The sequence below is a fragment of the Martes martes genome (assembly GCF_963455335.1).
Source record: "Martes martes genome assembly, chromosome: 8".
Taxonomy (NCBI): domain Eukaryota; kingdom Metazoa; phylum Chordata; class Mammalia; order Carnivora; family Mustelidae; genus Martes; species Martes martes.
In genome coordinates this window covers 118,146,491-118,434,848 of record NC_137895.1, presented here as the reverse complement: position 1 = coordinate 118,434,848, position 288,358 = coordinate 118,146,491, and the positions used below count along the sequence as shown (strand labels likewise).

Genomic DNA, 288,358 nt, shown 5'->3' with positions numbered 1-288,358 from the left:
GAGACAGAGAGAGGTTACGTGAACAAGCGCCCAGGCGCTTGCGTGAACAGAAGGAAAGGAACAGAGGGAGAGGGAGAGAAGGTCAAGCAGACTCCTCACTGAGCGCAGAGCCTGATTCTCAAGTTCCACCTCAGGACCCCGAGAGCATGACTTGACCTGAAATCAAGAGTTGGACGCTTCACCCACGGAGCCATCCTGGCGCCCCAGAAATGGGGAGTTGTTTAATGCATATCATTTCAGTTTTGCAGGTTGAAAGAGCTCTGGAGATTGATTGCACAATGGTATGATTATACTTAACACGATGGAACTATACACTTAGACATGGCTAAGATGGTCTATTTCTTATCATGTGCATTTTACCACAATTTTTAAAAACCAAAAAGTTATAATAGTTTAAGTAAAATAAGACCAATTATACGATTATGGTCTTACACCTATAATAGGAGATGAGTTAGCAGGATAGAAAATTCTCCAGGGCCTCTTTAACACACTAGGGGCTACTCGACAGTCACTCTCTTTCCCCACATCAACCTTGGATCTGAGATTCTAGAAGATGCCGCTTGGTTCCAATTCCCCAAACTCTGGGATTAGATCAGGGAAAGAAGCAAACATTTTTAGAAATAGTCAATTTCTGTACATGACAATAGGATTTGGGAATCTCCAGGGTCATCTGCAAACCTTGCCCTCCTTCAACTGATTAACAATGACAAACACTGTATTATATAAAACCTCAATCTTGTACTGAACAGACATCTGCGCTAACTTCTTTCCATTCTGGGGGAACAGATGTTCCCTGTTTGTCATTGTTTTCCAGCGTTAAACTGATTTTTGATGCCCTCATTTTATTTCTCCAGGATTATTTGCCTTTTCTTTTTTTTCTTTTTTTGCGGGGTTTTTAGTCAAAGCTTCTTGCAAATTCAAACAAATAAGTTTCCTTTGCTTTGTATTTTTAAAATCTTTTCAAGAACCCTTCTGATCGGTGAGTGACTGAGCAGATAGACTTGCTCCTGGCCATGATCCTGCTGGTTACCCAACTAGGTTACAGTTATCCGACTATTCATGTTCATAGACAAGAGCTGCAGGAAACTCTCTGATCTATATTTGCCTTTATTCTAAAGTTTGAAGCCAGAGGCCACAAGGGACTTTCTGCCTCCGAAATAGTTGCAATTGTGAAAGATAGTATTGTATTTCCTTCATGTTTTGGCCCCATTTTGCACTTCTTACTGAACCTTAGCAGGCTCGACACCGTCAGCCATAAAAGGCTGATGGGCTTTGAAATCGCTTTGCAATTTTTGTCTTTATATACTCCACCTCATTGCATTTTAAGGGCATAGTCTTCCCTTGGCGTTGGGGAGGGGGGGCGCGGGGGGGAGGCACAAAATGCTCCTAATACTTTCTGCAGAAAACGAACCCACGCCAAAAATTTCAGGTGGCTTTTTAAAATCTCATTTTGCTCGTTGAGCAGTTTCTGGTGACTATCTTTCCGCTGACTTTGTAAACCTTCCCGTGGTCCAGCAGGACTTTTGAACACCAACCGTTACAGGAAAGCAAAGGAAGGGGTGTGCTGTGTACAGAACGCAACAGCAAAGAAGAGGCTGAACTTGACCGGCCTTTTTATCTGGCAGTCCGTGTAGCAGCGAGACCTGTCCCTCCTGCATTCACGGGTTGACACAGAGGGTTTCAGCCAGAAGACCATCTACTTTGGCTTGAAGGTGTAGGTTATGACTTTCACGGAGCGAAGCCAAAGTGTCCTACCTGACACTGTCCGATCCCCCAGCGTCATGGACATTACCCCAATTCACCTAAGATGATTGTTCTGCTCGGAGCTGGCTTTCTGTTGTGTCCACGGGAAACAGGACAGCTCAGATTTTTTCTCTGTTTAAGAGTTTTCGGGGTGCCAGTCTGGTTGGAATGGGGAGGTGGGGAGGTGGGAAGCACTCTGTTTTGACTTTGACTTTGGTTTTACAGTGCGTTGGAAAGATAAATACAAGCAATGGAATTTTTAGAGAGTATGTGTTATGTGTGGGAGGCTTCTAAGAAATCATGGGCCTTGGCACGCCTACTCGAGTAAAAGATCCCTGCAATGGTTAAAAGTGCTTCCTAACCTGTAGAGGTATAAAATCGCCGGCCCCGTGTTTCAAAATGAACACTCCAAGGTTTGGAGATTGTCTGTGGCCTCATTCAGAGACCAACACGGGGCAGAAGCGCGGTGCAGGATCGGGTGGCAGGGCTCAGCGCCAGCGCCAGCGCCAGCGCCCGCCCCCCGGCTCGCGACCACCCTACACCGCCCCTCGCCCTCCCCTCCCTTCCCCCCACCCCCAGGCGCCACGAGGCGCGCCCACCCCTCCCCACCCCCGCCCCAGCCGCGGTGGGCGGGCCCAGGCCAGGCGGGGCGGGCGGGCGCTGTGCCCGGGATCCTGGCTCTGAGGAGACGGCGGGCGGCACTAGGGGGAGCTGCTCGCGCCGCCGCCGCGCGGGTCCCCCACGCCCGCGGTCCCGAGCGCCGCCTCCCCAGCCCGCGCCGCCGCGATGGCGGAGGACAGCGAGTCTGCGGCCAGCCAGCAGAGCCTGGAGCTGGACGACCAGGACACGTGCGGGATAGACGGGGACAATGAGGAGGAGACGGAGCACGCCAAAGGGTAGGCGCGCGGGACGCGGGAGGCTCGGGGCGCGGGGACAGCGCGCCGCGCGGGTTGCGCTCGGACGCCGGGTCTGGGGGCGCGGGCGGGGCCGGGGCAGCTCTGAAGGGGCGGGCGGCCCCCAGACCTGCTGAGGTCCGGCTCCCGCGGCTCCCGCGCGGCGCTGCGGAGGCGAGGCCCCAGGTGGGCGGCGGGGCGCGGGGCCCCGGTGCGGGGACGGGCGACGCCGATGTCACCTGCCGTGCGGCTGGCCGGCCCCTGCTCGTCCCCGCCTCCGCCTCGGCCCGCGGGTGTGACGCGCCGTCCTGGCCGGCTTGCGACTCAGAGCGACCGATGCGGAGGCGCGGCCCCCGTCCCTTTGTGGCGGCCCCGTTTATGGGAAGTCGTCCTCCTCCGCTCCTTGTCATCCTCTCCTTAAGTCCTTCCAGACCCTCCCACCCCTCCCCCAGCCGCCACCACCTCCAGAAAAAAGAGGAGCTGATGGGGGGAGTGGTTTTAGATTGGCGCGGGGTCTTTTGCGCGCTGTTGGCGGGGAACTGCGGAAAGTTGTGCTTGCCCGCCGCGGCCCCCGGCCCGCCCCGCGCGGAGCGGGGCTGGGGGCGACGGGAGTCCGGGGCTCCGCCGCTCCTGGGGACGCGTGGATTTGTCACTGCCCCGCGTGCCTGCAGAGCTCTCTGAAGCAGGACGGGTCCGCTGATTTGGGCTCAGGCTTAGGGGATCTGAACAGATCTTGCTTGCAAAGCGGGCGTTTGATCTCCAAAGCCAGATGCACCAAGCGTTTTAGCACCTGATCAGGTTTCTTCTTATCCCTTTTCACTGGCTCCCTTTTCTCCCCCCGCAGACTTGATTTGCTCTCCCTTTGGAGAAAAGATTGCTTCCGGTTAAGGGTATTGAAGTTCTGTTTTTAGAGTCTGGGGGAGGGCGGTCATTTTAAATAACACTGGTGTCCTTAAAGGTGGTGTTTGCATTACCCTTTTACCCCGTTGGATTCAAACTATGCGCTGGCACGGAGCACTTATTGCTGTCCCTTAGATGTGAGATTTTTGCAAACCATGGTGACTGGTGAAGAAGTGGGTCAGCTTGAAAACATGATAGGGAGCCCTTAGTCACAGATGGCTTATTTATTCAGTTCATGGAGAGGATTCTTTAAATGATTGATGATTTAAAGTGTAAAGCATTTGCATTCTATTTAACGTCTGCTTGAAGATTTGTTTAAGAAAGGAACTTCTACTGAGCTTTCATGTGTTATAAAATATTAAAAGAGATCAAGAAAAGGAAAAGCTGACTAAATGTTTCTCCCATTGGCAAGTTGCTTTTTATATTTTTGCAGTGAATAATACTTCGGTGGCAGCTGCAAGTACCGAATGTTACAATTCAAGTCTAGAATATTTTTTTTTTAAAGAGGAAACGAAATTCGACAGAAATCTAAGCCTGAATTCTGTCTATGCAGGGATAGAAATTTACCCGCGATAGCTAGCTACATACAGATATGCTTTCGAGACAATCACATTAGTGCTAGAATGGGCCCAGGTGAAATGTGATGGATTACTCAAATAACTTCCCAAATAACTGCCCATTATCTTTCTGGCGAGACTCCGGACTTCTGTCTTCTCCACTGTAATTTATGTTTATTATTCATTCTTTTGAAGGCTTGGTTTGTACCTCCTTGCTTACACAATTCAGAACATTCATGTTACAGAGAAATACTTACCCGTGTTTCCATTGATCTGGGGCCTGGCCCAGGAAGCCTTGCCATGCATAGGCTGCTTGAAGTTCCAGAAGACTGAGAGGCATCTCTTGTCCTCCACAGAGATTTTCAGTGTTACACATTCACATATTGTATGTTAGCATGGTTACTCACCATTTAGAGATGACTGTTAGACTGAGGGTTTTAACCAAGAGCAGATAATATAAAAACTTCTAGTGGGAAGAGAGTACTAGAACGGATTTTTTTGTAGTGTGTTAGATAGGAGGAGATCAGTAAAAATTCAAGTTGTTGCACTTGTTGGACTGCTTTTTTGGATTTGAATTTAGATGGCATGTGCCAAGTTTGTGGATAATTGTGTTCTATTTTGGCTTCTGTACTGATGATGATGTGGCTCAGTAGAAACCCGGATTTTTTTCTTGCATGTCTCCAGTTTGTAGATGTTAAAATTTGAAAGTCTCCTCTTTTCTGAGCTCGGCCTTTTCATTCTCTACTGGTTTAAATTAAGTGATGAATAAAGATCCTTTGGAGGAATGCATAGGTAAACACTTTACCTTTTAATGATGAATTACCACTTTGAGGCCACTTGGTATAGGTCAGGGCACAAACAATAATTTACCAAATAGTACCCTTGTGGCCTGAAGGAATTAATTTACCCCCACAACTGAGTATGCAGATGACCCTTGAACAACACTGGCTTGAACTGCATGGGTCCAATTATATGCGATTATTTTCTCTACAGATAATGCAGCACAGTTCTATAAATGTATTTTCCTTATGATTTTCTTAATAACATTTTCCTTTCTCTAGCTTACTTTATTATAAGAATACAGTACATAATATGTGTAACATACACAATATGTGTTAATCAACTGTTTATGTTATTGGTAAGGCTTCTGGTCAACACTATGCTGTTGGTAGTTAAGCTTTGGGGAAGTCAAAAGTTACACAAAGATTTCTGATTTCCTGATCTGTCAGAATTCCTAACGCTGTTCAAGGGTCAACTGTCACGTATTTACTACTCATTTTAGATGTACTAAGTTGCAACTAAAACCTCAGATAAAAGGAAGATATCAAAATTAGATTATTTTGCACCAAAATGTAAACATTATTACATAATATGCTTTTTTTTCATTTTCGTAGAATTTTCTTATGGACTAATTCATTTTTGTGGATGCTTCAAGTCCGTGAATGACATATGTTTTATGCTTAATGAGAAGAGTAATAGACCGTTACCTAGAAGGATTGTTTAAATAACTCCCTTTAACACGTGACTTACAATTAGGGGAAGTAACCAGGTCCTTGTAGAGGGCTTGGAGGGAACTTGAAAACTTTTAAGCAGATTCAGAGTTCTAAGGTAATCACTTTTCAGCTATTATTTTTAGCAAGACTTTCTACATAGATAAAAATGAACTTCAATCCAGCTTTCTGTGTAAATTATTTGAAATAGTCCAGATTGCTGAAGATTTCTGTTCTGGTGGGGGTGGCTGTGGTTACCTATAGGGCGTCTTCCCCTGGAGCTTTCCCAGGTGGGTTCGAGGTTAGATAAATACTCAAGGATCTTTAATACTTATCTCAGTTTGATACATGGGTGGCTTCTGTTTCCTTCTTAGGAAGGGATTTGGGTCACCATTGATGATGGGGCATATTGTTGGAGGATCTTCTCAGCTGACTATCTTCTCATTCTAGCCCCTGTTTTATACCTCATTTCTCCATTTGTAAAATAACAGTGGGTAGTGGTAATTACCTCGAATTCAGCCGACCACCCCACATGGAGCATACTTACTGTCCCAGTGTTAGAAGCAGGGTTACACGATTGGCTCCAAATAAAATTAGTGTTCAGGTTGGCACAAAACCAAATCATCTCTTTTCTGGCTTTACCAAAAAAAAAAAAAGAAAAGAAAAGAAAAGAAAAAAAAATTTCCTAGACAGATTGATGTTTTTCATCTCCTTCCCACTGAGAGCTTTTTCCTCAACATTCACTGTGATGGAATAGGAGGCAGCTACCAAGAATATTTACTTAGGGAGTAAAATAAGCATATATGAATATGCTGTTGTTGGCAGATAAATGACCAAATTATTCCCTGGGGTAGATATGAAATAGTTTTAGTATTTGAGGGTTATTCTGAGACATTTTTAAGCATTCCTTTCGTTAGAAAAATTAAAGATCTGGTATTTGGTAAAGATTAAAATTTTGGAATTCCTACAGCAAAGAACTTCTCTCTTCTTCCGCACCCAGTATGGGGGGAAATTGAAGTTATTCTCCATGTAGTGTATTGTTCTTTCTGACTAAAATTTTCTATGTATCGTTGAAACCAGTGGTGGGAATTTTTCCGGAGGATTATTCAGAGCTGTACTTTCTGAAATTTGATCTGTTATCAACTCTGTAAATCGAAATGGAAAGGTATGTTAACAGCTAATGGCCAAGGAACCCCCTCAGTTCAAGAAATACAGTTTAAATCATCAAATGTTTGCTCAGACTTGCATCTGAAATGTGATACTACCCTTGGGCCACAGACAGACTTTTTTCCAGAAACTTAGCTAAACTCTGGAAAATTTCTAGGTATAGGACACACTCTTTGTTGTGTTGAAATTGTTGATTAACACAAGTGTCCACAGTAAATATGTATGAGTCAGAGTCAGTTGCTCAGTTAACTCAGGGATTGGAACCAAATTCTGTACCAAGTTCAAGAAAAAGGTTAGTCGATTAGTTTTTTTGTTACCGTATTTGAAGATCTATTTCTGACTTTTACTCATTCTAAGAGTAAAATATGATTTATTAGAAATTCAGACAATAAAGTGTGTAAGCAGTGGAAGGCCCTTGATCATGTTATTTGCTAGAGAAACCACTACTGACAGTTTAATCAACTAACATTTTAATATATATAAAAAAGTGCACATTTAGCGTTAGTAAGATCAAACTTCACATGGACTCATTTGTTATCCTGTATTTTTCACTATTAGTGTTGTCTGCTAGAACTTTCTGCAGTGATGGAAATGTCCAAGACGGAGGTCACTAGCTATATGAAAGGTGGTTAGGGTCACTAAGGAACTGAATTTTAAATTTTATTTAATTATAATTAATTTAAATGTAACCAGCGCTTTCTGGGTAGTGTGTATCAGATTGGACAGCTCAGATCATATCCTGCTTTTGACTTTTAGAAGCTTTTGTGGTTCTCAAAATACTTCTTTATTGTTCTCTTGTCTTTGCAGAATATTTTTCATTTCTTCCCTCTAGCGATTTAGAAGTTCTACACCCTCCCCCTCCGGGAATGATCTTTAAATTTTGAGCAAGCATGTTTTTATCTGTATTTCTGTCAGTGTTAAAAATTAACCATTATTCAAAATATTCTACCATTGAGCAAAACAAAACGTGTAGGATGTTTTAACTTCTCCTTCCTTTACGTGTCCTGGGTTTTGTTGGAATAGTCTGAAATTTTAATTCCATGTGGCTTCTTTTATTTTTGCCCTTGTAGCCCATTAAAACTTTCTTCTTAACTGTTACATTATATTCTCAACCATATTGTTGAAAACTTCTTAGACTCCCCTGTTTTTGTTGCTTATCACTATTCCTTGTAAACCATACCCTCTTTTTTGAGGACTTTCTCACATAATTAACATATGCAGATGATATGTTTTCTGAATTCTTGTGTGTCGGAAGATGCCTTTCTTTTGTCCTTGTGCATAAACCGTAGTCTGGGCATGTGGGTAATTCTATAATAATCATTTTTCTTCAAACTCCACAAATGCTTTGTTATCATCTAGCATTTAGTGGCACAGATGCTGTCTCTCTGCCAATCTGCTTCTCTTTGTTATATAGGAAACCTCAGTCTTTTTCTGTGTTTTGACTTGTTTTTAGTCTAGAAGTTTCTAGGACTTTCTCCCGGTCTTTCTATAGCCTGAGGGTTTCCACATCCTTTTACATTCTACAATCATACTTTCTTTAATACCTAACCAGAGTACTCAAGCTGAGACGGAGGGATGGAGATTTCTTGGGGACTGAGGCTTCCGGCTTTCACGGTCCCCCGCTGCCCCTGTTCCCTCCAGCTTCCCCATCACCAGCTCTGAACGCTTTTGACTTTTGACTCCTTAACTCTTTCTCCTCACACCTTTGACACTGGATCAGTTTGTTTGTTATCCCCTGCCCCCCAAAAGCCACTAATATCAGGCTGCTGTGCACACCACCAACTGAGGGTTTTGTGATAAAGAGGGGAGAGGCTGGATTATCGCCTAAGGGCAGAAGACAACTTCCAAGTCAACGTCAGACATCACTGCTCAGCAGAGGGATTTAGTTAGTATCCGTGCCCCTCCATAGGCCACAGCTTCCCACATGTACTTGGGAGTTCTCTCTCACTCCCAGGGTGTTCTCTGCATCTTCCCACCTCTACCCCTCCTCCAAGTTCAAGGTGAGAGGCTCCAATGTCATTTTTTCAGAAAGGCTTCCATCCAAAGTGATGAACCCTGTGGAAGGCCTTATCACCCTCACTGCCACAGGGAGAGCTGTGGTCTTCTTCAGGGAAGGAGCTAGTAGACAAGGCCAGCACCTCAAAACACATCTGCAGGACACGAACGTGTGTCTCCCTGTCTGCTTCGAGGCAGACTGAGCGCGGAGACCGTGCTCGCGGGCTATGTCTTTGCCGTATCTGGTGCGTGGGACATGGTGGTGGCCTAACAAAGATTTGTTCAATGGTCCCAGTGGCTCTGAATCTCCACTGACATAATTTCTGATTTAAAAAATTTACCCCTATGTGCAGGAGGGCTATGTGAAGGATGTTTTTTTTCCCCCTAATTCTAATTGAAAGAACTTGGACTATAGATTCACTCTTCGTTTCTATGCTGTATAGACCCCAGCGTGGTAAAGTAATTGCTAATTTTCTGAACTTTAGGTATGCTCTTCTTACTTCGTACGTACGTTTTCCTCGTTGAACCTTTGCAACCACAGATGAGGAGATGGGTGCTTTTCCAAGCTTTACAAACTTGTCCAGGCCTCATCTCAGATTCACACTTAGGTCGTGGGCCTCCTGCCACCTGACTGTAAACGCTCAGCCGTGCACTAAACTGCGGGAACCATAAATCAGTAAAGAGTGATTTGTCTGATAGTGTTTCAAGCTCCTCTCCCTTTAAGTCAGAGATGACCAACTTGAGTACCTCTAGTGTCAGAATTCACCAGTGTAATGAGTGCAGGAAATGTCCGTGGATTTAAAAAGAAATGAATACATTTCCTTGTTTAAAAAAATACTGCAACTTGATTACAGAGAGCGCTCTTGAATTTCTCTTCAGGTCTGTTCAAGGACTAATTTTAATGATAGCCTCACTATTCTGCAGTGAGATCTTTTTTCTTCCATGCCTGTTTCTTGGCAGTCTAGTCCCTGTTCTAGACCAAGTTCTACAGCGGCCCCAGTGTGGCCTCCTTCCCCTGCTGCCCTCCACCTCCCAGGACTGCGGTCAGTCAAGTCTTCATGGCCTTTTGGCCAGTTGGAAGCAAAATGGGCTCAGGAATCCAATGTTGAGCATTTCAGGAGGATAGCGCTGCTGGAGGAATCCACATGAGCCTTCTGTTCCCCAGCTCCACAGCCCAGCCTCTGGCGCTGGAGTGGGTTGTGCTTTTGTGGGTGTTTTGAATTCCTGTAAGTCAGGGCCCATCAAGCTCCCCAAGAGGCAGGAGAAAATCCACTGCACAGATCACCTGGCAGGGGGTCCCAAACCAAGTTGGGATTTGAACTTCACAGTTTCTCTTTTGTTAGCACATTGCCTTTCTGTTACTGGCTTCAACACACACACACATACACACCAGGGAAATATGGGCTCCTTTCTTACCACGGCTGAGTTCATTCAGTGTTCAAGTTCATGTAGTACGTTCCTGAGAAAGATGGTGGGTGATTCAGTTAATATGATAATTTTCCATAGTCTCTTCATTTGTTTTTTTTTGGGGGGCGGGGGGAATGTAGGGATACTTGTTCATTACTATTCTTTGGGTGTTTATTAACATTTTATAGAAACTGAAGAAAGAACCAATGAAAGTAGAGTTCTTTTTTGTTTTTCCAACTGAAGGTTTTTTTAAAAAATTTTTTGCAAAAGCACATCATTTTTATTTTATTTATTTTTTTAAAGACTTTATTTACTTACTTGACAGAGAGAGAACTTATTTGACAGAGAGAGATACAGTGAGAGAGGGAACACAAGCAGGGAGAGTGGCACAGGGAGAAGCCAGCTTCCTGCCGAGGAGGGAGCCCGATGTGGGGCTTGATCCCAGGACCCTGGGATCATGACCTGAGCCGAAGGCAGACGCTTAACAACTGAGCCACCCAGGTGCCCCAGCACATCATTTTTAATGTAGAATGTCAGAATGTATCATCAAGCAATGCCTTGGTGTATTCATATATACATGTATTTCATATATATAATTCATGTGTACATATATACATTTTCCTATTCATATGTATTTAATATACATTTAATATACTCTTTCCGTTGTCCTGGAAATTCCTGTCATTTGATGTGCCATGAACATCCTAGCCCTCCCTGAGACCATCCCAGGGCTCTGTGGAGACTCATCATCTACGCCGTCTCCTGTTGGGCTCTCGTGCCGAGGCTGCAGGTGGGCCCCATCATCCAGAGCAACGCCGTCCTTTCCTGCCACCTTGTGTTTCCCTTCCCCCCTTCCACAGGCCGGGATATGCATGTGGTACAAAATTGCCTTGGACCAGCGGAACTCAGCAGACATCCTGGGGATGGCAGTGAACAAAGTAGAGAGCCTGGCCCGTCTTCTAGAACTTACCTTTGGAGCAGACAGAGATTCAGGAGAGCAAAGTGAGCTCCTATGTCGGATGCTCTGTTACTTGGGACATAACACCCCCGCCCCCGGGGCAGCCTGACCTGTATGCTAACTAATAAAACCTCTGTATGTTAGCTTTGGCTCTGTATCCTCTTTAGTTTTTTAGATTAAAAAATATTTTGAGTCGGTAGAATGAGCATATGGTTACAAAATTCAGAAGGCACAAAGGGGTATCCAGTGAGAGGTAACACTCTCCCGGCATGGAGTATCCCTCTTCAGGAGCAGCCACTGTTGCCAGGTGGTGGCCTGTCCTTCCAGCAGTGAAGGATATGGTGTGCACACGTATGCGTGCCACGTTTGTGTGTGCTTGTGCTGGTACTGAAATCAGCATGTATATCAGGCCACATAGACCAAACTCATTTTTTTTAAAAGATTTTATTTACTTGAGAGAGAGAAAAAGTGAAAGAGCGTGAGAAGCAGGCAGAGCAATAGGCAGACTCCCTGCTGAGCTGGGAGCCTGATGCGGTGCTCCTTCCTAGGGCCCTGAGATCATGACCTGAGCCAAAGGCAGACACTTAAGTGACTGAGCCACCCAGATGCCCCCAGACCAACCTCATTTTTTAAAAGACTGTATCTTATTTCATTGACTGGCTGTACCATTATTTCTTTAACCTGTCCCCTGTTCTGTGCTAGTAAACGTGCTGAAATTAATCTCCTTGCATTATATCACATACATACACTATTTCATAACAAATATTTTAGAATCTTTTTATGCTAATAAGTTTTAGGGAGGCTGTGCAGTGTATTGAAATTAATATTAAACCAGGGATCAAGAAACTTCCATCACTCACCCTCAGTTTAATTTCTCTGAGCTCTGGGGTGTCTCTGTGTTTTTAAAAAATTTCCTTATTTCTTTCCTCTACCATCCCAAAGTGGACTGTGTTTAGCTACCCTCCGTCCTTCTGTGTTTGAGGTCGTGTCCTTCTATGTTTGAGAACTCCCAAGTTCACCTTTGGTATTCCAGGTGAGGACTGATGACTTTTTGCTGTGGCGGCCTCATCACTCCTATAATGGGGGTGTTTCCCCCACACCATACAGATGTTGCCCCTCACTTCTTCATGGGATTTTTCTGAGGGAGAAGAACACAATATTTTGCCACACTTTGTAACCGAAAGGATTTCACGTACTTATGGAATGTTCCTGTAATGGGAGATTTGACTTGGTGCACGATCAGCATTGGGATATAGAAAAGGGGAAGTAGAGAACGAAACTTTGATTATGTAAGGAAGTTTAGGAATAGGAATATCATTTGAAAAGCATGTTGATTCTTTGTGGACGCTGACAATGAGAATCCATTATCGAAGTGAATCTCAGCCAGACAAAAGATTTATTTTTGATTTGTTAACTACTCTTTGCCTCTCAAAGGCCCAGAAATGAGAAAAGTTGTGTAAGTAGGAGCTAGTGTATTTCAGTCAGAAAAACATTGTGGGCATGGGTGAGAGAAAACTATAGGAAATAGGCGATTTTTCTCTAATTTGGACTCTCTTGAAGGGTGTACTCTGCCAACTCCCTCAAGCCTTTAAAAAAATTTTTTTTTCTACTTGTTGTATTCATCATTTCATCTTCAGGAACAGTTTTGCCTAACAGGCAAAGAAGTAAGCCTTTAAGAAAAGTGTTCGTTGAATATCTGAACAACTTGTACTTTGTCTTTTAATTATATATAATGAACTTAAAGATGGATTTAAAATTTTCATTTACATTTTAAATATTTCCTCCTTTATTCTGATCGTGGACTATCTGCAAAGACAAGTCTTAATTTCACAAACTGTAATTCATGCTAAGCTAGTTTCTAGCCAAAGCATATTGATAAAATTTTATTGTAATTAACATTAACTCCTATCAGAATTGAGTTTTATGGGAAGTAGACTCTGAAATTGTTTGATAATACTGAAATGATTGTGGAAAGAGAAGGCTGAAGAGGTAGGACACAGTTACCCACATTGACTTTATGGTAAGAGTTGAAACTACTGAGAACTTGCAAGCAACCAAGGTTCTTAGAAAGGGGGATTGGTTAATCACAACCTAGCAAAGGGAGCCATCCAGGTTCTTCTAGTCCAGCTAGGCCTGGGTTGAATCTAGGGTTTGCAGAAGCTACTGCCCAGAGCTAGCCACCCTCTGCTTCTAACACCGGTGTAAATACTGAAATTGTTGGCTGGTCCCACCATGACCTCCGCCCAGCATTATGATCTCAGTTGCTGCAGCTGCCAGCCTCCTTGGCTGACCTTTATAATGATCTCTGACCTTTACTGGTCATAAACTTGGGAGCACCTTTGAACTCTGAGCTTTTCAAAGGCTTGTCCATGACTTATGCTTGGTCAGAGATCATATGGAGAACCCCTGACTTAGATTTCCTGCGTTAACCCCCTAAGGTGAGGAATGTGCTGGGAAAGGAATGAAGCCACCCAACTGATGAGGTGGCTGAAATCTTACTTCAGGTCAGGCCGTCACAGAGCTAGATGATGACATCTGGAAGGGTGGCTTCCCACTCTGGACTGTAGGGTCCACTTGGGGAGAAAACGGGTGAAGAAGTCATTGCTGGAATTGCACTGACTGAGCTACTGACAATAGACTGCCTCGCGGACCTGAAGTGTAGGTCAAATCCATGATTGAACTGGGCGGCCACATGAACACCTTATGAGCGCTGGGTGCCCGGATCCAGCACAAGGAGAGATGCTTGCGTGGCCCACGCCCCCGGAGCACCTGCCTGTACCGTGGCCAACTTCCTGCAGCTGCCGGTGTGAATTGTCTCCTGTCTGCAGGGCACTGTGAAGCATCTTTGCGTCCCCTTTCCTGTTGTTCATAAACTGTATCAAAACCTCGGCATAGAGTTTGTCCCTTGTAGTGCCGTTCCATCTCGTAAAGGGATGTGGCATCCCCACCATAACACACTAGTTCAAAAACAGTTAGGCCGATGAAATGTATCCGGAGATCATGAATAGGCAGATGACCCAAGAGGAGCCAAATATTGGCAACATATATCTCAAAAGACGTCCAGCCTGTGGAGAGGCGCTGACAAGAGGCCATCTTGTGTAGCCACGGCCCAAGTCCTGGCTCGGCCACTCCTTACCTGGTGGCTCCCAGCCAGGGCCAGACCCGCTCTGTATTTCTGTTTTCTCTTGGATAAAATGAGAACAACACCAATAGCACCTGCCTTCCAGGGCTGACCTGTGTGAACTGCTTGGCTGGCACAGCACCTAGTGCATTCAGGGCGCCATCTTGCTGCTACGCGGGCGGTGATGGCGGCTCCTTCCAAATTGTTCTCCCGAGCCGCCCAGTCAGGCGTACGGGAGTTCCTTTCCCTCCCACTCTTCTGATTTCATCAGACTTACAGATGTTCGACAAATCAGCTGATAAAGAGTAGAATCCGAGGCGGTTTTCTTTTCAGATCCCTTACAGCCATGAGGTAGAGCATCTTGTTAAGACTCTCTTAGCTGTTAGAGATTACGCTTTCAAGCGGCACTCATTCGCCGCCCATTCTTCTGTCAGTCTTTTGTCTTTTTCGTATTGATTTTTTTTATTGATTTCACATTCACCCAGCAAATATTTATTGAGGACCTTTGGTATAGCAGACTCTGTTTTAAATGCTAAGAATACAAAGGGAAATGCTGTTTTATGGACCTGAGGCACTGGCTAGAGGAAGAGAAATAAATACATAACACAGTTTTAGCTACCAGTACGTTAAAAGAAAAGGCCAGGTAGGGCAATCACATTAATAGCTAACATGGATTGAATGATTTCTATGTGCCAGCTACTGTACTAAGTTTTTACGTGTAGTAACTGGTTTTGTCCTCGCAGTTTTTCTAATAGTTTCTACTGAAAACTCTATCCTTTTACAGCTGTGGAAACTGAAGCACAGACAGGTTAAAATAATACATTCCAAGTCACACAGCTAGGAAGTAGTGGAGCCAGAAGTCAAAACCAGACCCTGGCTAATGCCTGCATTCCTGGCCAGGGTGTTATGTTATCTGCCTATCCTGTATTGGAGATACAGTGCAAAGGGGGAACTAAAAGGGGGCTAACACTGCTGTATAGTAGATATGAGAGGTGGTAAGAGAGTAGATCTTACCATCAGGGAAAAAAAAATCTTTTTTTAAAATTTTTTAAAAAGATTTTATCTATTTATTTGACAGACAGAGATCACAAGTAGGCAGAGAGGCAGGCAGAGAGAGAGGGGGAAGCAGGCACCCCGCCAAGCAGAGAGCCCGATGCGGGGCTCAATCCCAGGACCCTGGGATCATGACCTGAGCCGAAGGCTTTAACCCACTGAGCCATCCAGGCGCCCGAATTTGTTTTGTTTTTTAGGTTCCACATATAAAGCATACATTAGTCTTTGACTAATTTCACTTAACATATACCGTCCAGGTCTATCTATGTTGTCACAAATGGCAAGGATTTCATTCTTTTTTATGTCCAAGTAATACTCCATAGAGAAAGAATAAGATACCTAGGAGTAAGTTTATCCAAGAAGGTGAAATATCTATACTCTGAAAACTGTAAGACATTAATGAAGAAGATGGAAGAGGACACAAATAAATAAAAAGATATACCATGCTCATGGATTGGAAGAATTAATATTGTTAAAATGTCCATATTGCCCAAAGCAATCTACAGATTCAACACAATCCCTATCAAAATAGCAATGGTATTTTTACCCTCCAGTGGTATTTTTCACAGAACTAAAACAAATAGTCCTAAAATTTGTATGGACCACAAAAGACCCCAGATATTCAAAGCAGTCTTGAGCAAAAACAAAGCTGGAGGTTTTACACCCCTGGAAGAATGTGTATTCTGTTTTTGGATGGAATGTTCTGTATATATCCATTAAGTCCATCTGGTCTAACGTGTGGTTTAAGGCCACTGTCCTTTTTAGTTTTCTGTCTGGATGATCTAAGTGGAGTGTTAAAGTTCCCTACTATTATTGTATTACTGACAGTTTCTCCCTTTATGCCTGTTAATACTTGCTTTGTGTATTTAGGTGCTCCAATATTGGGTGCATAGGTTTTTACAAGTGTTACATCTTTTGTTGGATTGATCCTTTTATCATTATGTAATGCCCTTTTTTGTCTCATGTGGCAGACTTTGATTTAAAGTATATTTTGTCTGATATCAGTGTTGCTAGCCCAGCTTGTCATTTTTGTTTGCATGGACTATCTTTTCCCATCCCTTCACTTTCAGTTTGTAAGTGAGTCTCTTGTAGGGAGCATACAGATGGGTCTATTTTTTTTTTTTACCTCTTCTGTCACCCGGTGTCTTTTTTCCTGTAGCATTTAGTCCATTTACATCTCAAGTAATTATCAATAAGTAGGTATCTATTGCTGTTTTGTGTACTGTTTTCTGGTTGTTTTTGTAGTTCTTGTTTGTTTCTTTTCTTGCTCGCTTCTTTGTGTGTACTGTTTTCTGGTTGTTTTTGTAGTTCTTGTTTGTTTCTTTTCTTGCTCGCTTCTTTGTGATCTTTCTTTTCTTATTTATTTATTTATTTATTTATTTATTTATTTATTTATTTATTTGACAGACAGAGATCACAAGTAGGCAGAGAAGCAGGCAGAGAGAGGGGAGGAAGCAGGCTCCCTGCTGTGCAGAGAGCCCGATGCAGGGCTCGATCCCAGGACCCTGGGATCATGACCTGAGCTGAAGGCAGAGGCTTTAACCCACTGAGCCACCCAGGCGCCCCCTTTGTGATCTTTCTTTTGTGGTTGGATTCCTTTCTCTTTATTTTTTGCATTTTTATTAGATAGGTTTTACTGTGAGGTTCATATATAACAAACTGTGTATATAGCAGTCTATTTTAAGTTGGTGTTTAAGTTTAGATGCATTCTACATTTTAACTCCCTTATTTTGTTTTTGATATCATATTTTGCATCTTTTAATTTTGTTTGTAGATATAATTAAAATTTTACTGCTTTTGTCTTTTAATCTTCAGACTAGCTTTTTAAGTGATTGATCCACTACCTTCTGGGTTCTGTATACCACTATATGCATGTCTTTACCAGTGAGATTTTTTTTTTCTTTCATATATTTTCTATTTCTAGTTTTGGCTTTTTCATTTTTCCTTTAAGAAGTCCCTTTAATATTTCTTTCTTTTTTTTTTTTAAAGATTTTATTTATTCATTTGACGGACAGAGATCACAAGTAGAAGAGAGAGAGGAAGGGAAGCAGGCTCCCTCCTGAGCAGAGAACCTGACACAGGGCTCAATCCCAGGACCCTGAGATCATGACCTGAGCCAAAGGGAGAGGCTTTAACCCACTGAGCCACCCAGGTGCCCCCCTTTAATATTTCTTACAAAGCTGTGGTGATGAACCCCTTTAGCTTTTCCTTCTCTGGGAAACCCTTTATCTTCCCTTTAATTCTGAATGATAATCTTGCTGAGTAGAGTATTCTTGGTTGTTAAGTTTTTTCCTTTCAGTACTTTGAATATATTGTGCCACTCCCTCTGGCCTGCAGAGCTTGTCAAAAATGAGTTTACAGTCTTATGGGACTCTGTGTGACGAGTTGATTTGCGCCTGTTGCTTTTAAGAGTTTCTCTTTAATTTTTGATATGTTAAATATAATGTGTCTTATTGTGGATCTCCTTGGGATTATCTTTTTTTGGAACTCTCTGTGCTTCCTGGACCTCAGTGTCTGTTTCCGTTTGCAGTTTAGGGAAGTTTTCAGCTGTTATTTTTCATATAAGTATTTTGTCGCTTTCCCTCTGCCTTCTTCTGGGACCTCTGTAATGTAAATGTTAGTATGCCTGGTGTTGTCCTAGAGGTCCCTTAAACTATCTTCCTTTTTCAAAATTCTTTTTTCTTCTTCCTGTTCAGTTTGGGTGATTTCCACTACCCTGTCTTCCAGTTTGCAGATCTGTTCTGCAACCTCTCACCTGCTGTTGATTCCCTCTAGTTTATTTTTCGTTTCAGTTAACTGTAGTCTTCTGCTCTGACTGTTGTTTTTTTTTATTTTGTTTTATGTCTCTTTGCTGAAGTTCTCACTGTGTTCACCCAGTGTTCTCTCAAGTCCACTGGGCATCACCCCTATATTGTGGCTGGGACTCCACTGGTAGGGGCTTGCTGCTGGGCAAGGCTTGTCTCCAGCCTGGTGGGCTGTGAGGCCCTGCCCAGACTGCTGTGGATGCGCTAGTGGGCAGGGTTATCAGCCTTTCTGCTGTGGGGTTCAAGGAGGAACAGGGCTGTGCCATACTCTTAGCAGAACATGCCTCCTGGCTTTAGCTGTCTAAAGAAACAATTCCAAAATGGCACCTGCTAGTGCCAGGATCAGCATGGCCAAATAAGTGCAGAAATTGCTGACACCAGTGTCTCAGTCCTTGGAGAGAGGCCCAGCTGCCTCCTGCCTATCTGGGAGGCACTCCAGATTAGTAAATGGGTCTCCTTTACCTATGATCTATGTACTATGTACTTTTCTCTCTGGAGCTTTGCACTCATTTCCAGGTTTAGGGAGTCTGTGTGCAAGCCCTTTAGGAGGGGCTTTCCTTTCCCTACAACTCTGTAGTTTTCTTGAATGTACTCCCCATTGGTTTTCAAAGCCAGGTATTTTAGGGGCGCATCTCTCCTACGTAGGATCTAAGTGTTGGCTTGCCTGGTTTGGAGCTCAAATCTCTCGCTCCTTAGGGGAAATTTTCTTATAGCTTGAGCCCTTCCTGATTGGAATTCCATGGCTGGGGTATGGTGGGTTTTTTTCCCTCAGTGAGACCATATCTCTACCTCTTCTATCTACCCTGGTGGCATTCCTGTTGTGGTGCTCTGTTCAACCAGTTTCTAGGTCCCTTTCTGTATATAGATGTAGATGTGTTGTGTCTGTGGGAGGAGGTGAGCTTAGTATCTTTTTATGCCGCCGTCTTGAACCTTCTTCTGGAGTCTCTGTTCTTTTTTTTTTTTTTTTTTAAGATTTTATTTATTTATTTGACAGAGAGAGATCACAAGTAGGCAGAGAGGCAGGCAGAGAGAGAGGTAGGGGGAAGCAGGCTCCCCGCTGAGCAAAGAGCCCGATGTGGGGCTCAATCCCAGGACCCTGAGATCTTGACTTGGGCGGAACGCAGAGGCTTAACCCACCGAGCCACCCAGGCGCCCCTGGAGTCTTTGTTCTTAACCATTTTAGGCATTATAATTATTATAGACACTTTAGAAAATGCGTGAAAATATAACAAAGTTTATTTATAATCCCATCATTTTCTTTGCAGAAATAGTAAATCAAGGGGAAAAATTGATAAAATAATTAAAACATTAAACCATTAAGGGTTTTTGTGGGGAGGAACTAAGTAATCTCTGGTGGAATCCTGTGAAATCTAAAATTGTTTTTTGGGGGATTCACAGACCCTAAATGGAATTATTTTGATGTTCTTAATATTAATGTATTAGTTATGATAGGGTAAACTGCTATATCAGGTAGGCTCTAATGTGCAGTTTGCTCAATGGGATGAAAACTTCCTTCTTATGTCACATATAACAGCCACGTGAAGGTGTTTGGATGGGTGGCAAGAAGACTTTTCCTTCATTCTATCAATCAGAGCCTAGTCTTCTCCCATCATGTGGCTCTCCCATTCTCTGTTGTCTCATCCTGTGTCTGCATCCCATCAGCACATGGGAAGGAGTGGGGAGAACACCCAAGAGAGTCTCTGGGCCGGCAGGAAGTGGCAGACCTCACTCCCACTCCCATCCACTGGCTAGACCTTAGTCACATGCCATATTTGATGGTGAGTGAGCTGGAAAATGTAGTCTGGTTGTGAGCCCAGAAAGAAAGGGAAGATGGATTTTGTAGCCAGCTAGCAATCTCTACCCCACTTGTTTATCCTGGAGCATCTGCAGAATGTTTGCCTGGCTATAGTCCTGTCTATAGAATCTTGGAATATATCTTTGAACAGAGTTGCTGGATGTATATATTAAATATTTGCCATTTCCATGGCTGAGAAGGAGTTTATTGGTTAACCTTCTAAGATAAATGGGGTTTGAATACGCCAGAGATTCTTGGTGGGCACAGACAGAATTACCTGTCCTTCCTGGGGTAGGAAAATTGAGTGGCTTTCTGCTATGACTCTTTCGTATGAATTCTGGGGGGAAGTAGGAAGTGCAACTTCTGTTCTTAAAGAACCAAGAGATCTTTATAAGAGGGCTACGTGAGTTCCATGGCTAACTTGTGGTTCAGGATTTACTTTTGAGTCCCAAGGGTCTGAATCAGTTATTCTTCATTGGATTTTCAAGAAGAGTCTTCAAAAGCAGGGATTTTTCTTTATTGTCCTGAGGCCCAGCAGCATCTGTACTACCCGGGGGCTGTGACATCTCTGTGTGTCATACACTCCTGCTCTGCAGGAGGCAGGCCACCATCACCAGCTCTTGGTCTGCAAAGGCCTTGACATCATCCTACCACCTCCAGGGACAGGAGTTGGACTTGCCAGTGTTTTAACAGCTTTTTTGACCTACAGTTCACACATCCTACAGTTCACCCATTTAACGTGTGCAATTCTGTGGCATGTAGTATTTTCACAGAGTTGTACAAACATCCCCACGATCAATTTTAGGACATTTCATCACCCTCAAAGGAAACCCTGGGTCCCTTAGCTGTCACCTGCCAGTGCTTTTCATTCTCCCAGCACCTGACAAACACTAGTCTATTTTCTGTCTCTGTAGATTTCCCTGCTCTGGACATTTTGTGTAAAGGGAATCCTATAGTATATGGTCTTTAGTGATTGGGTTCTCTTATTTTACCTGATGGTTTCAGGGTTCATCCATGTTGTGTAGTGTGGGTCAGGACTTCATCTTTTGTTGCTGAGTCCTACACCATGGTACGGATATGACACATCTTTATTTGCGTATCCGTTGGCGGGCATTTGGGTGGCTTCTGCTTTTTTGGCTGTTATAAAACGATGTCTCTGGGAACCTCTGTGTGCAGGCTTCTAGATGGATCTATGTATTTGCTTCTCCTGGGTATATACCTCGGAGTGGAATTGCTGAGTGGCATGGTAGCTTTAATGGTTAGCATTTTGAGGAGCTGCCCAACTGTTTTACAAAGCACCTACACTATTTTGCATTTCTGCTGGCAGTGTACGAGGGGTTTGATTTCTCTGCTTGCTTGCCAACACTTTTATTACCTGTTGTGATTACTCTTATCCCCACAAGTGTGAAGTACGCCTGTCAGTTCTCATTTCCAAGTGGTACACTGGAGGCTTCTGGGAGATGGAAATGTAGTTCGTCCTCATTCAGGGGTGGGGGATTTCTGCTTCTTTTCAATGTGGAAATACTATCAGGTATGTCTGGGAGTTTGGAGGAGGGGATGGCTAATTTAGTGCCCATGAGAGCAAAGGGGGAAAAACAAAAACAAAAACAAGCCCCTTGAGCACTAGAGTTAACAAAAATGATTCCAGTTTCTCCATCATAACAAAATAAGATAGTATAATTTTAACAAGATGGTGTTGGGAAGTGGAGGAAGTTGTGGTGTGTAATACCAGACCCCAAAATACAAATTACAGAAAACTTCATCGTATAAGTGTCTGAGAAGTTATAGAATCCGTGATGTAGGCATATTTAAGGAAATTTTGGTGAAATAACCTGGTGTTTTTATTTACTTTTTGTCTCTGTATCAACTTCAGTTTCCATGAGTTTGTTTATCTTTTTTAGAAAAAAAGTGATTGAGGGTGCCTGGGTGGCTCAGTGGGTTAAGCCTCTGTCTTCGGCTCAGGTCATGATCTCAGGGTCCTGGGACCGAGTCCCGCATCGGGCTCTCTGCTCAGCAGGGAGACTGCTTCCTCCTCTCTCTCTGCCTGCCTCTCGCCTACTTGTGATTTCTGTCTGTCAAATAAATAAATAAAATCTTAAAAAAAAAAAAGTGATTGATAGACACAGAACCAAAATATCTGGATTCTTCATTGGTCCTGATTCTTCCTTTCTGTCCATTTGGGTAGGCATCCATGCCAGTCATAAATTATGTTTGTGTCCCTCTGGATGAAAGCTTCTTGGAAATTTGGAGATATTTTAAACTAGGTGTATTGGATGGAAGAGCTGAAAGGTCCTGGGTTCCCAGTGGTTTCTAGAAAAGCCATAACCAGCGACCATAAAAGAATGAGGCAGGACAGGGGGTATATTCCTGGGTTATGAAGCCTAGGGTATGTCCCTGATGACTTTAGTTACCACCACTCCCCTCCCCCAACTCACCCCTGAGCCCAACACACTATTGAGCACATAGTAGATGCACAGTAAAAACATGGTACTAGGCTGTAGTAAGTTTACCCTGCACGTAGGGAGAATTGTAGCTTTCAGAAGTGTTCTGCCACCTGGCAATAGGTGACTGGAGTCATCTCAAGAGCCAGAGATCTCAAGAGAATTATTCACTCATTCATTCAATAAGCGTTTGAAATAAAAATTTGCTAGTGTCAGATGTTAAAGCACTACAGACCTTGGGGGTGCAAATGTGAATAGCTTTTGTCTGTTCCCCCCCGCCAACACTGACACCACACAGGCATAAACCATGCCACCACAGTTCAGCAAGCTCACTGTTTCACAGTGTGCCAGGCATGGGAGCGTTGAGGGAGGAAAGCCTGAAACACTTGCCCTCCCAAATCAGAGAATTCACGAAACCATACTTGCCCACGGCATATTTCCAGCTCCGCTGTGTGGCTCTCATGTGTTTGTTTAAGCCCAGTTGCTAGTCGCATATTTATGGTTGTCTTTAGCCACAGATGATTTTAAATGTAAACATCACAATAGTCCAAATTTGATTCTGCTCAAATCTGATGAAAATAAACCACTCATTTTGGGGTGGGAACACATTACTGTTTTTAGACCACTGGGGTACCATTTGGCAGGGTCTTCATGTGTCTCCAAAAATGTACACTACTTTCTGTTTTAGGACCAGGACTAGGGAACTATGAGTCTCTGTCTGAAGGATTGTTCTTCGACAGTTTTTCTCACTATGGAAGTTACCTTACATATTTTGACTTTACAGAGGCGTAAATTGTCCATTTTAGAATTGAGAGGTTTCTGATTTTAGTACACGCTAACCAACAGAAAGAGGAGTCCCTTTATGACCTTGGGGTTGGGTGAGAGGCTAATGCTTTGTATCAGGTAGTAGACTTTAAGTAATCCTGAGCTTAACACAAACAGAAAGCCTCCCAGTTCTGTTGTGTAAGTCACCAAGGATCTGTCTCCCACACACACTGTGTGGGTGCAGGCAAGGGCCTCCACTCCTTCGAGGTGTGCGGGGCCCCAGCTGGGCGGGAGGCTCCATCCTCTCCTGATGGCCATCATCTTGACTCAGGGTTGCAGGGGTTGGCTGGGAGGAGAGTCAGCAAAGAGGAAGATGTAATGGCTCTCAAGTTTCCACCTGGGAGCGACACCTGTTATGTGTCCTCATTTCCCACTGGCTAAGCAAACTGCCTGCCCCTGCCTCACTTCCAAGGGGGCGGGGGATGTTTATGCCTCATACTTTCCAGCACCCACAGGAGAGGAGATTCCGAAATACTAGTGAGCATGAATAACGTTTACTACACATTTGAGTAGGAAAAACCCAGCTTTCCCACTGTGTTTCTCCTTCACCTTCACACTGCTGCCCTGTCACAGCACTGGGATACCGGGGTTAGGGGCTTCCTTACCAGGCAGTTCTGCCACACCAGCTGGGTGCCCTGCGCATTAACTCACTTCCCAGACTGCTTTCCTGGGGTAGTCCCACGTGACTGCCCTGGCCCTGCTGCAAATGCCAGTCCTGAGCACCCGTCATCACCCCTGCTTCTGACCGAGTGCCTATATATTGGGAGGTTACCATGACTGCCTCCTCGGCTTTGATTAATTTGAATTCCCCAAACTCAGGAAAATAGGTGGCTTACTGTTTACCAGTTTATTATTTAAAAATGGGATAAAGGATACAGATACACATCCAGATGGAAGAGATGCATAGAGCAAGGTATGTGGGAGGAGGCACAGAGCTTCCTTGTCCCCCCACCCCACGTGCCACACTCCCAGCACCCCCACATACTCATCAGCCTGGAAGCTCTCTGAACCCTGGACGTTTGGGATTTTTATGAAGCCTTCATGGGTAGGCATGATCCATCATTGACTCCATTTCCAGCCCCTCTCCCCTCTCTTGAAAATTCCAAACTTCTAATTGTGGCTTGGTCTTCCTGATGATCAGAGACTGATACATATTTTTCTACTATTTTGTACATTTTACAGAGAAGTGAGAGTCATTCTGTTCCTAAGGAGCTTACACTGTAGTGGGAAAAGCAGATAAGAACACCAGGTTAGAGTGTGCTGAGTAGAACGAAGCTCAGATGGCAGGGCAGTCTTTGATTTAGCGGCCCCTGATTCAGATTAGGGGAGGAACCAGAAGCTTTCTCCAAGAAAGTGATTCTTGGCCTGAATCTTGAGTGACAAGCAGTTTGCCAGGCAGTGAAGGAGGGAAGGGTGTCCTGGCAGGGGAAACAACATGCTTCACTATATAATAATAGTACCTACTACTTACTGACTGGCTTTCTTTGTGCAAGCCACTAGGCTACACGCTTAGAGGCCCTGTCTCTAAGACCCACAAATGGGCCTGCCATCTGTGTATTATCTATTTCATTAGAAATATATGCATCATAGGGGCACCTGGGTGGCTCAGTGGGTTAAGCCTCTGCCTTTGGCTCAGGTCATGATCTCAGGGTCCTGGGATCGAGCCCCGCATCGGGCTCTCTGCTCAGCAGGGAGCTTGCTTCCCCCCTCTCTCTGCCTGCCTCTCTGTCTGTCAAATAAATAAATAAAATATTAAAAAAAAAAGAAATATATGCATCATAAAACAAGACTTTGCTTTGTTTGTTGTTAAATCTTTAGGTTCCAGTAACTGTTGCTCTGTAAAAAAACAGCACCCATTTTATTAGGCTCACAGATCCTGTGGATTAGGAATTTGGAAACGGCCCAGTTGGAGGAGCTTCTCACTGGGGGTCTCTCAGGTGGTCGCATGCAGATCTCAGCCGGGACTGCAGTAAGCCCAGGGCTCCACTAGACCCGACCGCCCAGGTGGCTCCCTCAGGTGGCTGGCCATTAGTGGCAGCTCAGCTTGCTTCTCACTCAGTGCGCCTACCTGCGGCCTCACCAGCAGGGCAGGTCTCAAGGTCGTCTGGAGAAGATGTTTCACAAGTAGTGCGTGGGAGCTGCTTGCTTTTCTCACTAGACATGGAAGTCACATATTGACACACTTGTTGTGAATGATTGGTTGTAAGTGAGTCACAAAACTGTAAGTGCATACATCCAGGGGAAGGGAGCTAAAACCAGGGCACAGGGGTGCAAAAGCACCAGGCTTCGGGGGTCTCAGCCAGGCGCTCATCGCCGACAACATCCAAAGGTAGAGAGATGAATGGTGGTGAAACAGGAAAAGAAATTATTTCTGTGAGGCCAGCACCAGAAAATCAGCAGACCAGTGTCTCAAAAGACTGTTTCCGAAGTTCTGAAAATACTCCCAGGTTTATATAAGCAAAGTGTGGACAGAGATTGGTGGGTACAGGAGAGGGGCAGTAAAGGTCAGGTTGATCATTGCCTTGCGGGTCTTGCTGGTGTCTGGGGGTTCCCTATTGCTTGAGGAAGTAGTTTTGGTTCCTGTCATGGGATGCTTTGCGTGGAAGGTCTTTTGCCTGGGTTAAGAGGTAAGTTGGAAAGAAGAACTTAATTAATTAGAAAGTAAAGACTGAGGTAAAAAGGAAGGTAGTTGGAATCCTCTTACAAATCCCCGCTGTCAAAACACCATTCCATTTCTGTGGAAGGAGAAGGGACCACAGCCATTTCTTATGTAGCTACTTTCTGCTGACCAGGGATGATGGAGGGTTTTTGGAATGAAAGACTTTGACAGGGTAGGAGAACTTCATTTCTCTAGTTCCTCCTGAAATGGACAGTAAAGGCATCTCCAGGCATGTGTGAATAACACAGGCTCCCATTTGATGAATACAGCAAGACAAACAGCAACCTAAAAGAACAAGAAGTAATAGCAATGCTTAGCAGGGCATATTTCTATTTGGAAGGAATCAAATTTAGATCCTGCTAAAAGGATCTAGAGCTAGAGCATTTATAGCAGTAATGTGTTTGTTTAAATCTTCTGTGGCTTCAGTTACATTTTTTGGGTAATTTGAAACACAGACATAACATTCTGTTTTAATGAAAGCATAGGTTCATCTTTGGGCTGTTCTCAAAATATCAAGGGCCATCCAGTTTTGAAGGACTACTTCTCAGATTTACGTGGTTTCGTCATTTAGGAGGTGAGTGGGTACCAGGCTTAATTAAAGATGGCCGCTGTACGCTTAGGTAAAAGCCTCTGCTTGTAATTCTACATTGATAGAGGCAGCTCCTGGGACAAATACGATTAAGGGATAAAACTATCAAGAACCCACCTTGCCTGATATCTGGCTTTAACAATGTCCTACTTACAAGGAATCACTGGCCGGTGGGAGGCGCTCCTCTTGGGAGATAATGGGCATCCCCAACTGCATCATCGATTTTAGTCATGAGGAACGTTGGGCCGTCCACTCTCTCCACAAGTCTGTAGCTAACCCATGGAGTGGGGTCTGCTCCAGCCTTTTTTTTTTTTTTTTTTTAAAGATTTTATTTAGTCATTTGACAGAGATCACAAGTAGGCAGAGAGGCGAGCAGAGAGAGAGGAAGGGAAGCAAGCTCCCTGCTGAGCAGAGAGCCCAACGCGGGGCTCGATCCCAGGGCCCTGGGATCATGACCCGAGCCAAAGGCAGAGCCTTTAACCCACTGAGCCACCCAGGTGCCCCAAGGGTCTGCTCCAGCTTTTGAGGAACGGTTTTGCCATCCCCCACATATAATCAGTCAAGGTGATAGTTGAGTTACACAACTGTTGGGGAGTCCATCCTGTTGTCCAGCTATTAAAATAATCACATGCCCATGGAGTCTTGTTATCCCCACAGAGAAACAGGTAAGAAGAATGTCTGTACATGAGCTCTTGTGGCAATTTCTCTGAAGTTTACCTCAAGTTATCTAGCTTAGGCAAACAAACATTTAAAGACAATCAGAGGTCGACTTTAACCTCTCTAAAGGTGTGTTAATGAAATACAATTTTTCTCTCTAAAATCACCCTTGGGGCACCTGGGTGGCTCAGTCGTTAAGCCTCTGCCTTTGGCTCAGGTCATGATCCCAAGGTCCTGGGATCAAGCCCTGCATCACACTCCCTGCTTGGCGGAAGCCTGCTTCTCCCTCTCCCACTCCCCCTGCTTGTGTTCCCTCTCTTGCTGTGTTTCTGTCAAATAAATAAGTAAAATCTTTAAAATAAAATAAAATCATTTTCATTTCCATCATAGGTAGCCAAACAAAGACTAATTTGTTTGTAAAATAAGTCTGGTTTTAACAGACTTGGCCTGATTATTTACATAAGCACAGCAAGAATAGTGATTGACATTTTAAGTTCTTATAAATCTGCTTTCCTGAAACTTTTTATGAGGTATTTCAGATTGAACTTAATAGCCTCTTAAGGCCAGAAACCAAGCCAAATACTTGCTGTCATATTTGCCTGCAGTGCCTGTAGATTCGGGTGAATTCCTCTTCAGGTCCCCAGAATATCCTGAGGTTTCCTGCACCTGCCAGGAAGTGACAGTCCTTACTCACCCTCGTAAGGCTGATGGGAACTATAAGCTAAGTATCAGGCCAACATTTCCAAGGGGCTCTGTTGGCACCACGAAGTCAACTTTAATAGTTCCTTAAAGCTCTCTGGTCTCATCTGAGTCTATGTGTGTCTCTCTAGTAATGACATTCCAGTCAAAACCTTGGTAACATAACTTGTGTTTCCAGTGGTGTCCTGTTAAGACCACGTGGTTATTGAACTTACGCAAATGATAATTGCCACCAAAGAAAGAAAACTCACTGGGAGTTTCTGAATTCTAGAGGGTTTGGGGAGGGAGAAAAAAATAAGTGCTTCAGTTTGTTCACAAAGGAGTATTTTGCCATGTTTATGTAAGTCATAGATATCCTAGGAGAAACCGATTCCTTAAATCTGGAAGAGCAAACACTGGAGAACCAGCAGTGTTTCAAGCAAGAGTCACAAAAACTATAATCGTCTTCCTCATTTCACTCAGTCCCATGTTATTAATTCTTGTTCTGTTTGAATGCAGCTTTTCCTTTCGTTCCAGAAATTCTTACCCAGTTTAATTTTATGATCTTAAAGATACCAGAAACCTGTATTTGTCAAAAGTCCTTTCAGTGAATCTCCTTAAAGATGAAACAGGTTTTGTAAGAGCATCAGCACAATAATGACTCAAAAATGGCCATGTTTAAAGATCCAGTGAGGGTTCATTATCTTGCAGTTAACAAGGAAATCCAGTTATTTCAGTGATTAGAATGTCACGTGATGACCTTACACCAAGACATACTAAAACTTGAGAAAGTTCATATAATGTCTACAACCAGTGATAGAGCATTTTACCCATATAGCATACCCTACGAAGGTTTATGATCATTTGCTTGACAGTGTTCCCCTAGTAACTGAACATACCAAATAAACAAACCTAATCTAGTCACAAACAATTCATATATATATGAGTATTTGGGAACTTTTGCTAAAAACCTCAAAAGGTTTTGAAGCACTTATCCAAATAGGATTATAGATCATTACAAAACTTAGTATTTAATCATCCATTTAACCAAGGTGGCAGTAGTTGATTCTGTAGAAGCCTACTTGTGGGCAAAACTTAGCCCCTTTCATATTGAGATGTTTCGGTTCTCTTAAGTAATCAAAGACCTGAGAACAACAAAGCTAGAAACTTTGGTTTTCTGGGCAGTTAAAGAAAAAAAGCTGGGGCGCCTGGGTGGCTCAGTGGGTTAAAGCCTCTGCCTTCGGCTCAGGTCATGATCCCAGGGTCCTGGGATCGAGCCCCGCATCGGGCTCTCTGCTCAGCAGGGAGCCTGCTTCCTCCCCTCTCTCTCTCTGCCTGCCTCTCTGCCTACTTGTGATCTATGTCTGTCAAATAAAGAAATAAAATCTTTAAAAAAAAAAAAAAAAAAAAAAGCTTCATTTGCAGTTTCTTATCAAGAGCAAACCAACAATCCAAGAAAACTGTGTGTTTTTAACAGAGAAGAGCCAAATTTCAGTCTTATATAGGTGTACTTTCAAAATTCATTCATTCCAGGGGCGCCTGGGTGGCTCAGTTGTTAAGCATCTGTCAGCTCAGTTCATGATCCCAGGGTGCTGGGATTGAGCCCAACATTGGGCTCCATGCTCAGCAGGAAGCCTGCTTCTCCCTCCCCCACTCCCCCTGTTTGTGTTCCCTCTCTTGTTGTGTCTCTCTCTGTCAAATAAATAACTAAAATCTTAAAAAAAAAATCATTAATTCCAGGCTGAGTCCTGACCACACATAAAATTCTTTTTTTTTTTTTTTTAATTTATTTATTTGTTAGAGAGAGAGAGCGAGCACAGGCAGACAGAGTGGTAGGCAGAGGCAGAGGGAGAAGCAGGCTCCCTGCCGAGCAAGGAGCCCGATGTGGGACTCGATCCCAGGACGCTGGGATCATGACCTGAGCCAAAGGCAGCCACTTAACCAACTGAGCCACCCAGGCATCCCATCACACATAAAATTCTTTTTCAAAGATTCCCTTCACAAACCTGCTACAACTTTCTTTTTACATTCAAATTTTGTCTTAAGTTTTCCTTCTCTAAATAACCAGTCTCATTTTAGGACAAAATTACTAGCTTTTCCCTCAACAAAAATGTATTCCCACTCCTCGTACCTTTCTTTCTTTCTTTCTTTCTTTTTTTTTTTTTAAGATTTTATTCACTTGTCAGGGAGAGAGAGAGAACACAAGCAGGAGAAGCAACAGGGAGAGGGAGAAGCAGACTCCTCACCAAGCAAGGAGCCTGATGCAGGACTCAATCCCAGGACTCAGGGATCACAATCAGAGCTGAAGGCAGATGCTTAACCGACTGAGCCATCCAGGTGCCCCTCCTCATACTTTTCTTATGAAAAACACATCTTGGGACACCTGGATGGCTCAGCCCATGAAGCATCTGACTCTTGATTTCAGCTCAGGTCATGATCTCAGGGTCCTGGGATCGAGCCCTGCATTGGGCCCCACACTGAGTGTGGAGCCTGCTAAAGAGTCTCTCTCTCCCTCTCCCTCTGCCCCCCGCCACTGGCATGAGCTCTCTTTCTCCCAAAACAAAAAACAAACAAATCAAACACATCTTAATTTCCCTGCATAGAGTTGCTTTCCTTGTCATTTCTTAGAAACATCAATTACATTTATCACAATTTATACTTTTAGAAACCTTAGTCTCCATTGAAAACTAAGTAGTAACCACTTGTGAACTATCTGTCACACCCATCTTTCATCTTTCATTTTTCTTAAAAATATTGAGGACATGTTGAAAATTACCACAGCCCATCTTCTGGCCAAAATTATTTACATTCTCCCACACGTAGAATACATTTACCCTCTCTGAGGCCTTCCCCAAAATCATGTTGTGTTTTGGCTTAGATATTAGGCTCAGGCTTAAAGTCTGGGATCTCATGTAAATAAAGTCGAGGTCTGGCTGAGGGCTCTCGGGGTCTGCTGAACACCGTGAACCGAGAATGTACCTTGTCTGCTTTCCACACACACTCGTGGAATGGTGGACAGATGTAGGAGAGCCCTAGGGGGAGGAAGTAGAGTGCAAAACACAGTCAGTGGTCCATAGCAGTTCTGAAATCCAACCAGGAACGTGTTGTCAGCTCCTGGATTCGTGCTCAGTCCTTCTTCTTGGGATCTATCATCTGTGGTTCTGGGCTCTGTCCTTGCAACTCTTGGTTCTGGCGTTCCAGTCATCCTTCCAAAAGATAACTGACTTTGCGCCCTAGTGAGTAACCTTCTTTGTCTGTTTCCTCCCTGTAAAAGGCCGGGGGTCCAAAGGCCTCTGTTCACTTTGTTCTACTGCCGTTCAAGCTGGTGTGATGCTTTTAGAAATGTCACGGACTTTCCTCCATGTCCATTTATAATCCACTCTGTTCAACAAAAGTTACCCTGAACTCTCTTCTGTCAGGTAATCTTTTCTGTCAGGCGCCTGGTGAAGATGCTGTGGGACAGAAGTTCTTAGAAGTGCTGTGGGACAAAGGTTCTTAGAAGCTCCGCTGTTTCCAGAGGATAGATGAGGCCCACCCGTCAGAAACTGAGGCCTTTGTCTGTTTGGAAAGGGTCCAGAGGCCCCACCTTCGATCTTCCTAACATCCTAACAAAGGGCTTACCGCTCCACCCTTGCTGTGACTTTCTGTTCTTAGGCCATTTCTTTTTTCTTTTTCTTTTAAGATTTATTTATTTACTATTTGAGAGAAAGAGAGTGGGGTGGGGTGGGACAAGAGGAGAGGGAGAGAGAATCTCAAGCAGACCCCCCCTGAGCTAGAAGCCCGAGGCGGGCTCAGTCCCACCGCCCATGAGATCACCACCTGAGGCCGTTTCTTCATAGGCAAACCTTTGCCTTCTGGAGACTCTGGGATGAGAAACACTTACTTTTTAACCTACAGAGTACTGGCTGAATGTATCTAGTCTCTTAATTCTACTCAGAAACTAGCTTATTCTGGAGTTGATCTCTCTCTTGTCTCATTATAGACAGCGGGACGAAGCCAGCAGCTTCAGCCCTCTCCCCAGCGATATTTTCAGTTAGATCACCATCAGCTCATTAGGTACATTTTCTGGTTTCCACATTATTGCTGGTGACAGCTTTATAAATGCACTCACTGAAATAATCATTCCATGAAACACTGTCTGTTTGAGTCTCCTCCCCGGCCTTGTCATTTGGCCTTGGAGCAGTTGCCTTGTGTTTCCGGGTTTTCTTAGAGTGGCCCTCCATTATCAGGCCCCCAAGTTCTGATCTGTTCTCTATTGCTCTGTAACAGGTCATGCCAGAGCTGGTGACCTAACTGAAAGAGTGGCCACTTTGTTACACTTGCAGATTCTGTGGGTAGGAAGTTGGAAAGGCAGGTTCTCCCTTCGGGCCTCTTGGGTAGGTGCAGATCACCACCGGGGCTGGTGATCTGGCCGAGCTCCCTCCCTCGGCCCTAGCTGGTCCTGCTGGGGGTGTTAGGTGCTGGGCCGGCAGTCTCCAGGCCCTCGGGCCTCTTCTGTTGCTCCTGGCTGCCCCCAGAATGAGCATCCCGAGGGAGCCAGGTGGAAAAGGCATGGCCTTTTGTGACTGAGCCTCCAGAGTCCCATGGGGTCAGTTCTGCTGCACAAAGAGCAGGTGACAAGCCAGCCCAGATTCATGCGGAGGGGAATGGACCTCACCTCTTGTGAGAGAAGTATCCAAGAATTTTCAGATGTGTTGTGATACTGCTTGCACCTGGAACAGTGTCCGGCAACCAGAGAACCTCATTATGTGATTGCATCCAGTAATCAAGCAGACCTGCCTCTCTTACAAAATTTGCGTATCAGTCTTTGGGTGCTGCAGTGTGACCCCAGTATTAACAAGTGACGCTACTGCTTGTATTTACTGTGTTTCTGAAAAGTAGAGGCATGGGCACTTCACACTGTGTACCTTTTATTCCGAATGAGTCAGAAAGCTAAATATTATTTTCCAAAAGTCACAAAGTTAGTAGAGGAAAAACGTAAAAAGATGTTTATGTGGTTTTGCAATAGGGAAGGTCTTTCTAAGCAAGATTTAAAAGCCCAAAAGCCACAAGGGAAAATTTCTTAAATATTAGACTCCACCAAAATTTTAAATGGCTGTGTAGGAAAAGATAACCTTAAAAAATAAACCAGGTAAAGTATTTGCAATCTGAGTAACAGACAACAGCCTCGGCAATGTACTACAGACATAAAGTAGTATCTCACAGAGCCGTTGCAAGGATTAAATGAAATGAAAGTACCCAAAGTAAAAATACTTAACATCTGGTAGGTTCTGTCCATGCTTTTATAAAGGCCACCGACAAGTTAATTTTTTAAAGAGATGGGTAACAGAAAAAGGATATGAATGAGCAATTCATGGAAAAAATATAAATGGTCATTGAACATACGGAAGGATATATATAGCCTTGCTCCTGATTAAATGAAGAAAAATTAAATCTGCAGTAAGGGTTTTCTACCTATAAGTCTGTCAGAGATGGAGGGGCAGCTGGATGGCTCAGTGGTTAAGCGTCTGCCTTCATCTCAGGTCATGATCTCAGGGTGCTGGGGTCAAGCCCCACATCATCGGGCTCCCTGCTCAGCAGGGAGTTTGCTTCTGCCACTCCTCCCTGCTTGTGTGCGTGTTCTCTCTCAAGTAGATAAAATCTTAAAAAAAAAAAAAAAAAGACTGTCCAAGATGAAAAAAATGTTGATATTTCAGTATTGGCAGAGAAGTTGGGAAATTGACATTCTCATTGACTTACTGTTCTTTGTTCCTTTATAGGAAAAGCATATTTTGCCTCTGGCTTCTTTCAGATTTTTTTTTTTTTAATCTTTGATATTCTGTAGTTTGAAAAGGATATGCCTGTGCTGAGGCATAGTGTTTCTTGGCGTGCATCCTGCTCGGTGTTCTCTGAGCTTTCTGGATCTGTGGTTTGGTGTCTGACATTCATTGGGGGAAATTATCAGTTGTGATTTTGGATATTTTTTATGTTCCTCCTTTGCCTTCTGGTAGTCCCATCACACATGTATTATACCTTGTGTAGTTGTCCCATGGCCTTTGGATATTCTATTCTGTTTCATCACTGTTCTCTTAGCTTTTCACTTTTGGAGATTTCTTTTGTTGTTGTTGTGTTTTGGTTTTGTTCTTTTTTGAGAGAATGCGTGCTTGCATGCAAGGGGCGGGGTGGGGGGAGCCCTGTGTGGGGTTTGATCCCACAATGCTAAGATCATGACCTGAGCCAGAAATCAAGAGACAGATGCATAACTGACTGAGCCATCTAGGTGTCCCACTTTTGGTGGTTTCCGTTAGGGTTTCCATTGCTTTATCTTCAAGCTCAGAGATTCTTTGCTCAGCTGTGTCCAGTCAACTGATAAGCCCATCAAAGGACCTCTGCATTTCTTTTAAAGTGTCTTTTATTTCTGTCATTTCTTTCTGGCTCTTTCTTAGGTTTTCTGTCTCTCTGTTAACGTTGTCTGCCCTTTCATACTGTCTGTTTTGTTCCTTTGAAACCTTAGGATATTAATCTGTTGGTTTTGAATTCCTGGTCTGACAGTTGCAGCATCCCTGCCCTGTCCAATTCTGGTGCTTGGTCTTTTTTCCAGCTTTGTTTTTGGCCTCTCAGTACGCCTTATAATTTTTTCCAGAAAGCCAGACGCGAGGTACCAGGTAAGAGGAGCTGCTGCTGGCGCTTCAGTGGTGTGGTGGTGAGAGGGGAGGGCGTGGGGGTTCTGCCGTCCTGCACTGCAGCCCTTCCCAGCCCTTACTGAGCCTGGGCCTCTGGGCTCTGAACCTGCTCATGTTTTCTCTGTTTCCTCCTCCCCTCTTGTGTGGACTGGGTTTGGGTATTTCCCCATGTCAGTTAGGCTCTGGTCTACCAGTTTCTTCTAGGGGCAGGCCTTGTTGAGAACAGAGTGCTCTGGCTCATTTCAGAAGGGTCCCTCTTCCCCTCCCACTGCCGGAAGCACGAGGGGACTTTTGTCTGTTGTTTGTTCTGGGAAAACTCACGAAAGTCTGGGAGACCTCTGGGACTGGGTCCCCCTGGTCCATACATAGGCCCCAGCACTGGGCGGTCACACCTCTGGTTTTCTTACCTGAGTACAGCTGCTGTGATGGTTTGCATTCCTGAGGCTTTGCTGGAGGAAGCTGCAACGCCCTGTATTTGTACCTGTCTGGCCGGTCTTGGGGCCAGTCTTAGTCCTGTGTCCTTGCCTTTCCCATGAATCCAAGAGGAGTTGTTGGGTTTTCAGTCTGTTAAGATGGAGTGGTGATTTCTAATCTCTTTATGTGTGGAACCGGGTTGGTGGACTGGATATTGGTACAGTATTTAGTAAAGCAATCTTAATTACCTACTGAAAGTAAAAACATGCATGACTTAGTATTTCCGCCTTTGGACATTACTGGCACAAATGCATTAAGATGTAAATACCAGAATTTTTTTTTTTTTACAGCATTAAAAAAAAAAGATTTTATGTATTTATTTGAGAGAAAGAGTACAAGCAGGGGGTGGGGTGGGTGAGAGAAACAGACTCCCTGCTGAGCAGGGAGCTGCCCTGGGGCTTGATCTCAGGACCCCAGATGGTCACCTAAGCCAAAGGCAGATGCTTAATCAGCGGAGCCACCCAGGCACCCCTACAGCAGCATTTTTTAATGTAGGGATGGTTAAATATGATGTGTTTACACAACGGAATGCTCTCTAGCTGCTAAAAAGAAATGAAATTGCTCACTATATCCTGACATGGGAAGGAATCTAAGACACATTGTTAAGTGGAAGGAGGAAAAGAGCGAGTTGGCAAATGGTATGTTTAAGATTCAGTTTTTATTTAAAACTTATTCATAGTGAAAATGAAGGGGTGCTTAGAGAAGAAGGAGAAATTTGGAAGACTATGTACCAGAAAAACCATGGGTTGCCTCTGAGGGACAGTGTTACAGGGCTGTTAATACATAGATATCGGTGACATTTGTGTCTTGCGTGATGCATAGATATTTGATAATTAGGCAAGAGCGAAAGTAGGCAACAGCGGATACAGTTTATTGAGGGCAGTAGAGTGGAGCAGATTGTTTCCATCACTTTTCCCTACATCCAGGCAATAATGCAGTAACAGTCTCTGAATTTCAACTTCCCTTCTGGGAATACTGTGGTAGTGTAGACCCAAGTAACTGGAAATTGCACATCTCCTGGGGTCTCTTCCGTTCTTTCAGGGAGTGACAGCCTTAAGATGACAAAAGAGTTCCAGACAAATGTTTTACCAGTGAACATTTTTTTCACATAGAGTTTTTTTATTGTTAATTCTTCTTGTTAAATGATTTACCGAGGAATATTTCCCCTTCTGAAAATAAGCGGTTTCTTCGGTTCTGTTGTGTTGAGCTTTGTGATTTGTTGTGCCCAAGAGAAGTTTGTAATGGAATTTTTTTTTACAACACGTATCTCTCCCTTAAAAGGCTACCTAAAAAGTTGGTTAGCAGAGCCGTGGTTCAGCATGGTTCAGTGGTTCAGTTGACTTTCATCATAAAATACGGTTTCTAGCTACAGTTTTCCTGCTCCAGTACCAGTCCACTGAGCACCTGCAGTGTGACTGCGTGTAGACTAATAATTCTTCTGAGTTCTTTGTCCTGTTAACTTCTCATCTGTCTAAATTTCATTTCCCGCTTTACATCCCATTTTGAGTTTCTGGATCTAACCCCATCATATGCATGTGGATGGCAGGCTTCTCACAAGACACTGGCAGAATTTTCATTTAACGCTATTCTGATATGTTCTTATTCGGCCTGCCTGGGGCAAAGGTTCAGTCCCACAGGACTGCTCCCACCACATACCACCCCCCACTTGAGAGGCCAGTCGCAAGCAAGCCCAAGCTATCCCCTGTCCTCGTGACCCACCAGCTGTATATTGGAGGGTCCCAAAGTCCCTCGCTCAGATGTGATTTGCTGGAACAGCTCACGGAACTAATAGAAACATTTTCTTTACTAGATGACTGGTTTATCATAAAAGGGTAGGACTAGGGAATGGCCAAGTGGAAGAGATGCATAGGGCCAGGTGTGGGAAAAGGGCACCGAGCTTCCATGCCCCACTTTCCCTGAGTTTGTACAAGGGAAACGCTGTTTTCCGGGGTTTTTGTAGAGACTTCATTGCATGGGCACGACTGATTAAATCACCGGCCATCCTGTTGCCGTCCTCTCCTCCCTAGCAGTTGGGGGCTGGGAATGGAAGTTCCAACCTCTGATCACAGGGCTGGCACCACTGGCCACCAACCCCCACCCTTAGGCACTTTCCACAAGTCACCTTATTAACATAACAGACATTTTTAAGCTCCTTTCACTTAGGAAATATGTACGAGAGCTATGTATTAGGTCACCTGAATGATCAGATACATATGTTCCTTATAAATCACAATATGAGGCTTCCTAACCTAGTTTTCTTTTTTTTTTTCCTCCTGGGTATAATTTGCATTCTTCTCAGTGATTAATTTTCTGTAATGATTTTTTTTGTTCTTGTTTTATCCTCTGTGATTTTCCTAACAGAAGTCCTGGAGGAGATTTGGGTGCCAAAAAGAAAAAGAAGAAACAGAAGAGAAAGAAGGAGAAACCGAACTCCGGAGGCACCAAGTCAGACTCGGCCTCTGATTCCCAGGAGATTAAAATCCAGCAGCCTTCCAAAGTGAGACCCCGGTTTTATTTTAGCCTCTGTGGTTCCTCCTGCATGTGCAAGCCGGAGGCGTACCTGGGGTTTTGCCGTGACCTTGTGCTGGGTGGCGCTGGTCCCCGGAGGGCTTTACAGCCTTCCTGCTGCTGATGTTGGTACCTAAAATAAGAGGTACAGACTGTGTTTTTGTGTGTATGGGGATACAGCCTGCATTTTTCCTTTTTCTCAGAGCAAATTAGTACATAGACTATAGTGATAGAAGTCAGTCTCAGCGTGAGCTTCTTAGGTGTGTGTTGTTGTTTTGAAGTTAAGCTTAATATTTCGTTACTTTCAGTTCAGAAGATATTCACATTTTAATTTTTCTGGGTATCTGTCTAATTACCTGAATAGCACCCCACGATCTGGCAGCAGATTCCCACGGGAGCAGCCACAGGTAAGTCTTACGACCTTGAATCCGACCAGTAGGCTTGAGCGGCCATGCTTACATCCCGTTGCTGAGGGTGGGATGAAGCGCCTGACAGTTCCCGCCGGAGAAACACCCACCTGAGACCCAGCCAGCAGCTGTCGCTGAGCGCAGGGTGGGCAGCTGGCTGGTCTTGCGAGGCTCTGGTGGAGCGGATGGCAGGTGCCCCCCGCCTTGGGGCCGACCCTGGTCACCCTGGCTGGGAATACAGGCCTTGTGGGTGCACAGGGCCCTCTCCGTGCAGGAAGCTCACAGGGTACAGGGGTGGTTTAGAAGTGTGGTGAAGCACATGGATGATCCTGGTGTTTGCAGTGCCACGTCCATCGTCCTGGGGGTCGTGGTGTGGCCAAAGGTCTCGGGAGCGCACTGGGAAACACGGGCTTGGTCCCGGCCCTGTAGCTCACGAGCTGTGTGGGTGCCACCCTCCATGAGCCAGTTTCTGCATCTGCCGGGTGGGAGTCATGCCTTCTGGCCCCAGCTCATGGGGCTGTGAGGAGGTTACAGTTAGGGCCTTTCTGTTAAATGATCTTAAACATTGTTGGTATAGCAGCTGTTACCTAATATTATGTAACTTGTGCAGGGTTGGAATTATTTCTTTCTTGCACACAGTTGACACTGTATCGTGCCAAGTGGGTCTTGCAGGCAGTTTTTGTTGTTAACTGTTTTACACGTAAGGACCAGGAGTCACTGAGAGGATACTTACTTTGCCCAGTTTTCCCTGACTGCCTTGTGGGGTGAGAAGAAAATGGGGTGTTGTCCCCTCGCTTTTCAGCTCGTCTCTCAGGTAATAAATACTCTTATCCACTGGCCCTCCTTCCCAAGGTCACTCGTATAAGGTATGCCATCAACTTGCAAGACATTTTTCCCATTTCTCAATGTCGCTTCCTTGGATAAATGCGGTGTCGCATATATGCGGTTCTGACCCTCCGTATTGCTTCTACCATCACCATCAGCTTGCACCCCTCGCTGTACCCCCAGCCACTTTGAGCCCTTCCCTTACTTCTGGTCGCTTATAAGAAGCTAGAGCTAGCCAAGGCAGGAGGAGTGGCTAGCATTGTCTGGTGGAAGATGTTATTTTCTTTTACAATTGAGAATAAATCAGGATTGTGTTAATGTGGGCCCTTCTCCATTGCATTTTTTGAAACTGGAGCTTCTTTCCCTTACACAAAACGCTAGCTCTAAATAACACTATAAAGTACTTTGGATTGTGTGTCGAAAATATTCCATTCTGCACCCAAGAACCAAAATAAGATAATAGGCTCCTTAGTGGTGGAGGACTTGGACATTTTTCCAAGATATTAAATTTTAGAAAGGAAAGGTATAGAGTACAGTTGGAGTATAGTATTCCGTGGAGGAAAAGAGATGTGCCTGACTTAGAGATGGTAGTGGGAAGCTAATGTGGTGGAAAGTGAATGGATAGGTTTAAGAATGTATCATAGCCGAATTTTCCTTGCTGCTTTGTCACCATGGATTTGAAAATTGTGCTTACTTGTATCCTCTTTAAGAAAGCACTTAAAATAGTGAGCATTCAGATATAAATATGTCATGAATGGTCGTTTTATGGAAAGACTGCTAGTCAACCCGACGAGGCTAATTAGGGTTGAAACCACTCTGAGGTCTGTCTTCACAGAGTTGGGATATTATTGGCTCCTTTGGAACAAAGATGCTGATTCATGTTTGCTGCAAACTAGCTAGAGTTTGGTATATTTGTGATCAAGAATTTAACTCCAGAATTAGGAAAGAAAAATCCCCACGACAAATTTAGTGTAGGCTTTGTAGGTTCGAATTTGCCTTTTTAAGGATAAATGGGTACATGTTCAAGCATTCTTAGTTGAAATATGCTGTGCTCAGAGTTCCTGTTTAAGCTGTAGGTCTTCTAATAGATTGCCTCGTTAGGGGTTCAGATGGATGTAAATTTCATTTTGCTGGAAATCGGTTACTGTATGTTGGAGGTTCAGAAGAGACCCAAGCAAGAATCCCAAGCAAACCCAATGATAAAGCAAACACAGGGAGGTCTGTATTAAGTAAACCCTGATTTGTAGTGTGTGGTATGGGTAAAGCTTCCCAAGTTACAGGATTGGCTCCAGACCACAGATGGCAGATTCAAGGTTGACCAGAAGTCCAGAGCTACTATTACTAAACCGGCAAGGATCCGTGGTAGCTTTCTTCGGTGCCCCAGGTGTGTTGGCACACAGGAATAGCAAAGGGCTCTGAAATTCTTAACTACTTCTGAATGACAGTGAAGGACACTCTTTGTGTACATCAAAATTCTAAAACTAATAATTTGACGTGTTGAAAAAAGTTGATTTCAGCCCTAAGTGGAAAGTATAGGCTCACTTTCCATGTGGGATTACATTATATCAGGGACTTTCCAAAAAAAGAGCTGGGGAATCTTCAGAGATAAGAGAAATATTGGCTTCGAGGAAGGAACTTGAGATTTGAAAGGTATTGTCAGTTTTCCAGACTGAGAATATGTTTTCCTGAAAAAGGTTAGTTTCCAACACTTGGCGTGGGGAAAAGAGGCTGCGGTTGGTTGCCAAAGATCTAAACTCTCAGAAGAAACTGTTCTCGTCGGGAGGTTTGTCTCTGGAGGAGCATGGGAGCTGCGAGAAGGCAGGGTGTGGTCCGGGGGAAGGCACACTTAGAGATTTCCATTCCTCATTAACTTCTTCCCAGCTCAGCACTCAGTTCACCTTTCTTCCCTTCCCTCTTCCCTTCCATTTCGTTTTCCCTTCCCTTCTCCCTTCCCTTCCTTATCCTTCCTTTCCTCTCCTTCCCTCCCTTCCCTCGTCCCTTCCCTTTTCATTTCTTTCTTTTCCTTCCTTCCTCTTTTTTTTTTTTTTTAATGAACTAAAATTTCCCTTGCCTGCCTCGTTTCCATTCTAGCAGTAATTTCCTTTGGCCCCACATTGCTGCTGAGGGCCTCAACCCCAGCTGTGAACCCGAGGGAGTGCCTGACGGGCTGCTGTGGTCATAAGGCTTGTGTGCATGTCCCTCCTTTCTGCTGCTCCACCCAGATGAGTGCTAGTGAGGACCCTCTGCAGATGGGGGGGACCCTGAAGTGGGGGGGTGGTTGGCTCTACTTTAGATTTCCCAAAACTACCAAAGCCCCGTGAAAACTACTGTGCTATTGTTACCCTTAACGTAATGTGTTTGCTTCTATTTTAATACGTTAGCCTCCTTGAGCCTGATCCCCAACCAGACTTAGAAGAAGGGGGTTGGTTTTTGGTGTTGTGGTCTCCAGGGCAGATGGCACGTGTGTTTGGCCCAGGTTTGGGAGCAGGTGGCGGCTTCCTCATTTTTGTGTCTGTGTGTCTTTGCTGTTCTAGAATCCCACCATCCCGATGCAGAAGTTGCAGGATATCCAGAGAGCCATGGAGCTGTTGTCCGCGTGCCAGGGCCCTGCCAGGAGCATCGATGAGGCTGCCAAACACAGATACCAGTTTTGGGACACACAGCCGGTGCCCAAACTAAGTAAGCTTTTCTGCCTTTCTTCTCCCCCTACCCCCCAAAACAGCTGGGTTAACAACAAACAAACAAAAAATCCACAAAAGAAACTTGACTTCCATATTGACTTCCATAATTTGTGTTTTACCACAGATTAGCAATATACACAAAAGTCCTGTTTTTCTTCTTAAAATAGAAATATTGGGTAGTGACATTGGCTTTCAGTAGACACATTTTTAGAGTCTAATTCCTCTTCCCGTAAAAAAAAATCAGCTTCTCCCACTTGAAACCTTAGTCTATTAAAAATACGCATAAAAGACAGAGTCTCAGTACCTTTTTTGGTCCTGAGCTTCATGGAATTGTTTTTCCTATACATAAATTTTTAGCAGTCTCACATCTCACTTATTCTAAAAGACCCAGGATATTGGCCTTGAAATGGAAAATGTGCTTGAGTGTTTGCAAATACAAGCTTACACATCAATTTCACACAGCGTCTTTCCCTGATTAAACCTTTTCCCTACCTGGAGGATGCCCTCCCTCTGTCCCCACCTGGCTGCCGTTTTTATCCCACTTTCCCATCACGGTTTCCCCGGCATGTTCCCCAGTGCCTGGCACTGAACAACAGACACTCAACACTGATCTGCTAACTATTACTCAGCCATAAAAAAGAAGGCGATCTTGCCATTCATTGGTGACCCTGAAGGCATTATGTGAAGTGAATTAGGTCAGAGAGAGAAAGACAAATACTATATGATTTCACTTATATGTAGAATCTAAAAGAAAAAAAAAAATTGAATTCCTAGACACACAGAAATGGAAATGGAAAATTTCATGCTGCTTGACGCTAGGATCCTGCTCCCTGAGCGCCGGTGTGAATAGCAGGCAAGACCACCACAGTGCAGTAAGGCCCACAGGGCCCTCATGGGCACTCTGGGGGCACCGCAGGCGCGTGGGGATCTGGGCAGCTGGCCTCTTGCCTCAGCACGGAGCCTGGGCCCTCATGTTCTACTCAGACTTGAGCCTCCTAAGTTTCTGTAAACATCATTTAGCTCTTCCCCTTTTTACAATTGAAAAGGTGATATAAATGCACTGAAAATGTTTATGACGGCATTACAAGCTAAACCTGCTGTTTTCTATTGTTCTCCTTTGAAAATAGATTATAATTATTTCTCTGTTCTTCTTTCTTGAGTGTTCAGGTTCCAGAATCCGTGTAAGAGAAAGGATTATCATCCAGATCTCTTAATAGTCCAGTTATGTACAAATAATCTGTTTTATCGCATAAAAATCCAGGGACAATCCTTGTCTGTGCCCTCAAATAATGATTTTCAACCTTTTTGAAGTTCCCGCTCTTCTCCCAGCCATGTCTGCTCGACGCATCTGGAAAAAGCACGGGCTCGGGAGTGTGAAAGATCGAGGAGAGCGATTCTCCTCCCTTGTCTTTTCCTTCAGGCTCTATGAATACATGTGTTTGGTCCTGGAGGAAGGCTCTCTAGAAAGAATTTATAGGATTTTAAATGCCATTGAATTGAGTGACCATTAGCGAAAAGGATATGGGTCTATTGATCTGGATATATTGGGTTTAGCCGAATGCTCCTTGGCAAGCTGCTGCTGGCTTTCAGTTCCTGGCCCCGGGGACAGGCAGGCTGCCTCCTAACATCAGCACACATCTTTGGGAAGATAGCCGGGGTGCACCACATTTTGGCCTGTCCCCTAAATCCCTGCAGGTTTTCCCCCAGTTCCTTGAAAGCCCATTTGCACCTGAGTTAAGGCAGCAGCAAGGTTAGCGGTGGTGGGGCGGGCAAGACGGCCTGAGGCTCTCCCCGGTGTCCGTTGGGGAGCCAAGCTCTAGGTAGACATCCTGAAGGGACTCTCTGGGAGCAGCTGAGAATCTGGCCACTCGGGCTGACTTGATGAAACCTAAGGTATTATACGGGGGTGAGCTGGTGCAGCAGTAGTGACCAACAAAGTCAGGGGCTAGAAATAATGAGAAGCAAGACCCCTTGGAGCTGGTGGAGCCCCTGTGGCTTCCACCTATAAAAAGGCGAGGCCAAAACCTGTACCCGAGGGTCATTTATTTAGCAGATAACTGTTTCTTGTTGTTTTTGTTTTTGTTCTGGTTCTGTTTATTTATTTCTCCTTTGAGGTATCAGTGACATAGAGCACTTCATTAGTTTCAGGTGTCAAACATGTTTATAGACCTTGTGAGATGACCCCCCCCCCACGTAGGTCTAGTTACCATCCCTCACCACACCGACTTACAGAATATGTTTCTTGTAATAAGGACTTTTAAGATCTACTGTCAGCAACTTTTCAGATATGCAATGTGATATTATTAAGTGTGACCGCCATGCTTGTATTATGTCCTCAGGACTTACTTGCTTTATAACTGGAAGTTTGTGTCTTTTGACCCCCTTCACCCATTCCACACCCTCCCCCACCCCCACCTTTGCCAGTCACTGGACTGTTCTCTGTGTCTAGGAATTCAGAATTTGGGGGGTTTTTTTTAGATTCTACATATAAGTGAAATCATATAGTATTTGTCTTTCTCTCTCTGACCTAATTCACTTCACATAATGCCTTCAGGGTCACCAATGAATGGCAAGATCGCCTTCTTTTTTATGGCTGAGTAATAGTTAGATCAGTGTTGAGTGTCTGTTGTTCAGTGCCAGGCACTGGGGAACATGCCGGGGAAACCGTGATGGGAAAGTGGGATAAAAACGGCAGTCAGGTGGGGACAGAGGGAGGGCATCCTCCAGGTAGGGAAAAGGTTTAATCAGGGAAAGACGCTGTGTGAAAGTGATGTGTAAGCTTATATCTGCAAACACTCAAGCACGGAGAGCGGGGGAAGGACTGTGAGAGCAGAGGGAAACCCCAGAGGCCACAAGCTGGAGCTGGCCTTGGGGGGATCAGCATGGATGAAGCTGGATAGCAAGGCCAGGTGGGCGGCCAGGTGGGATCTGCCACAGACAAGGAACTGGGTTCTATGCCAGTCACACCGGGAAGCCGTGGGGGAGGAAAAGGGCACCTTTGTGGAGGTCACTGGAGATGTGGATGACTTCAGCTGCACTGTCAGCAGTCCCAAAATTAGTTGTAGGTGTTGCTGGGAAGGGTCAGAGGTCACTGTAGCCCTCCCCGCAACCCATCCCAGGGTTTTGAAATGCAGAGTAGGAAGAGAGGGTTTCCAGGCTGTCATTGGACCTAAGCTGTCCACTGCGGCAGATCTGTCATCTGGGGGTTGAGGCTGAGAAGTCATAGTCATGTCACAAAACACACCTTGTCGTTGCATGAGAAACGATTGCTCCTTTTGTTTAATTGGTGAGATAGCCTTCCCCACTACCTAGCTACCCTGTCTCACTCAGGAAGTAGCTGAAATAATAGCATATTTTCGTTGATGAAATGAAACCCAAGTCCCCTAGAAATGATTTCGTTTTCTGGGACGGACCATTTGGACCATCAGAATACTTCGTCATTGAATATTCTCTTTTTGTCTGTCTCTTTTCTCCTCTGCGCCTCCCCAGATGAAGTCATAACCTCTCACGGGGCGATTGAAGCAGACAAAGACAACGTGCGTCAGGAGCCCTACTCCCTGCCGCAGGGTTTTATGTGGGACACCCTGGACTTGGGTAACGCCGACGTGGTGAGTGACGCTCTTGAGCGCAACAGCTGCCCTCGCACACATTGCTTCGGGGGGCGGGGGTTGCGAGCACCATAGACAGGACACTCGCTTGCTCTTGTAGCTCAAGGAGCTGTACACACTGTTAAATGAGAATTACGTGGAAGATGAGGAGAGCGTGTTCCGGTTTGACTACTCGCCCGAGTTCCTGCTGTGGTGAGTCAGGCCGGCCGCCAGGGGGCGCCCCGGGCGCGGGCAGTCAGGGCGGCGTGACTCGGTCTCTCCCTGGGTTCTTGGACACTAACCGGCGCCAGTTTTCCTCGTCTGCTTTGACTTCAGGGCCCTGCGTCCCCCGGGCTGGCTCCTGCAATGGCACTGTGGGGTCCGAGTGTCTTCGAACAAAAAACTAGTAGGGTTCATAAGTGCCATTCCAGCAAACATTCGGATTTATGACAGGTACCTATTAAACTTGTCCGTGTCGGTTTCTTTTCCAGGAATTGCTGTTACAATAGGCTTTTTTTTTTTTTAAGATTTTATTTATTTATTTGACAGAGAGAGAGAGAGAGATCACAAGTAGGCAGAGAGACAGGCAGAGAGAGAGGGGGAAGCAGGCTCCCTGCTGAGCAGAGAGCCTGATGCGGAACTCGATCCCAGGACCCTGAGATCATGACCTGAGCCAAAGGCAGAGGCTAAACCCACTGAGCCACCCAGGAGCCCCAGGAGAGAGATTTTATAAGAAATATTTTTATCCACAGGATAACTAATGTTGCATTTTTGCTCTGGATCTCTGGCCCAGAAAGTCAGAGATCTAATGCATAGTAGGGTTGTTTACCTTTCAGTGTATTTGGGTTAGTTTCTTTGCTGCTAAAAAGCATTTGATGTCAAGGAGTCTCTGTGCCACATGGAATGCCTGCATATCTAGAACCAGAGCAGGGAATGGGCTTTGAAACTCTGCAAGGTTTACTGGAGCTCAGAAAAACACCAGCTCTCCTCTGATCAGGGCACCTCTCCGGATCCTAGGAATTGCGTTATACTCCAAAGTAACATCTTAACCAGATTGTGCAGCTGGGTGACCCAGTTAGTGTCCTAATTGTGTACATTACAGAAAAAAAAAAAAAAAACCACACAGATGTAGAAACTTTGAGGCACATCTTACCTATTTTCCAAAGTAAAAACTTAGAAACAAAAAGTCTTAAATTTATTTAGGACACGGGGGTTTGGGTCTCCATGGCCTAGAGTTATAATCATTTTAGCAAGGGATCTGGGGACTAGTGTATTCATCTGAACTTGTGAAATGCCTAAATGGTGGGCTATTTTTCTTAAATATTATGTTGAGGGGGGATCTTTCAGTTTCTTATTTTAAATGTCATGGGTGTTGTCTTATTTTTAAAAATGTTTTCGTTGTACGTCCCCTCCAGTTTTTGACATCTTTCTCGTTCTTAGTGTGAAGAAGATGGTAGAAATCAACTTTCTTTGTGTTCATAAGAAATTGAGATCAAAACGGGTAGCCCCAGTGTTAATTCGAGAAATAACCAGAAGAGTGAACCTGGAAGGGATTTTTCAGGCCGTCTATACAGCTGGAGTGGTTCTTCCTAAGCCGGTGGCCACCTGCAGGTAACAGCACCTCGAGCCTTGCCCCCCTGCTGTGTTGCTACCAGTTTTTATTCTCACATGTAATTTGTGGATTTGGGCTTACCTGGTATTATGTAGTTGGTTGGGTAGCACAGGGGAAACCAGACCCAAGAAACACTGTGACCAGTGTTCTTTCCAGCTTGCCATATAACTTTGTGATTAAAAAAAAGGAGGGGGGGAATCTCTACTTTTTAACATTTTCTGGCTAATGATGCTGGTTCTCTATTTCTTTGTACCTTCCGTTGGAAAGACCAGTGCTGCCTCTCCCTTGGGGAAACCCAGGGCATTGTGATCTTGAAACATCCAGCCTGCTAGCATTTTCTTTCCTTCCAGGCACTCAGGTTTATACCAAGCTGTGCCCTGGCTGTCAGAGAACTGTTCCAAATGCTTGATAAACACCAGTTGAGAAGCCCAAACAAACTTGTTTGCTGAGAATAAGAAAAGGCTTAAACTCTGTTTTTATGACTTCATCTGTTCTTATCAAACTTTCAAAGGTTAATCCAGGGAGAAAATGGTTTATCAGATTAATCCCTGGACTAACCTGTTCCTAAAGCCTTGAGGCTTTATCTCTTGACTATTTTTGGCTCAAATAAGATGAAACTTTTGCTAAACATAACTACAAAAGGTAAAACTGTAATGACTATCTCCCATTAAATTATTCATAAATAACCTGAACATACTAAGACTTCTCGCAGGTGTGTTTTAATACAAATCATCTAGTACCTAAACTGGAATCGCTAAAGAAATTCAAGGTAGTTTCTCAAAAAGTTGTTTGCCTTGGTGTGGATTATATAAAAGTGACAGCTACTAATTTAGGGAGGATGTTTTCATATTTTTAAACTTTTTGGTCTGTTTTCTGTAGAATCAGCACTGGTCATTAAATACTTGCAGACTGGGCATTTTTTTAAACTTTATTTTGCAATTTTATGATTGCTCTTTACTGAAAGAAATGAAAGGTCACAGACTACAAAGGAACATAACTAGGAAAGCAAGGACGTATTTCAGATTTAAAAAAACAGCTGATAAAATAATTATACAAGAGGAGGGCCGGCATCCAGCGCTGTGCTGGGGACATCATGAGTGTTTGAGTGTTTGTTAAATGCTTCTGCAACAGCTGAGCTGAGACAAAGAATAAGCAACTGGTAGCATTAGAAACCAATCAGATTTTGAAACCTTTATTGTATTCCAGATACTGGCATCGATCGCTAAACCCCAGAAAACTGGTAGAAGTGAAGTTTTCTCACTTGAGTAGAAATATGACTTTACAGAGGACAATGAAGCTCTACAGACTTCCAGATGTAAGTAAGAATGTTCCGCAGTTTTTGGAAGCTGTGACCTTAACTGAAGCTTTTAATGTAGAAAAGAGTTATTTGCAAGAGTCTTAAAAAACCAGCTCATGTGTTTGAGAATATGAATGTGTAACTTTTTGGAACTCTGGGCTAGGAAAAAGAGGGGTGCTGAAAACACCAGTTTTTTTGTTTTGTCTTAGTTTTTGTTGTTGTTGTTGTTGTTTTTTAAGGCTTTTTAAGTCTTCAGTTTATGGTTGGATGGGATTGAACTCAAGACATGTAAGTTTTGAAATTTCGAGTATGTAACATCTGTTACATAAGAAGTAAGAAAACTTGAGGCTTCTGATGCTATTTTAACAAAAGGAACTAAGGAATAAGGCTTAGTGGAGAGACCAAGGAAAGGAAATAATGTCTCACTAAATTATCGTTTTTTTTTAGGGGCACCTGGGTGGCTCAGTTAGTTAAGCGTCTGACTCTTGGTTTCGGCTCAGGTTGTGATCTCAGGGTGGTGGGATCAAGCCCTGAGTTTTCTCTGTGCTCACTGGGGAGTCTGCTTGAAAGGTTCTCCCTCTGCCCCCCCCCCACCACACCCTCTCTTGAATAAATAAATAAAATTTTAAAATATACACACATGTATAAAATATATATTCTATAAATAATATAACTATAATACAATAATATAAAATAATAAATAAATAATAAAATAATATAAACAAAATATAAATAAAAAATAAAATAAAATTCAATAAATAATATAAATAAAATAATAAAATAAATAAAATTTTAAAAATAAAATAAATAATTAAAATAAAAAATATATATAATAAAATGTGTTTTATAAATATACATATTATATATAAAATATATATGCATATATATTTTTTAAGATTTTATTTATTTATTAGATTGAGAGAGAAAGCATGAGTGGAGGGGAGAGCAGAGAGAGTGCAAAGCAGACCCCGCTGAGCAGGGAGCCTGACCTGGGACTCCATCCCAGGCCCTTGAGATTGTGACTGAAGTCGAAGGTAAATGCTTAACCAAATGAGCCACCCAGGTGCCCCCTCAAAAAAAAAATCTTAAGTTAGCAAGTTCCCAACATGCTAAGTTATCTCTTAATAGAGGAAAAGTTACATGTGCTTACCAGTGTTGCCTTTATTCAAGGCTTGGATGGTGTGTTAGTTATCTGTCGCTGTTGTGATAGATTACCACAAATTTAGCAGTTTAAAACACACATTTATTATCTCCTAGGTTCTGTGGGTCAGGAATCAAAGCCCAGCTTTCCTGGGGCCTCTGCCCCAGGGTCTCTCTTGAAGTTGCCATCAAGGTATCCCCTGGGGCTGGGTCTCATCTGAACACTTGACTGGGGATGGGTTCACCTCCAACTCACAGGGGTGTTAGCAGGCCTGAATTTTTGCTGGCATTTGGACTGAGAGCTTTAATTTCTTGCTGGCTGTCGGCCTGAGGCCTCCGTCAGTTCTTCGCCAAGTCAGAGTCCCCATAGGGTAGCAGCTGTGACAGAATGGCAGCTTGCTTCATCAGAACCAGTGAGGAAGTGAGTCTACAGAGATAGTCAGCTAGCAAGGTAGAAGTTAGAACCTTACGTAATCAGTGCTGGCAAGTGACATCCAGTCACTGTTGCTCTATATGTCACTGGTTAGAAGCAAGTCCTGGCTTCCACCCACACTCAGGAGGAGCACAAGGGTGTAAGCACCAGGAGGGGGCATCACCAGGGGGCCATCTTAGAATTTGTCTGCCACAGATGGGATCTTCCGTTTGAAGTTTTGATTTTGCCAGAGCTGTCCTTTCTCTTGGGCTGGTTAGAAGGTAGTTTCGTGACTATTTTAACTTGATTTGAGGGATTCCCGTGGAATGTCGCCATGTTCATCTCGAACACGGGGATGCCTTCTCTGCAGTGGCCTTTCTCTGTGTGGTGGACTCCACTTCTTTTTGTCTTCCGGCCAGTTGTGTGTTTACCGAGTTCATGTGAAGAGCTACGTGAACTGTTGTATTTTTTTCTAATGACGGACAGGAAACAACTGATTCTGACCTTAGGCAGAATTTCATGAGGAGAAAAGGGGAGGTGAGGAAACCAGATGTGGGAGATATCAGGACCATCATTCTGGAGCTTTGTAACCTGGCAGAAGGCCTCTTCTTCCCTTCAGTCTTACTGTCGTGGCAGACGGTGGGGCTCAGACTAATGAACCCACTGCCTCTGAGGCCAAGGAGGGAGGGGAAACCTAGACCAGAAGAAAGGAAAATAAAAAATCCAGGCAACATGACAGAGGAGGGTCCACAGGACCTGGGGAGGGGGAGCCAGCCCCTCATGCTGGAGTAACAGAAGGGAAGGTAGGCGTGTGGAGATGTGGACATGGAAGACATTCAGAGCAGTCACACTAGCAACGTGACATTGAATACTGACTGGCCAGGATTATTCTGACGCCAGGGGCAAGACCCAGAGTGACCCAAGGGGGACAGAGTCACACAGAGGCACAGGACACAGCTACAGTGAAACACGCCCCCTGCAGGCCTTTCTGTTTTCAGCAGCTTCCTTGCCAGCGGTTATAAAGACTTTGCCATCCAGGAGTGGAAATTAAATAAAAACTTCAGGTGTGCCGACTTTTTTCACTAGGGGCTAACGCTGTTCTCCTGTGGTCTCCCCAGTTCAGGTTCTTGAGCCTGAAGCCGTCCAGCTTGTGTGTAGGGAAAGCTCCCACTTCCATGTAGGCTGCCTAAAATGAGATGAAGTAGGAGTTTTAATACTTGTCATTGGTTTATTCGGGGTGATCAGACTTTGAGCTGCTGAGAGTCTTCTTGACTTTCGTTCCTCATCCTTTATGTTTTTACACAAAAATCAATCAACCAGGTAACAGCGTTAACAAGTTGGTAATAAATCACGGATCCGGCATTGGGAGCCCCCCCACCCCCCGCCCCGCCCTGACTCAGTAAAATGAAGTTTACAAAGTGCTCTCACGTGTGTGTATGTATTCATGTTATTCTTACAACAGCCTTTCAAAGCTGGTGTGTCCTGTCTGCATTTTGCAGATGAAGAGATTGGGGCTCACGCAGTTTGACACTTAGGCCCAGGCCTGTCACTAATATGTGGGGGACTTGGGATGCATGCCCCAGACATCAGGTTTCACCTGTTAGATCCCTTTGCTCCTGCTATCACCTCTCGCACACCTCCGGGGGCAGCATGGCCTGGTCCCACCAGGTGTCTCGCCATGTGGAGGTGAACACGAGAAAGCATGATTGTCGGGGTCCAAATAGCGCTCGTTGGCATGTTTCAGTCTCCTTCCCTGCTTTTAAGTCCTGGGGAAGGAGAGAAAAATGAAGAGTAAAATAATGGAGAAGAGAGGGTAGAAGAGCAAAGAGTACAGATATTAGGAAATCAGAAGGCACCCACTGAGCCACCTGGGATTGTGCCCTTTGAGTTAGAAGCTGGACAGTGCAGGGGCGCCTGGCCAGCTCAGTCAGTAAAGCTTGCAACTCTTGATCTCAGGGCTGTGAGTTCAAGCCCCGTGATGGGTGTAGAGATTACTTAAAATCGTTAAAAGAAAAACAAAAACAGAACAAAACAGGACAACAGCTTCCCCACACAGGGACCCAGTTGTGTGATTTAAGAACATTTTTGTACCCTTCAGCGTAAGGAAGAAGAACCTTCTTGCATACAGCTTTTGCTCTCTGGATCAGTCTCATCTTCTGATCCACTGTTACTCTTTCTGCTTACAGTGCCTGTTTTAGGTCTTGTTTGTGGACTTCTGAATATAAAGAGTTAACATCATTATGGCCACCGTTGTGCTAGACACTGGACATCCGTAGTTCAGCTGTTATTCAGGACAGTCCTAGGAGGGCAAGGCATTCTCCCCATTTCACGGAAGAGACCCGTGAAATTGGTCTGCACAGAATCATCATCTTCTAGTTAGGAGAGAACCACCCAGCGCCCACGCCCCCAGCCTCTGCTATCTGCAATGCTAAGGTCTTATCAAGAGTAATGCCTTTCCTTACCTTGTGAGCATCGGTTTGTTTTTTGTTTGCTGTTGAGCATTTTCTTTTTCTACTCTTTTTTTTAGGGGGGGCGGATTTTATTTATTTATTTGAGAGAAAGAGTATGAACAGGGAGGGGAGGGCAAAGGAAGATGGAGAAGCAGAATCCAGGCTGAGCAGAGAGCCCTACATGGGGCTCTGTCCCAGGACCCTGGGATCATGACCGGAGCTGAAAGTAGACACTTAACTGACTGAGCCCTCCAGGTGCCCCACTTCTGAGCATTTCCTTCCTTCCTTCCTTCCTTTTAAAGATTTTATTTGTTTATGAGAGACACAGAGAGAGAGAGGCAGAGAGAAAATCAGGCTCCCACTCTCCCACTTAGCAGGGGGCCTGATTGGGACTCGATCCCCAGAACCCTGGGATCATGACCTGAGCCGAAAGCAGATCCTTAACCAACTGAGCCACCCAGGGGCCCCACTTCTGAGCATTTTCAAACAAAGTTGGAATTTTTTTTTTTTTTTTTTTTTTTTTTGGTCAGTGCTCTTAAAGGTGAAGGAATTTAAAGCAGGCAAACAGCCAGAGTCACATTAATTGCCTGATGTTCTTCTGTGGTGTGGCAAGAAGGACGTGCTGGTGAAGACATGCTAAGACACATGGAGTTCTTCCTACAGTGAGTTGCAGTAGATGCTTTTTTTAGTGATTAGCGTCCTGCTGCTGCTTTTTAAATCAAATCCCCATAATCACTGCTTACATCTCTACTCTGGAATCTTGGCTCTGAGACAATTTACGCCACATAGTTTGACAGAGAACAACGCGGCTTCTGTTTTTTAATAGACCTCTGAGCCTTTTTTCCCGTATGCACTGATAAGCAGATTTTACACATATTTTGATGTACAGAGAGTCCCAACAAGTCATGCCTGCTAGTTGGACCCTGGGAAAGTGAGTCTGCCCGAGATAATAGAGTTTGCGTGTGAAATATGAGGCTTTCCCAGTCACTGGAAACAAACACTTTTTGTTTTTTTGGAATTTTCTGGAAACCACCTTCCTTTTTTGGGTTATGCCAAAACTTAGCATTTTTTTTTTAAATTTAGGCTTAACATTCTCCCCACCTTCTTTGTGGGGTCTTCTTTCTGAAGACCACAGCTGTAAATGAAGGGTTTATTTTATATTTTCAAATGTATTTCGTGCTTCTATAGATTTTTTTTTTTGGGAGAGTGAGACTTCACGATATTAGAAAGAAGCACATTTAGGCCCTGAGAGACATGGCCATTGTGAGTCAGCAAAAGTAAATATTATTCTCCTGTTTTCTGGGATCTTGGCTTTTTTTTTTTTTTTTTCCCTGTAGCTGATACAGTCTGATGTTCTCCTTTAAAAAAAAAAAAAAAAGCTTCTGTAAAAAAGCACTTCAAGAGCTTATAAATTGCCCAGTGCGTATACTTTCTCTCTGCCTGTTCGCCCAAACATACTGTTTCATGAAGTTTTCTGTCTCCCACTTTGACTACCTGTCATTCCGACCTTTGGAGACCTGACACAGCAGTTCTCAGAGTTGGTCCTGGGACCCCCAAGCAGTCCACGAGTTTAGCCCAATCCAGGGGGTGGGGATCTGTGACATCAACACTATTTTTATAATAATAGTGAGACAGAAAATGCATTTTTCACTTAATTACCCTACACATGTACTGTGGCATCTACCAGAGGCATTATGGAATGTGTGCTCCTGCGTTTTTTTGTTTTAAAGTTTTCTCAGTTTTAATTTCTAGTATGATAGGTGCAGGTGGATATAACCCACACACGCAGAACTCGCTGGGACTACTCCATGTTGAAGAGGGTAAAGGGGTGGGGGTGGGGCGGCGCCTGGGCGGCTCAGTTGGTTAAGCGACTGCCTTTGGCTCAGGTCATGATCCTGGAGTCCCAGGAACAAGTCCCACATCAGGCTCCCTGCTTGGCAGGGAGTCGGCTTCTCCCTCTGACCCTCCCCCTTCTCATGCTCTCTGTCTCTCTCTCAAATAAATAAATAAAATCTTAAAAAAGTAAAGGGGTCTCAGACAAAAATATTCGGGAACTGCTGCTTTAAGGGTGTCTGCTGGGCAAAAGATGTTGATTTTAGTGATTTTGCGGAATAAATACTCAGGAGAATATTGCTGAAGAGGAGTGTTTTGGTCTAGAAAGACGTCGGCGAGCTTGTTCTTCCTTTCTGAATGTCTACCTCACAGACACGCTGTCCTGTTGCTTTCACTAAAGACTCTTAATTGCTTGATATCATTGTTCCTGAACCAGTAACAGAAGAAAAAGCAGTTTACTATTGAACAGGGCTACTTAAGACTTTATTGAGGTCATCCTTGTAGCAGAAAATCATCTTTGTAAATGACTTTTTAAATACATTATTTCTGTATATGTAGTTTGGTTTTTCCTATTAGCATTTAGAAATGTATGTTTATTACATTTTCCAGTATTTGGAAATCACATAGGTTCCATCTTGCCATGAATCTCCAGTATAGAAGTGCTAACAAACACTAAAATTGGCCCAAGGAAACGAAAAAAAGAATTTTTGCCTGGCTCACACGTAAGTGCCAGGCCCAAGATTTGTCATCTTTGCGGAGCTGACAGTGACTTTTTTCCGTGCATGCAGTCTTCACGTACCTTACTGTGTAAATGTGGTTCGAAACATAGGAACTCATCCATTCATTCATTCATTCATTCATTCGGCTGTTTATTACCCTTCTTGCTTGGAAGAAGCGAGGGCCTGGAGATTTCTCTTGCTTTGGCTTTGTGATCCACAGAAAAGCTAAAAGTACGAGTTCTCTATTAAATGTTAAGGGCTTACCTTCTCTCGATGTGGACTTAGTAAACGATATTTTGGCTGCATTATTACATCTTTAGAGATTACATGAGTCATAACAGAATGGCACATTGTAAGGACATTTGGGTCTGTAAATATAAAGAACAGATCTCTCAGCACCCCTCCCAGTCCCCCGGTCAGTGATCGGTCAGCATTCCTTGTCACGGACCCCAAGAGACCTCTGCACAGCCACTAAGGTGGATCAGAGCCAGCACACAGGATGAAACCTGTATACCACCTTGGGCTTCTGCTATGCTATGCGTCTGGGGATGTGCGGGAGCTGTCATGATCTATATTTAAAGGCTGTATTTAATTTTAAAGTATTTAAAAGTAACTTAGAAAAGGTAGAGTAGAAGTATTTATATACAGGTCACTTATCACTTAAAATGTATCCACTGTTTCTAGGAAAAAAACAAGCTAACTGGAAAGATGAAATGGGATTGCTGAGTTTTTAGTATTTTTTAAAAAATATTTATTTCTCTGAGAGAGAGAAAGAGAGATCGATCCTTGCTGAGCCAGGAGCCTGACGTGGGGCTCAATCTCAGGACTCAGGGATCGTGACCTGAGCCGAAAGCAGACGCTTCACGGACTGAGCTGCCTAGGCACCCCGAGGTTTTAGTATTTTGTACAAACAAGCACTTGTGGTGGGTTTTCTCACTTCTCAGCTCAAGTGTCCTGGTGTCTGGGCAGTTCCTAGGGAGCTAAGTGATGTCTGGAGCTTCTGAGGACACAGTGGAACAAATCCAAATGGGGACCTGGCCTAACCATGAGGTTAATTCTGTTCCTAATAGAACACTATAGAAATCGTGATGCTCCAGAATGATGAATTCGAATGCCTGTTCTAATCACCTTTTTTAATCAAAAGATAACTTGGGAAGTCAGGGCGGGTACTTGGCCACTTGGCTGATAAAATGGTTGCCCTTCCCCTTCTGACCAGTATGATTTACTTTTATTTCATTTTTGTTGCTCACAGGAACAAAATAGGTTACAGCCGCTTTACAGCCCATTGATTAAAATAAGTTTCTGAGCTGTCTTCACCTGCATTCTCTGCCTATCAGACAGGATAGTTTTAAGACACATCCAGAACACATGCACCGGTGGGGTGGTTGTTAACATGCTAGACTTTGGCCCATGGATTGGGGTCCCCCTGGCTTTGATGGGGCAGCACTGAGCCCAGACCTGGCCCACGGATAGAAGGCACAACACGTTGTCTAATGTGTCTCCTGACTCGGTGCTTCTGTGTGTAGACAGATCACCAGGGAATCTGGGCAGCCTGCAGATTCGGACTTGGCAGGTCTGAGGGGGAGTCAGGATTGGGCAGTTCTGACAAGCTCCCAGGTGGTGCTGATGCACGTGGCCTTTGTCTCCTTATAGTTCAGCTGCTGGCTTTGTTTTGTTTTCACTGCAACAAGGCTACCAAGACTTCAGGCCTGAGACCGATGGAACCGAGAGATATCCGGGCCGTGCGAGACTTGACCAACACTTACCTGAAGCAGTTTCATCTCGCCCCGGTGATGGATGAAGAGGAAGTGGCTCACTGGTTCCTCCCGCAGGAGCACATTATTGACACGTTTGTAGTGGAGGTAAACATAAGGTGATAAGACGATACAGACAAGTGTGGAAACACCACATAGCTGAGTCTGTTTTCCAGAAGGACCAAAGAGTGCCCCCCCTCTCTCCTCTTTCTCCATGACACACTGCTTCCAAACCAGATTTCTGTTCTTCCTGGTAGACCCAGAATGTCTTCTTACAGTTTCCGTTCCTGGATAAGAGCACATTTTTGCTAGTGATTAATGGGAAATCAGGATATGTTTCTCAGGATATGTTTGAGTAATTGCTTTATTCAGTTTCTCAGGATATGTTTGAGTAATTGCTTTATTCAGTTTGAAAAAGTCGATTTGAATGGCCTTATCTGAGGTAGATACTTTCCAAAGTTTAATACCCTTGGGTTTCGCAAAACTGGTTTGAACTGAACTGTTTTCGATTGAGATGGCATAACTCAGCCACTTAACCCTTGTTCAAGGGAAGGAAGGAAAAGTAATAGTCTAGATTTTCTGATTCTTTTTTTAAAATTATTTTTAATTTATTTATTTGACAGAGATCACAAGTAGGCAGAGAGGCAGGCAGAGAAAGAGAGAGGAGGAAGCAGGCTCCCTGCTGAGCAGAGAGCCCGACGTGGGGCTCGATCCCAGGACCCTGGGATCATGACCTGAGCCGAAGGCAGAGGCTTTAACCCACTGAGCCACCCAGGCGCCCCTAGATTTTCTGATTCTTGATTGGATGAATTTAACCTAGTGCTTTTTAACCCTTTTCCTAGAAGAAAAAAAAAAAAGCTTGAACTTTGTTGTTCAAATGATGTTTCGCATAGAGGCTCTTTCAGTTGAAGTGGGATTGGGTTCAGAAGTTGAGATTTAAGCTGGTATGTACCTGGAGGAGAGAAAGAGTGTGGAGTCCACGTAGAGGTCCCAACAGCAGTCCATTCACCATTCAGGTGTGAGCACTGACCGGAAGTGTCTTTTCGACACTGTCGGGCATTGGTCCAGATGTAGGATGGCAGCCAAGATAGGGCAGAAATGGGAGAAACAGGGTGAATTCAAAGGACGGTTCTGGAGAACAGCTGAGCAGTCTTTGTTTTGAAGCTCCTATTTCTAGAACAATGCTAGAGTGCACACCTTTAAGCACAATCTTTTTTTTTTAAATTTAAATTCAATTAATTAACGTATAGTGTATTACTAGTTTCAGAGATAGAGGTCATTGATTCATCAGTTGCATATAATACCTAGTGCTCATTATATCACGTGCCCTCCTTAATGCCCATCACCCAGTTAGTTACCCCATCGCCCCACCCCACTGCCCTCCAGCAACCCTCAGTTTGTTTCCTGTGATTAAGAGTCTCTTATGGTTTGTTTCCCTCTTGGTTTCATCCTGTTGCATTTTTTCCTCTCTCCCCACTGTGGTCCTGTTTTGTTTCTTAAATTCCACATATGAGTAAGATCATATGATAATTGTCTTTTTCTGATTGATTCATTTCGCTTAGCGTAATACTCTCTAGTTCCATCCATGTTGTTGCAAATGGCAAGATTTTGTGTTTTCTTGAAGGCTGTGTAATATTCCATTGTGTGTGTATGTGTCACATCTTTTTTATCCATTTATCTACTGATGGACATCTGGGCTCTTACCATAATTTGGCTATTGTGGACATTGCTGCTATAAACACTGGGGTGCACGTGCCTCTTTGGATCACTACATCTGTATCTTTGGGGTGAATACCCAATAGTGCAATTCCCTGGGTCATAAGGTAGCTCTATTTTCAGCTTTTTGAGGAACCTCCATACTGTTTTCCAGAGTGGCTGCACCAGCTTGCATTCCCACCAGCAGTGTAGGAGGGTTCCCCTTTCTCTGCATCCTCACCAACATCTGTCATTTCCTGACTTGTGAATTTTAGCCATTCTGACTGGTGGAAGGTGCTATCTCATTATAGTTCTGATTTGTATTTCCTGGTACCGAGTGATGTGGAGCACTTTCTTGTGTCTGTTAGCCATTTGTATGTCTTTAGAGAAATGTCTGTTCGTGTCTTCTGCCCATTTCCTGACTGGATTATTTGTTCTTTGGGTGTTGAGTTTGAGAAGTTCTTTATAGAATTTGGATACTAGCCCTTTGTCTGATAAGACATTTACCCATATCCTCTCCCATTCTGTCAGGAGATTTGTCGACTGTTTCCTTTGTCGTGCAAAAGTTTAGGCATAAATCTTTATGCCCTTGTGGTTAGTTTCTCCAGGACAGCAGTTCCCAAAGTTTTTGATTTCAGGACTCTTTAAGTCTCTGAAGAATTATTGAGAACCCCAAAGAGCTTTTATTTTTGTGGATTATATTTACAGATACTTATTACATTGAAACCGAAACAAAAATTTGAGTAATTTTATAAATCAGATGGAGAAAGCCAGTTACTGTACGATCAGATGGAGAAAGCCAGTTACTGTACGATCAGTATTTTATAAATTTTATAAATTTTATAAATCAGATGGAGAAAGCCAGTTACTGTACGATCTCACGTGTATGTACAATCCAAAAAAATCCAAAACTCACAGATGCAGAAAACAGATTAGTGGTTGCCAGAGGTAAGGGGTTGAAAAGGGTCAAAAGGTACAAGTTTCCAGTTATAAAATAAATAAGTCATGGGCGTGTAATATACAGCATGGTGACTACAGTTAAGACTGTGTCACATATTTGAAAGTTGCTGAAAGAGCAGACCTTAAAAGTTCTTATCATGAGAAAATAAATTGTTAACTACATGTGGTGATTTTAACTAAATGGATTTTAACTAAACTTACTGTGGTGATCTTTTTGTGATATATACAAATATGAATCATTATCTTGTACAGTTGAAAGTAATATAATGTTATATGTCAGTTATATCGTAGTTTTAAAAGAGAATAAATAGTTGAAAATATATATATTATCTAATAACAATAAGAAACATATTACCTAAATAACGTATTTTTTATGAAGAATAACTGTTTTCCAAAGCAATGGAATTAAGAATGGTATGTTTTATATTTTTGCAAATCTCTTTAATGTCTGATTTACTAGAAGACAGCTGGACTTGCATATCTACTTCTGCATTCTATCTATTGTGATAAATTATTTTGGCTGAGGTATGTGGAAAAAAAAATCCTTCACATGAAGTATTAAAAATGTGGAAAAGAATGAATATTTTAGTAGCCTATTCAGATCGTTTTGAAAATTCTCTACCTGAAAGCATATTAATGAACTTTCCATACTCTGATTAAAATCCTTTGGTCTGTCTTCTCCTTTGATCATTCCTTTACCAGTGTATGAATTTGTAACATCGTATACTGATCATTTGGAAAATACCAGTTCACTGAGTTAAAAAGATCTTCCAAATTTTAACAGTTTGTTATATAATATCAACAAGTCTCATTCATTGATATCCCCACCATTGTCACCAGAAAAGCATATAATATAGTTTATGTTAGAGGATACAGGTTTTTCCAGACTTAAAGTTGCACCCTGAATGCCCAGATTTTATCACTGGCAACAAATCCCACCCATATTCTCCTTGACGTGAAAGGATCGCATCATTGATTTTTGAAGATGGGCCAAATCCCCAAGTCACGATGACCACAATTCGCTAGTCCTCCTTTAAAGTGGTGTTCCATGAAAAAAGTGGTAATTCAGCTCACAGCTCCGAGGCCTCTGGACTTCTCCCTTCTCTTTGAGACGATAAACTCCTGGAAAATGAGAGCTTTTCCTAGACAAATAAAAGGACTGACCTTTTAGTCGGCCACAGCTTTGTGTGTGCTCCCTCCTGGGTCACCACCAGGGCTGGGAAAAGGAGGAGTTGTTAAGGGTGGACAGTTAATATAGTTAATAGTTCTTACTCAAGGACAAGCTTAAGTGAAAACTTTTTTTTTTTTTTTTTAACTTGAGGGTGTGGTGGTGACGAGTAACACCCCCCCCCCCAGCATGGTTTGGGTGCCGTTCCATGTTCCGTGCTGAGGCCCGGATGGCGATGCTGCTGTCGCTCCTGCCTTCTTGGTGCCCGTGTCCACACAGTGAACAAGGCAGATGATTTCATGGCGCTGTTAGGAAAATCGTTTTGATTCCTCGGACTCCTGGAAGGGTCTCGGATACCCTCCAGGGGTTCACAGACCACGTTTTGAGAACTGCTGCCCTCGGGTACATACTCAGAGGTCCAGCTACATGGTCCTACAGCTCACGCATGTATCTCTTAGCAGCATAGGAGAGGTCCCATTTCCACAGATCCTCACTCACATTTGGTTATTACCAGACTTTAAATGTAGGCCAGTCTGATAGGTATCAACTGATACCTTGTTTTTCATTCATCTGTTCTTACTACTGGTAAGTTTGAACATCTCATAAATCTGTTAGCCATTTGCATGTGAGTCATATACTTTGCCTCTTTTTCTTAACTGTAATCTTCTTGGTTTCTAAAGGTTTTTCCATATGTGGAATACTAATACTTGTATTGGGCTCTACTTCTGAGTTCTCTCTTCCGTTCCATTGATCTCTGGTGTCCCCCACCAACACCACACTGTCTTTATTACTATAGTTCTATATAAGTCTTGATAGGTAGAGTGATTCCTCCCCCTTCATTGTTTTTGTCAAGATTGTTTTAATCTGTTTCTTTCACCTTTCCATATAAATTTTAGAATAAGCTTGTTTTTGTCTATGAAGTACCTTGCTGGGATTCTGATAAGAATGACATTAAATCTATAGCTTAATTTGGGGAGAATTCACGAGTCTTCTAGTCCATGAACACGATATGTCTCTATTTATTTAGATCTTTTGAATTTTATCAGCATTTAATAACTTTCAGCATCCAGATCTTACAGATGTTTTCTTAAGTGTATACCTTACGTACTTGATTTTCATTAGAGGAATTATAAATAGTATTATATCTTTAATTCGGGTTTCTGCACGCTCACCGTCAGTGCATAGAAGTGCAGGTGCTTTTTCTGTGTTGATCTTGTATCCTGCATTCTTGCTGAAATCACTCGTTAGGTCCAGGAGTTTATGTGTAGATTTCTTGGGATTTCTACATAGGCAGTCATGTCATCTGCAAATAGGGACAGTTTTATTTCTTTCCTTCCCATCAGCATGCCTTTTATTTCTTCTTCTTGCCTTATTGCAGAAGCTAGATCTTCCCATACTTCGTTGAATAAGAGTGGTAAAGGTTGACAGCCTTGTTACTGATATTAGTGGAAAAGCATTCCGTCTTCTACCATGAGGTATGATACTAGCTGGAAGATTTTTGTAGATGCTTCTTAACAATTTGACATAATTTCCCCTGTTCCTTTTTTTTTTTTAAAGGATTTTATTTATTTGGCAGAGAGAGGTCACAAGTACGCGGAGAGACAGGCAGAGAGAGAGGGGGGAAGCAGGCTCCCTGCCGAGCAGAGAGCCCGATGCGGGGCTCGATCCCAGGACCCTGAGATCATGACCTGAGCCGAAGGCAGAGGCTTAACCCACTGAGCCACCCAGGCACACCACCCCCCCTTTTTTAAAGATTTTTATTTATTTATTTGACAGAGAGATCACAAGTAGGCAGAGAGGTAGGCAGAGAGAGAGAGGCAGGGAAACAGGCTCCCCACTGAGCAGAGAGCCCGGAGCGGGGCTCAATTCCAGGACCCTGAGATCATGAGATCATGACCTGAGCTGAAGGCAGAGGCTCAACCCACTGAGCCACCCAGGCACCCCAATTTCCCCTATTCCTAACTTGGTGAGTTCTTATCATGAATGGGTGTTGGATTTTGTTCATTGCTTTTTCTGCTTCAGTTGATAATGATCATGTGATTTTTCTTCTTTGGTCTGTTGATACGGTATATTACATTGGTTCATTTTCAAATGTTTGACTACTCTTGGCATTCCTAGAAAAAAACCCACTTGGTTGTGGTGTATAATTTTTTTTTATGTACGTTGTTGGATTTGGACTGCTGATATTTTGTTGAGTGTTGGTTGAGTTCATCAGAGATACTGGTCTGCAGTTTCTTCTTCGTTTTTAATACTGCTTTTGTCTGGTTTTGGTATCAAGATAATACCAGCCTCAAAAGTGAGTTGGGAAGTGTTCCCTCCCCTTTTTTCTAGAAGTGATTCTATAGAATTGGTGATAATACTTCTTAAATGTTTGCTAGAATTCTCCACTTGACACAATCTGACCTTAGAGAATTCTTTTTGTTAAAGTTCCAGTTCTTTAATGGTATAGTACTGTTCAAACGATCTGTTTTATCTTGATTACATTTTAATAGGCTGTGGTTTTTGAGGAATTGCTCCATTTCTTCTAGATTGTCAAATTTATAAGAGTAAAGTTGCTTAATTATTCTCTTGTCCTTTTACTGGCCAAAGAATGTATAGTGATAATGCTTATTTCATTCCTGACATTGACAATTTGTATCTTTTCTCTTTTTATGTTTATCAGTCTTGCTAGTGTCGTATCAAATCAATTTTAATTGAATTTTCCCCCCAAAGAACAAAGCTTTGGTTTTATTGATTTTCTCTCTTTTCCGTGTTACTGATTTCTGATCTTATGTTTATTATTTCCTTCCTTCTGCTTGCTTTGGGCTTCTTTTGATCTTCCTTTTCTTGTCCCTTGAGGGAAGAATTTAGATCATTGAGACCCTTCCCTGTTACAGTTTAAGCATGTAGTTCTCTCAGTGTTCCTCCCACTACTGCTCTGGCTTCATCCTACACGTTTTGGTATGTCATATTTTCATTTTCATTTGGTTCTATGTATGTATGTATGTATTTTTAAAGATTTTATTTGAGAGAGAGAGAGTGTGTACACGAGCAGGGGGGAGAGGCAGAGGGAGAGGGAGAAGCAGACTCCCTGCTGAGCAGGAAGACCGATGTGGGGCTCGATCCCAGGACCCCAAGATCATGACCTGAGCTGAAGGCAGACGCTTAACTGACTAAGCCACCTAGCTGCCCCTCTGTTTTTATAAAATTTCTTTTGAAACTTCCTCTTTGAGCCTTGGATTATTTAGAATTCTGTTGTTCAACTTTGACTTCTCAGAGACTTCCTATTGATTTCTGGTTTCGTTCCATTATGATTGGAGAAGACACTCTGATTTCAGCTCTTTTAAGGTGTTGAGGGTTATTTTAGGCATGCATGTGAAATGTATATTCTGCTCTTTTTAGGTGGAGTGTTCCATGTATGTCATTTAGATCCTATTTTATTATTCAGATTTTTCTACCTCCTTGGTGATTTTCTTTCTAGCAGCTCTGTCAGTTGATGAGAGGGTGTGAAAGTCCCCAACTATTACCTGTTTCTCCTTCAACCTCTATCACGTTTTGTTGTTGTATTTTGAGGGTGCTGTTTGGCACTTAATACATTTAGGACCTTTATGTCTTCTCAGGGGATCCACCTTACCAGCATGTAGTATCCCTCTGTTTCTAATAATTTTCTTTGCCGTGGACTCTACTTTATTGGATACAAATATAGTCACTCCTGCTGTTTTAAAGATTTATTTTTTTGAGAGAAAGAGAGAGAGAGAACATGCACAGTGGGGAGGGGCAGAGGGAGAGGGAGAGAGAAACTTCAGCAGACTCAGCCCTGAGTGCAGGGCCCAACATGGGACTTGATCTCACAACCCTGAGATCACAACCTGAGCCAAAACCAAAAGTCGGAGATACTTAACCAGCAGGCACTTGGTCATTCCTGCTACTTTAAGATGAAAGTAGTGCATGGTATGTCTCTTACAGCCGTTTTACTTTAACTTATCTACATCATCGAACTGAAAGTTTCTTATAAACAGCATGTAGTTGAACCGTGTTTCTTTATCCACTCTTCCAGTCTTCCAGTATCCACTCTTCCCTTTGATTGTGTATTTAGGCCATTGATATTTGATCATTACTGATAGGCTAGAGCTTAAGTCTGCCATCTTGTTACCTGTTTTTTATTTGTTTCCTCTGGTTTTTATTCCTCTTGCTCCTCTCTCCTTGCCTTCCTGGAGGTTACTTGAATATTTATGCAGTTACGGTGCCTTTGAATGTGTTTGTGTAGTTTGTATGATGGTTGCTCCGAGTATTCCTACATATAGGATTGTGTGACTTACCACAGTTGACTGGTATCATCATTTTACCATGTCAAGTGATCTTACTTCCATCAGATCCCTTTATCTTCTTGACTTTTTAAATACTGTCTTGAGATGGTGTTACAACTTGTGTTTCAATCACCAATTAGATTTAGAAAAGTCATGAGGAGAAGCACAGTTTACAGCACATACCAAGATTTCTGCTCTGTTGTTCTTTCTCCCGATGCTCTGAGATTCCTTCTGTTATTACTGCATTTCTGTTTGGAGAATGTCCTTTGGCCAGTCTTAAAGGCATGTCTGCTAGCAACAAAGTCTTTTAGTTTTCCTTTGTCTGAGAATGTCCTTATTTCTCCTTCATTCCTGAAGGAGAATTTCACCAGATGCAGAATTCATGGCTGATCGTTCTTTGCTTTCAGCCCTTCAAACATGATCTCAGGGTCATGAGATTGAGCCCCCCCGTGGGGCTCCACACTCAGCGTGGAGTGTGCTTGAGATTCTCTCCCTCCTCCTCTCTTCCTCCCCTGACTCCTGTGCACTCGTGTGTTCTCTCTCTTAAATGAATAAATAAATAAATAAGTTTTTTTTTTAAATGTGCCACTGGGTCGCCTGGGTGCCTCAGTCAGTTTAAGTATCTGGCTCTTGATCTCACCTGGGGTTTGGATCCTGAGTTCAGGCCCCACACTGGGCTCCACACTGGGCATGCAGCCTACTTTAAAAAAAAAAAAAAAAAAAAAGGCGTTCTACATCCTTCTGGCCCCTGTGGTTTCAGATGAGAAATCCGCTGTCGTTTGAATTGGTATTCTCCTGTAGGTAATGCCTTTTCTCTGTGATTGCTTTTAAGGTTTTTGTCTGTAGTTTTCAGAAATTTAATTAGGATGCATCCTGGAGTGGATTTCTTTGGGTTTTTCCTGTCAAGGTTCACTCAGCTTCTTGATTCTGTTGTCTGTGTTTTGCCAAATCTGGGAAGCTTTCACCCATTATTTCGTCTGCTGTCCCACATTTCTCTTTCTCTTCTGGGACAACAGTGATAGAAATGCCCCATCTTTTGTTAACTGTCCCACAGGTCCCTGAGACGTAATTCATTTTTTTTTTCAGTCTATTTTCTCTCTTTTGTTCAAACTGGGTAAATTCTACTGAATTCTTCCAAGTGCAATGATTTCTGTCCTCTGTCATCTCTACTCCACCTCTGAGCCCATCCCGTGAGTTTTGTTTTTTCAGTTTCAATTTTTTGAGTTGAAAATCCTTACTGAAGCTGAAAGTTTAGGTCTGTAATTCATCGCGAATACTGAGCTGCTAATACAGAGCCGTAGAGAATCACTTCAGCAAAATGTCTTTAATTTCTTAGTGTCTGCAAAAGGGCTTCGTAAATCAGAAGCATTCAAAAACCAGATAATGCACCCGTATGGCATTTTCTTTGCTGCTGAAATACCAGCAAGACCATACATGTGGTGTAGGCTTTCCAGCTATGTAACTCGGGCATAGCATAGTTTGAGCTGTGTGCCAACTGCCTAGGCCACTGCAGCTCATTAAAGCAGCGCCAACAGTGCTAGCTCATTTCTTGTATTGAAAGGCATCCCAGTGATGATGAAACCAAGACCATCATTTGTGTCTCTTTTGATTTTTGGTAGCTTCAGATTCACAGGTGCGTATTCAGCTGCGGTACTGATGCCTTTCACAAGTTTCTCCAAACAGCTTCCAGACTGTCCACCTTCACTTTATGCTGACACAATTCTTGGCTTTTGCCAAGAAGATGTTAGTATGATACAGTATCTTTGAGTTGGCAAAGGCAGCCTGCTGATCCCTGGAGCTTTTATTTCTGCAAAAACAATGAATGCACTTTCATCCCTCTTCCCTAGGTCTAGGGAGACTCACGAGTCAAGCTTGGGGAAACTTTCCTTTCAGACCATTCTGCTTTTAGGAACGTTCTGCAAACAGCCAGCTAGCACTGGGCTGAGAAAGGTACAACTCCCTGCTCTTCTTGGGCTCTACCTGGCCCACCCTCAGGGTCCCCAAACAGAATGCTGAGAGAGACCTAGTGGGAGTTGTTGCTTTTTGTTCTAACAAAGTTAAGGTACGTGTCAAAAATCAGCAAGTGAGCTTAAATGCGTGGATGCATTGTGTTCGGGGAGGTATTTACCTGACGTCACCTTTGTCCTTCAGAACTCCAGTGGTAAACTAACTGACTTCCTGAGCTTCTACACACTCCCCTCCACAGTCACGCACCACCCTGCGCACAAGAGCCTCAAGGCCGCCTACTCCTTCTACAACATTCACACTGAGACGCCCCTGCTGGACCTCATGAGCGACGCACTCATTATAGCCAAATTGGTAAGCGGCTCCCTCCCTTTTTGTCTTGTGTGTTTCTTCAGATATGTGTCTCAGAGTATATAAAACCTCTTACGAGAGGGGCGCCTGGGTGGCTTGGTTGGTTGGGCATCTGTCTTCAGTTCAGGTCGTGATCTCAAGATCTTGGGATTGAGCCCTACATCGGGCTCCCTGTGCAGTGGGAAGTCTGCTTCTCCTTCCCCCTCTGTTCTCCCCCTTGTGTTCTCTCTCTCTCAAATAAACTTAAAAAAATAATAATAAAATAAATAAAACCTCTTACTAGAGTTCCTTTTGCACTGGTACAATTCATTTGAGATTTGTTACTGTTGACCATCTGACAAAGGAAGAGTTTTGATAAGAGTTTCTTTTAAAAGTTCAGAGGCTGTTTGCATCATTGATTCTGTTGCAGCTTAGCCAAAAAGATATTTTGTGCAAATTAGAAACTCTTAACCCTTATGGAAGAATGCATAAAACCCCATAATACAAGGAATATAGGGAAAATACATGGTACCTTGATAGAAGGGACATACATGTTAGTGTTGTGGTGCATGATCAGCAGCAGGAAACTTTTTTGAACTCAACTAAATTGTCTCTGAATTTTAAAATTAAAGGAATTTTATTTTTAAAATTAAGGAGTTTAAAAAAAATTAAGGAGTTTAGTATTAAAAAGAAAGGCATTTGAAATGAAAGGAATTAAATTCAAAATGTGCTATACTATATTTGCAATATTTTTCTATTTCTTTAGTGTGGTAGTTAGGGTAATTTTTAAATTCTTGCTACAAATAAACATTTTTTTTTCCCAAAAAGAAGTTGAAATTAGCTGACAGTTATTTCAGTGTAATTACTGGACATGAGAAAATACTATTCATGAGAAATTGGGAACTACATGTCCAAAGTGTCGTCTTTGATAAACTGAAAATATTTTTCTAATAGTACTCTTCATCTCTAAATCACCATTATCCTATGATTCTTTGATCCTATTGCTCTTTTTCAACTACTTCCCCACAAAAATGGCCAGTAATAAATTTTTTAAGGTAAAACCCCTGAGAAATAGAAATCTCTACCAAATTTGGATAGTGTTTTTACCTAACGTTTTCAAGAAATACAATTTTTACTACTAAAATTTTACTAAATTTATTTCCCAGCATCAGCCCCAGACAAGGACACATTTAAAGTCTTTAAAAGACCCAGTCAGAACTTCGAAAGGCCCCTAACAGCTCTGGAGATCGAGCCATCTGGGCAAATGTTCCTTCTAAAAATATCCTCAGACAGGTTTGAACTGAGTTCTTAACCTACACAGAGTGTAGATATTACACCTTGTTATAAATGTATATTCGAGGGGCCCCTGGGGGCTCAGTGGCTTAAGCCTCTCCTTTCGGCTCAGATCACAGTCTCAGGGGCCTAGGGTCGAGCCCCACGTCAGGCTCTTTGCTCAGCAGGGAGCCTGCTTCCCCCCTCCCTCTGCTCTTTCTCTCTGTCAAATAAATAAATAATATCTTTAAAAAAAATAAAATTAAATGTACATTCGAGCTGCTAGTAGAGAAATAAAATGTTACACTGACATACATAATAGAGAAAACACTCTAGTCCTTTGATATTTAAAATTTGAAATCCTTTTTACATTGGCAGAAAGGATTTGATGTATTCAATGCACTAGATTTGATGGAAAATAAGACCTTCTTGGAAAAACTCAAATTTGGCATAGGAGATGGCAATTTGCAGTATTACCTGTACAACTGGAGATGTCCAGGAACAGAGTCTGAAAAGGTAAGTGGAGGGGCTACACCCTCTATAAACTTAATAAATGTACTTAGAAAATCCCATACTTGCCGCCCTTAGGACTGTTAAGGTGTTTTTTAGTAGTGTTTAAAAAATACAGAGCTGTTGTACTATAGTTCATTTTTTCTCGCTTACCTGTTCTTACCGTTCTGTTTCTTCCCTCTAGGTTGGACTAGTATTACAATAGATGGATATTTCTATTTCTAGAACTCTGACATCATCATTTGTTAATATTCTATTTAATGATTCCTGGAACTGCCATTCCAAAGAAGAATAAAAGCACAACTTAAATGAAATCGATGTAGTCGGTAACAATCAGAAAAGATGAAAAAAACACCCATATGTGACCAATAGTACATACTTCTAGCTAGAATGTTAACATTCTTTTTTCTCACTGTTTACCCATTTGTAGGAGGGATGAAAGGGCACAGAGAGCACATTCCTCTAATTTTCAGACTTTGGGCTGTCTCTTGTTGAAGAGAAGGTATTTTTCCACTCTGTAGAAAAGGGACTGTTTTTCTATGAACTGAAGAGAAGTCACAGAATTGTGTAAGAAAATCTTTGCTATTGTGTGGAGATAAACTGCAGCATTTCTATTTATTAAGTGTTGGTCTGTTTGTCCGTATAACAGAATGAAGGACCCATGTGGAAAACAGCCTCCGTCCCCTTACACGGAATCACGGGGAACGTTTAGGGAATGAGCACTTCCGTAACTCAGTGACGAGTGGGTGCATGTTGACGTATAGAGGGAGATAAAAATGTACCGGGGACTAGGAGGTACATTTATTTCTCCAGAAGCAGAGTTGCCAAATAAATAAACACACACATGTGTACTTTGATCTCCAGCAGGTCAGTGGATTGGTTCAAAAGCAAATCAAAAGCAGAGTTTTGTGCAAACATTGCTGAGTCTACACCCGTGACTGCCTAGACTTCGCTGCCACCGCATAAACTTGTGTCTTCTCAGCGGCAGCAAGAAATGTCAGGCAAAGAAAATAAAAGCTCTAATGTCAAAAGAAATGCTCAGTGGAATTTATTAGTGCTATCAGGACATAGAGAGTGTGAATGTTTTTATTACTTATGCAAAATTGCACATATTCCTTTATGCTGACTTTAATTTATCATGAAAGCTGTCATGCTAATGGAAAATGTCTTATATGTAAATAAGTATTCATAATTTTGTTACTGATGGTGTTTTTATCTAGAATTTGGAAACCCAGTTTTCGCAGTTTACATATATATGTATATATTGCCCGTAGTCCAAGGGGGAGGAATATGCCAAATGAGGCCACGGAGAACCGGCCTTGACTCCTTTAACACAGAATAGATACTTTTTCCTGCCTTTACTGTACCAGTGCCTAGGCTCTTCAGTCCAGAAAAATTTAATTTTAGACAACATGACGGCCTTTCCTTTATGTTCTAAGTGGTCAAATGAAACCGGTCATATCTCACATCAGGTAGGAGTTAGCAAACTATGGCCCATGAGCTAAGAATGGTTTTACATTTTTGAATGGTTGTTTGGGGTGGGGTGGGGATATGGGGAGGAGAGAATCAAAGGAATAACATTTTGTGACATGTGAAACTGTAGGACATTCAAATTTAACATTTTATTGGAACACAGCCACACTCACTTGTTTCTATCTCCTGTGGCTGCCGCATGCTACAAAGGCAGAGTTGAGTCATTCTAACAGAACTGTATGGTCCACAAGGCCTAAAACATTTACCGTCTGACCCTTTACCACGGGGGGAAAAGATTTGTTGACCATGACTTAACACTAGAGCTGAAAGCCACTCTCTACACCTTCCTACCCTCATCCTAAAGACAAACCCACAGCTGTGACTACCACTAGAGGGCATTCGGGGACCGCACAGTAGCGCGTAATTCAGACAGCAGTGTTTACCTCTCTGAAGACACAGAGGAGACTTCTCATATAGGACGATTCGGACTCCACTGCATTACCATTCTTTCTTAACAGAAGGAGGGTAGCTTCGGAAGCAAAACTGAACCAATCCACCAAAACACCAAGAATTAAGTAAATGAGATTTTAATCTGGAGTCAAGGCTCTAGTGGGGAATTGTGTTCCACTCATTTTTTTTTAGTATATGTGCTGCCGAAGCGAGCACTCCACTCATTTTTAAGGCACAGTCTTAATGATGATGTAGGTTTTCAGATGATTGCAGAACTGCCAGTCAGTATATCACAAGCTCGCCTTGTGATAAAACTGTGGCACTTTTCCTTTATTTGTTTACATAATTCCAGTTGTTACAGAATTCAGATGCTTTTACTCATTTTTAAATACAGCAATTAATAGCATATTTTCCTCTTTATAAGGCTTCGTCATAATTTAGATTACCAGTGAACATTTCAAAATTGAAAAATGATCAAACTGCTTATGTATAGTTTAGAATTAAATTTGACTGTAATATACAGTGTCTTATAGATTCAAAAAAGCGTTGTCCTCTCTATTCCATGAGGCATCTTTCCCTCCTCTCCCCCCTTTTTTAGCCAGGATGGCATTTAGTAAAATTTAAATGAACAGAGGTGGCATAATCCAGGAGTCAGCCAGAATTTAGGCTGAAAATAGACTTTAGCAGTCCAGTACCTTCCTAAATAACAAAAGGACCTTTTCCAAACACATACTACAAATAGCAGACACTTTAACCCAGAGAGGATTGATTACACTCCATTTCCTAATATGAAGAACCCCAGTCATTGCACAAACCCATCTCTGAGACCTCAAGCTCCTCATTTTATTTTTTAATTCTACATTTGACCTAATTACCAGCATACTTTTTACCCATGTTAAATTTCCAAGGAAATAAGTTAACCATGTAAAGGGATGAATTCCAACCATTCAGAATACCATATCTGGCTTTTTCTTACAAACATTAAGCTCATGCATATGCCTACCTACAAAGTCAAGTCAACAGGAAGTAAAAAAAAAAAAAAAATTTTTTTTCTGATGTTTCTGAAGACAATGTATTGCTTGGTGTTTAGTATCTTTCTTTTAAAACTGATCGATCTCTAGTCCAGTTTCATCTGCATTACTAACTAGAACCTGTTTACTGTGGCTCATTTTCCAAGTTTGATAGAAAGATGTCAAGTGTTGTAGGATACAGAATTTCTTGCTTACAAGCATTGTACCAGCCTTTTAAAAAGTGAATTTATACAAGCATGGACCTTAGTTTCAATAAATTTTTGTTTTGATACTCATGCTTTTGAAAATTTTCTGCACTTAAGTGTTTTTAAGCATCAGCCTATTTATAGTCTTACACTTATGAAAGAAATGTTACTAAAAGTATCCCAAGAATATATGTAAAAATAACACATTTTATTAGTTTCAAGGCTTCTTTACAAAGCGTCGTTTTACAGCTCTGTGAAATGACAGGTTTAGATAAAATTACTTTGTTTTTTTACCTTTGGGTGGTTTCCTTATCTTATTGGGATTTGGAATCACTTTCTTTATTTTAAGGGGTTGTAACACTACAGCCTGCTGACCTTCAACAGGCTTCCTTTTATGTTTAGAGAGGTCTTCAAAGGAAGTCTCCAAAATTTCTTTGTCTTGGCTTTCCAAAGATTCAGTGTCTAAATTTTCCATGGACTCTTCCAGTCTGCCTTGGAGCCATGGTACGTGTAGACTCGGTACTCGGGGAATTATGGCTTGGACTTCATCAATAAAGGCAGTGGTGTCCTTTCTGAACCCCAGGGCCAGGACACATTTTAAGCCAATGACAGGTGCAAGTGTCTCACTGAGACGGGGAACCTGACAAGCAGGTACAGACCTGCTCAAACTTAACTGAATCAGGTGTGAGGTGATGAGCGCAGGCTTGGCTGACTTACACACGAGTACCAGCAGCAGCCCATTCCTTTCCAGAGCTCTGGTAACTTCATTAACGCCAATGGTCAGCTGCTTCCTGACACAGAGAGGAGTCCAGCCTGACCCTTGCTCATTATCTTCTGGGTGTTTCTCCTTCTGATCCTCACTCATACCAGCCTCTGTGCTACATTTGTCTGGGCCTTGTTTTTTTAAAAACTGCTTTTTCTTTTTCTTCTTATCCTCCATCTTCTGAAGCCCAAGAGATTTAAATCTGTCTTCAAGGGTCTTTAGTATGAAGTGCATGTCTTCTTGGTCTAGTGCACTCCAGCAGACAGTGTATGGGTTGTTCAACGATGTCTTTACTGTTAAAGGTCTTGTCTTCCGAACAGAGCCCCTTCCCGGAGCTTGAGGAGCTGCAGCCATTCTGAAAATCTCTCCTAAAGCAGCAGAGGACAAAGTAAATTCGTGTCACTAGCAATGCATGTCAAAGAATATCTTATTTGTACTCTGATTCCTGATAGGCTATAGCAAGCCCGACTTTATAGAACCAATGACATGACCATACGCTAAAAACCTCTTTTAAGAATAAGGAATTTATTCTTCCCCTTTTTTCATGACTTTGTCTATTCATATACTGGTAATATATAAGTATTTTGCATTACTGCAATTGCAGTGAAATTCTACTGATTTCCTTTATTAAAAATGTTCCGTGTTTCTACCTGTCCATGATTATCTTTTTTAATGACTGTGCGGTATTAATCTGACAAATCTGTTACCATTTTTTTTTGAAGATTTTATTTATTTATTTGACAGATAAGAGATCACAAGTAGGCAGAGAGGCAGGCAGAGAGAGAGGGGGAAGCAGGCTCCCCACTGAGCAGAGAGCCCGATGGGGGGCTTGATCCCAGGATCCCGGTCATGACCCAAGCCGAAGGCAGAGGCTTTAACCCACTGAGCCACCCAGGCGCCCCCGTTACCATTTTCTGAGTTGCTCTCCATTTGGGCCTCCATCCCACAAAGATCCCTTGAGCACCTCCCGTGTGCAGGCAGCATTCTGGTTACAGGGTTTGACAATGAACATGCCTACCTGCATGGAGCCCCCAAGCTGTGCAGGCCCGGAAGCCTCTGCTCTTCATCATGGGCCAGGTGTGGGTGTTGAAGAACCAGAATAGTAATCTATGCACCCCATCAGAAATCCCAGTGATACTTTCACTCAGTGCCCTTTTATAAGTCTCCCTCCCTGGACTCTAAGCTTCTTGTATATCCCTCCTTAAACATCTCCTACGTACACAAGTATATATTCCCCCTTCTTAACAGTTATTCCAAGCTGACAGCTTCTGTAGCTGGCAACTTGATGAAAACTAGGGAAATTTTGCAATGAAACTTAAAAACACTAATCCGTTAAAGAAAACCAAGGATCCTTTTTGGGAAAATGTTATAAACAACTGACATAGGGAACATATCCTGGCTCTGCTTCCCAGAACAAGTGTGTTTCTCTTCCCTCAGTTTTATTCCTCACTAAATCCTGGTGCTCAGCTAAGAACTACAGAGACCTGCATGGCAAAACTGAAGGAAGTTAAATGAGCCAGCCCCCTGAGAAGTCTGGCATCTGGAACTGTCCCTATTTTCAGATGATCAGACTTTCTTCCAGAGAGTCCCTCATTCCAGGTGGTCATTTATCCCACTGAGGCCTGCCTTCCCCCAAATGCCCCATGCACAATTAAGAATTAAGTCCTCTCCAATTAAACTTCCACTCACCAGGCTGGCTACTGATGGTAAAGAGCAGGCGTCTTCATGGAGTGTGTCAGAACTTAGAAGGCATTTTCTCCATGTATTACTTGGTTCTCACAAAATTCCTATAGAATTGCCCAATGTGTGGATGAAGAAATAGGTTAAAAGTCACAACTGGTTTTCCAAACCCAAAGTTTATGCTTTTTCAATCCTGGCTGTACCTCAAAAATAACCTGCTACCTTTTAAAACATCCAGATGTTTTATCCAGATGTTTTATCTGGTCCTTATCCCAGATGTACTGAACTAGAATTCCTGTGAATAGGACCAGGGTACCTGTATTTGTTTTAAAAAAAAAAAAAATACAACAACAACTGTCTAGGTGAATCTGATCCAGAACAGGGTTACAACAGGTGGGGTAGGATAGGATGCCTCTTGATTCTGGAGAGTCGTGAGAAATGGCCTCCTGACCTCCACTGGTCCACTGTACCTCCTAAGTCACTTTCTAACAGAAATCCAAAATTCAGCTCCTCGGGGCAGGGTCAACCTCCTTCATGCCAGTGCTACTGGGGCCTCACTACCTGCTGTACGTGCTGCTTCCTCCATTCTAGCCCCTCTGCACAGCCCTCCTCATCCCCCATTTTCTCCATGTTCCCCTCCAGCTTAGGGAGTCAGAAAGTAGCTCAGCCAAATCCGGTCGGGATTGGTAAAGGCTGGCATCAGGTTGAAGGTGGTCAGGAAAATGAGCAAGACAAATACGATCTAATAGAGCTCTTGCCAAACTGCAAGTCAGCTTATGGGCCTCGGCATTCAAACAGCACAGAAATCCTTTAAGTATGTTGTGGGCCCTAGAAGCAGAGCAAGCTAGGCATGAACTCCTGTCTTCAAAATCGGGAGGGGGGGATTGCAAGCCAAGTAGTTTGGAGAAGCTGAATCTTACACTATATAATCCAAAAATAGTACTGATTGATGAGAAATTAACGGTTTTGGAGGAGAAAAACAGGAAGGCTTTGCTGAGGTGCCTTTTGAGCTAGGTGCTGGAGGCATTCACTACCTACAGGATCAAAGGCAAACCCTTTAAGGTGACTTACAAGGCCCTCCACACTCTGGCCCTCATCTTCCACTGGCCTCTCCCACTATGCATAATTACATCCCGCCACTGAACCACTTACTGTTGTTGAACAAGGCCACCAGTTTCTAACCTCCACATCCACATTATTCCCTTCCACCTTCAGCCCCACAACCACTTTCCCTCAGCAATTATTTCTGGATTATCCACAACGCACCAAGCCGTAAAGTATTAAAGTAAAAACAGTTAACTAGGCCTCAAGGTGCTTAGAATGCATGAAAAAGACTTATCACCAGGTAATAACAAGATGGGCACAGTCGAGTCCAGGAACTACAGAATACTAAGGAAATAGCAGAAGCCTAACTTAGCTTAAGGGGTCAGAAAAGAGGTCCTGGAGAAAGTGACCTTTTAACCTACATCTGAAGAGTGCCTGCCAAATGGAGTATGAAGTAGAAAGAGTATCCCAGGGAACAACATTAACGAAATGAAGTAACTTCAGTGTCGCTGGGGCAGAGATGCTAGAGATGTTGAGGTATTAGGTAGGGAAAGGAAGCAAGGACGAGAGGTGAAGTTCCTTGCAAAGCTTATAATGGGAAGCAACTGTAACGTTTAAAACAGAAGAGTGCCGCGCCGTGATTTCAAAGGCGTTGCAACAAGGTCTTTGCGGATTCCCGGCCTGGAAGCGTCCTTTTGCCAAGAGTGGAAGGAGCAAAGGGGTTCCCAGAGTAGGCATGATGGTGGCCTGCACTAGAGTCGCTGCAGAGGGGATGGGGCTGAAATACTTAAGAGGTAGAATCTACCAGGGTTGGTGCTATCAGCCGGAGTAAAACAAGGACGGCCTCCGGTCTCCAGATCTGATAGCGAAGGGGAGGACAGTCCCAGCTCCCCTTGGTTGCATTCCTGTCCCAGAGTCCCCGTGTTTACCGCCCGTATCTAGAGCCCTCATTCTTTACTACTTAGATTCGCCAACATTTTGTGATCCGTCCCCGGTTCTAGGCTGTGGCGCACTGAAGGACCAGGGTGGGCTTTCTCTTACTATCTCCCGTACCCTACAGATGCTCAACTCCAGACAGGAGAGTAAACCAAGGCCCCGAGGCAGGAAAGTACGCCCGTTCCCGCGGGGGTGGCTCGGCCGGAAAGAGAGGGGTCTCGGGGAAGACCTCGGGACCTCGCATGCCTGCAGCCCTCCGCCACCTCCCAGGCCGGATCCCACCCGGGGGCGCCCCTCCGGTCCCCCTACGTCCTCCGCATCCCGCTCCCACTCACGAAGGCAACCGCACCACCTCCACCTGCGACGCGCGTGCGCAGAGCCCTCGCCCTCCCTGGCCCCGCCTTCCAAATGCTTTCAGAGCTTCGCATCTCATCGTCTCACCTTGTCACTCACAATGGAGAGAGTCAGCCCACTGAGCCGCGAGGTCCGAACTACGGAAGCCCCGCGTTTGGGAATGGAGTAGGGAGACTCAAGATACAGCGGCAGTGCGCAGGCGCGCCGCCGGGGTCTCGCGAGACCTCACGGTTGCCTTGGTAACCCGCCGTTCACAGGCTGCACTGCTAGCTTTGGGGGCTATTCTACCGCCGGTAGTCGCCGGAAGGCTGGTTCTCTCATATGTTGCCCATTCCATTCCAATCCGATTTCTGCCTTTCAGCGCCTGGCAGTCTTAGCTCTTTCTCTCTTCTCGCTTTTCTGTATTTGGCTTGCCTAAGGGGACGCGAAACCCTAGTCCCTGTTCAGTGTACCCATCTCCGTCGACTCTCCGGCACCGGAAAATCAAGATAGACTGGGGGATGAGGGGTGGTTTGAGATAAAAATGTGCCTACAGGCAACAGTGTAGGCAATCTTGAGCCCCCTGAAAGAGGAGAGTGGAGGCTTCTTTGCGTTCTGCGACAGCAGCTCTGAAAACTTAAAACGTCTGCAGTAGTTACTTGGACCAGTGGAAACTAAAGGTACGAATGGAGTCGCTGGGGAATCATGGACAACTGTAAACAGCTGAAGGACATTTGCAAGGTCAGGCATCGTGGTGAGAACTTAGAAGAAAGTAGGTTGTTTCTGACCTAAAGAGCCTCCTCCCTCGCCATCCCAGTCCTTTCTCTTTTCCAGCCTAACTTAGCCCCCCTTACTTTTCCTGTCTCCATTTGTCTCAGAACTTTTCTCTTCTCAATCTCTTCACTGCTCATTTGGTTTTCCATTTTTAAATCTATTTTCTCCATTTTCAATGTTTATCACGTACATGGTACCTAACGACCATAAAGAAAAGGAAACAAACAAAGAACAACAACAACAAAAACAACAACAAAAGTGTTCCTTTTGGTCAAAGATTTCTGCAGGTTACACAGAGTTAAAGTAAAATGTGATTTTAAAAATTACAATTAAAAAAATTTACAATTAAAAAATTAAGTAGAATGAAGTTACAGAGAGTTTGAATGTAGCAATGGACTTTCATTTTGTAAAATGAACCGTATTGGCTCATGATAAACTGCAGACATCCAGTCTTAGATCTAGCTTACGTAGTCTTAGATCTAGCTTTCAAGCTATAAGAGAAATGTGGACACACATATCTAATTGAAATGCTAAAGTCATGAGAAAGAATTGTGCACAAGTTTTTGTCCCCCTAAGATTCCAGAGTGTAGAGGTATGTTTACAGCATCATTTCAGTTTACATTCGCTCTATGAAGATTACCTCCCATTACATCCCACAGCTCTGGAGCCAGTTTGCCTACTTGAAATCCTAGCTTCATCTCAGGCTAGGCATGTAACCCCTAAAGCAAGCTAATGAACCCTCTTCATGAAGTGATAAAAATAGTACCTGTTGTGCTTATCGGAAGAGATAATCTGTGTAAGATGCTTAGCACGGTCCCTGGCATGCAGAAAGTGCTTGATAATTCTGTGATGAATCTAGTGACAACCTGAATGAGGAGATAATAAAAATTAACAGTAGCCTCTATGACTTTCGTGCTTGTCTTATTTTGAGACTACCAGTATGATCTCCACAAGAACTTTGCTAAAATGATGGTATTTTAAAGGTAATTTCTCTCATTTGGATTGCACAAACTTTACAAGAAAAAAGTAAGCAATCATCCCATGACCCGATTACCTTAAAACATATTTCCTTTCTGTGTTCCCTTGTAATTTGTTTCACATTTATACATGCATTTAAATTGCAAAATAATAACACAGATTAAATATTGTGATTTTCTTCCCATGTAACACTTTTGAATCTCTCACTTCGTCTTCAAGGTATCACTTTAACTCATATGTGTGTATGTGTATATACCTATATACACATATACACACTCACATATATATACACCTATATTATCTAATGACAGCTGCTACAATGACAGCTGTGAAACCTCAATTTGGTTTTTGAATAATAAAATGTTCTTTTTATATTAACTCTAGAATTGGATTGTTGTTAGATTTATATGCTTGTCATGATGTAGGAGTGGCTTAAGGGACCTGGTGATAAATCATGTCATGAGAGACAATGTAAATGTGTAAATGTGAAGTGTTTCAAGCAGCTAAGTCACAGCTGGTGGCAGTGCCACATGTCTGTAGATAAGGTCAGTAAGGAGAAAAAGCATCTATTTGGATTTAGACCATTTATTTTACTTAGAAGACAGCAAAAGCAAGATCAGCAGGATCTTACGCCCATGGGACAACATCCCTAGTCCCAGAGATCAATTAACCATGGATGTCCTGAGTGATATGTGACTCTGCATTAACAAGTCGACTTTACGCTTCAGCTCAGCGGGAAGCTTGCTTCTCCCTCTTCCATTCCCCTGCTTGTGTTCCCCCTCTCTATGTCTCTCTCTCCCTGTGTCAAATAAATTAAAAAAAAAAGAAGAAGAAGCCCACAGCTGTACCCTAAAGTGGTGAGGGGAGGGCAACATGAAAAGCATTAGTCTCCACCAAAACTAGAGAAATGGAAGAGAAACATTTTTGTGGAATTTTTCCACAAGATAGGGACCTAGGGGCACTTGGGTGGCTCAGTCAGTTAAGCATCCAACTCTTGATTTTGGTTCAGGTCATGATCTCAGGGTCGTGAGACTGAGCCCTGCTCTTTAAGATTCTCTCTCCCTAACCTCCCCCCCACCCTTTCAAACCAACAAAAAAGATTGTGACCTTGCTCCAGGAAGAATCCCAGGCATTCTGCCATGACTCAGACTGCAGTCAAGCCTTTCCTACATGGCTAGGTAGAGACATGCAAGGTGGTCAGGGGCCTTGGCAGAGAGCTGTTGTTCTTTTAAAAAGGAGGGATTTGAAAAACCTTACATCAAATGGTCACAAAGTTTTCTGGGATGTTCTTCTTTTTTTTTTTTTTTAGAAGACTATTTATTAGAGTTTTATTTTGTTTTTACAGGCAAAAGCCTAATGTGATGAGCACCTGGGTGGCTCAGTTGGTTAAGTGGCTGCCTTCAGCTCAGACATGATTCCAGAGTCCCGGGACTGAGTCCCACTTTGGGCTCCTTGATCATTGGGGAACCTACTTCTTCCTCTCCCTCTGCCTACTGCTCCCTCTACTTGTGAGCTCTCTCTCACTGTCTCTGTCAAATAAATAAATAAAATCTTAAAAAAAAAAATCTAATGTGATATGATGCTAGGCTTTAGATTTTCATAGGTTCTAAAGAGCCAGCAACAGTACTTTTGGAAATAAAGTGTCTATATGATATAAAATCAGCTGCAGGTAACTTCAAAATATGCCATACATGTACATAAACATAATTTTAGAATTATTTAAAGTAAAAAATTTATCTGAATTAAATTATCTCAGAATTCTTTCTGAAGCAATATGAGAACAAGTGGTTGAGAAGCACTTTTAATGTAGAAATGTGTAAATATGTCTGTGAGTATGTATTAGGTGAAAAATATAAATAGCATTTTACTTTATTCACCGATTTTAACTGAGCATCTTTTATATGTCAAGCAATGGGCCAGATGCTACATACGTAAGAATGTTTCCTTCCTTCCTTTTTTCGACAGGTAACAGGATTTATTGAATTCTAAGTGTTGGGGATAAAGCAGTGAACCGAAGTTCTGATGGAGAAGACAGACAATAGAACAGAGAAAGTAAAATATATAATATATAGGTGATGAAAAGCACTGTGAGAAAAAAAGATTTGATGCAATTCCTATCCTATTTTTGTTAAATTAGAAAAACCCATCCTAAAATTCATACTGGATCTCAAGGAACCCCTGAATAGCCAAAACAATCTTGGAAATGAAGAACAATATTGGAGGACTCACACTTTCTGATGTTAAACACTTACTACAAATCTACAGTAATCAAAACAGTGTGGTATTGGCATAAAGGCCGACAGAGGAATAGGGAGCCCAGAAATAAACTCTCACATATACGGTCAATTAATTCTTGATAAGGAGGCCGAGACAATTTAATGGGAAAAGAACTTTTACTCAACAAATGGTGCTGGGAGAACTGGATATCCACATGCATATGAATGAAGTTGGACCCTTAATTATATCCCATTCAAAAATTAACTCACAGTAGGGCACCTGGGTGGCAGTCAGTGAAGCGTCCAACTCTGTTTCTGCTCAAGTTGTTACCTCAGGGTCATGATCTCAGGGTTCTGAGATCAAGCCCTGCCTCGGGCTCTGCGCTCAGCATGGAATCTGCTTAAGATTCTCTCCCTCTGCCCTTCCCACTTGTTCGCTTTCTCTCTCTCTCTCTCTCTCTCTCTCTCTCCAAAATAAATAAGTAAATCTTGAAAAAATTAACTCAAAGTGGATCAAAGATCTAAACTTAAGGGCTAAAACTATGAAACTCTTAAAACTTAGGGCAAAACCTTCATGACATTTCACTTGGTAATGATATCTTGGATATGATCATAAAAGCAAAGGTAGCAAAAGAAAAAACAGATAAATTAGATCCTCATCAAAATTAAAACTTTTTGGGGTGCCTGGATAGTTCAGTTGGTTGAGTGCCCAGCTCTTGATCTCAATTTAGGTCTTGATTGCACAGTGGTCAGTTCAAGCCCCATTTGGACTCCATGCAGGGCCTGGAGCCGAATTAAAAATTACAAAATTTTGTGTGCATCATAGGACACTATCAAGAGAGTGAAAAGAAAACCCACAGAATGGGAGAAGATATTTGCAAATCACATCTGATAAGGGATTAATATTCAGAATATATAAAAGCTACAACTCAACAAGGAAAAGCAAAACAAACAAAAACCCCCATGGGGCACCTGGCTGGATCAGTCTGTAGAGCATGCAACTCTTGATCTTGGGGTTGTGAGTTTGAGCCCCCCAAAAAAACAGTTCAGGGGTGCCTGGGTGGCTCATCAGTTGGGCGTCTGCCTTCAGCGCAGGTTGTCGTCCCAGGGTCCTGGGGTAGAGCCTGTGTCAAGCTCCCTGCTCTGCTTCTCCCTCTTCACAACCCCCTCCACCCTTCATGCTCACTCTCTCTCACTCACTCTCTCTCAAATAAATAAAATCTCTTTTAAAAAAATTTAAAAATGGGCAAAGGACTTGAAAAGACATTTCTCCAAAGAAGAGATGCAAATGTCCAATAAGCACATGAAAAGATGCTCAACATCCTTAATCATTATGGAAATGCAAATCAAAACCGTGATGAGATACTACTTCACATCCATGAGGATGGCTGTTATTAAAACAACAGATGGTTTGCTCTGTTGAGCACTCTTGATTTTGGCTGTGGTGATAACCCCATGTCAGGCTCTGTGCTCAGTGGGGAGTCTGCTTCTCTCCCTCTTCCTCTCCCTCTGCCCTTCCCCCACACTCATGCACGCACATGCACATGTTCTCTTTCTCTAAACAAATTTTAAAAATCTTTAAAAGAAATAAAACAGTAGGAGTGCCAGTGTGACTCAGTACCAACATCTGCTACAACATGGATGAACTTGAAAAACATTATGCTAAGTGAAATAAGCCAGTTGCAAAAGGACAGATATTGTGCAATTACACAAATACCTAGACTACACAAATTCATAGAGCTAGCAGGTAGAATAGAGGTTACTAAGGCTGAGGAGAGAAAGGAATGAGAAATTGTTTAATGAGTACAGAGTTTCCATTTAGGAGGATGAAAAAATCTTGGAAATAGTGGTGATGGCTACACAGCATTACAAATGTACTTAATGCCACTCAATTTTTCCTTTAATTCCTTTTTTTCTTCTCATTTTCATTTCTTCTTTACTGTTTTTCCTCATTTTCCTTTTAAAAAATTTTCACCCTTTTTATTTAGTTTGTTAGTATTTGGTTTTGTTTATTTGTATGATTGTCTGGCATTGTGTTTTGATTCCATTATAAAGATCAGTTCATCAGGTGGACTCGAATTTATTTTCTCTTGAGGCGATATGGGCCAAGCTTCTCACCAGCTTCTCCCAATTTTAAGTTGACCTTGGGATGCCTTGACTCCAAGGTCATTAGTAAAGCCCACCATGCTGCTGGGCCTCTCAGCCATCTCTGCTGAGGAGGAGATCTGTGTGGGCAGCCACTGGCCCTCAAGGTCATCACCAAGGGTAACCTGACCAAGCTGAAGTTGGCTTGGCACATCCTGCCTCAGGAAAGAAGTAGTCATTAAGATGAGTGACAAGGCGGGGCGACTGGGTGGCTCAGTGGGTTAAGCCTCTGCCTTCAGCTCGGGTCATGATCCCAGGGTCCTGGGATTGAGCCCCGTATCGGGCTCTCCGCTCAGCGGGGAGTCTGCTTCCCTCCCTCTCTCTGCCTGCCTCTCTGCCTGCTAGTGATCTCTCTCTCTGTGTCAAATAAATAAATAAAATCTTAAAAAAAAAAAAAAAAGAGATCAGTGACAAGGCTTAGTAGAACTCCTCCAAACTACAGACTGTCCTGTGAAACAAGAACGAAGAAGGCCTTGAACTCATTCCAAAACAATCATTTTAAAGTGATCCGGACTGAGTAAGCTCTCTGCCTTGTCGTGGAGTACTCTAGTGAAAGAGAGGTGCTTGAGTTCCTAGTGGCTCGTGGAGGTCTCTAAGAAAAGCCACAGGCAAATTCTGTCAGATAATGTCTGTGGGTACAGTCCCTAGAACTGTGTTGTTCATAGAGTTAAAGACAGAACACCTGCTCTTGGATGCTGACATGATAATGAAGTTTGAAGGCTTTGGCTCCGGTAAGAGTTCACCTTTGGCAACAACTGGATACTTCCTTTGGCAGCACCCCCCTCCCCTTATGCTGCCCTGGAACTCTTCCTGGGCCAAATAAGATGGACCTGTCTGGAGGTGTGGAATCTGAGAGTCATCGTGTAGACATGAGTCAGCGGACCCCTCCGTGGAATACACCGTATCCCCCTTTACATTCCAGGGAAGGCGAAAAACTGCTCAAAAAATTTCCCCTTCTCGGTCCCAGCAAGAGAGCACTTCGGAGCTCAGGATCCATGGGTGAATATGGGTCATGGGGAGGGACTAAAGCCTTATGTGGAGCCACTCCTTGACTACAGGGAAGCCGGACTGGGTTGATGGTGTCCGTGTGTCACACAGGGAAGAGATCCAAGACTCGCTGATGGGCCATAAGGGCAACAAAGTGATGGCTACCTATTTGCTCCCGAGTCACAGGAGAGCCAAGCTGGAGGACCTAAACCTGCTGGAGCCCAGGGCCTCCACACCCCACCACTGCACCCCAATCTCCCATCTGCACCCGGGATCCACGTGCCACAGCCCAACCAGGCCTCAGGGCTGTACCCCCAGAGGGGACCTGTGAGGGGCCCGGCCCAGCACAGACTCCCACAGACTTATGTCCCTCTGGCCCCTTCTTCCACCCACACATCAGAAGCCATGGCACAGAAGAAACCAGTTCCCCCCCATGCTGTGTCCAAAGGAAACTCCGTCCACCGGGCAACTTCCCACAGGTGAGCCACCCCCTACTTCTGACAACAGCCAGGGCCTGCAGGGGGCCCCTGGGAACTCCTTCAGCAGGTTCAGGTTCAAGTTTATACTGAGACATCTGTGTTTCAGGTTTGCCAGAGGAACCCGAGAGCAGACACTGACAGGAGACACTCAAACCTCCCAGAATGGGAGCAGAAACTGTGATAAAGGAAACATGTGGGGAGGCCAAGTGGTGCTCTTTACACTTGACAGGGAGAATTAAAAGTATGAACTTCATGGAGCCCTGTGAGAAGGTGCAGGAGGCCCCGCCCAGGGCTGCCAGCAAACCGTGGCCAATGTGGGCTGAGCAAGAAATTTGTGCTGCTGCTGGGTGTGTGGGGCCTGCCAGCCCAGGGGATTTTGCGCCGTGGACAGAGGGGGTCCAAACTCTCAACAGAGTTCCATTTAAGTGGAGAGCCAGCTGCGCCCCTGCGGCCTTCAAAACCACTGCCTCCCAAATCACAGCCGCTTAACCTTGACACGGGTGCCAGGAGCCTCCCGGGAGACAAAAGGAGAAGAGGCCACTGCACCCTCTCCCCAGGCAAGACTGCAGAAGCCCCACCGCCTCGTTTGCGCAGGGGGCCCCAAGGCTCTGAGGCGCTTGTGGGGGAGGGGAGCTGGTGTTTCCAGAAGGCAGCTTGGCAAGGTATGGGAGCCCTGAACAGGTAATTCCGGGAAAAATCTCCTGGGTGACTTTACTGAGGTCTTCACTAGCCTTGGAGCTACCTCTAGTGCCAAAAATAGTTTGGAGTTTATGGTAAGAAAACGGGGTGTTACCAACATGTGCTTGCACGCTCAACACTACGACACTCTGACTCCAAGTGGAGAATGGGTGCAATAACGTAGTTGGGCTTCCCCTGTGCTTGGCCATGGCTTTAACCACAGGGTTTGGAAGTACAGGAGGCTGCAAGAGGAAAATCAGCTGAAGTGTCACTGGCCCTGGTGCGACCTTCTGTCATTTGTGATCCTCTCCATTCTACACAATCCATTGCAGAGTACAGTCAAGGGAGGATGCTCTCCCGACTTGTTTCCTGCACTGGCATCATGCTGATACAGAGAAAATAAATAAATAAAAGTCTAAGGAAGGGAAGTTACAAAGTAAACATGGATGAAAAACACTCTCAAAATATAGCCCACAATCCAGTAATGCGTTTAAAAAGAGAGAAACATTTCGTCAAGGTCAGGTTGAGATTAATAAGGAATGCAAGGTTGGTTTAGCAATTGAAAAATGAATTAATGTAAGCCATTGCTTTAAAAGATCAAAGGAGAAGGGTGCGTGGGTGGCTCAGTTGGTTAAGTGTCTGCCTTTGGCTCAGGTCATGATCCCAATGTCCTGGGATAGAGCCTGAGTTGCTCCCTCTCTCAAATAAACAAATAAAATCTAAAAAATAAAAAAGATTAAAGAAGAAACAATATGATCATCCCAATAGAGAATAAAAAAGCTTTTGACAAAATTCTACATCCATTCACGGAAACAAATTTTGCCAAACTACAAATAGGAAGAAACCTCCTTAACATACTAAAATATATATATCCACTGAAATAAGCCAGCTGCAGTGAACATATCACATTTGATGGTGAAACTCCGAAAGCATTACCTTTTAGGAACCATATACTACTACTCTACTCATTATTATACGTAGGTCCTGGATAGTGCAAAAAGGCAAGGAAAAGAAAGATCTGAGGATTGGAAAGAACAAAATGAAACTGTCATTATTCATAGACTATTGTTTGCTAAATAGGAAGCCTAAAATAATTTACTGAAAAATCATTAAAACCTCAAAGATTTATCAAGGTTGCTGGAGTGAATTCCCTTTCTCTGTACTAGTTACAAAAGGACAAACAATGAAATTTTTAAAAACACTCCATCTAACATAATAAAAAATTATAAAGTTATTTAAAAAGAAATCCACATGGAGCGCCTGGGTGGCTCAGTTGGTCAACTGTCCAACTCTTGATTTTGGCTCAGGTCATGACCTCAGGGTAATGAGATCAAGCCCCACATTGGGCTCTATGCTCAATGGGGAGTCTGCTTGAGATTCTCTCCCTCTGCCCCTCCCCCCTCTCTAAACTCAATAAGTATGTCTTTAAAAAAATGAAAAAAATAAGTCCACATAAGATGTACAAGATGTTCAATGGAGAAAATTAGAAAACTGTCTGAAAACATTAAATAAGGAAATTGATTGAAAAAAATACATGAGTCATGAATAGTGAATCTCTGTGTCACAAAGATATCAGCCTCTCCACACCCACACAACTGATATAGCTTTGCAATGCAATTCCAAGAAAAATTCAAGAATTCTCTTTTGTGGAACTTGACTCATGAATGTTAAAATTTATAGGGAAGAGCAAAGTGCCAAAACAACCCTTCACGAGGATGAACAAAATAGATAGGATTTAATGATTAAGACAGTTTGACATAGGTGGAGGGGTAAACAAAGGGAGAGCGCCCCCCCCCAAATGATTATAAATTGCACCTCGTGGGGACCCCTTGATGGCTCAGTTGTTAAGTAAATGCTTTAGGCTCAAGTCATGATCCAGGGTCCTAGGATGGAGCCCTGCATTGGGCTCCCTGCTCATCAGGGAGTCGGCTTCTCTCTCTCCCTCTGCTGCTCCCCCTGCTTGTGCTCTCTCTCTCTCTGTCCCTCTCTCTGACAAATAAATAAATAAAATCTTAAACAAACAAACAAAAATTGCCCCTCTTGTTTTCTGAAACCCACTCTAATCAGCCTTTGCCCCCCACCATTGTACTGAAACTTCTGTCAGTGTCATCCGTGATCTTGACAAAGACGAAAATCCAATCGATAATTCTCAGTCCACATCTAAACTGTCATGCTTTCTCATTTGATATACTTCTGCATATTATATTCTTTTGGTTTTTCTCTCACCCAAAGACCACTTCTTCTCTGTCTCATATGCTCATTCTTCCTCTTCTGTCCAAGCTCTTTGAAGTGTTGCAATGTTGCAATCTCCCATGGCTCAGTCTTCGGTTATCTTCCCTTCCTCTTCATCCATTCAGTTTCTAGGGTCATCCAGTCTGAAGGATCTAAATACTATCTCTGTGTTCATGATCCCACCTCTAGATGTCCAGCCCAGACTAGACTTGATATCCACCTGCCTATTTGACATCTGCACTTAGATATCTGATGTCTCAACAGTAACATGTCCAAAACAAAATTTCTGATTTTTGCTCCCCACCAAACCTCCTCCACCAGTGGGCCTTCCGGTTACTCAGGCCAACAATCTTGGAATTATCCTGACTCCTCTCTTTCCTTCACACCCATGTAGAATCTACTGGGGACTATCATTGACTCTAACTTCAAAATATATCCAGGATCTGAAATACTTCTCACTAGCTACCCTCCCCGACTACCACCTAAGTTTGAGACACCCGTAAGTTCTTTGCATTCTAATTATAGTAAGGATTTTGCTGCCAGCCTTGTTCCCCTATAGTCTATTTTCAACACAGCAACAAGAGTGTCCTTTCTTTCTTTTTTTTTTTTTAAGATTTTATTTATTTATTTGAGAGACAGAGATCACAAGTAGGCAGAGAAGCAGGCGGAGAGAGAGAGGAGGAAGCAGGCTCCCTGCTGAGCAGAGACCCCGATGTGGGGCTCGATCCCAGGACCCTGGGATCATGACCTGAGCCGAAGGCAGAGGCTTTAACCCACTGAGCCACCCAGGCGCCCCAAGAGTGATTTTTCTAAAAGATTTATTTATTTATTTATTTATTTAAGAGAGAGAGAGAGAGAGAGAGAGAGAGAGAGAGAGAGTGCGGTGAGGGGTGGAGGGCAGAGGGAGAGGGGCAGAGAGTCTCAAGCAGGCTTGGCACTGAGCCTGATGTGGGGCTCCGTCCCACTGCTGGAGATCACGACCTGAGCCAAAACCAAGAGTTGGTCACTTAACCCACTGTGCCACCCAGGCACCTCCCAGAATGATCCTTTTAAAAATTAAGTCATATCATGTCAGATCTTGCTCAAAACTCTTCAGTGGTTCTGTTTCACTCCCACTTAATGCCAAATGCCTTTGTATGAGGCCATATACAATCTGGTCTCCATCTCCGTTCTCTGACCTCTTCTATTCTGCTCTGGCCACTCTGGCCCCTTATTGTTCCTCACATCTGCTGTGGAGGCTCATTCTTAGGGCCTTTGTAGAGGAGGCTGCCTTTGAAAGGGAAGTTCTTAGGGTCAGCTCTTTTACCCTCCTTCAAGCTTTTAATCAAATGTCATCTTCTCAAAGACACCTACCTGATTAGCCTATTTGCCATTGCAAGTCACCTCTTCCATCCCACAGATCCAAGACGTCCTGTCTCTTTCACTCTGCTCTTTTTTAAAATAGCATTTATCACAGAATATCTTTTAATAGACGATATAATTTGCTTATTATATGTGTTATTGTCTGTAATCCCCAACCAGAATGTAATGCGAGGAGAAGGATCTTGTTTGTGCTGTTCCCTAAAGTTTTTCAAGAATGAGCAGTGCCTTGCTCATATTAGGCACTCAATAACTATTTGAATGAATGAAAGAATGAAAGGAAGATAGGATGGAATGAAATCAGGAGAGTTACAAAGGTAAAGGTAATGTTCTATGTCTTAAACTGGTGGTAGGTTTATAAACATGCCCTTTATTTTTAGAATTTTACATATATATATATGGATGTATGTATATTGGATTATAATCAATATTAAATAAATAGTAAAAAGGAAAAAAAAAAGGAACTTGATTGCCCAAATTGACTCACTCCCTAAGGAAAGCTGAGCTTTTACTGTACCTAGTTTATTATCACTGGGCAGAAGACATCAATATTTCCATTGTCTTTTCTTTCTTTTTGTTCTGTGGAACAAGACACCATGGCTCTAGCTTCCATTCAGAGGAGGGCATCTCAAGAGAAGAACATGCTTTGAAACAGTTCTGAGAAGAACATTCTAGACTTAGAAAATAATACAGAGCACAGTGTGACTTCCCTTTTCCTGATTCCTTATAATGACTACAAGGCCCAGATGTCTCAGCTCTAGACACACACGGACACTGGAGTTCACCCCCAGTATCTCCCTACTGAAACACTGCTAGGGCTTCCTCACCAGAGAAAGAACTCGCTGTTCTGAAGTTGCCGCTTGCCTCTGTACCCCCCACAGTGTCTGTCCCATCACCTGCAAGTTTAAAAATGAAAAACCAAAAAATCCTGGCCAGTATGTTTTGCTAACATTCACTTTCTGTCTTTTACTTGGAAATCATTGATTACACTATGAAAGTATTTTGGAGGAGAAAATTTAAAAACCAAAGGATTTGCATGAAAAGGTAAAGCAAATATATTTTTTAAAGATTTTGTTTATTTATCTGAGAGAAGGAGAGAGAGAACACAAGCAGGGGGGACAGGGAGAAGCAGACTCCCCACTGAGCAGGGACCCTCTATGTGGGACTCCAACCCAGGATCCCGGGATCATGACCTGAGCTGAAAGCAGATACTTACTCAGCCAACTGAGCCACACAGGCACCCCAAGCAAATATTTTTTAAATGTAGTTCTACGCAAAAACAAGCTAAAATGTTTGGGGGCCTTTCTTCTCCACCACTTGCGTTGTTATATGTTAGACGTTTCAGATCAGTAACTCTCTAAACCCTGAATTTGTCAGGTCTTCCAGTCACTTCGCTCCAAGAAGGTTTCTTCTTGAAAGAGTCGAAAATGAACTCCTTTGACCAGAAAATGCTGTTCCAGTTCTTTGAGAACTTAATCAAGTGTGCACCACAACCCCCTTCTGTGTTTCAGCAGACTTGCAGGGACACTGGATTCGTTGCCCCGGAGAAAGGGGTCAGGTTGAATAGTGAGCACTTCTGTGTCTTTACAATAACCGAGAACTAGTCAGGGTGGTTGCAGCGCGTGTTCAGGGTGTGTTTTTGCTTTTTAAAGAGAAGATGCCTTTTTCACTCCTGATGAAGTATGCCTAGAGGTATGAGAGGAGACTTGAGAGGTCTCAAAAACCTGCCATCCACGTTTCTAGGAATTAAGGAGAGGGCAGAGGGATATAAATACAAAAAGGAATCCCCACTGAGATCCGTGCCCTTGGGAGATTTCTGTGGATTTCCTGCAAACGACCTTTTGAGAAAGAACTGGGGAACGAGCCAAGAGCGGAGAGGAACTCATTTAAATTCCCTGCTCCTTGCTTTCCGTTGCAGCGGCGCTGGCTGCAGACAGCCCTCTGCGCGGCTTGGGACGCGCGGGCGGGCCCTGGGGTCAGGGCGGTGCCACTCGCCGCTTATCCCCGCCCCCCAGTGCTGGTGGCCAATGGGAGCCGGCCGGGCCCACAGCGCAGCCAGTGGGAGACGGCGGGCGGAGGCGCGCTTCCATTTAAGGACGCCCGCCTCACGGGCTCCGGGGATCGGCGCCTCAGGAGTGTGACAGTAGCTGAGTAGGTGTCACCATGTCTTTGCAGGTGAGTCGAAGGGTGCGGAAGCCCCACGAGCGGGCTTCGTCCTCAGAGGGAAGAGCTCCAGTGGGCATGGGGCAGGCGTGACGCCCATGGGTGGCGGGAGAGTCAGAACTGGAGCTTGGGACAGCTGTCGCCCGCGGTCCTCGCGCCCCGAGCGCCCCCCCCCCCAGCCGGGAGTTGTACGGAGTGACCCCGGGGACACTCCCACCCCCGTCGCGAGCGCCCGCACGTTGCAGTGGGGACCACACCTGTGCCATCTGTTGACGGCGACCTGGGGCTCCCCATGGCAACACTTGCGAACCCCAGGGATTCGTTACTCGCAAAGTAAGAGCTGCCCCCGGGAGGGCGGAGGCCGGCTTGCTCCCGGAGGACCAGGCGGCCCTGCTCCGCCTGCTCCTTCCGTCGGCGAAAGGGAGGCGAGGGCGGCTGGGGTCCCACCCGCGCCCCCTCGCTCCGGTGTTTTTCTGAACAGCGGAGATCTGTAAAACTACAAAATAGTAGTTCTGCCGGTATGCGAAAAAATACATGTTCAGGGTGGGAAATTTGGGGAAAGAGCAAATATAGAATAAGTGAAAACTATTAGGAATTCCTTCACGCAGGTGATAACCACTGCTAAACATGAGGGATTACTTTCTTGTACTGTGTGAAAAATGTGTGTGTGTGTGTGTGTGTATGTGCCTGTACGTGCACGCGTATGTACACACATGTGTATATGTGTGTATATACACACACACACTGATTCAATTATACTCAAGTGTATACAGTTTTATTCCTGTACCTGTGGCTATATTAGGAACATTTTTCGTCATTAAATAATCTTCTAAAATTAAAATTTGAAAAAGTATCTGGATACAATTTCACGGAATAAGGATTTTTTTTTTTTTTTAAGATTTAAGTTTATTTTAGAGAGTGAAGGGGGAGGGACAGAGAGAGAATCTTCAAGTAGGCTCTACACCCAGCGGGGAGCCCCAGATGGGGCTGGGTCCCAGGACCCTGAGATCACTACCTGAGCCAAAATCAAAAGTTGGAGTCTTTACCCACTCAGTCACCCAGGGACAACCTCCCCCCCCCCAACCTTTAAGGATTCTTCAAGAAGTATGTTATGGTGACTAAAGGTACATACTCCAGAGTCCGCCAGGTTCAAATCCAAACCTTCCCCCTTCTTAGACTGTGATGTGGTTGCCTGGGAGGCTCAGTCAGTTGAGCATCAGTCAGTCAGTTGAGCATCTGACTCTTGGTTTCTGCTTAGGTTGTGGGATCTCCAGGTTGTGGGATCCAGCCCCTCGTTGGGCTCCACACTCCACAGGGTGTCTGCTTGGCATTCTCTCCCTCTCTCTCCCTCTCTACTGCCCCCCAAATAAATAAATAAATCTTAAAACAAACAAACAAACATGTATTGAAATTTCTCTTGATAGATTTTTTTTCTCCACCTTTTGACCATATTCACCCACTTCCCTCACCCTTCACCTCCCCCTTGCAACTGCCAATCTGTCCTCTGTTTTTCTAAGTTTAGTTATTTAAGATTCCACATGTAAGTGAGGTCCTACAGTATTTGTCCTACAGTATTTCGCGGCATCTCACGTAATGCTCCCAAGGTCCATCCATGTTGCTGCAAATGGCAGGATTTTTACGACTGAACAATATTCCATTATGTGTGTGTGTGTGTCCATCCATCCATCATCAGGCACTTAGGTTGTAATGTCCATGTCTTAACTGTTGTAAAGAATGATGCAGTGAACACAGGGTTGGGGGGGGCAGCATCACTGTGACATAGGGATTTTGCTTCTTTTGGGTATATACCCAGAGGTGGGATTGCTGAATCACATGGCGTTTGTATGTCTTTATTTATTTATTTTAATTTATAAATGATTTATTGGATTTTTTTCAGAAAAACTAATTCTTTAAACTGAATAAGCTCTATACATGCAAGTTTTCATTTTCCATTTAGCTTGGATTTACTTCTTAGAAGTTTTCATGTTTCTGTCCAGCCACTTCATTAAACCTCTTGGCGTTTTGTTTTTTTCTGGGCTCCCCACGGATTACTCAGAAACTGGGTGGCAGCCCTTTTCCCTGGTAACCTCTTATTTTCAAGGCACAGGACCTTATTTATAGTTTTGTTGGTTCTGGGATCATGTAAAAAATTCTCTCTAAAGCCTTTTGCTGCTTATTGCCTTGAATCTCTCAGATCTTGATTGTCTAGCCTTAGAGCCAAGTGGCTTTTAATCTGGCCCATAGACTGTACTTTTTGTACTTTTTTTGGCTTTCTTGGAATCACTTCCCTTTTCACATCTTTTGTTTTTCTTCTGCCAATGAATTTCTTTCAACTTTTCTGATGATGTCCTTATGTTAGTCTGTCCAGCTGTAGTTAACGTCTCAAGAGTCCAATCTGGAAGTTTTTTTGTTGGATAAACAGCTCATCTTCTTCAGGAGTGCTTTATCTCCAACCTGTTCCTCCCGTTTGTGCTTCTTCCTGGGTGCTGATCAGTCAGCTCCTCCCCAACAGGCTTTACTGGGCTGCTGAACCAACAGGTGGTGCTCCACCTTCTCCTCCCTGTACCCCCACCCCCAACCCCGCCCAGGCAAGGCCCATCCAGGCAAGTTTTCCTCCTTCTCCTCCGCACAGGTGGCACTGTGCCCCCTCCACCTCCCCTAGGTGGTGTTCCCCTTGCCTCCTCCCCCTACCTCCTCCCTCCCCTCCCCAGGGTTCTCTGCCTTCCTCCCCCGCTGCCCCGCCAGGCATGCTGGCCCTTCTCCACCATCACTGATGCAGGGGTGTGGGATATACAAGGCTGGAGCTGCACCATGACCCATGCAGCATCAGACCACCACCATTTGTATGTCTTTGGAAAAATGTCTATTTAGTTCCTTTGCCTATTTTTAATTGAATTTTTCTTTTTGCTATTGAGTGATGTAAGTTCTTTATATATTTAGGATATTAACCACTTCTTTTTAAAGACATATGATTTGCAAATATTTTCTCCCATTCCATAGGTTGCCTTTTCATTTTGTTGATGGTTTTCTTTACTGTACAGAAGGTTTCTAGTTTAATGGAGTCTCACGTCTTTATTTTTGTTTTTGTTTTGTTGCCTTTGCTCTTGGTGTCAGATCCAAACAATCGTTGCTCAGACCAGTGTCCAGGAGCTTACCCCCTCTGTTTTCTATTGAAGAGTTTTGTGGACTTAGGTCTTACATTCAAGTAAGATCTAAACCAAAGGTCTCACTTGACCTGACATTAAATCATTTGAGCTGGTTTTTGTGCACAGTGTCAGACAGTGGTCCAGTTTCAGTCTTTTGTATGTCACTATCAGGTTGTCACACACCATTTGTTGAAGAGACTCACCTTTCCACATTCTATGTTCTTGGCTCCTTTGTCATAAATTAATCGATCATATATGCATGCTTTTATTTCTGGGCTCTCTATTCTGTTTCATTGATCCATTTGTTTTTAGGCCAATACCATACCCTTTTGATTACTATAGCTTTGTAATATAGCTGGAAATCAGGACACATCATGACTCCAGCTTTGTTATCCTTTCTCAAGAGTGTTTTGTTTGGGGGTGCCTGGGTGACTCAGTGGGTTAAGCTTCTGCCTTCGGTGCAGGTCATGATCTCAGGGTCCTGGGATCAAGCCCCTCATTGGGCTCTCTGCTTAGTGGGGAGCCTGCTATCCCCTCTCTCTCTGCCTGCCTCTCTGCGTACTTGTGATCTCTCTCTCTCTGTCAAATAAATAAATAAAACAAAATCTTAAAAAAAAAAGATTGTTTTGTTTGTTCAGGGTCTTTTGTGGTTCTGTATGAACTTTAAGGTTGTTTTCTTGACTTCTATAAAATATGCCACCATTGGAATGTTGATACGGATTGATTGCCATGAATCTGTATATTGCTTTTGGTAGTATTAACATTTAAACAGTAATATTTCTTCCAGTTCGTGAGCATAGAGTATTTTTCATTTATTTATGTCTTCTTTAGTTTTTAAAATTTTCTGAAAAATTTTTAAAATTTTAATTTTAAAAAATTTTAAATTTTAAAAATTTTAATTTTATTAAAATTTAATTTTATTAAAATTAAAATTATTCAATAAAATTTAAAATTTTTAAATTTTAACAATTTAAATTTTTAAAAAAAATTAAGTATTTTCAGTATTAGGGCACCTGGGTGGCTCAGTCAGTTAAGCATCCGGCTCTTGATCTCAGCCCAGGTCTTGATCTCAGGGTTGTGGGCTCAAGCCCTGCACTGGAGCCATGCCCAGCATGGAGCCTACTGAAAAAAAAAAAAGAAATTTTCACTAGTAACGGTTTTGTGTGGTTCTCCATATCTTGTCTGAATATCAGGTAAGTACCAGGAGAGGTATCCATAAATTAAAATAAATTAGGATAATTCTGGAAGAACTAGACCAGTAATAGCTCTGATGAAACCTTCCTCTTTCTTTTTAAGTTCCTACTATCTGGTGGTAAAATACCCGTAAAATAGATAAGCCTGCTGAAAGTTAGTGAATGCACCATTAGCCTTTTCTTCCTTTTGTGTTCTAGGCTGATTTTGATAGGATCACAAAAGATGTGAGGAAGCTGAAAACAAGACCAGATGATGAAGAACTGAAAGAACTCTATGGGCTCTACAAACAATCTATAGTTGGAGACATTAATATTGGTATTGTATATGTGTGTGTGTGTATGTGTGTGTATATATGTTAACAATATTTTAAAAATCATATTTTAAAAAATAATACATTTCATTTGAGCAATGTTTATAGAAGCATTGAGTAAAAAGTACACTTGAAAATATATCTATTCTTCTTTTGGCAGAGTGTCCAGGAATGTTAGATATAAAAGGCAAGGCTAAATGGGAAGCATGGAACCTCCAAAAAGGTTGTTAATTCTTAAATAAGTGAAGTAAACTTTCTTAATTTCCCAATACATCAGTCAGTGAGATAATCTGTTTTGTGTCTTTCTAGGGCAGTCGAAGGAAGATGCCATGAGTGCCTATATATCTAAAGCAAAAGAGCTGATAGAAAAATATGGAATTTAAAATTCAGCTATGAGAAGGTTTTTCTTTTGAGGTCTTCATAATGCTATCATGTCCTATATCTAGGGAAGAAATGCACTGTTAACTCTACATATCATGAATATGTTTGCTATTAACATGAATTGTAATCCTTAATTAGAGGTATGCTGAAACTATTTAATGAAGTTTTACTTGCTAAAACCAGATGATTTAAAAGTTCTTTTAAAAAAAAGTATTGCTCTGGTAGTATGTCACAAAAACATTAACAATATTTTTTGGCTTATCTGTTTTTCTACATTGAGTTAGTATTATGTGATCAAAACAGTTTACTAAGAACCAATAACAAGGTTCTTCCTTTGTTGTACGTGTAGCTCTGGGATTCTCACTGACTTGGGGACTTGGGAATCATAAACATACCTGGTTTCATTCCATACTCTGTAATTCTTTACTAGGTGACCAGAAACAAATTACTTAAGCTTGCTAATCCTTATCTATAGAGTAGAGGGAAAAATCAGTCTCACAGGGTTGTAAGAATTGAATGATTCTTGAGGTAACTGAGAATTGATAATTGGGGTAACTCTAATGATCCTACCTTCAGTTTAAAGCATACATTATATAAAACCTAACAACAAATAAACTAAAATTTTTAAAAAATAAACTTACGAGTCCATGACTATTCAAAGAAAGAAAAAAGCCATCCACCCATTATTTTTCTTTAAATTTTTACATTTAAGACAGAAAAATTGTAGTATCTAGTGACAATAAAACGTTCAACTACTGTGCCTCTTACATTCAGTTTTATTGGAGTGAAAATGCAGAGTCTGGAATATCATAGTGGCCTAGTCCTCAGTCTCAGCAAGAAAGTCCTCAGTCTTTCTTGCTACACACAGGTTCCCTGAAAGAAGATAGTCTTGTTTTAGCACGTCTAAAATCTGTTTGAGATTGCATAGTGTAAATATCCTAAAAAACAGTGTACTTCTATTCCCTGGATAAGGGTTTGGGTTTGGTATGCTATGACCAATGAGGTATAGATTGATTTCATGTGACTTAAAAAAAAAAAAATCTAGACTGACTAGATGAATTTCCACGGAATTATTCTGTGTGAAAAAAGCCAGTCCCAAAACGTTGCGCAGGGTAATTTATGTAACTTTCTTGAAATGGCAAAGTTACAGACATAGAGAACAGAATAGTGATTACCATAGAGGACAGAGTAGGGAGGTAGGAGTGACCTGAAAGGGCAGCAGGAGGGATCCTGTGTGGATGGGATGTTCTGTCGCTTGACTGTGTCACTGGGAACATCTGGCTGTAACATTACACTGGGGTTTTGTACAAATTACCATTGGGGAAAACTGGGTAGTTCTATATTATTTCTCACAACAAAATGTGAATCTACAGTTATCTCCAAATAAAAAGTTTCATGAAAAACAAATCTAGCTTGATTCCTATTCTGAAAAATTTTAGAAAGTAAAGACGGTTCTCATCTCTACTAAGTCTTACCCGAAGATTATCCGGATATCCATGATGAGGTCAACATCCAAATGCAAGAAAAGGGAGACATCAGCAATGACAGGGCTGCTCCTTCCAATGGAGGGTTTGGAAACTCTCAGAACTCTTCCCACATGGACCTTACCTCTACCAGGTGGAAAGGCAGGTGAGAAGGCCCAGGCCAAAAGCCTGGCATTGGCTACATCATGTGATTCCCATTGTGGACCATATTAACTAAAAACTTCTCAACTGAATAATCAAAATCAAATTATTTTTGTGCCAATCCTTCCATAAGGGAGCGCTGGAAATGGTGTCACACCAAAGGGTAAGCCACAGCGGGTACTAAATATGTATCATAATTTACTTCAACCTATTTATAGCCCAAGTCGATTGCATGAATCCTAACCCCTTCCGCAATGAATTCTTCATCTGACTTGCCCTTTGTTAGAAAGGAATGATAAATTCTGCAAAACATGTCCCGTACACATTTTGCTCAATCTTATTTATTAAGATTCTATGAATATGATTTTAAAATCTTAACACAAACGTGAATCCATATTATGTGACCATAAACAAATGGATGCTTTAAAATTTAACAATATATATTGCTGTGTTAAGTACTTTAAGCCTTGAGGAAGAGACATCAGTGACACCAAGTAGTGGAATTTACTGTGAAGATCCATGAGACACAGGACATCTGTGTATCTGACTGAACAGCCAGGATGAGTTTGGAACTGCAGGAGCCAGGCAGCTCCAAGGGGGCAGTGCCCCTTCATTCCTATCCACTAGTGACTGTGAATCCCATTTGTAGTGTTTTGCCTTATATGGCAAATATGTTTTGCCTTATATGGACTCGGCGAATTTTCCCAATTTCTGCTTTTTTCCCTTTGAGCTCCTGTTTTTCCCAATTGTTCTGCTTTCTCCTTATGTCAACCCCAAACTGTCACAGAGCAAGACTGAGACATCCTGTCGGGCATGGCCTTTGTGCTCGGCCTTTCTTTCTTTCTTTCTTTTTTTTTTTAAATTTATTTGACAGACAGAGATCACAAGTAGGCAGAGAGGCAGGCAGAGAGAGAGAGAGGAGGAAGCAGGCTCCCCGCTGGGCAGAGAGCCCGATGTGGGGCTCGATCCCAGGACCCTGGGATCACGACCTGAGCCGAAGGCAGAGGCTTTAACCCACTGAGCCACCCAGGAGCCCCTATGCTCGGCCTTTCTTATGCCAGGGACCAGACACCAGATTGGTTGTCCTTGGCAGGACTCCCAGTGGCCCTAGTCAGTCACTGCTGGGGCAGCAGCTGCGCCCACAGAGCCAGCAGGCACTCAGTGCAGGAGGAGCCCCTAAGGAGGGGGGCCCAGGTTTATGAGCATTCTGAGGACTTGCCTACTCAGGAGAGGCATCAGTGATCACTCAGGACTATCTTATTTTAATAAAGCAGTAGGTTACATTTTCTCATTAAATGGGATGTGTCCCCCACCAAAATGGATGTCCCTACATTTCACAAGATTGGACCAAGATTTTACCATCGTGTGCTGATGGAACAATTTGTTTTCTAGCATTTTCCCTCTCCTTTCCACTATTGAAATAATTGAAGGGGAAAAATGGATAATTTACCTCCCACAGATAAGACTCTAGTGAGATTCTGGTAGGAAAATAAAGGACCCTGCCAGAAGTATTCATTACCCCTTTGTCTACTGTCTCCGGATCCATAAGCTCTCTGTGAAGAAATACATTTATGTGTCACCCATCAGCCCGGTAGTAGAGAATGTGTAATTTCCCAACCTCTGAAAAAAAACCAATAAACTACTAAAAAATTAAGAAGAGTATCATATAAACACTTTGGACTCTCTTCAAACTAAAAGGGAAAAAATCTCTAAAAATAGGCAAGTGTTGGTAGTTTTAGACCCTTGGTTACGTAGGTCTTGATGAAGGGCTCATTGGAAGTTTCCATAAGATAAAAGTGATTTCGTGGGAGTGCATGAACATCAAAACTTCCACCAGTTACCTCTTTCCAGGCTAAAAATAAACAAAATTACATTTAACAACAAATGATGCTTACCACCAACAACAAAAGATATACTTCCAGATACTGTTTCTCTAAAGCTGACACCGGGGATAGAGTTACTGCAGAGGTCTCATGTTCCGTGTGTTCAGTATTTTTAATTTCTCTAAGACCCATCAGGACACAGTGGTATTAGCTGCAGTCTCTCACTTCCCACATGACTGACCTCTCTGCACTTAGGCTAAGTAAAACCTGGGCCAAATTTCTACTTGTTGCAGTAGTGGCTAGTTGATATTAGCTGGAAATCATCAAACAAATTTCTCAAAATACCCCAAACCATCAAAACAATTTCACCTTTGCTACCTGTTTAGATCCAACAAAACATGTTGAATAGCAAGAAGGAACAGCCTCACATGGGGTATCAAAACAGTAAACAGAAAAGAGCCGGTGAGTAACTTTCCATACGCAGCACCTCGGAGCCTCTCCAGGATAAGTTCACTTAAATGAAATGTGGTGCGTCCTCGCCTTTTGCTATTTCCAGTAATACAGACTTCTTTTTCTTTATCTCTCTCTCTCTCTTTTTTTTTTAACCGGTGGTACCTGTACCTGTCAGTACCAATGTCACTTGACTTCTAGAACAATTCAGGGGGGCAGTACAATGGTGCCTGGGCACCCAGTTCCACTCAGGGTGAGGCCAGTATCAGCCAGTACCTTGAGCTGTTGTTCCCCAGAAATGTCGACCTATTTCCCAACTCTCCATGGTTAGCAGACGATTGTCAGGTGCAGAACAAAAGCCAGCTCACACTAACAGCGCCCTGAGTTGGTTCCACCTGTTCCCAGTGGTCACAACAACAGCAGTTAGCATGTCCCGAGCTGGGTGCTGGCTGTTGGGTTCACCACTGGGGACATGCAGATAAATAATCTCTTCTGCAGCTTAGGCACTGGCTGGGACGCGACTAGAGAGAGGTGCCAGGTGCTGCCAGGGTCAGGGTGATCCGGGAGCATGACAAGGGGAGGGACACCAAGCAAGGTCTTCTTGGGGAAATGGAGTGGGCTCTGAGATCCAAATGAATAGGGGTAAGGTTGGCAAAGGGAGAGAGGCAACGGGAAGAGGGGATTGAATGAACACAGGCACGGCTGCCGTTCTGACAGCAAAGAGGGAATTGGGACAAATTCAAGTGGAGGAGGTAGGCAGGGGCCACATCTAGGCCTCCTAAGGGATTTTGGCCATCCTAAGAGGGACAGGAAGCCACCAAAAGGATTGAAGGTGAGATGTGTATTACCAGACTCGACTTATTCCTTTGGGTAGTGTAGGGAATGGATTGGAGGAGGACAGAGTGTCCAAGACGGAGTTGCTGCTTTGGCCTGGGATGGAGGAACTCTGCTCTGTCCCCAGCTCATTGCTGGGGAAAAATCCCCACAAACTATAAAATCCTAACTTTCCTTGAACTTAGCTGAGTTTGTGAGGCAAACTAGAAACCAAATACCCAGGAGGAGCAGGCCCCTAAAGGGAGAGGTGGGGCATGTACCCCGGCTCATGTAGGCAGAGGACAGGAAGAAAGGGCATGTGCTGTGCATTCCAGAAGAAATCAGCTAAAATATTAACAAAATGCCGGAGATCCAGTGAGGGCCAGTGTGTCAGGTGGGGCTCACATCAACTTGCAGCCTCCAGTAGTTCACAAGAAAGCCTGGGAGCAAGCCAGGGAGCAAGCCAAGCAGCCCCGTCTGGTCTGCGGAGCAGGCTGGCAGCGGGAAATTGGCTGTGACCTTGAGATGGGTGCTGACCCCACTGCTCAGGCCCTTCCCTCCCACAGGCAAAAGCCTCAGCTTACTGGAGGAGAGACACCCAACCCTTCCTCCCTGGGTACAGGCAGAGATACACAGCTGCAGAGGGTAGAAGCATTAACCTTCTGCCCTTGAGGAAGGAGCAGAGAGAGGGCTTGGATCCACATGGATACCACAACTACTTCCGGGAAGGCACAGGGAACTTCCCCCCAAGACCAACCACAGATATGAGAAGAGGCCGATGTGCTGAGAAAGCCCCCTCCCCCCACAAGGGCCTGCTTAAGATCAAAGCTCACATCCCTCTGGGACACCCAAGAACTCCCCACGTTACCCTGGGGGCTAACAGGGCCATCAGTGAAAAGCAACAGCGGCCTGCCAGTGGGGTCTGTTCCTCGAAGCACTAGAAAGACCAGAAAATTGAGAAAACGCTCTAGCAGCCTGGACTCCAAGCTGGGCACACAGTAACACTGGGACCTGTTAGCTGTGTTGCCCTGCAGTGCCGTGGGTGACGGGCCTGTCCACTCTAGATGGGATGCGCGCAAACCCAGGCATAAAACTATTTACTTCCATCTCTGTTTTATGCACGATACCCAGCTTTCAAATTAAAAAATTATCAAACCCATAGGAAAGCAGGAAATAACTCCATGGTCGAGAGCAAAGCAATAAACAGCATCAGACTCAGATGAGAGCCAAAGGGTCAGATGGAATTTCTAGACGTAAGCAGCACTAACAACGAGGAAGCAAACTCCTTAAGATCAGGAGCAACAGCTGTGGGCATGTTCCGTGAACCTGGAGGTGCTCAATAGAAATGAACCAAACTGAAACACAAAGGGGAAAAAAAAGGAATTTAAAAAGAAAGGACAGAACATCCAAGAGCCAGGGGACACTGTCACGTGGCCTGATGTATGTAATGAGGGTCCCAGGAGAGGTGGGAACAGCGCCAGGGATTCGGGCAGCTTGAGTGAGGGGTAGGGGCAGATGATTGATGGTCTTTCCAGCTGTGACGGATTTCCACTTGGCCACCAGGCTCAGGCCTTGCTGGTCGGTGTGGTCCGGAGGGGCTTTATCAGTCCCATTGTATGCGCTTTGGAAAAAGCCGAGGGGCTGCTGGGGAAGGAGAGGGAGTGGAGGGAGGAGCGGAGTCCAGGAGCTGGGTCTGGAGGGTGTTAGTGATTTGCGGAGAGGGAGCTGACAGTGTGCACAGCTATTGTGATTTGAGTCACTGGAGGGTGAGAATGCTTAGGAAGGTTGTACTCTGTGGGTGGAATATCCCAGAGAGTGAGTTATCTTTTGTTTTTGGCTTTGGGGAGGTTTCCTTTTGTGAGCTGTGGAGAAGTTAGTAAGCCCCTCTGTAGTGGTGCCTCGGCACCCACACTGTGGGGTCAGCAGCCTGCCGCCCTTGAACAGCCCTCCCCACGAGCGTGAGCACGTGCCCTGGACGTCACAGGTGAGGTAAGTTCCATACCACTCCCCCACCATCCTTGTGTCTCTCCTGTCTCCCAGATGGAGGCTTGCCTTTGTGCACCCCTTAGATGAGACCCCCGTAAACCTTACCCAAACCCACTCTTTCGTTGTTTGAATTGAGCAATCATGCCTTAGCCTGGGACTGCCAGCGTGTACCCGCCCCTCCCCCTGCCCCTCCCCCTGCCCCCACTCGCTCCAACAGAGGCCTGTGCTGTAGTTCCTGCCCCTAGCCCTGCACCTGGCCTTGACCCCCACGTGGCACCCCCAGGCATGCTGTGGACCTCCTCCAGGACCCTAAAGCAGTAAACTCTGCTTCAATTTCTCTGGTGGTCTGTTGTTGAACCCTGTCTCACCTGGGACTCTACTTGAGAAATGTTAATTTAACAAAACTCCCAAGAGCCTTTGGTAGTGAATTGAGTGTGTGTGTGTGTTGTTTTTTTAAAGATTTTATTTATTTGACAGCGAGATCACAAGCGAGATCACAAGTAGGCAGAGAGGCAGACAGAGAGAGAGAGAGAGGAGGGAAGCAGGCTCCCTGCTGAGCAGAGAGGCTGATGTGGGGCTCGATCCTGGGACTCTGAGATCATGACCCGAGCCAAAGGCAGAGGCTTAACCCACTGAGCCACCCAGGCGCCCCTGTGTTTGGTTTTAAAAACTTGCTTGTGGTTTTGTGCAAAACTGTCAACTAATCGTGGCCTCATTTAATCCTCCCCACAACACCTGGGGTTCCTCAGCTCCCTTCCCCCACAGGTGAGACCCAGCTCTGAGTCTCACAGCTCTGAAGGCCCTAGGCAGAGGGTTTCCATCCTGCTGAGTGGAGTCTGTAGATGGCGCGATCGATATTTGGGCAAGGCTTAAGTATCAAAGCCCAATATTGCTTTGAATGTTTACAGCGATTTGGATTATTTTTCCGTTTTTAGGGGGTGGGTTCTTTGATTCTGGGGTTTCTTTGATTCTGTGCTAGGTGACCCCCCCACACACCCCTTGTCCCCATGGGGATCACACTTGGGAGGAGGCAGTGGGCAGGAATGCAGAGAGATGGGTCCACCCAGGGAGCCCCCAGAGGCAGGTAGTGGTCTTTTTCGCCCATGGGAGGTGGGCAGTGAATGGAGGGACGTGAGGATGGGTGGGCTTGTCTCTATTCTCAAGATGCAGCAAGTCTGGGCCACTTCTCGGAGCTACTTGCTTAAATTTCTAGTCCCCATGGTGACCCTACACCCAGTTCCAGGCTTTGTAGAGAAAATAAAAGTAGCATCTGTGAAGCATCTGCCTTCTAGAAACTTCATGGAAGGAACGAAAGCCAGAAGAGAGAGGAGAAAATCATGGCAGTATACAATGGTGACAACGGGCCAGATGCTCACCCCTCAGTCACTGCCCTGGGGGAAGTTAGGACAGGAGAGCCATTTGTAGGTTTGGATTATTGGGGAAGGCTTTGCAGGATGTTTGGATTCTGTCCTATTGGAAGGATCAGGCGTCCGTATACACATCTCCCGAGACAAAGGCCTGAACACGGGCGTTGGAACTAAATGAGCTCTGGAACAAAAATCACCAGAAGGCAAACCACTTCTGTCCCCTGGTTCACCCCCACGCTTCATGAGTAGGGACCTGGTCCTGCTGACCCCTCTAAGGGACATGAGAATGCCCCGGCATTAATTTATTCAACAAATGTTTGTTAAGTGACGAAACATGTATGTTGAACCATTTGTATATTTTACTGGCTTCCAATGACTCCTGGGCACAGAAATTGTACCTGTAAAAGCTTGAGTAGAAAATATTTTTATTTAAAAAATATTTTATAGATATAAATATCTGTGCCCAGGCTCCATTGCAAGCCAATGAAAATATCACAGGTGGCCTCAAAGGAGATGAAATCGAACTCTTAGAATGTCATCTTCCTGGATCAGCAGCCTCGAGAACTGCCAATCCACAACTTTCTATAGATAATTATATATTAAAGAAACCCACTGTCTCACATGTAATTACTAACAGTGGGTATATCTGCCATCAGTTTGGAAATATATTCTTGCAAAAGTTGTTGTTGGCAAAATCCTTGGGAGAGCCTCCAAAATCCATAAGGAAATGACCCATCTGGTTTAATATTTGTTTGTTTTTATTTTTTTAAGATTTTATTTATTTACTTGACAGACAGAGAGCATAAGCAGGGGGAGCGGCAGGCAGAGGGAGAGGAAGAATCAGGCTTTCCCACTGAGCAAGGAGCCCGACGTGGGGTTCGATCCCAGGGTCCTGGAATCATGACCTGAGCTGAAGGCAGACGCTTAACAACTGAATGAGTCACCGCGGTTTCACTATGTATCTGTTTTTATGTCAATACCATACTGTTTTGATTACTGTAAATAATTTCTAGGGATGTAAGATAAAGCAAGGTGACTATAGGTAAGAATATTTTATGTATATTTGATAGTTGCTAAGAGAGATCATAAAAATTGTCACAGAAAAAATTATAGCTATGTGAGGTGATGGATATTGACTAAATGTGTAATCATTTTGCACACATACATAAACTATTATGTTGTTCACTTAAACTCACACAATGTTACATGTCAATTACATCTCAGTAAAACTAGAAAAAAATAAAATCAGAATAATTTAATACACAGATTGGCCAAAAAAAAACCATAAAAATTTGATAATATTGTCAAGGATATAGACCACAAAGAATTTTCATATACTGCTTGGCAGTGTAAATCCCTACCATTCCTTTGGAGAATAATTTGGCAATATTTTATATTGTTGAACCCATGCATACCCTACCATCCAGAAATTCCACTCCTAGATGTAGACTTTCTTACACACCTGTGTAAGAAGACACATATAAGACTGCTCATAGAAGCATTATTAATAATAGCAAAACAATGAAAATGACCTTAATGCCTATAAAAAGAATGGACACATAAATTGTATTACAGTCACACAATGGAATACTATATAGTAGTTAAAAATCAATGAAGTAGGGGCGCCTGGGTGGCTCAGTGGGTTAAAGCCTCTGCCTTTTGGTCATGGTCTCAGGGTCCTGGGATCAAGCCCCACATCGGGCTCCCTGCTCAGCAGAGGGCCTGCTCCTTCCCTCCTTCTCTCTGCCTGCCTCTCTGCCTCCTCGTAATCTGTTTGTCAAATAAATAAGTAAAATCTTTAAAAAAAAACAATGATGTAGAAATAAAGATATCCACATGATGAATCTCAAGAAAGTAAATTGAGAAAAACCAGTTTTAAAGAAATGTTTACAGTGTGATACACATATATAAAGTTAGAAATATGGGAAATTATACTGCATCGTGTTTAGGTCAGTATTTGAGGAGGCCAAAAGCAGGGAGAGGGTAGATGCAATTGGAGAGGGAGGACCTGGAGACCACACTTAGAATGTCTTACTCTTTAAGGGGAGCAGTGGGCATGGTTAAGTTTGTGGTATTATTCTTTATTCCTTTGTATATATTACCTACTTAAAATGTGTTTAAAGGAGCAGCTTTTAATTGTCTATACTGAACCATCAGCTGTTGATGAAAAGCCTCAAATGAAAGTACTTTCAATAATTAAAAAATATACATTAATAACAGGGCTTTCTTCCAATAAATGGATTTTGTTATTTTGGTATCAGACTCATGGCTGGTGAGTAGAAAGAAATGGTGTTGGAACATGTGAGGGAACAGAGAGGTGTAGTGTTGGGAAGTCCGTGTTTCCCGGGGAGGGAAAGGCATCTTGGAAAGGGGAAGTATCTCTTGGAATTCTGTTGGCAAAAATAAAGAAGGAAGGGCCTGAAGATACACAGCATGGTAACAGCAAAGAAGCAGAAGAATACAGAATCCTTCACCATTCAAACAAGGTGCCATTTAACTGCCCAGAAGAGGGCACTCTTGAACCAAGAAACAGAGTAAGCAAGTTGGACCCAATAGGACAATCTGTTGTTGCTGGTCAGGGAGAAGCCAACAGGAATAAACATAACAAACAGAATACAGAAAGTATAAATCAAACTTTTCAGCTAATGAAAATGATATTTAAACTCACAAAGCAGAAAATGACTTAATACAACAGCCCAACAACGTGAGTTAAGTTTAATCCAACAAGTTACGGAAAAGCAAGAACGCTGTACCTCACAAATGTAAAATTCTGGATAGGAATAGACAGTTGCAAAAAGAGTCGGCAGAATACTGGAAAGAAATGGAATCAAAAGGCAAAAGTTATTTCAAAAATGACTAAAAGAAAGTTGTCCCTGAGATAATAAATATAAAGTATTTAAATGGATAGAAAGGACAGGAATTTGCACAAGACCTAAGAAAAGGAAAACAAAGAAAGAAGGAAAGGATCCCCAAAGAAGGTAATCATTGTAAAAGGCAGAGAACGCTCCAACACAGGGATAAATGGAGACCTTTAAGTAAGCTAAACACTCAAAAAGAACTACTTGAAATTATTATCTATGCAAATTTCACTGAAATGAAATATGAAACTATCAAAAGAACCTACCATATGAGCCATACTATCAGAATTTGAAGATTTAAAAAAATGTAAAAACCTCTGGACCTGAAGATAGACTAACAAGTCATTTGATTGGGAAAGTAAATGAGGATGGTATTAGACTTCTTGATAGCAAAATGCAAAGCAAGGAAACAGTAAAGCAAAATTTTCAAGAAACTTTGGGAATGTAGATACAACAATAATTTATCTCCTGTATCAAAGCAGTGCTTCAGAGGCAAGACCTGACAAAATACTGTAATCATAAGCCTTACCTAAGGAATCTTTTAATCAGGAGCCAACAAATGCTAACCCACTGGTCAAACCACTGCCTCCGGTTTTTTAAATAAAGTTTTATTGGAACACAGCCATCCTTGGCTTGTATGGTTTGTGTCTGACAGCTTGTGTGCAACGGCAGCAAAGTTGAGTCGTTACAACAAGGATGTATGGTTCACAAAACTGCTAATATTACTTACTGGCCCTTCACAGAAGGTTTCCAGTTCCTGTACTAGAAGCTGAACTTCATCCAATCAAGAGATGATTGGGGGAAATTTGGCAAAAGGACTAGTAGGGAGCTTAGAATATTTTTAATCTTGGTTCTAAGACTACCAAAAGGCAGAGAGGGAAGGAGGGTGGAAGTTCAATATCTAAATGAAGGTTCTGATAAAGTAGAAATAATACAACTTTTTAAAAAAGATTTTATTTATTTATATGAGAGAGAGAGAAAGTGAGAGAGAGCATGAGAGGGAGAAGCCAACTCCCCGTACAACTAGGAGCCCGATGAGGGACTCGATCCTGGGACTCCAGGATCATGACCTGAGCCCAAGGCAGTCACCCAACCACCTGAGCCACCCAGGTGCCCTACAACTTGTTTTTAAATGGGAGAAGGAAGACAATGAAATAGAGTAAGTTCACTGGTTTCATACAGGTAAGGGGTGTGTGTCTAAGGATATTAAATCTGACAAAGCAAAAAGTAGAAGCCTAATTAAGGAATAAGAAGGCCAAGGAAATTAAATAAAGTATGAAGGTAACTGCAAAATTATAAATATTGTTACAAAACAAAATTACAAATATTCTTAAATAAAAAATATATACAAAATTTAAAGAGATAAAATAATTCTGCATAGTGAAAAACACGTGAAAAATGTGACAGAATAATATGACAGAGCAAAGACCAAACATATTGTCTTAACAATAAATGTAGATGGACTTAATTCATCCATTCAAAGAAAAAGATCTTTAGATTGCCATGCAAAGCAAAGCTAAACTCTATGTTATATACAAGAGACAATGGCAAACGTCGGAAGGAGGAAATATAAGTATGCTATTGTAATGTTCTTAAATTTTACCTAAAATTGAACACCATATTAAAAGGACCATAGAGTATGCTCAAGGGGGATTTATCCTGGGATGCAGTGATGATCCAATATATGGAAATCAGTCAGAGTGATACACCACACTAACAGAATGAAGGATAAATCAAGTGATCATCTCAATAGATGCGTAAAAAGCATTTGATACCTTTCATGATAAAGACTCTGAACACAGAGTTCAGAGGTATAGAAGGGAGCACACCTCAACATAATAAAGACCATATATGGGGCGCCTGGGTTTTTGGGTGTCTGCCTTCTGCTCAGGTCATGATCCCAGAGTTCAGGGATCTAGCCCCGTATCCGGCTTCCTGCTCACGGGGAATCCGCTTCTCCCTCTGCCCCTCACTCCACTCTCATTCTCTCTCTCTCTCTCAAGTAAAAAAATAAAATCTTAAAAAAAATAAAGGTCATACATGACAAGCCCAGAGCTAACATTGTATATAACAGTGAAAAGTTGAAAGCTTTTACTCTAAGGCCAGGAACAAGACAAGAATGCCCACTCTTGCTACTCCATTCAGCGTAGTTCCAGAGTCCTAGCCAGAGCTGCTAGGTCGAGAAAAGATAAAAAAGTTGGAAATTGGAGACAGGGAAGTGAAAGTGTCTGTGTTTTCAGATGATGTGGTCTTATATACAGAAAATCCTAGAGACTCCACCCAAAAACTGTTGAAACTGGTAAATGAACTCAGAATTGCTGCAGAACACAAAACCAACATGTAAAAATCACTTGTGTTTCTATATACTAGCAACATACTACCCAAAAGAGAAACTTATAAAAAATCCCATTTACAATAGAACCAAAAATAACAAAGTGCTTAGGAATAAATTTAGCCAAGAATAATATTTGAAGATATATTGTGGTAAGTTAAAAATGCATATTGTAAATTCTAAAGCATCCACTAAAAGAATGAAACAAGAACATAGGGCTGGGCCACTGGGTGGCTCAGATGGTTAAGCGGCCGACTCTTGATCCCGCTCAGTTATGATCTCTGGGTCGTGGGACTGAGCCCCGCATTGGGCTCTGTGCTCCGTGCCGAGCCTGCTTAAGATTCTCTCTCTTCCTCGGTCCCTCCCCTCCCTCTCTAAAAATAAAACAAAAAACTCACATATGGCTAATAAGGCAATAGTGGAGATAACAGAATATTTTTTAACATAGTCTATTAATTCAAAAAGGAGAAAGGCAAATGGAACAAATCACAGATGGGACAAACTGAAACAATTGCACAATGGTAGACTGAATATAAGGGCATCAACCATTACATTAAAAATAAGTGTTGGGGGGCGCCTGGGTGGCTCAGTGGGTTAAAGCCTCTGCCTTTGGATCAGGTCATGATCTCAGGGTCCTGGGATCGAGCCCCGCATCGGGCTCTCTGCTCAGCAGGGAGCCTTCTTCCCCCCTCTCTCTGCTTGCCTCTCTGCCTACTTGTGATCTCTGTCTGTCAAATAAATAAAATCTTTAAAAAAAAAAGTGGGGGGTTAGAATGTCATCTCCTAAGAAGTCCTTCTAGCCCTACTGAAAAATAACAAAACAAAGGTAACAGAATTTCTTACTTTAGAAATATAAAAATCACTTATTGAAGAGCCGTCTTGAATGCCTATTATTAATTATCAGTGAGGAAATTCCTTACATACTTCCAGTTTCCTATACATGCATGACATTTGGTCTTATAAATCACTTGGTGATGAAGAGTAACATACTTTCCAGTGAATCATGGATCTTTTGGCCCCATTTGGCAAAATAAAGGGAGCTGTCTCCTGCTCAGGAAAAGCAAATCAGTCTAAAAATTGCACTGGGGGTTTGGTATGAGTAGTTCACAACTTTTTTAGTACTAAGGAGAAAATTCAGATACATTTAACATTACATAAATCAATGAACCTATCTGAACTGAATTAAGTACATTGTAATGGAAATCTTTATTAATTATATGGAAAATATGTTCAAGTATAAAGTGAATGGCAATTTTTCCAAAAAGAAAGGCCAAAAAACGTTTTCATGTGCTTGATTTTGACAATTTGAATATAAAAAAATCCTAGGGATGTAGATGAAATAATCTGTAACATTTAGTATATTTCATAGGCACATGTAAAGTGATATAAATGTTAATTTAGAAATCCCCATTTTCACAATTCAGGGAATATTTTTATCTTAGCAGTTTATAGGGGCACCTGGGTGGCCCCGTTAGTTGAGTGCCCAACTCTTGATTTCATTTCGAGTCGTGGCCTCAGGGTCCTGGGATTGAGCCCCATGTTGCACTCTGTGCTCAGTGCAGTCTGCTTGTCCTTCCCTCTCTGCTCCTCCCCCAACTCGTGCATACATTCTCTCTCTCTCTCTCAAATAAATAAAAATCTTAAAAAAAATCGTTTATGGGCAGCTTCTATCTCAGAGTCTTCATGATTACTAGAGCCAGTATTCATGTCATCTGCAAGTTTTTTAGAGCACCCTGTTTTCACTCCTTCTGAGTGTTAAATACAGCTTTTAATTTGCATATAATGTTGTCATTGAAAAGTTCCGCCAACATCCAAGCATCTGTTGTACAATTGTAGAGAATACTGACTCCATCTTTGGCCCTCCAACGTGTTCATGTTTGCTCTTAGGACTGTGTTCCAGGTCCCTTGGAGATTGATACAGACCTTAGAAATGCCCACTAAGCCTAGAATTAGGGGAGACTTCTTTTGGCCATGAATTTGTTAGAGGTAACATAGTCTCTTCTCCTTCTTGGTGCACAGGTGATGACCCAGATCTAATTAAAGGCTTGCTGTCATTTAGGGGCATGCAAGCCCTTGGAGGTGCATGTGAACACTTTGATCTCATGATCTGCCCATCTCCTCATTCTATAAAAATCTCTGGACTCAGGTCTAGATTTTGCAAAGAATACTTGTGCGACTGCCATGGATTGTTGCCCACCCAATGCCCTGAATACAGTTCTGTATAAACTGTATGGTGGGGGCTCTTTCAGTTTTTGGTCTCAAAGTGCCTTCTCAGTTTGGAAGATACTTTATGGTCTCTTCTCTGCTTTTAATATCCATCCACTGAGTATGAAGATCATTTCTTTTTAAAAAATCAACCTATATGTTTAGATTCATATTCTCCACAATCTAAACCCTTCCTATGGGGTTTTCAAATTGATCATGAAGTTGTTTACAAAAATATACAGTCTTTGCCAATGTGAGGTCATCAACCCTAGAGTAATGATTATTTGATGCTTTTTTGCTTTTTTTTAGGTATTAGTTTTGTCAATAGATCTTTATAAACAACCAAACTATCACTGATTGAGAGCCTTTTAAGGTGACATTATTCTCTAAAGAGGACTTTGTTTTTCATATAAAATAACTGAGAGGACACTCATAATATGTGAGACTTCATACAGATGTAAGCACAAGTTAAAAATCTTTTTTGGGGAAAGAACATTTGTGGAGAAAAGCTCCTTGCCTTATATTTGGGAACCTATGTTAATAATTGCTCATTTAAAAATTAAAAACCAGGGACGCCTGGGTGGCTCAGTTGGTTAAGCGGCTGCCTTCGGCTCAGGTCATGATCCCAGCGTCCTGGGATCGAGTCCCACATCGGGCCCCTTGTTCGGCAGGGAGCCTGCTTCGCCCTCTACCTCTGCCTGCCACTCTGTCTGCCTGTGCTCTCTCTTTCTCTCTCTCTCTAATAAATTAAAAAAAAAAATCTTACAAAAAAAATAAAAAATAAAAATTAAAAACCAAAGGATGAATTTTAATTTGTCTTCTGAAAAATATTTGTACTGAAGGAATGTTCCCACTAAGGAACTCCATTCATTGACAATGGATCAGCCTTACATGAGAGTTTCATGAGGATCTACCATTTTCTTGGTAGAAAAACACTACTGTCATCTTTTAAGGAGAGCAGGAAAATTAGCAGAGTAAACCACAGTTTGAGTGACTTTTCTGAACATTTTTTGGCCATGAAGAGTTAGAGAAATTACTTGAATTCAACATTTCTTTAAAGCAATTCCATATTTTTAAAGTCAAGGAGCCCTACTTCAATCCATTTAAATTATCTACATTCTAACTAACAGTTACGTGTTAGGACAAGAGTGGGTATAGGCTTTGCAATGCCTAAAGCCTATGTAATTTGCTAGTGTCGGGGAGTTCTTTAAGAAAAAGAAAACAAATTCATGAGTACAGAATTAGGTGCAGAACTTTTGATAATTAGTTTCAAGGTAAAAACCATCTTCCCTTGAGCTGGGGATGGGGGTGGGAGGTGTCTTACATGTATATAGAGTGATGTCAGCCTTAGTGGGTCCTCAGAACACATGCTGATGGGATACCTACAACGCACAGTGAACCCATGGCCAAGATCTGATAAAAGGTTGAAGCTGGGAGGGTGGTGCCCGTTGCTGCTGAGCCTGGGTGGTTAGTAGAACTGCTCTCGCTCATGGGTTCTTGACTGCCTACCCATCCATCCAACCTCTTCTGTCCAACTAGAGACAGAATCAAAGACCAATAAAAACTGACCTTGCCTAGGGCCACGAATCCCCCAGGTAGAACATTTCTACCTGAACTTTTCTTCTGCTTAAGTCCTCCCTCCTCATTTTCAGTTTAAATAATAGAATTCTCAATCTTTAGAGTTGAGATTGATCAGGGAAATCATTTAATCCACTCTAACAACTTAGTGACTAAGGCTGAGGTAACAAAGAGAACGGGGTTCAACTTCTAGCTACACCCCTGTCGATGTGACATCACACAAATGAATGCTTGAAGTTTCCATGTCTTCATCTGTAAAATGGGGATAATAAAAATGTCTTCCTCATATTTGGATTAAATGTATCAAACATGTTGAAGATGGTTTTAGGCACACACTAAATAAAATGAATGTTATTTATTGTTATTTGACCACTGAAAAAATTGAGACTCACAGACATTGTCACTTGCCCAAGGCCACCCAGCAGTTAGTGACAAACCAGGAATTAAAACACAGATCCTATTAATGCTAAAAGCTACTTCTCCATTTATTCCTTTGCGCATATTCTCAGCATCAACAACCATAGACCATGAATTGGCAAGAAGAGGAAAACACATCTGGGAAGCTTTGGGTCAGAGAGCTGGGGACAGAACCTCTTCTCCACTTGGGTGGGTAACTTGAACCTTACTTTCATCTCTCCTAATCCACAAGAGTACTTGAGCCAAGTCATGGATTTACAATTGTATTTTAAAATCACCACCAATTCAATATCTTTTTACATAGTGAGAAATCAGTGCCATGTGTAAAACCTTGCACTAGGAGCAATGACTACCAAACAGGGCTTCTGTGACAAGTCCCTTTCAGTCTAACAAGGTGACTTTACAAAGGCAGAGTGTTAGAGCACCTGGGGTGGAGGAAGAACCAGGCTGCACATGGAGTGGTGGTCCTGGCCGTCCCTGTCTTACCTCTCCTCTCTGTGCTATGACGAGATGCTACAGAATTGCTGGGCTAGCAACCTGCTGGCCAATACCAAATTCAGTACCTCCTTGTAGGTAAGACCTCCAATCAACCTTGTGCAAAAAGAGAGACCAGACTTCTGCTTTTCTTGTTGAAATAAATTTATTTATCTGTGTACTTATGGATTTATTTATGGGGGGCAGAGAGAGAGAGAGAGAATCTCAAGGAGACTCCCTGCTGAGCACGAAGCTTGTCATGGGGCTCCATCTCACAACCCTGAGATCATGACCTGAGCTGAAATCAAGAGTCTGACACTCAACCGACTGAGCCACCCAGGCACCCCCAGATTTCTTTTTAAATCTCTTAACTATATTTACCCCACCAAGCCCTATTTATTTGTTTATTTTTATTTATTTATTTATTTTTACAGTCTTGAGGTCTTTTCTTTTTTTTTTTTTTTAAGATTTTATTCATTTATTTGACAGACAGAGCTCACAAGTAGGCAGAGAGGCAGGCAAAGAGAGAGGAGGAAGCAGGCTCCCTGCTGAGCAGAGAGCCCCATGCAGGGCTCGATCCCAGGACCCTGAGATCACGACCTGAGCCGGAGGCAGAGGCTTACCCCCACTGAGCCACCCAGGCGCCCCTTTTATTTTCTTTATATTTATCATGCCATGAATTCACGGGGAATGGGTCCCAGCAGTTCGGGCTCCTTTCCATTGGTTCTCACGAAATGTGCTTCTCTGGGTGGAGCATGCTGACGCTTCAGCTGAACCCAAGTACCTTTCTCCTTGGCTTCCTTCTTTTTCTGGTCATTTTTCTTTACACGCTTCAGGAAGCTGCCTCGGCTTTTTGAAGGTTTAATATGCTCAATGGGTACGTTAATTCTCTTGGCAAGAATCTTGCCCTTAACTTGTTTGTTTACAACAATGCCAACAGCATGCCGAGTAACATGGTAGACTCTTCCAGTTTTGCCATGGTAACATTTGTGGGGCGTTCCCTTTTTTTTTTTTTTTAAGGTTTATTTTTTAATTTATTTGTCAGAGAGAGAGTGAGCACAAGCAGACAGAGTGGCAGGCAGAGGGAGAAGCAGGCTCCTTGCCGAGCAAGGAGCCCGATGTGGGACTCGATCCCAGGACGCTGGGATCATGACCTGAGCCGAAAGCAGCTGCTTAACCAACTGAGCCACCCAGGCGTCCCTGGGGCGTTCCCTTTTGAACAGTGCCCAATCCCTTGATGTCCACAATATCACCTTTCTTGTAGATTCCCATGAATGTGGCCAAAGGGACAACTCCACATTTTCTAAAAGGCCTAGAGAACATGTAACGGGTACCTCTCCTCTTTCTCTTTGTGTTGGTCATTTTGGCAAATTACTGGAAGATGGCGGTTCCGGCCGAAAGGGACCAAGCCCTATTTAAAAGAAGAAGAAGAAGATGATCAGAAGCAATATAACTGATGTAAAACAGGAGCAAAGAGTTCCTGCCTCAGTTCCTCTCTGATTACCACTAAGTCCTTCTGTTAACCAAACCTCCAGCTAATTCCCAGAAAGACAAAGATGCGACATACCTAAACTCCACCACCTAAACAACCCTGCTGGCAAATCAAGAAGAGAACACTCAGTATCCACTAGAAAACTGGGGTAGAATGGATATTTGTTTTCAAACTAGAAATATCTTGGTTTTCTAAATATTTATAAAGTGCTCTCTTAAAACTTGAAGAAGGGGCGCCTGGGTGGCTCAGTGGGTTAAAGCCTCTGCCTTGGGCTCAGGTCATGATACCAGGGTCCTGGGATTGAGCCCCGAATTGGGCTTTCTGCTCAACAGGGTGCCTGCTTCCTCCTCTCTCTCTCTGCCTGTCTCTCTGCCTACTTGTGATCTCTGTCTGTCAAGTAAATAAATAAAATCTTAAAAAAAAAAAACTTGAAGAGTTTGGAAGTCTAAGAAAGACTCAGTACAGTGCCAACATTCCAATTCAGTATGTTTCAAATGTTCGGAAAAGAGAGAAAAAATACTCCCTCAAGCTCCCCAAGAGTAAAGGATTTTATCCCATTGTTTTCTAGGAGCAAATCCTAGAATCCCAAATCATGTCAGGGTCCCAGTATACTCAGCTGTGAATTTCAGAACCGTCCCTGGGAGCCTAGGCTGAGCCCTGAGCCTGCCCCCGGACCCTGTTCCTGGTCAGAAGTGTGATGCTGCTGGAGGAACAGAGCCACTTGCTTAAACAGAGGAAGAAAGTTCACCCAGGGCGGGGACACCATTTGTATCTCTGAGTCTCACTAGTAAGGGTCCAGAGCCACCAAGTACCCTCAGAGAAACCACCTGATGACTCACTGGGATTTCACTGACTGTGTGTGGGAGAAAATGATACAAAATTCAGGCAAGAACTGGAACTTTCAGCAAGGGAAAGCGGCTGCCAGGGGTAAACCTACAAAACTTAAATTAGGCTAAATTCCTCCGGCTCTTTCTTGTGAAAGTAGGTAAAACCCTTCTTTGATGTCATTTCTTTGGCTTGGCACACCTCATGATATGTGGGAGGATTAAACATTTATCCAATGCTCAGATTTATTCAACAGACATTTGCTGAAGGCCCGTAATCCAGGTCTTGGGTCACTTCTCAACATTATCCTCAGGTTGGAACGGTAGTGACTCTGCCCTCAAGAGAAAACCACTAGAAGCATCTAATTGGAGTCCCAGAGGACAAAAGAGAGTCCGGTAGAGGCAGTATTCAAGAGGTAACAGGTTGGAGTTTTCCAGAACTAATGTATGATGCTGGTGCAAATTCCAAGCAGAATAAATGAAAGAAAAATCCACATATGGATGCATTATAATGAAATTGCAAGACAGTGAAGACAAAGGACAAATATTAAGAGCAGCCAGGAAGGTGAGGGAATGGGCAGGACTATTGTCCTGCAAAGCTAGAGGAGGTATAAGGATCTCTTCAAGTGCCAAAAGAAAAATACCCAGATTAGAAATCTTAAGGCAGATCTTTGTGTGTGTGTGTTTTTGTTTGTTTTCATTTTTAAATTAAACTTTAGGCCCAGCGTGGGGCTTGAACCCACAACCCCAAGATCAAGAGTCTCATGGTCTACCGACTGAGCCAGTCAGGCGCCACTCAAGGCAGGTTCTAAGAAACAAGGCACAATAAAGACATTTTCAGATAAGTCAAAACTAAGTTTGTCGCCAGGAAAACACGCATTAGATGAAATCTTCAAGGAGATCCTTCAGGCAGAAAGTCAGTGATCCCAGATGGAAGACTTGGGATGCAAGAAGGGATGAAAAATATGTCGGCAGATGTAAACGGACAGTGCCTGCCTGGCATAGGAGTTGTACTACCTGGTGGGCCTTGAAGTATATGTGGAAGTAAAATATCAGACAAAAATAACATGTAAGTCGGGAGCAAGTAAAGGAAGGTCCTTATATTATCTTAGAAGTTTGATTAAATTTAGACTTGAATAATTATGCATGTTTTAATTAGTAAGGCAAGTCCTTAAAAGAATAGAAGCACACCCTAAGTCAAACAAATTGGAAGAGAAGACTGCTTGGTTAATCACAAAACAAAAAGTAAAGACAAAGGCAGGGTCCAAGGACCCAGAGTGGTCTTGCAGGACCTGCTAGGAGAGTAGGGTGGAAATCAAGCAGGAGGCAGCAGGAGATGAAAGCAGGATTTACCAAAGGTATAGAGAGAGTGAAGGTACAGACGAGCGTCTGGGAGACTCAGGAAAGGAGGGAGTCTCGTCGTGGCTCTGGGTCTGGGGTTTTTCTTGAGGTTGTAGTCTGGTATCTGGGTCCTCTCAGGCATCCAGGAACTGGCTAGAACAAAGACGAGGGCCCAGGTGTTACTCATTAGAGTCAGGGGTCTTGGGGTTGAGATGTCCAGCGCCAGCATCTGGAATATACATATGATAGCTTTGTCCAGTCATTCTCACCTGGTCCTTCTGTAGATGCAATCTATTCTAGAGGAATCATTCATTCCTCCTTAGAAGGAGCACAGGCGCTATTTGTGCTCAGGTGTGCATGAGGTGGGGATGCAGGTCCTACCAAGAACAGGAAAGCAGCAGGAAAAGGAGCAAAAGCAGCTCTTTATGAAGGCCTTCAAGTTTCCCTGTCTCACAAAGAAACATGGAACAGGGGAAATAATTGAAAAAGACAATGCGAAAAAAAAAAAAAAAGACAATGAGAGATAGCAAGCGTAAACCCCAAATATCAGTGATTGTATTTTATATGGTAATAGACTTAATTCTCTAGTTAGCAAAATAGATTGCATCAAAAGATAAAAACGGGGGCGCCTGGGTGGCTCAGTGGGTTAAGCCTCTGCCTTCAGCTCAGGTCCTGATCTCAGCGTCCTGGGATCGAGCCCCATATCGGGCTCTCTGCTCAGTGGGGAGCCTGCTTCCCTTTCTCTCTGCCTGCCTCTCTGCCTACTTGTGATCTCTCTGTCAAAAATAAATAAATAAATAAATAAATAAATAAATACAAACAATCCAGCCATGTGCTGTGTATATAAGATGCACCTAAGAAGATTCCGTTCTTGTGATTTTAGAATAATTTTACAGGTACAATACTCGATTGCCAGGTTCCGGGGCTGGCATGGAGGAAATATCACAGAAAGATGACTAGCTCTGATGCAGGCAGGCGGGGTCCCAGGACCCGGAGGGGGTCCCACAGGAACAGCCAAGAGGGTCCTTGACTTCCTGCAGGACAGAAATCAAACATGAGCAGAGAGGAAGTGAGAGCAGAGGTTACTGAAGATACAGAGAGAGCAGAAACAGGTGGGGTCTGGGAGACTCAGAAAGGAAAGGAGAGAGAGTCTCATCTTTGCTCCTGGTCTGGGGCTTTTACTGACCATGGTGGTGTGGTGCACGTGTCCGCTCCGGCTTCCAGCAAATGGTCAGAGCAAGGACAGGTGCCAGGTGTCCTTCATAAGTCACTTACTCCCTGGAGCCGGGGGTCTTGTTGTTAAGACATCTAGCACCGGTGGTCTGGAATTCTCCCATGATGGCCTCACTTGTCATCCCTTAACTGTTATCTGTTGTGCTGGAAGTCTCCACAGAAATCATTAACTCTTTGTCCCTTATAAGGAGGATGTACCTGGCAGGAGTAAGGTGGGAGCACAGGTCCTAGCAAGAATGGAAGCAGGAGAAAAAGAAAGAAAGAAAGAGAGAAAGAGAGAAAGAAAGAAAGAAGGAAGAAAGAAAGAAAGAAAGAAAACCACAACATTTTGTTTCTGCATAGGGTTGCTTCAGCTTCCCCGTCTCAGCTGGGCCAGGCCGCAGCAAAGAGGGTCATGGAGCCCATGGTGGCCCAAGGACAGGCAGAGAAAACAGCCTGTGCCACAGCCCCGTGGAGAGGCTGTGCATGTGGTCAAAGAGCAAGAGAAAAGGATGCCTGTGGCTGGAGGGCGAGCGTGGCCAGCAGGTGCCAAGGGAAAAAGCAAGGATGTCAGTAGGAGACAGGAGGTGAGTGACCTCGTCAGCCCCGGGAAGCGTGTGGGGCTTGAGCCTCAGAATGACGAGGATCTCTGGAGAGGGATGCTGAGCTGACCAGAACTGCCTTCCGGAACGGTGGCCCAGGCTGCGGAGTCGGGGCAGAGAAAGCGAGGAGGCTGAGCTTGGGGAGCACGGAGAGCGGGCCTCACCACAACGTGAGCAAAGCCAGAGCCCCGATGGAGGGCCCCACGTTGCTCCTGGCTTTTAAGATGTATCAGGGCTTCGGATTCTCAGTGATGTGGGCACTATTCACAAAAATGAGGAAAATATTGCTATTATCTGCATTTTGGAGATGAAAAAATCAGGCCCAGAGAAGTTAAATGTGTCTGACAGAAAGACATGTGTGGTTGGGGAGCCGATGGGCACAGTGCAGTTCTAGAAGCTGAGCTCTCAGGCCCCCACACAGCCCCTCCGTTCCAGGAGGGGCTGAAGAGAAGGGGCTCGGGCTGCCCACATGCTGGGTCTGGGGAGTGTGGGGGGCAGGAATCAGGAGGACTCCCAGCTTTCTGGTTGGGGCAGTGGGGTGCGCCATGGTGTCTTTTACTGAAATGGAGAACACAAGAAGGGGAGTGGGTCAGGAGGAACAGTGATGTGCTGAGTTTTGGATCGTTACATTTGAGGTACCCGAGAGGCCTCCCAGGGGAGATTTCCAGCAGGTCTTTGGCCATCAGGATCTGGCTTTCAGGAAAGTGTCTGGGAGAAGTTGGGGGGTATCTGTGTTGCTGGGTGGTTGAAGCCAAGGGATGGAGTGAGAAGACCTTGTAGAGAGCAGTGTTCTTCCCGGGGCCGGAGGCAGAGCAGGGGTCCAGCGCCTCCACCAGAATCGGATGTGTACTGCGGACCTTCTTTCTAGAAGCAATGCTCGTGCCTGTTTGTTACGTTTGTCATGTTGGCACCCAATGCTGTTTTAATGGGGGTTGTGGACCTCCTCCCCCAAGCCTATCAATGGACTCACTGAGAGTCAGTGGATTTCAGGTTCAGGAGGAGGAGAAAGTGGGCTAAGACAGAGTTCCGAGATCACTCGCGTTTAGATGGTGGGCAGGGGATGCCTGGGTGGCTCAGTCGGTGAAGCGTCTGCCTTTGGCTTACGTCATGATCTTAGGGTCCTGGGATCGAGCCTCGCATCGGGCTCCCTGCTCAGCGGTCTGTTTCCCTCTCCCTCTGCTCCTCCCCTGACTTGTGTCTTCGCACGCTCGCTCTTTTGCTCTATGACAAATAAATAAATAAAATCTTAAAAAAAATTAAATGGTAGGCAGAAAAAGAGAAGTTGCAGAGGGGACTTGGATGTGGAGGCCATGAATGTCGGCAGGCAGGCATGTGGGCCCACAGGAAGGGGTCCCTGGCAGCAGCGGTCACCCACATGCCAGTGTCAGGAGCATGAATTCCTGTCCCCTCAAAGATCCTTCCAGCTGGGTGCAGAATCTGATTGACATGAGACAGAGTAACAGGAGAGAATGGAATTTAATAGGTGCACGTATGGGGAATCCACACAGACGTGGGAATTCCAAAGATAGTTGGGCAAAATGAGGTGTGTGTGTCATTCTGAATGAGGGAGAAGGGGGCAGGGTCTGGACTTCAGCCAAGAGGATGCCCTTTCCCGGGCCATAAGAGGAACAGATGTCTGCTCTACCCTACAGATGGGTCCCTTGGATACTCACCCTTACTCTGGGGAAGACCCCCAATCTAGATTTTTCTGAGTGGTTGAGGGAAGAGCCAAAGAGCCTTTGGCTCAAAATAACCCACATGCCAGAGTGGCACATTCTGGGGGGCTACCCCGAGCCCTTTCACTGGATACCAGATGCAAACGTTAAGTGTGGTAGGAGGGCATTGACGGGTGTCTCAAAAGTCATCTCCAAACACACCTTTCCAAGGAGGTTTTGTAAACAGCTTTTCTGTGAGCTGCTATTCCTCAATCAAGATGCTGACAGTTTTCCTCTGAAAACCACTTCAGAAATCACTTCCTGTGCCAGAAATGACAATAGTGAGAAATCTAATGCATCAAACAAGTTACAAAATTCTCTGTGGGGTGGTTTTCATTTTGCATGGTTTACTGTGTTCTGGTCAAGAGGTTTCATGTGGAAACATTTGCAAACTGCCTGTTTCCTTCAGGTCAATGAGGCTGTAGCTCAAGCATGCTGGGCAGTAGCCGGAAATGGGTATCCAGATGGCCTCCCTCGTGGTTTTCATTAGTGTAAACGGTTTTCATCATTGTTTTATAGATTATGTGCTAAAGTGAGTGGCACTTAGGCAAACCACTAAAAATCATTCCGTGAAAGACATAAAATAGCAAAATTGAGCACAATTAAAGTGCTTTTTCGTTCAAAGCAGGGACTTTAGGCAGCTATAGTTTAGGATGGACAGAAAAGGTGTAAGTGAGGGCTTTGAATCAAGATGTCTGGGTCCACATCCTGGCTCTAATATCTAACCAGCTCTGTGACCTGGAACTAGTTACTGAAGCTCTCTGCCACACTGGGTTACCGAGAGAATTTGGGAGTCTGAAATACTATAGTTCTTTCAACGGAAAGAAATACAGCAAAATTTTATCTTGTGTGTGAGCCTGGATCCACCGGTGACTTTTGATTTTCCTACTCAAGGTAAATTCCTAAATGTTCTTTAATGAACATGCTTTGCTTCCATATGGAAAAAAAAAAGGAAAAAGGAAAAAGAAAAAAAAATGTATCCAGTATTTCCCAGTTCATTTTAATAACAAATGATTCCTACCTTTATGCTAGGGCTCTATGGAAGTTTTAATGATAGTATTCTATTTTGTTAGTCATTAGTAGAGCATTTTATTCATTCATTCTTCTCTCCACCCAACCTTTCTAGAACTACAGTGTTAAGAGATGCCGAGAGAGAGACACTGTAGGTGTCTGTCTCTGTGAGTTCATAGTCTTGCCCAAGAAGAGGGTGGGCAGGTATGATAGGAAAACAGATTTTATAGCAGAACATGCTAAGTGCCTAAATAAGAGTGCTATGAGATCATGCCAGGGAAGGGCGACTAACCCGGATTCGAGGGAGTAAAGGAAGTGAGGAAAAGCTTCCTCTGAAGTGAGGCCACGGTGAGCAGAGCAAGGAGAGAGGGAGCTAGCCGGGACTCAGAGAAGAGGCCGAAGGAACAGTGACAAGGTCATGAAGGGCCATGCAGGACATCGGATAGCATTGAAATATCATCTTTAGAATGACAGGGAACATCTGAAGAGTTTTGTGAGTCAGAGTCAAGTTTGGTACTTTAGGAGGCTCACTTGGGCGGCTGTGGAGTGGAGGCTAGAAGAGGCGTGAACATTCCTGTAGTCATCTGGAAGGGAGAAGTAACAGCCTGGCCTAGGGTGGCAGCTGCAGGGACAGATACTGTGGAAGGCTTGGGGAAATATCCCCTTGGGGGACAAGGAAGACGGCAGAATCCAAATGGACCCTCAGACCCTCAACTGAACGTTCCCCGTAGGAAGGAGGAAACACACTTGAGGCAACATTCAAATGATGTTATTAGCAAGTCTCTGAGGAGCCACTCCTCCCAACGCAAAAGAATGCAGCCTTGTTTTTTTATTTCTTTCAAATAAGGTCATTACGAGGAGGCTTTTCTGTGACTAAACTATAAGAAGATTCTCTGGGCTGTTCAAAGATCCTTTCTGTTTGTCTGTGAGACTGTTCATGGGCCCTTGATAAAACGATGAGGTGATTTCATACTGCAGACGACGGCCGGTACCCCTGAGGGCTCACGAGCATGACACGGAAAGATGCTATAGAAGGAAGGGAGCATGGTCTCTGCACAGAGTTCGGCAATGACCTTGGGCAGGGTTGAGGCTGCGTGGGTGTGCAAGACTCTGGGATGGGAGATGGACATGTGGCCCCGGTGAGATGCCTGCCAGCACTATCTAAAAGCTATGTGCTGAAATGTTCCAGAAGAATCAGGCTGGAGACAGAGGAGGCAATAATGCTTGTACAAATCAGTGGGGATCCGCTGCTACTCAATTGTTACCATCCCCAGCTGAGAGCCTGCTGGAGCAGCCTGTGACCCAGAAGCTGTCTCTCTGGCAGTGAGATCTCTCTGATCTCACTGCTGGGCCACCTGACTGCAGGTTTTCCCATAGCTAAGTACCCTCTTTGACTTACCTACACAGTCCTTTGTCAGTCTAAATGTATCCGTGGCATTTCTCAATATGGCGGCTTTGCCACTGTCTTCTTTCCTTGATTCATTCAACAGATATTTACGAGAATGTTTACTGTGCTGAGCTCTGGACACAAACACGAGTGAGCCATCATTGCTGTCCTGCAAGGGGCCACCCAACCCAATTTGAGATTTACTCAGTGAGACCCAGGCCATTCGATACCTGTAACTAGGTTCTGTTCTGCTCAGCAGATGCACCTCTCAAGATTCAGCCTATTACTTCCCCTAATTTCTCCTGTCTATAGAAGTCATCTTTTATCTATCATGTTCTGGCATCAAATAATGGGCCGCTGGGTTGTTACTCACTTTGTTGAGAGTTTGTTACCTTCTTAACTGCATTGTGGGCTCTGGGTGAGAAGGCTGTGTTAGGCAGCGTTCTCCAGAGAATCAACGGGAGGTATAAGGAATTTCCTAGAAGGAATTGGCTCAGGTGTGTACCGTGGCTGGCAGGTCCCAGGATCTGCAGTCGGCCGGCTGCCCCGCCAGGAGAGCGGAGGGTGTAGTTCCAATTCAAAGACAAGAAAAGCCCCGTGTGCCTGTTCGAGCTGTCCGGAGGGAGGAGCTTCCCCTTACTTGCAGAGAGAAGGGAGGCAGTGTCCTTTTCAGACCTTCAGCTGACTGGATAAGGACCATCCATGGTAGGGAGAACATCTGCTTTACTCAATCTATCATTTCAGATGTTTGGGTTGGTTTTTTTTTTAACTTAAAAAAAATCAATTTATTTATTTTTGTTTATTTAAGTAAGTTCTCTGTCCAACATGGGGCTTGAACTCATGACGCCAAGATAAAGAGTTGCATGTTCTACTGACTGAGACATCCAGTCACCTAACATTTCAAATGTTGTATCTTGTCCAAAATCATCCTCATGGACACGCTCAAAATAATGTTTGACCAAATGCCTGGGCACCTCTTGGGCCAGACAACTTGACACACAAAATTAGCCACCAGAAGGGTCTACCCGTGTTTCCCATCTCTTAGTAGCACCAGCGCCTTACACACCAAGGACATGTAAGCTGCTGGTAATGTTCAGGGACAGGGGCAACCTCAGGCCTCAGACTGCAGTGCATGGAGCCCTGGGACAATTAGAGAAGGATTATTTTGCAGGGGTGGAGGCGTGCGTGGAGAGGCTCTGAGTTAAAGAACCAGACACACAATCCAAAAAATTCATCAGTGCAGAGAGGAAGATTCTGGGTTCAAATCAGTAGGACAAAACCCAGACAAGAGGGAGACAATTCAAAGCAAAAAATGCCAGCTGGAGTCAGGAGAAACTCCCTGATCTGGGGAGTGCAGGACACGTTTCTTTTCCTGGTGTAAGTTGGATTGGGGGGTCTGAGAATGACCAGCCTGAACCCAGTGTCTTCCTCCCTCAGCTCTAAACTCCTCCCTGTGACAAAGGGGTTGGAGGATCCCCACGGCCTATGGGAAGGAGGCACCAAAGGTGTCTGACACACTTCAGGAGGCTTTTCATAACCACTCTTCTTGCTGAGAGCGTTTTGGGGGGGCCAAGTTATGAAGAGGTCACAGCCCCCTTTCTGCCACGTAGTCAGGCCCTCCAGCACCAGCAGACGGGGCAGTCAGGGAGTGCCAGACAGGAAGTGCGTGGCGTGAAGCTATGAGGAGGGTGGGTGGGCAGTCAGCCCTCTCCCTGGAGAGAAGTCTGTCGGGAGCCTACTGAACCCCCTGTTCTACAATCCGAGGATCGCTACAGTGTACACAACAGAGCCTTACTCTTGTAGAATTTACATTCCAGCAGGGGGTAAAATCACATGGTAAACAAAAAATAAATAGGGTGACAGAGTGAGAAGGAGGGAGAGTGAGAGGAGCTGAGGGGCAGGGAAGGAAAATTCTGGAGATGGTGGTGCTGAAGGGCCCCACCATTCCCTCCGACTGGCCTGGGGTGGGATTATGAGAATCTGGGCCAAAAAAAAAGGTGGCAACACCCTCCTTCCAGGCCCCGGATGAAAGCAGAGTACAGCTGGATGCCCTCAGGCAGTGGTTTTCGACATTTTTTTATTTGACATGTAGGTCAGGAAAAATGTTTCACATCAAAACGCGGTCAGTCCATGCATTCTTTTCTACCTAATTTTTGAAAAAATGATCGTGACTCAGCACCTTGAGCCATGAGCCACTGGCCGATGGATCCTACGCGGTGGCTGCTGGTTCAATGCCCCTGCAGAATGCAGATGCTGACATCACACCTGTGGGGGTTCTCAGCTGGAAAGTCTGGAGCAAGGCCGAGCAGCCACATTTTTTAAACCTTCCAGGTGATTCTAATGTTCAGGGTTGCGATCCATTCGTGCTGTTGGGTAGTGACCCATGTTGTGAAAACCACTGTGTGATGGGTCAAGCTAATCGGCAACCATGAGGTGGGGAGGTTTTCCCATTCTCTGGTCCATCATCCTACCTGGTGTGCAAGACATGGAATGGGAAGAAAAATCAGGTTGTTTGTCCCTGCATCCACTGGGGTCACTGGACAGAGAAGTGCTGTCCTGGTTTTGTAGAGCAGTTTTGACGCGGTGAACTGCTTTCATCAGGACTGGTGGGAACTCCAAGTGCCCAGGGGCCAGAGAAGGGCCAGTCTTGCAAGCAGGACTTTCTGAGGATTGCAATCCCAGCGGCATGATGCTAGGTCTTCTCTGCACACTCTTCCTCATCCTTGTCCTATCCCTTTTGACCACTCATATCCGCTTTTGCCGCCTAGGGAGAAACCCAACTTGGAGCCTTATGACATCATAATGTATTCAAGCTTCAAGCTGTCCCAGGACAGGCTTCCTGAGAAACTTCCCAGACAAGATGGTAGGGGGCCTTGTTCCTTAAAGCCTTGACCAACGCCCCCTGGTAGAGTTCAGGCATTGCTGGAAGCCGTAGAGGTTTCCTATAATAAATGTGTTGATACTTTGGTCATATGCAAAAAAGAAGAACTTGCCACTTTGGTTTGCAGAGATTGGCCAGAGAGCCTGATGAGTCCTGCTCCAAGGGCCTGAGCCACAGGCTCGAGAGGCACACAACTGGGGCGATGTGATGTTGCTTCAAATGCACTGCACAGCCACGCACGCGAGGGTAGTTCCTCCAGAGCCGAGCCTGAAAAAGCTCTGCGTACGATGACAAATATTTGTCTGGGATCCAGGCCCTATGGTGGCGGTCAGGAGATGATTGGATATGGGCTCTGAATTGTACAGAAAGCAAGAGCTGAGGGCAATGGCTTTTAACCTTGCTTGCACATTAAAATCACTGGGGGAGTTTGTGGTTTTGCTTTTTTAAAATTAAAAACCAATGCCTGTGTCCTATTCACAGAGATATGGTTAACTGGAACAGGGTGGGGCTCAGGCATCAGTATTATTTTAAATTATTTAAATTATTTAAAAAGCACTTTGTGGTATTATAAAATGCAGCCAGGTTGGAGAACCACTGTCTGGGAGAAATACATAGTTCATGAACATTTGCCAGCCTCTGGACCAAATGTCACCATATGCAGTTCCATGGGAGCAATCTTACGGGTGTCAGATACCGTGGCAACAGGGGTCCCTCTGCAGTGTCCACTCAAACCAGGAGGCCATGACACAGAGGAAGAGGAAGGGTAGTTCTCTTGAAAGGGAAGCTGTTGCCATCATGGACCGAAGCCTGTTGGCCAAGTCTCACCGAAGAGTGGGCTGTCTAGAAAAAGCAGGTGGCAATGGTTGGAGACCCTGCTCAAAAGCACCGCAGTGGTCAGCAGACACAAGTACCTTACAAAATTGGCAAAAAGGGAGCCATCAAGAAAGTGGCTTTCCATTTTCTAAGAAAGATTAGCATGATAGGAAAGCACTAGCTATACTCCCTGTATCACCCACTGGGAAAACACTGGTCACATGGATTCAAGGAACCAAATCTCATCTGATGGTCCCAAGGGCCATCTATCTGAAGAGAGTCTTACTGAAGGAGGATAAAGGGGCATGTAGACCATTTGAGCTAATTTGTGAGAAGGTTCCAGGCAAAAAGGGCCTGGCCAACTTCCTTGGACTGGATGTTATTTGTAACATTCTCTGTGCTCCCTGGTCAAAAATGGCAGATCATGATTGAAGCTCATGTAGGCTCCATGGCTGTGGATGGGCATTTCCTTCATCCATTCTGTGTAGGGATATGTTTCCTCTGGCTGCTGTAAAAATGACCACAAATGGAGCAGCATGAAACAATACCAGTTTATTTTCTTATAGTTTTAGAGGCCAGAAGTCTGAAATAAGTCTTATTTGGTAAAACCAAGGTGCTGGCAAGATTGCATTTCTTCTGGAGACGTTAGCCATTTGCTGGCTTTTTCTAGCTTGTAGAGGCTTTCTGCATTCATTGGATTTTGGTTCCTTCCTTACATCCCTCAGACCTTTGTTTCCTTGCCACACCTCTTTCTCTAACTCTGACCAGCCTGTTGCCTTCTCTAAGGACCAGAGTGATTGCATTGGGCCCACCCAGATATTCTAGGATAATTTCCCATCTCAGGAAATTTAACTTAATCACACCTGCAAAGTGTCTTTTGCTGTATAAGGTACCATATACTCAGGTTTCAGGGATAAGGGTGTGTTTGGAGGCAATGCAGATGTCAGGGGATGTCTTCTATCACAGCAGGTTAAAAAAAAAAAGAGCAGATTGCCAGATTCAGAAGATCCCTTATGCTCAGTACTAAGGGGTTGGCCAAATCTGGAAGAGGATGATAAAAAGCCTGAGCAGAGAGGTACAGATCAATGGCTTCAAAGCCATGAGATGATCCCAAGCAACGCTAGGAAAGACATAAAAGAAAGGCATAAAAGTAGTTTATCCTTCCTGTGATGTTTTTGCTCAAAAAGACAAATGATGAAGAAGCACATTGATTTGTGAAAACTCATGTAGCTTCACGGTGCAGACAGTTCTGGAAAATGGGAGCTAAAGTTAGGTGAATTGATGGGTATGATCCCCGTATCCAAAAATCTATTTAAAGATCAAGGCTTACGAATGGTGACAAAAAAAAAAAAAAAAAATCTAGTGAAAACATAGTTAAAGGCGAAAGGGCATCTTTCTTCCTTTTTTTTTTTTTCCTGATGCAAAAAGGGGACAGGGCCCGTGGGCAGAAAAAGATGCAGCCAGAAAGGGTATTTTTCATCTATATAACCTCAAAGCACTCAAGACTCATGAATTTTGGGGACTTCCTGTGTCTTACAGGTTAATGATTGCCTTGATCATTAGCACTCAGCCTCTTTCGGCAGTGATTCCAGGCAGCACTGGAACAGGAACTGTCTAGATTGGAAACCCAGAAGCCAACCCTGGGACAAGGCTCCACGTACAAGGAGCTGACTCAGGAGGAAGGGAACCCGTGGCCAGGAGTCGGGGAGTGGCACGGGAGGGAGACAGCCAGTAGTCTACATGATCCGGCCAGACACCGCTGCAGGCGACTGAAGCTTCATCCTGCTGGGAAACTGGGCACCACACACCTCTAATGGATTCCTCGGAGGCACCAGGCAGCTGGGGCTTTTGAACACCTCCTCCCCGGCAGTCATTGGTTGAGGACTGCTCCTAGGGGCCGGCAGCCCTTGGCATTTCCTGTCTACTCAGAAAGAGGCAAAGGCAAAGCCTCTAGAAAAAGAGGCAAGAGAAAGCCCTAGGGCCACAAGAGGCAGATCTGACAGTTCAAAATGGTGGTCTTGGAAAGTGGTAAAGGCTGGGGGCAGGGGCAGGGGGTACAGAGTACGGAGTACGGAGCACTAACCTGTAAATCTGTAAACCTGTAACCTGTAAACAACTAGCCTAACCACTGGGATAGTTTCAAATTGGGCTGTCTCTTTCTGGGCATCATGGTTACTCTACCATCTGATTAAAATAATCAGAAGAACAGGACCAAGACGGGTACAACTTTAATGCTTCTGTAATTATATTTTAGAACAGAACAGGCTGATTGATACCAGGTTTCATGGCTTTTTGTGTTTCAAAACATTCAACTGAAGTCTGCATTTTGAATTATTTTGTAAAATGACATTTACATGATGTAGAATGTTGCAATGAAGTCTTAAATGATGACAACACAAAGAACGAAAGCTAGTAAGCATAAATTTTTACTTTGTGAACTTCCTTGTCGTCACACTCCCTCTGTTTGTTGTAGTAATAGAAAGTATTGTCCCTTCTCTGGAGTTTCTTCACGTATCCGGTCTCTGGCCAACGATCTACCTGCACATCAGAAACCAGAATACAAATACTATGATGCTGGTTTTATTGTTATATAATAATTTATTATCAAATAGTTAACAGTATATCTCACATCCAAAAATTAAAGCATAAAATTAAATCTAAAAATACTTGAGCTCTCAAGAGAGTATTATACACACCTCAAACACACCCTAAGTTGTATGCTTATACTGTAAAAAAGCTAAGTTGGTGCTTCTCTCTAGATCCCAATTTCTAATTTTATTTTATTTTATTCATTTGACAGATCACAAGTAGGCAGAGAGGCAGGCAGAGAGAGAAGGGAGGAAGCAGGCTCCCTGCTGAGCAGCAGAGCCCGATGCGGGGCTCGATCCCAGGACGCTGGGATCATGACCTGAGCCGAAGGCAGCGGCTTTAACCCACTGAGCCACCCAGGCGCCCCTAGATCCCAATTTCTAGATTTAAATTTCTTCTCAGTGGCCAAGATAGAGGAAATATTCAAAACACTCTAAGCATTTTCTTACATTTACAAATTATTTCAAATATTATTACTTCCTAATATCTAAAAGTAATGCCTGAGGAGGAAATTAGACTCAGGCCCCACTCTGAAAGTACTTGGGTGCTGAGAATTGATGTCACAGCAGTGACAAATGGAACCAGCTAGACTTGAGATACCTAAAGGTGCATATGCAGTCCTCAAGTCCATATTCACAAGTTCAGCTTGAAAACCATTTTTTTTTAAAGATTTTATTTTTTAAGCAATCTCTACACACACCACGGGGTTGGAACTTACACCCCGAGATCAAGAGTCTCATGATCCACCAACTGAGACAGCCAGGTGCCCCTTGAAATTCAATTTTTAATAGAAATTTGAGGTCATGAATCTAATCCTCCACTATCTTTTCTTACCTTTTCCTCACTATTTTTTCTCATATGTCATATTGGTTTGTTTACTTTATCATTTGGCTTGATCTAGTTTAGACGTTTTTCTCCCTTTCCTCTCCAAATTCATGTTCTACTTTCTTGGTCAGGTCAATGCACTTCTCTTGTTGTTTGGTATATTTCTTCTGGATTCTGTAAGATCTACTCTACCATTGTCAAAACCTGATCACTCAGGTATCATGGTCTAGATAATCAAATCTTCACCACCACCTCTACAGTCAGTTTGTCACTTCTCATATGCTCCATCCATAAATCACAACTTTCCACTGGGATAGGAATAGATCATGAATACAAAGGAATGCGTGGCCTTTGTTTTCTAACAGCACATTTTCATTTTTTATGTTGTCTCATTTATTTAAGAATTGATGAAAATAGGTAGAAACATACTGGATAAACCTTGGCAGGCTCTCTGACATATACAGTATAAGAAAAAAAAATCAATGGTTCCTGTCACTTAGGTCAAGTTTTTCTTTCATAGCTTCCATTGCCCCCAGTAGAGAAAGGAGGATGTTCTCAGGACATCATTATAGCTCTCTTCTTCTTGGGGCCAGGAGCAAGCTCTCTTTCATTTACTGGGGTCCTAAAAAGCATCTCATGCAGTGAAGAAATACCCTCCAAGGAGCTGTATTAGTTCCTATGCTCATCAACCCTTAGTCATTTTAAATAATAGCCCTTGTATTTTACAACTTTTTCTTCTTGGCTTTTCACTTGAGGACTCCCATTCAATGGAGGAAAGCTTCACTCCTTTCAGTAGAACAGAGTGGAGGGGTTGGTCCTCAAGAGTGGCTACAGAGGTCAGTAAGCTTCAATAGCTCTTATGTCCCAAATGGACATACGCTTCAGGTGAGGAAAAAGAAATTTGCTCAAACCCTTCCCACCTCTATCCACTGGTAGAGATATACCAATCAAGGCAAGTGTTTAGTTACCATCCTGGCCTACCTTCAAGGCCCTCTGCAAATGTCTCTGGGGGCATGAAGCCCTTTTGGAGGATTGTCCCCCAGAGGAAGTGATTTTGTCTTTCCCTAAATTCCTGCATCATTTAAAAAGGCACATGTATTTTGACTTGCATAAATTTTTACTGTTCATGTCATTATTAATCTTCTATTCCAAGATAATAAAAGCTATCAATCATTAAGCACTTATCCTTCATTCACTCAACAAATCATTAAGCACTACAATGTTGGACACTTCAAATACATGATTTCATTTAATTCCTATAACTATTTTCTAAAGCAGGCACTACCATTACAATTCAACCATTGAGCTCAGCCAAGTTAAGAACCTTGTTCAGGATTGCTTGACTAATGAGGGAGAGGAACCAGGATTCAGACCCTGGAGAGATTCCAAATCTGGTTCTCTTCCTACTGGCCCAGTCAGTTTCTTGAGGTCAGGTACTCATATTTTTATCTCCTAAACACTTGGCACAGAAATTTGCACATGGTAGTGACAGTGCTGAGGGCACGCTGTCCCAGAACATGGCACTTTGGCATACTGATGGTTTCTAGTTAAAGTTACTTGAGAAACTAGAGCATAAAGACTCTGACCCTCCTCTCTGTACCCCTGAAAGCAGGAAAGAAACCCCCCCTCTGTGAAAGGCACCCTCCCTGCACCTGGAGGTAGACAGACATCCTTATCACCAGAGACAGAGAATTCAGAGCCAAGAGGGCTGTGTAAATAAACTCTGCTTCATTTCCCCACTAATTAGTCCTCAAGCCCAAGTCACTTTGTCTTGTCAGTTCGTCACACATTTCTTATTTCTTTGTCTAAAAGGTATATAAATGGCCTGCTTTGGTCACTTCTTGGGTCTAATATATTTGGGGCCCCCATATGTATGAAATTAGATGAAATTTGTTTTTTCTCCTATTAATCTGTCATGGGTCAATTTGATTGTTAGACCAGCCAAAAGAACAAGGCAAAATTTTCTCCTTCCCTACTGTTTATACCCAATTAGTATACACTGAAGTGAAATGCAAGACCTCTTGCTCACTGTGAGTCACTGTATGTCATACAGTGAATAAGCTTGTTCTTCCCTATATCACACACACACACACACACACTCCTCTCACTTTGTGGGACTTCCCCTTCAAGGAGGTCCTTTGTGTTGTCTTAAATCTGATTTTACGTCAATCCCATTATTGGGCATGAGAGTGTAATGCACAGCCAAAGTCAGGTGCTGTCACTTATAATCTCCATAATAAACAAAATCTAACCTCTTTATAATTCAGGATAAAAAGAAACTGGAAAGAAGTATTAGGTATACAACAAACTGAGTATCTGCCAATAGAATTACCTGAGTAAGGGAAAAAGACTCTGCTTTTGTGATTATCATCAACCCTTCATCTGGCAGAGCATGGTTGTTAAATAAAAGTTAGAAAGTTCTTAATGTTTCCATGCTGAGGAACCACCTCTCTCCAGTCTACCTGAAGACCACTCCTCTGGGCCTCAGTCTCCTCATCAATAAAATGAGAGAATTGGAGTAGAGCTTTCTTTTAGTTATTCTCTGGTTCTTTGTTTGGTTTTGATACTTTTCACTGAATATTTTGAGTTCAGGTTTGTAGACACATCTTACCATAGAAACTTGTTTCACTTGTTTATATTCAATTTCATCCCGATATCCTGCTTGCTGAAATCTGTACAGATTTTCTATCTCTTCTGACCATTTTTTGGCACGACTTATTGATTTTGGTTTCACGTCAGAGCTAGCCATGGCTACAGGGATCTTATTGCCAACTATTTCTGAAAGATGTTAAAACAACATTAATAGCATAACAGTGACAACTTTGAAAGTCTCTTTAAAAATGAACACAAGGGGCGCCTGAATGGCTCAGTGGGTTAAGCCTCTGCCTTCGGCTCAGGTCATGATTTCAGGGTCCTGAGATCAAGCCCCGCATCGGGCTCTCTGCTTGGCGGGGAGCCTGCTTCCCCCTCTCTCTCTGTCTGCTGTTCTGCCTACTTGTGATCTCTCTCTCTCTCTCTCTGTGTCAAATGAATAAATAAAATCTTTAAAAAAAAAAAAATGAACACAAGTGGAATTAAAAAAAAAAACCTAGAATGTTGAGAATCCCATTAAGTATATTAAATTTTAAACATTCAATTTCAAGATTGAGGAGGATTCATGCTCTACTTTGGAAATAGAATAAACCCTGAAAGATACATAGGGAACTGTTTATTTCTTCATCAAATAAAATTGCATTCGGAGTGTAATGTCCTAATTCTGGTGTCCTAGGCAATAGTATACACATTTCTGAAGTCACACTCTTATTTTTAACTACTCAGTAGATTGTCAAAATATCTCACCACCATTCCTTTTGATTATATTCAAAACTGCATCCCCCACCTTTTTTTTTTTCCTAGAAAGGGAACGTAAGATCAGTCTTCTCACTGTCTTCCTACTCTTCTTGCTGAGAAGCAATGGTTTCCCCTTTTTCCATATCTTAGCTACTTGGAGGCAGTCCAATCACTGTAGTCCATTCACTCAGAAGTTCACTGTGATCCTGCTCCTGTGACAGCCCGATGTGAAAAGACAGATGCCAGGGCACCTGGGTGGCTCAGTGGGTTAAAGCCTCTGCCTTTGGCTCAGGTCATGATCCCAGGGTCCTGGGATCAAGCCCCGTGTGGGGCTCTCTGCTCAGCGGGGAGCCTGCTTCCCTTCCTCTCTCTCTGCCTGCCTCTCTGCCTACTTGTGATCTCTGTCTGTCAAATAAATAAATAAAATCTTTTAAAAAAATTTAAAAAAAGACAGATGCACATAAAGCCCATGAAAGCTGTACGACTGTATGATACTGAGATCATTGATTTTAAAACAATGTAAGCAGGCACCGATAGCTTTTGAAGTTCAAATAGTCCACTAAAGTACACATGATTGTCTATTCACCAAACTTCTAGAGTCAGTTTTTCAAAGACATGTCTTGCAATTGTTTTCTCAGAGTCATTTTATTACCAAAATACATATCAGTTAACTGAAATAAAGTGCCCAGAATTTTCACCATGATTCCTTCAATCCATTCTTCTGTTTAAATATGTTTCTATTGGCTGAAATACATTAAATATAGACCTCATGAGTAGGTCCTATAAATGGATTCTTATTTTCAAAATTTTTTCAATTACAATGACAAATACTCATTACAGTAGTACCTCTGCACTCTCTACCTTGACTGCGGTCTAGAAGCAGGTGATCCTCATTCTGACCTATTGTCAGAAGGTCGATGGTAGCCTAAGGCTACATCCCAATGCCTATGTCATTCTCCTCACTTGATCTCATCATACAGGCATTTTATCTTACATTATCACAAAAATAGTATAGGAAAATACATTTGGACAGGCTACATTCACATAACTTCAAAATATATTGTTAAAATTGTTCTATTTTATTATTGTTGATTTAAACTTTATCATAGACAGGTATATATAGGAAAAAACATAGAACATATAGGGTTAGGTACTATCTGTGGTTTGAAGCATCCAGTGGGGGGTTTTGGACTGTATCTCCCATGGATAAGTGAAGGCTAATATGTGTTGAAATATGTGTTGATATGTGCTGAAAACGTCAGGAAGTAAAGTATAAAAAAAAAGTCAAAGTAATCATCACATCAATTAGAAGTATCCATTATCATGCTAAACATAAGATGAGTTAGGGCAGACTTTAAAAGTTTTATAAAAAGGAGTCCTACAATAAATGCTTCCACAAGTATAACAAATTTAGCTCACCCTGGATTTAACAGAGGGAAAGTAGGAAATGGACATAAAATTGATGGAACTACTGAATCTCAGATAAATATTTCTTCAATGTGAAGGATATGACCTAAAATTTCCCTCATAGTTAATAAAAATAGATTAGGGGAGACTGTTAGGAGGCTAAGAGTCATTTGTTTGAATTTTATGTATCAATCACGTGCAAGTACCAATTGGTTCTCCTAAGAAAAATAAGAGAATTGGTCTTGTGCTTCCCCCTACCTCCTGTAGACTTTTGTCACATTCTTACTTAACATTCTAAAGGTTGTGGTATTCACATTCATCCTGAAACCAAAATTCTCACAGTTGTTTGTGCTTAGCTCTAGATTTAAATGAATTAAAATGAAGTCATTTGAGTTACACAATTCACTCTGATGAAAGTAGCAACTACCCAAATGGATATATCATTAATATTGTTTGCATTTTTTAATCATGCATACTAATTATATCTATATCGAAATAGACTAGACCAAAGAAAATTAAGGTATTGTTAATATTTAACTTTTTAAAAACTTTTGGCCCTTGTTTGTTAATTTAGGTTTAGGCTCATGTTGTATTTTAAGGCAATATAGTAATTGTATGAATTTATGTAAAATATAGAATACCTGACAGAACAATAAGTGAGACATATTCCAGTGAAATCCTTGCCTTTCATTTCTTTTTTTTTGCCTTTCATTTCTATTAATATTTTAAAATTTTTATTTTTTGTTATTTTTAAAGTTTATTTTTATTTATTTATTTTTTGGTTTCTTTTTCAAAAAATTCAAATTCAATTAATATATAATGTATCATTAGTTTCAGAGGTAGAGTTCAGTGATTCATCAGTCTTCTGTAACACCCAGGGCTCATTATATCACATGGCCTCCTTAATGTCCATCACCCAATTCCCCCATCACCCCCAACCGCCTCCCATCCAGCAACCTTCATGTTTGTTTCCTATGATTAAGAGTCTCTTACAGTTTATCTCCCTCTGTTATTTTGTCTTTTTTAATTTTTTCCCTCCCTTCCCCTAAGATCCTGTTTTGTATCTTAAATTCCACATATGATGAGATCATATAATTGTCTTTCTCTGATTGACTTATTTCACTTAGCATACTACCTTCTAGTTCCATCCACGTCATTGCAAATGGGAAGATTTCGTTTTTTGACAGCTGAGTAATATACCATTGTCTGTCTATATATATATATATATATATATATACCACATTTTCTTTATCCATTCACCTATCATTGGACATCTGGGCTCTTTCCATAGTTTGGCTATTGTGGACATTGCCGCTGTAAACATTGGGGTGCACGTGCCCTTTCAGATCACTACATTTGTGTCTTTAGAGTAAATTCCTCACAGTGCAATTGCTGGGTCATAGGGTAGTTCTATTTTCAACCTTTTGAGGAAACTCCATACTGTTTTCCAGGGTGTCTACACCAGTTTGCATTCCCACCAACAGTGTAAGAGGGCTCCCCTTTCTCTGCATCCTTGCTGACATCTGTCATTTCCTAACTTGTTAATTTTAGCCATTCTGACTGGTGTGAAATGGTATCTCATCATGGTTTTGATTTGTATTTCCCTGATGCCAAGTGATGTTGAGCATTTTTTCATGTGTCTTTTGGCCATTTGGATGTCTCCTTCGGACAAATGTCTGTTCATGTCTTCTGTCCATTTCTTGACTAGTTTTTTTGTTTTTTGGGTGTTGAGTTTGATAAGTTCTCTATGGGTTTTGGATACTAGCCCTTTATCTGTTAAGACATTTGCAAATATCTTTTCCCATTCTGTCAATTGTCTTTTGGTTTTGTCAACTGTCCTTTGCCGTGCAAGAGCTTTTTATCTTTTAAGTCTCAATAGTTCATTTTTGCCTTTGTTTCTCTTGCCTTTGGAGACATGTCTAGCAAGAAGTTGCTGTGGGCAAGGTCACAGAAATTGCTGCCTGTGTTCTCTAGGATTTTGATGGATTCCTGTCTCATATTTGGGTCTTTCATCTACTTTGAGTATATTTTTGTGTATGGTATAAGAAAATGGTCCAGTTTCACTCCTGCATGTGGCTGTCCAATTTTCCCAACACCATTTGTTGAAGAGACTGTCTTTTTTCCATTGGATAGTCTTTCCTGCTTGGTTGAAGATTAATTTACCATAGAGTTGAGGGTCTGTTTCTGGGGTCTCTAGTCTGTTCCACTGATCTTTGTGTCTGTTTTTGTGCCAATACCATACTGTCTTGACTATTACAACTTTGTACTAAAACTTGAAATTCAGAATTGCGATGTCACCAACTTTGGGTTTCCTTTTCAACATTACTTCGGCTATTTGGGGTCTTTTCTGGTTCCATACAAATTTTAGGATTATTTGTTCCAGCTCTGTGAAAAAGTTTGATGGTATTTTGATAGGGATTGCACTGAATGTACAGATTGCTCTAGGTGGCATAGATATTTTAATAATATTTGTTCTTCCAATCCATGAGCATGAAACATTTTCCCATTTTTTTGTGTCTTCCTCAATTTCTTTCATGAGTATTCTATAGTTTTTTGAGTATAGATCCTTTGCCTCTTTGGTTAGTTTTATTCCTAGGTATCTTATGGTTTTTGGTGTAATTATAAATGGGAACACCTTAATTTCTCTTTCTTCTCTCTGATTGTTAGTGTATAAAAATGCAACTGATTTCTGTGCATTGATTTTATATCCTGCCACTTTGAATTCCTATATGGGTTCTAGCAATTTTGGGGTGGAGTCCTTTGGGTTTTCCACATAGAGTATCATGTCATCTGAGAAGAGTGAGAGTTTGACCTCTTCTTTGCTGATTCAGATGCTTTTTATTACTTTTTGTTGTCTGATTGTGGAGGCTAGGACTTCTAGTACTATGTTGAACAACAGTGGTGATAGTGGACATCCCTGTCATGTTCCTGACCTTAAGGGTAAAGCTCTCAGTTTTTCCCCATTAAGAATGATATTTGCTATGGGGTTTTCAAATATGACTTTTAGGATATTGAGGTATATACCATTCATCACTACATTGTGAAGAGTTTTAGTCAAGAAAGCGTGCTATACTTTGTCAAAAGCTTTTTCTGCATTTCTTGAGAGGATCATATGGTTCTTGTCCTTTCTTTTATTAACGTAGTGTATCATGCTTGGTTTGTGTATGTTCACCAACCCTTACAGCCCAGGAATAAATCCCGCTTGGTTGTGGTGAATAATCCTTTTAATGTGCTGTTGGATCCTATTGGCTAGTATCTTGGTGAGAATTTTTGCATCCATGTTCATCAGGGATATTGGTCTTTTTGATGGGGGTCTTTGTCTGGTTTTGGGATTAAGGTAATGCTGGCCTCATAGAGTTTGCAAATTTTCCTTACATTTCTATTTTTTGAAACAGCTTCAGAAGAGTAGGCATTAATACTTCTTTAAATATTTGGTACAATTCCCCTGGGAAGCCATCCAGCCCTGGACTCTTGTTTGTTGGGAGATTTTTGATGACCACTTCAATTTCCTTGTTGGTTACGGGTGTCTTCGGGTTTTCTATTTCCTCCTGTTTCAGTTTTGGTAGTTTATACATCTCTAGGAATGCATCCATTTCTTCCAGATTACCTAATTTGTTGGCATATAGTTGCTCATAATATATTCTTATAACTATTTGTATTTCTTTGGTGTTGGTGATCTCTCCTCTTTCGTTTATGATTTTATTAATTTGGGTTCTTTCTCTTTTCTTTCTGGTAAGTCTGGCCAGGAATTGATTGGTCTTATTAATTGTTTCAAAGAACCAGCTCCTAGTTTTGTTGGTTCTACTGTTCTTTTGGTTTCTATTTCATTTCCATTCATTTCAATAGGAGGCTCACTGCTTTGTTGCTGCACACTAGGTATGACCAACAGTGAGTTCAACATATGTGGTATAGCCTGGCAATCCATTAACATATACAACCATATATAACTTATTTTTTTCATAGAAAAATGTGACTATGAAACATGAAAGGAAAAGTGCAAATTCACTGTATAAAAATACTTTCAGAATTAGTCATGTTTGTTATATGAATATAGTGGCTGTATTATATTGCTTTTACAGATAAAGCACACTTTCTAAAAGTAGTGGCACAGTCATACTTTTTGTTTTACCCAAGCCATTTTTGCTTTAGGCTTGGCTTTTTCATACATAACAAAATACTTTTATATACTCGTATTCATTCAAAAACTATTTTCCTGAGTGTCATCTAGATAACATTTTGCCACTTTCCAGCAAAACAGTTATGTAAACTATAAATATAAAAATGCTTTCAACACGGGTTCCTGGGTAGCCCAGTTGGTTAAGCATCTGCCTTTGGGTCAGGTAATGATCTCATGGGTCTTGGGATTGAGTCCTGCTTCCAGCTTCCTGCTCAGGGGGAGTCTGCTTCTCTCTCTCTCTCTCTGCTCCTCCCCCTCTTGTACATGCATGCATGCACTCACTGTCTTTCAAATAAATAAAATTTTTTAAAAAATAAAAAAAAATTGCTTTCAACAGAAGAGCTGTCCAACAGAAGAGTTGAACTACTGCAGGAAAAAAACCCATTTTTTTTCCTCAGTGGAAATATGTATCCTCTACACATATTAGCCATTTCAAAACTTTGTTTTCCCACAATAGCTAAAGGGAACATAAATGCATTTTCAGCATAATAGGAAGCCCTGTGGTTACTGTAACTATACTATATAGTGGTGGTGCAAATCCCCCCCTAAATTTTTGTCTCCCTTATTACTTACTTTCTACTTATTTTTTTAAAAAAGATTTTATTTATTTGACAGATGGATCACAAGTAGGCAGAGAGGCAGGCAGAGAGAGAAGGGAGGAAGCAGGCTCCCTGCTGAGCAGAGAGCCCGATGCTGCGCTCAATCCCAGGACGCTGGGATCATGACCTGAGCCGAAGGCAGCGGTTTTAACCCACTGAGCAACCCAGGTGCCCCACTTACTTTCTACTTATTAAAAACAGAATGAAACTAAAATTGGGAAAGATCAACTTACAGTTTTTCAATTAAACATTTAAGTAATTCTGGGAAATTCAGTGACAATATTAATCCCGCTAGTAACATTTAGCACTTTGAAATTTAGTGGTTTTACTTTGCCAAGAGTTGTGGCAAAACTACAACACTATGTTGTAGCTACAGAAACAGGAAATGGCAATGGTTGACTTTCTAGTTTTGCAAAATTCTAATTTTATTAAACAGTATTAAGTTTATATAGGTATTTTAAAAACTCAGCAATATCAAACCCTTGACAATCTAAAGTTTCAATCTGAGATCAAAGCCTTTGATGTATCAGTTATTCTTTCTATGCAAAAGTCCTTTTCATTTCCTTGTTCGCTCTGAAAAGTGCTTTTTGCCTTTAGTTGTATTAAAACCCCAAGGGCATTAATTAGTGTTGCTAACCCTCCATTTCTTTACCTATTTTATTCTGTTCCTAGATGTATCAGGATATGGCAAAGGAGCTGATCAGTTAACATCCCTGGGCTTGTTTTCCGAACAGTGAAAAGGTCTCATTTAGAAGGTCTTAGGTCCGCACACTTCCCTTCCCAAAGTTCTTGGGGGGTCAGTTAAAAAACCCAACTGGTTTCCCAAATATGCCTTTGTAGTCCATGGTCTAGGTGTGCTAATCTGCATCTGTGCAGCGTAAAGCCACTCCATGCCTTCTCCAGTCCCTCAAACCTTTCTTCTGCCAGAAATCACCAATTCTGTAATCGAGGTAAAAGGCTGAGATGGAGAAAGCATTTTGAAAACTGGGGGTCAGATGACTGGTCCGCAGAACTCTTGAGAAGAGACCCCAGAATACCTCAAGCCGCAGAGGGCGCGGCTCGGCCTGGAAGCTATGGGGAAATCAGATTCTGAAAGTCAAGGGGTAGCAGGTAAAGACCCCTGCTAACCCAGAAAATAGAGAAGCAAGCGGGACAAATCTCAGAAATCACAAAGGCGGGTCGGGGCAGAAGGGGCGGAGCCGAGGGTTCCGGGGCGGGGCCCGGGCGGGCACAGGGTAGGGGGCGGGCCGTTCGGGCCCCTCGGGACGCGTCCACCCACCCCCTGGGTCCCGCTCTCCGTGGTTACCCTCGCTGGCCGACCTGGAGAGGCCGAGGCACCCCGCCCGGGAGCTCGCAGGAGAGCGCGGCGGTGCTCGTGTTCTCCACTCAGGAATCCGTGGGCTGGGCAGCGAGAGGCCAACTGTCGCTCCTTGGCGACCGTCGCGTCCCCTAGCAACGCGTGGCGCCCCTAGCTCCGGCCCCACCCCCTGCGAGAGGGCCCTAGCGCGCAGGTGCGAGGGCGGAGACGGACGGTTTGGAGAGTCAAAGCTGACGCCAGGATGGACATCCTGCTGGGGCTGACCCCTAGGCAGAGGAATCGGGCACAATGTGTTATTTGCTTCTACAGTACCAGACAGAATTCCGTTGGAGATTTTGGTTCCTGCGAGTAGATCCCTCGTCTGTCCCACCCTATTTCTCATTTTGTTGAAACCAAATGAACCTGTCAATTCACAGATTAGAGCTTAGTGACTGGCAATTAGTAAACCCACAATCAACAACATCCATAATTTAGATGACTTTTCTCTATCATTACCTTTATCTGTATATTTAAAATACTATCGATTTGCTTATAACTCCCAAATTTATATCCTCAGCTCAAATCTCTCAATTCCAGACCTGTATATCCAGCCTATATTCAACATTCACCTAGTTGTCCCAAACAGCCCTCTCCAAAGTCCCCTCCCCAGCCTGCTCCTTCCACAGTCTTCCTCCTTAACTAAATGGCTCCTAGAGTCCACTCTGTCTTGCCCTATTTATCCGTCACTGTTGGCTTTTCTGTTCCCACCGAGTCCAGGCCACTATCACCCCTCCCCCACCCACGCTGGTTATTGCAATAATCTGCAACAGGTGTCTCTTGATCCCCCCCTCATCTATTCTCAACACAACAGTCTGTGCAATCCGTTTAAAACATAACTCAGATTGTATCATTTCTCTGCTTGCAATGGCTTCTCATCTTACAGAGTAAAACCAACAAAACCCTACAAGGGTTGCATACAATCCCCCTTCCCTTGCTCTGGAGCCCTGGATCACTCCATTCCAGCCACACTGATCTGCTGGTTGTTCCTGGCCCAGTTTCCAGCTTGAGGCCTTAGCTGTGGCTGCTGCATCAGGCTCTCTATCTTACCCCTTACTACGTTCTAGTCTTTCTTCCGTCCACAGCACTTATCACTACTTATTATACCATTTAAATTGCTTCTTTCCTAATTTTATTATCTTCTGCAAGAACATAATTTCCATAAATACAGAGGTCTTGTTGACTGAATTTCTAGAATAGTACCTAGTGCACAAGAGGTATCAAAGCAATATATTTCGAATGAATATCTTTCACCACCATGGCCACTCGGATGCTCCGGGAGCAGTAGAGCATCACGTCTAAGGCATGACCTTGGATTTGGATCTGGTTTCTACTACTTAGTTGTCACATGACTTTGTGCAAGTTATTGAACCCCGCTTTCCTTAACTGTCAAGACAAAAAGTGTACCTATCTGATGGGGCAGTTGTGAGGATGAATTAACAAATGTAAACCATTTAGGAGCGCACCTAGAACTATACAAATGATAGACCTGATTTCCACTAGAATGTACACTTCATTGTCACAAGGGGTTTACTCTGCTTTGCTTGATGCTGTATCTTTAATGTCTAGAATAGTGTGTGGCACAGAGTAGATGGTCAGGGATGATTTGTTGAGTGAATAAGTGAATCCACACCATCACATTTTTGGGAGTATTGTGGCAGCTTCCGATCCAGACGTCCTGCCCCAGATTGCCTGAGTGCTCTTTCAAATTTAAATCCAGTGGCTTGAAAACTTAAGCATCAATCAGAGTCCCCTGGAGAGTGTGTTAAAACAGACTGCTGGAGAGTTCTGATTCAGTAGGTCTAGGCTGCGGTAGAGATCTTGCATTTCTAACAGGTGCTCTCCCAGGGCCCACACGTCGAGAAACACTCTTCTGATTCACTTGTCATTCTCTTGTTTCAAACCATCCAGGCTTCTCACTGTTGCTCAAGTTAAAGTTTGAACTATTTGGCTTGGTGTATAAGGCCTCATGGTCTGGTTCCTTAGCTAGTTTAACCTTGACTTCCCCTGGTAAGTCCCTATTATTTCATCCCTTTGACCCAAGTGCTTTGGTTAAAAGGAACAATTTGCAGTGTGCACTCTTAATAAAAGCCCATTCCAAGGACTTCAGCTGTTCCTGTGCTCAGAAGCTGAACTTGAGTTAACCTTCTCCGCTATGTTTTTCTTTCCCCTTGCAGAATTGAGCTCTTCTGCTCGGTCTTTGCTCTGCATTCTTAGCAGGTTTCCAATAAAATTCTGTAAGACTTCTTGCATTTATTTCCACGAGTTTCTACTTCTGCCAAACTGTAAGGTCTTGTGCCAAGGCTGATTCCTTTATGTACAACCGGGTTCAAGCACAGTGTTTGGCATTTAGTGGCTGCCCAGTAAATAATAATAAGAGCTAATATTTATTGAACACTTACCATAGTCTGGGGCTTTGGTTAGACTTTATTTAGTTTTTCTTAGTTGAATAATAACACTTTAATCAATCAGAGGGTTGAGAGTAGGAGGTGTGAAGAAGAGATATGGGTGGTGAAGACATGCATGAAACTAGTGCAAAATAAACATACATTGTGATTTTTTCAAAGCCACCTTCTGTTATGTGAGTTAGCCATGCAGTGTCTTCTTAACTCTTCTACAGAAGGGAGAGCCTTGCCAATCTTGTTCACTTTGTCTACCTTCTCCCATACACTCTCCAAACATTTTGAAAACAAATCCATTGAGCAATAATTCAAATGCAATAACTAGCACATATTTAACAGCCTATAATTCGATAAGTTTGATATATGCATACACCTGTGAAATCATCACCACAATCAAGTTAATGAACTTGTTTCCTGTGCCCCCAGCCAACTATTGATTTGCTTTCTGTTGCTTTGGATCAGTTCACACTTTTCATAATTTTATATAAGTGGAATCATAGAGTATGATCTCAGATTTCCAGCTTCCAGAACTCTGAGGCAATGAAATTTCTGTTGGGGAAGTCACCCAGTCTGTGGTGCTTGTTACAGCAGCCCTAGCACACAGATATGCTTTTTAAAAAACATACATTATCTCCTTGTCTGCTTCCTCGTATGACATTTTATGTCTGTTATTCTGAAGGAATAGCATTGAATATAGTAAATTTATAACGTAAGTTAATTTAGATTGACAACAGTTTATAAGTGAAGAAAAATATATCCTGTAGTTATTTCCCAACAGACTTATACCTACCTCAATAACGAATTTTTTGGTATGTAACATGCACTTGGTAGCAGTTTTCAGTCCCTTTGAGGCAGAACACATCAAGGACTTAGAAGTCTGAAGAGCTTGGACTTGCAGAAAGATTCCCAATGTGGGATGAGGAAGTGGAGCATAGCTGATGTTGTTGACTACATTTCAATTTTCTTTACTAGCAGCCACAGGAGGAATTTCTCTTGGGACTCAGTAATCAGAAAATTGGGCTTCTCCTGAAAATCTGTTATATTTGTGTCTTGAGGATGTGTAAGGCTAGTGATTATGGCTTCTTCTAGAAGAGCCAAATAATTGGCTCATGTTTTCCAATGGTTTGTGCATGTCTGTGGGCTCTACTTACCCACCTTCGCTGTTTTCTGACCTATCTGTTCTCCCTTATCCTCTTTCCCTTCACTCTGTCATACTGTACCCATTGTAGAAAGAGAGAATAAATAAGTGGTTAGATAAACATATGACTATTATCTTGACCTGCCTTGCCAGGAGTTCCACATCCTGTCAGAGGTAGACACACCAGATTCTCCAGATCCCAGTCTCACTGCAGAATTTGTTTTTAGGTATACACAGCTTAGCCCTCCTTTATTCTAAGACAAACCATCTTATACCGAATCAAAGGTGTTGGCAATAGTATACTAACAGAATGCTTTACTCAAATGATTATGATGTCTATACTGCTCCCACTCTATCTCATCTTCCCCCCTTTCTTTTTCTTCACCTCTGAGAAATCTCTATTTGAATAGAACTCTGAGTACTATGGCTGCAGGAAAATGCTGTGAGGGTGGCACTCTGATTCTTGATTCCACTGCTTAAAAGTCATTGTTCTTGGACCCCCCCCCGCCCCCGCATTACTTTGTGTCTTTGTGGAAGCATTTGTTTATCATATTCTGCAAATGTGCTGTCTCCAAATGGGTTGAAAACCTACCTGAAGGCACTTCTTAGTCATATATGTAATAAACTGCAAGGCTTATTATAATGCAATACACAAAACAACACCTCAAGAGTGTTTGAGTTGTTTCTGATTATTAATATTGTGGTGTTTAAGGAGACTTGATAGGAAGGGATCCATTCAGTGGGACCGAGTCCCTATAGGGCTCCTTGCTCAGCTGGGAGCCTGCTTCTCCCTCAGCCTGCTGCTTCCCTGCTTGTGCTCTCTCTCTATCTCTCTGTCAAATAAATAAATTAAAATCTTTTAAAATAAATAAGTGAATAAATAAATAAAGGGAAGTGGGAACTAAGTTACTGAATCTACCATGAGTCACATACAATTTTTTTTTTTTCTCATACAATCCTCATGGTTACCCCCTAAGGTAGAAACTGGGAAAAAAGTAAAGAAGGGAAACTGAGCTCGGCTTTCAGGCTCTCAGACAAGCAGGAGGTGGAACGAAGTCTGATTTCAATGCGAAGCTTTGCATCGCCCTTCGCTTCTTGGCATCCTTGGGTAGAGCACCTGCTACGGGTGTTCAGTTTCCTTTCGCGATACCGTTCCTGCACAGACACGGACACACTGCACCAGGAAGGCCACTCGTGTTGAGTCAAGGTTTCCAGCAGGAGGCACCTTCGTCGCGCCACATCCTAGATCCCCGCCAGCTGCCCCAGCCCAGCATCCCGCCACTCAAACAATCAACCACACGATTCGCGGGCAGCGGACTCTCCACTGAAGTTCCTCGGCACCGCCCTGCCGCCGCAGGGTTCCTCTGATTGGACGTGGCTGCATCGGCGGGCCAATGGCGCGGCGGCGGCGGCAGGTTCCCGGAAGTGGCTGACCGGCGAGGAAAACCTCAGCTTCCGCAGGCGGCGTGGGGTCGGGTCTGGCGGGCTATGCTGGCGCTATGAGTTCCTTCAAGGGGCAGATGGCCGAGTACCCAACCATCTCCATAGACCGCTTCGACAGGGAGAACCTGAAAGCCCGCGCCTACTTCCTGTCCCACTGCCACAAGGGTGAGTGAGCGCGGAGCGCGGAGCGCCGCCCGCCGGGGGGACGCAGGCTGCGTGAGTTCTGGCCCCGCGGGGAAGCCGCCCGGGGTGCGGGGGGAGCTCGAGCAGCCGAGTGCAGGCTCCGGGAGGCCGGGGCCCAGACCAGCAGATGCACCTTGTCCCAGCCTGGCTCTTCGGCCTCTCTGAGGCTTTATTTCTTCATCTGTACGACGGGACGGAACCGAAACTTGCGCAGCACCCCCCCCCCCCCGGCCCGTTTGACCAGAGATAACACTTGGGTTCTTTTGGTAGTTCTCCTAGCAGCGAAGAGTCAGAGGTCAGCGAAGATTCTTACTTACTTCTTCCTCTACATCTTCGCTTCCATGTTATAAAGAAAACAAATTTTAGATGAAATCCCGCCCTACCCGCCCCCCAGTATTTATTATCGAGCAAGCGCCCGCACACACACTCTGACCTCGTGTCCGAAAGCTCCTGTAGTGCAAGCTCCCCCTCCTTTGAGGTGTTCTGCCCGCCTCCAGTATAAAAGTTTCGTTTAAGATGAAGCAACCAGAATACTAAGATTTCACAGCTGCACACGGTTAGGGATTAGGCCCTAATGATAAGGCCTGGAGGTTAGAGGCTCCAGGTGAGGCGGGAGAGTCTCTAAAACGTTCTAACCAATCTCCAGAGCTGGAGGAGCTCTCATTTCGCAACCGTTGGCCGTGTGTGTATCACCTAGTATGCCTGCGTCTGCGCTTTTGGGAAGTGCCTCTGCTTTCTTGCTCTAATCTACGAATTTTCTCTCGTCAATGCGGAAAATCTGAATTTCGTCTCTTGATTTGTAAAATAGCCCTGTGAGCCTCTTTGAAGGTCTTTCTACTTATTCTCCAGAATAACGTTTTCGGTTTTGGTGTGTTTTTCATTGTGAATCTCCTGCTGGGTGGGGATACCTCTGTTTCACCTTTTGTCTTGAGCGTCACTGGAGTTTCTGAACTCAGAATGTGCTTAGCCATGATTGACGTGTGGCACAGGGGCTCGCCCTTGATGTTTACCAGTAGCGAGTTTGGAGAAGGAATCCATCTTAGGGAATCTGAAATCGTGATCATCTGTTTGTATGTTAGGCAAAAAACTTGACTCCCTGTTTTTGAGCAGTTATAATGACTGTTCCTGTTCTCTAATGACGCGTGAGTCTGTTTACTCAGCCTGAAAATAATCTCATCAAGGGCAAGAACTCAGCTTCTGCTTTTGGAAATTTCCCACACTGCTCACTGGTAGTTTTTAACCTTTTTCAGAAACAGATTTCTTTGATGTGCTGTGGACTGAATTGTGCTGCCCCACCCCCTTCATATGTTGAAGCTGAAACCCCCATGTGACTGTATTTGGTGACTGGGTTTTTAGGAGGCAGTTAAAATTTAAATGAGCTGGATCCTAACTCATTAGGATTGATGGCCTTATGAAAAGAGGAATAGAGATTGCACTCTCTACACACACAGAAGAAGGCCCATCTGCAAGCCAGGAGGGGAAGTCTCACCAGAAACCAACCCTGGCTCCTCGAGCTTGGAATTTAGCCTCTAGAACTGTAAGAAGTTTTATGGTTTAAACTACCTTGTCTGCAGTATTTTGTGTCATTCTGAACAGACTGATACAGGATATCTGACAAAATCTGTGGCCTCTTTTGGTAGGAAAAAAAAATCACATTTTTTAAAAAAAGATTTTATTTATTTATTTGACAGACAGAGATCACAAGTAGGCAGAGAGGCAGGCAGAGAGAGAGGAAGTGAAGCAGGCTCCCCGCTGAGCAGAGAGCCCGATGCGGGGCTCGATCCCAGGACCCTGGGATCATGACCTGAGCCGAAGGCAGAGGCTTTAACCCACTGAGCCACCCAGGCGCCCCCCAAAAAAATCACATTTTGATAGAACGTCTCATTCCATGGCCCACTCAGTCCTGCTTATGGGCCATCTGAAACCCAGTCCTGTGCTCAGGGCAGGCTTTGCTAAGCATCAGTAAGGTCTGGAGGTCAAGAGGGGACCGGTGGCCTGATAGAATAGCCCAGGGTTGGAGAAGACCCCATTAGGGGACAATTTCCAATGACTTAATTTGGTTCAGGAAGGCAAAAAGGCTCTGGAAAGGAGACTCTGGGCACAGTCCTTGCAGCACCAAGTGAACTGGCCCAGGTTCTCTTGCTGGCAGCCTTGGAGGGGTCTGTGGTGGTCCAGGGCCGGTCCTGGGCTGGTCCTGGGCTGTCTTGATTAAGCGGCCACAGAGGCTGCCTGCTGATTTAGTTTGGGAGTATGGAACTGAGTCTTGATTCAGCCTCTCTTTTGCCATGGCACAAATTCTTTGGAAATCCCAACCAGTGCTACCAGAGGCTCTAAAAGCCTGGAGTGATCTGAGGGGATTCACCCACTGAGGGGGCAGGCACAAGTCCAGTCAAGGTCTGCTGTGGGGGGTGGGGTGGTGGTGACTGCATTGTTTTCTCTGGAGTTAAGGATCAGCACAGTTGATTGTGGTTGAGGACGTGTGTGCGTGGGGAGTGGGTAATTTGAATAAGTAGGGTTTGTGGTCATTGCTATCTAGTCCTTCCCATGCTGGAGATTCAGAATGTATTAGAGTGACTATGTTTAAAGGCTGTCTTTCTGTATGTGTTGCTTTGGAGGGCTGCGAAGCGGACCTGTGTGGATAGAAATGCCTCATCTTTCCACCCAGCAGTCACAGCAGGCTGAGAAGAGAATGAAACTCTTCTCATGCTGACCTAAGCCTAAACAAGTTCCAGATGGACTCACTTCAGTGCTTGGAACTGGATGGGTCACATAAAGTGGGGCACAAAGGATGGTTGGATTAAAATGGAAGAAGAACATGAAAGAAAGTGCTGGAAGCAGTTCTGAAGTGAGAGTCTGGTCACTCATTCTTCTGTGGCTACTCCGAGTGATTTAGAGTCTGTCCTAAGATGGAGGGGATTGTTCTTGTAAATGATGGCCATGATGGTCAGCTTGTGGTGGTTCCCGCCCTGTTTGCAGCTGCATTTGCCACCTGCAGAAGAGTCAGTAGCCCACACAAATCAGTTATCTTATAAAGGTGAACCTCCTGGGGCACCTGGGGGCTCAGTTGCTTGAGCATCCAACTCTTGGTCTTGGCTCAGGTCATGATCTCGGGGTCATGGGATCCAGCCCAGTGCCGGGCTGCCTGCTCAGTGGGGAGTCCGCTTCAAGATTCTCTCCTCCCACACAGGTGCAAAAATTCTCACCAAAATACTAGCCAATAGGGTCCAACAGTACATTAAAAGGATTATTCACCAAGACCAAGTGGGATTTATTCCTGGGCTGCAAGGGTGGTTCAGCATCTGCAAATCAATCAATGTGATACAAGACATTAATAAAAGAAAGAACAAGAACCATATGATACTCTCAATAGATGCTGAAAAAGCATTTGACAAAGTACAGCATCCTTTCTTGATCAAAATTCTTCACGGTGTAAGGATAGAGGGTTCTTACCTCAATATCATCAAAGTCATCTATGAAAAACCCACAGCGAATATCATTCTCAATGGGGAAAAACTGAGAGCTTTTCCCCCAGGTCAGGAACACAGCTGGGCTGTCCATTATCACCACTGGTATTCAACATAGTACTAGAAGTCCTAGCCTCAGCAATCAGACAACAAAAAGAAATAAAAGGCATCCGAATCAGCAAAGAAGAAGTCAAACTCTCACTCTTTGCAAATAATATGATATTTTATGTGGAAAATCCAAAAGACTACACTCCAAAACTGCTAGAACTCATATAGGAATTTAGTAAAGTGTCAGGATATAAAAATCAATGCACAGAAATCAGTTGCATTTCTATACACAACAGCAAGACACAGGAAAGAGAAATTAAGGAGTTGATCCCATTTACAATTGCACCCAAAACCATAAGATACCTAGGAATAAACCTAACCAAAGAGGCAAAGGATCTGTATTCAGAAAACTATGAAGTACTCATGAAAGAAATTGAGGAAGACACAAACAAATAGAAAAATGTTCCATGCTCATGGATTGGAAGAACAAATGTTGTGAAAATGTCTATGCTACTTGAAGCAATTTACACATTTAATGCAATCCCTAGCAAAATACCATCAACTTTTTTTTCAAAGAAATGGAACAAATAATCCTAAAATTTGTATGGAACCAGAAAAGACCCCAAATAGCCAGAGGAATGTTGAAAAAGAAACCCAAAGTTGGCAGCATCACAATTCCAGACTTCAAGCTCTATTACAAAGCTGTCATCATCAAGACAGTATGGTACTGGCACAAAAACAGACACATAGATCAATGGAACAGAATAGAGAGCCCAGAAATGGACTCTTAAATCTGTGGTCAACTAATCTTTGACAAAGAAGGAAAGAATGTCCAATGGAAAAAAGACAGTCTCTTAAACAAATGGTGTTGGGAAAATTGGACAGCCACATGTAGAAGAATAAAACTGGACCATTTCCTTATACCACACACAAAAATAGACTCAAAATGGATGAAAGACCTCAACATGAGACAGGAATCCATCAGAATACTTGAGAACACAGGTAGCAACCTCTTTGACCTCTGCCGCAGCAATTTCTTCCTAGAAACGTCGCCAAAGGCAAGGGAAGCAAAGGCAAAAATGAACTATTGGGACTTCATCAAGATCAAAAGTTTTTGTCCAGCAGAGGAAACAGTCAGCAAACCAAAAGACAACTGATAGAATGGGCGAAGATATTTGCAAATGACCCAGCAGATAAAGGGCTAGTATCCAAAATCTATAAAGAACTTTTCAAACTCAACACCCAAAGAAGAAATAATCCGTCAACGAATGGGCAGAAGACATGAACAACATTTCTGCAAAGAAGACATCAGATGGCCAACAGACACATGAAAAATGTGCTCAATTCAGCATCAGGGAATTACAAATCAAAACCACAATGAGATACCACCTCACACCAATCAGAATGGTTGGTGAGGATGCGGAGAAAGGGGAACCCTCCTAGACTGTTGGTGGGAATGCAAGCTGGTGCAAACACTCTGGAAAACAGCATGGAGGTTCCTCATAAGGTTGAAAATAGAGCTACCCTACGACCCAGCAATTGCACCACTGGGTATTTACCCTAAAGATACAAATGTAGTGATCCGAAGGGGCACGTGCACCTGAGTGTTTATAGCAGCAATGTCCACAATAGCCAAACTATGGAAAGAACCTAGATGTTTATCAACAGATGAATGGATAAAGAAGCTATGGTATATATATATACAATGGAATACCATGCAGGCATCAGAAAACCGAAATCTTCCCATTTGCAACAATGTGGATGGAACTAGAGGTTATTATGCTGAGTGACATAAGTCAATCTGAGAAAGACAATTATCATATGATCTCTCTAATATAAGGAATTTGAGGTGCAGGGCGGGAGGTCGTGAGGGGTAGGGAGGGGATAAAATGAAACAAGATGGGATTGGAAGGGAGACGAACCATAAGAGACTCTTAATCTCACGAAACAAAATGAGTGTTGCTGGAGTGGAGCTGGGTGAGAGGGATGGAATGGTGGGTTATGGATATTGGGGAGGGTATGTGCTATGGTGAGTGCTGTGAAATGTGTAAGCCTGATGATTCACAGACCTGTACCCCGGGGAAATAATACATTATATGTTAAAAAAAATATATAGTAACCACACTCCAGGTTTTAAAAAAAAGATTCTCTCCTCCCCCCTTCCCCCGCCCTCCCACTCACGAATGAGTGTGCGTGCTCGCTCTCTCAAATAAAAGAAATCTTAAAAAAAAAAAAGTGAACCTCTCATATATTTTCTCTTAAAAGAAAGCTTGAAAAGAACAGAAACTGTTTGCTTGGCCTAAGGAATCCTCTCAAAAAAAAATGTGCTTATAATTTTTGATTCTTTTGTTTTTAGATCACATGAAAGGATTAAGAGCCCCTACCTTGAAAAGAAGGCTGGAGTGCAGGTAATTTATTTTGCTCCTTATTTGTGTGTTTAAGTAAACATTTTAATTGAGCTGTGACTGCTACACAGGGAAGTACATACATTGTAAGGGGACACAGTCAGATGAGCTTATGTAGGTGAGCACATCTATGAAGCTTCCACCCAGATCGAGAAATAGAATAGGGCCCGTGTCCCAGAACAGAGCCCCATCCCTCCTCCCGGTCAGTCCTCGTCTCAGAGGCATCGTGTATTCTGACTTTTTGTCGTCATGGTTTAACCTTGGCTGGTTGTGAACTTTGTATAAGTAGAATCATACCGAATAGACCCTTCTGGTTGTTTTCTGTCACTTGACATTCTAATTGTATGATTCATCATGCTGTTGGGGGTAGCAGTAGTGTGTTCATTTTCGTTTCTCCCTGTGTGTGTAGTTCTGTTGCGAAGATAGTCATAATGTTTTTGGATCTTCAAGCCAAACTACTGTGTTCTTTTCCTACAGCCCGCTTTTGCTTAAATGTCAGTTCCAAATCCCCAAGCTATGTATTGGAAAGGGGCCTGTTGACTCTTTAACTTCTGACCTGGTGGATGCCAGTCTTCTCTGCAAAGTGCTATCATGAGTCTGTGTTCGTGATGAATGGTAGCCTGTATTCACTGAGTACTTATATAAATGCCAGGTACTATGTGATGATTAGTTTGACAGTTTCTTTGAGAGCCTGTGACAAGGCAGGCATTGTGCTGGACTTTGAGGATATACTAGTAACAACACAGATGAAAATCCCTGTCTTCTTGGAGCCAACATCCTCATTAGATCCTCTTGGTAACTTTTGAATAGATACCATTATTATTTCTGTTTTGCAGATGAGGAACCAGAGAGGTTAAATTAGTTGCCCAAGGTCACGCAGCCAGTAAGTGGCAGGACCAGGATTTCAACCAGGTCTGTCTGATTTTTGAGCCCGTATATTAGTTATCTATTGCTGCATAACAAATTACCCCCAAACTTAGGGACTTTAACCCACTAATCATATGTTCTCTTTCTCAGTTTCTGTGGGTCGGGAATGCTGACAGAGCACAGTCGGGGATGCTGGTTTCTGCCTGGCTGGGTGTCCTAGGGGGACTGCCATTATCTGGGGGCCCATCCTTCAGTGTTTGACTCCAAGGCTTGAGAGGAATCAGGCAGCTGGGGCTTTTGGGCAACCCTGTCCCTAGAAAACTTCAGCATGGTGATTTCAAGGTAGCCAAACTTCTTTTTTTTTTTTTTTTTTTTTTAAGAGTTATTTATTTATTTATTTGACAGATTACAAGTAGGCAGAGAGGCAGGCAGAGAGAGAGAGGAGGAAGCAGGCTCCCTGCTGAGCAGAGAGCCCCATGCGGGGCTCTATCCCAGGACCCTCGGATCATGACCTGAGCCGAAGGCAGAGGCTTTAACCCACTGAGCCACCCAGGCGCCCCGGTAGCCAAACTTCTTAAATGGAGACTCGGGGCTTAAAAAGTGTATGTCCCAAGGGAGAGTTAGCAGGGAGCCATGTGGCCCAGGAGACATAGCCTCCACAGTCCTAAGACCTCCCTTCATCACGTTCTGTTGGTTGAGCCAGTCACAAAGATAGGCTGAAGGGGGTAGTGGTGGTTAAAATAGACCCCTCTGTCAGCGGAGGGATTTCCTTATCCATCTGTAAACAGAGCATGTGTGGTTGGGAATATATTAGCGTGGCCATCTTCGGAAAAGACGGTCCACCGCAGACTATATTCTTAACTCTAAGCTTTGTTTTTGAATTTAAAAATTCGAAAGCATCCCCACCCCTTTCCCTCCCTTCTTGAGAGGTAGCTTCATGTGGTGGAATCGTTCCAGACATATCTGATCAGGTACAAACATGTATCTTTAAACTCAGAGTGATGGGGGACCCCCTTTTGAGGAAGTCAGAGGGCACGGTGTATTCTCTTCTGCTTTTTCCCTGTTGTCCCTCTGCACTTTTTTTTTTTTATTGTATTTTATTTTATTTTTAAGGGGGGCTCCTGGGTGGTGCAGTCTGTTAAGCAGCTGGCTCTTGATTTCAGCTCATGTCATGATCCCAGGGTCATGATTCCATGGTTGTGGGATCAAGCCCCCATGTGGGCTCCACGCTCAGTGGGGAGTCGGCTTGAGATTGTCTCCCTCTCATTCGCTCTTCCCTTTTCTCTTTCTCTCAAAATAAAATAAATAAATATATCTTTAAAAATAAATTTATTTTTAAGTAATCTCTGCTCCAAATGTGGGCTTCTAACTTACAGCCCCAAGATCCAGAGTCACACACTCTACCAACTGAGCCAGCCAGGTGCCCCCCATCCTACCACCCCCTGGCGCCTTCGGTCTTGATGGGACCTAGATAGTTACAGGTGGTGGCATGTGGGGACCTGTTCTGACACTTGTTGAGCCAGCTCAGTGTCTGAATGACTTGAGATAACTAATACGTGATGTAATGTATTTTTCTAGTCACCCAGATGGCTCGCTGTGGATTGTACTGACCCAGCTTTTCTAAATTTCTTCTTTCAGCTTGAAGGTTTGCTTATACTGTTCGCCTGTTACTAAAGAGTTGTTGTTAACTAGCCCGAAGTACAGATTTTGGGAGAAACGAATCGTAAGTTTTGTTTTTTTGTGACACTAATTCTTTACCTCAAGGGGAAATATTTTTCAAGGTCGATTAAACAAAGCATTGGGATTATTCAAAGCCCAGTTAGTCCTACACTGTATTTATCCACATTAATTACAGTATTGATGTTTAGTCTTTGTAACTCCTCAGTTTAGAAGAGGCCAACATTTTGTTGTTGCAGATTTGTTTTTCTTGTCCATCAGTGGCTTGATCTCAGGTCTTAGTTTTGTTGGTTTAATTTCATTAACTCTTGCTAAATTGCATTTTAATTAGCAATAATCGCACCTCAGATAAACCTCATTGGCTACGATACTGCCACTGTGCAAAGTGCTAAGTTGCATTTTAATACTGCAGAGTGTGAAATGTTTAACACAACTGATAAATCCTATTACTTAGGTCATGACATAGTTTAGGAAAAATGAACACATCTTATGGGTTATGATAAAGGGATAACAACTGGAATAAAAAGAGTGGACAACTTTGAATCTGACAGAATAAAATGGATCTGTCCAATGGAAAGCATATAGTGAAGGGGAGAAACAAAGGAATGGTATATGGAAAATGTAAAGATGCCAGGAAAAGTCCTATTATAACAGTAATTACTAGTTAATTTTCTTTTTTTTTTTTTTAAGATTTTATTTATTTATTTGACAGACAGAGATCACAAGCAAGCAGAGAGGCAGGCAGAGAGAGAGAGAAGGAAGCAGGCTCCCCGCTGAGCCGAGAGGCAGATGTGGGGCTCGATCCCAGGACCCTGGGATCATGACCTGAGCCGAAGGCAGAGGCTTTAACCCACTGAACCACCCAGGCGCCCCACTAGTTAATTTTCTAACTAATGATTTTCTCAGTTTAGGTTAAGGGAAAAAAAAAAGGAAAGTTCCAATAGTCTTAGTCTACAAGAGATTTAGATAAAACAAAAGGATAAATGCAAATTGAAATGAAGTTAAAAAAACAAAAAAAGGAAAAGGTGTACTAAATAATTAGAAGCTATGGGACGCCTGGGTGGCTCAGTTGGTTAAGCGGCTGCCTTCGGCTCAGGTCATGATCCCAGGGTCCTGGGATCAAGTCCCACATCGGGCTCCTTGCTCGGCGGGGAGCCTGCTTCTCCCTCTGCCTCTGTCTGCCTGTGCTCGCTCGCTCTCTCTCCCTCTCTCTCTCTCTGACAAATAAATAAATAAAATAAAATTCCTTCTTAAAAATAAATAAATAAATAAATAAATAATTAGAAGCTAAAAAATCCAGAATGGCAGTTTTTTTTTGTCATACAAAATAGAATCGAAGGTAAAAAGAGATCTTGTTTCCAAGAGGATGTTATTTATTGTCAGAAGGAACAATGGATCAAGAAGATTTGAACTTAACATGCAATTGACAAACATGCAATTGACAAACTGGATAAAGTCCTCACTGATCCCCCAGTGCTTGACCAGAGAAAGAGAAGCCTGGGGAAATGCAGTTAGGGTGCACTCTGTGGTTTAAACCTTAAGTCATTGTGGGAGCTGGCAGAGAAGGCTGAACAAGTGTCAGGGTCTGTTTGATGTTTGCCTGCTGCCAGCTTTCAGCTCTCACATCCTCTTTCCACTTCTGCCCCACATTTGGGCAGGCTGATTAAAAAAAAAAAAAAGCCTTGGGGCCCCTGGGTAGTTCAGTCAGTTAAGCATCTGCCTTTGGCTCAGGTCATGGTCCCAGGGTTCAGAATCAAGTCCTGCATCGGGCTCCCTGTCAGGAGGGAGACTGCTTCTCCCTCTCCCTCTGCCTGCCGCTCCCCCTCTCTCTTTCTCTGTCAAATAAATTTAAAAAAACTTAAAAAAAAAAGCCTACCCCCTCCCTTGGCACTGACGTGAAGTTTGAACCATGGGAGCCCAGGCACACCCCCCAACCACAATAAAAACCAGGGCCACTCACTGCCTCTGGGGTGAGGGGAAGAGCCACTTCCTCCCAGCTGGGGCACTGCTCTCCTCTCTGCAGAACCTCCCACAGTGTGAGAAAAACAGTGTTTTCACACCCTGTTGGTGCACGTGTGGCACATTCTGGCTCGACCTCTGACCGTAATTGGGGTGGGGTCCATCCCCACTCCACAGAGTGGCCCAACACCAAGGCTGTCACCTCGGCCTGGTATTAGGCCTGAGGTTGCCGTGGACCTGTAGGTCAGCGGCGGGAGAATCTGCTTCTCTCATCCTCCCTGCTTGTGCTCTCTCTGTCTCTCTCAAATAAATAAAATTAAAAAAAAAAAAAAAACTGAAAGAGGAAGGAAGCAGGAAATAAGATAGATTTGAAGGGCTCGATTAATAAATGTGAACTAATAGCAATCTGAGGCACCCACAGGGAAAGCAAGATCTTTGGTATACAGGAAACACTTACAACAATTGACCATGTGCTGTGTCACAAAAGTAGGAAATCCTACTGGTCTGTTCTCTGAGTACAATGCGGTGTTGCTCAAGTCATAAATAAAAGGACAGCTAAAATCATCCCACACGTGGGAACTGAATGCATATAATAAGCAACCATTAGGTTAAAGAGGAAATTGTAAAGAAAAGCATGTAATACTTAGAATTGATGGACTGTGAGAACACAACATGTCAAAATGTGTGTAACACAGCTAAATTAGCGCTTGAAGGGAAATTGACAGCATTGAGTACATTTCTTAGAAAACAAAGACCAGAATTACATGGAATGAGTCTTCAACTCAGTACGAAGGGAAAGGAGCAACAAAGCAAATCTAAGGATATGGGAAAGAAGGAAATAATTAAGGCAAAAGGACAAGTTAGCGATACAGAGATCAACTACCACAGAAAATAAAAGGCAAGATTGACAAAAGTAAAAGCTCATCTTTAGAGGAACAGAAATAGATTTCTGCCAAGATTAAAAAAAGATGCAGGGGCGCATGGGTGAGATGGGTGGCCAGATGCTCGGTTGAGCAACTGCCTTCAGCTCAGGTCATGATCCTGGAGTCCCAGGATTGAGTCCCGCATCAGGCTCCCTGCTGGGTGGGGGGAAGGTGGGTGTCAGCTTCTCCCTCTGCCCCTCCCCCTGCTCATGTTCTGTCTCTCTCTTTCTCTCAGTCTCCCTCTCAAATGAATAAATAAAATCTTAAAAAAAAAAGATGCATATAGGTGGCTCAGTGGGTTAAGCCTCTGCCTTTGGCTTAGGTCATGATCTCAGGGTCCTGGGATCGAGCCCCGCATCGGGCTCTCTCCTCAGCAGGGAGCCTGCTTCTCTCTCTCTCTCTCTCTCTCTCTACCCCCCCCCCCGCCCGCCCCTGCCTGTGTCTGCCTACTTGTGATCTCTCTCTCTGTGCAAAAAAAAGATGCATATAAAAATACAGAATGATAAAAGGAAAGTATTAATAGTAGCAATGCATTTTTTGAAAATTAATGTATATTAATTAGTATATTTGATAGTATATTTGATATACTTGTATATTTGATAATTTAGGCAAAGTGAATACCTGGGTAAGTAGGAAAATACCAAATTGAGGCAAAAAAAGTGGAAAACTTGAAGAAGTAAACATTGAAGAAATTAAAACAACTTACAAAGATCTCTTCTTCAATAAGCCCCAGGTCCAGATGGTTTTATAGGTGCATTTTGCCAAATGTTCAAAGGACAAATAATCCCCATACTGGATGAGTTTTTGTGGGATATAGTAAAGAGAGAAGCTGCTTGACCTTGTTGGCAGAATTGATAATGATAGTGCAAGGAAGAGAGAAGCTGTTTCATGTATGACCATGTGAACAGCCTGATTAAGAGCTAGCTGAATCTCAGAGTAGCAAAAAAGTGCGTTGTGAACACAGTACAGTGTGCTTACTCCGGAATGCAAGGATACATATATTTTTAAGATTTTATTTATTTATTTGAGGGAGAGAGTACGAGTTGGGCACTATGGGGGTACAGAGAGAAGCAGACTCCCCACTGAGCAGGGAGCTGGACACAGAGCTCAATCTTAGGACCCGGAGATCATGACCTGAGCCGAAGGCAGACGCTTAACCAACTGAACCGCCCAGGCGCCCCCAGAATGCAAGGATATTTTTAACACCTGAATCTCAGTTACTCTAAGTTTTAGGATATCTGTGGACTGAAAAGATGAATTGTGTGTACTGATTCATCAACTACATACTGAATGCCCCTCATGCAAGTTGCTGTCATAGTAAAATGGGCCAGGCCACCTGGGAGCCCCTTGAGGCAGCCCGAATCTGAAGGAGGCCAGCACCTCGTGGACAGATCCAGGCTGTGTTCTGCAGCGAGAAGCCTAAGCACGCAGAGCACGTGGCCATGTGTGTTACCGAGGCTCAAGTTCAGAGGGAGCGGCAGTGGGAGGACAGGGATGGGGAGCGATGGGAGAAGAATTGAATTCATGGAAATAGAATTGCCGTGTCAAAGGATATGTAAGTTTAAGAGGCATTTAACCCACGTTGCCACATCAGCCATAGGAAAGGCACTACGTTAGCTCTATCCTTCCGTCAAGCTATTAAAACATTTAGTATTGCGGAGTCCGAAATTATGACTCAGAGTCCTAGTAACTTCTAAGTCTTTTTTTTGTGTGTGTTGGAGATGGCAGAACCATGCAAATCCATGAAAAACTGAAAACACTGAGTATGATGGTACATATGATCTCTTATTTTAATAGATATCCATTGAAATAGAAACTCCTACCCAGATACCTTTAGTTGATGAAGCATCAGGCGAGGTAAGTAAATACTAAATATAATTTAAAAAATTATTATTTAATAATCTGATTGTTTTTCTCTGTGATTTTGAATGCTGCTCTTACCATAAATAAAAGTTATAGTAATTGGATGACTTTGTAGGGGGAAAATATATATATATGTATTTGTGTTGTATTTCTTTTCTACATGGTAGTCTACAAGGTAGACTTTGACTTCTGTGTGAATTGCTCTTTTTTCGTATATTAACCTGCTAATGATGAGAACTCCAGTTGTTAATATTACTGCATGATGTCATTGTCACTTTTATTATGTTTATTACGATATTCAGGATATAATATGGTGCTTAGTGCTTTTGTAGCAAATACATGTATTTGTGATTTTCTTATTTTCTGAATCATTTCTTATGGAAGAAACAGTGTCCACGTGGATTCAGTTATTTTTTGTCCTTAAATTTAGAAGCAGGTACTTTTGTGTTAATGTTTAACAATCAAGATTTATTAATAAGCAAGATTATGGACCTACCTTTTATTTGTTTATTTTTTACCTCAAATTATTTCTAGGGCCAGAAGTATTTTCCTACTGTCTGGGGAATCTAGGTAGGATTAGTTCCGTGGCCGGGTTAAAACCTGCCCCTGCCGACACGTTGAACTCCGAAGGGTGTTCGTCATCTCGCCAGGATCAGGCAGGGGCTGACTTTGCGTCTCCTCTCTGGAGAAGATCAGCCTGTGAAGTAGTCCTCACCGAATTGTTCAGCAAGGGAGGGCTTCAAGGCCGGTTGAGTGCGGGTTAAAAAGGAGGGGAAAAGGACAGCCTGAAGGTTCCCAGATGCTGTGCTGACCTCAGTTAGTGAGCGCTGGACTCCCCCGATTGCCTCGCTGTCTTGCCACTTACGTTGGCGAAAGACTTGAACTCCTGATGACCAGAGTCTGGCCGTCCCACTCTGGTCCTGGGTTTGTTCTCATGTGCCGTAGCTCTGTGTGTTGTGGCTCCAGAACTAACCACAGGAACTTGCTCTAATGGGGCCATCGGAATGAATGACCTTAGACTTCTGAGAGGAATTGCCATTCTCACATAGCGAGCTGGTGTGTCCTATTACCGGGACAGTACATGTAGAATGGTGACTTGGGGCCAGATGACAGCAGGCTTTTTTTTTTCCTTTTTTTTTTTAGTTTAATAATAGCTTTATTGAGATATCATATACCGTACAGTTCACTCCATTTAAAATGTACAATTCAGTGGTTTTTCATATATTCTCAGAGTTGTGTATTCACCACCACAGTTATTTTTCGAATATTTTCATCACCCAAAAAGAGACCATGTACCCATTAGCAGTCATTCCCTACTTCTCCCTCCCCCAGTCCATGGCAACTGCTACTCTAGTCTGCAGGAGTGGCCTGTGCTGGACATCTCCTATCAGTGGAATCGTACTGGATGTGGTCTTTTATGACTCACTTCTTTCACTTTGCATAATGGTGTCAAGGTTTATCCGTGTCGTAGTATGATGTGAGGATTTCATCTCTTGTGGTGGCCCAAATAACATTCCACTGTAAGGGTAGACCGCATCCTATTCACATGCTCATCAGTTGAGCGACATTTAGGCTGTTTCTACATCTTGGCTAGTATGAGCGGGGCCGCTGTGGACATGCATGCCCAGGTTTTCGTGTGGTTGTCCATTTTCGTTTCTCTTGTGTGTAGCTCAGAGTAGAATTGCTGGGTTACACTGTCGCTGCATTTAACCGTCGTTCTGTGGGCGAGGATTTCATGCGTCTCGAGGATTTGGTGCATGAGGAAATGAGGAAAGGCATACCACGTTCTTGAGAAGTACCTGAATCTGTTCGATTAAGGAGAGCGGGGTCCTGATGATAACTTCTATTATTATTTTTTTTTCTTTATTTTCTTTTTAGAAGGAAGAGGTTGTTGTGACTCTCTTACCAGCTGGTCATTGTCCAGGATCAGTTATGTAAGGGGGCTCATCTATTGCCATTTTCTTACACATAGATATATGTTGCGTTTGTAGAAATAAATGTTTAGGGTCTAGAAAATAATATGCGTGGGGAGATTACTTCTTGAATGTGTAGATGGGAAATTACTTCTTGAATATGTAGATGGGAATTTCTTTAATCTTTGTTTCCAAATTGAACTTGGGGAATTGAGGTGAAGATCAAGTTGGAAAAGTGGCTTTCTTATAATGGAAGTCTTCTATGGCCATTTCTCTGTTGGCTTTGCATTTTCCTGTCCCATGGATTTTTCTCTCCAGGAGTAGTGGAGAGTGCTAACACATTTCAGGGGATGTCTGTTGGAAATGCATTAGTACAGTCCATAATGTTATCTAACCACCCCCCCCCCCCGCCCCCTGAGAAAAGGTGGCGGCTGAGTGCCTGGTATGGTGTAGAGCTATTAAAATCCCACTAATACCGTATTGTAGGTGGCTATGTTTGGCAGGAAATGTTTGTTATGGGTTTAGTGTGTTTTTGCTTTATGAGGATGTTGTATGAGACTTAGAAGTCACCAAGATCTATTTCCTTCTCAGGTTTTTATTTCAGGGCAATAATGGAACAGTCTTGTACACGGGAGACTTCAGATTGGCAAAGGGAGAAGCTGCTAGAATGGAGCTTCTGCATTCTGGGGGCAGGTACTGGCCTTTATGTAATTCCTTTTTCTTTTCTTTTCTTTCTTTCTTTCTTTTTTTTTTTTTTTTTTTTTTTTTTTTAAGAGAGAGAGTGTGCATGAGCAGGGAAATGGGGAAAGGGCAGAGGGAGAGAGAAGGAGAGAATTCCAAACACTCCACGCCCACCACGGATCCCAACACAGGGCTCCATCTCATGACCCTGAGATTATGACCTGAGCGGAAATCAGAAGTCAGGTATTTAACTAACTGAGACCCCAGGTGCCCCAGACTTCATGTAATTCTTGAATGGGGGACTGAATCATCTAAAGTTTTACTGCTCCTTTCCTCCCAAATATAAGCCTTTGTTTCAATTAGAAATTGAAGTTTGTTATATTCGTGACAGTAAAGCAAAATTTTCTTCTTGGAATGGGGTGATGGTGACATTCTGTATGTTGATTGGGGGCAGTAGTTACGTGAACTTGTCGAAATTCACTGAACCATCTTTACAGAATCTGTGTAATTTTTTGTGTGGAAATCATTTCCTAAAACAGTTGATTTAACAAAAAAAAAATTCTAAATTCAATGGAACACCCTCTAAGATTACTGAGAATTTAAACTTTATGTATGTTTTATTTAACATTAGATGGTTAACACCAATTGTTATTGTTGTGTTTTTGTTTTTTTTTCCTAGAGTGAAAGATATCCAGAGTGTATACTTGGATACTACTTTTTGTGATCCAAAATTTTATCAGATTCCTAGTCGAGTAAGTCTCCCCGGAGAAGTGGGCATGGTAACCGGGGTGTGGCTATTTCTAGTAGGAAGTCTCTAGAATAACATGTCAGATCATAATCGTCCCATAATTAATTGGCATTAATAACATGACTGTTGGGAGTGCCGAGGGTGAGTGATGTTTTAAAAGTGTTAAATGCCTTTGAAAATTCCTGCCCAGGAGGAGTGTCTGAGTGGAATAGTAGAGCTGGTTCGAGGCTGGATCACTCGGAGTCCGTACCATGTCGTGTGGCTGAACTGCAAAGCAGCTTATGGGTATGAGTACCTGTTCACCAACCTAAGTGAAGAATTTGGAGTCCAGGTACGGTGATGGCTCTTTCTTTTCTCTTGCTCCTTCCATCCCACCAGCCTCTCCTTTCCTCCTCACCCTGCCCCCCAGAAACCAACCGCAGTAGGAGAGGGAAGCAGCCCATGAAAGGGCGTGGGGTGGGGGCTTGGGTGGCTCAGTCGGTTAAGCGTCTGCCTTCGGCTCAGGTCTAGATCTCAGGGTCCTGGGATCAAGCCCCACACCGGGCTCTCTGCTCAGCAGGGAGCCTGCTTCTCCCTCTCCTTCCGCCTCACTCCTCTCTTTTGCAGTCTTTCTCTCTTGGGTCAAATAAATAAATAAAATCTTTAAAAAACAAAACAAAACAAAAAACAAACAAAGAAAGGGCATGTGTGACGGGCGTTGGCAGCCCCTGTGGAGTGAGAGGTCATCTCTGTTTGTTCATGCCCTCATGGGAGGAGCCGACTGCGGCCCCGTGGCTGGGAATGGCCGTGGCGAAATGTCCCATGGGGGAAGTATTTTTTTTCAAGTATTCTTTATGACCATGGGTCATAAAATAGATGTAGTGATCTCAGTGTATTACTTGCAATCTGAGTAATTATCGTTTTGTGACCGCTCACATAGAGAATGAGACACGTGCGTTTACATATGTGTATGCGTGTGTGCACTGGCTTGTGCTGGGAAACCTATTTCTTACAGTGGGTCCTGGTCCCGGTGTGTGGAAACTGTTGTCCTAGAGCTCGGAAGCTTCAGGGCGGGCTGGGAGGGAGTTTATTTCACCTGGCCCTTCCTCAGGGCTCAGTGGTGGGCTCTCGGACGGAGCTGCTGGGCCTGGGGCTCCTACTCTTATCCCCTGAGAGAAGATGGAGTTCTGGCAATGACCCTGAATAAAACAGTGTGCTGGGGTGGGTTAGACATGTAAGTTCCACTCTGTTTTGTACCTTTTTTTTTTTTTTAAAGATTTTAAAAATTTATTTGACAGAGATCACAAGTAGGCAGAGAGGCAGGCAGGGAGAGAGGAAGAAGCAGGCTCCCTGCTGAGCAGAGAGCCCGATGTGGGGCTCGATGTGGGGCTTGATCCCAGGACCCTGGGATCATGACCTGAGCCAAAAAAAAAAAAAAATGGCCTTTTTTTTTTTTTAAAAGATTTTATTCGTTTATTTGACAGACAGAGGTCTCAAGTAGGCAGAGAGGCAGGCACAGAGAGAGGTGGGGGAGGAAGCAGGCTCCCTGCTGAGCAGAGAGCCTGATGCGGGGCTCGATCCCAGGACCCTGAGATCATGACCTGAGCCGAAGGCAGAGGCCCAACCCACTGAGCCACCCAGGCGCCCCAAAAATGGCCTTTTAAATTAAAGTGATAATAGGTTGTGTACACACACACACACACACACACACATAGACTGATCTCTGTTATCTGCTTTTTCCCTCATGTCTTCTCTGTGAAATACAGAGGTAGCAGCGGCTTATCAGTCCCAAATTCCTGTTGTAAATATTTGCTTGTGCATGAAATCTGGGAAGGCCTTGCAGGAAGGAACCTTGGACTGAGGATGGCTGGGGATGGGGGACAGCAGCCTTGGGGGGTGACCCTGTGACCTCAGAGTCCCCCTGGCGTGAGCCCTCTCTCAGGCCCTTGAATCCCTTTGCGGGGAATAGAAACAATTTCAGATCAGGAATTTAAAAAGGGACAACAGGGAGGTTTTTGACTAAGGGACCTCAGAGATGATCTCTAGCAACTTTTTCAGGCTTCTTTATTTTTGTTGAGGATAAAACTTTCTGTATCTCTGTACACCTTAAAATTTACCCCTTTTTATTTTCTTAGAGAGTCCAGAAAAACAAATTTGTTGTTACTCCTTACTAGTCATTAGTAAACGGAATGAATGGAATAAGCCACAGGATAAAGAGGCAGTTATGTTGGATTCTTTTTATTCTTGTCTTGGTATTAATTACCACAGCAATTTGACATTATTCTAATCTGTTAATCAGATTTCAAAATGAGAGTGAATACTTCTTATTTGTGCTATTTCACAGTTCCAGTGTCAATTTAGGTACATGTTACTTACTTTGAAGAAGAGAGTCTTTTAAAACGGATACACTGGTTAAACAATTTAAGATGTGTCAGCCTTAAAATTTTAAAAGTGGCTAAGCTTCCCCCCCCAACCCCTGCATCTGTCCTCCCCCTTTTAATCCCATAAAGGGGTGTGCTGTAAGGGGGAGTCTGGGTCTCTGTTTCCTACTCCAGCTGTGTTCCCCCTAAAACTGCCCTTAACTCATGTGGCATGTTGGGGGTGTGTCTCCACAAGTCAGTGATTCTTGGTTATTCACTGCAGTATACCCAGTATTTAGAATAAAACTTGACCTGTAGCAGGTGCACAATAAATATGAATTGAATGACTCTTGGCAGATCGAAGGACAGTAGAGTTGACCCTTGAACAACATGGGTTTGAACCACATGGGTTCATTTATTATTATTTTTTTTAAAGATTTTATTTATTTGTTTGTCAGAGAGAGGGAGAGCGAGCGAGCGAGCACAGGCAGACAGAGTGGCAGGCAGAGGGAGAAGCAGGCTCCCCACTGAGCAAGGAGCCTGATGTGGGACTCCATCCCAGGATGCTGGGATCATGACCAGAGCCAAAGGCAGCCGCTTAACCAACTGAGCCACCCAGGCGTCCCACACATGGGTCCATTTATACGTGGATTTTCTTTGATAAATACAGTATTGTATCATATATAGTACTGTGTGGTGACAGATGGTGGCCACACTTGTGAGCACAGCATAACCTAGAGAGTTACAGTGTTGTCCAATCACTGTGTTGTACACCTGAAACTAATGTAACTTCGTGGGTCAACTGTACTTCAGTTAAAAAAAAAAAAAAACCAGTGCGTACTCTAAGTGTATTTTCTCTTATGATTTTCTGAGTAGCATTTTTTTAGTTTGCTTCATTGTAAGAATAAAGTATATGATACATAACAAAATGTGTGTCAGTTGACTGTTTATGGTATTGGTAAGGGGGCTATTAGCATTTAAGTTCTTGGGGAGTAGAAGGTTATGGGGATTTTTGACTGTGTGGTAGTTGGCGTCCCAACCCCTGTATTGTTCGGGGTCGGTTGTATTAGCACGATTCAACGAGGTTCACCAGCTGAGTCTCCAGAATGTTTTAGTGCCACCACCGATTGGCACTAATGCTGACTGGTGGGAATATGGTTTCTGTCCTTTGCCTCCTGACATCCTGGCATATTACCAGTGTGCACTGAAATAGCCAGTTAACTAGGTTTTTGTTTTGTTTTAAAGCTTTTATTTATTTGGGGGGCGGCACATGCAGACTTGGTACTGAGGGGGAGCCCGACATGGGGCTCGATCCTAGGTGCCCCTCCAAAAACTAAGTTTTAAGAAAGAAGAAAGTTCACTAACTGGATGATTTGCCCGGCAGCATCACCCTTGAACAGTTTTTTTTTTTTTAATAGGAAATACAATTCAGATAATATGCTTGTATGTCTCATTTTGCTCAGATTCACGTGAACAAACTAGACATGTTTAGAAACATGCCGGACATTCTTCATCATCTCACAACGGACCGCAGCACTCAGATCCATGCCTGTCGCCATCCAAAGGTGCGGAGTAAATTGCTTTTCTGATTGTGGGTGTGATGCATGGAAACCAGAATTTTAGGTCCAGAAGGAAGCTCTGAAATCCCATATTCTAGGCCCTTCAGTTTACAGATGTAAAAACCAAGGCTAAGAGCCTCTGGTGTTACTCCAGGCCACACAGCTAGACGTCACTGTGTTCCATTGCCATAGATGGCGTGGCAGTAAACAGACACGGATCCCCTTCGTTTTTTAAATCCATGTGCATTTGATACATGTTTATTTGTAATGAATTACATAATGAGTAATGTATTTATAATGAAATTAGTAATATGTTAGAGCTTATAACTTAATGTTTACAATCCATTGTTACTTATATTTGAGATTCATGACCTATGTGCACGTTCATAAACTATTTTTCTTCTACTCATTTGAGATAAATACTTAGATATAACTTCGCTTCATACTTTGAAATGTTTTTATGTATTGCTGGTCCATTTCAGATGAGTGTTTTTTTAGTGTTTTCCAACTCATTTGTGATTCATTTGCGAAGGCCACCATAGAACTCCCTTCACTTATTAAATGCCCTTCTGTTATTAAAGGTCAGGTTATTAAATTTTGCATTTGCCCTTAACATTTTTTTTCCTCTCAATTTATATAGTCAGTTGGCATCACTAATCCTAAATCAGGATCTTCAGAGGTGGGGGTGTGCATGGCCATGATTTTCCTCTAAATTTTTAAAATATCTGAACAGTAAAATGCTGAGTGATTTTTATTTTCATTAACACTGCTTTTATTTAGTAAGTCAGTCATTGTGGTAGTAATATTTGCTCTGTCGCCAAAAACCCTAAAGTATACTTGCTCAGCCCTAAATAAAGGATAATTAAAAAAAAAAAACCCACCACCAACAAATTCTTATCTATAACGTGGAATATTCTACTTGAGACCACTGTAGGAGAACTACAAGGTAAGAAGTTATCTTGATGATTGGTAAGCTGCATATCATAACCCGAGTCATGGATTTATTTCATCCTTTTGTTTGGGTGTCTACACACATACACACACACACACACACATCCTCACTGAATTCACGGATGGATCAAAGTCACATAGATTCAGAATAGCAACTGTTTTGTCTCTGGGTGTCTCAGACTGGTAGCCTTTGGTCCTCACAAGCCCTGTCGATCTTTTAATTGGCAGATTTCTCTTTGTTCTGAGTTCTCTTACATCCCACAAAGTAGCTGTGTTCGTAACTGTCACCCCTGTCACTTCCCACATGGCTAATTGCCTTGGAACACTACTTCAGGCGGCTTAGTTCTTGGTTCGGTAGCCTCGGGAATACCGCCCGCAGCCCCAGAGCCCCGGCGCGCTCCCTGGAGCCCCCTCCTCCGCAGGACCCGCACCTAAGGCCCCCTGGTGGCCTTTGACTGGGACTGAGCGGTAATGGTTTTGCAGGACCCCGATCCAAACATGACATCTTCGGGAAAATAGTCCCATTGTTTTTCAGCTATTTACTTATTTATTATTTAATTCTTTTTAAGATTTTATTATTCATTTGACAGAGAGCGAGAGGGGGAACACAAGCAGGGGCAGTGGGAGAGGGGGAAGCAGGTTTCCCGCTGAGCAGGGAGCCTGATGCGGGGCTTGATCCCAGGATGGTGGGATCATGACCTGAGCCAAAGGCAGATGCCTAACAACTGAGCCACCCAGGTGCCCTGTTTTTCAGCCTTTTAAAAACACTTTTGTTACTTTTCCCTCCAACTTTGTTTTGAAAAAAAATTGGATGCATGGCCCGTATTCATTCTCCCTGGTTGTGTAGTTGTGTCCTTCTCAGCATGTGATGGGCGAGCAGGGCGTCCCGAGTGAAGGTCAGGTGTGTGTTGCCATCACTGTGGCCTCTTTTGTCTCTTGATGTAGATCAAGTCTCCAGCCTTTTGCTCTTCTTTCAGGACATTGGTATTTTCGAAGAGACCAGGCTAGTCATTTTGCAGAGTGGTCCTGAATTGGGAATTATCTGATGTCTCCTTAGATCTACTTTTTTATTTCATTATAAGCATTTGTTTTTGAGACCCTGTATACGAACATATTTGTTGAAAGCATTGAACTGCTTTTCTGTTTTTAGGCAGAGGAGTATTTCCATTGGAATAAATTACCTTGTGGAATTATTTCCAAAAATAAAATTCCACTCCACACAATCAGCATTAAACCATCCACTATGTGGTTTGGAGAAAGAACCAGAAGAACAAATGTCATTGTGAGGTAAGAAAGCAACCTGTCTTTTGAGACAAATCTTGCTTTTTGAGGTAACGTATCTGATTTATTTTAGTTTGTTTCTTTTTAAAGGTTTTATTTATCATGGTACATGGGTGGCTCAGTGGGTTAATAAGCGTCTGCCTTCAAATGGGGTCATGATCTCAGGGTCCTGGGATCGAGCCCCGCATCGGGTTCTCTGCTCAGTGGGGATGCTTCTCCCTCTCCTGCTCCCCCTGCTTGTGCTCGTGCAGGCCCTCTTTCAAATAAATAAATGAAATCTTTTAAAAAAGTAACAATTTTATTTATTTGAGAGCGAGGGAGTGAGTGAGAGGAGGGGCAGGGGTGCGAGAGCAGCAGAGTCTCTGCAGAGCGGGGAGCCTGATGTGGGCTGATCAGGCCCACAGAGCTGGAGGCAGATGCTTAACTGACTGAGCCACCCAGGAGCTCTGATTTAGTTTAGTTTAAATGCAGTGTAGCCTAACCCAGAGAGGAGGATATACTATAATCGTGGGGAATAACCTCCGAAATGTAAACCTATTTAAAGCGGTGCTACCTCCGAACCTGCCTAACGGCCAACACCATGAGCCGGGATTTCCTGAGGTCTGTCCCGGTCGGGTGGCCGGAGAGTGAAGGCATCTTGCTTGTCAGGGAGTGGGGATCTGCCGTCGTGGGGGATAGAAGTCCTTGGTGGAGTAGAGGAGCACCGTAATGATCATCGTATTTTGGCAATATTTCCTTAATATTGGGTATTCAGAATGTCTACAAATATTTCTGCTTCTGGAAAGAGTTCCCTCTTATCCCAGGGAGAAACCCTTGGTTGTGGGGTGATTTCATATTGGAATAGACTGAATGGCAAGGCCTGAAATTGAGAACTTTGCTTAGTTTTGATAAGCGAGCTTTTTATTTTATGTTTTCTTTTCCCTTTAGGACTGGAGAGAGTTCATACAGAGCTTGTTTTTCTTTTCATTCTTCCTACAGTGAGGTAAGAGGATGGATCCCATGTACTCAGAACCCTGTTGCCAGCTGCTTTGCCAGCCCCTTCCTGTTTGACAGCAGTAGTGGCCCCCTTGGCGACCAGGGGTCTCTCTTTTCCTACTGCTTAAGATTTGATGTGGCTTTTTCCAAAGAAATTCAGGGAAATATCAGTAGGTGAGCTATGTTTACTGAGTAATAGAGGAAATTGGCTATTATCAGCTGTTTTCAGCCTAAACATTGAAGAATACTGATGATTAAGGTTTTCTTCCCATCTTGCTTCCTGCATGTATTTTAACTTTCCTGCTTCAGTTCTGTTCACCTGTCATAAGAGGATCATAAATCTTACATAAGGGAGTATTACAGATAAAATCTCACACGGGCAGCCTTAAGGTGCTGTCCAGATTTCTGTCCTCTTCCCAACTTGGATTGTGTCGAAAAACTGTTTAAAAAATAGTCCTGAATATTTGGCAGGGGGAAAGAACAAAGGTGATTGAGGTAGAGACCTTGTTCTTAGGAAGGACATATATACTGGAATTACCCAGCTTAAGAAGGGTTATTAAATGGTTTTGTTAGGATCCTTTTTATTTTTCTCTTTTCTTTAATTGGCCAACATGTAAAACATCATTATTTCAGATGTAGAGTTCAGTAATTCAGCTGTTGCATTGTTAGGATCCTTTTTATACAGGAAATTGACCTCCTTCCTTGAGTGGGAACATGTTATGTGTGATGTATTTGCAAACTCCTCGTGCATTTCTAAAGTAAATGCTAGCATCTTAAAAGTGCTGAGTTTTGGTAATTTCTTGTACGCATCAGGAGAAAAAGGTATATAAAATCAGACTGTCACATATAATTTTAGTTTGACCATTTCAGCACTTAAAAATTGATTTCCCTGATAACTATTATTTTTGTATTTGGGATACATGGATACAGCCCTGCAGCAGTGAGCCGGGGACGTGTTAATGATTTGAACAGGTGGATTCTTCCAGAGCTCCAGGTAGTGGCTTTCTTACCAAGTCAGCTGTAGTATTGTAAATGATTCCTTATCTTATTATCAAAGTATCATAATGACTTCTCTATTAAATGACTGACCTTAACTTTCAGGTACAAATAGGTTATCTGAGAGTAGCTTGGAAGGAACTCATTGTGATAGTATAATGTAGTTGATGTGTTTTCCTCATTTTATCCTGAAATCTCAGATTGTTGTCAGAGCCTCCTCCTAGGGGTTTGTCTTTGGTTTGGCATCTGGCTCAGCGTCAGGGTTGATGAAAATCCCTCCTGGGAGTTTATGCAGTTACCGCCCCCAGGAAGGAGATATTCCCTGGTGCTTGAGTGGAGAGATGAAGCAGATGAGCCCCCCTGCCCTGCTGTGGGCCAGCCACACTCCCCCTAGATCAGCGCTAGTGACCGCACCCATAGAGGGTCACCTTGAGCTCCGTGTGGTCATCTTCTTTCAGGGTGGTGGTGAGGAGACAGGCTTTCCTGAGAAGTGCTCCAATTAATAGGCCTATTCTAAGTATAGATCATGTTGAAATACATTTAAAAACATAAATCTGGGACGCCTGAGTGGCTCAGTTGGTTAAGCAGCTGCCTTTGGCTCAGGTCATGATCCCAGGGTCCTGGGATCGAGTCCCATATCGGGCTCCTTGCTCAGCAGGGAGCCTGCTTCTCCCTCTGCCTCTGCCTGCCTCTCTGTCTGCCTGTGCTCACTCTCTCTGACAAATAAATAAATAAAATCTTTTAAAAATAAATAAATAAAAACATAAATCTGTCAGTTTTTAAAAATTAATGATTTTAGAGCATGCACTTGAGCTGGGGGTGGGGACAGAGGGAGAGAGAGAATTTCAAGCAGACTCACTGCAGAGCCATACGTGGGGCTCGATCTCATGACCTGAGCCGAAACCAAGAGTCATCAGCTCTACCAAGTGAGCCACCCAGGTGCCCCATAAATAGTTCCTGTCAGTTTTTATTCTGAATACAGCAGATCCTCCTTATTTGTGGATTCCTTTTTTACAAGTTTGCTTGCTCATTAAAATTTGTTCGTGACCCCAGATTAATAGACGCAGTGCTGTGTGGTTGCTTGCAGACATGCCCAGCAGAGTGGTGAGAAGCGGGAGTCCCCGGACATGCTATTTCCAATTTCGGCCGAAAAAGGGGGGTGCTCTGCCCTCTCTGCTGAGCTCATAGGGTCAACAGGGGCCCTTTTGCAGTCAGTTTAGTGCTTCATTGTACATGTTTCTGTGCTTTCTGTTGGCGATTTCACTGTTTAAAGTGGCCCCCAAGTGCAGTGCTGGGGTGCTGTGTGTGTTCCTAAGCACGGAGGCAGGGATGTGCTTTATGGAGGAAATCCCTGTGGCATGAGGTATGGTGCCATGGACTGTGAGTTCAGGAGTTATGAATCAACAGTACACACTGAATAGGCAACCTTTTTTTTTCTTAGGATTTTATCTGTCAGAGAGCGAGAGTGCATGCACACGTGTGTGCATGGGTGTGCGCGTGTGGGTGGGGCAAAGGAAGAAACAGGCTCCGCACTGAGCAAAGAGCCAGATGTGGGGCTCCATCCCAGGACCCTGCGATCATGACCTGAGGCAAGGCAGACGCTTAACTGACTGAGCCACCAGGCAGCCCTGAATTGGTATCTTTATTTTTTATTATTTTTTAAAAAGATTTTATTTATTCATTTGCGAGAGAGAGTGAGAGAGAGCATGAGAGGGGAGAAAGGAGAAGCACACTCCCTGTGGAGCTGGGAGCCCGATGCGGGACTCCATCCGGGGACTTCGGGATCATGACCCGAGCCAAAGGCAGTTGCTTAACCAACTGAGCCACCCAGGCGCCCCTGAATTGGTGTCTTTAAACAGAAACACACATAAAACAGGGTGTGATGCATTGATAGGTTGACAAAAATGCAGTGACTAGAGGCTTACAGGAACCTTCTCTTCCCCTTAGGAGTAGGGATTCAGTGTTTGCTAATTCACCATTCCCAGTGACCTCAAGGAACATGACCCCTGTGGATAATGAGGATAGCTGGTGTTCATGAGTTGTTTTAAGGCAGGCATGTGACGTAAGGACATCAGCTTGTACAAGTGACAGAGGATGCCCGTCTAGTGGGTGTCTCGTGTCTCCTGTGGCCACTTCATTTCCAAGTAGAAGGGAATCATTTTGGTATAGGTTGACCTTGCTTTCTTTATCCCTTTTCTCTTGAAAAGCCTCAGATTTCTGCCTGCCTCAACTTTGAATTAATTATGCAAATCATGTAGGTTGTGGACAGGTAAGAGTTTCTGATTGCACGCCTGCTCTGAAAATACAAAAGAATTTATGAAAAATACCTGAAGAATGAATGTGTCTTATTTTTTCCTCCTGTTTTAAGTAAGGTCGCCACTTTATTTTAATACAGAATTACTGTTAATCCCTAGGTTCCTACCTCTTTTGATTTGGTAAAGTTGGGTTCTAATAATTACTCAGAGCTCAGTTTCCCCACTTGTAGAAGAGAATAAAAACCTTTGTGTTGTCATTGTCATCTCTGCGGTGGATAATTTCATTGAATGTTAAACATATGCGAGGTGCCAGGCCAAACACTTCAGATGCATTATCTCCTTTATACTTTTAGATGAAGAATCTAGTAACTTAAGAGACTTCAGGTAACTTGACCAAGGTCACCTCACCAATGAGTGACAACGCCGAAACTTGTCCGTGTTGTAGAGATGTTTTGAGGAATAGTGACAGAGTTCCTCTGGTTAGCGTACTAAATTTTGCACAAAATCAAGGTACTCATGAAATTTTTGCATGTAATTTTCCTCTAGATTAGAATAAACCTAGAAGATGTAATTTCCTTATTTTATTTGTTGGAGAAAAGAAATCAACTCTAAGACCTTGTTTCCTTGTGTGCATTAAGTATTCAGCTTAATTCTAATTAACTTGAAGGGAATTAGTTAATTGTGGGTGACTTTATTAGACAAGGAAACTAATGTCATTTAAGGAAATATAGGGGGCGCCTGGGTGGCTCTGTCGGTTAAGCATCTGTCTTTGGCTCAGGTCATGATCCCAGGGTTCTGGGCTTGAGCCCGACAGTGGGCTCCTGCTCAGCAGGGGTCCTGTTTCTTCCTCTCCCTATGCCCCTCCCCACTGCTTGCGCTCTCTCGCTGTCAAATAAATAAATAAAATCTTAAAAAAATAGAATCTTTGAATTCCATTAATCAGTAATTCCTAGTCCTTATTGTGGAACAGAATCACCTGAAGGACATTTCAGTATCCTGATTCCCAGTCCCCACTGTAGCTCAGTAGCAAGAGGATTTTGGGGGGTGGGCCTGAGTGTTGGCTGTTTCTTTCCGAAGAGGTCCCCGGGTGTCCCCCCTGCAGCTAGGATTGAGAAGCGCACCGTAAGAAATTCCTTTTGCTCTTTCTCCTGCCCTCCCTTTTGTTGCTTCTTTAATACCCAGATTTTTCAGCATAGAGATAACTGATCCATTCTGTTTTCCTTCTTCTAGATTAAAGATTTCTTGAGCTACATCTGTCCTGTGAACATATATCCAAATGTCATTCCAATAGGCACCACTATGGATAAAGTTGTAGAAATGTGAGTAGTTGCTCCTTGTGGAACTTCTGTTGTTGAACAGGATGGATTCTGAGACTAGGTTTGGGCCTAAGGACAAGGGCCAGGATGTAAGTAGGACGGACGTGGCTGTCAGTACTTTCCTGGTTAGGAGCCTGACGGCTTTCTTCAAGTGGTATGTTACAGTAATCCTAAAGGCTCTGGGAATCTGACACAAGGAAGCAGTTGGCAGTGAGGCCCTCAAGAAAGGAAATAAGTCATTTCCATGCCCTTTCGTATTTTATCATCACTGTGCCTTAGCTTTCTGCCTCTAGAATGAGGAGATCAAATTTGTGAGATTCTTATGAACCCCATTAAACAGGGAAGAGTAAGCAGCCAGCTGTCCTGTATTCCGTGAATGCCAGGTGTCACCGTATTACCTAATAGTCTTATAGAATAGGGATCTGCTTTTCCGCAGTGCAAGACCAAATACAGGGGTTAGCCTTCGCTCAATCCTACAGTTAGACAGCTGTGTGATGGGTTGGTTGTATTTAAGTGCTTTTACCACTTTATTACAGTGAAGTGGTTTTTTCATTATTAAACATGGCTTCTCAGTTTTTAAAAGTAGTTACATGATTTCCCCCATGGCCAAATTTTTATCATCTCTGTAAATGATGCTTATGTTCTAGCAGCTTTCCCCACAGGAAAAAATAAAATATTCATATTCGTTTCAGCTTAAAGCCTTTATGCCGATCTTCCCAAAGTACGGAGCCAAAGTATAAACCACTTGGAAAATTGAAGAGAGCTAGAAAAACTCACCTCGACTCAGGTAAGAAAATGGGCCCTGGGTTCAGAGGTGTGGGTTTCGACGCAAAACTTTTTTCCAGGCTATTCTGGTCTGGTGAAAGCTTCATTGGGCAGAGGTGGGCCGGGGACCTTCTGTCATTCAGACTTGTCACCATGCTCTCAGGAAGTGCTTTTCCTTCCTTTCGCAGCCTGTGAAGCCAGGAGTCCAGTCTCTTTCACAGGCTTAAGACAAGTGACCTTAGAACTGTGCCTGTATTGGACAGTGTTCTTAACTTTCTGGAAGTAGGCCCGATGGTTTGTGTAGGCCATAAGGAGAGGCTGTGCTGTTAATCTTGGACATTTCCTCCAAGATACTAGTAAATGCTGGTAATGGGAACTTTGCTTGTCATTGTCATCATTTCCAACCAGATTGATCAGCAGTGCTTCTACTAATGGATTTTCTCTGTACTTTCCTGCCTTTTTTCATTGCTACTTGAGTTTTCCAGCGAAGAGTAGAGGTAACCTCTGAGGAAGAAATCAGAGCTTCAGATTCCTATCAAAGCTCTGCGCCTTCACAGCAGCTAGATTGCGTAGTTAGGATTCTGAAGTTAAATTGCTTTGGAGGAGGGTCTGTTACTGTACCATGGAGCTAATACATGACCCAAAAAGAGTAGGTAATAATGATAACATTTATTGAACCCCTGCTGTATATGGCAGGTGTTGTGCTAGGTCCTTTACATACATTACAGCTAAACCCCAAACCTCCAAGGGCTATCATCCCAATTTTACTATTGAGGAAAACGAATTTTAGAGAGTGAAATAAATCCCCCAAGGTCCAGTCAGAAGTAAGTGATGGGGCTGGGATTCTTTTTTTTTTCTTTCTTGTGTTATGTTATCACCATACAGTACGTTGTTTTTGATGTAGTGTTCCATGATTCACTGTTTGCGTATAACACCCGGTGCTCCTTGCAATCCATGCCCTCCTTAGTACCCATCCCCCCAACCCCCTCCCTTCTAAAACCTTCTGTTTGTTTCCTGGAGTCCATGGAGAGACTCCATGGAGTCTCTCATGGTTCATCTCCTGCTCCAATCTCCCCCTTAATTTTTCCCTTCTCCTAATGTTCTCCATGCTATTCCTTATGTTCCACAAATAAGTGAAACCATATAACTGACTTTCTCTGACTTATTTTACTCAGCATAATCTCCTCCAGCCCCATCCAAGTTGATGCAAAAGTTGGGTATTCATCCTTTCTGATGGCTGAGTAATATTCCATAGTATATATGGAGCATATCTTCTTTATCTGTTTGTCTGTTGAAGGCCATCTTGGCTCTTTCCACAGTTTGGCGACTGTGGCCATTGCTGCTATGAGCAATGAGGTACAGATGGCCCTTCTTTTCACTACGTCTGTATCTTTGGGGTAAATACCCAGTAGTGCAATTGCCAGGTCATAGGGTAGCTCTATTTTTAATTTTTTGAGGAACCTCCACACTGTTTTCCAAAGTGGCTGCACCAACTTGCATTCCCACCAACAGTGTAAGAGGGTTCCCCTTTCTCCACATCCTTTCCAACATTTATTGTTTCTTGCTTTGTTAATTTTTGCTATTCTAATTGGCGTAAGATGGTATCTCAATGTGGTTTTGATTTGAATTTCCCTGATGGCTAATGATGAATACTTTTTAGTGTGTCAGCTCATGTCTTCTGCCCATTTTTTGATTTATCTGTTTTTTTGGGTGTTGAGTTTGAGAAGTTCTTTACAGATCTTGAATTCTAATCCAAGCCTGTCTTTCCCATTTCCATTTCTGCGTTTCACTTAGAATCGAATAGAAAACCTTAAGATGCAAATTCCAGGACTGATTCTAGGAAAACGGTTGTATTTTCAGATGTTATAGCTATCATGTACTACATTTTCTAATCCTTCGTATCTACAAACTTAATTGTAGGGTTTTTTAAGAAAGCTTTACCAAGGTATAATTGATACACAATAAATTGCACATGTAAAGTGTCCAATTTGATAGACTTTTACATATGCATATACTTGAGAAGCCTTCACCATAACTAAGATAATGAAAATATCCATTACCCCCAAGTCTCCCTTTGCCACTTTGTAATTCCTTCCAGCTGCCCCTCTTGCCTCCTGTTGTCTTGCTGTGTTGCTGTGGCAACCACTGATCTGCTATCCGATAAATTAAAATTTTCTAAAATAATCACATACAAATATGGCTTATTTCACTTGGCATATTTATTTTGAAATTTATTGATACTGTTGCAGGTATCAGTAGTTCATTCTTTTTTATTGATGAATAGTATTCCGCTGCATGGATATACAATTTACTGATCCATTCCTGTTGTACTTTTGGGTTGTCTCCAGTTTTTGGTTATTATAAATTAAGCTGTAAAGATTCATGTACAAATCTCTGTATGGATGTATGCTTTCATACTAGGAGTGGACATAGGGTAGCTGTGTCTTTAAGAAATTGCCAAATTGTTTTCCAGAGTGGTTGGACCATTTTGCTTTCTTGCCAGTTCTCTTGCTCTACTTTATTGCCAGTGTTTTTAGCTGTCCTAATGAGTTGTGCAGTGGTATCTCATGGTTTTAATTTGTATTTTTCTAATGCTAGTGAGGCTGAGCATCTTTTAATGTTTTTTTTTTTTTTAAGATTTTATTTATGGGGCGCCTGGGTGGCTCAGTGGGTTAAAGCCTCTGCTTTCGGCTCAGGTCATGATCCCAGAGTCCTGGGATCGAGCCCCCACATCAGGCTCTCTGCTCTGCGGAGAGCCTGCTTCCTCCTCTAAAATTTAAAAAAAAAAAAATTTTATTTATTTATTTGATAGAGATCACAAGTAAGTAGAGAGGCAGGCAGAGAGAGAGGAGGAAGCAGGCTCCCCACTGAGCAGAGAGCCCGATGTGGGGCTCGATCCCGGGACCCTGGGATCATGACCTGAGCCGAAGGCAGAGGCTTTAACCCATTGAGCCACCCAGGTGCCCCAGTATCTTTTAATGTTCTTATTGGTGTCCATATATTTTCATTGGTGAAGTGTTCAAATCTACCCATTTTAAAAATTATTTTGTTACTTTTTTATTAACTTTCCAAGTTTCTGGATATAAATTCTTTATCATTTGCATGCTTTGCAAAACCTTCCAGTTTGTGACTCTCTTTGCAGTCTCTTAGCAGTCTTTTGAAGTGCAGAAATTTTAAATTTTGATGCTACATTTACTAATGTTCATTTATTTATTGATAGTATAACTAAGAACTCTTTGCCTGACTCAAGGTCACAAAGATTTTCTTTTCATTTTCTGATAGAAATTTTTGTTGTTTTAGGATTTACATTTAGGTCTATGATCCATTTTCTAGTTATTTTTGGTGTATGGTGCAAACTAGAGGTCTAGTATTGTCTGTGTGTGTATGTGTGTGTGTGTGTGTTTCTTCTGCATATGGACATCCAGGTGCTCTTGGGACCATTTGTTGAAAAGAGTTTTCTTTTTTCTACTGAATCTTCACACTTTTGTTGAAAATCCAATTGACAATGTATGTGAGGATCTGCTTCTGGACTTTTGTTAATATTCTGTGATCTCTGTTTTGATATCCCTACTGCCCTGTCTTGATTATTGTATATTTATAAATTGTGAAGTTAAGTGATACAATCTCAAAGTTGTTTTGGCTATCCAGGTCCTTTGTATTTAGAGTCATCTTGCCATTTGTACAAAATGTCCACTGGAGGGAGTTTGATTGGAATTGTGGTTAAATTTTTTCAATTAGGGAAGAATAGATAGATTACATTAATCTCTTGTTGGCTTATTGGCTGTAATTCTTTATTTTAGTGGCTTACAGTATACATCTTTAACCTATCAGAGTGAAAAGATACATATTATTCCAGGAATGCTATATAGCACAGCAGAAGAAACTGAATGACAGTATGGCTCCATCTCCCCCCTCACAGTCTGCATTTTTTGCCATTTTACTTGTTATATATATATATATATATATATATATATATATATATATATATATAGCTTTAAACTGGCAGTTTTTTAAAGCATTATTGCAGTATAATTTATATGCCATAAATTTCACCCTTTTTAGGCAAACACTTCCATGGTTGTTACTATCACACACACAGCCATTTGCCACTGTGTAATTTCAGAGCATTTCTGTTACTCCACGCCATGCCCGTTTCGAGTCAGTCCCCATGAGCCCCTCCAGTTGTAGGTAACCACTAACCCTATAGATCTGTCTCTGCTGGACATTTCATGTTAATGGAACTATACAACATTTGGTCTTTTGTGCCTGGCTTCTTAGCATCACCTTTTCAGAGTTCATCTGTGTTGTATGTATCAATACTTACTCCTTCATATTGCTGCATTTTTTTTTTTTAAAGATTTTATTTATTTGTCAGAGTGAGTGAGCACAGGCAGACAGAGAGGCAGGCAGAGGCAGAGGGAGAAGCAGGCTCCCTGCTGGGCAAGGAGCCCGATGTGGGACTCGATCCCAGGACCCTGGGATCACGACCTGAGCCAAAGGCAGCGGCTTAACCAACTGAGCCACCCAGGCGTCCCTATATTGCCGCATTTTATGTATCCATTCATCAGTTGATGGACATTTGGGTTGTTTCTGCTTTTTAGTTATGAATTATGCTGCTTTGAATATTTGCACACATGTCTTTGTGTGGACATAGGACTTATTTATTTGGGGTGAATAACACAGGAATAGCATTTCCAGATGATGGTGGGGGTGACCGTCTTAGTCTCCCTGAGCTGCTGTAACAAAATACCGTAATTTCTCATAATTCAGGAGGCTGGAAGTCCCAAGATCAAGGTGGTGGCAAAGTAAGTTTCATTCTGAGGCCTCTTTGCTGGGCTTATAGGCAGGTAGCTGTCGGGGGAAAGGGCTGATGTCTCTTATAAGGGCACTAATCCTGTTGGATCAGGGTGCTGTCTCAGGTGTCTTTGTCCTTCATTGCCTGATGTCTGATTTCTTGAGAGCCTTTGTTATATTTTGTTTGGTTTCTTAGCTTCAGGTGAGAAGTTAAATGTAGTTCCTGTTACTCTTGGCTGGAAGCAGAAATCTTAACATTTTGTACCTTTTAAACATCTACCCCATGCCACTTATTTTTGTCTATGTGGTTTTTTTATTGGGCCACTAGTTTGTTTTTTTTTTTTTAAAGATTTTATGTATTTGAGAGAGAGACAGTGAAAGAGAGCATGAGAGAGGAGAAGCAGACTCCCTGTGGAGCTGGGAGCCCGATGCGGGACTCAATCCTGGTACTCTGGGATCATGACCTGAGCCAAAGACAGCTGCCCAACCGAGCAACCCAGGCACCCTAGGCCACTAGTTTTGAGTTTTCGACCTGACATTTGTTTTGCCATTTTATTGCTTCTTTTTTTTGTTAGCTTTGACTTTTTTCCTTGTTGATTCCTTGGCATTTTTATTCCTTATTAATATAGCAATTTTTATAGTTTTTCTTTGTATAGATATAGATCTTTCAGCAACCTTCTGGTGTCAGTCTAATAGTGGGTTAGATGTGTTTTGTAAGCCATAGGAATCATGTTTGCCTTAGTCCATGTCACTGACTTTATAATTCTGTCCTGTGCGTGTGGTTTTTTAAAGTCTGTGGTGATTTATACTATTGTGTGGGGCGGTTTTTCAGTTTCTTGTCAAATATGTTCTGTTGAAGCAAATCGGTGTTAGTACCCATATAGTACTAGACAAAATTTTTTTTTTTTAAGATTTTATTTAGTTGTTTGACAGAGATCACAAGTAGGCAGAGAAGCAGGCAGAGAGAGGGAAGCAGGCTACCCGCTGAGCAGGGAGCCCGATGTGGGGCTTGATCTCAGAACCCAGAGATCATGACCTGAGCCGAAGGCAGAGGCTTTAACCCACTGAGCCACCCAGGCGCCCCTTAATAGCTGTTATAAATTATTATAGTTAATTGAGAAAATAGTTCTATAGAATGCCACAACTCTAAATTATTTTGAATAGCATTTTAATGTATTTCCTTCTCCCCATTCATTTATATAAATATCCAGAACTCAGAGGCATTAAAAATGTTAAAAAAAAACATTGTTTAGGCACCACCAAGAATAGTAGTAACCATAGCGCAAGAACAGGGTCCTGAAGCTCTTCAGTTGTGTAAGACTTCCGGCTGGGATTGTGGAGAGGTGGACAGCAGTCCTTAAGTAGGGACCAGGGTAGGGAGTGGGGAAGGAGGGACACTTGCAGGCTTGTGGCAAGGGCTGTTTACTAATAGCTGTACAAGTGTAGAGGTGCATACAAGCTGAAAAGCAGTTAACCTTTTTGTGTTGTTCAAAAAAAATAGCTGCATACGTTGCATGATGGCTATATAATGGTGTAGTTCATCTTTGTACATTTAACGTCACTTTAAGTCCGTCTCATACCTCTCATTATTGGGTTAAACTGTAGAAATTAAGGTGCTTCATTTGTTGCCCAGTATGGTTATACAGACATGACAGTGGAAAGTGTGAATTGTAATATCTGTCCTTTTAAAATTGGGCTTAGGTGTGCTTATCAGCTTAACACTTATTATTTTGTTAGATGCCTCCATTTTCATATAGAGAAACTTAAAATTTTTATAAGAATTCATAGTATCAGAAGTATAGTTTTTTAGATACATACAGAAAAGTTAGAAGAATTAATGTGAAAAATGTTTTGTCAGATTTTTACAGTTGAAACATCATACCGTGATAGTGGTATAGTTACTAATCTAAGAATATGAAACCGTTCAGCTTAGCGATATAGAAATATTACCTAAAATGTTAACTGTGGCAAAAACAAATTTATAATCTGTGTTTTGGAATAAAGCTATATCTTGGAGCTGAAAATGATTCCAAATATAGTCACTAGATATCTTAGCTATCTTAAGTCCTTCAGAAAAGGAGATAAATCATTGCTTAAGGATTAGGCAGAGCCAGGAATCAAACTGATCGGGTCTTGACCCAGAGTCTTGTCACACCTCCCTAGGCAGGTCTCCTCATTGGTAGAATGGGAGCAACCTGACCTCTGTGGTCCATTTTTTAAAAGCAGCTTTTAACTACATCCTTTATCACTGGAAAAATGTTATCTTTTTAAAGTAAATAGTTGTAACACTAGAACAATGAAGTTGGCATGGACAGTAGTCTCATGAGCATTTAATTTTCTTCTTAGATACGGTGTCATTAGAAGATGGGAAAGTATTTGTATATACTCCCCCCCCCCCATTACATGCCTACTCAATTTATGAGAATTTCATTCTCCAAGTAAGGTTTCCTCCTTTTAAGAATTTAAGGGGACTGGTTCATTATATTGCTAATGTAACATGCTTAAAAAAACAAAACAAAACAGTAAATTCCTTGGTTTCCAGTTCGTGCCACTTCAAAGTGAGCCCCATTTGGCATATTTGTCCCCCTTGGTATCTATCATAGCCTCGTACACTTGGCTGGCTCAGGCTGCTGTGACAGATACCAGATACTGGATACTTAGCAACAGATATTCTCACAGTTCCGGAGGCTGGGATGTCCAAGGTCAAGGTGCCAGCAGATTTGATTCTTGGAGAAGACCCATTTCCTTGTTGTAGATCGCCTCCTTCTCCATGTGTGCTCACCTGGCCTTTCCACACGCCATCCATGCATAAAGAAGGAAAGTGAGAGATCTGTCTTCCTCTTCTTAGGAAGACACTAATCCCATCTTATGCGTCCCCTCTCCAGATACATGACATTGTTGCTAGGGCTCCAAATTAGGAACTTTGGAGGACACATTTTAGCCCATAAGATGCACAAAATAGGTATCAAAATGTTCACAGAACAAAATGAATTCAGCCAATTCACTGAGTATCCACTATATGCCAAGTAAATTAAATGCTCATGAGACTGTCCATGCCAGAGCATACAGTCTGCAAATCTGGCTGTTGAACAGAACTTAAAGCACAAATCAAAATATCAGGTCCCACCTTCAGGGATTCAGTAGGTCTAGAAGGAGATACAGAAAGCTGTATTTTTTTTAAAAAGGATTTCCAGGGGCTCCTAACTGGCTCAGTCAGAACAACATGCAACTCTTGATCTCAGGGTCATGAATCTGAGCCCCATGTTGACTATAGATTATGTAAATAAATGAATAAAAAATTAAAAAGCTTTCCAAATGAGACTAATGAACAGCCAGGTTTGAGAACCAATGGTATAGGCATTATGGCCTACTTGGGGAATGCAGATCTATATTCTTCTCAACTCAAAATCTAAGTTGACAGGCAGTCATTAAATTATTCAAAATATCCTAAAGGGCCTTTTTCTTAGAAGAAGAGTGAACTATTATTTGCAGTTCCACCAAATGAAAGCATAGCTAAATGCCACAAATTGGATTTTAAATTAAAAGCACAAATTGGCTCCCTTTGCATTCTGTGTTTCCCATATTTCTCCTGTGTTTTTCCGCAGAGGAGGAAGATGACCTCTTTGATGACCCTGTGCCATTACCGCTAAGGCACAAGGCTCCATACCAGCTAACTCTTCACCCTGAGGTATTTGTAATGACCGCAGCACAACCCCAGCCTGAACAACAGAGGCAAAGCACCGGCTACCTCAAAGCAGAGGGTATGCAAACCTCTCCTTGGGCAAACTTTGTAGATTGTGAAGAATCTAACAGCGAGAGTGAAGAAGAATTACAGACTCCAGCTTCGTCTCAAGAAGACCTGGGTGCCGTTACCCACCAGCAGCCAAAGGCTGATGTAGAAGTACCACAGTGGGAAGTATTCTTTCAAAGAAATGATGAAATCACAGATGAGGGTTTGGAAAACCCCTCTTCTTCCACAGAGGCAGGGGGTTCTCAGTCACCAAAGCTTTTCAGTGACTCTGATGGGGAATCAACTCACATCTCTTCCCAGAATTCTTCTCAGTCAACACACATATCTGAACAAGGGAGTCAAGGCTGGGACAGCCAATCTGATACTGTCTTGTTATCATCCCAAGAGAGAAAGAGTGGGGATATTACCTCCTTAAACAAAGGTAGCTACAGACCAAGAATCAAAGAGCATATTCCTGCCTCTCAGATGGAACAAAGTGTACTTTGTCCAAAGGAGACTCACTCTGACTTGAAACACAGAGGTCAAGACGTAAAGATCGTTCCCAGTGCTGGAGAACCGACTGCTCTAAACAGTGGGATACACATACCTCAGGAGAAAAGTTCGCTAAATCTTAGCACCACTGCAGACTCCCAGAGCTCCTCAGATTTTGAAATTCCCTCAACACCAGAAGCGGAGCTACCTAAAGGAGAGCATTTACAATATTTATATGAGAAGCTGGCAACAGGTGAGAATATAGTCATTGAAAAAAGAAAAAGCTCACTCTTAGATACTTAAAAATTAAAAACCTTGTGTTCTAGAGCAACCACTAAAAACCCTACACAAAGAGTTAAGAGTCCAAGTGGTAACAGACACAGGAGAGTGGAGTACTGAAAAATGCTCCTGTAACCTAAAACAGCGCAGTGAAGGGGAAGCAGAGAACAAAAAATAGTGCTAAAAAAGAGAAAAGATATGGTAGAACTAAATCCCAACACCAATAATTACGTTAAGTGAAAATGGTCAAAACACGCGAGTGAAAACAATCCTCCCATATGCAGTCTCTAAGAAACTCACTGCAAATGATGCAGGTAGGTTAAAAGTAAGGGATGGGAAAAGATATCGAAATACCTTAAAGCTGGAATGGTTATATTAATAGCACACAAATTTCTAATGATAAAAGGTCCAGTTCACAAAGAAGACACAAGGCTAGAAGTGTATGTGCCTAAAAACAGCTTCAATGTATACAAAGAAAAACCCAAGCAGACAGACAGACTGATGCAGAGTTCTAGCTGGAGACTCTCCCACTCCTCTCTCAGTAACAGAATGAGCGTACAGAAGGTAAGCAAGAATACAGAAGAACTGCAGAGCACCACCAACCAACTGAATCTAATGGACACAGAACACTCCACCCACTAACAGGTGCCCGTGGCACACTGACCATGCTAGACAACCGTAACCTGCAGGGTCATAAAAACATCAAAAAATCAGCCCCTTATTTATCTCAGAAGACATATCACTTGAGAATGCTGGTGTGAATACAATGACAAATGTAAAAGTGGAAAAATTAGGACCTGAAAGAAAATAATTAAATGGCAAAAGCATACGTGTGTTCTGGGAGTCGTTTGATTTCCTTCAAGTCCATCAGTGGGCTACATTTTTGCATAGTTCCGTGTTTCACACAGTCCTATTAACAGATTTTCTCCAGCACTTTGCGGTATACTGGCATTTTACAGAATAAGGAAGCAAAGGGAGAGATGGCACTTAAAACGAGTTTAAGTGGCATCTCTAAAACAGTTGGCAGATCCATTAAACTAAATGATATGCAGTATCGCCAGGCTGCACTGATCCCTTTTTTCTAGCTCAGCAGCTTTTGATGAAACACATTCCATATGACTGAAGTAAAAATACACAGATCCCATTTTGCCCCTCTCTCCTATGAGTACTATTACCTAAATGCCAATGAATATAAAATCACTAGAGACCAGTAGAGGTTGCAGATCACTGGTTGAATATCACCTCATAACTACAACAGGCCTAATACAAGAACCCAGAGACTTCATTTTTTATTTACAGCTCTAAAAATTAGTTACACTTCATTATTACAAATCATATAATCGAATGTAACTATATGTTCACTGACACCAAAGACCTCATCTTAACAGTCTAGTTTATAACCCAAGGTGGGAACTCAAAACACGCCTGGACACATTCTGCTGAAGTTTTTAGCACTTATAATCACATAGCCAATTTACATTACATAGTGCCATGTTCTCACTGTTTTCTAGGTCAACCTGGCATAATAAATGCCAGCTGAAGGAATTTAAGGGCTAGGAGCACTCGAACAAACTTAAAAACCACGACTTTGTAGTGCTCACCCAAGATTTTAAAGTACAGGCTTGCAGTACAGAGTAACTAGCAGACACTTACATATGGTGCTTACTCTGTGATGATGCTCCATTCTCTTATACACTGGATATCAACTCCTTTATTCCACACCAACACCCTTTGAGGTAGATAAATTTATTCTCCCCATTCACAAATGAGGAGGGTAAGGCACAGAGAGGTTAGTTCACACAGCTGGGAAGGGGTGAAGCCGGGACTGAAAACGCAGGCAGTCCAAGCTCAGAGTCTGCGCGCTTAGCCGCTGGGCAATAATGCCTCTCGGAGAGAGCACAGGACTGGGCAGGACTCAGTATAGTGGCTATTTGATTTTTACTTTAAGAACTGTAAAGTAGAAAAAACAATGTGAAAAAAAGTTTCAAAATGCCAAGATAGTCCTAGAAACAGTGCTGTGGCTAGCCACATTTGCCTTACAGAGGAATCCAAGAGTTACATTTTGTTTAAACAAATGGTACAGAATTGAGGACCTTTTAGTCAGGTAGTTTACTGGCCTGGAGCCGGGTGATCTTGGGCACGTTACTGTTACCTAACTAGTCTAGACCCCCTTCCCTCTGCTGTGGTCCAGGGTTGAGAGCACCAGCCTCACCAGTTTATGAGGAGCTCAAAGAATAGGAGCTTTAATTGAAAATTCCCTTACAGTTCCAGGCAGTTTTTATTTAGCACAATGTGTTTAAGTAACCTGGTGACTAATAATGCTCAAGACATTTTACAGGTATCCATCCATATCCACTTTAGGCTATGTAAAATTCTACTTTAATATTCAAATGGATCAACCATGACCATGATAAACTTCTTTAAAGGAACGGTATAAAAACCTTTGGCTAATCTCAAAAGCAAGTAGTCCGGAATGCACCAGTATTTTTTGACCCTTTTGTACAAAGCCTTACTGGAAATGACAGTAAAATAGAAACAAAGCTAAGCCACGATAAATAGAAAATCAAATGCCAAACTAAATTTATTTTGCTGAAGAAAAATGAACTGTAAGAAAAACAAGTGCAGTCTAGATTTTGCACAGAGGGGGAGAAGACCCTGAGATTACCAACTGTTTATCACGATCCTAGTGTAGGTACTGAAAACAATATCAATACAACTTGCACAGTGGATTTACAGTTAAAACTCAATCTAAATATTACCCTTGAATATTGGCTATATTTATACTGAGAGAACAAGTTCTGACAACTGGGGAAACTAAAGAAGCTAAATGTTGACTTAAAATAGTTAAAGGTTTTTAATAGCTTCATGTAGGGAGTTTCTATTTTACTGATTAGGTCCAGCTTTTTAATAAAATAAGGGTAACACAGGTAATTAAACTCTCAAGGACCCATTAAATTTCTAGTAATAAGGACAAAATGAAACAAATTTACTGAAAATAGCCATTCCCTTTGCCCTCCTGTTTTGCATTTTTTACCACAAGTAGACAAGAAGAACTGGACAGTAAAACACAGACTTAAGACAAATATTAAAATTACACCTTTAAATCCGTGAGAATTATAATTCAGAATAAGCTTGGCCATTGAAGCACCTGTAAATCTGTGATGCTTTCTTACCACAGACACCATGTGACTATTTTCTCATAAAGAAAACCTAAGAAATGGCACCCAAAAATGTATTTTTCCTTGACTCCTGCAGATTTTGGTTAATACACTGAGACTCCAAACTGTAAAAATTTACCCTATACTATGAAAGAGCAAAGTCATGTGGTAGCAGTATAATGCATAATAAAGATGCATTCTCCCAAAAAAGAGGCTCAAGATTAAGAAGATATTTGAAATGCTGCATTCTTGAAGTCAGTTCAATTTTACCCAAACTTATTTTAGGTCATCAAAGCAATGGGGCAATGAGCTTAGGTATAATTTAATAGGAATACTGAAAGCCAGATTTACTTGCTGCGCTTACCTTTATGTTGGACACCATGATTACAAATGCCGCAATGAGAGATGAAAACACATTTTTTCCCGATTGAGGTTTTACTGTGCAGGAAAATAAAAACAAAAACCAAACAAGGCATATATTCCATTTCAGTCTTCATGGTTCAAGTAAAAAAAGTTCTCATTATTCAGGTACATACTTTGGCCAAGCCAAGTTTAGCTTTATCACATTTAAAAAATTCATGTATAAAAAATAAGTACCAGTTCAAAATATAGATTATTTTAAGAAGGGCCTGCAGGAAATATAAAAATAATTAAATTTGGTGGAAATGTTAAAACTGCCTGAAATTCAGAAGATGTAATATGAATGTATTGTATGAAACATTATTGTTAGGTGCAACTGCACTCAGGGATATCTCGTTTTACTGTTTATGTTTAGACCAGAGGTACTCAACATGGATCTCTTAATTCATGTCACTAAGAAGGGCCCTTCAAGTGCTCCCTTTCCTCTGCTTGGCACTCCAAAAAACCCTCCCGTGGTCCCACTGCCCCATCCTTTCAAAGCAGCATAATGGTCAGCCATGCTACAATTTGAGGGCTTTTTGGAAATTTTTCTTTTAAGGGAATAAAAGTCTTTAAGAATTATTGGTTCAGACATACTTGCCTCATATAACAGCTTAGACTGCTTCAAAATATGAAACTGAGCTGTAATTAAATTCTTTTATATTTAATTTTAACCTTAAATTTCTGTATCAGTAAGACCCAATATTTTCATGAAAGTAGGAAAATAGTATAATTCAGTATCATCTGTTTGTCTCAAATACAAGTACAGTAAGTAATAATGGGAATGACAACAGAACAGAAATAACACTTGTATATATTTGCCCAAACTGGATTACCTTTCTCCAAATTCAAGGTGTACGCAGGCTGAATATTTGATCTGAGTGACTGTTCACTATCAGTTCAATGCTTAAACACCGAAGGAGGCATTTCTTTATTCCCACAGACTTCGTATGTATGTATATGCTCATCTGTAAATAGTTTTCATGTTTGGTATCTCATTACTAAATATGTGTATTTCAAATTAGTCTACGACCCTGTGTTCTCTTCAGAAGCATCAGTAATACATTTGGCCAATAGTTTGAAACATGAACTGTAAATTAACAAAGCATATAGTCTTGAAAATATGAAAAGAGTCCCAAATACTTTTTTGAAATGTCAACATTAGAAAAAAACAAAATACAATCATCGGCTCTATTTCCTGAAAATTCAGTTGAGGTAACCTCTGCAAGTCACAGCTCCACACTTGCACACAGTTCTGACCCTCTTTTTGGCTGGGCTGTGGTCAACAGAATCTGAAGATATATCTCCAGAACCTGATTTCACAGAAAAAGAAATACGGAAATAAGAGTTAAGACAATTCAGAAGGAAGTTCAAATTTTCTATCACAGTTTTAAGTAAATGTGAATATTCAGAAACAAATCACTGAATTATCTTCAAAGGATGGTGTGGGCTAATAAGAGATAAAAGCATATCCTATTAGCCCATATTTCTAAGAATAGCTTTTGGAAATGATGGGAATTAATGGGAAAATCTGATACACATTTAGTTCCATACATGGCTTAAGGGCCATAAAGTGAGGCCAAATAGCAACAACTTGTAATTAATACTTAGAAAAAAAACAAAGGAAAGAAAAAACATATTGTTACAATAAAGCAAACAAAATACCATTTTTCTTTTTTTTTTTGGAAAAAAGCCAAATCCAAGTAGGAATGGATTAAGTTCACTTGTGATTTAAGTTGTATTTTCAATCTTTTGAATATACATCTCTTAGTAAATATTCAGAAATGTATGCATTAAAGAGCATTACTCAGCTTAAGGTCAGGCAGACCTGGATTCTAGTTCTACCTCTGTCAGATTAGCTTTGTGACCTCGTTTTTTCTCTTACTATTTGCTTGGTTCAGATCTTTTGGTTCAGGTCTTTTACTACTCTGATTCTTCATAACTGAAACAACTGAACACCAATCAAACTGTACTTGAAAACCATACCTTTCATTTGATAATCAAAAGTGAGCTCTTCTCCAGCATATATGGTTCTTGTGGAAAATAATGCTATTCGGGGAAGACGGGTGTCAAGGTTGTCAATGAAAACATTGAAAACCTGAAGATTTGGGTCACACTAAAAAGGAACATTAGAATCCATTTATGTAAAAAATGACATGAACAGGCTCTTCTACATGCCATATAAAATATTTAATTTCTTGACTATTATTTTAAGTTCTATTAGAAATTACATTGTTTATTGTTCAGCAGTCTTTGAGGCACGCAAATTAAAAAATACTGTTTTCACTTATAGAAAATCTCAGACATACACAACACTAGTAAAAATAATCCACATAGGGGCGCCTGGGTGGCTCAGTGGGTTAAAGCCTTTGCCTTCGGCTCAGGTCATGATCTCAGAGTCCTGGGATCGAGCCCCGAATCGGGCTCTCTGCTCGGCAGGGAGCCTGCTTCCTTCTCTCTCTCTCTCTGCCTCTCTGCCTACTTGTGATCTCTCTCTGTCAAAATAAATAAATTAAAAAAAAAACAATCCACATATATTCACCCTGCAGCTTTAACAATTAACATTTTTACCAATCCTGTTTCATCCAGTCTCAACCTTTTAACTTCTCTGAGGACTTGTCATGCAAACCCTAGATAACATTATCATTTCACCTGTATGTAGTTCATTTCAATAAGGCATAAAGGAATAGAATACAACTATTTAAAAAAAATCAAGTAAAAAAAAATCAAGTCAGCATTATACAACTCAAATTTCATACTGCATGCAGTTTCATTGCTTTAACTTCTATTTGGAACTCTTTATAAAATTTTGAAAATTCTACATTGAATTTTGGATAATGCAAGAAGAAACATCTATGTGAATCATCCTAAGAAATCAAAGTTAAGTGTTTACCTGTTTAGAATACATCTATTTTGAGAGTGTCTCAAATTTAACATTAGGAAAAAAAATTAAAGCAAAAGTTTAAGTCAATCAAAAAAACTAACAACAAAGGAGTCAGAAGGTCCCTGACATTTCACTATTTAAACATAAACTAGTTTCTCAGTATAAAATCCATCAAAAGTTTAGCATGGCCTACTTCCTTAGATGGGCAGCTACAGAACCCACCCTTATCTGTGGGCACTTGGTAGGTACCCAGTAACTATTCATCTCCCTTATTTTTACAAATAGTTTATAGAGTATAAAATTCTACAGTTAGAGTTCCAGCTGTATTCTAAGTTCGTTTCAAACATGAATTAAAAATACTAACTTATAACTTAGAAAAATAGCCCTAAATACTTACTCTGCAAGTTCTTAAATTTTATATATGTATTAATATGTTACATGTTAACCTCTCCAGCTGCACGTGATTCCTAACCTTTCTACCTGCTTAATTCCTCCACTAACTTCATCTTCTACATTAAGACAAAACCTAATTTACGAAGTTATGGAATGATTAAATGAAGTAGCATACATAAAAACTCTGCAAAATGCATGGTATTTGGTAGGTACCTCAGTGAATTTTCCTAATACAGCAATAATACCATAACCTAACCTAAGAGGTCTTTGTATTAAAATACTCTGGAAAGATTAAAAGAGTAAGTAATTTAAAGATAATTATTCCTCAACTATGGAAAATCATTAAAAACACTGCTAAGTTGATTAGTCCTGTCTATTCTCTAAGTGTCACTTACACTGTGATTCACAAAATGAGAGACATTTCCGTATCGGGCTGCATCCACTGTGAATTCATCAGATTCATAATCCAAATCAAAGAGATATGTGATTCCCTTGTTGTCATATAACTGCCCCCGTCTTTCAGCTTCTTCACTTGTGATTACCTAAAAAGAAAAAACTATAGTATATTATATAGCTATTGTTGAACTGAAGAAACACTCATTCATAAAATATTAACATACTAATGCCTACAAAGGTTTAAAAAGAAATTAGAGTGTCATCAAGACAAATATTCACACTAACTACTCTAGAAGAGCTGGATGAAAAGATGTGGGAAACTAAGGGTAGAAATGACTGCAAAACAATCAAGGCTGTTTAAGACAGAAATTAGGACAACCCACAATTAAGACAGTACTACTTTCATTCCAATGTATTCCGCTACCCAATTACAGCTTTCTGTAGGACATAAGGGAATGTAAAGGACTAAATTTACAAGTAAAGATACTCATTTGCAACGACACAGATGGAACTAGAGGGTATTATGCTAAGCGAAATAAGTCAATCAGAGAAAGACAATTATCGTATGATCTCACTGATATGTGGAATTTAAGAAACAAAACAGAGGATCATAGGGGCAAGAGAGGAAAAAAACAAAATCAAACCAGACGGGAACAAAGCTTAAGAGACTCTTAATCAGAGGAAACAAACTGAGGGTTGCTGCGGGGGGAGGAGGTGTAGAGGGATGAGGTAACTGGCTGATGGACATTAAGGAGGGCATGTGATATAATGAGCACTGGGTATTACACAAGACTGAAGATTCACAGACGTGCACCTCTGAACCAGTAATACATTATATGTTAATTAAAAAAAAAAAGTAAAGATACTCTAAAAGGTTATTTTTCCTGGAACTCATCTGTGCAGTTACAAATGGAAATTTGTTACAAATATAGGAAAGGCCGCATGCTAAATTTGCAGTCAACTGTAGGGACAAAGTTTAGTTTTGCTGAATCAGCTGTTTTCATGAAATTCTGTAGCTCAAAACCATCATCTACAGTTCTGTTCTAAGAACACAGCTTTACCAGATGCTCAGCTTAGGAAACCAAAAATGTCTAAAGTGATTCATGGTGTCAACCAGACTTAACCACTGCATTCAGTAAGCCAAAACAGAGAAGAATTTGATTATACAAGATCTGGTATACAAGATCTCAAATAGTGATTTACAATAATCTGCTGTTGTAAAATTGAAGGACTGAAGTAGGGTTCCAATTTAATCTCCGTATTCTAGATGAATACAGATAATTATACATGACCTAATTCCACATAAGTTTTAAAACGTCAGATGTGACAACCTGAGATACGTAAATCACACTTGAATTTTCTAGTCACAACTTAATCCTTCACCCAGGTTGAGGAAGTGTAGCGCAGGGACAAAGCACACTCATCTTAGAGACTTGGTTTTGAATCCTGCCTCTTCTTCACTACAATGTGACCTTGTGCAAGTTGCTCAACCTCTCTGTGCCTGTTTCCTCATCTATAATAATGGAGATAACACTACTACCTCCCAGTTATTGAAAGGATTAACGAGTTAAAACATAAGGTGCTCAGAATAGTATGTGGTACATACAAACACTATTTTTTCTACATTTACATTATACATACAAGAATATCAGTTCAGTCTTTGGCAATTTAGAGAAGAGTCTCTCGCTGAGCTACAAAGAATCTGGATTTTCTGGTGGATGCAATAAATGCTTTTAAGTTTATTTTACAACACTTGCTCAGAAAGCATTTGTTTACAGTATCTCTCACGTTGATATAATGTTTAGTTTTGCCAACTACACTTAACCATATTTAGTCAAGTGGATGAATTATAATCTAAAAGTTTTCGAAGTCAGAAGATGTTTAGATCTGATTTTCTTAGGGCTTTTATGTAAAATTGATTGTCATATTTTACAAATTCCAGTTTCAATGACTATTAATGGATGGTTCTGAAAGAAGACAATTTTGTCATTATATATATATATATATTTTTTTGTTCATATACAAGTGTGTATTTCTAACTATGCCAGTGAACCCTTCTCTCAAACCTGAAATTTTTACATACTTGCAAATGGTAATATAAAAATGTACCAATATTTGTTACGGATATAAAAAAAAGCATAAACCTTCCATTGTTTGTTATAAGGTGAACATACCTCTCCAACATATTCCATGACAAAACTCATCCTTTTAATCTTCACAAGGGTTTTTACACCCCAGCCACAACCATTGCTAGTTCGAAAGATGCAAAGTGAATACTGGGTGCCTTTTTGTACGATCCTATTGGGACAATCAGGTCCACATTGACACCTTGAGTTGCATTCATAAATGGGGGTACCAGGTGGGATTTTAATTTGCTGGTTTTTATTATAAGCCAAAAGAACTCCAGCTTCAGCAGGACAACATTTCTCAAAGAAGCAATCTGTACATGAACAACCAAAGGTAGCTTCATTGACTAAGCTGATTCCAGGAGCTGGTTTGTATTCATTAATGTAGTAGAAGTCTGAAGGTGGGCCCTCTAAGTCAACAGTATTTTCAACAAAAATCATTCCTTTATGATTCTTTCTTCTGTTGAGTTCATCTTGCCATCTCTGCAGAGCTATCCTTTGTTTAGCCTTCTTTACAATGTACTCAGCAATGGCAGGTTTCAAGGCTTTGTTATTGTCTTTTAGAGATATTGCTTTGCCTTTGTTTACCTGAGATAAATAATTATGCTTGTCATTAGAGAACTGCTGAAGTAGTAATGGGCACTTGAGATTTTGCAAAGGTTCCCAAGTATTTGTAGAATCTGGCCATCCTTTCCATTTTACAAGATAATATTCCATATCCTTAAAATATAAAAGAAAATTGAAATCAGATGACAGTCCTAATTACTTAAAATAATTTAGTATCTTAAAGAGTAATGTAGCCATTATCATTCTTCTTAATAAAGCTCAGAATATATTGAGTCAGAGGTTTCTAGTGGATGAAATACAAAACGTAAAACATTTTTCTTTATATTACATAAATTATGTACAGAATTTAGTTGTGGCATCGTATGTTTGAAAGCACAGGTGAAAGAACTGCACATGAAGATAAGAGTACTGAAATTCACAAATATGTTACCAGTCATTGTTAAAGTCGTATTTCTTATTTCTCTCAATCCTGGAAACAGGTATTCTCAAAACTAACAATTTACCACCTACATTAGTGCTTCACCCGGCCAGCACAGATGGAGGCATCCTCTAAGGTAGGGAATTTTAATATTTTACATTGGATATAAGGCAAGTTCTATTTCTCAATATCATGGGCACACATCCCTTAGATGTTCTAGAGAGACAATGTCCAATACAGTCATTCCTAGCAGCATGCAGCTATTAAGCACCTGAAATGTGACTAGCCCAAATTGAGGTGTGCTTTAAATGCAATACACACTAAATTACAAACACTAAACACACAAAAAACTAGAATACTTAACATTTGAAAAAGTTGATTACATACTGAAAAATATTGCTTTTACTGGATTAAATACATTATTTTTTTTTAAAGATTGAATTGTTTAAACAACTCTCTGTGCCCAACATGAGGCTCAAACTCACAACCCCGAGATCAACAGTCACACACTCTACTGACTGAGCCAACCAGAAGCCCCCAATTAATATATTACTGAAAGCAGTCTCACCTGTTTCATTTCACTTGTTTAATGTGATTACTAAAAATTTAAAGTTATATTTATGTAGCTTATATTATTTTACTGGACATCATGAATCCAGAGAATTCTTACCTTATTTAGACTCACCCATGAATGGAGAAGGTAGCAGGCACTTGATCAACCCACCAAAGATCAAACATTTTGATTTAGCTCTCACATTGCTGTTGGTCCCTAGAATTTTGCCTTCCTACCCCAGCGACTTGACTAGGTTCTCTTCCCTTAAAATCAGGGAATGCCATGTTAAGTTTCTCTTAAAAAAGGTAGTTAAGTGTGTATAATAAAATTCCAAAGTCCTTCAATTTTTCCTTTGTCCTCCAGATTAACTCACATATATCCACATTCTAAAATATGAAAGGGATTAAACTGTATATTCTACAGTTTTTAGTTATTTTAAATCATGGATGTGGATTAAAAACTTAATTGGGATACATCTGCTTTTCCCTGAAATTTTTATTAAAAATTTTTAATTTTTATTGTTTTTATTATAAAGGATACATATAACACTTGTTTTACTATTCATAATTTATTCATGCCAAATAACCTGGAACGTTTAGGAAATGCTGCTGAGCCACAAACTGGGGTAAAGGAGTCCCCAGGCAGCTTTGCTGAAGCAAGTCACTTAGCCACTGAGTTAGTTTATTTTCTTCCCACTGATTTGTTTCAATGTTTTAGTATATTCTACTCAATAAGCAATACTGCTTATGAATTAAAGGAACTTTCCTTCTTTATGAAAATGGTCAAAATGTGCTTTACCGGTTTAAAAAATGTGGTTAAATTAAGGTGTGAGGATATGCACAAAAACTGTACTCTTTTGAAAATACATATTCTGATTTCAGGGAAAAAAAGGAAAAGCTTAAACATATTGAAATGTTAGTCAAACTGGCTTACTAAATGTTACACAGACTTCTCCCTCCTGTCAGGTAACTACTACGATTTAGGATTTATGTTAGTAGATATCTGCTCAACAACAATGTGACCCATATAGGAGTATCTAACGTATTTATTCTACTTCTTAATTAAGAAAGTTTTTAATTTTTCTACCCTGGAATAAAGCAAAGCAACTCTGGCCTTTTTTATTTTTTTTTTTGCTACAGTTTTCCTACCATAACCCCGGATTATGCCAAAAGTTTTCAGCAAATAATGGAAGAAAGAGAAACACTGGCTTCAAATCAGATTAAGCTAAATTATCATTCAGCAAAACCAGTAACACCATGACACTGAAGTCAGGTTCCAAAGTAATATATCATATTGTTTAGTAATGAGCCAGCTGCATTGTTAGTGAATAAGTTTTGTATGTTAACCCCATCAGTACCTACTTAATTTACGGATGGTAAAGATGTTTATAAAATTTGAGTGCCTTTGGCAAAACAGTATAGAAATACTAGTAATATTTTATTTCTACTTGTAGACTTATTTCAGTGAGTGCATTTTACTTTAAATCCAAAAAAAGATATTTCCATCTTGAAAAATTAGTAATTTTACACAGAAAAATTAGTTTGTCCTAACAAATTTAATTAATTCATTAAAAATTCCAAATAAAAGCCCAGAAGTTCATAAGCCTCATATATATCAGTATTTTATTCTGATACGCAATCAACTCTTGATTACCCATAGAAATGGAGTACGGCTGTAAAATGATCCATCAATCACTCCTGTATCATTTAGAATGCATCATAAGAATTTTTTCTTAAACACATTTTCCCCCACTATATTTGGCTTAGGTTAAATTCATTCAAATATTTTAGTATTTAAAATAAGTACCTTAAAGCTCAGCCACTAGGGGGTGTGATGAGATGTAAAGTACTGCTAGTCTTTAGGAGTAAACTCTCACTGGGAAAAGGCAGCAATAACATATAAAGTCAGTAGCAATGCAAAGCGGTACAATTTTAAATGACAAAACAAGACAGTAATTACCACTGATATAAAGGAGGAAATCAATATAGTCAGAAAGGAGCACAGAGAAAGCAGAACAAACTAAACCGTGAAAGACTGCTAGGATTTGTTGGGGAGGGAACAGGGCAGGCAGGATGAAAAACACCAGCAAAAGTGTGGGGCTAAGATTTGTATGAAGTATCCAGAAAACAGTGAAGAGATGGCTTTGGCTGGTTCAGAATACTGAAGCGAGAGGTTAAACTGTAACAGCAAGGCAAGAGCAAATTTTAGCCCTGAACACTCGACAGAGGCATTTCAACTTTTTTGTAGGCCAATGGTTTTTACAATTCTTAGAAAGCCATGGGGGTTCCGTGGGAAGCTTCATTACATACAAATACATCTGATTCCATCTTGTTTATTAGAAACAATTTACAAGTTTCCTAATTGCCAAGCCAATGATTCTTCAGTCTACATGTTACTTGACTTGGGCTTTGACATCGCATTTCTCTCTTCACTACTGTTCCTTTACTGCCTTCTTTGCTCAGACTACTCACTATCACTGCCCATCACTTAATGAAGATACTTGGGGCTCTGCCCTAGGCCCCTTTCCACACCAAGTAAGTATTTATCACTTTTGAGAATCTGAAGAAAGCTATGGACCTTCCCCTAACAAAAGTCACATATATACTAATTTGGATAACGGAGAATATTTGGATTCCAGAGGTTAAGAATCCTTGCTCTAAATGCTCTCTGGGCAACCTCATCACTCCAGTGGTGTTAATTACATACTGATGATTTCCAAAACTTTATCGGCATACCCATGCATCCAATAGCCTACTGGATGCCCAACAGGTTCTTATATCCATCTATCTCCATGGAACTCACCACTGTCCTTCCTAAATGGATTTCCCCCACTGTTCCCCATCAAGGGTAATCTTACCCATCATCTACCCAGTCACATGAGTCACAAACTAGGAGCTCAATATAGATTCTCCTTCTCAATCCATCACCAAGTTTCTTTGGATACTTGTTACTGTCCATCTTTATTACCACAGCTCTAGTTATTTCAGGCCTTCAATTCTTGCTGGGATTACTGAATTATTCTTCTAATTTGTTTCCCTACCTCCAAACTGACGACACCTTAATTTATCTTTAAGTTTTCTTATAAAAATAAGAAATCCATAGCACCAGTCATTCTGTAACTTTAAGAATTTTAATGGCTCCCCCACTGCCGAAAGAATGAAGTTCAAACTTCCTGTTATAACAAAGATCATTCTTGATTGGGTCCTTGATGCTTAACACAGTCTTCTGGCATAGCCCCATTCACATAACCCTCTCTAGCCATACTGAAGCCATACTGAACGATGGCTGCTAATATTTGAACATGCCAGGCCTTTTCACCCCTTTCTCCTTTCTTTACAAAGTTCTAATTAAAATGGCCTCTTACATTTCCATAATGAACTTATTTTGGTCTCATTTTTTATGTATGGAAAACCTATTCATCTTCAGAAGTCAGTTCAAATGTCACCCACCCTGTGAAGTCTTTCCTGTCTCTCTTGCCCAGGGAGAACTGACTACTGCCAATCCTCTTGTGTTCCCATTTCTAAACTTAACCAGAGACCAAGAGGGATGAAATCTTATTCTTCATAGCCCCCAAACCAAGCACAATTGCCTACTATATCCTAGGCTTTGACTAAATGTTTCTGGATGCAAAACAAAAAATATGACTACCAACATGTATGCAATATAAAAAAAATCACAAGAGTAACCATATGGATCTTTAAAAGAAATACAACCTGTTAAGTTTGATCTGGATATTAATTCATGTTTTTTTCAATATTTATTCTGTCATTGGGGGTCTATAGCCAGTAAGTGATAGCAAGCACAAAACCCTAAAATAAATAAATAAATAAATATATACACACACATATATATATGTGTGTGTATATATATATATGGGAGAACAAAAAAACAAAAACTATCTTCCTGTTAGCTAATTTTTCCATCAAGTTTTGAAATCATCTTTTTCAGTATTAGTAGTAGAACAGCCTGAATCTAATTATGAAAACACTAGTGTTCCATGGAAAGTCACTGGATTTTCAGGCCAGTAAACTGACCAAGTAGCAATTCTGAGAATTGGGCTAGTGGCCTAAGACTGACACAACTTAGCAACATGACCCTGGAAAAGCCCTTTCTTGGAGTCCTCTTTTCCTGATGTCTAAAATATGGATTTTAGTCAAACTATTTCTATGTTATTCTAGTTCTTAACAAACCCCTCTAAGTGCAGTCTTTCAGGAATATTAATCTATGTTAGATGTGGACAATTCTCCCAGTATGTGCCATGCTCTGTGGTGGTTCTAGAGACACAGAACTACCTGGATACTTTATGAAGTCAAAGCTTTGGTAATATTTCTTTCTTAATATTTGCTTATTAAGGGAGAAGCCTTACCAATGTGCATGGGGGTTCTCATTCTTCACTGATGAGCTAAGTATGTTAACAAAGAGTATTCACAGTTTCGTCAGAAATGTTTCCATATGAAAGGTGAACACGGCAAGAACATGGTGCAGAAAAACCATATAGCACTGACACTACCACATATTGTTCAAGTGGACCCCAACATGAACTCACAACAGTAAGAGCCTTGCTGTTCCTCCAGTGAGCGTTCATTCCATTTCCCAAACTGGCTATTTCAGAACTCCCCCATTTTGTTCAAGGTCACAATCCCACTACCTCCCCCGTTATTTTCGGTAGCACTAGACCTCTGTTCCTAATGCAGAGAGAAAAGAGAAACTCCCTTAATTTCCACCCTTCCATGGACGTGTAACTAGGGAAAAGGTGGATGCAGATACAAGAGATGTACTTCATCAATTATCCCACCTCTCCTGTCTCTTCAGGTTCTCCCTACTTGCTCTCACCAGCATTTAAACCTCCCTGATTCTTTTTTTTTTTCTTTTAGCTTTTTTAGCCTCCCTCATTTTTTTTTTTAAGATTTTTTTTTTTTTTTAATTTGACAGCCAGCAATCACAAGTAGGCAGAGAGGCAGGCAGAGAAAGAGGAGGAAGCAGGCTCCCCACTGAGCAGAGAGCCCGATGAGGGGCTTGATCCCAGGACCCTGGGATCATGACCTGAGCTGAAGGCAGAGGCTTTAACCCACTGAGCCACCCAGGCGCCCATTAAGCCCTCATTTTTTATTATTTTTTAATTTTTCCCCCCTCATTTTTAAAAAGGAATATTAAACTAAATCACCTTTGAAATATAAATGCTGGAATATGTAAGGAATTTCAAAAAGATAGGATTAATTACTAAAAGTTGAGAGATGGGAGACTAAAGGTCACAGGGGTGGAAGATTTCTTTTCAGTGTAAGTTCACTTTCTATAATATTCAATTTCTAAAATCACATACATAGATCACCTTTGCAGATTTTTAAATATAATTACAAACACGTTTAAAACTTGCATAGCCCTTTCTCCCTTTCTTCAAAGCTAGAATTCTTCAAAGCATGGTCCATACAACTTGACTCTACTTTCACCTCTAATTTCTTACTTTTCTTTTCTTTTCTCTTCATTTTTTCTTTCTCCTTCCTTCATCCCTTCCTCCCTCCCTTCCTTTTCTTTCTAAGATTTTATTTGTCAGAGAGAGAGAGAGCACAAGCAAGAGCAGTGGCAGGCAGAGGAAGACGCAGGCTCCCCACGGAGCAAGGAACCTGATGCAGGATTCCACGCCAGGACCTGATGCCTAGATTCCATGCCAGGAACCCTGGGATCATGACTGAGCCAAAGGCAGACACCCAACTGACTGAGCCACACAGGCATCCTTCACCTCTAATTTATTCTTTAATTCATTCTATTTTGACTTCTTCTATCCATGCACACACACACACACACAAATATATTGATTCTTCTGGTTTTCTTCCTACCTTTCTTGCCAGTTTGTCTCAGTTGCTTTTATAGTTCTTCCCATGAGAACCCCTCCCCCATTCCCCCCATACTACTCATCAGTCCTTGTTCTCTTCTCACATTTTCTTTGCTTGATACTACAGTAGCCTCTAACCATTTTCAAACCATTCATGGCCCAAGAGCCAGAACACCATCTTCAACACATCCATCTCATTATGTCATTCCCCTGGTCAAAACCACTAAATGTTTCCCTACTGCTCTTAAGATAAAGTCCAAGTTCTTTTCTTGGAGTGTAGGGGGCTGTGTTCTCTGGGTCCTCCACATCCTTCTAGGGATCCTTTCGATCCCTCTTGCTGACTATGTTCCACTCACACTTTCTACTCCTTGAAGATTTCAGGTTCTCTTCTGCCTTAAGACCCTTCCCTACTTCTCGTCCCATCCTTCGGGACTGAGTTTAAACACCATTTCTTAGGAACGGCTGCCTAGTTTCTCTAGAAGTTACAACCCGCTGTTACATTAGCACTTACCTCAACTGTAAGTACATTGTACAATTACATTTAAGGTTTTCTATCCTCACTAGAAGATCAACTCCATGTATCAAGGGCCATACAGCTGTGTCATTAATTGCTGAGATCCCTAGTATCTAGCATATAACATGGCAGATGGCAATAAATATCTGTTAATTAATGGGTAACTGTATCCATTCTCAGAGCTTCAACTGCTATCTTTTTGCCAATTACTTCAAAATCTGTTTCCAGTTCTCATTCTGACTTAAAGCCACATTCTCAACTATGTACCAATCATCTTACACTTAAATGTTCTCCACCTTCACCTCCAAACCCAACACAGTCCTTCTATCTTAATCCTCCTATATTGCTGGGTCTTGGTAAGCAGTATTACCTACACTACTACAAGTCAGAAGCCCATGTTTTCATACATGTGGATTCCCTCACTGATGGATTTCTACCCAATCCTAACCACTAAATCACAGACTTGTACATTTTATAACCATGATAATTTTTTTAAAAATTTACCTATTTCTCTTTATCTTTTTAAATTTAAACATTATAATTTCTTGCCCAGAGAACTGGGCAAGTGATTCCCCCATTCCTGGAGAATGCTGTGAAAGTTCCTTCATTCATCTCTCATTCTTTCCCACTCCCACATTCTAGCACTCCATTCTCTGTAGAAAAACTATGAGTGACAGTGTACCTGTCTTTTTTTAGGCCTCAGTGCGATATCCCCTCTTCTGGGAAGCTTTCTGTGAGCTGGCCCTGGTGCACCTCCCACAGATATACAATGAAGTCTGCTACTGCGCTTATTATACTATACTGCAGTGGATGGTTTACTTGTCCATCTTTCCAGCAGGCTGTGAGTTCCTTAAGGTGAGAGACAGTTTCTGATTAATCTTTATTCTTCCCAGAATCTAATGTTGTACCTGACATACAAAAGAAACCAAATGTTTATTGAAACAACAGAAAGATGATATAGGAGCTATTAGTCAATAGACTGCTGCTGTAATCTAAATATGAAGCTAAGAAGATCTAGTGTACTGGTGATTGTGAGGATTGGAGAAATCACTGATGCAAAAGCCAATTCAATTCATTAAGCACTAACTAAATACCCCTTATGTACTAGAAACTACAGTAAGACAGAGTCCTAGCCCTAAATGGTTGCCAATTTAGCAGAGAAGGTATGAAACCAAGCTATAAAATGTGTCAAGTTCTAGAATAGTAAGAACAGTGCTCATTAAGTCCTGACTATAAAGCAATTAATTTTAGGGAAATGGGGGAGGGAAGAAGCCTCAAAAATAGGTAACCTTTCAGCTCAACTTTCCAGGCCGAAGAGAATTCTGTCAAGGAAAGAAGGAGAACAACAGTATTCCAAAGAGGGAATTGGATGAGAACAGCAAAAGGGTACAAGTGTGCCTAGCTCATAGTAGGTGCTCATTAAATGTTAGCTAAATAAAAGAATTTATAAGTATTTCCGTGTGGATAAAAAGTAGGACATGAAAAAATAAAGTAGGAGATGAAGCTGGAAAGGTAGCTGATGGCCAGATAATAAAGAACCTCAGTACAAAAGGTCTCAGCTTAGATTGGTAGCCATTAAAAGGTCTATAGCAAGGCCCTAACGCAATCAGAATTGTGTTTTAGAAACATCTGTAATGGCTATGAGGAATATGGTATTGAAACAGTGTCTCTTAATGAGCTAAATGGAGGGGTACGTGCCCTGAACGTGAGAGGGAAGAAAGAAAAAAGGGAGCAGTATATTGAAATAATACCAGCTTATAAAGTAATTTGTGCTAGAAACAAGAAGAAATGAGGGACCAAAATGTGCAAGTAAGGGTGCTTATTCCAAAACAGAAGCCAAAAGGACTGATGAGAAGAACGAAGGGGAAACCAAAGAGCAAAAGCTATCTAAAACCTAACTACAACAGTCAGAATCCTGTATAAGAATAATGGTAGCGCCGCCAATGTAGGCACAGACCCTGATGTAACTAACTGTTCAAGTACAGCAAGAATGAACAGGAAAACACAAAGAGAGGGGAAGTAGAGGGTAGCCTCTATCCTATTAGAGGGTAGGTAGAAAGGAAGAACTAAAAATGTCTGAACTTAAAATGTTACGTAAATGGAGGTGTTACGGTTTTGTTAGCTTAGGTAGGGAACACTACTAGATCAGGATGCAGATTTAAGGGAGGAAAACAGGTACAGTTTTGAATACGTTGAATATGGGAACCTATACAGTGTCCAATTTGAAATGAAGTCCATAAAGAGGTCAATGCCTCACAAAGATTTGACAATCATGAGTCAAAGAGATAGAAGTAGAAACCATGGGGAAAGAGGTCATCTACAGAGTCACTTCAAGGTGAGAAGAGGGCCAAGGACAGAGCTGTGGAGGTTATCTACTTTCAGAGGAAGGACAGCCAAGAGACAAAAAAGGAGATTCAAAAAGAATAGTAAGAAAAATAGGTAGAAAAAGGAGGGGAGCTAGAGATGAGTAACAATGATAGACAACACTTCTACAATATGACTACCACAGGTCAGTTTCTGTTGTAAACATTTATCTACATCAACTCATTTAATGCTAATCATAACCCTATAGATGGGTACACAAGTATCCTCACCTTATAAGTGATGAAATAGAGAGGCTAAGTAATTTGCTAAAAGCCACTCAACTAATAGATGGTAGATATGGAGTATAAGCATAGGTAGTCTCTCCTTGGACAAGAGAATTTCAAAGAAAGGAGAGGCCAACAGTGTCAGACATTGCTAAGGAGAGTAAGATTTGAGGTCCTCATATTTGGAATTAGGAGGTCACTGAGAGGGCATAAATCAGAATAAAGTGGGTTTAAAAGTTTATGAGAAGTGAAGAGACAAACCCCAGGAGAAAACTGTGTATCTCATGAGGGACTATCCGGCACGTATAAAGAACTATTACAATTTATTAATTTAAAAAAAACCCCAATTTTAAAAATTGGGCAAAGGCTTGGAATGGACAGTTCTCCAAAGATATACAAATGGCTGAAAAGCACATGAAAAGATGCCCAGCATCATTAACCATCAGAGAAACGCAAATCAAAAACACAAGGAGGTACTACTCCACACCCACTAGGAGAGCTATAATCAAAGAGTCAGATAATAACATGTGTTAGTAAGGAGGTAGAGAAATTGAAACACTTGTAATACTGCTAGTGGGGGTATCCCTTTGGAAAAGTTTGGCAGTTCCTCAAATGGTTAAACACAGAAACTGTATGACCCAGCAATTCAACTCTTAGGTATATATCCAAGAGACATGAAAACATGTCCGTACAAAATTCTCTACATGAATGTTTATAACAGCATTATTTATAATAGCCCCCAAACAGAAACAACCCAAATGTCCAAGTACAGAGTAAATTATATATGCCATATCCCTATAATGGAATAGTTGGCAATAAAAAGGAATGATGTATTAATACATGCTACAACATAGACAAACCTTGAAAACACCAAGCTAAGTGAAAGAAACCAATCACAAAGAACCACATACATATTGTAAGCTTCTGTTTGTGTGAATTGTCCATATAGGCAATCTACAGAAACAGAAAGTAGATTACAGGTTGGCTAGGGCCAACTGGGGAAGAAAACTGGGGAGGTTTGGGGAGTGGTGGCTGAGTGGCACAGAGTTTCTTTTTGGTGTAAAGAAAATGTGCAACCATCACCATAGGCAACTTTAGAATAACTCTGAGAGCATGCTAAAAGCTCTGAATTGTACACCTTAATTTAAATTAAATTAGTGTACAGTATGTGAAATACATCTTGACAAAGCTGTTTTAAAAAGATAATTGGAAACGAAGTAGAAGACAGGAATGCTTGAGTGGGGAGATAAGGTCGAAGAAAGACTGGGGGAAACCTGAATAGGTTTTACTGACTGAGAGAAGTCAGTGGAAACACACACACACACGTACACACACAAAAAAGCATCAGGGATTAAGCAAAATCCTAACGGGGATGGAGGAAGAAAACCAAAAAAACAGGGACAGCAAAGATAAAGATAACCGGTGTAAAAGTAAATTGAGAGTTCATACTTGAAGGAACCTATTTTTCACAGAAATAGAAGAAAGGGAAGTAAATACTTCCCTGTCTGTGGCTGAATATAAAGATGAAGGATAGAGTAAGAAGTCCAAAAAAGTAATAGAAGTTAGAAAAATTGCTGACAAGAAAAGGAAAAGAAAGCAACAGATAAAAACCTTATGTACAACTAAGTGGAGTGAGATTAGAAATAAGTTTTAATGGTGTCAGTACGTATGATTATAGGATATTTTTGGCTAGATTGGTCAGGCCAGTTTATACACTGAGATGCCAGGTGACTGGGCTGTTTTGGGGTGGAAGGTTGCTGAAGAGTGTAGTGAAATGCTTGATCATAAAATCCCATTGAGTGGGGAAGGTAATTAAATGAAAAGATGATGGATGTTTCAAAGGAAGAACTGGATTTAATGACTGAATCAATATGGAAGACAAAGGAGGATTTCTAATTCATATGTCTGGAAGAAATGACAACTAAATGACCAAAAAAGAGTTCTTGGAGAGGAACAGGCAAAAGAAAGATGATGAATTACTCAAAAATATATCATAAGGTTTAGACTAAGGAAGGTTCTTAGGAAAATAAACCTGTCATTTTATTTTTTTTAAGATTTTATTTGTTTATTTGACAGAAAGAGAGAGATCCCAAGTAGGCAGAGAGGCAGGCAGAGAGAGAGGAAGCAGGATCCCCGAGGAGCAGAGAACCTGATGCTCTGAGCCGAAGGCAGAGGCTTTAACCCACTGAGCCACCCAGGTGCCCCAAACCTGTCATTTTAAAGAGAAACAGGAATCAAGTGAGGCCCAGAGAAGTTAAATGACTTTGATAAAGCCTCAAAGTACCAATTGAAGATCAGAAATGATTTCAAAATCCAAGCCATCCTACTGCACCACAGAACGTCCCTAATATCTGGAGTTTGACATGATACAGGACATACAAATGGTAATGCTTCCTGAGGAAATTCAATAGCACTAAAATTGGGTTTGAATTTCTAGGTTTATTTCAGATGATAGTGGGGAAATATGATTCAGGAACAAAATGAATGACAGAAGCCAATATGAGATAAAACATTTGCTCTGGTAATCCACATGGAGATAATCAAGAGTTGGATGTAGAATGATATAAGCACCTTAAAATATTCTAATGCGAGAACATTTAATGCTTCAAAATCCTCTCAATGTTACTCGGCAATATAGATGCTAGGACATATAAATTTATTATGGCTTAGAATTTTTAACATTAAGAGCTTTTGCTTACTTTTAAGGTTCTTTTTAGGTTACAGAAATATGAAATACTGAATTGAAGTCTGATTAGGTCTCTTTTAAGGGGCTAGATATTTGCCTTACCTTTACTACCTTGTAGTCACACAAGTATTCCACCTCATAATTGTTTAGATTCCTTTTGGTGATTCCAATCGATTTACATGTGAGTTTTTCTTTTCTACATAATTCCTGAAGAGTATCAAGTGAAACTAGGCAAGGCACACACCAAGCTACAATAAGAAAATAGAATTCTTTACTAATGAAGTAGCTACTCAATTAAAGCAAAAAAAAAAAAAAAAGGAAAAATTTAAGACCTCTATATCCCACCCTTCAACTGGCAATTTTATAGGACTGAAAATTCATGACAAGAAACCATTTATGTGTCTTGGAGAAAAAGTTAAGCATTAAGGAACTATTTTGGTAAACTGGCCTTCTTGGATTTTTTTTCATAGGTCTCTATCCTATGCTTAATTAATGTAAATTAATTTCTACCAAGCCACCTGAACAACAAGTTTCATGTCTGTAAGCTTTCTTAAAATTACATATAGATGCAAAGGTCAACAGAGATAATGTTTTTACCTTTTCCATTATAGTCTGCCTAGAATACAAAGAATATAATTGGTTTTAATAAAATGTAGATCTCTAAGGCAAACTTATTAAAAATATCTTAAATATATTTTAAAACATCCTTATAAGTTATTAAAAACAACTTTCTCCCTTTCTCTTAGTTGGTCAATAAGAAATGAAATCTAATTGAAATATAACTCTATCGTATCATAGTTTTACATCAATCATATGCCCTACTTTTCCCATTCTGGAATGCTGAAGGAAATTTTAATTCCATTTATTATTCTGCCTATGCTGTATTATTATCAAGGTAAATAAGCCCAAGAGTTATAACAAATAATGAAGAATTTATTTTCATAATACTCATTTCCTGTATTGTTTTTAAAGCCAAGATTTATAAAACAGAGTAATCAATTTACATAATCCATATACCAAACTTTAAAAAAAAAAAATCAGACACACTCATACTTAACCTTAGACAAGCCAGTAACTAAATGTGCTGAAGATTTTTACTCACAAATTTCTGTAAACAGGATGCTACCATATGGCATATAAAATATGTTACCGCAAACTGATGTTTAGAAATATGTAATAAACTTGGTTTTATTGCTAGTGTTATGGTAAGCACTCCAGAGAATCAAGGGTCCTATGCCCCAGCCTTTGCTATCTGCCTACCTGACGTTAGTGATGTTTCCATCTTTCCAGATTTCAGATTCACTGAAAAAATGTGAGGGTGGGAGTTAAGTGGAATTAACCAAACAAAATCTACCAGTAAATTCAAGCTTTACTTGGTAGCTCTCCAAGGTAGTTCTGATAACCTTTTGTTTTGAGGTAAATTTTGAAGGGAGAGAGAACACACAGCAGCTCTTACTACATCTTTCCCTCACCCTCCCCAACTCATACTGGGGCTTCATTGTCAGAAACCTTGAAGCACGATTTCCACCACCCCGCTTCCTACAAAAGATTAATAATTCTAGACCACAAAAATGAAAGGTATTTTATCCAAAAAAAAATATTTGGGGGAGTGACTGCTTACTGTGGAGTGGTGGTTTGGGTGTAGGAGAGCGGTATAACAGAAATGACCACTTAAAATGTCTTCCATTTAAAAAAACTTCGGGATGCTTTGTGTAAAGTTATCCTCACTATGCTGATCACGGGCAAAGGAGGTTCCTCTTGGATATCACCCAAGCTGTGTATGTCTTGTTGTCCCTACCATTTTTATCTAGTTTAAGCTGAGGTTCAAGACAACGCTGAACGGAAACGCTATTTTTGAGAAAAAGACTGTAACATAAAAAACCGCAAACCCTTGGTTAACAATTCCGATTATCTATAATAATTTAGAAGATAATTCATTTGGAAGATTAAACATTTCATTACCACTACAAAAACCTTACACTAGGTTCACACTAACCTCTAGCGGAAGAAAAGTTTGGGGATAATGAGCTCATAATCTAGGTGGAGAGTAGTGCAAGCAAACACTTTAAATTCTAGAATGCCTTGAAAATTCCAGTCTTTCAGAGGGTGCGCGCGGCAGGCAGGCGCACACACACAAGCACTACACGCTAGGTATCTAATTCTCTGGCGTCCGCGTAAGTAACACGCACTTTCCCGGTGGGTATAAAAATTACCTTAAACCAGAGGCTACGTCTTCAAACACCCACTTACTGGGATATTCTCCGACGCGGAATTTACCCTTCTAGTGCGGCCATACTGAGGCGTATGCTCACTTATTTCCTGAGGGTTCACACTTCAGCCCCAATTTCTTTTTTCCTCTGATACTGAGGTCACATTTACACCACCGGTACTTCCCGCTCCCCGGTTAAAAAGCCAGCCCGAACACAAAACGTCCCGCCCAAACCACCACAAAGGAGTAAACCACACGCGTGCCCAAAGGCCCTCGAGCACCCCCCCGGGGATTACCAGGAGCCGCGGCGGCCGCCCGAATACCTCCACACGGCGACCAGGCGGGGAGGGGCCTCCGGCCCAACGGGCAGCGGGGGCCGGGCCACGGAGTCCGCGGGACCTCCGCGGAGCGAGAGACAGCCGACCACGCAGCAGGGCGCGCGGACCGGGCCCCGCGGAAGCGGGGCGCAGGAGGAGACGGCAGGGAGCGAGCGGGCCGTGCCGTGAGAAGGGTCAGGGACCGGGGGAAGGGTGAAGCCCGCGGGGCGCCTTTAGGGGCCAAGGTGTCAGCAGAGTGGAAGGCGGCGTTTCGCCGCGTCGCGCTCTGGCGGCCCCACGGATCCCGGCCCCGCTTCCTGTGCCTTGGGAGTTTGCCTGGAGAACGGGGGATATTGAGGGGTGTCGCTCTCCAGCCCTCACCTCCTCGCGCCTCGGCCCCGGCCGCCGCCATCTTGAGGAGCTTTCATTCAAACTGGCGCGGTCTGACGGGATAGCTCAGCTGGCTTGACGCCCCGCCCCTGCCCAACCTGCGCGGGAGTCGGGGGGCCCGGGCTGGGGGCTAGAATCTGCGACGCGTCCTGACGTCACCGGAGGCCGACCCCGGCTGCAGCGGCGAGCGCGCATGCGCCCCAAGTCCCATCCCTACGCGCAGGAGGGCGAGGGAGCAGCATGCGGGGGTGGGGGGGCGGGGCGCGCGCGCGCGCGGTCCCGGCCAAGCGGCGCAATCTGAGTTAGCCAGCCTACCTCGACCGGGTGTTGTAACTCCTAATTCGGGAGCATGCATACGCATCAGGCCTTCCTACGCTTTTTAGTTCTTCCACATCATGCAAAAATCCAACATCCACATCTACAGCTTGTAGAGTGGAGCTGTATGGTGCAGAGTAGGTTCACCTCCCATGCCTGTTCTTCAGCCACCTGAGCCCAACTAACCATTGTTTCTACACCCCTAGATCAAAGGTTCGCAAAATTGGTTGCATGTTAGGATCACTTGGAAAGGTTTTGCTTTTTGGTCCCACTCGCTGATATTGATTTAATTGGTATGGGGTGTGACATGAGCTTTGGAATTTTTTAGAGCTCCCCAGGTGATTGTAGTATGCAGCAGTTTGAAACCACCAGTCTCCATCTGTGCTTTTCACACTTGAATGGCCATAGGAATCATCTGGGGATCTTGTTAAAATGCAGATTCAAATTAGGTAGGTCTGGGCTGGGATCTGAGGTTCTGCCGTTTCTAACGAACTCTTCGCCCGATGCTTCTTGGTGGGGGGCGGGGGGAGGGCAGGGTCGAGCGGAAGGGAAGTTTGCTAGCAAGGCTGCAGGACGCCAGGTCTCTGCTGGACAACTGCCTAAACTCCTAACAGTCTCGCCACCCCCCTCCGCCCCGTCCCCATCCACTCTTCACAGCACTTCCATGGTGATTGTTCTAAACAGTCTAACGCAGAAATCTTAGAAGAGTCAATTGGGAAACCCTTTGTAGAAAGCCGTTTGACATTGACCAAGGATTTTGGTAATTTTTTGGTCAAAAATTACAAAAATCTTTCAAAGCATCATGTATGAATTTGGAACACTATAAACACAGAACATTGAAGAAATTAGTTTGATTCCATTGTGAAATACTGTCTAGCCACTTAAAAAGATGTTTATGTAGCCTTTAGTTTCATGGGTGAATGTTTAACATGTTAAGCAAAAAAGCAACAACAGAAACCTATAAAAGTTTCAACTACAGGGGCGCCTGGGTGGCTCAGTGGGTTAAAGCCTCTGCCTTCGGCTCAGGTCATGATCTCAAGGTACTGGGATCGAGCCCCACATCGGGCTCTCTGCTCAGCGGGGAGCCTGCTTCCTCCTCTCTCTCTCTGCCTGCCTCTCTGCCTACTTGTGATCTCTGTCTGTCAAATAAATAAATAAATAAAATCTTAAAAATAAAAGTTTCAACTACATAAAAAGGCATAGGAAGATAAATGTAGAATCTCTGGGGGGTGATTTCCTTTTTGATTTCTCTTTACATATTTGACCATTTTCTATAGTAAGCATCTTCTTGCCTTGCCAATAAGGAATAAAAAAATCCTATCCAACCCTATTGGCTGGAAGCCCCATTGTGGCATAGTGGTTCCTGTTCACGTTTCAGGCCTCACTGCTCATCATCGTTCCTTCTTAATTTGTGAGTTCCTCAAATATTCCCTGCTCCGTGTTCCCAGGACTTCTTCAATTCTGCTCTTGCTGCTAGAAAATGCCTACTTTGCCCCATCTTTGCCAAGACTACTCCTAGAAACCCTTTAAGACTTAGATGCATCTTCACTGCCTTCCTCCCCTCCCCAAGTGTATTCACTGCCAGTCCTATATGTTCTTAGAACAACCCAGGAACATCTATCTTTAACTTTAAAAAAAATATTTTATTTATTTATTTGACAGACAGAGATCACAAGTAGGCAGAGAGGCAGGCAGAGAGAGAGGAAGGGACGCAGGCTCCCTGCCGAGCAAAGAGCCCGATGCAGGTCAATCCCAGGACCCTGAGATCATGACCTGAGCCGAAGACGGAGGCTTTAACCCCCTGAGCGACCCAGGCAACCCTATCCTTAGCTTCTTTCTGGTTTTTCTTCTACCTCATTGACCTCACTGACTTCTCTTCACTCCCTCTTTTGGCTCCCTTTATGTAGCCTAAATGCTGAGGTTCCTCAGGGCTTGGCCCCCAAGACATCTCTCTTAGGCTCCCTCCCTAAGTGACTGCCTCAGTTCCCATGGGTTTATATATCATCTGTATGCTAAAGTTTCCCAACTTTTTGTCTCCAGCCTTGACCTCTTCCTTGAATTCCAGATCTGAATATCCACAGTGCCTAGCCGACATATTCTCTTAGGTGTTGCATAAACATCTTAAATTGATCACACTCATAAGAGTGCCCTTCATTTTTACCTCCAGACCTGCCTGGTCCTCTCCATTGCAGGCATTCCCCACACTTTCTCATTTCAATACACTGGCACAACCATCAACTCAGGGGTCCAAGAAGGAAATCTAGGTGTCATCTTGATTTCCTCTCTCCTCATTTCATAATTTCATTAGCAATTTGTGTCAATGCTATGTCCAAAATATACCTTCATACTGCCTCCTTTCTCCATTGCTGCTGCTATGCCCTTAGTAGAGGCCACCATTTCTAACCTGCAGTCCTACAAAAGCCTGCCTGGTGGCTTCACTTCCACTATTGCTTCTCCTCCAATCCATTTTCCATTCAACTCAAAGAGTCACCTTAAACATAAAGTGGGACATGTCCTTCTCCTGCTTTAAATACTTCCTGGAGGGCGCCTGGGTGGCTCAGTGGGTTAAGCCGCTGCCTTCGGCTCAGGTCATGATCTCAGGGTCCTGGGATCGAGTCCCACATTGGGCTCTCTGCTCAGCGGGGAGCCTGCTTCCCTCTCTCTCTCTCTCTGCCTGCTTCTCTGCCTACTTGTGATCTCTCTCTGTCAAATAAATAAATAAAATCTTAAAAAAAAATAAATACTTCCTGGAGTACCTAGACTAAAATCCAAACCTTCTGCTAGCTTGCTAGGCCTTAAGTGATTGGAACCCTAATGGCCTGACCTGACTTTGTGCCACTCTCCTCTTTACTCACTGTTCTCTAGGCTCTTTTCCACCCATTCAGAAATCTTTTATGGTGTATCTCCTATGTGCCAGACAATGTACGAGATGCTTAAAGTACACAGGAAAGAAAAAGACCCCGTCCACATAGGGCTTATATCCGAGTAGGAGAAGCAGATAATAAGCAAGTAAATAAATATCTTAAGGCAACTCTAAATTACTTCCTGGAGGAGTGCTTGAGTCTCCACTTCTTCCATTTCCTCAGAGGCCTCTCCAGGTCACCCTAACATAGGTACTTCCGGTCTCCCGTTCTTTCTCCTTGGCACTAAATGCACTTCCCAACATTTGCAGTTATCTTGTCTGTTTTTTTGGTCTTGATCAGTTTCAGCAAAAATTTACAGAATAAATTGGACTCTTTTGTAGATCAACTTTGTCTTTTGTCTTTAACCCCACTAATTCCAGGGGACAGATAAGACCTTGTCTCTTCAACGGGTACTACTGTGTAACTAAGTGAAGCAGCAACTCTCAAAGTATGGTACAGAGACCCCAAGACCCTTCATAAGTTCAAAACTTTCCATAATAATACCAAAATGTTTTCTGACTTCTTTACTTTCCTCTCACAAGTATAGAGTGAAGTTTTTCAGAGGATACACAACTTGGATATTGCAACAGATTTAAAGAAACAGAACACAGCTATCTCCTCAAGGCAGACATTAAAGAGATTTGAAAAACATAAAACATTCCACACTTAACACTAAATCTTTGTTTTTGAAAAGTTATCTTTCATAAAAATGTTACTTTATATGTAATTTTTTTATTTAAAAAAATGAGTGATTTTGAAAATCTCTGGGTTTTAGGACTAACCCAATGGAGGGTAGCATTTTTCATAACATTCAGGAGACGAGGGGAAAATGTACTACTGTAATCCTCAGCTGTAACTCAGGAAAGTTAGTTCTGGAAAGTTCTCTCCCATCTTCTCCATGGCCTGGCTTCTGAGGATGGTTCTGATCTTCTCTGAAAAACTAGAGCTATGCCAGACACTTGGCCCCCAAAGTTATCCTTGTATCTCCCAACATGCCCAGCAAAAAAAGCTCAGACTGATAGGTCACATAGGAAGGAGGAAGGGAAAATATGAGTCAAAGGGACTACAAGTTACAAAAGGAAGAAGGCTCGTTCAACAGACAAGGAGGTGCAGGAGTGATGGGGAAATCAGAGACACATACATATATATATTGAACCAATATAGGGGTGTCTGGGTGGCTCAGTCAGTTAAGCATCTGCCTTTAGCTCAGGTCATGATCCCAGGGTCCTGGGATCAAGGCTTACATTGGGCTCCCTGCTCATTGGAGAGCCTGCCTCTCCCTCTCCCTCTGCCTTTCCCCACCCCCACTTGTGCTCTCTCTCACTGTCTCGCTCTATCTCAAATAAATAAAATCTTTAAACAAAAATTACACCAATGTAAATAAAAGCTCTTTAGGTTCCCAATAATTTTTAAGAGTGTAAAAGAGTCCTGAGACTAAAAAGTTTGAGGATCTTGGTAAATCCTGGCTATAAACGGAGAGGGAAATCAAAGCCAGGCGCATATATCACTGGCCTCAAGGGAAACATACAGAAGTATGCCTCCATCCCCCAGTTTTTTCCCACAAACACCCATGCAAACATGATTTCTGGAGACCCATGGAGTGTCCCCTCTTTCATTTGAATGTTCTTTGGGAATAGAATGGACAATGTGAATTTAAATGAAATAATGCACAGAAAGTGTTTAGAATAATAAGCAATCAAGGAAAATTGTTTAAAAAAAAGCACGAGTATTTGTTCAAAATTCACACTTACTGTCAGTTCTTGGATAAATTAACTTCTCTCAATCTATTTCTCTTTGTACATGTAGAACACAATAATAGCTAGCTTACTCTCTGCATATTGCAACTACTCTGGGAGCTATGGTGATGTTACAATTTAAAAATGAGATAAAGAATTAAAGCAAACAAACAGTAGTATTGTTACGTTACATGGTTCCTCACTGCTATTTTAGAAATCCTGACATTTTCCCACAGAATTTATTTCGTGTTGATTTAAAAAAGATTTGAGAGAGAGGGGTGAGAGGAAGGAGAGGATGCTCGTGCATGCTGAGCAGAGGAAGGGGCAGAGGGAGAAGGAGAAAGAGCAGACTCAAGCAGACTCCCCCCTGAGCATGGAGCCTAATGTGGGGCTCAATCTCACGACCCTTCAGATCATGGCTTGAGCTGAAGTCGAGTCAGATGCTTAACCGACTGAGCCACCCAGGTGCCCCTTGCTTTTGCAATTTTAATTTTATAATAAATGTGTATCATTTTATAATTAGAAGAATGTTGAAGCTATTTTTACCTTGAAAAAGTAAAACATACGGAAAGTTAATTGGCAAACCTTCCCCACATTCAGAAGAAAAAAAACCTTGTCAGATGAGGATGCAAGACAATTTGAAGTACATTCCACTAGGCAACAGAGCACACTCAGTGACAGTTTCAAATTTGGTATGTTGGGGGAAAAAAATCATGCAAAGCTGACTAATAAAGCCAGAAGCAGCGGTATTCCTTTCCTCCTTTATTGCGTTTCTAAAGGAATCATAAAATATGCAAAAGATGTACTTACTGGCCATTGTCCTGTAGAATACAAAGAGGACTTATTTTTTCTTCCGTATAATGCACTTATTCGATAGACACTGACTGAACACCTATGATGAGGTTATGTGTTCTGGGACCTGGGACATAATGATGACTAAGAGTGTCTCTGCTCTCACAATACTTACTAATCTAGTGGAGAAAGCAGTCAAGTAAGTAAATTATTACACAGACATGGAAGGAAAGAAAACTCTTGAATAAATCCTTATGATATTTTATTCTACAGGTTTCATTAATCTACTTCAGGGGTTGACAAACATTTTCTGTAAAGAGCCAGACAGTAAATATTTTAAAGTTTGTGGGCCACAGAGTCTCTGTTGCAACTGCTCACTGCCTTTACAGTGTGAAAACAGCCACAAACAATACAGATACCAGTAAGCCTGGTGATATTCTCATAAAATTTTAATTACAAAAATAGGAATGGCATAGAACTGACACACTGGCGATGGCCAGTGCCTCATCTAGTTTAAAGAGCTAACAGTAACTACGAAATAAAATCCAAAAGCATTTTCTAAAGCATAACTGAAAGCTGTTCAACTAGTTGAGATGTTACTTTCCTATTTCCTAAAAACATTTAATTTATATTTATTTATTTATTTGGTTTAAAAGTTTTTAATAACTGGAAAAGATCCTAAAAAATAACTAAGTACTTAGCCTTAATCAAAAGGGTACGCCTTTGAGTCTGCTGCTTTGTGGACTCAGAATCATACCTGAATTCTTTTCGATTCTGTCAGTAATCTGATACAGGATAATCATGAAAAAATTTAAGTTTGGTTTCTGTATCTTTAGAAATAGAATATTACTGCCACCTAGCTCCATAAAAATAAAGTATAATGAATAAAGCACATCCACAAAGCCTGAACAAGATAAAAACAGCACAAGTTTTAATTTTACCACTGGGTAAAGATACTTCCTCTTTTCAAGTCTCCTGGGAACCAAGGAGAGAAATGAATGGAAAATCCTCTCTTGATAATAGAATCTCATGTGCACTGCTTACCTTCCAACTCTCTTTTCAATATATACAGATTAGTTGACTTGTTTTAGTGAATAAGCGTTTCATTAGTAATCCACAGAGTATCTCAATGCACTAATGAGTGTTCTCTGATAAACAGCATGTGGCCAGCCTTCTCTTCAAAATAAAAAAAAGATCATTTCATTTCAAAATATAAAATGTATTTGTTAGAGAGAAAAAGTCACACTAAACAAAATTATAAAAAGGAAAAGTGAAAGTGCCACCCTATAATATTTCTGTCCACAAAAAGGCCACTGTTACAAGTTTGGTGGGCAGCCCTCTAGACTTTTGTTTTCTATGCTTGTCACACACATATCTATGCACAATTGTTGAGTTTGTGAATTTTTTTTCCTTTTAAAGCAAAAATCATTTCTTACTTTGCACATGGCTCTCCAATTTTATTTAATATCAAACACTTGTAAATTGTTCCTAGTTCACTATCTTGTAAGAATTAATGAGACTTCTTCAAATTTGAAGTTATAGAACAAAATTTAAAAACCAATGTTAAATTTCCAGTAAAATTTCCTTCAATTCACTCAATTTAATTCTAAATAGCTTCATGATAGAAAAAGTTCCTTATATTTCCCACTAATAAAGGACCTTATATTTCCCACCTTAAATGGCAAACAAAAAAAGGTTGCAGCACTTACCAATATATTGTATTTTAATAGAAACATATACAATTCATTCAAAAAGTATTTTAATATAAACATCACTTTTAAACAAAACCAAATAATATTGATAGTCAAGTTCTAAAAAAACTCCCGGTTTCTCTAGAGCACTAAGATGTCACTTCAATAGAGATTGCTTCACATTTTCCAGTCTCTTGATCTGTGCATGTCACATGTAAAGATCCATCCCTAAACAAACAAAGTATAACATTTCATCAGCTCATTTCATAAAAGCAAAAAGTTCTTAAGAAATAATTTGAAGACTTAGAGTAAACGAGATAATTTTAATTTTTGAAAGAAGAGTATTAAGATAAAGAAGAAACACAATTTCAGTGTCTAAACTTAGTGTCATATGCTGTAATTAGATAGCTGTTCTTAAAAATTTCTTTCTGGACCACTGACATAGAACTTGTATTCCTTGAAAACCAGGATGAAGATCTCAAGTTTAAGACGTTATGCACACTGAACATGAATTATGCCATCTTTAAGCCTAGGCCAAGGCAAACCCATGCTAATGAATTTGACATTCTTGCTAAGTATGGTTATGGAATGAATTGTCCCTAAAGTTAATTTGGAAATGATTTACTTGCAAGACACAGTCTTATGGATGGTCAGTTGTTAGTGCAGTGGTAATAGATGGATTTAATTAGTAATATGTATCCTGGAGCTTTTCTGTAGCAATACCAAAATAAACTTATCCTTTCACAGGATAAATAAGATCAACATAAACCTTAGAAGATTATATTTAAGACTGATAAAAATTATATCTCAAACTTCAGGGACCAGTTTTTTACACTGACCACACCAAAATAATTAGAGTTCATAAAAAATGCAGAATGCAAATAATTTGAGCTACACTTTCTTTGTAAAATATAGCAATTTTGTAGAACAAAAAATGTAATTCACTGATAAAACCTTTACAAGCTAATATTAATACCAGGTTTTCCTAGAATAGCAATACGTGAAGAAATCAATAAACTAACAAAAAAGGTCAAGCCTCACAGTGAATATTCGGAACATCAGAAATAATTTTATACCTTTTCATTGTAAGAACAGCTAATATATCGCGTAATCCATTTTCTTTTTTATCTAGATCCTGGAGTACAACCTGTTTATGCAAAAATAATATAAAGATGGTTCAGTACTTTGATATATTAGTAAACTGATGCACCAGTTATTCCAATGGACCAAATCTTACTTACTGAAACCTTTTAAAATAGGGCAGTTTTCAATGACCAGAATCAGAGAATAGGATTAAGCTTTCTTAACTAAGAAACATCGCCTCTAGAAGGAGAGCATATAAGTAATAGATTTGTTTCTCTTAAACATCATATCCTAGGTTATGAAGTATACTCTGTCTCAGAAAAAAAAGACTGCTTTTCTTTTTGGTAATTAAGCCATTACCAGTAACATGTTAAATTATATTTAGGTATATACTTCTATATATACTTCTAAAAATTCCAATATTTTACATACACTTGGAAAACCAATTTAAGGAAACATATGACAAATTCTTTTGTACAAAGATTATAGTTGTACATAAGAAATATTAATGAACTTACCAAAAAATTATTTAGTTTCCTAAAGAAAACTATATCAATAAACCAAGTCTGGAAGTGACTTTTCAGATTTTTCCAGTACCAAGTCTTATGATCTTAGGGGAGCACTAAGGACCTTGGTTTACTCATTTGTAAAACAGAGATTAGAATAGATGGGATCTTTACAAGAGTAGCTCCCAAATTCAGTATTAGTTGACTAACTCTTCTTCTGGCATCTGTAACTTAGGATATGGGGACAGTAGCTGCAGCAGAGTCTCGGAGCAGTGTATGAGGAGAAAAGGTAATAAATGTACAAGAGAGAGAAGCTAAGGGAATACTAAGACAGACAAGTGAGTTTAGAAATACAGGACACAGAAAAGTGCTTATTTAGTAATCCACGACAGAAACATCTGGAGGAGTTTGTGAAAACTTTATTAGTTGAAGGGGCCCTATTCCCCTAGATTCTAAGATGTTTGAGGTAGAGCCCAGATAGGTTTTGTATGTGTGTTTTCATTATCTTTTTGTGGAATTAGAAAACAGATACAAAGCGAAAGATACTATGGATTCCCTTTGCTTACCTACATTTGTTTTATTTTCACTGTAAGAGTATTTCATGCTCACGTCCTATGCTATTTGTTAAAACTTCAGTACAAAGTGTTAAGTAAAAAACAAAACAAAATTCTTTCGTTACCTTCAAATCTACCCACTGTTAAGTTTCCTAAATATATTTCTTTTTTTTTTTTTTTTTTAAGATTTTATTTATTTGACACAGGGAGAGGGATCACAAGGAGGCAGAGAGGCAGGCAGAGAGGTGGGCGGGGGGGGGGGGGAGGCGGAGGGAAGCAGGCTCCCTGCCGAGCACAGAGCCCGAAGTGGGGCTTGATCCAAGGACCCTGAGATCATGACCTGAGCCAAAGGTAGAGGCTTAATCCACTGAGCCACCCAGGCACCCCAATATATTTCTAATACCTACAGATATTTTCTGTATCCATACATGGATATTTATATACACACACCTACCCAAACACCACCTCCCTCACACCCAAGCTCTCAAACTTTTTATTTAAACACAAATGATGTCATACTATAAATACGGCTCTGCAGTCCCTGTATATGTGTTTTTTTTTTAATTAAATTTTTTATTTATTTTCAGCGTAACAGTATTCATTGTTTTTTCACCACACCCAGTGCTCCATGCAATCTGTGCCCTCCCTAATACCCACCACCTTGTTCCCCCACCCTCCCACCCCCGCCCCTTCAAAACCCTCAGGTTGTTTTTCAGAGTCCATAGTCTCTCATGGTTCACCTCCCCTTCCAATTTCCCTCAACTCCCTTCTCCTCTCCATCTCCCCTTGTCCTCTATATTATTTGTTATGCTCCACAAATAAGTGAAACCATATGATACTTGACTTTCTCTGTTTGACTTATTTCACTCAGCATAATCTCTTCCAGTCCTGTCCATGTTGCTACAAAAGTTGGGTATTCGTCCTTTCTGATGGAGGCATAATACTCCATAGTGTATATGGGCCACATCTTCCTTATCCATTCATCCGTTGAAGGGCATCTTGGTTCTTTCCACAGTTTGGCGACTGTGGCCATTGCTGCTATAAACATTGGGGTACAGATGGCCCTTCTTTTCACTACATCTGTATCTTTGGGGTAAATACCCAGCAGTGCAATTGCAGGGTCATAGGGAAGATCTATTTTTAATTTCCTGAGGAATCTCCACACTGTTCTCCAAAGTGGCTGCACCAGTTTGCATTCCCACCAACAGTGTAAGAGGGTTCCCCTTTCTCCACATCCTCTCCAACACACGTTGTTTCCTGTCTTGCTAATTTTGGCCATTCTAACTGGTGTAAGGTGGTATCTCAATGTGGTTTTGATTTGAACCTCCCTGATGGCTAGTGATGATGAACATTTTTTCATGTGTCTGGTAGCCATTTGTATGTCTTCATTGGAGAAGTGTCTGTTCATATCTTCTGCCCATTTTCCTGTATATGTGTTTTAATGTAATTGTATTTCTTGGACATGTTTCTAAGCAAATAAACTGGCTCCACTTCATTTCTTTTAAAGGATGCAGAGGACTCTGCAATATGAAATAGAAATGTGGTATTTTGAAAAAGTAAAGGTATCCTGTATGAGAGACAGCATGGTATAATGGCAAGAGCAAGGGCCCAAGAGTAAAACCAACTGAGGATAAATCTTACCTCAACAAGGAAAATAAGGTACTTACTGCCATGAGCCTGTTTCTCAATCATCTATGAAATGATCATAATAATGTCTACCTCATGGTACTCTCATGCATTTGTAAGTTGCCTGGTTTAGCACCAGGCATACAGCAAACCAAAAACTGTCATTTTCCCCGCCACTTACATTTTACCAAGGAGAGTCAAGAGCACAAGACAAACAGAAAAAAACAAACAAACCACATTGTATTTTGTTTTTGTTTTCCTGTAACTCTTTCAAATTAAAATTGCTTATTCCTTCTTTTAAAAGTAGAAGTAATCCATTCATACAAATGTGTTAAATAGGTATCTTATAAACATTTTATATTGATATTAAACTGAGCCTAATGAAGAAAGAAAAGCTAAACAGTCTCACATGACTAATTCATTGCCCAAATTTATGTATTCACCTGTGCGAACTTGTCTTCCTCTTTTGCAGAGTTTTTCCCCTCAGACTCATAGAGTTCAAGGCACACTGAAGATATACTTCCAGGGGCTTGTAATGTGTGTTGTCTTCGAGCTGGCAAAGGAGTCCCTGATGGGAATAATACTGTGAAACTGTCGGCTCCTGATTCATCGACTCCCTAATAAGCAGAAAAATAATATGCATATCCTTTGATATTTATCATTACAATTATAAAGTCACTCCTATTATAAATATAATACTTTATCCTTGTTGATAATCTAGAAAATACAGATAGGCAAAGGAAACAGATGTGATCCTTGATCCCAACTTACTTCATTTAAAAATAAATTGAAACGTGTATCTCTCTATCTGTATTTGAAGCTTATGATTAAAAAAAATTTTTTTTAAAGATTTTATTTATTTCTTTGACAGAGAGAGAGAGACACAGCGAGAGAGGGAACACAATCAGGGGGAGCGGTAGAGGGAAAAACAGGCTTCCCACTGAGCAGGGAGCCTGATCCCGAGATCATGACCTAAGCATCTGCCTAATGACTGATCCACTCAGGTGCCCTTATGATTAAAATTATAAGAAATTAATATGTTAGATAAATACTAACTGAAAGAAAACAAGAAACTCATTAAATGTAAAATTATAAATCTAAATTTAAAAATTTTACCAATATACAAATTTTCATTGTAAAATCATGGTATGTATAAAAACTTACGACAATAAGTTTCTGCTACTTTTATGGAAAAGTAAAGAAAAGCTAAACCTACCTTAACTAAAATATCTTTGGCTGAACACTCTATCTTAAGGGAGTTTTCCACTAAAAGGTTTTCTTTCCCAATAAGAATCCCTGCTTCTATAGCTGCACCAATAGGGATGACCTCATCAGGAGGGATAGAATTCAGAAGCTCAACAGTTGGGAAGAGATCTTTAATCAGTTGTTGTAGCCTTGGGATTCGAGAAGACCCTCCACAAAGGACAACCTAGAAAATAAAAATAATTTTCATTTTTTACTTTTAGAACAATGGCTGTTTCTCAAAATCAAGTATTAAAAGTTCGGCCATCTTTACCCATGTAATAATAAAATACAAGAAGTCCTATTGTAACATTATTTTATGTTGTACTTACCATATATAAAAAATATATATATTTAACACATCTTAAGTATTTAACATATTCTTTACTCATAAAAACAAAATTTAAAATGAAGAGATCTTACCACATAGTAGAAAATACAATATAGCAACAACGTGGCTTATGATTAATACTGGGCATATGCAGCTTAACCATAAACAGGCATCTGAATAGGAAATATATTAATATTTTATACTATCCCAACACTTCTAAAAGAAATGTTTACATACATCTTATGGCATTTTTATGACAAATATAAGCAATCTCACTATGTGAAAACTACGCCACAGATTTTTATCTTCACCATGGAAGAACACTGAATTTTCTGAGGAAAAAGATGTTTTACAAAACTACATTTTAAGCTCTTGGTCCATCTAGTTAAATATCTTATCTCTGAAGAACTTCATATAAAACTACTCCTTTACGAGCTTGTCTACCCAAGTGCCCCAGCTTTTATGGCTGCCACCTGAGGGACTGAGGCTCCAAATCACCTAGCTCCGATAGTTAAAAGTACTGGCATTCATGAGTCCCACAGGACTATCACAATGAGGCAGTTTTTAAATGGTTAAGGAGCACCCCCTGCCCAGTGGCTATATACCTATATACCTGGGCTCAGCAGAGAGGGAGCCAGGCAAAAATGCCCATTTCCCTGTTTATCCCTGGAGGAGGTTTAACTACATACTTTCCCAGCTGCTGCCTGAGAGTCTGGCTTCCAATCAGCTTGTTTCTGCAATCCTCCTCTTTGGGACACTGATGGTCTTGGCACACTCTCAACTACTGAGAGCCACTAAGAACAAGATGGCAGCTTAGGCATATAGATTTGAGAGGCAACCAGAAGTTTGGGGCTGGGGTGATTGACAAAGTTAATTTCTTATGTAAGACCAGTGTGTCAAGACTGGAAGATGTGGTAGTTATATGTAATGCACAGAAACCAACATGGAGAGTCAACATATATATTCCAAACAAAATAACAAAATAAATTCTCAAAAACTGATCTTAATGAGACAAAGATAAGTGATTTTCCCAGTACAGTTTATAACAATAAGGCTGCTTGCTGGAGTCAGCAGAGTAATGTGTGAATAAAGTGAGAATCTCAACGAGACATAGAGAATATTAAAAAAAAATACCAAATCACAGAACTGAAGAATAACTGAACTGAAAAATTCAGTAGAGAGGTTAAACAGCACATTACATGAAGGAAAAGAAAGGATTCATGAACTCAGCACAGGACAGAGGAATTCGTCTAAAGATAGGAGTAAAAAGAAAAAAGAATGAAAAAGAATTAAGATGGCTTAAGGAACTTACAGGACAGTAGTAAGTATACTAATGCACGTACTATATAAGTCCTAGAAAGAGAAGAGAAAGAAAAAAGGGGCAGAATGCATATTAAAAGAAATAATGGTTAAAAATTACCTAACCTGGGGAAAGAAACAGATATCCAGATCCAGTAAGCCCCCAAATTACCAAGTAAGATGTATAAAGGGACCTACACTGAGAAACATTGTAATTAAAGTGTCAATGGGTCACATGGCTGGTTCAGTCGGTTAAGCATCCCTCTTGATTTCAGCTCAGGTCATGATCTCAGGATCATGAGACTGAGCCCAGCATCAGCCTCACTCCTGGGCATGGAGGCTACTTAAGATTCTCTCTCTCCCTTTCCCTGTGCCCACCCACCTGCTCCCCTCTTTAAAAAAAAAAAAAAGGCATCAAATGTTAAAGACAGAATCTCAAAGGCAGCAAGAGAAATGCAACTTGTTACATACAAGTGATCCTCTCATAAGATGATAAGCAGTTATTTCAACAGAGATCTTACAAACTAGATGTGAACTATCCTAACTGCTGAAAGAAAAAACCTGTCAGCCAAGAATACTCTACCTGACAAAGCTATCCTGCAGAACTGATGGAGAGATGTGTTTTACACACCAGTGAAAGCTGATGGAGTTTACCAGACCAAGCAATGTTCAATGGAGTTTTCAAGGATGCTAATTCATTAGTAACTTGAAAACATATGAAACTGTAAAACTCACTGGGAAAGGCAAATATATACAGTTGACCCTTGAATAATTCAAAGGTCAAGGACACTTATTCCCTGCATAGTTGAAAATCCATGTATAATTTCTGACTACCCCAAAACTTAACTATGAATAGCCTACTGTTGACCAGAAGCCTTATCAATAACACAGTCAATAAACACATATTTTATATGTTATATGTGTTTTATACTATATTCTTACAACAAAGTAAGCTAGAGAATAAAATGTTAAGAAAACCATGAAGAAGAGAAAATCCATTTATGAGCAGATCTGTGCAATTCAACCTGTGTTGTTCACAGGTCAACTGTAGTTAAATTCAGAATACTCAAATATTGTAATGGTGGGGGGTGAGCACTTATAACTCTAGCATAAAGGCTAAAAGAAAAAAATCATTAAAAATGACTATAACTACAATAATTAATTAATGGATACACAAAACAAAAAGATGTAAATTGTGACATCAAAAACAAAATGTGAAAAAGAGGAGTGTAAAAATGTAGAGCTTTGGTATATGTTCAAAGTTAAGCTGTATCGGTTTCAAATAGGCTATTATAACTTGTTTTATATAAGCTTCATGGTAACCATAAAGCAAAAACCAATAATAGATACAACAAAAGATAAAAAGAAAGATATCAAAGCACATTACTATACAAAAAAATCAACAAATCACAAAGGAAGAAGGAATAAAGGAATACATGAACTACAAAACAGAAAATTAGCAAAATGGTTAGAGTAAGTTTATGCTTATCAAAAATTACTTTAAATTATTTTTTGTACCCTAACAACAAATTATTGGAAAGAAAAATTAAGAAGACAATCCTATTCACAACAGCAAAAAAAGAATAAAAGACTTAGGGATACATTTAACCAAGGAGGTGAATGATTTATACACTAAAAACTATAAAGATATTGATGAAAGAAATTGAAGAAGACATGAGTAAGTTGAAAGATATTCCATGTTCATGGATTGGAAAAATTAATATTGTTTTTTAAAATATTTTATTTACTTATTTGATAGACAGAAATCACAAGTAGGCAGAGAGGCAGGCAGAGAGAGAGGGGGAAGCAGGCTCCCCGCCAAGCAGAGAGCCCAATGCGGGGCTCGATCCCAGGACCCTGAGATCATGACCCGAGCCGAAGGCAGAGGCTTAACCCACTGAGCCACCCAGCACCCCGGAAAAATTAATATTGTTAAAACGCCCATACTACCCAAAGTGATCTACAGATTCAATGCAATCCTATCAAAATTCCAATAGCATTTCTCACAGAAATAGAAAAGACAATCCTAAAATCCATATGGAACCACAAAAGACCCAAAACAGCCAAAGCAATCTTTAGAAAGAACAAAGTTGGAGCATCATGCTTCCCAATTTCAAAATATATTACAAAGCTATAGTAATCAGAACAGAATGGTATTGGCACAGAAGCAGACACACAGATCAACAGAATGGAGAGCCCAGAAAAAAGCCCATGCATAAATGGTCAATTAATTTTCAACGAAGGAACCAAGAATATACAACATGACCCTGAGATCATATAAGGACAGTCTCCTTAGTAAGTGGTGTGGGAAAAGTGGATATCCACAGGCAAAAGAATAAAACTGTACCATTATGTTATACCATATACACAAATTAACTCAAATTGAAGACTTGAATTAAGACCCGAAACTATAAAACTCCTAGAACAAAGCAGGGGGTAAGCTCCTTGACATTATTAGTCTTAGTAGTGATTTTTTTTGGATTTGACACCCAAAGCAAAAACAATAAAACCAAAGATAAATAACAGTAAACTAAAAAGCTACTGAACAACAAAGGAAACCATCACCAAAGTGGAAAGGCAACCTGGAAAAAGGGAAAAAATATTTGCAAACCACATACCTGAAAAGGGGTTAATATGCAAAATATACAAGGAAGTCATAAACTCAAAAGCAAAAAAACCAAAACAACCTAATTAAAAAGTGGGTAAAGGACTTAAATAGACATTTTTCTGAAGAAGATATACAGGTGGCTAACCAACACATGCAAAGATGCTCAACATCACTCATCATAAGGCAAATGCAAATCAAAACCACAATGAGATGTCGCCTCACCCTTGTTAGGGTGGCTCTCATCAAATACACAAAAGAGAACACATATTGGCAAAAATACAGATGAAAGGGAACCCTTGTACACTGCCGGGAATGTGAAATGATAGAGCCACTATGGAAAACAGTACGGAAATTTGTCAAGAAATTAAAAATAAAATTGCCATATGATCCAGCAATCCCACTTCTGAGTATATATTCAAAAGAAATGAAGTCACTATCTCAAAGAGGTATGTGTACGCTCATGTTCATTATAGCATTATTCACAATACCCAACATATGAAAATATCCTAAGTGTCTGTTGATGGATGAATGGATAAAGATGTAGCATATGCATATAGACACAATGCAATATTATTCAGTTTTAAAAAAGAAGGAAATACTGTCATTTGCCACAACATGCATGAATCTGGAAGGCATTATGCAAGGTGAAATAAGCTAGACAGAGAAAGACAAATATGGCATGGTGTCACTTATATGTGGAATCTAAAAAGAAAAAATGTCAAACTCATAGAAACAGAAGGTAGAAAAGTGGCTGGAGCTACGTGGGCTACGTGGTGAGGGAAATAGGGAGAGGTTGATAAAAGGGTATAGAATTTCAGTTGTAAGTGAATAAGGTCTGAGGATCTAATATATAACATGGTGATTATAGTTGATAATATTATATTGTGTAATTGAGATTTGCTAAGAAAGCAAGCTTAAGTGTTTTCACCTCTGACCCAAAAAGGTAAAAATACAGGGTGATAGATGTGTTAATTAACTCCATGGTGGGAATCCTATCACAATGTATACGTATATCTAATCCTACCTGTACACTATAAATACTTTACAACTGTATTTGTCAATTACAATTCAATAAAGCTGAATAAAACTGCTCCTTTATAAAGACCTTAATTTCCTAATTCATACATTTAACACTTACATCTCCATAGCTACAAAGGACATTGAATAAATAGGCAGCCCAAGAAGGGAAACCATCAATAATTACTTCTTATTTCACAGTCTTTTTATGGATATTCTCAAGCTCAATGTATTAGAGAAAAAGACCAACTGATGAAAACTAGGCCTCTTTAACATTAGGTGTGAAATGAGGAGTAATATCATACTGATCTTCAGGTGAGGGCACGAGGAACATCAGCTGAGTGAAACAGCAAAAAGGAAAAGCAGGTTTGCCCTGGCAAAGTTCCCTAAGACCTCCCTAAAAGGTCTGTTCTGGAGGTAAGTAAAAATAAAAGTCTTCTCTAAAATTTTATGATCCCATGTAAATACCATGAGGATAAGAATGTAGAATATGCCACTCAAATTTCTCACAGTCAACATCAAAAAGCTTTATCAAGAAGCAATTAAGTGGTGCTATGCAAAAAAACCCAAAAACCCCAAAAAACAAAAAACCAGAAAGTCTTGGCTTTTGGAATTTTCATTTAAAAAAGTGAAAAAAATAACAATGTGTTACCATTAATGCTGACAGTAACCACCAAGTTTTAATTTAAATAAATTCTTTAAAGATCTAGTCTGTACTATAAGATTTCTTTTGTGATTTAAATTTTAATAGAGTATACATATTTTGAACATAAATAACTTACTAAATAACATACTAAACATAAATAACATACTAAAGGATTTTCAAATGTAACTTTCACAGTAATTTCATAAAACTGCTGTTAAAAAAAAATCAAACCACCTTAACTACTTGGGTACTAAAAACATGAATTTAAACAACAAAAAGGAAAAAAATATATTACAGATTATTCTAAAAATACAGAAAATAATAAAATCTATCAAAGCTTACAGAATAAAACCAAAGCTATTAAGAAGTGAAACTGTAGTTAATTTTTTTACTACAGAAAAAAATGAAAAAAAAATTGGCATTCAATATAAAGATTTAGAAAAATAACAAAAGTGTCCTGGAAAGACTGGAAGAAATAAGGAGAAAATCAGAAATACACCAATTAGAAAAGAAAAAAAAAAAAAGACTTTAAAAAAAATCTGAAGTTTTTTGGGGGGTAGTAGTGGCAGGAGTTAGAGCCAAAAAATAAAAAACAAACCAAAAAATCTGTCAAGCCTAGCAAAGGAAAAGGAAATTCCAAAAGCAAAAAATAAAAAAATAGAGAAATTGTCCAGATTTCAAAAATTCCTTTATACTTTTAAATTTTAATATCAAAAGATACACAAAAATTAAAAATTATAAGATTATACAAAGTCAAATGTTAAAAATTTAAGAGATCATCATGAAGTAGGTCCACAAAATAATTTAATTCAAAATTGAGGCAGTAAAGAGAAATCATGAAAGTTTCTTTAGAGCTGAGGAACAGAGAATATCCACAGGATACTTAAGAAGATAAAAATGCATTAAATTCATCTTTTAAACACCCGATAACCCAGGAACAAAACCACAAAAGCAAACACCAACAAAACAAAACCCTCTGGAACAGAGGTTGCAAAGTAGCAACTTGCAAATTTTATCGTGCAAAATGTTTTGTTTCTTTACACAGCATTCTTTTATAAAACTTTTTTTTAAAGAGATTTTATTTACTTGACAGACATCACAAGTAGGCAGAGAGGCAGGCAGGGGGGGCAGGGGAAGCAGGCTCCCTACTGAGCAGAGAACCTGATGCGGGGCTTGATCCGAGGGCCCTGGGATCATGAACTGAGCCGAAGAAAGAGGCTTAACCTACTGAACCACCCAGGCACCCCCTTTTTAAAAATTTTTAATTAAAAATTTTTTTTTGTTTTAGGCTAATTCTTTATTTTTATTTATTTAAAAAATTTTTTTAAATTTCTTTATTTTTTTAATTAGCATGCAAATGTATTATTTGCCCCAGGGGTACAGGTCTATGAACCGTCAGGCTTACATACTTCACAGCACTCATCATAGCACACACCCTCCCCAGTGTCCATAACTCAGCCACACTATCCCTACCCTCCACCCCCCAGCAACCCTGTTTGTTTTGTGAGATTAAGAGTCTCTTATGGTTTGTCTCCCTCCCAATCCCATCTTGTTTCATTTTTTCCTTCCCTAGCCCCCATGACTCCCCGCCCTGTCTCTCAAGTTCCCTGTATCAGAGAGATTATATGATAATTGTCTTTCTCTGATTGACTTATTTTGCTCAGCACAATACCGTCTAGTTTCATCCATGTCACTGCAAATGGCAAGATTTATGTTTCTTTTGATGGCTGCATAGTATTCCATTATGTGTGTGTGTATGCATATATATATACATAAATCACATCTTCTTTTTTTAAAAGATTTTATTTATTTATTTGACACAGAGAAAGAGATCACAAGTAGGCAGAGAGGCAGGCAGAGAGAGAGGGGGAAGCAGGTTCCCTGCTGAGCCGAGAGCCTGATGTGGGGCTCAATCCCAGGACCCTGAGATCATGACCTGAGCTGAAGGTAGAGACTTAATCCACTGAGCCACCCAGGTGCCCCATATATACCACATCTTCTTTATCCATTCATCTGTTGATGGATATCTAGGTTCTTTCCATAGTTTGGCTATTGTGGACATTGTTGCTATAAACATTTGTGTGCATGTGCCCCTTCAGATCCCTACATTTGTATCTTTAGGGTAAATACTCAGTGGTGCGATTGCTGAGTCGTAAGGTAGCTCAATTTTCAACTTTCTGAGGAACCTCCACATTGTTTTCGAGAGTGGATGCCCCAGCTTGCATTCCCGCTAACAGTGTAGGAGGGTTCCCCCTTCTCCACATCCTCGCCAACACCTGTCATTTCCTGACTTGCTAATTTTAGCCATTCTTACTGGTGTGAGGTGGTATCTCACTGTGGTTTTGATTTGTATTTCCCTGATGCTGAGTGATGCTGAGCACTTTTTCATGTGCCTGTTGGCTTTAAACAGTATTCTTAAAAGTTCTGAATTAGTTACGAACATTTAAACAGTAAATTAAAAAAAAAAATCAAAACACCATGTAAAAACATCTCTAGAAGGACTAACAAAAAATCAGTAGCATTAAGTTACCTCCAGGGAGGGAAAAAGATTGGGTGGTTGGGGGGTAAGATTTTGCATTTTTGAAGTATGCAAATATAAAACCAATTCAAAATAAACAGTAAAAATTTTTATTCAAAGTCCCTATTTGAGAGTCTCTTAAAAGGTCAAAGGCTTCAGTTGCACTAGCCTGCATCCCTGAAAGGCAGTTTAAGTGGGCAGCTGCTACCCCTCTTGGACTAGGACAGGTCGTGTCTACGTGGCAGGTCTACCACTACCTCCTGTGGCTCTCACACCAGCTAGTGGTCCCTTGCCATATAATTGCATATTTACTTTTGCTTTTCTTACAGTAAAGAGTTTAATGTGGAACTTTTAAAAATCTCTAAACCCATCTCTCAATCTCGTAGGAAAATCAAAGGAAGACCAAAAGGATTATGTGTTTCAAGGAAAATGGGGAATATATTTCCTTTTCGAAGAATGGCATGCTACACTTAGTGCGGGTCTTATGTGGCTGCCAGGCAGCTTAACTGTGATGCAGGACTTAACATATTCACATAGTTCATGTGTAGAAAAAAAAGGACTTTTTTTCATATCATCTGAGAGAAAAATCTCAGCACTGGTGCATCAGGTATGGTGGATCAAATGTTGTCCTTCAGACTGACATTATATTCTGCATAAATACTACCAATACTTCTATCCCTGTAAAAGACATGACTTGCTCACTCCTAGAGAAATGAAATGAATACTTTGGAAACTCACTTGACAAGGGGATCTGGCACACTTTCTTACGTTGAACTTAATTTACATATATGTAAATCATATCTAAAATCACATTCCCACATTATATGGTTAAACACTCACTTCAGAATTCTACATATATCTTTGGAGGAGTTATACTGAATATATATTTAAAAACCACCATACAAAGGTTCTGTCCTTGGTTAAAGAAACGTGTTTTTTTTTTTTAAAGATCTTATTTATTTGACACACACACACACACATACACAGAGAGAGAGAGAAAGCATGCACATGTGCACAAGTTGGGGGAGCGGTAGAGGGACAGGGAGAGGGAGGCACAAGCAGATCCCTGCTGAGCATGGGCTCAATCCCAGGACACTGAAATCATGTCCTGAGCCAAAGTCAGATGCTTAACTGACCAAGCCATCCAGCCACCCCTACAGAAACCTATTTTGTGAGTGGATACTTTTCATGATGAAAATGAAAAAAAACCCCAAAATTATTACTTCTAGTTAAAGAGTTAAAAAAATTTTTTTAAAGATTTTAATTATTTATTTGAGAGAGAGAGAGAGAGAGAGAGAGAGCAAGCATGAGCAGGGGAGGGGCAGAGGGGGAAGCAGACCTGAGCGGGGAGACCAACTCGGGGCTTGATCCCAGAACCCTGGGATCATGACCTGAGCTGAAGGCAGATGCTTAACTGACTGAGCCACCCAGGTGCCCCTCTAAAGGATTTAAGGCTGAATTCTATACCAAAATCAACCCAAAATGTAAGATCAAACACTGACATGGTGGAACAGAAGAAAAGGGGTTTCAGGTTCGAAATCTGGAGAAATTAGCTGTGAAAGAAACATTAATTACTAAATATTTCTATTTGTCAATTTGCTATTTTTTTCAAGCTGGAATTTAAAATTTAACCTCCACTATCAGGTATTTGTATTTTTATATTGAGTTCAGATGGGTATTTTCTGGCAGCTGTGTTTTCCTATACCTGACAACTTCATTCACGTTCACGGCTGTCCCCTACAACTAACTGCTAGAGCGTGTAACCTCTCCCACACGGTGCCTCCGGCTATGAAGAAAAGGAAGGTAATATTAATCTCTTTCTGAAAAACACTGTATGATTACATTACCATGAAATAAAGTAGAGTTAAAGTACTGGAAGTTTTGGTTTAGAAGGTATTATTCTGAGTAAATGAATCAGATATATTGTGGTATTTTGGCATTTAAGTTCAAGCATTTGAGACAAAAAGGAATAATGCTCTTATTTCTTTGAGTGTGTCTCAGGAGTTTTTTTTTTAAAGACAGAGAGAGAAGTAGCCTCTGCTTATGAAATTACAACCTGGACAAGGTAGACCATTAAGGAAGGAGCAGGTCATGCTGCTGGACTCAAAAAGAAGGGAGGTAGGAGTAAGAAAGACGAGAAAAGGACCAAGCCGTGCCTCTACCTTATAATATGTTTCTTATCTGAACAATGCTTGAGACTCACCCATACTCCTCGCACTGTCCCTAGACAGAAGCCTTGAGGCCCTACTGATAAACAATGGTTCAGGAGATGCCACAGACAAGTCATCATGCAGGGAAGAGAGAATGGGTTGGGAGGCCAGTAGCTAAGGCACTTCTATCATTCTTTTTTAAGATTTTATTTATTTATTTGAGACAGAGAGAGACAAGAGGAGGGGGGAAGGCAATGGGAGAGGAAGAGGGAGGAGACTACCCAATGAACAGGGAGCCAGACATGGGGTTTGATCCCAGGACCCTGAGATCATGACTTGAGCCAAAGGCAGACATTTAACTGAGTCACTCAGGTATCCCTCTAAGGCACTTCTTAGACCAATGAAACCAAAAAGCAGAACCATTCTCCTTTAAAGCATCTGATATCAAAAGGGGTTACTTTGTTCAGACAATATGATTAAGGTAGAGAACCCTGAAATAGACCATTTACTCTTCTGCTAAGCCACATAAGTAAGGTGAAAATAATAAATTATCACAGAAAATTAATATACTAAAGGAATAATTCTTCATAATGAAGTGAGGTCTATCTCAGGAATACTGTTCCACATTAGGAAAGTATCAGCAATTTATCACACAACTTAAAGACAAATATAAAGGAAACCATAAACCTGCCTTGGAGGTGTCCAGAAAATACATTTGTAAAGACTCACCACCTATTTCATATTAACACAAGAAATGTTAGGAAAAGAGAATGCTCAATATGAGAAAGAAAATCTATTTCTTTTTTTTTTTTTCCCCCAAGATTCTATTCATTTACTTGTTAGAGTGAGCACAAGCAGGGAGGAGCAGGCAGAGGGCTCCCGCATTGAGCAGGGAGCCCGATGTAGGACTTGATCCCAGAACCCTGGGATCATGACCTGAGCCAAAGGTAGATGCTTAGCCGACTGAGCCACCCAGGTGCCCGAACTATTTCTGCCTAATTATCAGTAATCACATTTTTTGTTAGAAGACTAATAAAATATTCCTCTAAAAAAGAGAAAAAAGGAAGGAAGTTCTGACCAACACAACCAAATATATATAAAAAAGTGAGGGATACATATTTCAGAGAGAAGTATCACCACTCACATATAACCCTCTCCCAGAACTCACAGCCCGCCCCAACTACCACTCCATTTTCCCGCTGCCCTTATAGCAAAACTTCTCAAGAGAGTTCTCTGTACTCGTCATGTCCACGATCCTACCTTCTATTCTAAATTTAACTCACTCCAGTAGCGTATTTCTCTCCATTACTCCACTAACACCAACCAGGTAAGCTCAGTGGTCAGTCCTCGGGCCTCACCGGCTGGGCCTCTAACAGCACAGGCAGGTGATCTTTCCCTCCCTAACGTGGACAATTTTACTGGTCTCCTGGTTCTCATGGCTCCTCACTAGCTAGTCCTAAATCCCGTGCTACATCCCCTTTTGGCGTGTAAATGTCCAGAGACCCTGGATCCTGGTTCTCATGGCTCCTCACTAGCTAGTCCTAAATCCCGTGCTACATCCCCTTTTGGCGTGTAAATGTCCAGAGACCCTGGATCCTGTCCAGAGGTCTCTTCTCTGTTGTGGCTCTATTTGACGCAGGCACGGCTCTAAGCGGCATACAGGCACTGACGAAGGTAGATCTCCAGCTCAGAACTCTCTCCTCTCACATGTCCAGCCACACTGTACTCCCGCCCCTGCAGCCAGAGGCATCCATGCTGTGTTCTGATTCAGTCCCTAGATCCCTTACCACTCTCTCCCTGGTCCACTCAGTTCCATCTTCTACCCTCACTGCTGCCCCTCACACAACAAGCTTCTGGCACATTGCGGTTCCCTATGTCTGGGAAACTGGCAGATAGGCACACAGCTGGTTCCGTCACTTCATTCAGGTCTCATCAAAAGATACCTCCTTCTATGGGTCTCTTATTTGAAAAATCACCCTTTGTCACTAGCTATGCCCTTATCCTGCTTTATTTTTCTTCGTAACAGTTATCTTAACTGGGCATTATTTTCCTTGTATGTTCCTTTATACACGACCTGAATATTCCTACTAGAATGTAAGTTCTATGAAGACAAAGACTTCGTTACATTTAGTGTTTTATCCCAAGTGCCTAGAACCTGCTTGCACAGAATGGGTGTGCTCAATAATTAGTTGTGGACTGATTAGTAAATTAATTTGAATGCATTCCTAGGAAATTCAGAAGACTCCATGAAAACTTATTAATAGCAAGAATTCATGAAACGGCAAAAATATAGGGGTGCCTGGGTGGCCCAGTTGGTTAGTGTCTGCCTTAACCCAGGGTCCCAGGGTGTTGGGTTTGAGCCTTGCATCAGGCTTCCTGGTTGGCATGGAGTCTGCTTCTCCCTCTCTGCCCCTCACCCTGCTCGTGCTCTCTCTCTGATAAATAAATAAAATCTTTTTAAAAAGTGGCAAAATATTAGATAATAAGCAAAGTCCAGTAAGTATTCCATTTATCAGTGGAAACAAACTGGAAAATAAAAGTATAAATAACATCTCATTCACAACAGCCATAAATCTGACAGCAAATATAGCAATAATTTAATGTAACTACTAAGAAAATATGTAAGTGAAAGTACTAGAGAATATCTGAACAGAGAGATATCAACTTCTTGGTCAGGAAAACAATATACTGTAAAGTTCCTACACCATCCCAAATTATTTTACAGTTTTAATGAAACTAACAAAATTATTCCCTCTTCCTTCCCTGTAAGAGGATTACACATCCCCACCCATGGCCGCTGGCCCAACTGTGCCTCTCTGAGATGCAGCAGACTTCCCGGCCCCACTGCCAGGCCCGGCCCTGTGTCTAGTTTTGGCCAACGGTGTGTACGTGCACTGAAGTGCACCATATCGAGGCGGAAGCTTTTTAAAGCCACGCATGTTCTTGCAAGCTCTCCCCTCCTTTCCCCTCTGCCATGAGAAATACATGTCCCAAAGAGCTGCTCCTTTAGCCTGGGTCCTAAAAGGGGAAGCAGGGAGAAGAGAGCCAGAGCCAACAGACCTATAGCCACCTTCAGGAGCCCACATGAAAAATGAGAAAAGATTGTCTGCTGGAGAAAACCACTGAGATCTGGGGCTTGTTACTGTAAGAAGGTCAACAAACTACAAAGACGACTCTGTTTTTAAGTTCTCAAAAGTCTATACTTTAGAAATATCTGGGGAATGAATCTTTAACAACATTCTTAATCCTAAGAATATATTTGACCTAAATTCAAGCAACTGAGAATTTTACCACTTGTGATATCTGTATGTCAGGGCTCTATGACCAGTTAATGAAGGAAGAGAACTTACTTGTGCTACACATGACATTTCACTTCATCCTTGTAACTAACAACCCTGTAGAGTAAGTTATAATACTCACTTACAAGGAGAGTATTTTCACCGTCCTAATAAGAAGAGTTAGAGAAGGCTCAGGAAATTAAGTGATTTGGAATTAAGTCTACTCTGGAACTACTGGCCATGAGCCTTCCAGTTCAGGTGGGTCTGTCTCCAAAGCCATTCACTTCCCACCATGGCCTCGCTACCATTATACCACATCTCATTCTCCATGATCCACCCCCAGCCCTCAAGCACTGAGCACAATGCCTGGCATATTATACATGTTCAAAAAAAACTCAAAAAACAAAAAACAAAACTTCTTGAACGAAACTGCAAAGAAAACCATCCAAAAACAAAAATTCCCCAATTTCCACTGTATAGTGTATACCAAAATAGTTAAAATATAAAAACTTTCAAACCATAGATAATTTAAAAGAAAACAGCATTAAATGTCTGTCATACATCTGAACAGAGATGGAATTTATAAACTTAGAAGCAGCTGAAGAAATCAGAGTGACAGACCAATAGATTTAAATAAATAAAGGAAATTTCTATATGTCAAGTACCCTCCCCTTCCCTGAGAGGACCAAAAGTAAACAGTAAACTACATGCCTTAGAAGATTACAGTAAATTACAGTTAATATACTGATTATGTAAAACATCTGTACAAAAAAAATTTTTTAAATACTAAGATGTAAATCATTAAATAGGCAAAGAATATGAAATAATTAGTTACACAGAAGGAAATACAAGATTAAATAAATATTTAAGAGCTAATCCTCTACCAATAAAATACAAAAATATCAATTTTCAACAATTTAATGGAAATTTATCTTTGAATGAGAAGACTCAGAGTTGGCAAGGTAAAATGCGTATCTTTAGGTATTGCTGATATAGTATTAGTGTAACTCTTTCAGAAAGTAATTGAAGAGGGGGCGTCTGCGTGGCTCAATCATTAAGTGTCTGTCTTTGGGTCAGGTCATGATCAGAGGGTCCTGGGATCGAGCCCCACATTGGGCTCCCTGTTCAGCAGAAGCCTGGTTCTCCCTCTTCCATCCCACTGCTTGTGTTCCCTCTCTCACTGTCTCTCTCTGTCAAATAAATAAATTAAATCTTAAAAAAAGAAAAAAGTAATTGAAGGTAAAAATAGTCTAATACTATTTATACTCTTCAAACCAATAATTTTACAATGGGAATCCATCCCAAATATGGTAAAAACTGATGTCCAAAGATGGGCTTCACTGTTTAGTAGAGAGAGAAACCCAACTTAGTGTCCCCAATAGAACACAACAGAATGAAATAATCTGTGGTGGCTATCCTTTCCTAGGACACTAAGAATGTATTTAAAATTGTGTTTATGAACATTATACAGTAAGATGGGGAAAGGAATTAGTTATAATATTATATAAAAAATACAATTCAAAATTGTACGTACAGATTGGATCAGTTAGAAATGTTACAAAATACAACAGTGCTGCCTTTTGGTTTTTCCTGAATTTTCTTTCAGAACTACTTATTATTATTGTAACAATGAAAAAAATATACATTTTAAAGGAGTAGAAATAATCTTGGGGGAAAAGGAAAATATTAATAATTTGAATATTTTTGAAAAGTCTCAAAATACTTTGCTACATGAGCAAAGAGAAGCAGAATGCTGTACCGGTTAAGAGCAGACTCGGGACCTACAGGGAGTTAAATCCTGGCTCTACTGCTAACCACACGATCATCAGGAAATTACTCATTTTTCTGTACCTTGGTGTGTACACTCATAAAATGGGGATAGATAAAAGCACCTGCCTCATAGAGTTGTTGGTGAGTATTCATGAGTTAATTCATGTAAAATACTTAGAAATAGTGCTTTGCACATAGTAAACATGTAAGTATCCATCAGTTTTTGTTTACATCTCAAAAAACATACTGGAAAGAAACTATTCTTTTTTGCTAGGAAACTGGACCCAATATTAAAAAATTCAATTTTCCTTATTCTTTAACACAATCTCAGAAAATATTTAAATTAATAAAAATATTATTTCAATACAAGGGGCTATTTCCTGAATTCCAAGACTGATACTACTCCTAAAATAAAAATATAAAAGTATTACCTTGTTGATATCATCTGCTGTAAATCCAGTTTGTTCTAAGAGTCCTCTGATTGCTTCTATACATTTATTAAAAAGTGGAGAACAGAGAAGTTCAAATCTTGCTCTGTACACACATAGGAAAAGACATAGAGAAAAGGCTTAGTACAATTAAGACAATTTTTCTTGTGAAGAGTAATGCCCAAACCTAGTATAATGGTTCTCTTAAAGATAGGTTTATGATCAGAACAAGATATTAAACACCTAACAGTGTAATACCATGGTGGGGAGAGGACAACTAAGTTATTCACCTACAAATGTATGAAGACATTCAATGTCAAATTCAGAAGATTCTTACCCATGGCTTAGTTGTAAAAGCTTTCAAAAACCCTAAAAATAAATACTCAATGTATGGTATTTCCAGCAAAGTCATAGATTCAAATTCAAACTCCATTTGGAAGCTTTCGCTATTTTTATACATTAAAGGTTTCAAAAATTATTTCTCATTATTTTTTCTTTATAATCTGAGACTATGCTGCACGTGTTTAGTTCTCTTACTCTGAGAAGCCTGAATGCTAACACATAACTTTAAGATCTATGATTATGAAAAATGTATTCCCTACCTTCACACTAAACTTAAATGCAGATGACTGATTTTTAAAATTATTTGTACTATCTATACATACCTTATAGTTGAAATCTTTGTGATAAAGGCAAAATTTCCTTAATGAAAAATTACAAATTCTATTTCATTCCTGATAACCAAGCAATAACACGCAAGCATATACTGAGTACTTGGACAAAGTCACCATTAAGTTAGGAATTCTAGAAACAGAAAAAATACACAACACTCTGCCCACAAAGAGATTTCAGTTTAACACCTTTCAATCTTTTGGGTCATAGTTTGAAATCTCTCTTAAAAGAGCTAGCAGTGCTAAAAGAATTTTCTGTGAGCCACCAAGCTTCTGAGACTATTGAGTACTTGAACTGTGGGTAGTGCTGAGGAATTGAATTTTTTATGTTATTTATTTCTAATTAATTACAATTTAAATAGCCATAGGTGGCTAGTGTCTAGTGTATTGGGGACACAGAGCTAGAGTCTTTAGGAAAGCCCTGGGAAATAAGGAAGCTAAACTATAAGGACCAAATGAAGAGTGAATTTAACCAAATATAGTCAGTAGAATCCTAAAAATAATACTGTAATTTTGGAAATTATTATTATGTTTCCAAGTCACTTGTTAGGTTGTTGGGAGGTTTAAACAGTGAACCACTGGTAGCTATTATTAGCGTTAATAACATGCAAGGCAAAATGATAGGGCAATGTCCTCCCTCTGGATTCTCTGAGTACAGGTGTAATCACCTATAACCAACATTTTGGATTATGTAAAATATTAGGAAATTTAAAACAACTCTATGCAAATTAAACCTGTGTTTACTAAGTAAACACTAACAAAATTTAAAATGCTGACAACGGATGACAGAGGCAACAAAACCAAGACAGACATGAATCTTTGGTGTCAGAATGTGACAGAGAGCATGAACTCTGGAGTCAAACTTGTGGGGTTTGAACCCCTGTCCATCACTAATATTACACATACTTATCCTGTAATCCTGGGCAAGAATGAAACTTCTCTGGTTCTGCTTCCTTGTGTATAAAATAAAGAAAAGAATCCTACTTACCTCATTGGGTTGTTATGGGGATTTGATGAGTTAATATACATCACTACTTAGACTACAGCCTGCCACACTGTGTTAACTATTTAGTTTGACTAAGTACCGCTGAAACACGTGCAGCTCACATAAACTTAACCAACAATAAGCCTTTCTTTCAAAGATCTAGGATTCCTTTTTCACACACTGATCTTCGTAGCTGTCCTTAACAAGGCAAACAATCACAATTGAGGTCGGTAGCTTTGCAGCAGTTACTTAGTCTAACAAGAACTCGACCTTGGAATAAAGACAAGAAAGCTCTCCCTTTACTGATGGCTAATAAATCTCAAAAGAACAAACAAAAAGCCCTAAATGAGAAAATTACACCTAAAAAAAAGTCTTTGGAATTTTTTAGGTTTTTTGAATTTCAGTTTTACCTGGACACATTGCAGTCAAAATCTTGACCTTCATACAGTGAGTCAAGGAAACAATTGGCGCTTCCCAAGGTTGACAAAGAATGCTTTGCAATGTCAGCACTGTTCATCAACTTCATCATGGCTCGGGCATTCCCTCTCACGTCATGTTTGAAGGACCTAAATCAAAAATACAGTCTTTGGAGCTTAAAAATTCCTAGGCCATTTATATAAAAATTCTAATTATTAGATTCTATACATTAGAATTTATAAAAACTCAAATCTGGATAATGCCTACTAGGATAACAATATAATAAATTCATACTAATATCAGATTTTAGTAACTAGCTTTAAAACCCTTCAAAATGTCTGAAGAAATTCTTTGCAATTAAGAGTCTCCTCAAGAAAAAGAAATAATGAGTATTTTTGATACTTGGAATTGCTAAATTCTGTGACCATAATAACAGACTGTCCTTTGAAGAAGTAGAGTAGCTACCATCTTTTTGCAGATGCGATAAACAAGAGGGTGATGGAGGTCTACTGTGACCAGGTCAAGTCTCCTATCTCTCTCCCTTTATAGATGCAGCACAATCACAGTTTAATGGTATAAAATGATTGGTCCAGCACTAAAAAAGAAAAACACAAAAAAACTAAAAGGGTTTTTTTCCCCCTAAGATTTTATTTATTTATTCGACAGAGAGAGAGAGAGCACAAGAGAGAGCACACCAGCAGGGAGAGTGAGAGAGAGAAGCAGGCTTCCCCACCAATCAGGTAGCCTGACGTGGGGTTCGATCCCAGGATTCTGGGATCACGACCTGAGCTGAAGGCAGACCCTTAACTGACTGAGCCACCCAGGTGGCCCTAAAAGGGCTTCTTTAAAGAAATTTAACACATATAAAATATGTAAAATTACCATTTCTCTATCCCCAACACAAGTTAATTGTTAAAATTACTTGGCTCTGTCTCTAAACATGTATAATAACTGAAACTGGTAGTCAAATTAACAACGTCTTACCCTGGAGTTGAAGCACCTTTGAAACAGAAAGCAGTATAGGTCTTTACGAAACAAGTGAGAACCTACCTCTTTTTCAAGATGTTTTTTTACCCAGTCAGTTTAGTCAAACTGATGAAAATACTGTTTTTGGCCCCCCCCCCAAATTTTTTTAAAGAGTGGCAATGTCTAAAATATAAGCTTTATTTATTTGGCTCATGATTTTGAATGGAATAATTACACCTAGGAACAAAATTGAAATACTCCTTGTGACAGCAGATTAGTAATTAAATAAACACTCCAAAGACACTAATTCACTAGGATGTGACCATGACGTAATGTAATCTTTATCAGCTCTAACCTTTTCAAATTTGTTTAGAAGGTAGTGAGCCCTCAGTGCCTGTACCCTCCTTTATCTAGACCTAACAGCAGCACCTGAGGAATTAAGAATTTGAACTTGGAGACCCAAGTTCACACAGTTCAACATCTGGTGGGCCCTCACACAAGTGAAAAGTCTGAGCACACTGTGCTGCGAACTTGGCCTCTGCTTCCCAGCAAATGCTGGGAGAGCACAGGATAACACCAATATGAAAATATCCAATGCACTGGAAAATAAAAACAAAAAACAGGTCCTCCTTCGAAGCAGTGCAATTTAAAACAGAAAAAAACAAAACAAAACAAAAACCCTGAAGAGGAACTTCAATCAAAACATCATCAAGGGCGCCTGGGTGGCTCACTGGGTGAAAGACTCTGCCTTCGGCTCAGGTCATGATCCCAGGGTCCTGGGATCGAGTCCCGCGTCAGGCTCTTTGCTCAGCGGGAAGCCTGCTTCTCTGTCTCTCTCTGCCTGCCTCTCTGCCTACTTGTGATATCTGTCTGTCAAATAAATAAATAAAATCTTTAAAACAAAAAACCATCATCAAGTCCATTAATACTCACCTCTGAAACTCTGAAGCTAGGTACTGTGCTAAGGTTTCTGTGAAATGTGTACCTCCGATGTTATCATCGGTGTTCGTTGAAAGAACACGATATATTCCACTGTTCACTTCCATGACGCTGACAGATAAGGATGTTCCTCCAAGCTTAAACACCAAAATATTGCTTAGAAGAAAAATAACATGAGTAAGTTATGAGAGAATCACACCGTTTTAAAGGTAGGTTGGACATTAGAAGTTAACTTAGTTTAATCCCTAATCATAATAAGGAAACTGAAAATCTCACATGAGCCAACTTAGTTGTCCATGGTCATCACTTAGTGCTGAATTAAACCTAGAACCCATAACCCTATCTTCTGATTCAAAGTCAAAGTTAGTTTTTACTTAGTTGTACTGGTAAAATTTGATTTTTCTGAGTAACCAGAGTTCAAGATACTAATTTTTCTTTTCTTTTTTAATTCCAATATAATTAACATACAGTGTAAGATACTAACCTTTCCAAGCAGAGATTTGTGATTATAACAAATCATAAGAGAATTAAATATAGAAATTTTATGTGCTAATATTGACCAAGTAACTACTATAATAACACGTTCTATAAAAATCAAACATATGTAAAACTAGAAACTAATTTCTGATATTCTATGATTATCTAGTTCACCCAAAACTGATTTCCTACTGATTTAAACATATTAGTTTTTTTAGCTGTGAAATATGAGTAAGGTGAAACAACTAGGGAAAATTGGCACATCTGTATTAATCTCCCTCCCTAAAGGTGCCCGTGTCCGTTCTATTAAAACAAGTTTCGTCAACTAAATTAGGAGTATGTCTTACTATTTCATTACTAAAAGACGTCTCAAATCCTATGCTGGACTCTCCCCATCTCCTGTCAAGAAAAATGTATGTAAAAGTACTCACTGTTTCTAAACATGTTTAATAACTGGAATTGATGGAAAAATTAACAGTGCCCTAGCCTGAGCTAGAATTTGGTTGGACTTGTAAAATTTCAAACCTTTCTCCAATAAAGATAACATGAGTGACAAGAGAAGGATAGGAAAGCTCAGTCTTCCCTCTCGTTATGTCCTTTCTCTGCTCTCCTAGGATGTCTTTCTCATCTATTTGAAAATCTCCAATGCAGTTTCAGGATCTTTTTATTCATAAAGGCTTTACTTATATAACAATCCCTACTGATACAAATGTAGTAATCTAAAATATTTTCTGCACTGAAAACCTTAAAGCTGCAAATATGGTTTTTACCTTTTTCCAGTGGGGCAGTCTTGTCCAATTCCATAAGCCAGAAGAGCTGAAGATGGTTCATGGATTAACCGCAAAACATTAAACCCAGCAGCTCTGGCTGCTTCCCTGTGGATGATTTGTGTTCAATAAATTTAATATCAACATGTTCATCAATACAACATGTTCAAGTATTTTCTTAACAAAGAAAATAATGTGTGCATATATGAAGTAAGGAAAAGGAAAGCTCTCAAAAATGCCCATGCTTATAAACTTTAGAGATTAATAATAAACAAATTTAATTTGTTTAAATTAAGATACATAAATAATAAATTATTAAACATAAATTAAGATACAAATAAAGATACATAAATTAATAAACAAATTTATAATACATTTTGGAACTCTCCAGTTTCTTTAACTTAGGGTCACAGTTGTAACATCCCACAAGTTCAAGTAAATAACGCAATTATCTGTCCCAGAAGCAATTCAGATGCTTGACGAAGTCCCACAGGAGACTCTATCCTCAAGGCAAAGGCATGCATGGTTGCCAATTATACCTGAATAATGACCCATAAAAACTAAAAACTAAACCCAACCTTTTTTTTTTTTTTTAAGTTTTTTTATTTGACAGAGAGAGAGAGAGTGAGCAAGAGGAGCAGAGGGACAGGGAGAAGCAGATTCCTTGTGGAACAGGGAGCCCGATGTGGGGCTCAATCCCAGGACCTCGGGATCATGACCTGAGCCAAAGGCAGACATTTAACTGACTGAGCTACCCAGGCGCCCCTCCTCAACTTAGATATAAAGATCTAAGGTGAAGAAATTATTGCAAGTATTTTCATTGCAAAAAACTGTGTATTTTTATATAATTTCCACATAAACCACTTAACCTGGTAATTAAAAACATTTCCAATTGAAACAATTAATAAGGTACACCTAATTTCATGTTCTTTTGGCATTTCATAAAAGACAGGAAATATTAATGATCATTACTAGACTTTTTACCATAGTATTTATATATGTAACTATAATCATCTGTTTACAAATACAATTTTATCGCCAAACGTATTTTCAAGTACAATTTTACCTTTTACTACATTATGATATGAAATCTGTATTTCCTTTAAGCAAATAAGATAAACTTACCCAAGAGCATTTTTTTGCTTTTCTCCAAAATCAAATGGAACAGTAATAACTACATCATTTGCATCTGAGCCCAGTACAGAATGTGCTGTTTCTGTGTATAAAAAAATATAAAAATAAATTCTAATGACAAAAAAAAAAATCACAATACTTTGCAGTTTACTAATTTGTGCCAAAGACCTTCTCACTGTAAAGATTTTCCAATTCACCTGATTGCCCACCCCACTCATTTTCTTCCCTGGCTCTCTTAAATCGTGCAGAACTTTCTGTGGTTTTGGCAGTTTGTGGACATGGAACTAGGTACTTTCCAAAAAGCCTGGCTCTTAGGCTTCAAAATGGCAACTATCTCCCAAATTAGACTGGTTCCATTAAGAATGAGCTGCTAATCCATGAATATGAAGACAAGCAGCATATTAGTTCAACACATTAAAAAGCTGCCTTCCATCCCAAAAATTTATAATGTAATTCCAGAGCTAAAGTGAGACTTATAAATACTCTACTCCAGAATTTTCCAAACTGTTCCACAGCATGCCACTCAGCTTCGAGCCTTCATCAGAAGTGGTGGTAAGCCAGACCTGCTTCATCTGCCTAAATAACTGTTCAAGGAGCACTGTTAATCTTGAGCTAAATGTTGAGCTAAATCTTGAGATAAAATGTTCATTCTTCACCAAACTTATCTGGTCACTTCAAGAAGCTGTGAAAATGCTAACCTGGCCCAATCCATAACGTTACTTCTAAGGCAACCAAAGTCAGGGAAGGAAGTCAGTTAATCAAAATCACACGGCTGGGTAGTGGCCCAGACAGATCTAGTGTTAGGTCTCCTTCATCTGTTCCATTACCCTGCTTCTCTCCAGATCAAGAAACATCTCTAACTTTTTTTTAAGGTCAACTTTTAAAAGATCTTTTGCTCAATACCTTTCATCTTACTAAATATCAGTCTGGCAACATCTTCTGGGTTAACAAACTTTGTTCCTTCTCCAGTATCTACTTCGTATCGTAACTTTCCATTTTTTTCAGTGACCTATCAAGGAAATTGTTAAGTGTGTTAGATGAGGAATAATTTTAATAAAAATACAAAATTTCAAAATAATATTATAGGTTATGACTTTGGCAATTACTTTGTGTAATAACAGAACCATACTCACTAAACATTTACTTTCCTTGATGTATTTCTGAGCCTGTGGATCATCAGAGCTGTCCATAAAGATAAAGATAAATATTAAAATCAGTATTGTTGATGTGTAATATTTAAAGATTATATTTTTCAATACCACTAAACAAATATAAAAATACAAGCAATTATTAAGTGGCCTAATATTAACAAATCATGATATAGAGGATAGGATTAAATGGATATAGTATTTACAATGGTTAGTGATTCTATTAAAGTGTTAATCTTTACATTTGAAAGTAAATAGCTCTTATTTTTTCTGATCTTGTTATTAACAGATACTATACATCTGGGGATAATTTTTCATAATATCAGTGATTTTATGTCATATACTCTCTCACCTATGATCTTGAAGACCCAATCCCTGAGATGAAAAGGGCAAGAAAATATTTCAAAGTAAGGGCAAACCAGAACACCTAGCACCATCTTTGTTTCTTGGCTTCTGAAGATGAATCAACACGCAGCGTCAAAAAAATTGAGCAAAAGTACACATGTTGTAAATGGAAATGTGCAATATACTGCAGGTACATAGATCTATAATGTCCTATACAAATTATGTAGGAAATAAATGTGTATGGAAATGAGAAAGTAACAATGGGTGTAATGTTGCTCAAAATACCAATTTGCAGACTACAAAAATGTTCTTACCTATTATTACCTCACTTGATCTTCACAACACTTAAGTGGGGTTAATTCGACAGGTATTATTTTAGAGAAAAGAGGTCCTTAAAGAATCAATGACTTATAAGCTAGTAAGGGGTCTTTTCTAGTCAATTTTCTCTAGCAGGCTAGTGCTGTTTGCGCTTCACCAGCTGCCTCCCAGTAAGAAGGTAAATGACGTAAGTACTCCTGCCCCTTTGAGCAGTGACAGGAGTCTCTCATCCTTTGCTTAATTTCATCTAGAAATTAAAGTAAATCCTTCTAACCCTTCTAACCCTAAATTTCATCTAGAAATTAAAGTAAACCCTTCTAACAAGGTATAGCTATTCCGTCCAGGGATCAGTTTTAGTAAGAGGAGTTGGGAATGAATAGGGACTATCTGCTGCAGTTACTGAACACCTGAGGACCCTAACCTGTGTAAACAAGAGGAAGACAAAAGGGGTTTCCGATGGACTCATGCAGCTCAGAAATCTGTCTAGAACACTTGAAGATCCCTCATACTTCCTTCTCTATTACGTAAAAATTGACAGAGAGGAAAACAGGTAAGGAGCTTGCCCTAAGTCACAGGGTTAATTCATGGCAGAAGGGACTGGAATCCAGATCTTTAATACGAAGTTTAGTATTCTTTTCACCTCAGTCCTCCCTCCCTTCCTTCCTCTAAATCCAATAATCCAGTATTTAGACTACATCCTGGACAACTATTTTAAGAGTAAGAAAAAAAGATGAAGTCTACCCATTGTAATCTTTTTGCACCAATGTAATTTCAGCATGACACTTAACAGTTGTGTTCTTCAGAAGAGAATTTCAGTCAACCAGGACAATTTACCCTGTTATCTGTAAACGATCTGTGAGCTATCTCAGACAAGGTAATTTGCCAGGAAAGCCTATATTATGGAATTTAAAGAACTTTTAGAAATGGAAAATTACTTCTCAACTGCCCTGCAAAGAGGGCCCTTCTTGTGTGAGGACAGGAAACACAGAAAGCTCTTAGAGCCAGATACAGGCGAGACCCTGTGGATTAGCTGGTAAAGAAAAAGAAAGCAGAGCGTGGACGTGACAACACATGGTCATGGATATCGCCAGAAAGTAGCGGACTGACCCACAAGTACATACAAGTGAAAACTTTATTTGTCCACACCAGGATTAAATCACTTAACAGAAACACAAAGGACGGTGGGAAGTTGGCATACACAGCACCTCATTTACATCATGGTCTTTAGGTGGTCGAGTGTTAATCCCACCACTGTATCACCACCTCTATAAGCAACGCCACTTTCTCTTCCTCGTCCTTCCTTAAATGTCTCTTGCACCGTCAGCAGGCTGTTGGACCTGGCACACGCAGCACTAATGTGCCCCAGGGTCTTCTTCCCCGTTACTGTCACAACACGGCGCCGTGTCTGAAAGCGTTTTTACATTCATCTGTTCAATTGGCCCTCACGACATTCCTGTGAGGTAGGTAGGAGGGTCATTCGTTTCTCCCTCTGTGGGCGAGGAACCTGAGTCACAGAATGGTAAAATGACCTGCCAAAGGACGGGCAGGTATGGCTGGGCCTAGAGCTTAGGCAGGATTTCTGAGCTTGTTCTCACTCATTGTTAAGGGCCCCCCCTTAACAATATTTCGCCTCTTTTTCTGTATATTTCATTAAGAATTTTCACTTTAGTTTTATTCTCACGTGAAGGTTATTTTGCCCAAAAGATTTTCACAATACTACCTTCCAAGTTTTACTCCACTTTTGTTCTTTAGCACTTCTTATCTCAAATAAATCCCTGCCTATGTACCTTGCTACCATTAAAAGATTAATAAAGTACAGGCCTAACTCTCCTTCAAGTACTGCCCTGTTTTTCCAGAAAGTCTACATATCTACATTAGTGTTATCCAGTTATAAATGACATACATCCCTCCATATAAAGGCCTAAAACAATTTGACAAAATGCACATGTATAGATATATACCCATTTCACTGCCTTAGTATATGCTTCTTTAAAGCAAGGAACCTATGTATGGTGTGATGCTTATTTAAGCTGAGTATATTAATAAATACTAGTATCACAGAATGCTTCCTTAAAATACAATTGTTACCAATAATTCAAACATACAGTATGTGGCTGTAGCTGAAAACACTGCAATTAAAATTTCACTTCGCCTTTTTTTGTTATGCCACTTACGACAATTTTTTTAGAACTGGAAGGTACTAGAAAAGTCATCTAGTACAAATCTCTCCTTTTAGAGAAACTGAGGCACAAACAGGGCAAGTCATCTGCCTGATGTAACAAACTGTGACAGGGTTAGAACCCAGTTCTAACTGGAGTCCAGTGTGTTCTACCACACCAGCTGCCTTCTACATTCATCTCCCACTCATCAGAACAGCTTGCTCGCTTGCTCGCTTGCCCTCTATTCATGGTTCCAGGCATATTCCCACTATTGTTTTGACTATTTCTCTATGGATCTATATTGCCAGCTTAGGTAAGCACCCAAGCCTACAAAATATAAAACAAAATCTCTTCAAACATGCCTACACTTGTTTTGTTTATTTGTTTATTCTTAGCCTGTAGACTGGAGGAAAGCCTTTTAAATTCAAAGGCTCCTATCTGTATCTCCTGAAAGTACTAACTAAACCACTTAAAAGCTTTAAGTTAGTTTAATGATGGCCAGTAACGGCATTCCTTCTAAAGTAAACTGGAGTATGGCTCAACACCTTCATATCTCCTAGAGAAGTATGTATGTTTTGGGAGGGAAGGGGATGTGTCTGTTGAGGGCTTTGTGCTTAAAAGCAGTTAACTCTGCAGGCAGTCTTTATCCACACCATCCTCAATTGTTCCCAAAGCTGTCCTCTTCCACCATATGCCATTAACAAGGTGAACGTCTGTTTACACGGCATGAGAAAAAGTGATTTTGCAAAGCTCCCTAGAAGGACAGTTTTCCAGGGCTTGCCTTCTGTAACATGTGAGACAGAAAAAAGGCTAACAGAAAAGAACGAAAATTAGCTAAAAGCATTTGGAAAACAGACTCTAAATTGTTTCCACGTGTTGTTCAAATGATACCCAACCTAAAGACACGTAATTATGCATATAAAGGGACCCAAAGGAATGCAAAGAATTTACTTACATTTAATGTTTTATAAACAGCCAATACCTCATTAGAGATTATCAATATGAATCGTAACACACAACTGTGGCTCCCTGTCCATTCTGAATTATACTCTTATAATGATAAGACACTCAGAACTAGTAAAATGGAGGGAATGATGGTTTGACCACTGAGTGCTTACTAGTAGGTATGTCACAGACACAGCAGAGAAAACATAAGAGATAAAGGTACAAATACATGTATCTACATTAGCCTAATGAGCTACATAGAGGAATTAAAAAAATGAAGATCTTACAAGAAGCAGTCAGGTTAAACTAGTAAAGATTCAAGCAATGAGGTCATGGTATACACCGTAATTCTGTATCTTGTCAACTAATGTGCCTCACCCTAGCCTTACCTCGGCCAAGGTCATATGCATTAATAACTTACATGTATATAGTGTGTAGTGCTTTTAAACTTTCAAACTCTTTCACATCTATTAGCCATTTGATCCTCACAACAACCCTGTGAGGTAGGCAGGTCAGGAGTTATTACCTAGCCCCCATTTTACAGATGAGGAAACTGATGTAGAGGTAAACTAAACTGCCTCGCGTCAGAGGGAAAGCCACAGCTAACTAGCTCTCTGGACTCGGCTCCAACTGTTTTCTAGGAGACCGCTCCTCACACATCCGGGAGGTCTTTCAATTAGTGGAGAAGCTTGGGGGAAAGCAACTAGCGTGGATCTTCCTGCCACCCTGCGTATTAACGGTTCATCCACTCTTTTTCCCGAAGGACCTGTAAAAGGAGCCAGGGTACCAAAAGGCAGGTGTTGGACCTGGGCTTCTACCAGTTTAGGAAAGAGACTCTTTTGCAATCAACTCCTAACTTTTGGTATTTGAAATTAACCTCTGAAGCAACTTTTCAAGCCCTAGCTGAAAAGCACCGGTGGCCTCTTCCACTGCCGTTGCCAAGCGTCTGACTGCGATCACGGCATCCCTGCGGAGCTCGTTGGCAGTGTCTTGCTGAGCACTGGCCTCCTCACCAATAGCAATCAGCCTGTCCAATTTTTCTTCCTCACGCTTTGAAAGTTCTCGTGCCAACCTCCTGTTTTCTGCCAACTCAGCTGCAATAGTCCTGGCCACTGACCGCCTTCTTCGCCTCGCCCACCTTGGAGGGGGCTCACTGGTCAAAGGCCTATCCCCACCAGAAACAAAAGGAACTCTGGAGGAGACGACCGGAGGCCGCTGTGTGGAGGCCACCCCAGGAGTGTTCCGGCTGGTACTGGCGCAGGGACTGGGCTCACCGGACACACCCAGTCTGGTCATGGGGCTGCTCTGACAGGGAGCAACTGCACCTCTGAAAAGGTGGTGGGAACTGCTGTAGCTGGGGGTCCCTTGAGAGCACCCTGAAAAACAAAGCAACAATGTTGCAAAGAGGACATTCCTGCGAAGGGAATGCTTGGAGCCAGCAGCGGAGCTGAGAGACAATTACAACACTGTGGTAGTTCCTGGAAAGGCCTCTTTCCATAAGGGGTTGGGAAGATTTCAATGCCTTGGTCTGGACACTTCTGCCGACTGTTATCTTCCCTCCAAAACCTCCCCGCTGCCTTCCTGAACCCCCTTCCACGTAGCCAGCCAACCCAATCTCAATTCTCATGTTCCTATGCACCCACTATAAATAATGCCGAAACGAGTCTGGTTCTAAAGAGTACTTTTTCCACATTTCAAAAGATCTAATACCTTATATACCTAGGGTCATTGCTTTTGAAGACCTGGAGCCCCTTACCTTACGAGAAGGCTTAAAAAACAGAGGGCATGGGTTAGAAATGGAGACAAAGTTGAAGAGAACACCATCCAAATATATATTGCTGTTTAGAACCAAGTGACTCTGGTACCCCAATCCTTCACATGCTTGGGAGTTACCTGCACCCGAGGATTCATCCCAGGAGTCCTCGAGGTCACTGGTTTCTCGCATCTGGTCACTGATTCTCAGTTGACAATCCTCATCTGATTCCTTAACTGTTTTCAAGATAGGCTGATGATCTGCTGCCTGAGTCCTTTTTGCTCTGAGAAGGCTGGTGCCCTCCTCCCCTGGGGTGTCAGAGGCCACTAGGTTCTGATCACAGTGCTTGGCCCAAGCAGCATCCTCCATTAAGTTGTCTGGGTCAGTCACTATCTGATTTCGGAGAAGCTGATCCAACGTATCATAAAACGGACAGTGCGGCGGATCACCCATACTTGTGGCATGGGCAACATACGCCTTTAAATACAACGCCTTCAGAACTTTAAACTTGGAGCGGCACTGACGTTCGGTGCGGCGGAAGCCTTCCTGCTGCATTCGCTTAGACACAGCCTGATAGACATCCGCATTATGATGCACAGTCTGGAGGCGCTGGATATACTCTGCCTCGCCTAGTATGGAGAGAAGAGTTCGCGTCTCCTGCCGGGACCACCGGATGCCCGCACTGCTATTGGAACTGGCCATAGTGGACGGGGAAGGAAGGCTAGCTGCAGGAAGCTCCTGGGCAGCAAGGTGCAAGTCTGAAGGTGTGGGGAAGCTCTGTGTGCTCTCAGTGTACTTCCGGGAGCCAGCCGATTCTTCCCTCTCAGGGCTAATTGTTGAGAAGCCAGGTCCAAGGACCGCATTTCTGGCTGGAAGGCCATAGGGGAATGAGAGTTACAGGGAGGGCGTAAGGATAACTGTGGCAGCAAGTTAGGTGGTGCTACCTGTGAGTAGGGTGCACACAGGCAGGACGCCAAGACCAAGAAAGCCCAACTGTGAGGGTTCGCCCAGGACAGGTACTGGACCAAGGGCTCAAAAGGGCCCTACTGGCTTGGTAAAAGGGGACTGACTCCTCCACAAAAGAGAGAGTGCTTCTGAGGCCGAGACCTGGTACAACTGTGCCTATCTGTAAAAATCACCACTGTCTTGTAAGTAGGCTAAGGGGGGAATACCTGGGCCAAGAGACAGTTCACTCTAGAGAAGTGCCAGCAGGACCATGGCGGAACAGCAGGTCTGAAGAGCACTCATCCTTTACCAGCCTTGGCCTCAGCAGCCTGCTGTGGTTACATATTACATCTGACCGTCACCATGGCACTTTGTTAAAAGACAACTTTGGGGGCCAGAAAAGTAAGCTTAATTTCTTCCTGATAATACAAAGATTTTGCATGGTATGGCAGAACACAACCGTATCATTACTCTGATCATCTGCCCTAAACAGCAAAATCCAACAGGGCCACCAGGAGCTAGATCTACAGAAATGTTCTGTATTTTGACTGTATCAATGTCAGTATCCTGGTTGTGATACTGTACTGTAGTTTTCCAAGATATTAGCATCCAGAGGAAGTGGTAAATCCAGTAATACATTGGGTCTCTCTGTATTATTTCTTACAACAGTACGTAAATTTACAATGACTTCAAAATAAAAAGTTTAATTGAAAAAAATCCATACTGTTGGCTTCTTTTAGTGAATATAGCTTCAAAGCCATCTAGAGCTTTTTAGAGGTTTTATAACCTGCAAATCTTGACACCAATTGATTTATTTTCAATATGCGCAATACTCAGTTTTGTCAACACATAAACGGAGAGGGGAGTATATTTATCATCACAAAAATTTAAATTCTGTCCAAAATACCATTTTTAACTTAGTGCACAAATACCCTAAGAAAAAAAATAAATCAAGTTCAATTTAACTAAATACAGGTAAGGGATAACAAAAAATATCTGTATGTATAAAAGAAATAAATATTAGATTTATCCATAACCCCCAAATCCCAAGATCCACACGGGGCTTTTATACTTGAATTCTCAACTGAACAAAGCAGAAAGGGAAGATGAACTTGGGGCTAAGAGTTAGAAGTCCTGAACTGCAGTCCTATCTAGCTCACCCCCCTTACTAACCAAGCAATTCCATAACTTCTATGTGTCTTGATTTTCTCATCTACAAATGGGGAGGAATCAAACCTGCCTTACCAATCTTTTAGGGATTTGAGAGGATTAAATAATAGATGTGAAAGCACTTTGAAAATTTAAAAACACTGTATCAAGTATTACTACTCCAGTGAAAATGAAAACCCCTAATTATTATGGTAATCTATAATTTGAGGAGACAGAAGTCTGGAGAAGCAAGCCTCTTTAATCTTTTAATTAAAGATACAACAGATGATTAACCTGATTCTTACTTAACATGTTAATTAAGCTGTTTCTCTAATGATTAAATTTGTAAGCCAACTGGAAAAGTTAGTTCCCAGAAAGTGTCACAAAAGGACCTGAGAGAGAAAATCAATAGCTTCTATATAAATTATGACCAATTGTAACAAATTTTCCAAAAGTCAGCTACAGTACAGAAAAGACTTCAAATTCCCAAAAAATCTTTCAAGTTCCCTCTGCCATGTAAAAAGATGAAAAGTCCAAATTACCACTTCTAAATGAAACATTATCAAACTATATGAATGTTGGCATTCATCAATAAAAACAGATCTCTGAGCAAAAAAACAAGTATCTGAGTGAATCCCATCCCTGAGAAAATACAACACTAATCATCAAAAGAAAGAGCCTACTGGGATAATCTCTGAAATGATTCAATCATAAAGAGCAACAAAAAAAACCCAAACTGATGTTTCTAGTTTCACTTCACATTATGCTTAGAATGTATGAACACATTTTATTTCCATATGTAAAAGTATTATTTTATTCCATACCTTCTGCCAAGGATCTGCTTTACTTTCATTACTGTATTTGAAATATTTCTTATTCTACTCTGTTTTGCTGCCAATCCAACAACCTGAAAAAGAACAGCATATTACAATGCATGTAATTTTACTTATTTCAAAATACAAACATGAGGGGAATAGTACCTCTTCGTTTTCTGTGTAAGCAACAACAGCTGGAGTAACTCTGTCACCTGCATCATTTGCAACCACATCAGCCCGGCCATCCTGGAAAAAAAATACACAACTCTATTAGGTCTTTTTTGGGGGGTGGGGGGGGAATATAGACACACAGACACAGACACAGACACACACACAAATAGTCTCATCAGACATATGCGGGTCAGTTTTACCTTGCCATACCTGTAGGAAAAAAACCACTGTATCAATACTTTAAACTTGCAGATTTAATTGCCATTATTAATTTCCTAGATTTTTCAATCTGCTCTAGTCAATAATTGGATCAAACATAATAACTTTCCTGTATACAATAATAAGACTTATTATATCACCCTTTCCAATTTTCTTTCTTTCCTGACAAATACATCTTTCTTCCTTTTTTCTACGTATGATGAGGTAGCACTAAATCCCTTTGGTTTTTCTTTCCAAATCACTTGACACTTAAATGCAAGACTAATATCAGGGGAGTTCATTATTATTGTTCCTTCCACCTCCCCACTGATGAGAAGCAGACTACAATTTCTTGTTAAGCCCCCTTATTCAAGAAAGGTCAAGTCAGTAGAGCATGCACCACCAACTCACTTCACGAGCTTCGCGGGATCACCAATTCCAGCTCCAGATCTCGACCACCCGGTCCTTTCCTGGCAAACCTTTGAAAACCTCCGGATCGAGCTGTTCAGGCCCGCCTCCCGGCCAGCAGCAGCCCTGCGGTCCCCGGGGACCATCCCCCTCCAAGCGGCCAGCATCCACGAGGTCCTCGAGACCCCTCCAGGGCCTCCTGCCGCTCTGACATCCCCCGGACCTCCCAGGCCCCCTGCTGCCCAGACATTTCCCCGGACCGCCCCTCTTACGGCGTCCAGCGCCCACAAGGTCCTCGAGACCTCTCCCGGCCTCCTGAGGCCCTGACGTCCCCAGAACCGCCCCTCTCCCGGCCGCCCGCGGCCCTCATGTCCCCGAGACCCTCCAAGCCTCCTGCTGCCCTGACGTCCCCGGGCCCGCCCGACTCCGAGCCTCCAGTGCCCACGACGTCCCCGAGATCCCTCTGGGCCTCCAGAGGCCCTGACGTTCCCGGGACCGCCCCCCTACAGGCCCCCTACGGCCCGGACGTTCCCGGACCCCGCGCGCCCGCGTCCTCACGACCTCTGCCAAGGCGCAGGAGCCTTTTCGGAGGAGCTGCGGAGGACCAGGCCGGGTCCTCCCGGTCCTTCAGCTCCAGATTCCCCGCTATAATGCCTTTCCGCACGACATTCCTAGGCCGGCGACACGCTGTTCACAACCCCACAAGAGACCAAAGGACTTGCCCCGCACCCGGAGAACTGGAGGGCCATCAGGCCGGAGCCCAGCTCCCCCAGTCCCTCACCTTATAGACGGCCACGCAGGCTGATGTACAGCCAAGGTGAACTCCGATGGCCGCCATGAGGCGGCAGAGAAGGCGGCAGCAGTAACGAGTGGTCTCCCTGTGGCAACAGCTTCGGGCCTCGGAACAGCCCCATCAGGCACCGCGGAAACTTCACGTTCCCGCCCGCCCACTGCGTCCGGTCCATCCGCCGCGGCCTCCCGCGTCGCCACCAATCAGCGTGAAGCTTTCGCCTTTCCTTTCGGACTGCGGGCGAATAGCTTTTACTGCGTCCTCCCACCCCAGCCCTGCTAGAATCGCAGCGCGTGTGCGATCTTGCGCATGCGCCAGTCGGGGAGGGACGGGAAAGGATGTCTTCGTTCCGCCCCCTTCTAGTTCCTTACGTGAAAGCCAATGGAAACTCGTGATTGAATTGCGTCATTTGGCCCAGCAACTCCCGGCAGATTTCACCGTCGGCTAACCCCTTGCTCTGCCCCTCCGCGTCCTGTAACAGCCGCGGGCGATAGCTGCGTGGCTATTTTGGTGGACGCAGGTGGCAGGCGTCTGGAGCGGCTGGCTCATCATGTGGTGCATGGGCCCAGCCGCAGTGGTGGCCCTTTGTGCCGGACTTTGGGTGTCTAACCCGGGGACGGCGATGGGCCAGGAGGCCGGGGAACGGCCAGGGGCCGACTGTGAAGGTGAGCGGTGTGAGACCCGCTTGCATGGCCGTGGCACCGCGCTGCAGCGCAGCTGTTGTCGGCTTTGGCTTCTCCAGGCGCTGGCTATAAATAATATTTAACTCAGGAAATGCAGGTCCCATCCCTGGTTTCCCACCGCCTTCTCCCAAGCCTGGGAAGTTCGATCCGCGTCCAGTGACACCTTGAGGCCGCCTCCCTTCCCGTCTTGTACTATTAAACGGCCGGGGAGTTTGGATTTGGATTAGATGTTGCGTAGACGCGACTAGCTTCGGAGGACCCTAGCGCTCCATCTATGCTGCCACTCTGAGTGGGCGAGTCTGGCCTCTCCCAGCTCAGGCGAGGTCTTTCAAATTTAAATTTGTTTGACTCCCAAAAGAAAAATAAAACAAGTTGTCTGTAATTGAGTTGAGGTGGTTTAAACCAGAGAACAAAAGTAACGTTTGTTAGGACTTACAGAATAAAGTTGCTTTACAAAGGAGTACAATAACTCCTTTGGAGGAATACCCAGGAATGATTCCTTTTCTGTTCGCAGAACCTGAGCTATGCACTTGAAATCAAAACACGTGGGGCTAGGTTCCATCAACCCTTGTGCTCTGAGCCCCCATGCCCCTTCCTTACAAAATCAGCGTGATAGTAACTACTTCAGAGGGTTGTTAACAAGATTAAAGAAGAAAATTGGCTATGCTAGCCCCTTCCTCCTGGACTGCTGTAACAACCATTTTTCATAGACCAAAATAATGGATGTAAGTGTATATCCTTCTCACCCTTATGTGACCTTGGGACTCTATCCCTGCTTAACAGGAAATTGTAGATTCACAGTATACATTGAATAACTGGATGAGTGTAGTTTGTATAATAACTTGATGAAGTGTTAAGAATTGGAGTCCAGTTTTCTACCAGCCCTGCAATAATTAAACCTCTCCAGAAATTTGAAATATCTACACGATATCATTTTTAAATATAATTTTTAAACTTTCTATAGTTATATTTGTTCCTCTAAGTTACAATTTTGTTTAAAGAATCTTACAACTGCATCTATGCATTTAAAGCAGAACTTGTGAGACATAAACAATAGATTTGATTACTCATTAGTAATTTAATTTCTGGAGTGTCTACCTGAAAACAGTTCAGAAAAGCCAGAGACCCTCGATTCATTAAATGTGCCATCTTGTCTAGATTTATTACAGCATATTGTAATTATTGTGTGTTTGACTGATTTTTTACTGTCTTTCCTCCTCTTGCTCACTCTGCTCCCATTACCCTGTTTTTGGACCTATCAAGGACACTCCTGCATTAGAGCCTTTGCATTTCTTCCCTTTGCCAGGAGAGTTCTACCCCCAAGTAGTCCACTTATGGTCTTCTCCCTTTCTTAAGGTTTCTCTCAAATACCACTTTATCCAAGAGGGTTTCCTTGACCACTCTATTTAGAATAATACTATTTACCTTGTCACTTTCTACCCCCATTATCATGTTTCTTTTTCTTCACAGCCATAAGATACTTTTATTTATTTCCCAACATGTAATCCTTGAGGGTATGGACTTTGTTTTTCAACAGCCTAGAACACTGTCTGGTACTTACTAATTGCTCAATGAATATTTGTTAAGAACACAAATGAGGGGCTGTTGTATTTAATATTCTGTTCCTATTAATAGCATTAGGAATGAATAGGACTTGGAGCTCTGAAAGACAACATGACTGGTCCTCTAGCTGAAAACAGCTAAAAACACTGGATAAAATAAAAATGTAAAAATATTTTTTAAAGATTTATTTATTTATTTGAGAGAGTGTGTGTGGGTGCGTGTGCTTGGGAGGGGTGGGGGAGGGTCCCAGGGAGACAAGCAAACTCTTGGCTGAGTGAGGAGCCCGCCTCAGGGCTCCATCCTAGAACACCTGAGATCATCACCTGAGCCAAAATCAAGTGTCATGCTCAACCAATGAGCCACCCAGGAGCTCCTAAAAATAATTTTAAGAGTAAGTTAGTAAGGCACAACCAGAGGCCAAAAATCAAGGTGAAAGTGGACCAAAAGAGGTAAAAGGAATGGGGAAGTTAGCTTTTGCCTTGAGGGCACTTGTTACTCAAGCAATCTGAATTTAGGTTTTCATGGCTTTGGTAAAATAAAGAGAATAAACACAAAGCTCAGGATCTTCCCAAGTTAGGAGTGTAATATGAGGTCTTCCCCCAATTAATTTGAAACCCTAAAGAGCTAGACCTCCGTTATAAAATAACCTGGAAATAACCACAACTCTATCCCTGTCTTTAGAGACTGAAAGCAATTGTGGTATTTGAATTTTGTACCAAAAGGGAAAACAAAACTGTCTCCAGATAACTCCTAATCACAAGATAGCCCTCATATGCATTGAGGCCCAAATGCACACAACCTGGATGGTCCCAAGCATCTCAAACTGAAATTTTAGTTTAAAGGGGTTTTAGGCATCAGCAAATGGTGATCTTACCTGTAGGAATCCACCTTTAGCCCAGCCTGCAAATAGTTCTCACGGTTAAAGTCCAAGAAATAAAGGTTACATTCAGAAAAGTCTTGCACCCATGGGGAAGCCGGGCACCATAAGTGACAGCCAGTTGAGACTGGTGGCAGAGACTAGTGGAAAGCTTCAGGTACTGGAATTACCAGGCACAGAATAGAAAATATATTTATTATGTTCTAAGAAATAAAGGAAGGGAATGAAAATATAAAGGGCAAAAGACTCTTAAAAATGTCCAACCATATTTGGAAAAGAATCAGATTAAATGACTACAAATAGAAATTAACGGGATTAGCAGCAGATGAGATACAGCTGATGAAACAATTAGTAAGTAAGAAGATTGAAGAAATTGTCAAGAATGAATCACTAGAGAGAAAGGAGAAGAAAAAAAGAGAAAATCTTAAACACAGCCCTGTGTTTAAGTCTAACTTTAGAGTTAGACTGTCAGATGATTCAACAGCGAAAGGCCCAAAATCACACAGGTAGTAATCGGTAAAGCTGGGATTTGGACCCAGAAAGTCTGGCTTCAGAGCCTAATCACTGAATTACTACTTATACTGCTTTCTGAGTATAGTGTTGGGGACTAAATTATTTAAGGAAATATTAAAAAATAAAATCAGAACGATGAAGTAGGATACAAATTATTCAAGAAGTTCTGGCTACTCTTTAACTCCTAACTCCTTATAACTTGTGTTCTCTTCTTAGGTAGCAATTCTCCCCTAGTCCTGGTATCACCACGATTGGAGTCTTTTTAAAACTTTTCCTCCAAAATCAAGCAGATAATGTGGGACTGACTGCAGTTTTAGAAGGTGTGGATGGAACTCCTGAAAATAATTTCTAGCCCATTGCCAGTTTAATTATTCCACTAACCTAATTTTAAGCATTGATCATTATCTTTTGAAAAACTTATAGCTCTTTTCCTGCAGGTGGCATTCTTATATTTCCCAAATATAAGAATTGGGCTTTGGCTAATAATTGCTTAATTGATGTGTGATTTCACCTTGAACTTTTAAATTCAATTTCATTAACATTACTGTAAGGGCCTATTTAGCCAGAGCAGCTCCATCTCATTTGAACAGCCATTTTGTTGTTTATGCAGTAAAACTTAAACTGACCCTTCCCTCCTCCCCACGCCCCATCCCCCACCCCCAGGGGACTTACTTAAAAGCAAGTCCGGGAAACTAGTAAAATATGGTCAACCAGTCCCAGGTAACAGAGCCCAAATATAAGGGCGGGTCAGGCCAGGTAGAGACGTCCAATCAGTGGAGCGAGCATACTGTCTCCCTAGCTACCAAGGAGTGTGGGTCCCGCCTTTTGGGCACCAATTCTGACCAAGGTGATAGGCTAGTTCAAATATCTACTATAGGGTAAATTGTAATTCAACTGGCCACCCGTGTGTGACCTAGCATGACTGTGCAGCTTTCTCTGTGTGTTGCAATCTCATTGGCCACCTGTGTGTGGCCAGGCTCAACCACATGGCCTTTGCTCTGTAAAAGTTATTCTGTGAGGCTGGGGGGTGGTCGCCCTCTCTGTAAGAGGCGGCCCCGACCAGTCGGTTTGATTCTCGATGCTTGGCGTGAAATAAAGCTTTGCTTGACCTTCGCTTTGTATCAGTCTCACTTCTTTGATCACGGACCTAGCAATTACCAAATATTTTATTGAGCTTATTGGGGATTTCTGTGACAGTCAAAGATATTGTGCTGAGTTTTTAACATCAGTTAGGAACTACTTCAAACAGGAAAATTTTTTATATGACCTATACCTAGCATCTAGATTCATTGTTAATATTTTGCTATTTTTGCTACCATTCTCTCTCTTTAAAAAATAAAATAACACATTTATAGCCACTGTTTTCTCTCCCTTTCCAGGAGAAATGTCTGTTCTAAAGTTAATGTGTGCTTCTTTTCCATTTTTAAAGACTTTATTTATTTAATTGACAGAGAGAGAGATCACTAGTAGGCAGAGAGGCAGGCAGAGAGAGGGGGAAAGCAGGCTCCCTGTTGAGCAGAGAGCCCAATGTGGGGCTGGATCCCAGAACCCTGAGATCATGACCTGAGCTGAAGGCAGAGGCTTAACCCACTGAGCCACCCAGTTGCCCCTTCTTTTCCATTTTTAAAGAACTCTTACTATAAATGTGTGTATCACAAATAACCTATGTGATTTTTTTTATCTTAGTTCTATATAATTGTACATTGTACATATTCATTTGCAACCTTTTCATTCAACATGATATTAGGGCACTTATGTACATTGATAACTACAGATGTAGTTCTTTTTTTTTTTTTTTTTTTTTTTTTAAAGAAGAGACAGGCAATTCCACGGCCTAGCTCCTCCAGAATATTTCTTACCAGGATTTGGTTTTGCTCTTTTTTTTTTTTTTAAAGATTTTATTTATTTATTTGACAGAAAAAGATCACAAGAGAGGCAGGCAGAGAGAGAGAGAGAGAGAGAGGAGGAAGCAGGCTCCCCACCAAGCAAAGAGCCAGATGCAGGGCTCGATCCCAGGACCCTGAGATCATGACCTGAGCCGAAGGCAGAGGCTTTAATCAGTGAGCCACCCAGGTGCCTCTGTAGTTCATTTTTAAAAATTGCCTATAAAAAATCTTTAAAATTGCCTATAGAATTCTACTTTCTGAGGGAAATACAGTTTATGTAACTATTCTCTCTTGGAGTTTTGGTAAGGTTCTTCCCACTTTGACATGGTTAAAACATGACCATGGTTAAAACATGGTTTTAAACATGGTTTTAAACAATTCTTATACATGTCTCCTGGAGCACACGGGTAATGATTTCTCTAGGTCATAGAACAAGAATTTCTGGGTGATAGATTATATGTGTTTTCAATTTAATTTTTCCCTGTTGGACTGCTGTTTTCTTATAGATATGCAGGAGCTCTTTTATTCAGCCAAAAAATACATATGTCACATCCAGTCTAGGTTCCTCATTGAGGACAGAGCAATGTAGCTTAAGTGGGAGAGGTGACAGACACAAGCATGAGAGGCAGTGAAGAGTCAGGTCATCAGGGACTTTGGGACAATCTAGAGACTGCATTAGACTCTGAGTGATATGGAAAGCCATAGGAGGCTGTTGAGCAGACGAAGTAGCATAATCTGACTTTCATTTTCAAAGAATCTGGTTAGGATGTTGGGAACTTAGTGGGTCAGATCGTAGCAATCCTCTGACCAAGAAATCCTAATGCTGCTGAAGAAGATATGAAAACATCATAAAGGAACCTAGAGCTGACAAGATAGAAAAATTTATTAGTCCAAAATTGGAAGGGGAAGGAGCAATCCTGAATGGCAAACTGAATTTACACTCATTTTTGCCCAGATGACACTGGCCAAAGTAAAGATGATCTTCCATGTGAGGGAGACGGAAGGCAAAGCCTAAGACTTGTTTTAAGTAAGGAGTCTACTAGGACACTCTTCTTTGTTAATCTGGGATTCCCAAATCCCAAATACTCCCTGAGAGCATGGTTGAATGAGCAATAAACTTAACCCATCCCTACACACAGAGGTCTCTAGGGAAGATTTCCTTGACACTGTGCAGAACAGAAGAAAGGAATAAATACATTTCTGAGCGATTATAACCACAAGATGTCCTCACTTGGATTTGCAGCTAAATTTCACATCAGGGGTCCAAGATAATATCAAGCTCTCAATTTAGTTTAAAATATTCCCTGGCTAGTAGCTCCCAAGCCTGATACATACAGACACAAATCCTTTATGGAAATAAGGCATCATCATTTTAGGCTTCAAATAATCTCACAAATACATTTCAAATGACTATCATGGAGGACAAAATAAGGAAGTAGACAAAAGAAACAAATAATCAGGTAACAAGAGGAGGCAAAGGACTCTGTTTTTCACAACAAACCTTTTATAACTCACTGGCTTTAAATTAGGTGTGGGGGAGTGAGGGAGAGGAAGAGGAGGGAGATTAGAAACCACAGCATAAAAATTCTTTGAGTTTTTTTTCTTGAAGAGGAATGGGGAAATGGGGTCGTATTTGGTGGTGGTGGGGCAGGAATGTGGTCTTGAGAGATCTTTCTATTGCTTCTAAGATGTGAGAAGTAACACATGCATGTTGCAGGCTAATGGGGAACGAGACAGGAGGGAGAGCGTAGAAGTGGAGGAGCAGGGAGTTGATAGGCTCTCCTTAGCAAGTGTAAGGGTTGTCAAAGTTCATTCATAGAATAAAGGCAGAACATGCAGGTACAGGTGTGGTAGATAAAGGTGGCAGGACCAGGGCAAAGTTCTCTCCTGTTGCTTTTTTCCCCTCGGAGAAATAGGATGCAGGATCATGAGGTGAGAGTGAGAATGAGGTGGAGGTGTTAGACTAGGTTTGAGGAGAGAGCAGTTTTGCAATTGTCATTTGGGAAGTTGGATATAGTGCAAGTATGGCCAAAGGAGTAGGGTTGTCAAGCAGCCCTGATGGCTCACTGGAAATTCGTGGTCATGAATTTGAAGTGAGACCAGTGAGCACCACTGTGTTATTTCCTCCAGTTGTGCTCAGAGAGTATAGGTACAAACTGGGTGGGGAGTTGACTTTAATTAGGGTTAGGGTTTTTCCAGGTGCATAAAACAAGGGAGGAAGATGCAAGAAAGTTGAGTTTATGTGCAAAGAAGTGACTATAGTGTAGAACGTGGAATGTAAACTGGACAAGGAAGCATGGTTAAAAGGTGGGAAAATCAGGGCACCTGGGTGGCTCAGTGGGTTAAAAGCCTCTGCCTTCGGCTCAGGTCATGATCCCAGGGTCCTGGGAGCCTGCTTCCCTTCCTCTCTCTCCGCCTGCCTCTCTGCCTACTTGTGATCTCTGTCAAATAAATAAATAAAATCTTAAAAAAAAAAAAAAGGTGGGAAAATCAATGGATTGTACAACCTGGTGGGGTTGGGAGAACTTGAGCATTGGGTGTTAGAGGAGGTGAGTTGGAGAGATAGGAGGTGATGGTCAAACAATGGGATTTCAACTGAAATTATAGAGAGATCATGGTCATTGGTAATGATTGGACCAAAGGGTATGACCATAGCAATTTCTCATGTATTCTAGATATTAATCTTTGGTCAGTTATATAAGTTATAAATACCTTCCTCCAGTCTACAGCTTGTCTTATCTTTTGTTTGTGATTTCTTTGGCATTATAAAAGTGTTTAATTTTGCTGTAATCAAATATATGATCTGTATTTTGTACCTTCTTTACAAAATCTTTTCTCTCTATCCTGACATCATGAAGATGCTTTCCTGGGTTTTATTCTAAAAATTTAGCAGTGATGGCAGCCTTCCCGTTGAAATCAGGAACACAACAAGGATGCCCACTCTCACCACTCTTGTTCAACATAGTATTAGAAGTCCTAGTAACAGCAATCAGACAACAAAGAGAAATAAAAGGTATCCAAATTGGCAATGAAGAAGTCAAACTCTCTCTTCGCAGATGACATGATTCTTTATATGGAAAACCCAAAAGACTCCACCCCCAAACTACTAGAACTCATACAGCTATTCAGTAACATGGCAGGATACAAAGTCAATGTACAGAAATCAGTGGCTTTCTTATACACCAACAATGAAAATACAGAAAGGGAAATTAGAGAATCGATTCCATTTACTATAGCACCAAGAACCATAAGATACCTGGGAATAAACCTAAAAAGAGGTAAAGGATCTGTACTCGAAGAACTGCAAAACACTCATGAAAGAAATTGAAGGAGACACAAAAAGATGGAAGACCATTCCATGCTCTTGGATTGGAAGAATGAACATTGTTAAAATGTCTATACTGCCTAGAGCAATCTATACTTTTAATGCCATTCCAATCAAAATTCCTCTGGTATTTTTCAAAGAGCTGGAGCAAATAATCCTAAAATTTGTATGGACTCAGAAGAGACCCCGAATTGCTAAGGAAATGTTGAAAAACAAAAATAAAACTGACGGCATCACATTACCTGATTTCAAGCTTTACTACAAAGCTGTGATCACCAAGACAGCATGGTACTGGCATAAAAACAGACACATAGACCAGTGGAACAGAGTGGAGAACCCAGATATGGACCCTCAACTCTATGGTCAAATAATCTTCGACAAAGCAGGAAAAAATATACAGTGGAAAAAAGACAGTCTCTTCAATAAATGGTGCTGGGAAAATTGGACAGCTATATGTAGAAGAATGAAGCTCGACCATTCTCTTACACCATACACAGAGATAAACTTGAAATGGATAAAAGACCTCAACGTGAGACAGGAATCCATCAGAATCCTAGAGGAGAACATAGGCAGTAACCTCTTCAATATCAGCCACAGCAACTTCTTTCAAGATATGTTTCCAAAGGCAAAGGAAACAAAAGTGAAAATGAACTTTTGGGACTTCATCAAGATCAAAAGCTTCTGCACAGCAAAGGAAACAGTCAACAAAACAAAGAGGCAACCTACAGAATGGGAGAAGATATTTGCAAATGACAGTACAGACAAAAGGTTGATATCCAGGATCTATAAAGAACTTCTCAAACTCAACACACACAAAACAGATAATCATGTCAAAAAATGGGCAGAAGACAGGAACAGACAATTCTCCAATGAAGACATACAAATGGCTATCAGACACATGAAAAAATGTTCATCATCACTAGCCATCAGGGAGATTCAAAATAAAACCACATTGAGATACCACCTTACACCAGTTAGAATGGCCAAAATTAGCAAGACAGGAAACAACATGTGTTGGAGAGGATGTGGAGAAAGGGGAACCCTCTTACACTGTTGGTGGGAATGCAAGTTGGTGCAGCCACTTTGGAGAACAGTGTGGAGATTCCCTCAAGAAATTAAAAATAGAGCTTCCCTATGACCCTGCAATTGCATTACTGGGTATTTACCCCAAAGATACAGATGTAGTGAAAAGAAGAGCCATCTGTACCCCAGTATTTATAGCAGCAATGGCCACGGTCACCAAACTGTGGAAAGAACCAAGATGCCCTTAACGGACAAATGGATAAGGAAGATGTGGCCCATATACACTATGGAGTATTATGCCTCCATCAGAAAGGATGAATACCCAACTTTTGTAGCAACATGGATGGGACTGGAAGAGATTATGCTGAGCGAAATAAGTCAAGCAAAGAGAGTCAAGTATCATATGGTTTCACTTATTTGTGGAGCATAACAAATAACATGGAGGACATAGGGAGATGGAGAGGAGATGGGAGTTGAGGGAAATTGGAAGGGGAGGTGAACCACGAGAGACTATGGACTCTGAAAAACAATCTGAGGGTTTTGAAGGGCGGGGGGTGGGAGGTTGGGGGAGTCAGGTGGAGTGTATTAAGGAGGGCACGTATTGCATGGAGCACTGGGTGTGGTACAAAAACAACGAATTCTGTTATGCTGAAAAGAAATTAAAAAAAAATTAGTAGTGATGGTCTTCCCATATAAATCTTCACCAGGGATTTATGTTTTCATTAGTTTTAGATAGAGATCTAAGATTATCTTTTTCTGTGGTTAAGTTGTCTTAATACCATTTATTGCCTAGTAAATTTTTATCCTCCATTGATTTTTAGCATCACTTCTATCCTTTACCAACCTCCTCTAGATTTGTGCATTTGTTTCTAGACTAATTCTCCTGGTCTATTCTGTGCCATTCCCACAGTGTTTTCAATGCTATAGCTCCAGAACCAAATCTTGATATCTGATAATGTCTATTCCTCAAACTCCTTTTTCTTTTTTTTCCTTCTTCTTCTTCAAAAATTTCTTGGCTTTCATTTGCTCTTGTTTCTTCATATGTATTTTTGGATCAGGTTGTAAAATCTATAAAAGTCCTATTTGAATTTTGATTAGAATCACATTATTTATTTGAGAGAGAGAGAGAGATTGAGCACAAGACAGGAGGAGAGGCCAAGGGAGAAGCTGACTCTCCACTGAGCAGAGAGTCCAGGATCATGACCTGAGATCATGGCAGAGCTTAACCAGTTGAGCCATCTAGGTGCCCCTGGAATAACATCAAATGTATAAGTTTATTTAAAAATAATTATCATCCATAATATTGAAACTTCCCATCCATGAACATAATTTATCTTTTCATTTCTGAGGTCTACTTTAAGGTCTTTTGATCAAGTTTTGTAATTTTTTCTTCCAAAGTCTTGATATATTTCATTAAATTTATTCCTGGTTATACTAGAATTTTTGTCATGACTGTAAATGATTTCTTATTTTAAATTTGTAGTTTCCTCATTATTTCTTTGTATTAATCTTATAGTCAGCAATTTTGCATAATGCTCTCCTTATTAAGAATGTTTTTCTACCTAGACAATCATATAATCTGCAAATGATAAAAATTTTGCTTTTTCCTTCCTTTTTTTTTTTTTTTTTTCTGAGAGGGAGAGAGTGAGTGTGAGCTGGGGTTGGGAGGGGCAAAGGGAGAGGGAGAAAATTTTAAGCAGGCCCCATGGAGCCTGATGTGGGGCTTGATCTCAGGACCCTGAGATCATGACCTGAACCCGAAATCAAGAGTTGAATGCTAAACCTACTGAACCATGCTTTTTCCTTTCTAATAAACATTTTTTTCTATTAGCTAACACATCCAGTTCTGTATTGTATATAAGTGGTGAAAAGGATCATTTTACTGCTAATGTCGGACATTTGTTGTAGAGCTTTCTTAGATATCCTTTATTAAGTCAATGCAGTTCTTTTCTAATCTGAGTTTGCTAAGTGTGTGCATATGGATGCTTGCTTTAATCATGAACAGAAATTCGATTTTATTAAATACGTATACATCTACTGAGATGATCGTATGATAAATTGCATTAATAGCTTTTCTGATTTTAAATCATCTTGGTCACTGATGAGATTCTTTTTTGATTATGATTTTTTAATGTGCATTTTATTTTCAAAACGTGAAATTGGCCAATAATTTTTGTCTCATATTGTCCTTGCCTGGTTTTGATGTCAATGTTTGGCCAATCTCATTAAAGATTGGGAGCTTTTCTTTCCTTTCTTTCTTTTCCTTTGCTATCCTTGTCTCTGTGAAAGTTTATATAAAATAGTTCTGGTAGTGGGTTTCTTTTTTTCCCTGGTGGATTTTTAATTACTGCTTCAATTTTTTAAAATGGTTTAGCTCTGTTCAGTTTCTTATTTCTATGTAAGTTATTTTTGTTTATCTTTTCTGTGATGTTGTTTATGCTGTTTTCAAATTTATTGAAATAAAGCTTTCTTATGGTGTTTTCTTATGATTTTAGAGTCTCTATTCCCTCTCTAGGTATGCCTTCTTTTTTTTTATCAATGTTTTATAGCTTATATTTTTTATCAAATAGTTATGTATATGCATAAATTTAAATTATAAATTTTTTCCCCTGGGCCTATATTGAAAAATATTAGACTCTTAGCCATTCTTCTCTAGGTAGTGCTTTACTCTGCAGTTACTTCTAAGTAGTTTAGCTGCTTCATCTGACACATATCTTTATTAATCTAAATAAACTGATTAAAATGCTCTTTTTCAGTTTTTCACTTTTATTATCTTTGGAAAATGAATTTTTAGATCTATACACCCACCCACATCTGTCTCCTGCACACCCATTCTCTCATTTAACATACCTTTACATCACCATTTGGGGTAAAAATAAATCTCAGGGTTTATATTGTTGTGCCATGTAAATATAATTCAAAGGTGAGTTACTTAGTGCACCAGGATTTCATCTTTCATGCACATCTTTCTCCCTTTGAATTAAAACTTGCCTCAATTTTTCCTTGATCAGTTTTGTTCTAATCATTAATTTATATCATATGTATTTTTTAATTTTTATTTTTTATTTAATTTTATTTTTTTCTGGCAGAACTGAAAATCATCTCTGAATAAGCTGACCACATCAGGTAGTCTATTAGTTTGATTTTCTGCTTGGTGGCCTAATTCCTGGGTCCTGCTCTAACCTGGACACTTATCTCTCCAGCTTGTCGTCCTAGGACTCCCTCCCCTCCTGGGAATTTCCTTGGTCTCTGCTGTGTTTGAGTCTTTGTTTCCTGGAACCCAAGGCATTCCTTTGATTGGTTCACTCTTCTGTTTTGGTGAAAACTACTGTCCTGAAAAAAAATCACATGATAATATAATTTTGAGATCTTGAGTGTTGAAAATAACTTCATTTACTTTGGCATTTTAATTAATAGCTTGACTATAGAATTCCAGGTCAAAACCATTTTTTCTCTCGAATTTTGATGACATTAAGCCATTTACTTATCGTTTCCAGTGTTAGGAAATCTAATGACACCCTATTTCATAATTGTTGTTAGAGCTATTTTAGATTTCAGCAGAATTATAGAATCTTTTCTTTTTTACCGGTGTTCTAAAGTTTCTTGATTTTTGTGTTTTAATATAGATCTTTTCCAATTTTGTGGATCTGTCAATCCAGATATTTATGTCTTCCACTAAAAAGAATATTTCCTATATTGGTTCTTTGACAATTCCCTATTCTGTCTTTTTGAAGCTCATTACTTAGATATTTGTCTTCCCAAATTTCTTAAATTTTATTAATCATTTTCAAACTCTTTGTTTTTCGGTCCACTTCCTGGTGATTCCCCCCCCACCCCAACCTAATTCCCTAAATAAGTCTGGTTGACTTTCTCCTTTAATTTCACAATCATATTTTTAATTACCAAGAGTTCTTACTTGTTATTTGGTTGTCTGAATATTATTTATCACTTAAAAAATTCTTTATCACTTTTTTCCTTGCTAAGAAATTGTCTATCCTTATTGGCTATTATTTTCATATATCCTTATTTTTTCTACTTAATTTATGTGATTTTATTATCTGACAGTTTCTATATTCTTCTATATTCTTCTATATAGTTATACTTTTAAAACTTTTAAAAACTTAAGTTGAGTGCTTACTTTTTATTTTCCATTTTTTCTTTTGAAACATACATACTTAATGTGATGAATTTCTTTGTAAGTACTGCTTAACTGTAGTCCTTAAGTTTTATGTATAGCATTTTTGCTGGAATTGAGTACTAAAACCTGTACATTTCTGTTACTTTTTCTTATTTAGAAGTGTGTATTTTAAAAATTTCCAGGCACAAGGAGGACAGATACTGAGTTGGATCATATTATTTTTGTTACTCATTTCTAATTATATTCAGGGAATGTGGCCTGCTTAATGCAGGTTTTCTGGTGCTTGTTGAGAACTGCTTTTTGGCCTATGACCTGGTATATTAATGTAAATATTCCATAGTTTCTTCAAAAGAATGTGGGTTCTCTAATTTGGGGGAGAAGTGTTCCACAGGTAATAAGGTCAAACTTGTGAATACAGCTCAAATATTTAATGTCCTTATTAACTTTTGGTCAATTTGATCAAATAATTGCTCTGAGGGTGTTCAGCCATCTATTGTTATTGTGAATTTGTTGATTTCTTCTTATAATTCTATCAGGATTTTCTATATTATTAAGCTATGTTATTGTTTATGCATTAGTTTACAACATTTATTTTTGTATTTCTGGTAAACGGTTCATTTTATGGTTAGTAGCAACTGTTGTTATTCTCAAAAATTTTTACAGAACTTAAGCAGATTTTGGTTAGCATTTTCTAGGCGTAATTTTTTATTTTTAAAATCTCAGTTTTGTTGTTGTTTTTTTCAGCCTTTTGCTGTAGTCTCATACTTTTTATGTGACTCTTATAAACAGCATACAATTGAATTTTTGATAGTTCTGCTTTGAAAAATCCTGTTCTATAATTGCAAGTTTAATACATTCATGCTTATTGTAATTAATGATATATTTGGGTTTCTTTTTCCCACTTAATTTTGTGTTTTTTGAAAAAATGTATTGTGCTTTCTTCTTTCTTCCTTTTTCTTTCTTCTTCTTTTTCTTCTTCTTCTAAACCTTTTCTGTCTTCCAGCAGACTGATAATATTTGAACTATCCCTCCCCATGCTGAGCACCAATACAGATCTGAAAGTAATCTGTTCATATTTTTTAGTTATTACCCTTACGTTGTTAACTTGAGAATTGGCTAAAAATTATTATAACTTAACAATAATGTTTCTCCACTCTCTCCTGGATGATAAAGAATCTTAGGCAGTTTCAAGTGAATTCTCCTATATTTCCCACCTTATGTGTTAGGATTGTCCTGTTTTTGGGTTTTTACCTTATGCTTATACCCCTACATGTTTATTATTCTTGTTTACACAGTTATCTTGATTTGGATTTTTCTCCCACTTGCAATTTTTTCTTCTCACATTACTTCTTGCAACCTGATTCTCCTTTCTGGATCCTGCCTCCTTCCTGAAGTTTATCTGTTAGTAGTACTCCTAAGGTGTTTTATACAAAGGAAGTGCCCAATAAATGTTTATTAAATAAACTATTTTAATGAGATGAACATAGTTTAAACTACAGCAGGTGTCTAGTTTGTGTATTAGGGTTATCAGTAGACCTTGCCTCATTTGCCAGACAAACAGATAAGACACTTGAACATTGGGGATGGGAGCGCATTATGTGGTTTTAGTTAATACCATAAATCAAGAGTAGGGATAGAACCAAGGGCCAGAGCACTCTCCACTCTTCCTTAGTATGTTCCTCTAGAATTCTCTTTCTAATACGAGTGCCACTGTGTTCCAGTTTAAACTTCTGGCCTTCAGTTCCTTCCTCCGCACACTTGCCCCATCTGGGAAAGCAACATAGGAAAGCAGCATCCTCCTACTGCAGAAGTACCTAATAGATAAGTGTGTAGGGCCAGGGTCAGATGACCTGGGATCTAATTCCCTCTCCAGCACTTATTAGGAAAGTTAACTGGATTCTCTTTGACTCAGTTACCTCATCTGTAAAATAAGGATGGTAAGCGTCTACAGCATCACTTTGTTCTGAGACTTGAATGAGTTAATAACATTAGAATGGTGCCAGTACCTGTAAGCACCCAACAAATGCTGACTCTGGTTATTGCCTGAGCCACTTCATGGCTCCTCTGCCTCTTTTCTGACTCTGGATCCTGGGATTGAATATGATTGTTCAAATTTGGAGTTTCACTTAAGTTTGTGATGACAGAACATACAGACAGGCAGACTACCAAGGGGTTTCATTTAAGATATGTATTCAGGTTTTTCTCTGTGCTTTAAACAAAGCTGTCCCAAGCATCATATCCTATATAAAGCTATATTCTCTTTTAAGATTAACTTTTGTGGGAGAATTCTCATTTTAGGTTCAACTTCATTCCAAAGGTTGATTGATTGATTTGATAAATTCATATTATTCAGGGCCCACTAAGCAAATTGCTATAGACCCCAAACCATTCTTACTTATAATTTGAATTCATTGTCACAATGTGTTGAATCATATTTAACTTTTTTATTTGGTGAGCGGGGCATACACATTGTGGTCCGGGTTATACTGCACCTAACTACACAATTTCTTTGATCCTTTTAGTTTGTAAAGAATTCTTGAACCGATTCTATAATTCCTTGATAGCCAGAGGAGTCAACTTTTCCCTGGACACCATAGAAAAGGAATTGGTCAGCTTTTGCTTGGATGTCAAAGGAAAAGAAAACCGCTTGGTATGGTAAATTTTCCCTGTTCATTTTTCCCTTATGCTTGAAGAACTTGTTAATAGTTTCATTTCTCATCTTTGTCTTAATGTTCTCCTGTTCAAATGCTTGCCTGAAGCATGTTCATTGCAGATAGCAAGCAGAAATTGATCTTCCAGTGAAATGTAGTCCTATGTATTTTCATTTAGAATATATCTGGATTCATTTTGCTTTCTGAATAGACAAGCAATTCCATGTTTTAAGTAAAGTTACACAAATTTCTAATGAGCATTTTCTGTCCTGGGTTAAGTATGGGTAGACTCTCTATTTGTTACCAAGACTATTAGTCAAACCTGTCAAAACATTTTTATCAAGTCATTTCTACATAACTAATGAAGTATTTATGTTCTCTTATAATGGTGTTTCCTGGGTTTACACAAATGACTTTTCAATATAGTGTTTTAGTTTACTACAGATAATTGCCAGCCAATTCATTCTGCCTAAAATTTCGATGTTCAGTTTGTCAGTTAAATCTGCATTGTTGACTGTTCACCACTGACACACTGTAAGGGTCTCAACATTTCATTTGTGCCACGAAGTTTCGTATTTTTAAGTGTAAATTGCCTCGGTTAGGCAGCTGGAAAGACAGCATAGCATGATGGAGAAGGACATGCACTCTAGAGCCAAAATACTAGATTTTTAAATTCCGTCTCTTCTGCTTACCAACTGGTGACCTTCGGTTGACTTGGGTGTAAAATGGGGATAATTATAGTACTTACTTCACAAGACTGTTGTGAGAGTTCGGTAAGTTAAGACCTTTAAAGTCCCAAGAGCAGTGCCTGGCACAGAGAAAACACTTAGCAAGTGTTGGCTCTTATTAGTCTTTTAGCATCGTGTGAAGTGTAGGGCGCTTCTAATTAACATGATCACGGGGATGGAACAATTTGTTTCCTGGTGTCTTAGTCAGCAGGAGTTAAAATTTAATAGCTGGGCCATGAAAATTAGGTTAGCCTCTTTCTCACTTTTCCAAACTATATTAACTACTTTTTTTCATCACCCAGGACACTAAATTCCCTTTGTACTCCTTCAGTGCTATTATCTAGGCGCAACGAAGGACGCAGCCACGAAGATCCTCAGTGAGGTTGCTCGCCCAATGAGTGTGCATATGCCTGCGGCAAAGATTTGTGAGAAGCTCAAGAAGATGGACAGCCAGATCTGTGAACTGAAATATGGTATAATGGAGACAGATGTATTTTTCCAATATGTCCAGGGCCAATTCTCTAAACTGAGGTCCCTGTTTCTAAAAAGTTGGTGTGAGAAGGGAAGAAAATCTCCACTCACCAGTAGGTTCCGGGACTGCTGAATGGTGCCTTGTGCCATCTGAGCTCCTCTGGGGGAAGAGAAATGAATACTGACACAATCAGCATTTGGTAAATCTGCCAACCCAGATAGCCACATTTAAACTCTTAAATCACCAAGGCAATGTCAACTATGTGTGTCAAGGAAAAATTCCAAATGTAAAGGGAGCAGCTATTCATGGTGATTTAGCTCTTGGTGACCTATTAAGACAAAAGTTGTATCTATTCAAAGGCGATGTCGGGAATTTGAAGTTTTAAAGATGGACTATACCTTTTTCCCCTAGATTTGTCTACCATCCTGCCAGTTTTAAAATTTAGGAAATAGGTTATTCACATCAAGTCAGGTTTTGCTTGATGAAGTAAGCTTATCGAGGGTGCCTAAAATAAACAGTGAGGAAAGGGAGGAGCTGTCCTATTTAAAACATTATCCTTGGCCTTATGAATTTCACCAATATAGATCTATTCCTGTATAGTACAGATGATTTGCATCTGGGCCAGCCTTTTGGGTAGACTGAAGAGGTGGGTGGAAAGCCTGGGGCATCCCTCCCTTAGCCTATCCTTAATAACTGAGAGTTTTACCAGGAAAGACTCATTCCTTTTTCTTAAGTCATTGTTTTATGTTACAGACCCACTGTAGCATTATAAACTACTTAAGTAATTAGCACCCAGCTCTGAATTATTTTAGTCTTATTTTCCAACATAGCTGTGTAATATGCCTATGCACCATAGTGACAAAGCTGGCTTTATTTATTTATTTATTTATTTTTACAAAGCTGGCTTTAAATAGGTTTAAAGTCAGAAGATACCAAAGACAAATCTATTTCTTAATTTGCCAAAGGCAGGCCCTAATCTCCAAGGTAGTGATTATGGGGAAGGCATCTGTTTTTATTGGCTTCCAAGTAGAGGCAGGAATCATTGAGTTTATATAAACAATATTCATAAAAGGAACAAGCCTGTCTTGATTCTTTTATTTGACAGATGTATTTGGAATAACATCTGCTATATACAAGGGATCCGACTTGGATCCTTGAACAATAGAAAAATTATTCAGATATTACTGAAAAGAAATTTCAGAGTTACTAATGTTTTGGCAATGCTGGCCACTAGAGGCCCTTGGGGAGCCATGAACCAGTTTTAATTTTGGGATCAACTTTTTCCTTACAGTTTTTGGGTTACAGAGTTTTTCCTCTTTTAAAATTAAAGCCAGATGCCAAGTTCTCTAGAAAAACTCAAAGACACTACTGACACTTGCAAGAAAGTGGTTTTTTTTTTTTTCCCTTTAATCATTTATCTCGAATAGACCAGCAGTTCTAAATTCTCCTTCCCTGCTTATGGTTGGAAGTAAAGTTGGGATTGAACAGGGTCTTCGACTGGTGGGATATTAATAATTTGAGTTATCAAAGCATCTATGTTTAAAGGTATTTTGTTAAGTCAGCCATGAAATTAACAAACAAGGGAAGTGTAGAGATGGATTATGTTTTCAATTAGGAAGGTGTCGTTTGGTTTTTGACCTGAAAGTATGTTTTTGCTAGATCTATTTTTTTTTAAAGATTTATTTATTTATTTGACAGACGGAGAGCACAAGTAGGCAGAGAGGCAGGCACAGAGAGAGGAGGAAGCAGGCTCCCTGCCGAGCAGAGAGCCCGATGTGGGGCTCGATCCCAGGACCCTGAGATCATGACCTGAGCCGAAGGCAGAGGCTTTAACCCACTGAGCCACCCAGGCGCCCCTAGATCTATTTTTTTTTAAAGGATGGAGATCACTATAAAAATTGAAGGGTCCCCCGAGCACAGGGTGTAGCGGACTGTCCAAATAACAAAAAGGGTTTAAAATTTAACTTTTTTTTTTCCAGATTTATTAAGATATAATTGACATAAAACATTGTGTAAGTTTAAGGTGTATGACATGTTGGCTTGATACACTTATCTATTGCAATATTACTACAACTGTGTTGGCTAACACCTCCATCATGTCTTGTAATTACCATATCTTTTCTGTGATGAGAACATTTAAGATCTACTCTCATAGGAATATTCAAGTATATAATACAGTATTAACTATAACTACCACAGCGTACATTAAATTCCCAGAACTTGTTTTGTAACCTGAAGTTTGTACCCTTTTGCCAACATCTTAATTTCTCTATCCACCAGCCCCTGGTAACCACCATCCTATGCTCTATTTCTATTAGTTTGGCTTTTTTGGATTCCATGTATAAGTGATATCATACAGTATTTATCTTTCTCTGACTTATTTCACTTAGTCCATTCTTCTTGTTGCAAGTGGCAAGATTTCCTTTCTCATAGCTTAATAACATTCCATTGTGTGTGTATACATGTGTGTCACACACACACGTGCACACACACAAACATCACATCTTTGTCCATTCATCTATTGATAGATACTTAGGTTGTTTTCATATCTTGCCTATTGTGAATAATGCTGCAGTGAACATGGAAATGCAGGTATCTCTTTGATATCCTATTTTCATTTCCTTTTAATATATACCCAGAAGTGGGATTGCTAGATCATTTGGTAGTTCTACTTTAATTTTTAAAAGAATTCCATACTCTTTTCCATAGTGGCTGTAATAACTTACACTGCCAGCAACAGTGATTTTTTTCTAAATTGTTTCCAACGCTTGTTATCTCTTAAGTTTTTGATGGCAGCCATTCTAAGAAATGTGAGGTGATACCTCATTGTAAGGCTGTTTTGCATTTCCCCTATGATTAGTGAGGCTGAGTATCATATCAAGGACCTGTTGGCCATTTGTATGTCTTCTTTGTAAGGATATCTATTCAGTTCCTCTCCCTATTTTTTTAAGTCAGATTGTTTGAGATATTTTTGCTATTGGGTTGTATGAGTTCTTTATATATTTTGGATATCAACCTCTTATTAGATATATAAGTTTCAAATACTTTCTCACGTCCCATAACTTGCCATTTATTTTGTTGATGGCTTCTGTGTTGTGAAGAAACTTCTTAGTTTGATATAGCCCTGTTTATTGGTTTTTGTTTTTGTTGTGCTTTGGTGTTATATCCAAAAAATCATTGCCAGGACCAATGTCAAGGAGCCTTTCCCTTTGTCTTCTTCTTGAATTTTTTTGATTTCAGGTTTTATGTTTAACTTTTAAGCCATTTCAAGTTGATTTTCCTAAGCGATATAAGATAGGGGTCCAGTTTTATTTTTTCTGCATGTGGTTATCCCGTTTTCCAAACACCATTTATTGAAGAGACTGTTTTTTCCCCATTGAATATTCTGGGTACCTTTGTCAAATATTAGTTGACCTTTTACACAAGGGTTAATTTCTGGGCTTTTGATTCTACCCCATTAGTATATGTGTCTGTTTTTATGTCAGTACCACACTGTTTTATTATAGCTTTGTAGTACAGTTTGAAATCAGGAAGTGCAATGCTTCCAGCTTTGTTCTTTCTAAGGATTGCTTTGGCTATTCAGGGTCTTTTTTTTTTTTAAGATTTTATTTATTTATTTGACAGACAGAGATCACAAGTAGGCAGAGAGGCAGGCAGAGAGAGAGGGGGGAAGCAGGCTCCCTGCTGAGCAGAGAGCCCGATGTGGGGCTCGATCCCAGGACCCTGGGATCATGACCTGAGCTGAAGGCAGAGGCTTTAACCCACAGAGCCACCCAGGCACCTGTTAAGAGACTTTTAAATGCTGTGTTCTATCATTCAGGGGAAAAAAGGAAAGGGCTCCTCAAGAGAAATCAAGCTGCAAAAGTCCTGGGCTGCCACTAATTGTTAAATAAGCAAACTTCAGTGTTGTATCCATGCTCAAACACACAACTGGTCATGGGGGTGGGGGGAAGGAAAAGAATTTCCCCTTTCTGACAGGGAAATTACAATCATGAGTATATTATAGATGAGCTTTGTTTGTTTGTTTTTCCTGTTTTGGGGTTTGCCGATGGAGAAATAGCTGCATTCTCGACATTGTCTGCAGATAGTAAACAGAAACAGCAGTCTTTCTAGAGGAGTTGGATGTTAATAACAAGCGTTATTGGCAAGAAGGTTAGGAGCCAGATCGGCTGGCACCAAAGCGCTAGCATTAGAGAAGTGGATATATCCCAAAGGACTACCAATGAATGCTATGATGATTTTGTAATCCCAGTAGGGACAGAGGATCAGGTGAGTTCAGGCAGAGATCCCAAACAATTAAGGACCAATGAGAATGCTCTTAATTTCATTCATGTTTTTGGTGTCTTTACATTTGTTACTTAAAAACTCCATAGGGCCTTGTAATAGGTATGTCCATCTGTTTTAATGCAGACATGTGTTCTTACAGAAAGCGAACCATTACTTTCTAGTTAATTACAATCTGGGGCTTTCAGCTGGCCACACTCAAGGCCATCCCAAAGCACTGCCATTTATCAATACTCTTCTCTGTATTTTAGGAGCAGCAATTAAGATGCAGTGTAGTCATTTTAGTCATTATGGTCTTGAGAAGCCATGGAGTGGTCGCAAAATCCTGTAAAGCTACCGAGGCCCCTGTTTTGAAGCAAGTATAATTCCATGGAAAGTAAATTGAATAGAACACTAATGATTCCAATAGCTTTGTACATAACACATTTTTCTTAGGTAAGTCTTGGTTTCCATAGAGATTGGAACTGTTCCCCACTTTGGAACATAAGGTAGTTGGCACCAAGATAAGTAACACCACTGGCCTTTGTAAGTCTTTCAGAGTTGTTGTTGTTGTTGTTTTTTAAACAGTACTTTCCCTTTTTGTTGTTTAGAAAAGAAATTGGACCTGGCATCAGTGGACCTGTCAAAGATGAGAGTAGCAGAGCTGAAACAGATATTGCACAGCTGGGGAGAGGAGTGCAGAGCCTGTGCGGAGAAAACCGACTACGTGAATCTCATCACCGAACTGGCACCCAAGTATGCAGCAGCCGACCCCAAAACAGAGCTCTGACCGTCCGATGCTGGTGTGCCATTAATGAAAGACACAGCGACTCTCCAGGAAAATGACTTGTTGGTTAAGAGTAACTGGGACTTGCGCTGTATGTGGTCTCATTATTTTTGCTTTAAGAAAAAAACCAAGAATTGATTACTTGGATTTACAATGAAAACTGCTGATATTAGTGGTGTCTTATATTTGCAGTGTACCCAAACCTAACAGTGCCTTTCTCATAATTTTTGTAAGGATCACATACATTGTCTTTATCCATGTCCTTAAAATCGAGAAATGTGAACTACTGAGAAATTGATGGAGTAAGTCAATTCAAAGAAGGAAGACAGTGCTCAGAGGCCCCTCTCTGTGCACTAATTTTTAATTAAATATATTGGTTTAGGAAAAAAGAGACAATGTTTGGTCTACCTAACTCCCACCTTCAATCCAAAACAATAACATGGCATAATCAAAGGTTTTAAAAAGTAAACTTTGTACTTTCAACTGCAAATTACTCTATGTTCTGGCTCTTTTTGGCATCTGATATGGGAGGGCAGGAGGCACTATTTGAAATTAGGATTTTCCCAAAGAAGGAATACCTATTTAAAAGCTATTTATACTACTTAAAACAGATAAAGAATTCACTTAAGGAGACTCTGTGTTTTAGCAAATTGTATCAGCACTCACACTGTTGACTGAACTAAGCTCAAGGTGTTCTGTATTCCTTGCTACCGCACATTAGACAAGCGTTTGTTGAAGATTAAAGCATGGTAAGAGCACCTGCAGACAAGAAAAAGCTCTATAGTTCTTTTTTTTTTTTTTTAAGATTTTATTTATTTATTCGACAGACAGAGATCACAAGTAGGCAGAGAAGCAGGCAGAGAGAGAGGAGGAAGCAGGCTCCCCGCCAAGCAGAGAGCCCGATGCGGGGCTTGATGCGGGGCTCGATGTGCGGCTCGATCCCAGGACCCCGGGATCACGACCCGAGCAGAAGGCAGAGGCCTTAACCCACTGAGCCACCCAGGTGCCCCAAAGCTCTATAGTTCTTAATGCTATTTTATCTGCCTTAAATTGTAGAATCATTCTTGGCTCCATTTTCTGGCCACATCAGGGTGAGAACCCCCACCTCCACAAGTGACTGCCTCTGGTGGGGAGGCAGAGGTGGGGAAGGCTTGCAGAGCAGCTCAAGGGGACTTTCTGGGGGGATAGGAATGTCTTGTACCTTGATTGGGGTGGTGGTTACAGGGTTAGATAGGATTGTGAAACTCATCAGCAGTATAGTTAAGATCTGGTCATTTTTTAAACATACATTTTATTTAAAATACTGCTATAGAAAAATTATTTGGAAATTAACTGAACTTCATTGCTTCAAAACATCTTGTTAATGTAGAGAATTACATTTGCTGATCGGGAGTCCTTTTGGGGAGTGGAGGAGAAAATTTCCAGATTGAATGTGTACGCTGAAAGTATAATTTTCACATTTAAATGCTATCGAGGTAAATTAATTTTTAGTTAGGCAGTTGGGATGTTACCGAACTTATCAGAGAATTGGTGGTTAGTAACATAAAAATGAGAATAAAAAAGCTTTGGTGTAATAAATAACCGAAAGGGTTATTGTTTCTGGATTTGAGCAGCTTGATCATTGTGTGTAAAGCACTCTAGTTTATTACAAATTATATCTTTAGAAGTCCATATTTAGTTTAGTTTTTTAAAATTTTTTATAAGCTTTGTATTTGTTTTCTTTTAGTGCATTTTGAACCTGTTGAGGAACTTAACATTTGAACATAGTATGTTTGATGTCTGATCTCAAAATCAGGTCATATTTTCTCAGTGTTGTTGTTGTTGTTTTTCCTCAGGATAGAAATCTAGGTCATAAGAGCACTGCCCAGCAGTTCATTCAAATCCACGATGTTTGGTCTGGATTTTCATAGAGCTTTCACTCTGTTAGTGCCACTGAAACTTTTTAAAAAATTATTTTTATTAACATACAATGTATTATTTGCTCTGGGGTACAGGTCTGAGAATCATCAGGCTTACACACTTCACAGCACTCACCATAGCACATACCCTCCCCCATGTCCATAACCCAACCATCCTCTCCCTACCCCCATCACCCCCAGCAACCCTCAGTTTGTTTTGTGAGATTTAGAGTCTCTTGTGATTTGTCTCCCTCCCGATTCCATCTTGTTTCATTTTTTCCTTCGCCACTGAAACTTTTTAAACCATACCCACAGGTCACCCGTGAATCTTGTTAAAGTTTGGATTTTGATTCAGGAGGCCTGGGTGGGGCCTGAGACTGCTTTTCTAGCAAGCCCCTGAGTGAGGCCCGTGCTGCTCTTGCAGGTTCCACACCTGGAAGTGGCAAGGGAGGGCCTGAGTCCCGGATCCCGCAGTTGATTTATTTTCTCCAATTGTCGGTCTCAGGTTTTTGATAGAGCTGAATGTAACCGTAACAACAACAACAACAACAACAACAACAATAAAAACAAACAACAATAAACACACAAGAGTTGCTTCTGTCATGTAAAAGAAGTCCAGAGATAGGCAGTCCAGAATAAATGCTCATCTTTTTGCTTTACATCAGGGACTTGCTCCATTCTTACCTCATGGTCCAAGTTGACCCTGGAGCTCCTTATTGCAGAAGGGACAAGGCATGGAAAACAGAGCCCGCCGCTTTAGGGCAGCCTTTCCCCCTTCTCTTCTCCTTACCCGTCCCCCACACTCTGCTTACAGATTATCGATCAGAACTTAATCCCATGCCAAACCTAGCTGCAAGGGAGTTTGGGAAAGAACATCTTTTTGTTGAGTTCATTGCGCCGACATAAAATCAGGATTATTTATATATTTTTTTACTGAGGAAGAATGGAGAAATAGTTTGTGGCCACAAGTCATCTCTGCCACACAATGCCAATTTTTTATTCCCATGAATCTTAGTTATAATTCCTGGTTATTTTACCCTAAATAACTCTTCTTCCTCCTTATTATTTGCTTCTTCTGTAAATGTAGGCAATTATGTCTTTCTTTTTTTTGGTTTCACAAGAAGTAGCTACTGTTTTCCTATTTTCTTTTCTTTTAAGATTTTGTTTATTTGTTTGACAGAGAGAGAGAGAGAGGGAACAGAGCAGGGAGAGTGGGAGAGGGAGAAGAAGACTCCCCGCTGGGCAGGGAGCCCGATGTGGGGCTCAATCCCAGGACCCTGGGATCATGACCTGAGCCAAAGGCAGATGCTTAACAACTGAGCCACCCACACGCCCCCTATTTTATTTTCATTTTAAATGCTTCCTCTCTCATTGTGTGTGTGCACGCATGCACATATGCAATTTTTGTTGTATTTTTACCCAAAATCCATACACACACAAAATTTACAATTCAGGCATTCTGACAGACATGAGAGAACTCTGGGCCAAACACCTTCATTTAAACAGCAGCAGCTGGGGAAAACATTATTCCCGATCTATTTTATATTTCAAAAAGTCAAAGCGATGATGTTTTAATCTGGTGCCCAAATACATAGACTAGATATAACATTTAAAAGTTGTAGGTCCTTGAGTATGGATATTTGTCATCCACATTCCACTAAAGAGTGTTACATTTGGAACAAATTAGCTTGGCATATAGGACAAGAAAATATTTGATTATCAATCCTTACAAAACAAGCAGAGCATTTTGTGATCCCAGAGGCTCCACCTGTGGGTTTGAGCTCTTAGTAAGTGTTTTTTCTAAGCAGATAGCTGAGTTCTTACCTTCCAGACTCATCCAGAAGTAATGATTGCCAAGTGCCTATTCTTTCACTGTGTGTTTGAAATAGAATGATTCCAACAAATACAAAGTGGGAAAGTGGATGAGCAGTATATATTAAGTTTTTGTTTGTTTGGGGGTTTCTTTTCACTGATAAAAATTTTCAGAATTTGGGATTGTGCAGGTATACCTGGTGCCGAGATTCTAAAACTCACCAGGATTTAAATGAAAACGATAATGTGCGAGACTGATAAATTAAAAATTTAAATGTGGGAGTTCATAGAGGTAAGGTTGTTAGTCGTCACTGAAGTGGATCCATTTTAGGGTAGTATCTTTTAAAGCGTCTCAGGTGATTTCTTTGTGTGTGAGGCTGTCGTAGTTTACATATAATCCTGGCAGTTCCTTCCCAGCCGTGGTAGTTTCCTGGTGTGGAAAGCTCACCTTGTGGGCTCTTCCAAAGTCTGGTGGCTGACCTTGCAAGCTAACATACATGGTCTGGCAAACTGTGCATTTTCTGGAAATGTGTAGCTGCTTATTAAAATACTGTGGACTAGTTGCTTATACTGTGTGAGACATGACTTAACCTGCATTTAGAACAAAAGGACAAAAGAACACGTAAAGATACATAATACAGGTCCACAATCCACTACCAAAACACATGGAGGTAGGTATTCTTGGAATTCACAATGTTTCAGATTTTGGAAAGACAGTGTGGTGCATACAATAAATATTTCATAATCACCTAGGGGCTTGGGGCAGTACCTTCTAACACTCTCTGTTAAATCCAGGTCAGGTTTGGTCACCAGAAGAAGCTGGATCAGGTTTTGCTTATCAGATGAGTTACCAAAAAAGAACCTTTTATTTTCACAGAACTTTGCATTTCTGAATCTTGGATGAGAGACTGTGGTACTGTAATTCTGTGGCGACTCCAATCTAGGCATTATCAATCATTAATGAAGACTCTGGGTCTTCTTTGATAAAACCTCTAGCTCCCATAGACTAGTCTCTCAAGGACAGAACTTGTTCTCCTAGAAAGGAGTTGAGAAGCACCTGAGAGTCTCAGAAAATTAGGACTCTGGGCCCCTCACTTCTTTCTTTTGGCCACACGCCTTTCCGGAGCATGGCACGGGGTCTGCATTAGATACCCATCGAGGAAATTTGCTCACCGTGTTGTCTTCCTTCTAAACAGGTGGGTCAGCTGTGGTTTCTCCTCCTCAGGTCATGAGAGCCAAGAAGCCGAAAGGAGGAGCTGCTCTTCTCTCGGCAGCCCCCACCCTCAAGCCTTCTCTCTCATCAGACTGAAGTTCTGTTCAGACTTCGGAAACAACTGTCTGCCATTCTCTCTGGCGGCAGTGTTTACAAACGGCTGCAGAAGACGTTGTTTACAGGGCTCTTGCCTTTTTCCTTTTGAATTTTTTAAAACCTATTTTGGAAAGAACAGATCAAATGTTGGAGCCTTAGTGACGGAGCAGCTATAAATACATTCCAAGGGATCGTGGGCTGTGCAGTTTCTAGCAGGCAGCAAACTTGCTCACCTGCTGGGTATTATCTAAAAATGACTATCCCAGGAATTCAGGTGCCCCCCCCTCATTTCTGAGTCTTCCATTGCTAGTCAAATATTTACTTCTCACGTACTTCTATTCTTCCTCAATCCTAAATTAATAAATTCCTTGTTTCTTTCCTAAAAAAGTCTGGAGTTTTCTCCTTTCCAGATTATATTTACATGTGTATATATATATATATACATATATATACACATATATATATGAACTTCCCCAGAAAGTTCAGTGTCACAGCTCCTGGACCTCGGGATGTATGTTTTCAAGAGTCTGACCTAAACTTTACAAATGATCTTTGGAGTCTTCTTTGCTTTCTCAAGTGGTTTATTGGTGGTTCCTAAAAACTTCATTCTACTAGAAAATCTTATTACTGTGATAACATCTTGACTATACAAAGATAGAAGTAGAAATAAGAAGAGGGAAAGAACATCAGATTGAAATTTAAATCCTGTGTTTGCCTATGGCTAGTTGTGCTGAGAAAATTAATTCACCTTTTCTGGCCCTCACTTTTTTGTCTTAGGTCATAGTTAATAACGTCTACCTAATTGGACTATTTCATTAAATGGAAGAATATAAGTAAAATACCTAACAGAGTGCCCAGCTCGGGGTGGACACCTCAATAGATAAAAATTGAATCTGAATGGTATTTTTCTTCTCAAGACTTCATTTACTGTCACAGTGTTCTACATAAAGGTATGATGATCACTGGCCCATTTTATCGATGAGGAAGTAAGGCAAAGGAGACATTTAGTGATTTGTCCACAGAGGTCAGGAAATGAATTTAGGTCACTTGACTTCTGGAAGTAAATTTTAGGCTGAGAAATTCAGGGGTGAGTTTTATGATTTGGAGACTATGACTTTAAAGTGATCTTTAGGAAGTAGGCACATTCACATGACATAATTTGGGGTTTTAATTTTTTTTTTTTTTAGATTTTATCTATTTATTTGACAGAGATCACAAGTAGTCAGAGAGGCAGGCGGGGGTGGGGGGGGGAGCAGGCTCCTCACTGAGCAGAAAGCCCGATGCGGGGCTCTATCCCAGGACCCTGAGATCATGACCTGAGCTGAAGGCAGAGGCTTTAACCCACTGAGCCACCCAGGCGCCCCGACATAATGTGGGGTTTTAAAGACATTGCAATAAATAGTCAAATAGCAGTAACCTGAAGTGATTAGAACTTGGTAAATCATGACCGTAATGTGTTCTAGAAGGTCACCTGTGCTCAATAATGGGCTATCTCTTTTATGTGGGGTCACTCAATATTTCTGGAGCATCCTGTACTTCTACACATCTCCATGATGCTATTGCTTCATGTGAAATGCAATTTAGGTCAACTGTCTTGTCCAATGACAAAAAGCATGATGAGTATGTTCCTGCATCTTTTTATTGCAACCTCGTATACCAGTTGTCTGGAAATGCCTGAGACATGTACTCATTAGCATGTCTCTGGAATGCCTTTAAAACTCTTGAAACTCCACAATCTCAGATGAAGCACTTTTGAATTGTGCTTTATTTGTACTAGTTTGACTATTAGTAATTTTCCTGTCTGTCTTCCCTTTTCTATCAGACAAAAAACATAATATACTATAATGTGATACTTCATTGTTCTGTTTTGAAAAGTTCCTTCTCACTTGTTTCAATTGTTAGAAAATATAAGGTTGATTTTCTTTTTCTGTCCTCATAGTAGTATCAATTATTTTCATCTAATCTATGCTTATCATAACACTCAAATTCATGTAACTCTCTTCTGGGGTGGGAGAAATAGGTAATACAGTGTTTGGGAAAATCAATGAATATCTATGAATGTGCTTTCGTTAAAAACCTACTTGTGGGGGCGCCTAGGTGGCTTAGTGGTTTGAAGCCTCTGCCTTCGGCTCAGGTCATGATCCCAGGGTACTGGGATCGAATCCCGCATCGGGCTCTCTGCTCAGCAGGGAGCCTTCTTCCCCCTCTCTCTCTGCCTGCCTCTCTGCTTGTGATTTCTGTCTGTCAAATAAATAAATAAAATCTTTAAAAGACAAACAAACAAAAAAAAAACCCTACTTGTGTCTTAATTTTAAACCTAGACCTTCATGAGTAAATACTATATTTAAAAAGACAAAGGACACTTAAATGCTTTTATTCATCATTGTAGTTAACTCGAATGGATTCCCCCCCGCCCCGGCTGTAAAAATGATGATGAATTGAAAATTTAATATTTTTAAAGTGACTATTATGTGTGGTTTATGTGGAAGGGTGATTGTGGCAGTGGCTTTTTATAAACTTTTCACTCCTAAGATCTTGAGTCCTTTTCCTTTTTCTTTTTTAACAATTGATAATTTATTAAAAAGATTGATTAAGCATCTGCAATGGTGACTTCAACCTCAACTCCTGGCACAATACTGATGGAAGTAATCTACTTAGGAATCTCACAAGAATGGTGCCAGTTGATGAGATGCTTGTGGAGCCTCATCCAAAAATGATCCCAAGTCTTAGAACCTTCACCTCAAGGAGTTTTTCTTGTAGTGATTTTCAGAGTCTTGGTAGGCATCCGAACTGGTCCTTTCACTTTGAGATTCTTTTCCTTTGCGCTTCTGATCAAGTCAACATGTACCTTCTCTAAAGATTTTACGTTGCAGCTGGTGAGAATATTTCTAGTTCTGTGAAACACCGCCTCTGGTCCCACGGGTGTCTCCCCAGTGTCTTTAAAAGCCATGGCTGTGGCAAGGCTTCCTGACCGACTTGCTTCTGGGTGAGGGCAAACAGTGGTGAGTCAGGATCAGGAGCTGGTGTCTGAGGTACCTCTATAGCTGCGACCGCATCTTCCTCAAAGAGGCAGATCTTGAGTCTTTGGTGACCATGTCACTTCTTAAGAAATGGAAACAAGCAGGAAGGACTCCTAGGATACCCTTTCTTTTAGCTTCACTGGCCCCCCTGAACAAAATCTAAAGCCTCACAAAAATAACTACATACAAACTTATTTTCTGTTTCTGCACAGAAATTGTACCTTGTATTTCTAGCAATTCCTCAGTGTTTGGGGGGGCAGTTTTGCAAGAGAAATGTCCAAGTCTTTGAATGCTTGTTTGAGGCCAACCTCTGCTTCTATTGTACTTAAGGTCCCCCTGGGATGTTGCTAGGGTGGTGGTGCTGTAGATACCTCTGACCCAGCCTCATCTTGCTTTGGGAAGCTTACATTCTTTCATGGATGGCCCCTTCCACTTCCCTATTCTCATTACAGAATAATGACAAGTGCCCAGAAACTCTGTCACCCCAATGAGTACATCAAGGGAGAAGGGTTCTTTAGCAACAAACACAGAGGACAAAATGGTTTCCTCTGATTCTGTTTTTGCTGATTATCAATGTGCCTGAATAATTTCACATGTGCAGGCATTCTGGAAAATGCTTATAGCTGTAGGATAAGGGTAGAAATTGCAATGCCATTCCTAAGTAGACTGACAAAGAGGCCTCCTAAATCAAAATAAAATAGAGTTCTAAAAGCAAGTAGACTAATAGAAAAAAAGATGAAGAGACCCTTGAAAATTTGCCAGTTGCACTGCTAGACAGTGGGCATGTGAGAAATTTAGGCCCCGCTGAAGAATCTTATTGATTTGTCCATTGACACTAACCTTGCCTTGAACTTATCATTACTTGTGGATATTTGTGTGACCCAAGTCTGAGGACTTTTTTCCCCTCTGTGACATGTAGCAGTTCACATGCTGACTTTAACCATATGATTTGGTAGTAAAACTATAAATTGAAAATAAATGTTTTAGAGGATGTTAGGTAGCAACTTAAATATCTTCTGATGGGGAATTGGTTAAAAATGATGGACTAGCAATATAAGTCAAGTCTATGCAGTAATTAAAAAGATTGAGGTAGATTTAGCTTACTGATCTGGAAAGATTGCTAAGTTATACATATATATATTTAAATTTATTTATTTGTTTGACAGACAGATTACAAGTAGGCAGAGAGGCAGGCAGAGAGAGAGAGAGGAGGACAGGCTCCCCACTGAGCAGGGAGCCCGATGCGGGGCTGGATCCCAGGACCCTGGGACCATGACCTGAGCCGAAGGCAGAGGCTTTAATCCACTGAGCCACCCAGGTGCCCCACTACATTATATTTTTAAGTGAAAAAGCAAGTTGTATTTGTACAGTATGATCCTATTTTTAAAAACAGCAACAAAGCCCCTATGTATGTACATAAATATAGAAAACTTTCTCAGATAATGACTTTTTCTCCTTTTCTCCATCTCTCTGAGTCTCTCTCTCTCTCTGGATAGATATTATTTGTTTACTTTGCTAACCTAAAAGTTGGTATTGAGTTTTATCATATACTTTTGGGGGGAACTTTTACTTTGAAATAAATTTAAACCCACAGAAAATTTTCAATTTCAAGAGCAGAACACAGAAGTCTTATATAACCTTCCCCAGATTCGCCAATTATTGATATTCCACCATATTTTTCATCTCTCTCTCTATACACATATTTTTTCTCAACCATTTGAAATTATGTTGCAAATGGTGCAATGTTCCATTACCTCTAAATGCTTCAGTGTGCATTTCCTTAAAACAAGAACATTCCCTACATAGCCACAGGAGGCCCATCAAAATCAGGAAATTGACA

General features: G+C 41.4%; 10 protein-coding genes and 1 pseudogene across 20 annotated transcripts; 4 read left to right on the top strand and 7 right to left on the bottom strand.

Moving 5' to 3' along the window:
• The first annotated feature begins 2,427 nt into the window (after positions 1-2,427).
• NMT2 (N-myristoyltransferase 2) lies at positions 2,428-68,897 on the top strand. Of its 4 annotated transcripts, XM_080811309.1 has the most exons (13): positions 2,441-2,639; positions 37,230-37,365; positions 37,741-37,783; positions 41,143-41,287; positions 44,779-44,897; positions 44,998-45,089; positions 45,213-45,329; positions 46,317-46,487; positions 47,695-47,803; positions 56,031-56,201; positions 66,354-66,521; positions 68,148-68,285; positions 68,464-68,897. In XM_080811309.1, the coding sequence occupies exons 1-13, from the start codon at positions 2,612-2,614 to the stop codon at positions 68,482-68,484; spliced, it is 1,458 nt and encodes a 485-aa protein (XP_080667435.1). In that variant the 5' UTR covers positions 2,441-2,611; the 3' UTR covers positions 68,485-68,897. The 4 variants fall into 4 exon arrangements, 2 of the variants coding, with proteins under 2 accessions (XP_080667434.1, XP_080667435.1); XM_080811308.1 differs by lacking the exon at positions 37,741-37,783 and having other exon boundaries at positions 2,428-2,639; XR_013967268.1 differs by lacking the exon at positions 37,741-37,783 and having other exon boundaries at positions 66,409-66,521.
• Positions 68,898-70,468: 1,571 nt separating this feature from the next.
• On the bottom strand, positions 70,469-76,345 carry RPP38 (ribonuclease P/MRP subunit p38). Of its 3 annotated transcripts, none has more exons than XM_080812242.1 (3): positions 76,283-76,345; positions 73,871-73,968; positions 70,469-72,549 (listed from the first exon to the last, which is right to left on the bottom strand). In XM_080812242.1, exon 3 carries the CDS (start codon positions 72,533-72,535, stop codon positions 71,696-71,698), a length of 840 nt encoding a protein of 279 aa, XP_080668368.1. In that variant the 5' UTR covers positions 72,536-72,549; positions 73,871-73,968; positions 76,283-76,345; the 3' UTR covers positions 70,469-71,695. The 3 variants fall into 3 exon arrangements, with proteins under 3 accessions (XP_080668368.1, XP_080668367.1, XP_080668369.1); XM_080812241.1 differs by lacking the exon at positions 76,283-76,345 and adding an exon at positions 76,177-76,234; XM_080812243.1 differs by lacking the exon at positions 73,871-73,968 and having other exon boundaries at positions 76,283-76,338.
• Positions 76,346-90,138: 13,793 nt separating this feature from the next.
• Positions 90,139-96,614, top strand: ACBD7 (acyl-CoA binding domain containing 7). Its single transcript, XM_080812220.1, has 4 exons — positions 90,139-90,197; positions 94,723-94,840; positions 94,996-95,058; positions 95,145-96,614. The coding sequence occupies exons 1-4, from the start codon at positions 90,186-90,188 to the stop codon at positions 95,216-95,218; spliced, it is 267 nt and encodes an 88-aa protein (XP_080668346.1). The 5' UTR covers positions 90,139-90,185; the 3' UTR covers positions 95,219-96,614.
• A 17,198-nt stretch (positions 96,615-113,812) lies between these two features.
• LOC308347970 (large ribosomal subunit protein eL21-like) lies at positions 113,813-114,506 on the bottom strand (the record flags this gene model as incomplete). The annotated part of the gene is made up of 2 exons (XM_080811814.1): positions 113,813-114,145; positions 114,357-114,506. The coding sequence occupies 2 exons, from the start codon at positions 114,504-114,506 to the stop codon at positions 113,813-113,815; spliced, it is 483 nt and encodes a 160-aa protein (XP_080667940.1).
• Positions 114,507-128,831: 14,325 nt separating this feature from the next.
• Positions 128,832-132,585, bottom strand: MEIG1 (meiosis/spermiogenesis associated 1; the record flags this gene model as incomplete). Its single annotated transcript, XM_080811611.1, has 2 exons — positions 128,832-128,960; positions 132,448-132,585. 2 exons carry the CDS (start codon positions 132,583-132,585, stop codon positions 128,832-128,834), a joined length of 267 nt encoding a protein of 88 aa, XP_080667737.1.
• A 13,093-nt stretch (positions 132,586-145,678) lies between these two features.
• Positions 145,679-194,834, top strand: DCLRE1C (DNA cross-link repair 1C). Of its 3 annotated transcripts, none has more exons than XM_080812127.1 (15): positions 145,679-145,851; positions 151,738-151,789; positions 152,623-152,698; positions 154,292-154,376; positions 159,010-159,069; positions 160,954-161,009; positions 161,580-161,681; positions 162,349-162,421; positions 162,608-162,748; positions 166,220-166,321; positions 168,417-168,553; positions 169,475-169,529; positions 174,004-174,092; positions 174,782-174,876; positions 183,254-184,978. In XM_080812127.1, coding segments are annotated over exons 6-15 (1,716 nt in total). In that variant the 5' UTR covers positions 145,679-145,851; positions 151,738-151,789; positions 152,623-152,698; positions 154,292-154,376; positions 159,010-159,069; positions 160,954-161,007; the 3' UTR covers positions 184,174-184,978. The 3 variants fall into 3 exon arrangements, with proteins under 3 accessions (XP_080668253.1, XP_080668251.1, XP_080668252.1); XM_080812125.1 differs by lacking the exon at positions 152,623-152,698 and adding an exon at positions 194,552-194,834 and having other exon boundaries at positions 145,685-145,851; positions 183,254-184,123; XM_080812126.1 differs by lacking the exon at positions 160,954-161,009 and having other exon boundaries at positions 145,712-145,851.
• On the bottom strand, positions 187,615-209,798 carry SUV39H2 (SUV39H2 histone lysine methyltransferase). 2 transcript variants are annotated; one of them, XM_080812132.1, is made up of 5 exons: positions 209,569-209,798; positions 193,554-194,225; positions 191,379-191,525; positions 189,693-189,822; positions 187,615-189,019 (listed from the first exon to the last, which is right to left on the bottom strand). In XM_080812132.1, exons 2-5 carry the CDS (start codon positions 194,220-194,222, stop codon positions 188,913-188,915), a joined length of 1,053 nt encoding a protein of 350 aa, XP_080668258.1. In that variant the 5' UTR covers positions 194,223-194,225; positions 209,569-209,798; the 3' UTR covers positions 187,615-188,912. The 2 variants fall into 2 exon arrangements, with proteins under 2 accessions (XP_080668258.1, XP_080668257.1); XM_080812131.1 differs by lacking the exon at positions 209,569-209,798 and adding an exon at positions 206,764-206,793.
• A 5,774-nt stretch (positions 209,799-215,572) lies between these two features.
• Positions 215,573-255,808, bottom strand: HSPA14 (heat shock protein family A (Hsp70) member 14; the record flags this gene model as incomplete). Of its 2 annotated transcripts, XM_080812128.1 has the most annotated exons (14): positions 215,573-217,242; positions 218,091-218,161; positions 221,227-221,400; positions 222,000-222,212; positions 238,074-238,176; positions 240,137-240,292; positions 242,043-242,204; positions 243,296-243,400; positions 244,418-244,508; positions 245,330-245,435; positions 245,560-245,608; positions 254,013-254,095; positions 254,169-254,249; positions 255,562-255,808. In XM_080812128.1, 14 exons carry the CDS (start codon positions 255,616-255,618, stop codon positions 217,164-217,166), a joined length of 1,530 nt encoding a protein of 509 aa, XP_080668254.1. In that variant the 3' UTR covers positions 215,573-217,163. The 2 variants fall into 2 exon arrangements, with proteins under 2 accessions (XP_080668254.1, XP_080668255.1); XM_080812129.1 differs by lacking the exons at positions 254,013-254,095; positions 255,562-255,808 and having other exon boundaries at positions 254,169-254,248.
• Positions 247,353-255,812, bottom strand: MSANTD7 (Myb/SANT DNA binding domain containing 7). The gene is made up of 5 exons (XM_080812130.1): positions 255,562-255,812; positions 254,169-254,249; positions 254,013-254,095; positions 251,235-251,963; positions 247,353-250,717 (listed from the first exon to the last, which is right to left on the bottom strand). The coding sequence occupies exons 4-5, from the start codon at positions 251,794-251,796 to the stop codon at positions 250,194-250,196; spliced, it is 1,086 nt and encodes a 361-aa protein (XP_080668256.1). The 5' UTR covers positions 251,797-251,963; positions 254,013-254,095; positions 254,169-254,249; positions 255,562-255,812; the 3' UTR covers positions 247,353-250,193.
• Positions 255,813-255,877: 65 nt separating this feature from the next.
• On the top strand, positions 255,878-280,081 carry CDNF (cerebral dopamine neurotrophic factor). The gene is made up of 4 exons (XM_080812123.1): positions 255,878-256,235; positions 272,101-272,228; positions 273,289-273,430; positions 278,304-280,081. The coding sequence occupies exons 1-4, from the start codon at positions 256,121-256,123 to the stop codon at positions 278,480-278,482; spliced, it is 564 nt and encodes a 187-aa protein (XP_080668249.1). The 5' UTR covers positions 255,878-256,120; the 3' UTR covers positions 278,483-280,081.
• Positions 280,082-286,088: 6,007 nt separating this feature from the next.
• Positions 286,089-286,448, bottom strand: LOC308347853 (small ribosomal subunit protein uS10-like; annotated as a pseudogene). The gene has a single exon. The product of its transcript is annotated as a small ribosomal subunit protein uS10-like (transcript).
• Positions 286,449-288,358: the final 1,910 nt, after the last annotated feature.

Bases quoted from the DNA above. Each gene is read 5' to 3' on its own strand.
- RPP38 (XM_080812242.1), bottom strand. From the start codon at position 72,535: ATGGCTGCAGCTCCTCAAGCTCCGGGAAGGGGCTCTGTTCGGAAGACA.
- MSANTD7 (XM_080812130.1), bottom strand. From the start codon at position 251,796: ATGGCCAGTTCCAATAGCAGTGCGGGCATCCGGTGGTCCCGGCAGGAG. The intron at 250,718-251,234 runs GTAACTCCCAAG...TTTGTTTTTCAG, and splicing joins GGATGAATCCTCGGGTGCAG to GGTGCTCTCAAGGGACCCCC.
- SUV39H2 (XM_080812132.1), bottom strand. From the start codon at position 194,222: ATGGAATATTATCTTGTAAAATGGAAAGGATGGCCAGATTCTACAAAT. The intron at 189,823-191,378 runs GTAAGTGACACT...GTTCCTTTTTAG, and splicing joins CTCATTTTGTGAATCACAGT to TGTGACCCAAATCTTCAGGT. The intron at 189,020-189,692 runs GTATGGTTTTCA...CTGTGAAATCAG, and splicing joins TTTTGATTATCAAATGAAAG to GTTCTGGAGATATATCTTCA.
- DCLRE1C (XM_080812125.1), top strand. From the start codon at position 145,743: ATGAGTTCCTTCAAGGGGCAGATGGCCGAGTACCCAACCATCTCCATA. The intron at 161,010-161,579 runs GTAAGGGGGCTC...TTTCCTTCTCAG, and splicing joins CATTGTCCAGGATCAGTTAT to GTTTTTATTTCAGGGCAATA. The intron at 174,877-183,253 runs GTAAGAAAATGG...GTTTTTCCGCAG, and splicing joins AAAAACTCACCTCGACTCAG to AGGAGGAAGATGACCTCTTT.
- NMT2 (XM_080811308.1), top strand. From the start codon at position 2,530: ATGGCGGAGGACAGCGAGTCTGCGGCCAGCCAGCAGAGCCTGGAGCTG. The intron at 2,640-37,229 runs GTAGGCGCGCGG...TTTTCCTAACAG, and splicing joins GAGACGGAGCACGCCAAAGG to AAGTCCTGGAGGAGATTTGG. The intron at 46,488-47,694 runs GTAACAGCACCT...ATTGTATTCCAG, and splicing joins AAGCCGGTGGCCACCTGCAG to ATACTGGCATCGATCGCTAA.
- CDNF (XM_080812123.1), top strand. From the start codon at position 256,121: ATGTGGTGCATGGGCCCAGCCGCAGTGGTGGCCCTTTGTGCCGGACTT. The intron at 256,236-272,100 runs GTGAGCGGTGTG...TGATCCTTTTAG, and splicing joins GCCAGGGGCCGACTGTGAAG to TTTGTAAAGAATTCTTGAAC. The intron at 272,229-273,288 runs GTATGGTAAATT...GTACTCCTTCAG, and splicing joins AAGGAAAAGAAAACCGCTTG to TGCTATTATCTAGGCGCAAC.
- ACBD7 (XM_080812220.1), top strand. The intron at 94,841-94,995 runs GTATTGTATATG...TTCTTTTGGCAG, and splicing joins AGTTGGAGACATTAATATTG to AGTGTCCAGGAATGTTAGAT. The intron at 95,059-95,144 runs GTTGTTAATTCT...GTGTCTTTCTAG, and splicing joins AGCATGGAACCTCCAAAAAG to GGCAGTCGAAGGAAGATGCC.